This window comes from Pseudopipra pipra, chromosome 1 (genome assembly GCF_036250125.1).
Source record: "Pseudopipra pipra isolate bDixPip1 chromosome 1, bDixPip1.hap1, whole genome shotgun sequence".
NCBI lineage: Eukaryota > Metazoa > Chordata > Aves > Passeriformes > Pipridae > Pseudopipra > Pseudopipra pipra.
In genome coordinates this window covers 87231689-87462544 of record NC_087549.1, presented here as the reverse complement: position 1 = coordinate 87462544, position 230856 = coordinate 87231689, and the positions used below count along the sequence as shown (strand labels likewise).

The window sequence follows — 230856 nt, the reverse complement described above, 5'->3', positions numbered from 1 at the left end:
AGTGCATCTGTCAGTGGGATGAGATCGGGGTAGTCTTGCCTTCTAGCAACGATGGAGCTGGTCCTTCCAGACGAGTGTACTCCCGCTTGTGATGACACCAAAAAAGCCTTGGCTCCTTGCAGGCTGCTGGCACACACAGCTTGCTAGAGCACTGGCAAGTTTTTAAGGTTTTGTCAGATGGGAACAGTGGTGGAGAAAAGAAAAGTGAAACCAGATGTTTTTCCTTACGGTTGCTTCATGTTCATATGAGGGGGGAGAAGAGAGGCCATAAAAATGTCATAACCCTTGATCCCCGAGGCTCAGCATTATACTGTGCAAAAGCCAGTGCTGTAAATCCGCACCTCAGCAGCCGAGGGTCCCGACAGCACGAGACCGTTGCGATAGCTGAGGGAGAAGAGTCTTTGCATTTGTCAGCATAAACTGGAGGAAAAAGCCTTTGGGAAGTTAACGCCCATAGGCTACTTTTATGGAATGAGTTATTTTTTCAGATTTCTCTGGGGATGCATCAGTGCTGAGTCCTGAGGCTGACCGTCAGGCTTAGAAATTTGGGATGTGTTTGCACTGCAATCAATCTACCCTGCAGGCTGTGCGGAGGAAGCAGAGTTAACTTCCTCCTTCCCAGAACAGGTTCACCTGCCAGCACACCAGGGCAGCCCAGCACTGGGGTGAGGACTTGCTGCCAGGGCATTCACCTGATTTGCCAGAAGGGGTTTGGCAGCCCTTGCTGCCCTGTGCTGCTGCAGCTACATATGTCCCTGCCACCTCAGACATCCAACCTGGGTACCACCAGGCAGCCAGCAGCCACGTAGAAGCAGTTCTAATCAGAGGGTCCAGCTGGCAGCAGAGGAGAGGTGCTAGGAACAGTCTGACTCCAGCCATATCTTGTTTTGTATAGGAGAGGCTGCTTGTGGTAGTCAGAAAACAACTACAAGGAGTTCCAGGCAGCGCCCTTCCAGGGAAATGCGTGCTTGGGTGAACGCAGAGATGGAGGAGAGGAAAGTTGTGTACACACAGGCCTTGAGCCACACAAAGGTTTGAACAGAAAGCAGCCAGGCCTTTTCTGCCTTGTACAACTAGGACTGTGATAACCAGATATGTTTTTCTTGATATTTCTTGATACTTGCATACTCAGTTTCTGTGTACATGTCAGCAAAGAGAAAAGGCTTTTTTGATTTGATGCAGACTGTATGGACTCCTTGCAGGAGCTGGGTTAGGAGGTGATTTCAGCCATGGATTCTGTATATGAATTTCCCTGCAAGATCAAAAGTGACTAGGCTTCGTCCTATTTTGGAGGAGTAAGCTGTGTTACTTCCCATACAATTCAGGTAGTTTGCGTGCTGGGCAATGTATAGTTCTAGTTCTAGTTCTACTTGTGCTAATGGGTGACCAGGAACAAAAACAGCATGAAAGGTAGAGAATGCACAGAGGGGGCTGTGGGCTTGAACTTACAGGATTTCATTTTGGATCCTGGTTCAGCCAAAGACTTCTGTGGTTTCTGTGGTTAAATCATTTAAACCATCTTTTGGAGCCTTCTGCCCTTTTGCAAAAGAAGTAAGCAGCCCTTGGTAGTCTCTGTAGGGCCCTGAGATTGCATGCTGTCCAGGTATTATGACAACATGGTCCAATTGGTTAGAATAATTTTAAAAAATATTTTCATATGGGAGTTACTTATCCTGTAAAATAATTTCATGGAATGACTGCAGGGTTTTTTTTTTTTTTTTTTTGACTTTGCAACATGTTTTACTAACAAAATGACTAAAAGTTTAATCTTTTGGGGATAGGAATTGCAGACATTTTTCCTTACTGCTTAATTTCTCTTCTCCATCACTGTACTAAGTGATGGAAAGTTGGAGTTATTTGCAAGCTGCCTGGCATTGCCGTTGCACTATTTGTACTAAAGCTGGCATCCTGGCTATCCTGGTGCACTACAGAAAGAGATTAGTTTGTGGGCAACTGTGCTTGCATCAACTTTGCATAGACTGGGATGTTCTCAGGCAGACAGAGTTCTTCTGGTCCTTCGTCACTGATCATCTTTTCTAGACCTCTTGTCTATCTCACACCTCTCTTCTGGACTCTTTCCAGTTGGTTGGTATTGAACTTTTGTCTCCAAAACCAGAGACCAGTCCACCTCCAGCCTAGATGGTCCTGGGTAGAAGGATTACTTCACTTGTCCAGAGGGTTTTTCTTCTGTTTATACATCCAGCACGTTGTTTGCCTTTTTTCCTAATGGTGTTGCACTGTTGACTGACATTCAGCATATGACCCTGATCCTCTTCTGCAGAATATGTACCAAGATGGTGTCGTCACCATCCTGAATTTGGGAATTGATGTATTTCTTACAGCATCTAGTTCCTTGTGCTTGGGCCACTCGAAATGCTCTTTCTATCTCTGTGATCCTGTCTTCAATTTTCCTTTGGTAAATGGAAAGAAACTGCTATTATTGACTCAGGCAATGTAAATCAACGTTTATTTGAGGGCGGCTTGGGTGATGGAGTTGTGGTGGACCAGAGCACTGGGAATCAGAGGCAGATATTATGGACAAAACTGAAATGTAATGGCTGATGTTACCATGCTCAGTTGTGAAAAGGCTAGTTAGCTTTGTCAAGGGATGAGTGTTGCTGACTGGCTTTAAAAATAATTACAAAATATTGCCTGGTTGTAAAAATGAACATAAGAACAGTTTTGCATCTCTCCTTGAGTTAGGGAGTTAGCAATAGCCAGAGGGTGAGGATTTCAGGTGCATACCTGTTATCTCCTGGCATTTTGCAAAATGACTGAAAACTTCAACCAGTTTGCGAAATGACAGGTTTCACAACATGAGAACATAACATATGTGCCTTAATAAGCTACTGTAACTGAAAGAGAGCAGTAACTCAACAGCACCTTTCAGCGTTCAGTGAGAGATGAAGTTAGTCTGAGAAGACAGGAGTCCACTCCCTCCATCAGATATTCTCCCTCCCCTGTTGCAGCTAAGAACTTTGGATCCATTGAAAAGGACAGAATGGCCTTTAGACTTCTGTTAACCTGGAAACTCCCTTAGTACTGAATTTTTTTTCTCTTGTCAGAAACTCCTCCCCTTGCACCCAGCTGCTTCTCCCTGCTCTTTTTGCTTTAGTTCAGCACAGCAGAACTTCTGCAGGATTAAAAGCCACTCCGTCTGCTATGCAAGTGTTGGGAGAGGAAAGTGATTGCTGGGCAACTGATGAGCTGGGGTGAAACAGTGTTGGGAAACAGAGCACAATGTTCTTTTCTTTTTATGGAAAGTGATATATTATTATAGACCACAGTAATCCAAGGTTTGCTCTTAGCTACTTCACGATTAGCGAACAGGCCCCACTTGTGCTGTACCAACCATTTGTGGAGCTGTGGAAGGTACGAGGATGTCAATTGATCTTGATTTGTGCTGTAGGATTGCTTCATACAAAAGGAAATTTATCATTGGGTTTGGTTTCAGGGTACAGAGATGGATATCATGCTATCTTTCCAGGGAAAGCACAGGCCTCCACTGTGCCAGACAAGTCACTGGTCCTTGCTGGATCTTCCCTGGCAAATTCCCTCTCTTCTTGGGAGCCTTTACTCAGTCTAAAAGCTGGAGCAATCAGCATACAGTACAAAATGTTTTGCAAACTTTTCACAGTCTGTCCCTGTGTCACACCCATTTGAGGGAAAAAATAAAATAAGGCTTTTCCTCAGCCATAGAAATGGTTGGAATTATTATTTGCATGGCAACTCAGACTTTGTGAGATGCAGGGTAAACAGAAACAGGTGAAGCCCTGGTTCTGCATCAGAGACCACGAAGACTGTGTAGATAAAAAAAAATCAAAAAGCTGATAAAGATGTAGGCAAGCACACACTCGGAAAACAGATGTGTTGTCTTTTAAAATTTCTTCTACCACCATCCCGAATCAGAGAAAAATGAATTAAACTTCCAAACTGCAAGGCTCAGAGAAATAAATAAGCAGCAAACTACAAAAGTGTTATTCTTCTTACAGGCTTCTTATGCAAGGTGAGGTTTGTGCTGAAGAATGAAGCTTTCATGTCTGAGGTGTGGTGAAAAAATATGGAATAATGTGACTTGTGACAAAATCATGAGACCTGACGAACTCTTTCTCAGATCAGTGCCCAAGTTTATCTGTCACTCCTTCTTTATCCAGCATACCAGCCCCTGTTACATGGAGCCAGGCTCCCAAGGGACCAGGCTGCTCTGAAACTGCTGCAAGGCAGCACATGATCTAGTCAGTGCAGGTCAAAGCAGGGAAGAGGGAGCAGCATAGCCTTCAGCAAAAATCAGTTCAGGGACCTGGAGAACTGGCTGTCTGTGAGATGGGGCTGAAGGGCTCGCTGTTGTACCCCTGCTGTGCTTGCTCTCTGCCTGCCCCTGCTTGGCTGCAGCCGGCTCAAGTATGCCAGAAACACTGATTGTAATGTGGAGATCCCTGTGCGCGAGCCAGAGGAGAAAATAGCTGGGCAGATGGTGCTATATTAAGGGGAGAGCATCTCAGAATTGTCTGCTGGGATTCTCCAGGGGCAAGGGTCCGTCTTGGCCTCACTTGCTCTCTGTCTTCCCTGGCACCTCCTCCTCTTCCGCCCCTTATCTCCCTTATAGGTCCTTCCTCTCTGAGGAAGATGTGGTATGATGCGTGGCCCAAGGGGTGCTACCTCCAGCCTGGAATTTGGGGGAAGATGAAACCTGGGCGTATAAAGCTTGTGCCCTATCTTTGTTCAAGCAAGCTGAATGTCCCTCTGTTCCCACGCTCTGGTCCAGCTCTGTGCTCTGCCACAAGTCCCAGGGCAGGACCCAAGTGGCAGCTTTTCACAGGGATGGGCTGGCATGGGCAAGGGAGGGCCTCCTAATCTTCCCTGTCAGCAATCAGCTTTCTTCTCTTCAGACTCCACGGGGGAAGGACTTGCAGCAGCATGTTATTCTTCTTCCTCTCCCAGTCTCATCTCATCTCCTTCCCCCCCTTCCTCTCCCCCATTCCCCCCCCCCCCCCTTCTTCACCAGCCAAGTACCAGCCCCGCTCCTCATCCCTGCCAGTAGTCTCTGCCTCCCTCCTAAGCTCTCCCCTCCGGTTCCCAGTTAAGCTTCACCGAGCAGGGCAGTAGGCAGAGGCGATAGAGGAGGACAGTGACAAGATACAGCTGCTGCCTGCGTTCAGCAGCAATGAGAGTGGCCCCTAGTGCCCAGCAGCAGAGCGGGTTGGGCATGGATGGCCGCACGGCAGGATGGGGGGAACCAGAGTCGCCTCTGGAGGTCAGCGCCTACTCCCCGGGGTAACCTTCTGTAAACAAAGCATCTGCACCTTCCGCAAACATACATCTAGCATGGAAAACAAACAGGAGAAGTGAAACACATGGTTTGATGATTCAGTTGAAGAGCCTGAAGATTTGTGGCTTTTCACTTTACCCTTAAATGTTTTTGGTGGCACTAAGACCATTCCCTGGTGCAGGGAGGTCTCCAGGAATCTGGCCAGAAGTTCCCTTGCCCCATCTCCTTCCCAGCACCACTGCAGAACAGAGTATATGTGTTGCATGACTTTTCCAGCCCTTTGAAACATCCTCATGGGTAGTATAAAGACAGTAGCTGAACGCACATGGAACGGTCATCCTCCTTTATCAGTGCAAGCATCTGGTGTTTGGGGGGCTCAGAAAGGAACGGAGCTGTGTGGTCAGATGTGATATGAGCTCCAGTGTGATGTATCTGGGCTGTGACTGGGATCCCTAGCTGGTCACCACAGAAGACTGGAGTGCACAAAAGCCCTGGAGTTGCTCTAAGTAATGGATTTTCAGAATCCTGCACATACAGAGAAAAAACTGTAGTTTTCTACAGTTTCCAATCGGAGTGTGGAAAGATTAAAGATGGAAATACTGGGATAGTCATGGGTGTTAAAAGGGATGTTGGGAGATAAAGAAGCACAGCAGCCGCATGGGAACAGTAAAGCAGTCAATCAGAGATGCTGCAAAAGACTTGTGGGACGCTGGTCATAGTTTCCTCTTTATAGCACGCATTTTACTCAGTTTGCTCTTCTGTTGTAAAGATAGTTTTACTGCCTGTGAATGGTTTTCATGACAGTCCTTTTTCACACAGCCCTTTCACAATGTTTTTCTCCGTATTAAACTTGATAGGTTTTCTAAGTGTAAGATTGTCACAGAAAAAGAGTTTTGTTTTTTTCCGTCTCCTGAATATTAAAAAGTCTTGTCCACAGTACTGCTCTCAAATATTTTTTCTAGTTATTAAAATATGATGCTCCTGGGTTTATATCATGTGCTTCTTCATGTCACTGTTACCCAGTGGTATTTCACCCCAGTGTATCATGGTCCTCTCAGAACTTAGTTTGTTATTCAAGATAACTCTGCATCCAAAAGGAAAGAGGCGGTGAGGTCCTGGGCTGCCTGATGAAAAGCGCCAGTGCTAAAGAGAGGGAAATACTAATTCTGTTGTAGAAAGCAATGTGACATGCCATTTGTACAATGCAGGGCAGTTATGGTCATTCATGTTCAAAAAGATTGATTCATGCTGGAACAGGTGCAAAGAAAGGCAATGGGAGGATTAGGGTGTTGGAGAGCAGAGGTTATAAAAGTAAGACTAAAAGAGCTTGGCTTATTTAGACCTGTACCACGAAGGCTGAGAGAGGGATATGATCGGTCTCTATAAATACATCTGGAGGTTAATGCTAAGGAGGAAGAGAAGCTATTTCAGTTAAAGGACAATGCTGACACAAAAGCAAATGGCCATCATAAACCTGGCATGCAGAAAGCGAGATGGGGAGTTAGGTCAATGTCAGGCATTGCTGCTGGCAGGCTGAGGGCAGGGGGCTCGGGTAGCCCACGGGAAGGCTGTGTGGCTGTCACTGCCTGTGCACGCAGGCTTGGCACAGCAGCCATGGGCTTGCCAAGGCCCACAGGAGACATCTGCCCAAGCCTGTTTGATGGTGTGCTGGAGAGGTGGCCCAGCAGATCCAGAGCTCCCACCTACTCAGACCCTGAGGGTGGCACCAGCTCTGATGTCCCTGCCTGGCTGCTCAGGGCTCCCTCATGGCCTAGGATCCCATGTCAGCCCTCAAGGCTATAACAGCCCATGCCCAAACCATGTGGCAGCAGGGCCGGTCTCAGCTCTCCACAGCCCTGCCCTACCTGCCCTACAGGAGATGCCTGGGGCTGGCACTGCCATCCAGGGGACAGGCCTCCACCAGCCACGTTGGTCCCACTGCCAGGGATGTTAGCAGTGCAGGGCTGTCCTGATTTCCATGCAAGGCTTTCACCAGCCCGTACATTGCAGCGGCCATAGTAGCCTCAGTTTGCCTTTCTGGGGAGAAAGAAAGTGCCATTGAGATGGAGCACCCATTTTGTTTCATGATCAGGGGAGAAGTTTCCCCTGTCAGAGCTGGAGTAGTCTTGGGGTATGGAAGGAGGCTGTTGCTCCATCCTGTTGCTGGCTTTGGAGCCAGGGCCAGGAGTGCAGTTTGCTCCCCAGGGCAGAGCTGCAGCAGCACAGGGTGTCCCCAGGAGCCTGCAGACATTTTGTTCCTGGCACAGTGTGTGGTTGGCTGCTGGAGTTAGCCCATGGCTGAGAAGCTCTCTGGGTGTGTCTCTCCCTTGAAATCACTCACATCATGTTGTGCTTCAAATCTCTGACTTGGGCTTAAGCTCTCGCTGCCTCAGTGTTGGCAACGCAAGATGAGTGAGCTGCTCTCAGTGATGGGAGCTGAGTCGCGGCTAGCTTGCCAATCCAGTTTTATTTCCACCGCATGATGTATAGCTTGATGAAAGGCTTTACCTTTGGATCAGTGGGATGGAGAGGACCTGACAGTGAAACTATGCCTCTTGCCCAAGTGTGCTCAGCCAGGGCAGGAGCCCTGCCTCTCCTCCCCAAGGTGCTGCTGCTGCTTGCTCTTGAAGTGCTCTGCTGGCACAGTGCTCTGAGCACACCCCACCTTCAGTGGCCAGGCCATTCATATGAGGACCAGGTGACATAAACAATTGAGACCATACCTATCTGGCAGGTTCAGCTTTTATTGCTGCTTGCAAAACAAAATAATGTTGCTGTCACAAGTATCCCAGCTCACATGTTTTGGGGCTTTCCCCCTCCTCCCCCTTTCTATTTTCATTGCTGGAGGCTGAGGGCAGCCCATGGGATGGATATTTCACTCCAGACTTCCATTCAGCTGTTAAGTCAGGATGTTTGCCAGAAATGTAATTCTTTCTTATATTTCCAGGATAATAGCTGGGTAGGATGGCAGATGGCTCATTCAGGATGAGACATTACATTTTATTCCTGGCATAGGATGGCATGTGGCTGTCCTGCCTGTGGATAGGTACTTGGCTCATGGTGCTTCTCTAAGGAGATTTTTTTGTTTTGTTTTGTTCTGGATGGCTTTTTTTTTTTTTTTTTTTTTTTTTTGTTAAATACCTCTTCTCTTGTTTCGCCCAGTGAATTCTGCTGGCTGGGACATAATGTATCAGAAAGGGATCCATCAATGCATGTGTTAGATACCTGCTGCCCTCTAATGGCTGTCTTTCCCTGAGAGCCTTGGGATAGCACGGGGTTTTTTGCACTCGGTGAAAGAAATCTGCTTAGCTCAGAGCTTTTTCTAGTGTTTTCATAGCATGGGACAAATCTGTGGAGAGGAAGTGTGGAGAGATCTCTTCATTACTCTTCGTGGTATAATATGCTTCTTCCCTGCACTCAGTGCAAACTCCATCTTTTGCTCCTTGCTTCTGCCACATTCCATACTGCTTTCATTCCTGTTATGGAAGTGCTTGCATTTCCTAACAACTTTAGATGGGATTTAGAGGGTGGACAAAAAATAGCAACAGCGTAGCCCTTGAACTCCATCACCTTTCTGCAGACCACAGGAGACCTGGTCAGAGAGACACTGCTCTGGGCTTGCCAAACACTTGGAGGGAGTTCAGACAGCTCTATTTGTGAAACGCTTTACTGTGGTAACAAAGACACATAGTGACAACTTCTGTTAGTTCACTACCAGACATATAATAATGTCTGCTCTGTTCTGAGAAAATTATCGGTGCCCTGCCTGCCTTGTTGACTTAGAGGGATTACATTTCTTGGGAAGTGGGACCATGCAGTTCCCTGCTGAATGGCTTGTTGCGGCTTATCAGCGGGCAAGGTACAGCATGTTGTTCCCTTGGGAGCATTTCCTGAACCGGCATGGGCTCCCTGAAAAGCCTACTGCTCATCGAGTGTTACGGAGTTCTTCTGGTTTTCTCCCCAAAACCAAAATCTTTAAGACTGACTGGAGGTACACTGTTGTATTGGAGCAGCACAAAGGAAGCAGTAAAATATCTGGAAGGAATTTTGCAGATGAGTTAATGATCAGTGGAGTATGAAGAATGGTACTGACACAGCCTGCATCTCTTTGCCAAAGAATCTAGCATCCTACTGAGGACTGGAGTCCATAAGCAGCTGGGGAGAACGAAAGATGAATTGCAGTTAAGCAGACAAACAAGTACTCTGAAAACATTTGGAGGAAAGTTCCAGGGGCTGGGGCCTGACTTTGTTCACAGCTTTCTCTCTCTTTTGGCTTAACTACTTTGCTAATTTTGATAACAATCTCAATGAGAGCACAGGATCACAACCATTGTTCCATCACAGTTACCCAGTCTCAGTGAAAATTTAATGAGATCAACAAGGCTGCAGTCTTTGATGTTCTCTCTTCTACTCAGCCTGGAAAGAACAGTTTTAGTGCTCTATTTATAAAACATATTTTAAATCTGGGTTTGTACATTTTGGAAGGTGGGGGTGAAAGCCTGGCTTCATTCAAATCAGTGGGAGTTTTGCCATGATTTACATGGGCCAGAATTTCATCCTTGTTTATATAGTTTTGCAGCCAGGCTGAAGAACTATTAGGAAGCCTGGGCCAGAAAAAAAAATCTTGAATCTTAACACTGCTGCAAACAGTTGGGGTAAAAATGCTGGGAAAGTCCCAAGGAAATTGAACTGGCATAGAAGTCATGTTTAGCTGGCCGTGGTTTAGATGCCTTTTTTGTGCTCTCCATCTCTCCTCTGTCGCTCTCCAAACTGCAAATGGTGTGCTGCAGACCAACCTGATCTGCAGAGAGCTGCAATTCTGACATGTAGCCATCTGCAATGCCTTCATGGGCTGGGGAATGCTGGGTAGCTTTTTAAGATCAGATAATAGGCGGGTGCAAGACAACCAGAAGTCTGAACATACTTAGTAAGCAATGTTCCTGACTAATGTAGGCAGCAGTCTGTTTAATAGCAATCCACACTTGGTAGCCAAAGTGCTATGGGATGTGCTTGGATCAGGTTTGGGCATGTACCAAATTAAAAAACTGCTCTGTTAGACGGGTTGCTTTTTCTAAGCTGCCATTATAGGTCAGTGCAACACACCCAACTAGGAGCCATGTGTTAAAAGGATTTCTAGGTCACATCTCTGTTGCTGAGCATTTGCATCCCTGGGGTTTTCAGGTGGTCTTTTTATATCTAGTAGCACTCAGCAGCTTCTAAATTCCTCAGTCTGTGCAGCAAAGAACATGTGCAGCTGTTCATTTCATTTGATAAATCCTACACCTCATACTCCAGAATCACAGTGAACATACTTAAAATTTCTATTTTGGGTAGAACAGTGAAACCAATAAGTTGCAGTGTAGTTTTTACCTCAGAAGTTGAACTGATTTTAAAAATGGCGACATCTGTGCAGCTTCTGCTAAAACACTGGGATGCAAGGTGCTGTACAAACAAGCCTTAACATCCACAAGTCTGCAACACTCTAAAGTGGTCATATGATTTTGAACTCATTTAGTTTAATATTGTACCACCCAAGCATAGCACCTTATGTAGGGAAATTTTCACAGGTACTACCAAGGCCTAATATGGATTGTTAAAACAGTCAACCCTTAAGGTAGAACTCTGAGCTAAAAATAAGTTGCTTAGTCCAAGTGTCCACATAAGGTTGTGCTATGCTCCATAGCTTATCTGGTCACAGTGACTTCAGAGGAACTACATTGAAGAATGCAAGAAAAAAATTTGGTCCCAGGCTCTGATATCAGATTCTCCTGTAGGCCACAGAAGCACGTAAAGCAACATTGTCCCTTCTTTCTACAAAATTTCCTCTGAAGAATGAGGATCCAGTCAAGTACAGACTAATCCTGGACCCGAGTATGATGGCTGAAGAGTTGTTGGACTGGATCCTATAGGCCTTGTTTAAAACAAAACAAAAACCAAACCAAAACAAAACAGATAAACAGTCCTGCTGACACCGGTTGGATTTTTGGCTGAAGGAGATCTACTAGGTTGGACACTTCACGGATGAAAAGTGAAATCGTTGGAGTGACTTTCCTGTTTTCTTCAAAGAAACATGCCATCACTCTCACCAAAAGCAACACTCCATATAGAACCAGTTTGACTTCCTCTTCTAGGCAGAACTCACCAGAGAGAATTTTGTTGAACCTCACTGGTATGCTGGTGGCTGCAATGAGCTGGATATAAACAGAGCAAAGGGACAGCCCATAGGCCTTCCCTTTCCCCTACCAGTGGAAAAGGGGTGGATGAGATTTTCCTGCTGTTGTTCAGCTGTTGGTTAACAGAAGAAGCTGTTCTCTATTTGGGCTTGCAATGGTTGAGCAGCCCCATCTGCAGCTGTATCGTGTTACACACTGTTATGCAACCCCATCCTCTCTTACTAACAATGACAGAAGCAACCTAAATCATGAAACATAAAGACTATAATTAAAGAGGAGAAAGTGCTTATTTGGCATTCGGGTACCCACAGCCAATTCAGATTAGCTGAACTAGCAAATCACTTGGCACAAGCCTAATGGGGATAACATTTGCACTGGACTACATGATGATAGTTTTACCCCACTGTTGACCAAGATAGTAATGTAACCTGACTGATGCCACTATGACTTGAGCAGTTCTCTGTCTTCTTAACAGACAGGAACATTAACACCACAAATGAAGGAGCCTTTGCAGTCAAAGGCTTTGCCTCAAGTTCTGAAACCATTAGCATCCAGGGGAACTTTGGTGTAGGATGATGCTTCAGGTCTGTTTCTTGTGACTGGAAGTTTGCAGGTGTATAAATCTGAGCAGTATCTGCTCAGACTATGCCCTACATTTCCCTGCTGGGCTTATCCTCTTCATGTTGGTTATGGGGTTTATGCATTCATGCAACTTGCTGCTGCAGTTTGCTGTGAAAAGTGGAAGCTCCCAGCAAGGAACTCTGAATCTGAAGAGAGTGTGCAACTGTGCAAAACCTCTGAAAGTTTTGGAAAGTGTTTCTGAACTGTCTGCTCTGTCCCTCCCTCCCTCCTTCCCTCCCACATCTTACAGAAAAAAGACTCACAGTTTTTAAGATCTGATATTTCTTTCAGATTTTTCTTGCTTGAGGTCTTCCTTGGGGAACCCAGATTAGTAGCTTATGCAGGCATTAATGGATGGAGCAGCAGCTGTTGAATGTTAAACAAAGAGAGATTTTTATCCAACTGATTGCTAGATAGTTGAGTTAAATAAGAATTAATTAAGAATAAAGGTCCTGCTTCCCTTTTAGCTTGCAGCTTTTATGCTGGTGAACATCTCCAAGGAACTCTGTGGAGTTTTCTGATTTGTACCACAGTCATCAGGACTCAAAAGTTCGAAACAAACTGAAAAAAGAGTTGGATGGTTTTATGTTGCTGACTTGGGGACTATGAAACTATATACCTACTGGACCTTCAGTTGACCTTGGAGATATCCAGTGGGGGGAGGAAAAGAGCTTAAGTTCAAAATGTAAAATATGGGGAAAGTGAATCAGCACAATTTTGATGCTAGTGGCTCCACCCACCAGTTTTAATGATGCATCTTCCCCTTTTTCCTGCTATAATCATATCATCTGCACATAGTTAGGAATATTTTACACATCACTGAATGCCAGAAAGGGTGCCAGTTACACCGTCCCAGTATCAGTGACACCCACATCTTGCAAATTTACATTGGATATGAAGATAATCACCCATGACTTTGGGCAAGTAGGTGAACAGTTTAGTTTATGGAGAATTCTACAAAATACTGATGACAAAACTGCAACATCTTACCACTGGTCACGTAGTGAACACCTTCTTGTCCCACAGCTGTCCAAAATCCTGCATTTTCCCTTCCCACAACCATCCCATCACAGCCAGAGGCTTAGCTATCTGAAAAGGCAGGCAGCTTTTCAAATGGAAAAATGTTGCATGATATTGAATAACAACTCTGTTTCTCCATATGCATACATTTTTTTCACAGTTAATAATTCCTTTACCTCAGTCTCTGAAAGGCATCTTTGCCTCAGTCTCTTTCAGGAATCTTTGCCTTGAAAATAGCTCTATGTTGCCCAGACAGCTAAATTTGAGATGCAACAGGTTATTCCACAAAGGCATCTTTAAAGCTGGGGACTGTGTTTACCAGGAGGGTGCAATATCACATTGTACTGACTGACGTATCAGTCAGCCATGAGACATCACCTCTGCCAACACAACAAGACAGTTCTTGAGCCCAGGTGTACTTATATCCCAGCTTCCTCTCAGCATCCTACATCCAGAGATGCTTCCTAACCTCTTCCAGGTTTTGGGCCCCTCCTTTTTTTTCACATCCTGGGATGAGAACCTCAATAGACCTGGGGCAGCCAAGCTCTGCTTCTGCTTAGCTTTGCTGTAGACTTTGGGTAGGAATCACGATGATTTTGCATTCTAACAAGCTCTTAATTGAACCCACGTTTAGATGCCTCCCCCCCTTAGCTTAGCTTAGCTTAGCTTAGCTCAGTTTAGTTTAGCTGAGCTCCCAGCAAGTGGTTCAAGTGCCTGAACATATAGCAAGTGACCAGTCTTACATGCTGATAGAGAGGATCTTATTTACAACTGGGGTCACTTCTAAGCTATAAGTCCTAACAGAGCCCAGGCAGGTTTGTCTGTGGAGGCGGGGGGGGATTTGCAAACTGGAGGTAATGGGGTTCATTCGGCTCTCCCTTGCCTTAAGGGTTGCCCAAGGTTACTCAGCTGAATGGTAGAATATCCTGAGTTGGAAGTGACATACAAAGACCATCAAGTCCAACTCCTTCCACAGGACAGCCCCAAGGATCATATCATGTGCCTGAGAGTATTGTTCAAACAGTTCTTGAACTCTGTCAGGCTTGGTGCTGTGACCACTTCCCTGGGGGAGCCTGTTCCAGTGTCCAACCACCCTCTGGCTCAAGTGCTGCTTTGCTGAAGTCTGTCCTTTCTTTACTCTCTCTACTTTTTGGAATCAAATTTATGGTTGCATCTCCACAGAGTATAAACGTTTCTTTTTATTATTATTTTAAGTAAAAAATATAACTGCCGTGGTGTCCCACTTCCTGGATGACATTGGCAACTTTACGTGTGGCTACTGACATTTCAAGAGAACCATCTTATACAGGCAGTCTGTGTTTGGCTAAATTTAGCAAGTCATGGATCAAGTGGCAAGTATGTTCCACCCTGAAACCTATTTTTGGGAGGAACTCAGCATAGGCACCAAGAGGTTAAAAAGCAGTGTGGGGGAGAAGAAAAAAAAAAGCAGCAAAATATTTTGCAAGAATTGTTGCTATGTTCTGAGCTTCAGCTCTTGAAAACTGTGGCTCTGAATCACGTTCACTGGGGAAACAGCTGCAGTTGTTTAAGATGCTACTGCTCCTCAGCTGTCTGTTACCTTCCTTTTGCAGGCTGGGGTCTGAACACAAACCTTCCTCAGCAGCTTAGACTTAAAGTACCCCTTTCTAACCTAAAGCAAATAAGACCCAGGCGTGTACCCCTTTCCTCCAGCATCACTGGGGAGTACAGCAGTCCCTGCAGGAGGGCTGGGTGGGCATGGATAGTGTAAGAACTCCCAGCAAGTTTCTATAATGGGTTTGGAAGGGCTTCTTTTATGTGCACTGTGTGCCTGAGTGTCCTGACTGTACTCTGGTGTCCCAGATCATGAAATATGTTTCTACATATTCAGTTGTGACTGGATTAGTTAAAATTGTTTTGGAAAATTGACTTGACTAAATCACAGGGAAACCATGGTTTTGGACATGCTAGTCTGTAATTAATTGATGAGCGCTAACCAGATAAAAACCGGTTGTCAGCTCGCATAAGTGCATTCATATGGGTTTGTGTGTGTTTATCCAAGCAGTTCAAATCCTGTTTTGATTCAATTGCTTCTAGACACTGTTTATTCCCCCCTATAGAAGTGCATATTAGCAGAAAAGACGTTTAATGCTGTCCTAGAACAGAGATGTACCACTGCGCGCCCATCCTCTCCCTACTGCCAAGGCTGCCCTGCGATGGAAGATGCAAAACATCTCTCTGGGAGCCCTGCCAGTGGCTGACTCAAGGTGAAGGATCTCAGAGACTGGCTGCAATGGATAAGAGCCACACCCGGTCTGGTTAGGCAGCACACCTGGTGCTGTCCGCTTCAGCAGCGATTGGGAAAGACACTGGTGTTTGCTGGCAGAGCCCCCTGACAATGTGCCTGCGGCTCACCTGGGCTTCAGCCGGAGCAGGCCTGTGCCCTCACACAGCTTTGAGGGCTCGCATTGCCCCAGCCTGTGCGGGTGGGGAGCTGGCACAGCCTGTCTCCTTGCCTGCTGGAGGAGGGAGAGGGATGAAACTAGGCTGGGAGCAGGTGAGTCATGGGCTGGCTCCTTGGTTTCTCTTGGGGCAGCCTCTTGCTTGAGGATCCAGTGGTATGCTAGAAACAGGAAAGGGACAGTTAGTTTCTAGTGGGGATGCTGGGCTGGCAATCTGGAAGTGTAGGAGATTCCCAGCTGTGCTACTGGCCTCAGCTTCCCCTGGAAACAAAACAGAGCTAATAATTACTCTGTCATGGAGTTCAAGCTCTGGAATATTGAACATTACTTAAGGGAGTATTCATGGGACTATCACTTTTGTGTTTTTATTAGCAACACTGGCACTTAAGATGGAAATCATCTGGGTATCTAACAGACTCTTCATCATGTAGCTTGCATTTTTATTCCTTTACTGACCTCAATCAACTGGCAAAATAGTTCAGGGTCTTCTGTGTCAGCTGTTAGTGCAGTATGAGAGTAAGCATGATTAAGACTTTTTTAAAATGTTTTGTAATGTAGGAAAAAAGAAGAGGGAGTTCCCCTTTTTGTTAGGATGCACTAAACAAGTCTTTATTATGAAATCTTAACACAGAGGTTTTGACCAGCCTGAAAGGCATCCTGGTAATGAGGAAACCAATGCAGTAAGTACTTTTAGTGCCCAAGTGTTTAGGAGAGTTGTTTTCCTAAGCAGTCAGTACTCTTCATTTTCAAGTCTCGAGAGCACAAGGTACTCAGCCTTGAAAATATCTTGATCTCTGCAAAACCAGAGAAGACCATGTTTATTTTTTATTCCTAAAGCTGTGGTGGGAGGGGGGGTGGAATTGGGTGGGGAGGGGAATCCCACCCCATACCTGAAAGGAAATACAGCTAATTTCTCTCCTTCACGGGAAAAGATCAAGTATTTCTCAAGTCACAAGCAACTCCCCTGAAAAAGAGCAGAAACTCAATTTAATAATGATGCTTTTGCAAGCAGCCTTAAAATCCCAACAAAAGAAGACAGAATTAAACCTCTTGAAAATATCACTTGGTCTTATCTGGGGAAACACAAGTTGGAGTACAGTTTTCAGACGATCTTCATCCTCCCCCATTTTCACTTTGGTGAAAGTGAGTAGAAGGGGCCATTTCAGCCCCTCCTTGCAGGATGCAGGAGTGTTAAAGAGCAGAAAGTAATACTTCAAGGCTGCTTGGAAAGAGAAGGACTTTAATTCCCACCTTAGTCGGTGCTCTTCCCTATCGATTTCAGCAAGGGCTGCTGCAGACACAAATAAACTGAGGTGAAACTGTAAATAGACTAAACCTCACTGAAACTGGTGATGGAGAATCTGCACACATCCTCACACTCACCCACCCTCTCCCTGTTTATAGTAGAACTAGGAAACAGCTAATGGTACCTGAAGGTAGAAATACTGGAGCCCCTGCCTCAAACACACACTCATGATGGGCAGCAGGGGCTTCAGCTGGCTACTGTCTTCTCAATTAGGAAGGGACTGAGGAGGGGGGAAATGATGGTGCCCTTTTAATAGAGATAGAGAAAGGCTGTCCTAATGTCTAACTGCTGCTGAACACACCACCCAGCTCTCCGCTTTCCTCTGTGCCTCCTTCCTGACTACGAATTGATCATCCCCCCAACAGTGATTATTTTTTTTTTTTTTTTGCTTGCTCTGGGATGGCAGGGATGGTCATGCTGGCCTGAGGGAGAAGCACAGCTGCAGACAGTGATCTGAGGGTGATTCTCAGTAAAAAAAAAATCTGCTGAGTCTTGTGTTGGCAGCTGAAGCTCTTAATGAACACTCTATATATCTGCTGCAGGGGATGAGCAGATCTATTAATACCTGGTATTGTCAGGTTTGCTAGTGCACCAGCCTATTACTGGAGGTGGCTTGGGAGCAGTATATGCTGTACTCAGCTGTCCCTTCTGTGGGGCAGTAATTTCTGGCACAGAAAGGATCAGAGGCCCACATCTGGCAGTGTCCTTGAGTCCTGCAGCAGGAATAGGGCACTGTCAGGGCCACTGTCAAAGTTTGAAGAGGCTTTTAAACCAAGTTTAAACGAATTTCAAAAGGTGACATGAGAATATGGACAAATACATTGTTTGTTTGATCTCTGCTGTGTTTGTGAGGGGGGGCAGAAAAAAGGAATTTGTGCATTCTTTGCAAGGGATGGAGGGAACACCTTATTCAGCTACCAAATCTGCTTGTAATGGAAACTTACCACTCCCTATGCTTTTGGCTGGCTTCTGAGGTCAGAAGGGGTAACAGTAGTACTGTGCTGGGGTTAGTGTTGCTTTAGTTATGAGGAGGAAGCTCTCTCTTGTCAATGCAGATTGAAATCATCTCTTACTATGGACAGATGATACTTAAGCCATTAAGACTTCAGTGATAAATATCTACTCACATGGTAAAGTCCTAGGAATGTGGCTTTGCTACAAATCTGGATGACTGTCTAACTGGAAACTTTCTATTTTCAAGGCACTTAGACTTGCTCTGACAAGTAAGGTTCCAGTGGGGCAATTTGTAAAGCTTATGGCCTGGTCCTTGTTGACTGTTTGGAAGGCCCTTCGAAGCAGGCAGTAGGCTACTCTTACACTGCTGATGTTAGCAGAGGCAGCAGCTGAGGCACTGCAGCCCCATCTGTGTTTCATGATGGTCTTTCCTGTATCAGAAGACCAGGTGTGAGCTCTCTCTGTGGGAGAGGAGAGGCTGCCAGACCTTCAGGAAAGCTGGCAATTGGCTTGGTTTCCAGAAAAATTAGTGCTTATGTGTAGCTTCTCTAATGAATCCCAGGAGGTCTTGGAAAGTGGTTTGCTCTGGTACCACCAGCTCAGGACCATCCTTCTGATGGCTTTGGCAGTGGGAAGCATGGTGAGCACAGGCTTGTCTGAGTGCCTGCAGCAAAGGCAGTGTTTCTGAGAGGCGTTGAGCTCACTGCATGTACACATGTCAGCTCTTCCACCTATGCGTGATAGGAAAGATCAGGTGTGTAGTACTCATGTGGTGAGAAGAACTTGTGGCCTCTCCAGCTAGAAATTGGGGCACTACTGTTCTAGAGCACAGAGCTGGCAAAGCCTTATTTGCTGGCGGTTTCTGCAATTGTGGTAGAGAAGGGCTAAGTTTCAGGGAGGAAAAAAAAGTGGCCATGAGAACTTTTAAATCACTAAAAAAAGACACAGACACTGCAATCTTTGCTATGACTCATCCGGGCTGTTATTTGAAAAAGGCAGGCTGAATAGTCATGGACCTCCTTGCTCAAGGGAGCAGCACTCATTCGTGAACTTGCTGAAGCCCTGAAAGTAGAACTGGTATAGGTGAGCAGTTCCCATGCTGAGCCTCTGACCACTGATTTCCCTCCAACCACGGCCAGATGCAGCTCAGGGAGAGCTAGCTGTTCACAGCTGACTAGTTACTTCCCACCTGTTGCTTCCACTGCTGCTTAACAAGTTTGAGAGGTAAAAAATCCAGAAAATACATTCTCATTGTCATCTTTCTCCTAAACACAAGCCATTAAATAGTTTCAGGAATTCCTGGAAGATGAGGCTTTGCACTGTAGTGAGTGTTGTCAGTGAAGAAAATTGGTGTCTGCATTATCAAATTGTGAGTGGAGATAATTTCAGGACATTTTAGCAATGTTTCTTCCACTTTGAATTTTATTCCAGGTTCTCAGAGAGTCAAAGCCCTGCTGTGAACTACAGCGGCTTGTTTAGTCACCTCCCTTTAGTGAGCGAGCCATGCTCCCTGGGGCCTTGCTGGGACATGAAAGTGCCGACAGATGCATTCTGTAAAACCTTGCAGCATCGCTGCCTCCTCCCTGGGGATTATGGACTTGTTGAGTCCTATCAGGAAAGACTATGTCCCCTCAGCTCAGCAAATCATGGTGCAAACTGCTGAGGGCAGTTCACTGTCCGGCAGCCCGGGCATTGGGCAGAGGAGCGCTGGCTGTCCCCAGCCACCGCTGATGTTTGCTCAGGGAGAGGGAGTCAGGCGATAACGAGTCCCTCGAGATAAAGCGCTTTTGTTGTTTGCCTGCCGGGTCAGAGCTCGGTAGGTGTTATGCATTGCCGTGCGTTAAGGGTGTAGGCTGTTTAAAAGAAATTAAAAAAGGGGACTTTGAATGGGCTGGGTCAAGGTGTCAGAGGGTTAAACCAGAACAGTTCCGGCAGTTGCTAGAGGGAGAAAGTTGTATAACATCATCTTACACTGAGTAAACCTTCTCCATCTTAGCTAGCCATCCCTTTAAAGTTTTGATGTGAGAAACGCGTGCAATCATAAAGCCATCGTCTGTTTAACGAGCTTTTACTTTTTTTTCAGCCGAATTTTTGCAATGGCGTATCGCCATCCTCAAGGAAGGAAAAAAGATTACTGGAGGAGGTAGGAACAGAAAAAAAAAAAACCAACAAAAATCCAGTCTGGTGGGAAGGCTCAGCAGTTTAACAGTGCCACCTCCTGGCTGGGCCTGGGAGGGAAGGGTGTCTCAGCTTTACACTGACGTGTCCCTCATCTACTAATTACCAGCAGCAGCCGTGGAGTCCCACAAACGGATTTCTCGCCAAGCGATGGATGCTGCGGAGCTGCAAGGGGGGATATCAGCTGCAGCTCTATACCTACTCATCGCAGCAGCCAGGAACAGTCTTTGATGCGCAAAGGCTGGCCGGGGCAGGATTCTTCTGCTTCAAAAAAACACCGCAAATCTTTGAGTGGTGGGTTTTTTTGTGGGTTTTTTTGTGGTTTTTTGTGGTTTTTTTTTTTTTTTTTTTTTTTTTTTTTTTTTTGGATGAAGAGAAATCCTGATCTTACCTCCTCCTCCAGGGATGGGGGACTCAGAACACAAGATGTTTTGAGTCATGGGGGGCGAGGAGGGCAGGACAGATCCTCTTTGGAAAGGTTGGATCAGGTGTCCAAATGCTGATATTTAGATTTCATGGAAAGTTGATTAAAGGCAACCATTAAAAAGGTATTTTGAAATGAAAGTGCCTGTAGTGCTGTTGTAAATCTTTCTCCTTAGGAAATGGGCCAGAATTTCCTGGCATGAGGTTGTAGCCATTGTCCCATCCTCTTGGACTCTGATCCAACACCCATTATCACAGGACCTAATGCACAAGGCAGCATGGTAGTAGGAAGGTAGCCCTTCTGGCTCTATCTTCTGCTGCAACTATCCGCTGAGCCAGAATGATGTGAGGATGGCATTCTAGACTCCTCCTCAACATGGGGGGTATCAGCTGGACTTGCCTGGGACTGAGGCTTGGGGTACTGTGGAAAAAGCTGTCCTTAGGGATGCCAGTAGAATAGGGTCTCAGCTGTGCAGAGAATCATAGAATCATAGAATCGATTGGGTTGGAAAAGACCTCTGAGATCATCGAGTCCAACCCTTGGTCCAAATCCAGTCCATTTACTAGATCATGGCACTCAGTGCCACGTCCAATCTGCGTTTAAAAATCTCCAGGGATGGTGAATCCACCACCTCTCTGGGCAGCCCATTCCAATGCCTGATCACTCTCTCTGTAAAGAATTTTCTCCTGATATCCAACTTAAATTTCCCCTGGCGGAGCTTAAGCCCGTGCCCCCTTGTCCTGTTGCTGAGTGCCTGAGAGAAGAGACCAACCCCCACCTGGCTAGAACTTCCCTTCAGGTAGTTATAGACGGTGATGAGGTCACCTCTGAGCCTCCTCTTCTCCAGGCTAAACAACCCCAGCTCCCTCAGCCTCTCCCCATAGGACTTATGCTCCAGTCCCTTCACCAGCCTTGTTGCTCTTCTCTGGACCCGCTCCAGCACCTCAATATCCTTTCTGAAATGAGGGGCCCAGACCTGAACACAATACTCAAGGTGTGGCCTCACCAACGCAGAGTACAGGGGTAGGATCACTTCCCTGCTCCTGCTGGCCACGCTATTTTTGATACAGGACAAGATCCCATTGGCCTTCTTGGCCACCTGGGCACACTGTTGGCTCATGTTGAGCTTCCTGTCAATTAGTACCCCCAGGTCCCTTTCTGCCTGGCTGCTCTTCAGCCACTCTGTGCCCAGCCTGTAGCGCTGCAGGGGGTTGTTGTGGCCAAAGTGCAGGACCCGGCACTTGGCTTTATTGAACTTCATCCCATTGGAATCAGCCCATCTCTCAAGTCTATCCAGATCCCTCTGCAGAGCCCTCCTGCCTTCCAGCAGGTCGACACTCCCTCCCAATTTAGTGTCATCAGCAAATTTGCTGATGATACACTCAATCCCCTCATCTAAATCATCTATAAAGATGTTAAACAGGACTGGGCCCAACACTGATCCCTGGGGAACACCACTGGTGACCGGCCGCCAGCTGGATGCAGCTCCATTCACCAGCACTCTCTGGGCCCGACCCTCCAGCCAGCTCCTAATCCAGGAGAGGGTATACTTGTCCAAGCCATGGGCTACCAGCTTTTCCAGGAGTATATTATGGGAGACAGTGTCAAAGGCCTTGCTGAAGTCTAGATAGACCACATCCACAGCCTTCCCCTCATCCACCAGGTTTCCCTAAAGAATTTGATTCACAGTCTTATTTTTGCTGCTGCACTTGAGTTTCTAGGAAGCTGAGTAGGGTTCAGGAGTGTCTTGCATGTGAGTGGCAGTCCCACAGCAATTTAGGCATCTCTTAACCTCCCTCCCACCTTGTTTCCCCGCTCCTGGCTATGGCACTCCTATGACCCTGGCAGAGCCAGTTCAAGAAGAAAGCACAAGGCAGAGGTGAGCAGCTTTCTATTGGTGTGGTTTGTGAACATGTGGGTAGCAGGGGAGAACGGGCCTAGTGTGGGTGCAGTGGAGGGAGTGAGAGTGCACAGTTGAGGTGACATGGACATGAGCACAGCTCCAGTGGCCTTGGTGCTTTGCTCTGCCGTGGATACTGTGTTTGTGACAGCTCCCAGTGTGACTGAGGCAGGTCTTCCTCAGCAGGGTGCACTTCCTGAGGCATATCAGCTGCTTCAACACGCTCTCAAGAGTACTTAGAGATGTGCAGGACCTTATATATACAGACAACATTTTCCCTCTCTAAGGAAACAATTTATCTTTGCAGACATTCCAGTAACAGCATGGGTGCCGTTTTGTTTTGTTTTGTTTTGTTTTTTTCCCTAGGGGGTACAAAATATAATCATTTATGCAATACAACAGACTGGCTTTCTAATCTTCCCTCTGAGGTACTACTTTGGCAAGTTCTTTGGATTTATATCTGTATTTCCTGGTGTTCCCCATCCTCCTCTCTTTCATCTCATTCTACGGTGTTTCCTGTGGGCGTAGTTACTACTGAGGAAGGAGAGGAGGCAGGAACATCTTGAAAGCGCTGTGGTGGAAAAACCTGGTAGTGCAGTAGTGCCAACTGAACAGCTCTTCAGCCTGTGGTGGGGCCATGCAGAAACCTTAGCGGTGCTTTTGATATAAGGAATGCTGCACTCTGGGACCTCAACCCCTTGTCCCAGCTGAAGGATTTGTGGTATGAACCAGGCCAAAGAATTTTCTAAGCCTAAAATAAGTAAATAAAGCTACAGCACAAGTGCAGTGTCTTGACACAAACAGGAATTCCTTAAGCCAGTTCTGCTGCTGGAGCCCCCATATCAAGTAGGTACAACTTAATAAATTTGGAGTTTCTTTCAAATAGATCATAATGAGTCTTTGTCTTACTAGTCCTCTCTGCTGTGTGGCCCTAGTCTGTGTCTGGAAGGCTCCTCCATTTGAACCATCCTTTAGCCACCACTCTTTCCATATAAAAGTGCTTTGTTTGATCTGGCTGCATTCCCTGACTTCAAGCAGAAAATCTTCAAAATTTAATATTTGTCTGTTAGCTCTGTCTCACCTGTGTTTGGGACTTCATCCTAATGGACACGTAAACCCCAGAAAACCAGTAGAGAAAATACCTTGCAATACTGAGAGTGATATCAGTTGTGTGAAGTTCTGCACAGAAAGCTTGTTATTTCAGTCAAGACAACATAGAAATATTTCTCTGAATCATTATCACAGATGAACAGGGATTATAATTTTTTGGTCACAGAATACTCTGGTGTGGCTAAATCCAGAGATACCTAAGAGTCTACTCGATCTAAGTTTCTTAGCTTGGCTGTATTTGGGGTTTGTGTTCACACTGCTTTTTTTTGCTGGCCAGTGGGAGCAGTTTGCTATTGTAGACAGTACTATAGTGGACTGTGTGAACAAGCAACAGTGACCTGGAGGTGAACAAATCCTGCAGTGTTGTTTGCTTGCTACCTTTTGTATCAAAGCTCATTGCAGTAGTGGCTCTAGGCCTTGTTTGTACTCATCACCCTACTCAAGGTACTAATGTTTTTTTGAACTCTCATGGTTCCTGTTGTGTGTTTATGCTGATGAAAGAATTAGAAACAGAAAGTATTGTGTGTTCCTGATCTAGGTCTGCAGTTCCCTAACATCCAGGGAGACCTTGAATTTGATGTTGCTTTCCTATTTTTAGGGAGCAACCCAAGCTATGAATAATAAATACAAGTTCTCAGGCAAAACTGTTTTTCTTTCATAAAATTCAACATTAAAGACTGAACAGTAACTTTTCAGCCCTCTGCAAAGCAATAGGAATTCCATGTTGGGACTAGAGAGTTACTGAAAGCTTCTTCAGCTTTTGCTGTGCCACAGTTAATAAATTGGTTCATCTTTGATTTTTATCTAGATAGAACAAAGGTGTCTCCAGCTAAGTGATGCAGATTAATGTAGTTTTCAATCTGAGGAGGTTGAACTTGAAAAAATAAAGGCAAAGCAAGCCCCTTTCTTCTGCTGGCTTCTCTCCTAGCTTTCAGAGTGAAAAATAGCTGGGGCATAACTTGAAAAAATCAAGGAGAAAGAACAGATGAAAGTTATGGCATTGCATCTGGGGCTGAATCAAAACCTATTACGTAGACACTGAAGTTTCTACTTCAGTGATGATGGTGTGAGAAATCAAATCATAGGATGCCAGTAAGTTTCAGTGATGTTGATTCTCTGCTTATATGTATTTCAACACTTGAGGGGTCCTGTTGGAGCCCCAGGTAGAGCATTGCAGTGAGGGAGGGGTAAACTGCTGTCAGTACAGTGGTGCAGCGATTGAGGAGGATCTCTGATTTGAGTGCTCTTGTAGAGAGCATCTCATGCATTCAATAGGGAAATCTGATTATGATTTGCTCTCCTCCTGCCCTGGAGCAGGCTGTTGTTTTCTGAACTGATGATTGCTGAGTAGTAGAAGGAGACGAATCTTTGCAAGATGCAAGAGAGCATCCTGGATCAAAGTACTTGGTTTTTCAAGGTAAAGTGCATTAAACTGGGGAGAAGCAAATCAACAACAGTAAAGAATATAATCTGTGCATTTTATCACTCTGCTAACCCCAGCTGTAAAATTTACCATAGGAAGGCTAATAAAATGGGAGCCACACAAGCAAACAGGGGGCACGGGATTATCGGCAAACATTTATTTTGGCTCTGGTGGAGCCACTCCCCTGATCAAAGTGGATGGAGTTTGAACCTCTTTTAAGTTGTTCCCTGGTCTGTGAGTGCCCTGATCTTGCATTGATGGCATCAGTATCATCTGTGCAGCTGAGTGGAAGAAGGAAAGTATCAGGAGGGAGAAGGAAATTATGTGTGAGGCTGCTCTACTGCAGTGTGAGACAACAGTAGCTTATTTTAGCTTTTCCAGCCACTGTCTGGTTTAGGAAAACAACCTAAGGCTTATTGTATAACTAGATAGTACAGGCATTATCACAGGGCCAACAGGGAATGCTTTACCATTTGCAGGCTCATGCCTGGCAGACTGAGTAGCTCGGTTACCCTTATCAACAAAATGCCCCGCTGGCAGAAATCACCTTGAGCCTCAGGCTCTGCCCTTCCAGAGCATCTTTGTCTGATCCTTTTGTTCAAGGCTCCTCCTTTCTCACCCACCAAGAGCTGATTGAATCCCTCTTGGAAATGAGTCTTTTGGCCAAAATAAACCTCTCCTCTCTGATCCTTTCAGGCTGGTGGTTGGTGTCTGGTGGGGGATGCTCACTAGGTGAATGTGGTGTTCTTCCTCAGTCTCACTGGCTGGGAAAATATATAAAGAGCTTCTGGGAGGAGGTACACTGTTGAGTAACATGGTAGTCTCATGACCTCAGGAACAGGATCTTTCTATGCAAACATCTTGCATCTCACTTTATGTGTTAAGGGCAGAGCAAAGGGAGCTTTACTTTTGACTTTCTTTCCATTTTTGTCCCTTCTGTGTTTCTTTTATTTAGTTTGTGCTCTGTTGGGTAGATTGTTGTAGACACCAGTGTGCTTGAGTTTAGATTCAGCTTAAGGCCAGTTCCTAATATGTTTGCATTAGAGAAGCAAGAGGGAAGCTGGGCTTGAATATATCCTCATGACATGAATGGGTCTCCTTGCTGGGTAGGGCAGTGCTGAAGAATGACAGAACATCCCTGCCTCAAAAAGAAGAACAGGCTGAGCAGCAGGGTATGAGAGCAGACAGCAGGAAGTTAACCCTGTGGCTGTTATTCTGCAGGGAATTGCTTCATAATACATTTCTTTACAATTCTTATTTTTAAATAGCTCCACATTATCCAGCCAATGCTAGGCCAGAGTACTTGTTTTTGGGCGCTTCCCCGGAGGTGTGGGTATTGAGGGGAAACTGAAGCAATCTGCAAGGCTGCCAGAGCAATCAAAGCAAGACTTTCCTCTTGCTGTCCCACGGTACACTGTGTGACTTTCTGCCCTCATATCTGCCACAGTCTACATTCTTGCACTGCATGAGGAAGGTCCTGCATCCATTATGTGAGGTCTGGGAAGGCTTTCCTGTTCTAGGCTAGTTGAACACTGTAGCATGTGCCCTATCCTACTGCTGCATAGAAACAAGGCTCTCAGCAGTATACAGCCACGTAACAAGGCTGGGTGGGTGAGAGATGGATTTGTGGGTGACCTTCACACTGAACTAGGGATGTGCTGGTGTGATAGGAGATCTGTTCTGGCAGTCTGGGACTTTGCCTGCTGAGATACAGAAGTCTCTGTGACTAGGCTGTGAATTACTTGATAGAAACATCGTAGTAGCTGTTTTATCTCAGCTTTAACTGATCAGTGAGCGTATTTGTAGCACACTGATCACTGTGTTTGCCTGAGCCCTGTGGGAGCTCCTGGGAGCAGACTCCCATCCCATCTGTCTCACTGAAGCATTTGTCAGTCCTGGGAAGGTTACTTTAGAATAATCCTCTGAAAACACTGGGATTCTTCATCATGGTCCATTGCATGAGAGCTGAGGGTAAAGACAGGTTCATGCTTTACCTTCCCAGTGTCCTCTGTGACAAAAACTAGATTTTGTTTGGAATAACACCCTTTAAATGTTCCTGCTCCCCTTACTGCCTTTTCTCATGCTGCAGGACACTATCAAAATAATAAAAAGGAGCCACTCTGGGATTATTTTAGGGCTACACTGGAGAGTGTAGGAGATGGTGCATGAGAACTTTAAACAATGGATCTTTATGGAAAGATAACATCTTTCAACATAACAGAAGCAACAGCATAAAGACACTTCCAATTCAGGCAATATTACCAGCAAGGGCTGAGAATCTGGCCCAGAGTCTGACTGTGGGATGAACTTGTGCCTCATATCCCTCACTTCAAGGAGATCTGTGTGGAAGTGTGCACATCTTTACTTTGGCCAAACCCAGTTGTCTCCTTGCTCAGGCGGAAATTCCCTGTGGGATATTGCTCTCACCTGTGCACAGATGAGCTATATTCAGACTCTGGTTGTTGCTACGGTGCCCTTACTAAGCTTTTTGAGGCTATTTCAGAGAGATGACTGCAGTAACTTCCAAATATATTTGAATTCAGGTGTGATAGTGTGAATACACCTTCTGGTGTAACAGACCTTCTGGTCTAACAAGGAATTAATCGGCTGTGGTGGGATCAATGAAGATGAACTCTCTTTTTGTTGCTTGACCATGCACAATGGTGTCCAATTAGAAACAGGAAATCAAGGAAGAAACTAAGGCATTTCTTAGGCAGAAGGAGTAAAGCTGTTTTTAATTTAAAGGACAGCTGAAACCTTGAGCTGCCAAACCCTGAATGATTTTTAGACAGCTAATCTCCCTGGCTCTGTGGTATGGCAAACATACCTTCCTCCTGCTATGGAGAAAGCTCCAGTTTAAATGTTGGAATGTGGGTTTGAGATTTAGTCTTGGATTTTCAGTTTAATTCTAATAGAAAAAGGGCAAGCAATTTTTGTGATAGGAAGCCAAATGTTAACTGGTTCTGGGAGTGAGGCTCTGCAATGTCTTGGGTGTGAGCTAGGCAAAAAGGATCAGTGATGGAAGATCTCAAGGGCCAGAAGTCTGATGCTTTAGAGATTAAATTCCCACTTTTGGGGCAGCTGAAACCTCCTCCAGCAGCTTCTGCTGCAGATGCCCTAGGGGAGCCTCTGCACCATGTGGAGGCAAAGGCTGGCTTGTTCGCTGTAGTGGGCCTGGGGGCCCCTTCAGGTGTGACTGAGGGTATAAGGAGCCTGGTGAATTTGGCTAAGAGGATCTTGGCTATTATGGGGTCAGTTTCAAGTAGAAATGCTTAAACTAGCACTGTGTCTGTTTTTAATCTGCTGAGTATTTCATCAGATAACAGACCAAGAAGCTTGGTGGCAGGAATTTGGGTTTTAGTCATGCTTTTGTTGTGTGATTGCAGTGGAAGGGAGCTGAGCTGAGCACTCACTTGTGTGAGTGCTGCTGCTGAATGTAGTTTTGTTAGCTTCTCCACAAGGTATGGCTCTTCTGATATATCAGTGGAATCATGGGGAAAGAGGTGAATCTGAAGAGCTGCTGACATGAGGAGAAAAAAATGAGCTTGTGTCTGGATTGTGCTACTATTTTACTAATTATGAAGACCTAAAATGCAGAAATGGTGGTGACTTGGATGAACTGTTTCCAAAACAGCATCAGCACTTAAGAGTTGAACCCTGATCTGGGGATTGGTGGCTGAGACTGTGATGAACTCCCTGGCCTTCTTTCTTTTCCAAACCAGGATGTAATAGAAATGGGCTGAAAGTGCAGTGTGTTAAATGTGCTCTATCCCATCTGGTGGTGTTCACTCGTTCATGTTCAGCAGCAGTAAGCCTCCCTATATGAGCAAGGCTCAAAGAGCTGCTCTTCTTTGCAGAGATAGCAGGTGAGAATTTTGCTGGACAGGAAGAAAGCAAGAGACTATTCCTTGCTGCTAGGTGTTGGCTGCTCTGCAGTGTTGGTTATCTGTGCAGCAGGGATTCTCTTGCTGCTTAGGAATTCGTTCAAGCTGCAGAATGTGGATGTGTAGGATGGAGGCCATGTGTCAAAGCTCCTGCATGGCCAGATGTGAGCCCTAGCTGCACATGCATCTCTCAAGATGAGGCGTGCAGCCCCGTGCTTGTAAACTTGTGCTCAGCTCCAGGACCCTCCCGTGCCTCTGATTCCTGCCCATACCTTTCCAAATCAGAACTCAACACTACTCCCAAACCTTCCCCTAGAGGGAAGGATCCCAAACAGGTCTCTGTACTCTCCTACTCAAGATCCTAATCCCATGTGCTGCCTTATGCCTACCTAGGTTATCTAGCTACCTAGCTATGCCAGGTGAAAGGCTCTTGGAATGAGATGATTTGGGGATGTGCTGCACCTGGAATGTAATATGTGTTACTTCTCCTGGGGCTTTATGCTCAAAGCAAGGAACAGTTTGTGCTCTGTGAATATAATACATGTGTAAACATGACTGATACTTTATATTTAAAATGTGCTCATTTAACTTGTTCCCCTCAATCTTCCCTCCCCCTTTGCCTTCACCACCTCCCATCTCTCCCCGCTTAAGCTTTTGAGAGACCCTAGAATCATGATGAAAAATGAGAAAAAATGTTCTTTCATTATGAATTTATTGAGAAGCAAGAAGAGCAAATAGCTTAGGTAGAGAATGATTCACATGTCCCTTAAAAGACATTAAAGAACAAAAAATTCCAGGTAGACTCCAGAAGGTTAGAGTGATATGAATTCAGTGACAGGATATGGATCACTGGAAAAAGGGCATGTTCATCCTATCTGGTTTTGTTCTGTGATTATAACAAAATCTGTACTAGTGGAATCTCCAGATTGGCCCCAGAGAAGACTTAAGATGTTGAATGCTGTAACTGCAAATATATATATATATATATATATATATATATATAAAGTCTTTAGCCTGTGTTAGAAATTGATACCTCCATAACTTACTGCAAAAAATTGTTTAGGCTCTCACCTGTTCTGCCTCGTGCTATTTTCATCCTAAGATGAAAATGTTGGTATTGGATACTTTCTACTTACAGCTGTATATATTAGAAGAAAAAAGTAGGCTACAGTGTGCTTTTAGAGATAAAAGGTACCACTAGAGGATCTAGTAAATTCTTGAAAATAGTGAATTATAAAGAGGAACACCATCAGAATCACCACGTGGGGATTATTTTCTTCAGAATCATCGTAGCATGCAAGCAGCCTACTTGGCTTGAATAGTTTTGGTAGTCTGTAGCTTTCATGTAATTGGTTTGTTGCTAATAATAGTCTAAATAATTTTTCACGGTAAAATCGGCACAAGCGACAGTGACATGATCTTCATTAGTCAGCTTTGCTGAAACAGTGTAATCTCCCTGTGTGAGACAAAAGCAAAGCAAGAGATTAACCCATCAGTAGTACATAGCTGACTCTGTTTCTATTTCCGAGTCCTCTTCCCAGAAATAGAATAACCCTTTTCCCATCAAGTTCCTCCAAAACCTTTCCGGTCCAAATGTTGTTGGTGGTAAAGAACTTGCCCATATTTTCTGCCAAAATACTCTCATCAGGGATATCAATGCTGACAAGCATAAGTTCAAAATTGAAACAGTGCAAGGGGAACAAGATGTTTTGTTGCATAAAAAATCCCTTCAAATCTGTGCAACTTCTCATGTTTCTTATGAGCAAGCACAATATAGCCTGCGCTGTTTAGTAGCTGGAAAGCAAAGCAGTGTTCATTTGTCTGGCACTTCACTTCCTTGGATCTTGTTGTTTGGTGTTATTAATGTGAATTTCTATAAGAGAGCACCTTGGAGGGATGTGTGTGTATAGATGACTCAATATATGATGAATTCCTATATAATAAAACAAGGGGTAGTTTAATTTCAAATTGTGTATTTAAAATTATGAATTCAGGCTTTTGGTAGAATTTGTATCATTACAGTGCAAAAAAACCCCGAACCTTAAAGAAGCCATGACTGTCTTGTTTTGGTCAAAACTGCTCTCTCCAGACACTTGGAGAAGGAGAAGCACTGGTTATGGGGGGTGACAAGCTTATTTAGCAGATTCGAAGGAAGAGGTGAACTAGATTTCATTCACTCTATATTGCTGGCACTGCAGTAATTATTTCTGTTTTTTTTTTTTCCTGGAGGGTGGAGGGGAGAAAAACCTGGGGTCAGAGAGCTTGGCAGCAGGGACCTCCTGGCTGTGTACCACAGAAAGCTTTTGCCCTGCTCAGAACCCTTCTGGTTGTGGAGTAGAAAGAGGCATGGCTAGACTGAGTCAGGTTTCCTGGCATTTGCCTTTTACAATGGGATTCCTAAGGCAATATCTGGCCTGGGTCCCCACAGAGAGGTTCAGGTTAAGTGTAACATCCAAATTTAGAGAGAGGCCCAATGGCAACATGCTCATGAGAATACAGACTTGTTGTAATTGCTGTGTGGACTGTGCAAAGGTCCCTCAGGCTGCTCAGATGAGGCTGTTCTTTGCAATGATCAGGAGATAATTGCTCTATGGGATAAGTCCTTTTTGCCAGCATGGAAGGAAGGTATTATTTGTCTGATTGATTAATTAACAAAAAAGGCTTCCTATTCCCTTTCTCACAATCACATTAACTCTCTAAAAGCTTATAGTTGAATTCATGGAAGTTCATAATAGCTAATATCCATTATTTATTAGTAATTAGATTTTTTTTTCTCCTCCAGAATAAATTTTTGCTTGTGGCGAAAAATTGTTATTAAAAGAGGATTGTGAACAGTCTTGGAATTTCTGACTCCAAATTCAGCTAATTTGCCCAGAACTGGAGTTTTACTGGTCTGTGTGCATGTTTCTTGGGCTTTCTCTTGGTTTAAAGATTTATTCCTCAGTTTGTCTAGAGGTTTTACTATGTAAGTGTCCTCAGTGTGTTAGTAAAGTTGCTCCTGGAGCAGGATGCTGATTGATGTGAGCTCAAACACTCCTGTACGAGAGATTGAAAGTTATTGCTCAACACAGAATCTCTAGGTGTAGGCTTTAGGGAAGCAGGCTGGTAGGGGTGGGATAACAGCCTGCATAAGGGGGCCCAGCTACCTGTGTGAAAGCCTTGGGAAAATGCAGGTTGTGGTTGCTGCTATCACCAAGGGAAGATTGAGACATATTAAATGGTAGCTATTATGGAGGCTCTATTCTCCCAGAAACCAGCTATCCTTGTTATCACCTCTGCAGGTCTTGGCAAGCCCGGTTCTTTGGGACTCGTGTCTTTGTTCTGTATCCCTGTTCTGACCCTGTTCTGATCCTGTCTTCTTTTTCTGCACCTGGACCAATCCAGTGATGAGCAGGCCTGAGACCTCATGTTTGGGCCTATGAGATAGGTTTTGTGTCTGCTGCTGAAGATCTGAGAGCTCATGCTGTGCCTCTCTTAGTAAATCTAAGGAGTATTTCACTGGCCACTTGAGTTGTATGCTTTCGTAGTGGTAACTATGATCCTTTCTCCACCACATTCTCAACCGTATGCCTTGATAATCTAGATTGTGCCTTCTTCTCTGCAATCTTGCTATTTTGAGAGTAAGAGAGGGAGAGCCTCCTAAATATCTATATGGCTGCATGACTTCAGTGTTGGTACAGGAGATCTTCTATACTAAGAAAATCTGTCTGTCTCTGGATAACGGTGCCTCTCCTATGCTTTATAAGCAAAGCCACTTAATTTCATATTGGAAAGAATTAGTCATGTAAAACACTATCAGACCCAGTGTGCTAGCCAGGGGAGCCTGGAATGTGCTGATGTGATTGCTGGTAGTTCTCTGACCACACCTCATCTGGAAAGCTTGGGAGCACATCTGTGACCAACTTACCTGTGGGATTTCTTTGATTCCCAGTGTGACTGGTCCCTCATAGTGGAGGTGTTCTGAAAAGCAACAATGGTGTTGGGTGGTTAGACACGCCGCACATGAAGGAAACAAGCAGCTGATCATAGATATTTTCTTTTTGAATTTCAAAGTGCTCCAGTGACAAGTGTTATGGAACTGCAAAGTGCTGTATACACAGTCTTGCAACAGCCCTCCTGAGAGAAATATCAGCATGTATACTGCCTTGTGCAGAAAGGAAGGCAGAGCCTGGACTCAAGGACCTGCAGCCCCTGCCTCAATGGAGGAGAGGGACATGGCTTTGCAAACTAGATGGGTGTTCCTATGGCAGCATGCATCCTTCAAATGGGGAAATGAAAGGGGAGGGACACTGCTGGACTCAGGTCCTTTAGCGTGAACTATTAAACACCTGCAGGTGCAATAGCTGAACTGTACTGTTTTGGTAACTTTTATAAAAACCAGTCTGAGCTGAGTGTTTGAGGAGGACTTCTGACTGCTTGCTAAACATGACCTTAAAGTAATAAGAACATATCTATCTCACTGCTGAGGGAGCGTTCACCAAGAAGTTACATGAGGTATTGAAGTCATCACAAGTTGTGCTGGTGACTGGAATAGAACCCAGGAGTTCCACCTTCCAGTCCTCATCTCCCTAATCGTGTGAGGCATGCTTACTCTTTGCTGTTGAAGAAAGGGCAACTTTGGCATTAATGGAGAGAATTAGCAAGCTATTTTGCAGTTCCTCCTACTTCTTCATAGCTTACTGGGCCAAACTGTGCAGACTTGACTGAAAATAAAACTTGTAGATGTTTCGGTGTTTCAGAATTTCTTGCACAACTTGCCCCACACAAGTTGTGGAAAAGTCTTAAGAACTATTTAAGGATTCTCTTTTGTAGGTGTCATGAAATATTCTTTACTTTGACAGTGACAGAGGAGTAAGTGTTTCATCATGTTTATATGAGTACGCACTGGCATCTTGATGCTTGTCATTTCTAGAGAGTTGTTTTAGTCTAGTCTCACTGTTGGTTTATACTGCTTCTTCTGAAAGGTTGGACAAAAGGTTCATAATGTCTTTATGTTGTATGGTCCATCTCACCATGCCTGGGCTTGGAAAACATTCCACAGGAGGTCTTCCCACACATGTTATGAAATGTTAGTCTTGTTACAAAATTTTATGAAAGAATCATGACTATAAGATAAGCTAGGAAAAGGAGAAACCTCAGATATTACCGATGTTCTGCACCTTTGCATTAATGAGAAGTTTGCTTAATGTAATGCCCTGATGAACCTGGGAGGTGGAAAAGATGCAAAACAACTCAGTGTTTCCCTGAAAAACCTAGTACCAAAACAGGGAATAGAATAAGTATGTTTTGGCTGATCAATCTCAAAATGATTGACTATGCTACAGCACTGGTACTGTACTCGTTCCTCTCTGCATCCCTGGTCAATTCACTGGACACCAAGAAGTCTTTTTCTTTTCCTTTTTGAAGAGCAGTCAGCATCACTGCTTGCTTCTGTACACGAAGCAAGAGCCCAGGAGTCTGACACATCTTCATTGCAGAGAGCAGTGACTCAAGAATTTTAAAAATACAGTACAGCCCACTTCTCACTTCACAACTTTAATAGAGTCTAAATGGGAATTAAAGGCACTGCAGACTGCATGACTTAGGTGATGAGTGACTCCCTTGGGACTTAAGCTGTATGTGTGTCAATGTGTGCTAAGGCATATTGTGAGCTGCCCCCTCAGGGTGATGTGGACCATGCAAGCTCATGCTTTGTGTGTCCTTTCTTTGAGTAGAGAGCTTTGTATGACTATCTGTCTTTCAGACAACTCTGAGCCTAGCAAATCTTGGATAGCAGCAGAGGAGAATGGAGAGGAAACTGAGCTGTGAACAATCACCCTTCCCCAAAGTCCTTCTCCCCAGAGACATGGAAATTCCCTTTGGATCACATGGCTCATTAGGATCTCACCTAGGCTCCCAGGAAGCCATCCAGAATGTAAAAATACAGATGTAGCATTCAAGCTCTGAAAAGCCTGTATTTTAAAATGAAGTAGGAGTCATCGGGCCATAAATTTGCTTCTGAAATGATGGCAATGCTAATCTCTCATCTAGTGTAGGTAGAAGCTATTTTTCCACACACACTTCACTGTGATAAAGTAGCCAGATGAATGCAGTCTTGGGGCTTTGCCTCAACCCACTCTATTAAGTTTTCTGTGGTTGCTCTGATGTGTTGTAGGTATGCCTTTGCTCGTAATCAAAGAAGTCACTCTTATGGGCTGTATTATGTTTTAGGGAGCCTTCAGTTACGGAGATAGGTTCTGTGTGTCCAGTTTGAGGTCCATGTTTACTGCTTTATGATTCAGTAATAGCCTTATTTAGCTCTTTCTAATCAGGAGTCTTGCAGTGGTTCACAGTTACTAGTCATACGGTGCTACTGGAGAGAGCCCAGTGAAGGGCCACTGATATGATTAAGGGACTGGAACATCTCTCCAATGAGGAGGGTCTGAGGGAGCTGGGACTGTTCAGCCTAGAGAACAGAAAGATTAAGGGAGAGCACATCAAGTTGTACAAATACCTGAAGTGTGGTTGTAAAGAGAATGGAGCCAGACTCTTTCCAGTGGTGCCTAATGGCAGGGCAAGAGGCAGTAGGCACAGACTGAAACACAGGAGGTTTCTCCTTAACATCAGGAAAGACTTGTTTCACTGTGAGGATGACTGAGCATTGGCAGAGATAGCCCGGAGAGCATGTGGACCCTCCATTCTTGGATATATTTAAAAACTCTGCCTGGACAGGGTCCTGGGCAACTGGCTGTAGATGGCCTTGCTTGAAGTAAGTGGGAACTGGACTAAATTACTTTCAGATGTCCTTTCCAACCTCAACCACTCTGTGTTTCTGTAACCAGTCCTCTAGGAAACTCCTGTGACCTTCCTTACTTCAATGGGGAGGGGGAAACTATGCTGCTTTGAAAGTATGTCATTATAGGAAAGCAAGGGCAGCTTTCTCTTTCAGCTAGTTGAGACCTGCCAGAAAATACTGTGGATTCATAGATCTGCTGAATTTTGTCATTCATATTCATTTTGGACCATGGCAACCTCCTCAGAACCTATACTGGCTGAATAAGATTTGTTTGCAAATTTTGAAAAGCCCGTTCTGTGTTCCAGTTGCATGAGAATTTCTACTATAATTTCAGAAATGTAAACATCCCCCAAGGCCTTAAGGAGTGTAGTTATCACAGCATCCTTTATACGCATTTTTCTCCATATATTCATACGTTTTTACATTCCTCCATTGAAAGAGGATGAACATATCTGCTGCAGTAACTGTCACAAACACTGAGCAGCTCATTGAAAGAGTTCTGTGGTCTTTTTAGAGAAAGCCCAAATGTAGCTGCAAAAATGTACAAACACTGGGAAGAGCATAAATCATGAGTGCATTTCTCCACTTAAAAAATCTCCTGTTTCTTTATTGGTCTGCTAGTAAGTTACGTTATATGTCAAGCATGCTGTCAACAGTGATGTGTTTTCAGCCCTTTTTCTTAAAGTCTTATCTGAAGGTGATTTCTGTAGAGCACCCTAGAAAATATTTATAATTTACCACTGATTCAAGGTGATGCTATTGTATTTTTTGTAGCAGCTCTTCACTGTTGTTTTTACCAAAAGTAACTTAGTCCTTTTCTTTGCCACTAGTCAGGCCTTTAGTAGCTTCCAGCCTGAAGCAGAGCTTTCAAATGTGTAAGAGCTTTCTGAGGATTGCTGCAAGTTATTAGTTATCATTTATCATGAAGACACCTCTCCTTCCTGAAAAAAGTCCTATAATGAAATTCTCACTCCTCTTTCTCCAATCTCCCTTACACTGAAAATCTGTATACATTCTCACACTCTTGTGCTATATAAAGACCCTGTACATCTGCACCCACCTCTTCCTTTTTCTATGTTCTAAATATTTTTAGAACTTCAATGCTCCATGTTTGAGTTCTTCTAGGACACAATCTTGCAGCCATGCAACTGACACACAGCTTCTGCAGGTTTTATGGATGTAGGAATGATCTGAATAACTGCCAGCTATAGATGTATAGTTGAGTGAGAAAAACATATATAAATACGTAGCCAGGTGAGAAGCATTCACTTTCTTTACTGGGGAGGAAAAAGTGAGATGAAGGAGCTAAACAAGATGTCACTGTGAATCAGCACAAAGACCTAACTTCATGGTGTAGCTGCTTTCTCAGAAACAGGTACCTAAACTCTCAACATAATAGCCGGTTTTGTAATTCATGTTGTGTTTTCTACTTTCATTCACAAATACTGTTTTAGAAACTTGCCCACCATAACACCTACAATAATGTAAAGAATGGAGATCTGAAGCAAGGTGGAAGTTTCTCTATGGTTTGGGAGTGTGCACAAGGAATTGTGCAAGTGCTCTGATGCTGCTTTTGTCAGTTGGGCCTGAAAGAAAACTTGCGGAGGATGCAGCTATCTTTTTGTCAGGAAACTTTCTTTAAGCATGCAAGTTGTGGTTGGCACATTGCTAAATATTGCTCTGGTAGGTCTTTTACTCTGATTTTAGTGATTTTATTGGGAAATCTGTTGAATTTTATGTAACTGTTTTCTTTGAAGGAAATGGGGAATAACCATCACTTTCTACTAAAAAAGAGGAAGACCTGAGTTCATGCTGTGCTGCAAATAATTTAGCAGTCTTGTTGTTATTGTACTTAAATGGACAATGGCCAGTTTCCCTGCAACCTTTGAGCTAACAACTTTGCAACAGGCATATAGCTCAAACAAAAAAGATCTTAGAATCCTATTTAGAAGTCCTAGAGAGCAGTGCCAGACATGACCTTTGCTTAACAAAAATAGTAAATACTGTATGATTATGACGAACATGAAACCTCCAGCTATATTAAGTCTTTCCAGCACAGAGAGTACTTCCAGTCATGGCAAAAACTGCAGGATTATAGGAGAGCAAATAACAATAAAAATAAACAACAAAAAAAAAAAAGAAAACAACCTCAAGCACCCAAGACTTTACTACACCCGGCTCTTATAAGTCTATTTTTCTTTTAAGTTCTACTCTGCTCTTCCACACCAGTGAGTGGATCAATGAAGCCTCTAGGAGGATGATGTTCCGTCTAATTTTGGGAGAGGAAGAAACAGCCAATTTTTGGCCTCCTTGTGAAAGACAAGCAAATTCTATGTGAAACTATATTTAAACTCAGGTCAGGTCTGGCCAGATGTTGAAAACATTGTCTGTACAACAGGGAAAAAGAGGCTCTCCATGAAAAGCTTCAGCTGAAAGGGCTATCTGCTCCCCTGTAGGCTGCATACTTGGCCATCCACATGTTTTCCTTTCTGCATAGGTATTAGGTCAGATTTACAGCTGTGCTAATATGGTAAATTATGCCTGAATTGTCCTAAACTGGTCTTCAGCTCAATTCTGTGTCCTAAAACATGTTTTGGAGTCAACTGTCAACTAATTAAGAAATACCACATTTTCAGTTTGAACCTCAGTCTGAGAAAGTTCACTTCTTTCCCACTGTGACTTAATTACTAAATAATAATAGCTACTGAAAGAGAGGGTGTGTATTAAAAAGTTTGTGGCAGAGGTTCTTGCACAAAGGCAGGAATGTTTCTAAATGAAGATACATAGTATTATTTAAACAACCAACTATGGGTTTATATCATAATGTACTTCAATTAGTAGAAACAATTGCCTGTCAGTTCAAGATTAAGGGACTTGGAAACCCCAGGAGGTTTTGGCTTTGTGGCTTAATGTGTGAATAGCAGTTTGTGCTCAGCTCAGGGCTGATTCTACTTCTCCTTAATGTATTCTCCAAGGGATGTTTAGTACTTCATCAGAATAAGATAGTTTTTCAGTGGGTCTGTGGGTGGGTTTTTTCCTCTTATAATTCAATACAAAATTGAAGAAACGTCTGAATTTAATTTTTTTGTCTATCTGGCTTACAGGATTTACATAATTGGTTGCTCATGCAGCATTTCTCTATTATTCTTTATGATAGTTCTGTGCTGTGTGAAATGTCTTAGTCATTTTCCAGGAGCTGTCTTAGCAGTAGTGCTGTGCATGGTCTTTAAACTCATAGCCCTTGCACATGAGTTATTGTAGCATTATCAGGATGAAGATGCAAGTGGATGAAAGGAAAGCAGAGCTTCTGTAACTAACTGGTGCTCTAACAACTCAAACTTCCCTGTGACTCAATCTGTTTATTTCAAAATCAGCCTAAAGAGATGATCATGATGTAAGAGGGATTTAAGAATAACTGTTTAAGATATGTGGATATTAAAGTCCAGAAGCATGACCACAGCTCTTCCAAACATAGTGTGGCTAACCTGGCACTACCTATGCTGCATTGTGGCAGAAGGGACCCTGAGGTGCCCAGGCTCACCTGGGACCAAAGATGCTTGCTTTCTTGGGGCAGCTAATACCACTGTAAACCAACCAATGCAAGTCTTCACTGGTTGGCAGTTCAACTGGCAGGAACTGAATTCATGTGACTGCTACTTAGGCACATGTTGAGCAGAAACAAGGTGGAAACCATAGATGGAACAAAATAGTATCTTGGTTCAAATATCCTTACTCAAGCATAATTTCTATTAAAGTGAGCTGAAAATATCCTTTGAGGACAGGAAGTGTTACTTGCTTAATAGTGAAGAACATGTTCAGAATGGTTGTTTGTTTGCTCAGCCATTTCTTTTACAGAACTAGCCTTTATTTTTGTCATAGTTCTTGCTCACATGACAACCACATGCCCATAAATAGGGATTATGAACCTCTCTGCTATTAGATGGGGTCATATAACTACAGTTATTTTTTATGGACTTGAAATCCCATGTGTGTACAATAGTCTGTGATTAAAAGAAAAGCAAAAAAAACAGGTTAGGGGAAAAAGCAGGCTCTTAAATTAAAACGTCTCTGTCCTACTGTGTTTCTGTCATCCATTAACATGCTGTTGAAGTAAACAGAACATTACGATGTATTGGTGTGTTCAGCAGCACAGCGGGTGCATCCTGCTTGGAGTATTCAGCAGCCATCAAACACTTAGAGTGCTACCTAAATTACCTCCTTTCTTCATTCCACAGAAAATAAGCTTAGAATGACCCGGCCCGCAAAGGGTCTCTGAGTAGGTTAAGACCGTCTTCCCATTTATGATCAGGTGAAGCTTGACATATAGTTCCTTGATGTTGTGTCCTACACACAAAGCAGAAAGAGAGCTCAGAGAAAGTGCAAGGGTAAACAGGTTTATTACTTTATTTTAAAAAAGATTACATTTTTTCCCCCTGCTGTTTGAGCTATTAAATTTTTCCTCCTCACTGAGAACTCCTAATACATAGAAATCCATGCTTAAGCAACAGGTCTCTAAGCCCTTCAAGGTATATGACAAAGAACATAATAGCACATATCTTTATTGTTAAATAAACTACACCCATGATCATTCTCTGACTCTGAGGTCAACTAGCATATCTAGTAGTCCTTACAACAGTCTTACATCCTTACATCTAAACTTTATTTTCTGCTGTCCTTAGCAGAGGGATCATATCCAATGGGCCCCTGGGAGCAACCTGTGGCCTGTAACCTCTGCCTGGGAAAACAGTAGCTGGTCCAAGCCAAACTTGTGCCAGGGACCAGCAGAGCAGCTAGGCAGTGCTAGGAGGTTGCCTGCTTGTGCCTGGCTTGCTAACACAGACAGAGCCAGTGAAGCTACTGGATTTAGAGGGAGGTCCTGTACTCTGACTTGTGGGAAAAATATTTACAAATACTTTTAATGTGATTTTTGCAGGCTTGTTTAACTTTGCAGCCACCCAAAAACTGATGCTTCCTTGGCGAGTGGGTAGCATTCCCACAGAAGGGAGACCTTAGCATACAATGAAGTGTTCTGAAGTGTTAAAAGACACTTGGCACACAAATTTATTTTCAGCATCAGGAATGTACAGCAGCACTTCCATATTTTTGCTCTGGCAGTAGAGGTTCTAGGTGAGCTTGGGGCCAACAAGTTTGCAAGAAGGTGGCTTTTCTGTGCAAGGATCACAAAGCAAGCTATGACTAATGTTAACTTGTGCACCCAGTTTTGACCTTTTATTGCTGATCAGTCAGGTGCTGAAGGGTATAATTTAAGCTACTGATGGTGGTAAACTGATGGCATGACTTTTGCCTCAGGCTAGCACTTCCCCAGCATGTTTCTCTGTATACTCAGGAGGGGCAGAGGGCTGTCCCCACCTTGCTCTGTGGGAGTCCCTTCAGTCTCCTACCTGCAAGGGTCACAGCCTTGGCAATTTGGTGAACACTGCTGGTGCTGACAGAAGAGTGTGGGTGCTGTAGCTGTCTCGTTCAACAAGACTTTCCCTAGAAGTCTTAGCTATGAAGATAAGCTCTACAGCAGCAACCCCCCACCTTGGCTATCCACGTGTATAAATGAAGGGTAGGAGAGGAATAGGAGTTGGGGGCTGATATGACCTTCTTAGGGTGACATGCATAGTCTGAGGCTGAGCTGATAACAGAACTGACATTTCTGTTGCCCTGCATAGGTTTTGAAATTTCTAAGAAATGAAGTCCATTCATATTTTGTGGGAGGTTTTTGCCCTGGCTTACTTCTTAATACTAGCACTCACACATGAATTACCTGTTTATGGTGTGAGAAAATAGCAATTCACTTACGTAGGACCATTGAAGCTCTGATGTTAAAGGTGTGGGTTGCAACATCAGAACACTTGTCAATGCTGAAAACAAAATCTTGCTGGGGATCTGTTTGAAGACAAAAAGCAGTGGGTAAAAAGTTCTGTATTTAATGAAATGTAATGACTTTTTAGAAGAAAGCAATAGAATATAAAAGTGTTATAAAAAACAAATTACATATTCCTTAAAAATCCTGCAAGAAGTGCTCAAAGCTCCCATACCCTGTGTTCAATAGCTACTTAGCTACTTCTGTGCTTCCTGCCTCTTCAATCTGAAGCACACTCAGGTGAGACTAAAACCTATTGTGTAGGAAAATGAGCCAAGTTCAAAGAAAGCAAGTTCCTCTCAGTAGTGGGTAGTAAATGTTTATTGAACAATGAATTCTTAGTACAGCTGCTCTTCCCAGATACTGTACACTGCCATTCCTTCCTCAGTACTGATGGGCAATTGATTAGGAAGATGTTTTTTAGTTGATTTGTATCACAAGAGGGCTTGGTGGGGCTAATTAGGAAACTGAATACTGAAGTGGAATGGAAGGTCCAAAATTGAAAATAAAGTTGTGTAACTGATATACTGCAGTACTTTATGCTGAGTCAACCATCCTATGATACTGCTAACCCAGGAAATATTCTACATTTCTCCTTTTCTGGGAGACTTTAGCAGAGCTGGGGTCAAAGCTAGCCCTTTGACTGATGATTGTCATGAACATGGTTCATGCCAGTTCCTACAGTGTTCCTTCCTCTGCATCGAGCTCTAAAACTCTTGTATAAACATAATTGTTTTCCCACCAGTTCCACGTTCTTCTTTGCTAGTCTCCAGGAGACTTCATGCTATGCCTGAAGGCTTGTCGTTGTGTCACTCTCTGGTGACAGGCAGCAGCAAAAACTGAGAGCTCAGCTGCCACAACCAACAGAATGTGCAAGTGTTTTCCAAAACTGGGGCTGGAGGTGAAAGATTTGGCCACTTTGGAAACATATCTTGAGCCTCAAGGCTTGCTTTAGGCATAGTTTTGTCCCTCAACATGGCTTTCCAGCCAGCCTGTGCATCCAACTTCCTTCTCTGTGGAAAAAAGAGAAGCAACTGTGGCATGTGCAGAAGCAGCCATAGGTTCCTTGGTTTACATAGAGCTGGTAGTGACAAATATAGACTTGGGAACTGAGTTCTGTTTTATAAGTTATTGTTGCTCAGGCTAGTCTTCTTGCTGAATTGAAAATAACATGTTGGGAGAATTCCTTTGATGCTGTGGTGAAACTTGAGTCACGAGTGTCCTCTATGAGGCTGAGCTAGCCTCCCCATAGCCTAGCCCTGTTTTGCAGCAGTGCCCCACAGCTGTACCAGCTGGCAGCCAGCAAGTCTGCGTGACTGAAACCTGATTGCTTAGAGGGGATCATGAAATGAATGAAAGTGTTGGGAGGACCTGGGGGCCTCTAACTAAGCCAGGTTCTGTGAGCCCTCGGATCGTCAGTGTGGTCTGAAAGGAGTACTCAAGCCCTAAGTTCTGGTAAATTAAAATAACAGTTTAAAAGAGACAGATAAAAGGCACTTGTATTTTGAACAGTTTTTTGTGTCTCTCTGCTGGATTTTGTCCTCCACACCACTAAAGCAGTCTCTGCAGTTGCATAATCTGCTCTGGACAAACAGTTAGTGCCTGGAGTTGTTTTTCAGTCAGACCAGAGTCAGAGGGTTGTCTTTTCTCCCTTTCCACATTCCTGTCAATTCTCACTTTGTTTTTTCAGTTTCAGAAGCTGTTGGAATTGGTTAGGAGAACAGTTTCCTACTCCAGCCAGAAAGCATGTCAAACTTCTCTTTTCTCTGGGACGGTTACTCCTGCTTCCCCTCTGGTTTCTACCATCGCTCAGGGTTTGGTTTCCGCTTTCCTCTGGAGTTTTGCAAGAGCCCCTTTCGTTTATGTTTTGTGTCTAGTGCGATGAAAAGGTTCAGGAAGCAGCTGCTTAGATTCAGAGCAACTTGAGCATTGAGGTCTACAAATAGTGCTGGTAATCAAATTACTAAAATTGCTAGTTCCATAATTTCCAGAAGGAGTTATGGTCAAACATGGCACTGCAACATATACGATGCTCTTCTCTTTTCAAAGTGAATAGGCTGTGCTTTAATTAACAAATTACATCATGGCGTTAGAGCTAGAAATTGATTTGTATTTCAAAATTTCTCATCAGTAACTTGGTAGAAAGGGGATGTTCATGAAACCAAGCTTCTCTGAAAACATGGACTTCTTACAATGGCCATGACCTCAGGGTTATTTTAGTTTGGATGTCTTGTGTCTGTTTTATTTCTATGGGTTTAGCTCCTTTAACCGATGGCATATTTCGTGGTGCATTGTAGCCATGGATGTCTTTTACTGCACTGCTAGTCTTGCAGCATAGGGCCCTGATATCAGAGAAGTATTGTCTGGTCCCCAGAGAGGAAGAGAGTGTGGAAGCACTCATATGAGAAATTCCGGAAAAAATTGTGAATTGGAGAACTTGGATTTTGTGTTGTTATTCTGTTGCTGAGAAATGTCAAATTTTCCACTGTCAAAAGAAACCCAATTAGTTTTCTGACCATCTCCCTGCGGAAATTCATGCTAAAACTTTGCAATCCAGCATCTTAGATGCTGTGGTGTACTGAGGTGGGAGCCTCCTGCTGAAATCAATTGAAAGAATGGCTGTGTTGCTAAAGCTGTGGTGCCAGGGAGTCTGTGTTCTAAAACATGTAGGCAGAAAAGTTGCTGCTAAAAAGGAAATTAATGAAAATAGTGGGGTTTTGCTGTTTGACCAGTGAAGATGTCTGTAAATTCACCTGTGTGTTATGCACTAAGGGAGTGTGCCATACCCCTCTTTCTTTAAATGGTGAAGAGTCCCTCCTCCTGTGGCAAAGGCAACTCGAAGCAATTGCCATTTTTGTGTTTCATCTCAGATGCACAACTGTGAGTCACTGTGTGTCTGTTATGGAGGTTTAATACTTATTCTTCTGTGTTTGCCTCAATCTGAAGTGAGCTGGTTAGACTGAAAAAAATACATGTTATGTCTTTCACATGTGCAGAGCAATAACATTTACTGTTAAATCTCTAAAATACGTGGGGCTGCCCTTCAGCCTTCCCCTTCCCTGCAACATTTCATGGTGCACAGTACTGTATGTTCCCAGACTTCCCTCCACCCACTCCCTTCAATCTGCTCCCTCTTCCATAATTAAAGCTAGAAACTCTTCAACTGGTTGCAGAGTTTTGCTTTTCCAGTTCAGCTTTGATATATTACCAACACTTAAAACATTGTTGGAAATTTTGCAAACACATCGAGGTTTATCAGTGAAAATCCACTTATTGATGGGAAAAAGGGCATTCTTTGTGTATCTAGTGCGAAGGACTCACGCTGCAACATATCTACAGCTAGTAGGAAGGTGCCTGGGAGCAGCATTTGAACTCAAGTTTCTGTCTACATGGTTCTAAATCTTTCAGGCAACTTCTCCGAGAAAGGAACAAGTCTCTGACTTTTGTAAACAATCAATGCACTCTAAGATCTCTTAGATGTGTTATTTGAACCTGATGCTCTGGCTGATGCTGAGCATCAGCACTGTATCTAGCACTGAATGTACAGCTCTTGCTGAATACTGGCTTCTATAGTACAATCCTGCTTTGTGAGAGATAAATTTGGGATGTACGTGGCATCTTGCTACTGATCATCCCTTATATGTCAGTATTAGTGATGCATCCCACCTCCCATTTCACCCTACCTGGTGATGGAGGTTTGTTGCTGTATTGACTTGGGATGTGGTTTTCTTTGCATACCACCTGCACTGGCAGCACAGTGTAAGATTTCAGCCTCTTTTGAGGTACTCACAGTGATGGGTTTGCCTGGGTTTTTCTTAGAAGACTGAGCAGGTGTGTGTAGTACAGCCTAGAGGCCCAGATGAGTTCCTGAACTTTTCTTCATGGAGCTTTTTTCCCCTGCCTTTTTTCTTGGCAGAAGGTTCATAGGTAAATTATCTCAGACATATTTACAGTGGTGTAACCCCAGTGACGGGGACAACAGATGGGAACTCACTTTCATGCCCCAGTTACTGCAATTGTGGGGCCAGCAGCTCATGCTGCTGCTGAACATGGGTGTGCACAAAGCCACAGGGCTGTGAGCTGGAACTGGCCATATAGCTTCCTGTGCTCTGGGAGGTGATCTCCAGAGCACGAGATGAAGCAGACAGCTGGGAATGATAATGTGCTAACCCACTGTGGCTATGTCCCTCCAAGCCTGAGCTCCTAGATGACTAACTGGGAATTACAGAAACTATGTGCCCAGATGGGAAGTACCTGTTACAGGAATTTTGCTAGGTTGGTGTACAACAGCCTTTCTCTTTTATTCTTCTCTCTCCCCCCCTATTTTGTTAACTATCCTCTACTGGCTTCACTCTCATCTGAATCTGCTCTAAAATCACATTGTTTCCATATGAGCATGAAAATCAGTGGTATGACTGAATAGCAGCAGCAAGCAAATGAGCAGTGCTTGTGAGAGTCCACATCTGTAAGCCCTGGAGTGGTGGAAAGACTCTTCAAATTGGTAAGCTTTGGGTATTTCAAAATAACACTTCTAGGAGCAGATAAGCCACAAAATTGAGTGAAATGACATAGCTGCACTTGGCTAGGGTCAGATAAGGACAGACTAGAGGAGCTGGAAATTAGCACAAGGAAGAAATGTATTTAGCAATTACCCAACACTCCTCACCTTCAAAGCTGCTAATAAAATTAAATCATTAGTCTTTACAGCATTCAAGGTGATGAAAGGAGAGGGAAAGAATGAGGAACTGTTTGGGATTTCAGACTTTATGTATTTGTTCAATAATTTCTCTTTAATGTCTATTTAAATAAATTAACCTGAATGCTCAAGGTTATATTTGACACTGGAATCTACTTATAAGGCACTGAGAAAGAAGCATCAGGTGAATTAGCAGCTTTCAGATTATGCATCTAGATTTCCCTGAGCACGTTCAATTTAAAGAACTTCCTCTTTGGCTTGCCTTCACTGCATGTCACTGCCACTTTCAGGTGTGTCTGGGAGGGGCAGAATGACCCTCTGTTCAGAGGAAAGCAGAATAAATTGTGAGACCCATGCTGGCTGTGCCTACCTTATTATGAGAATGCTTCATCCCGAGACACTTGCCTTAGCTATGACCAGCTTCAGGTTTTTGCCTAGTTCAAACAGGCTCTTTGGCCTCCTTTGCAGAAGTCACTGTATGCTTTATCACCTGAATTTTTCTGGCTTGCTTAGGCAACACAGAGGAAAAGGAATTTGGAAGATGAGAGTTTGCGTGTCCTAAATGTCCCAGAGTTACAAACTGTGTGAGTTCCCCTTTGCAAACAGTGATATCAACTTGTGGTCTGCTTAAACCCAAAGTTCTTGGAGATGACTAATGGAGTGAATAATTTTGCTTCCTTTCTGATAAAACTTACATGACTGTAGAGAGAAGCCTAAAGATTTGGTTTCAGTATAATCTATAAGCTAAAAAAGCCCAGAGAACTAGCAAAAGAAACTTAAAATATGGCTTAAAAAATAAGTGTTTATGCAAGTTAGGTAATTTCCACTCCTCTCTCAAGAATACTGAACACTGGTAATGCAAAGATCAATTATATACTTCTTGGCTAGATTAAGGCACAGGCATTACTGGCTGGTACTTATGGCCTTAGTTTCGTAGCCAGGTGATTCCAGTGTCTTAGAAAATTAGTTTAAATAAAGGACGAAGACTTTGTCTCTTGCTGTTTCAAATAAAACTTTTTGCTGAGTATATGACATCCAAATATGCAAATATTCAGAAACAGTAACTCAGAAGGCTTCTCCAAATATCAGGTGGGGAAGAGATTTGCTGGTACCAGGCTGATATGATGAGTTAGAGGGAAGCCCCTGTAATGACAGCAGGTATGAGGGGCTCTCTGCAGCTGGAGGGCTGTGTTTGGGGATGGGGGTGTCCCTATCACGCATAAAGCAGCATTGCCAAAGATATGCCCCTAGACTCCCTGTCTTTTCCTGTCTGAACCAGCTTTCTTTGAGAGCAGGCTTGTAAGAGCTGTTTGCTGAGGCTCAAGGGAAGGCCCAGTGTCTGAAGGTTCTTGGAGTCTTTCCTTGCTTTTGCCAGAGATGTTATTTGGAAAGGGGGATTTCTGTGCTTTGTGTGGTATAACAAAGCTTTAACCAAGCCTGTTTAAGGGGACAAAACTGAAAGATGCTGGCTTTGAGAGATAGCACATACATATCTGTATTTGATAATCCTGATTTGTCCTAGTTAGCTTGAGAGAGAAAGGCAGACAGGGCAGGCTTCAGCTACAGCAGTGTAACAAGAAAATACTGCATTAATTTGGGCCCAGCAGGGAATGTATTAGAGAGAGAAAGTCTTTGTTCTTCTGTTGGTAAGAAAACACCATACACTGCACGAATAAGATGGATACAGTAACTGCCTGTATTCTTAATCAGATGTCTCTTCTCTCCTCACATGTTTTTTTTTAATAATTTTTTTATATTGCCCTACTTGAGATGAAGATCTCTGGACATCAGTGCTTGCCAGTATGACTGGGGATTCGCAACAGACTTTCAGGCTTGTGTCAGAAATAGAACCAAACGTTACTAGAAACTGTCCTGCTGTTAGACACATGCCATGCTCTGGGATAGCAGGGTATACTGCTGATTACACAGAACAGTAATCTGCAGCATATAAATGGGCTAAATGTTCCCATTTTCCCAGGATGAGTTGAAATCTGCCACAGGAGCATGGCAGTAAGCTGAAATGGCATGCTCCCTCTGCTGAGGAAACTAGCTGGGTGCCCACCTGCCTGATCACTGCTGAATCATTTGACAAGAGCCATCCATCTTCAGGTGAAGAGGAAACTGAAGCATTGAGTTAATTTGTGGTAGTTTTCAAGATCCTAGCTTTTGGCAACTGGAAGTTCTCATAAGTCTAAAAGCAGCACCCATAACAGATCAAAGGTTTTGGATTTGGCACGTGATGAATCTGTATGGGGCATTTGGACATCTTGTCCCCAATGACCACTGTTTCTCCCTAGATTTAGGTTACCACAGGTCCACTAAATTTGGTACCGTGATGCCAACACACAATAATGCTGAAGCAGTTTTTTGCATTTTTGAGGTATGTTAATTTTATTTAGATTATTTTGGATATTTTTGCTGATGAATGTTTAATTCATCATGTAAGAACCTGATCTACTGACTTTATTTTCTTTGGTAAACTGTAAGCATAGTAGGGAACAGAGATATCTTGAGGCTTTGATGGCAGCTCTAAGTGAGATGATGTGGCAGCGTCAAGAAAGTGCAGCAATGCCTCAGAGGCTTACAGAGAAAGATTTACACTGGAACACACATCATCAGCTGTGGTTTGTTCTTGCTCCTGACTTTATGCAGTGAATGTGCCTCTTGGCAATTTTTGCTTTGCGTAATATAGGAGCTTATCTCAAATTCTTATCAAACTGTTAAAATAGCTGTGACTAACCTGTTTAGTATGTTAGAGTGCTCCCTCCATAAAGACTCAAATTCAGTATCCAAAAGGAAATGACAGTGGTGCCTTGCCCACACTACTTCTAGACTGTAATGCAATATATACGATTTTTAGGTGTGTCTCTCCTATTTTTTTCCAAAGGGGAGAACACATTTTCTTATGGCTTGCCTTGTGAGCTGTTACCCCTCCTGCTTATGACTACTTTAGTGATTCAGTGGCTACAACAACCAAAGAAATATCAAAAGTCAATAGGTGAAACACATGCCAATCAGTTTAGATTTATCAGCTGGAGATAAGCAGGAGAGGGTGTCACACATAAACAATCCTCTTTTGCAGTCTGTGGTGCAGGACCTTAATTGATTTGGTGAAGAATTTGGCACTGTGAGAGAACCACTGAGAACTAAATTAGATGAGAAAATTTAAAGCCTGGTGGGAAAGGTTCAGCTGAGGTTAATTCTCCCCACTACTAGTCTCACTGAAAGCGTTAATATTAATTTTACCAAATGGTTTAAAGTCTAGATGCTGAATCTAATGTTTTTGCCGGAGTACCTTGGAGATGTGAAATTGTCTCCTGCTCCTTTATGCCATTTACATTTTAAAACTTACTAAGTACTTCCCTCTCTCTGAAAGATGGGGTAAAATAATATTCAGAACCAACTCAAGAGTTCACATAGGAAAGAAATTTTAAATCCTCTCTACTGAAGTGGAGAATGAAATAGATGAGGCAGTTTTAATTCATGGAGGGACCAAAATCTTAAAACAAAATTTGCATGTGCACTCATAACTGTGCTACCTTGATTCTGCTGATAGCTTCAACTTGTTGGGATCTGGTGCCAGAAATACGCATGTCAACATCTGGTCTTCCCCTTGGAATAAGTAAGTCATACCAGATGAGTACAGCAGCAAAGCTATGACATTAAGATGGCTTGGACAGAGTAAACAAACCAAAAAATTGTTTTCAAGTGAAATTCTTAAGTTCTTTGATTGTTTGCCCATTAGCAATCTATGCAACAAAAGATCAGAGGGGAATTGGTGTCGTGTGGCTTTAAATAATTTAGAAGCAGAAGCAATTGCTGGAGACTGTTTGAGGAAAATAAATAAATAAGTCCAAGAGAAGCATCTGGCTCAATCTGTCTGCCAAAAACCCAAAGAATAATGGAAAAAGAACCCCTTTTACCAAGTGTCTAGAAGAATCTTGGCCCTTAAGGAGACATGAGGTGAGAATTTTTTTGCAGACTTTTCTTTGCCATCTAAAGCTATCAGATTATTTATAGCCTTTAACTAAAGGACATAAATGTGTGGTCAGGGAGGAAAAAAGACAAGTTAAAGTGGCTGACACAGAGAACAGAAAGTGATGTGCTGTAAATTTAGTGCTGCAATGATGACAATTTAGCAGTATTGTTTACAAGTTGGTAATGCTGATTTAGCGGGGATAGGTGTTACTGGTCTATTTTTCAAAAAAGGAAAAACCACATTTTAAGAAAAATAGTATATTTGATATCTCAGTATGTAGGAGAAAGGATACGATGGGCTGAGTGTGTGACCAGGACCCTGAACCTATTTAGCATGGACAGACAAATCATCAGGAAATTGTGAGCTAATTAGTCTCTGCCTCCACTTTTTTGTTTTAAGCACTGAAAAGTTCCCTCAAAACAGAGTTTAACACAAGGGAGTCTATACTGCACTATCTGACCAGAGCATGTTCTACACCAGAAGAACCCTGTTGACTTCAAGGGGCAATTTCACCGAGATCCAAATCCAAGCTCACAAATTTAAAGAAAAGCCATACAAATGATAGCTTCTCTAATTGCAAATGCAATCCAGTGCATGTGTATACTGAAGTGGGCTGTGCTGCTCTCTCCTACTGTTCCATCACAGGGCAGGAAAAGGGTTTGTAGAAATAATGCTGCTTGAACTGTGACATAGAACGATGCAGACATGGAGCTCATTGGACAGTTCAGTCGGACTTTCCTCTCTTTCAGAAGAGGCATTGTCACCAAAAACAATTCTCTGGATGACCAGAGTCTTCATCTAGCAGAAGACATTAATTAAAGCAAATGGTTAACCATATCTGTAAATATGTTTTATTATTTTTAATCTGTAGATACACAAATATAACACTTGTAAAGGGTGCAGCCAATTTCATATTTAGGTTCTGGAAGTTGAAATAAATACTGATTGATTGCTCCTGCTCCTGAAACTTCAGCTAGTGGCTATTAACCTCGCTTCAGATGAAAAAACAAAAGCAAGAAAAATCACAATGGGAAAATGTGTTCTTCTATGATATTTAAAATCCCATGTGGTCTAAACAGTGTTTTATAGAACCTTGGGAATATTTCTGAAGATGTCATCTTCAAATATTAGTACTTTGACCTGAAGATCTCCCTGAAATTCCCTCTTATTTACTGCCTTGCACAGGGAGTGCAAGGAGTCCTCAATGGTCCATGGTGTCCAGACCCTGTCTAAGAACCTTCTACTTTATCAGTTTCCTTTGCTCCACTGTCAAGAAATCTACAGTTTCAGGCAGTGGGCAGCTCTGAAATCTTCTGGGTCTTAATCTAAACATAGAACTTTAATAATCATGAAGCGTAGTGATCTGGGTTTGCTGGTTGAAACAAAACCTGACATTCTGAAACATTAATTTAGTGATGTAGGCCCAACTAACATTTCAAGAAAGAGCTGTAAAAATAGTTGGAAAATGGTTTTCTTGTGTCTGCGGGAGGAATCACCTGCTCTCCTCTATGAAGGGGATCCCATTTGAACACTATGTAGCGAGAATGTTTTCATGGCTAATTAAGACAATTTGGCTTACATGAGTGATCTAGAAGCAGGTGCTTGTAGATGTGTTGAGGAGTTATGTTTTCTAGTCTCTGACTGCATTACACTTTGCACTTCCAAGTGGATGCCTGTTACTCAAATAGCACTGGAATCTGCTTGGGGCACTTTGTTACCATTGCCTACCTGCCCCTCCCTTCCCAGACAATTGCCTTTTAAAATGTAGTTGGCAATATCAAAGGCATTATTAAGGTAAAAATCACTTTGAAATTAAAAGGGATAGGAATTGGCCATTTGTGTAGCAGGTTCTTTTCACGTCTGTGCATAGACTTGCCAATTAAGGTTCTCTTTTCTCAGTCAGAGATGTTAACTTGTGCTGCTTTTATCTCGGGATCTCTGCCCAGGTTTCTAAAGTGATTTGTGGTCATTTGAGATCTTCCTTCATTTTTGTCACTCGTTCCTGGGAGGAAGAGTGGCCCTGATAGGAAATGTCTTGCTATTTATAGACTGTCTTGGTGTTATGTCTCCTGCGGTTATACAAAGGAGGCAGCACGCTGTCTATTTACTTTACTTTTAGACCACCCATGTCTCAACCTGACTTTCTCACCATGGACTTGATGCTGAGAATTTTTATCTGATTTCTTTTAGATTACTCTTTTACAACTGCATTATATTTATGACTAGAATCTTGTCTAGCCCTTTATTTTGATGCATGTCTTGGGGTCCTGGTTATAGAACATTTAGTCTGACGTGGCTTAGTGGGAATGGGGATCCTTCGTATAGGATCCCGAGCATAGACTGAGGCTGCGGACTTGATACATGCCTGTATCTTATGTGTTGTAGGGGCAGATGCAGCTAGAACAATTGCTTGTGACAGGCCATTGGGATTTGCTTCTGGCTACGGGAGATTGCTACACTTTCTCTATTTTCAGTTATCCACCTAAATTTCTCTGCTACATTAATCACAGTTATATTAGGTCATATTTTTGGCTTTAGTCAGATTTTTACTGCATTATAGGAGAGGATCTGATAAACTGCAAGGCAAAAATGAGCACTTGGCTCCTTTTTAAATGCTCAGACTGAACTCTATTAATTTGTTGATAGAGGGCATTCAGCTGCAGAAATAAAGTTGTGAAGTACTTCTCTCAACTTCCTTGCATTTCACTTGATTCAACCCTAATTCACTGATAACATCCTAGAGTCTATAGCAACAACAATAGAGGTGAAATCCTGACCCTCTTGATGGCAACAGCGAAGACTTTACCCAAGATTTCATACTAGTTACCTCACTGTGGCTCCTGTGTCCCAAAAATGGGTCATCTGCTGACACCTTCAATGGAGTAAGAAATATCAAGGGGATTTCTCAGATTGGAGGACATATGAAATAGCTGAAAGAGCATGAGCACTTGCCTAGAATTGACTCTGTGTTTGCTGATATTATAAATTTGTCATGAGAAGGTTTGTTGGGAAAGGGACTTGTCAAATCTAGGTGCTAACAAGTCTGTTTCCTCCTGGGTGAGAACAATTGGCAGGACACAGAGGAAAAATGACGCTATGTTCTGCCCATCTAGTTACAGTTTACAGTGAAATGAAGTAGGGACAAAGCTGCCCCTCTGCTGAAAGGGTGATCAGCACCTTTGGCACCATCATGAGCTTGCCAGAGAGCTCAGTAAGAACAATGTCTTCTCTGAAGGGGATGTAGACTAGTATATTTGGATTTGTCTTCCCCACCTGCAGATTTTTGGGCTCAACCCAAAACATGTTATATTTTTCTCCTTTATGCAAACTACCAGACTATGAACTGGGTCAGCAGAGATGCAAATGGTGCATCCTGGTCTGGTTCTACAGGTGTGGTAGCCTCTGGAAAAAGGCGGGGCAGAACATTGTGACGGGCAGTTGTGAGTTGCAACAACTTGAATCTTGACAGAGCTGTAAGGGAGCAAGGAATCTGACTTCAAACAAAGAATCTGATTTAATTCTTGCATTGCTTCTATGTCTGTGTAATCTCTTCATCTCCCATAGCTGTGACCAGGAGAACAGAAAATCACTCTCAGTGACAGGACCTGACCTTCATGATCTCTGGCTCGTGCTTCTCAAGCTGTGAATTCCCCCTGAATGAATGTACCTCTTATCTTTCTGTTCACAAACCCAAATAAGTGACAGAAACAAATGACTCTAAACAAATGCATATTGTTAGCTAGGCCAGTGGTGTGCATAGTAAGAGGCAATCCTTAACTGGCACATGCCAGCAGACAAATTCATCATCATTTGAATTGACTCAAACTGAGCCTGTGCCTCATTGTCAAAGCATCTCATGCTAACTGAGACCTGTTGAGTGAACAGAATTCATTTATGCAATAAATTCTTACTGAAATAAAGGTAATGCCAAAGCTTGTATTCAATATTTAATTAAATATTTTCTTAATGCATTATACCCATTTATAGTATGTGAAGCTTGACTTTAGTCTCCTGGGAGCAGACCAATAAAGAATAGCATTACAAATATTTATTTACTTCTCTTGTCCCTCACCGGCTTTATTCTAATGGGTGTGCAAAAATGCATGAAAGCTACAGGGGAGAAAAAGCCCCCGGGAAAACCCTTTGTATTAGGATGAATTGGAAAAACAAACTCTAGGGTGCTCATTTGCCATGAATCGCTTTTCACATCACGTGCAGAAAATGAATGAGGCGTCTGTGAATCTAATTCCCTTTGTCCCAGTTGTAAAGCAGATCAGCACAATAGGAGAGGCACAAGGCCAGCAAAGAAAGAGGGGGAAAGCAGGCACCATTCAGTGAATTCATTTTCAGTCAATTTCAGTGTCACTTGCTCCTTTTCTTCTCTATAGATTTAAAGAGCAAACAAAACCCTATGATCCCTGGGAAATGCCTCTGGTAGGGGCTGCTGCTGAGGTCTTGCGAAGCACGATGGCAGTGGCAGAGAACATGAATCCTTCCCATTGTCACACTGGTCCCTTGTCACTCCAAGTGGGAGGACAGAAAGCACATCACCACAGCCTCATCTCATATTAGGAAAAGAGTAGATCATTGAAGAGCCTATTTTGTGTCAGGAGTAACAAAGATAAAGATCTAGGGTCTTCTTTTTTTTTTTTAACCTAACTTCTAGATAAAAATCCTAGTCATCTCTTTCGTGCTGAACTGGGGGTTTGACAGCTGTTTATTGTTCTGAATTAAGTTACATTATTCCTCTTTATTATCTTCTATCTAAATACAGTTAGATTTGTGTGTATGTGTGAACCAAAACTAGCTATACTTGAAAGACTAAAAATATTCTAGATGAGAAACCCAGTGCTGGCTTGGGAATATAACCCTTCTATTCGTTGCCTGGCTTATAAGTGTCTCTCACTGCATAAGAACAACTTTGTTGAGCAGCTAAAAAGAAAATGGAAATGGTAAAAAAATCTCACCACAGCTTTTGTAATATATTTCCAAGTTGTCCTCTTTGCAGACTGTGTGCGTAGGCCATTCTGTGCTGGCATTGATGTAAAGCAGGACCAAGATGAGAACAAGAACATTTGATGTCTTCATGGTGGTGGTGGTAGTTTGCAGGATCACTTCTCTGTCTCTTGGTAACACTTTGGAGGGAGGTGTTCCTTTCTCCAAGGGACACAGGAGTTACAGCGTTCGTGCCCGCAGAAGGGTTAAGTGAGCCAGTGCAGGCTTGGCTCACCACAGTGTAGTATAAACAAGAGGCTAATCAGAATTGGAGGGTGCTATTTCCGTGTGCTTAGACTTCTGCTTTCTGTTCTTTGTGTTAAACTAATGACAAATGAGCTAATCACACCTACTCACTGCACGGCATAGCCCTGCCTCAGTGCCTGCTGGAACAATGCAGTGAACTGTTTATTTCATCTCTTGCTGCCAGTTTCTCTTGAAGTCAAAGCATTTGGGGCAAGACTTGAGACAGGTTTATTTCGCAGCCCTTCTGGCTGCAAAACATTGCGATCCAAATTGCCCCATCTTATTCACACCAATTCAATGTGAAAGATGGACAGTTTGGTTTCTATGTTTTTTCTGGTAACAAATCTGCCTGCTGCAGGGAAGGAAGGTGTGTCTGACCAAGTTGATACCAAATAAGCAAATCTTGGAACTTTCAGGAATGAATCCTTTCTGCTTGACTATGCTAAACACTGCATTTGCATTCTTTTTTTTTTTTTCCAGTATTTCTTAGGTTATTTAACAATAGTACATATAAGTCCTATAGTACTATATACATATATATAGTATAGGCACATAATAGTACATGTAAGTACACCCTAGGTAAACCTAGACTTAATTTTTTTCTTTCTATCTTTCTGGTTATTTAACTGCCCACTAATGCAACTGTGCATTTGTGCACTAGCTCTTTTAAAGCTGTGCTTTATGCAGAAATTAGTGGCTTTTGCAGATGGCAGGGAATGATCAGTAAGAAAAGGAGGGAGAGTTTCTTCATCTCCACTAAAATTCCCTGATTCAGTTTAAGATCCAGGGTTGGAGTAGAATTTCAAACTGCAGTTGCCAAAAAGGACTTTCCTGGACAGAGCATCAACTGGAAAAGTGCTACAAGCTAAATTCAGCCCTAAAGAAAATGTCTGCAAGTCTTCTCTGAGCTGGACACAAGGAGCAATTGGCTCTGTAGCATGACAGAGTTGGATAAAAGATCACTTTGGCCATCTCAGTCTTTCTTGCTCTGAAGGCTGCAAGTGTCATTTTCTCTGCCATTGTGTAAAGTTGAAGAGGGGAAAACCTATGTGCTTTAGCAAACAGGAGAGCTCCTAACAAGTTAATTATTAAATAATGCTAAACAGTAGAGACATTCTTCAGGCAAAACCCTGGCTTGAACAAGGGTAATAAAAGCAATCCCACAGATTAAAGAGGGAGCCAAGATTTCAACCACGATGTATTAAATTTAAAATTCCATTCAGTGCAATCCAAGAGACCTTACTTTAAAGAATGAGGCTCAGACCTACCTCATATTTTTGGACACTCTTGTAATGGTAAATTATATGTCCAGGACCAGAGTAAGAATCCAGGCAACTGTCTTTAGGCATGGAACATGTATGAGTCATATAATGAGATCTGAGTTAGATCTGCCTGATTTGACTGGACTTCGGTTGTACCCGGCTGATAGTTGACAAAAGCAAAAGCAATTTAAAAGGGAATAGTAAGGAGAGAAAATGTCTAGGATTACTGTAACACATTTAAACTAGAATCACATAAAATAAGAGTCCCCACTAAGGTCTACAAAGACAGTGAAAAATTGGATATAGCAATTTATTACAAGATGCAAAGTACTTCAAATCGAGACCTTGAGCACATAACCTCCAGATTTTTTTTTTCGGAATGACATCATCATGGTTCTTTACTTAAAAGCTTAATGCTTAATGGCAATGAACAAAGCAAATGAAACAGTAAGGCATATACTTCAAAGAGACACCTACTGGAGATCATTCCATAAAGAAACCAAATTGGGATCAGGACCTGTCCTGAGATGAAAATCATTGGAAGCTGCAAAAATACTTGGGAGAAATACCATACATGCTTGTCATGCTTTTGGTATTCTCTATATGCCTTCTTGTCCATACTGCTGGGCACAGGTTACTGGGTTAAATGGAGCTTTGGTCTGGACTGGAATGGTTTACCTGGGCAATGGACTTTTTCTCTACCTTCCTTCCCTCTGCCCTCCCCATCCTGTTGGAACACTGTTACCAGTGGTTGTGGCTTTCCAAGTCCGACTCAAAGCAGCCTGTCGTCTTTGCAGAAGTTAGCTTCTCTGAAAATATGCAGGATTCTGTGCCTTGCCTTGCAAAGATTTCAGTCTAAGCATAGGTAGACAGCCTGGGAACATGGAACAACACTAGACTTGTAGGATACAAGTCTTCCTGCATCACTGAAAGCAAGATGCCTGGGGTATATCTAGCGGAAACCAAATAAGATTTTGTAGCTGAGCTTAGGAGCTCTGATATACATAGGCACTGTTTCCCTGTCTGGTGCACAGACTCTCTCTTGCTCTTTTAAGACATCTTTTTCATCCTTTTTTTTGGCAGTTCTTCTGACACTGACTCAAAATGACAAGTCACAACATTTTTTTGTGAGTGCAAGGTTGGAACATGTGTTTCAAGTAGGTTTTGGGTAGCCAATGTTCTAAGGGGAAACAGCCATGATACAGCTAATGTTTTGGAAAGCCACACTGTCACTTCCACTTTGTCCTATCATGTTGTTCTCAGTGGGAAGGGAATTTTACTTGGAGTGGTTGAAGTTTTACAATATGTACTGCAGACACTATTTCGCCATTTCATTCCCTGTGTAATCCTTGTATCTCCTAGAAAGAGCTATATTACCAACTCCATCTGTTCCGAGAACTACTTTCCCTTCAAACAGCCAAAGCCTGTGGGATGAGAAACTACATATAAATGAAGTGGTATCAGTGCTGGCAGTGGGAATTCTGTTTTGGCATGTTGCTTAGCTGGCCAACAAGCATGTTTCTTTATCTGCCTGATTGAAGGCTTTGACGATGGAGATAAACAGCTCAAAAATGTCTGTAAAGAAAGTTATTTACCTAGAGGGACAGTGGCTTCATATATCTAGAGCACTCTTCACCTTGTTCAAATGTTTCTGTGGTATGAGAGTGAAAAAACCCTCTTGTTCCTTATCAAGAAGATTATTCTATCTGTAGTGTAATTGGAAAGAGTAAAAAGATACAAGGCAGATTGGTAAGCAGATAAATCTTACATTAATGTCTGTGACTTCTTGGCTTGTCTGATAGAAGATTGCTGACATAACTGCTGATATAAGCAAATCACACACCCCCCCCCCCCAAAACAGCTGTTTTGTGCTCACATAACATCCTTGCCCTTGAATTGGTTTAATTACTCTCTGGGTTCCCTGCAGAGGCTTAGCTAGTCATGAGGCTTGGTGGTCCAGAGGAACCTCTTGCTTGCATTCAGACAGCTGCACTACTCTTTGACTTTTGCCAAAATAGTTATGGGTATGTTGTTTTTCCTATGCTCCTAGCCAAGGAGTTGTGTTTGCAAAACTTTTTCAAACATAGGCCTAATAGAGCTTCACCTCAGCAGTGGGATTTCCTCTTAAGAGCTTGTTTTATTTACAGATTTTTTTCCATTATTGAGCAAGTCCAGTATAAGGTGAGTCTTATCCAAAGTTTAAGTTCTTTCTTTCAAACCAAAATGTTGTTTTCTTACCTTTGGCATCTTTGTATGCCTGTATCATACAATAAAATGTTGCCAGAGGGAAAACTTCACATTAATAACTTCACTCATTTATCTTCCTTTTTCTTGCAATTCACTCTGAACAAAAGCTTTCTGCTTCATATTTTTCAGCATGGATCTCCTGCTAGTCAAAGACAGTGAGTGAAAATTTCTCAGCAAACAGATGAGACTTTTCAGAGGTGATATCTTTTCTCTCCATAAAAGTCAACTTCTCCTACTGTGCTTGTAATACTGTATTTAATATTCTATAGTTAAAAAAGAACAAGGCCTAGAAATGCAATGCAACCTAATGTGCCATCCCCCTGCCCCCTTTCCAGCTGCACCTGAGAGAAGGTGAGTTTTGTTTTCTGAGCTCTCCACAGTGCTGGGGGTGTTTGAAGTACTGTGCTCTCAGCGACATGCCTGATGGAGCTCATGCACTGTGTAAGCCCTGCAGGAGAAGAAACCAGCAGAGCCTCAGTCCTCCAAGGCTTCTTCCTTCCGCTGGCTGGGAAAGTTTCGAGGACCCACCTGCCCTGCTGGCTGCTAACCCAACACCTGGGGTGGGCACCCAGCTCTTTTAATCACTTCTTGTCCCTCTGAGCACTCCAGGACCAAACCGAGATGTGGGGTTGAGCGCTGCAAAGTGACCAAATTTGATGCAAGTGGGACTTGCAGGTGGGGCTGCTGTGTAGTGCTTTTCCTAAGCACTGTAAGGCTGGGCTTTGTTGAGCCCTGTCATGCTTTCAGCACAAGCCCTTAGTGGCTACCTAGGGTTGGACTGCTGCTCAGGAGTACCTGCTCCTTGTGGAACACTGGTGCGGTTTGTATTATATAGCATGACATGGTTTTATAAAGGTCAGGTTTTAATTTGACTTTGACACCTTAAATTGTAGCAGACTACTACCTTGTTAATTTGAATTGTTCTTTTTAAAAATATATCTTTTATGAAAAGGGAGTAGTCAGTGGTGTGGAGAAAAGGAAAGAACTTTCTCCTCTTTAGCATTTTCATTAAATATTCAGAAAACTAAGTTATGTGTTGTTACAACTTTTCAGAACTCCATCTGGAGTCTACAGCCTATGAGACAGGATAAAGTTTCCCAAGTCTTCTGCTGCCAAGTGAGAGGGTGTGCATTTGCACCAACATACACACCTTAAGCCATGCAGCTGTAATAGATGTGTGCAGTGTGAAACTTTGCCCTCTCATTACAAACTAGTCTCCCCTGGAGTAAACTGGTGGACTGTCATGGAAAAAGGGTGCAATTAAGCTGCTGTCATGAAGCAACCATGTTCCTCAAGTTCAAAGGAGGGCCACAGAAATGATCAGAGGGATGGAACACCTCTCCTATGAGGAAAGGTTGAGAGAGTTAGGGTTGTTCAGCCTGGAAAAGAGAAGGCTCCAGAGACACCTTATTACAGCCTTTCAATACTTAAAGGGGGCTTATAAGAAATACGGAGACAGACTTTTTAATTAAGTCTATAGCAATAAGACAAGGGGCATTGCTTTGAAACTAAAAGAGGATAGATTTAGACTAGATACAAGGAATAAATTTTTTATGATGAGTTTGGTGAAACACTGGAACAGGTTGCCCAGAGAGCCTGGAAACATTCAAGGTCAGGTTAGACTGGGCTCTGGGCAACCTGATCCAGTTGAAGATGTACCTGCTTATTGCAGAGGGGTTGGGCTAGATGACCTTTAAAGTTCCCTCAAACCATTCTATGATTTTAGAACAGGAAGATGAGTTTTATATACTATTGCTCTACCATTTGTTTGCGTGCAGGAAGAAAATGTAGGATGAGTTTCTTCTGGTGCTCTCCGAAGAGGGAAGCCATACTTGTGATGCAGCTAAGGTGACATACGTCCAAGTACAGAGTGAGTGGCTGAGAGTTCGGGATGTTATTTTTGGACGAGTGTTGTTGTATTTGTCAAGTCATCCACAGTGTGCACCACTGAATAAGAGAAATGGGAAGAAGGAAAGCAGACTTAGCACCACTCAGAGCAGAGACAACGATACACACATACATTTATTTGTAGTTTGCATCGCATGTTCATGATGCAAAGGTACATGACCTAAGGCTGAAAAGAAATTGTGGTCTTGGAGTCATGTGGTCTCTAAAGTCATAGTGGGGTAGAAGAGAAAAAACAAGCCTTGGTGCAAATTAAAAAAAGCATTCATCTACTCCTCCATCTCCCCTCCTCAGTTCCACCAACCAGTCTTAGTAGCTGTGTGAAGTTATTACTGCGGCAGTTATGTTTTGAGGTGGGTGGGAATTTTCTAGTGAATACTGTTCTCCTCAGCAAATACCACTTCACTTCATAAGCGTCTTATGAAAGTACTGGTACAATGCTGTGGGAATGTGCATTACCAGCAGAGGAATTTTTTCAGCACCAGGACCAGGCATTGCAGTTAGAAGAAAGCTCCATTTCCAGAATAGCCTGTATAGGTTAAGGAATTATTTTACTTCTTTTGAGTCTGGAGTTCAAAACAGGGGCTTGTATGGGGACTTCTCCTGGGCTAAGAGACTCCAACCTACCATGGAGATGGCCTCCTGTTCACATGAAGCTCAGAATGGGAGAAGCTTTGAAACTTCAAGCTTCAAAGGAGTGCGAAAGGGTGTTTCAGGCTGCTATGCTCTCCCTTTGGTGGACTGCCTCTCAGTGCATGCCTTTGGTGAGGCAACTTTAATTAACTGTGGAACCAGCCTTTGGTTTAGCACGAACTTGGTAGGTCTCATGTCAGAAGTCAATCTCTCCTATGTTACTTCATGACTGTGCTTGTGAGCAGGTCTTTGGCCAGGCAAAATGTTTAAATTGGTGTTGAGTCAGGATCACAGTGGATCAATGGCCTCTGCTAAAACCCAGTTGCCGTCTTGGATGAAATGAATTTGTTTGCCAACATTGTGGTGCTGGAGTGTAATTTTGGATCAGTGCAGATAGGTGCATGTTAGGCAGTAAGGAACAGCACACCAGGGCAGTTGAATTGAGTCGTATGGTGGTGTTGTAACTGGTGGAAATGTTTCTCCATATCTGGTGGAAGTGTTTCTCCATCCTGGCTAACTCTGCTTCCTCTGTGCTCATAGGGAAGTGAATTTCTCTGTAGAACAAGCTCAGTTTGCTGCCTAGAAAATGCTCAGCAGTGTCCAGGCACTCCTTTGATAATATGGCCTGAGACCTTGTGACAGAGCAGACTCAGCCAAGGACTAGTTAATGTTGATGTAAGGAACAGAGTTTCTGGCTCTACAGACAAATTCTGTTTACTGGTGAACTTAACAGAGCAGGAAGTGATATCTATAGATGTCACGAATCTACAGCCAAATCCACACACAATGCAATGATGTGAAATTTCGTAGTCAATATTGCACACAAATATTGTGCTAGGGAACTTTGCAGCTCAGAGGAGTTTTGGATTGAATAATCATCTGCAAGCAGGGATAAATGTCCGAAATAGCTGCCTTTGTGCTTCTGGATCATAGTCTTTCTCCTGTAAAATTATTTAACTGATTTCCACAGAGGCCTGACACGAAATCTTTAAAAATCGTCTCACGGTCATGTGCTGACAGGATGTAAAGATACACCTGTTGACTGAGAACACTGTAAAAGGGAGAGCAATTGCAAGTGGAAGTCTCTTACCAGCTACACATATTGTGAATTAGCAGCTTGGCCCTTCCAGGCAAGAAAGCTAGGCTTAAATTAGGCAAGAATTTTGGATTTCATCGATTTACTATGCCATTTGTTCAGTTTTGGTACCTGAGTGTTCCCTAACCTATGTTTCTCCTCTCTTTTCTGACTTATGGGTGGTAAGGTTAGATTCATTTGAATGCACGGAAACAAGAAGGCAGAGGAACTACAGTGGAAGCAAGACTAAGTTTAAACTGGATTCTGATGGATTTTAGGAGTGAATTTCAGACTGGTCAGCCTACTGCCAGAAAGTTGTGAGTCTGATGTAAACGAATTTCATAGCCACTGCTGACGTTCTTCCAGCTATGTTTTTCCAGGAGCATGCTAAGGGAGTTTGCAGTTGCCCTTCTTGAAGTTATTCCTGAGTTTATCTTGCTGTTCTTTGACTGTAGAAGCAGAGGGTTTTCGAGTGTGTCCTAGTCATCAGCATAAGCCAACAAGAAGAATGCAGGGAGGTTGCTTTCTCAGTGATTTGTGCTATTTCAAATGCTGCTTCAACGGAAGATATCACTCCCTCCGTGTAGAGCATTATTATGCTTGGCTGCTGCAACTGAATCTAAGCCAAACAGAAGGGAGGAGACCATGGTGAAGGCTTCTCCTTCCTCTGTAGAGGAGAAGGATGTGCTACATCCATCACTTCCTCAGGCCCTCAGGGGACAGAGCTGATACAAGGATGGCTTCAACTGAGGTGGAGGGTTCAGACTTGCTGAAATCTGAGTTATTTGCTCTGTCTCCCAAGAGTGCCAGTGCAGTGAGCTGTTCTGCATCCCACTACCTCAGCCAGGCGCTCCAGCAGGCACAGGTTGGTGTAGATTGCATCTGATGTGAGGGTGGGATAGAACTGAGTGCAATCTGTGACAGGAATTTGCCAACAAGGCAGCAATTATAGATATGGGATTAAATGTGTGATGGGTCATCGCCACTTTTCTAAGATTTATAGAGAGAATGGCAGGAGCCATTTCAGGATGAGACTGCTACTCCCTGCTCTGTGTCAGGAGTGGGCCAGTAGGGATCCTTCCTTAGCAGTATGAGAAGATTAAGAAGTTCAGAAGCAGACAGCTGTAATCTGTGCATTACACCTGGTTCCTTCTGAGACAAAACAGTGAGAAAAGTAGCTTCTCTCAGTGGTGCCAAGCAATGGACAAGATGCGATGGGCAGAAACAGATGCACAGGAAGTTCCACCTGAACATGAGAAAGAACTTCTTTACTGCTCAAGTGACCAAACATTGGAACAGATTGCCCAGAGAGGGTGAGGAGTCTCTTTCTCTGGAGATATTAAAGAGCCATCTGGACACAATCCTGAGTAATGTGCTATAGGGAACACTGCTTGGGCAGGGGAGGTTGGACTAAATGACCCTCAGTGGTGCCTTCCAACCTTAACCGTTCTGTGACTCTGTGATATTTGGTCCATTACAATGCTGACAGAACTATTGTGCCTCTTCAGGAAGCCTACCTTGCTTCCTTTAGTAAGAGTTTTGTGAGGATTGGGCAAGTAAAATATTAGAGTAGGCTGCTTTTTCTCAATGGATATTCAGAGAGCATCATCTGGGAGAGCTTCCAGGTCATTCTAGCTTTTGTTTTCTTAATAGAAGTCAGTATGGATGAGAGCCATAACGTATTTCTACTATGCAGACTGCCAAAGATCTAAAATTAATATATGGACCTTTTTGTCCCAAGAGACCAGAGTGGCTATGGATAGCTTTCTTCAGAAAAGCCTATCTATCTGCCTTTGCATGTAGCTTTCCCTCCCAAATAGGCAAATACAGGCTTTCTGAATTAGCAAGGACACGGCAGTTTGGACTAGCTAATCCCAATTTGGATGTTGCAGAGATGAAAAAGTGGGATTTCTTTTTTTTTTAGAGTTTCTTCTGGCAGAGAAAAGTTTAACTAGCATTCTTGGTCAAAGCCTGTCTGAATTTGTGACAGAAGTGGGAGGAAAGATGAGCACGTTTCTGCTAGAAAACAGTCTCTTCCAGAGGATTGTGGTGGTGGGAAGGAGCAATTGCTTTGGTTTTGAGGACTCAGTTTGCTGTGAGCACTGCAGCCCGCTCTCCATGCCGTCTGGAAAGAATGACGCGAAGAAATAGGATCTCAGAGCCTGGGGAGAAGCTTTGCAGACCACCTGGCCTTCAAATTCCTGGCACTGCTCAAACTTGTCTCTATAGGAAATCCATGTTCTAAGTCAAGCTCAGGTCACATGAGAAAATGAATTTGGCAGGAATATTATGATTCCCTACTGATCTGCCAACAAATCCACCCCAAGCATCTTGCTCCATGGCTCTGCACTTAGAATAGAGCAGCACAACTGACAACCCAGTGCAGAAAAGAAGTACTTATAGAAGTGCCTGGAGGTGGCTTGTGCAGACTTTCCCATGATCCAATGCTTCTGCAAGCTGAGTTCCCTAAGCACTGTGTTCTCCTTTTACAGGAAGATAAAAGGCAAGGGCTGAGGAAGAGCTTGAAAGCAAAGAGAATTAAGGTGGCAGGAAAAAATACATTTCTTCTTCTTAGCATTCTGTGTTCCCATTGTCCTAGAAAGACCTTAGTTCTCCTGGGTGCTCTTTAACCATTCAAAAAGTGTACAAATGTAGGGACAATTCATACTTCTGTGCCCATCTGACCTCCTCTGACATCATTAGTAGCAACTGGTGAGATGATGCTGTTGCATTTAAGTGCTGTCTTGTGCATTGTTTTTCCCAAAATATCTCAGCTTCAGAACAAGGTGCATAAAGAAAATGAAATTCAAAATGACTTTGGCACAATTATAGTAGAAATAAGCAGCTATGGAGCTTAATGCAGATGCCATGATGGGAAATATAATCTCATTTCCTCTTCTTTTTTTGTCTTTTGTGTTAGGTGCTCTGTTATTTTCTTCATGTGGGATGTTCAGAAATTTTATTGCATTGAGTATATCTGGGAATTGGGAAGTCTCTTTATTACAGAAGGCAGAGATTTTTGAGATGGGCTGTCAACAACTTGCAATGCTTTGACATCCCTTCAAGGTGACTGAATGATCCTCTTTGTACAGAAGTGCCCCTTGGGCCAGTAAAACTGAAATCACGGGATTGTCTGTTCAGGCAACAAATTTTTGAAAATTAGAGACCTGAAATTAGGTATGTAAATCAATCCTTCTATATGCATAAGCATAAACATAGCAACAGAAAGTCCTGATTTTCAGGGTTGTTGCTGTAAGGTCTAACTATGGGCACTCAAAGCTGAAACTGTGAAACAAGGTGTTTCCTAGAGGAACTGGGTAACCACACTTTTGAATAGTTTTCCTTTAAGTTTGTAAATATGACTGTGTATATGTTTATTTGCATATGTATTTCTATATCTTAATAAATGTGTACATATATATATATTTACTTATAGAAATAGATATATAAACAAATAAGAATACAAAGAACTGAACATATTATTTATATACATTTCTATTTAAATTACCTTAGTTCCACTAGGAACTAAGAAATGCCTAATTATTAGAAATTCCTAATTATTCACTGAAGTGCAGAATACCATGAAGAAAATCTTTTAAAATCCAGATATGAGAAAACCAACTGAGGCTGATGGCATAGGTCCCTTCCCTGGTAATCATGGAAATAGTGGGGGTATGGCTGTAATCACTGTAGCACTGTAAGTGCAACAGCATTTTGCTTTCCTTCAGATTGTCTTATCCATTGCTCTCCTCTCTTTATGGGGATAGGTAAAGGTGATGGGGAGGAGCCTGAGGGCAGAGGTTGTGAAAAGCCTGAGGTGTGGAGTCTAGAAGCTGAATTCTCATCTGTTATCTTTATGTATGTTGGGACTTTATATATTCTGTGACTCTCAGGGGACTGAAGCAGCTTTGGCTAGTTAGTGGGAAATGCTTCTGCTCCCAATTTGCACTGACCAAATTTGTGAACAGCAAGAGAAGGCAGCAAAAATGCTGAAGGAGCCAAGTTATTTCAAAGGCAGTCTTTGGTGAAAGGGCACCTGCCTTAAGCTGAATGAGGCATCGTCCTCCTCCCTTATGTGGGCAGGGGGAGGTGGATGCCAGTAGTGCCTCAGAGGGGGTCTGTACACTGAAATTAGTTTTCAAGGGAAAACATCGGTTTGCCAGTGTCCCCCAAATTTGAAGAGGCTGAAGGAGGGAATCAAGACTTGGACTTGAACTCAGATCTGGCACTTCACTCATCTGGCACTCTGGATGCCTGGTAGCCTGTTAAGGAGTCAATTAAACTACGTAGGTTAAAACTGAGATCCATACGGCTGTCAGCAATGGAAAGGACAGGACGTAAAATAATTGCATGGCAAAGGGGAAGGAAACACACTGGAAGTTTTCCCTTTAAGACTTTTCCTGGATACACCTTGCTGCCATTGAAGCTTCCTCTAACAATTTTAGACTCGGATTTCCCAGGAGGGGCTGTGGGCCCTCCCTGCTGGGAGGGTTGGAAGAGGAGAGCAGAGGGATGGCCAGGTGCGGCTGGAGATGTCCTGGGTGGTTCCACACATCTATTTCCCGGAGAGCCACCTGATGGTGCTGTTTGTTCAAGTTCCCGGCCGCCGAGGGCCCTCCGAGCCTGCAGAGCTGTGTGTGGACCTGCATGTAGATCTGCCTTATCACAGGGCGTTTAATTAATAAATAAATGATTAAAAAAAGGGCTGCATCGCCCACGTGGCGCTGGCAGTGGGAGCTCACCTCTCTGTGAGGCCCTGGGGCAATGACAGATGGGTTTTTAAGCTCAATTTCAAGCAACTGCCTTGGAAAAGGTCTGGGGGAGGCCAGGCCTGGGTGCCTCTGTATTTTGCGGAGGCTGATGATGGCTTGCTAGGTTTTCCTAATTTATTTTGCATTCTTCTCACAGTTTCCATTGTGGAGCTTTCCCGTACAAGGATTAACCATCACAAGCGGTGCAGTGCAGCTCTGGCAACCTCCCTGGAAATCACGCATCCTGAATAATGATGAGAGCTGAAAGCAGGACAGAAAATCCACCCTTTTGCTCCTTAAATCAGCACTGGCTAACACAACCCCAGACAAAGAGCAGTGTTTGGTGACACCCCCATTCTCACACCCTGCCCCCCTTGCAAACCTCACCCATTCTCTATAGGGGTTCACATAAAAACCTGCAGGCAAGGCAAGAAGTGCAAACTGTGGGGATGCTCCTTCCTAGCACCTATTGGGAGGGCCAGGCTCCCCATTTGCTCTGAAGGGTGCAGGCTTGTGTTTTCCGTTTAAGGGACCAAGACCCACAGTTAAGGACTAGCGGTGCCTTGCAGTGTAGGTGCAGGGGATAGAGGTGATGAACAACCAGGGCCAGCATGTGGGGAGAACAAAGCAGCTCACCCTCCTGCCTTGCCTGGTTCACCTTCTGCTTGTCACAGAGGGTAGGAAGTAATATTTCACCCACATTGCCCCACTCACTCCTGCCACAGGCAGCTCCTCCAGTGGGTCCCACTGAAGTGAACAGGCTGGCTTCTCATTTGTTTCTCACTGTCAGGATGCCGAGTCCAACTAGATTTCTTTCTGTTTGTGTTTGCTGCTTGTTTGTGCTGACAAAACACATGCGTAGTTTGTAGTTCCCTCATTTCGGCTGGTTGCTGTTCCATTTTAATGTGAGGCACTTCGTCGGAGGTCATTTACTCAGTGTGTTGCTGGGCCTTTTACAAATATGAACTGATGAATATTTCATCATCGTTCACCAGGAATTCTGTCGAAGTGTAGAGCTTCATGGCAGTGAGTCAGTATGTGATGCACTCAACCCGAAATTGTTTCCTTGCTGCATCTCTCATCAGGCGTGTTAACTGCTGACGTTGGAAGAGGGAGGAATACATATAGTAATACAATAATACTCTTTATTTCACCTTGATTCTACTTAAATATCCCTGGAATCAGTGCTGCTCTGGGAAGGGACTCTGTTGATGACATAGCAAGAGCAGCCATCTCTTCTCATTCATTCTAAGTGCAGCACTAAGGCTGGCTTTCCTTCCCGCAGTGCCATACCTTCAGGAGGGAGGCTCTGCTGGAATCAGAGACTCTCTCTTAAGAATAAGTACTCACAGCACAGTAGGCGGTGAGACCAATTTATCTTGATGTAAAACATCCTAATGGAAGCAGGGCACAGTGTGCAGGGGACACATGCTGGCGTTAGTGCCTGCTTGAGACTGCAAAGAGCATGGAGCAATACTTCTGCAGAGGGAGAATCAAGTTATTCGTCTCAGAGTCCAATGATGATTCAGGCACCAGCATCATTAAGCATTTTATTGCTGAACCAACTGAAAAAGCAGAGGCTAGGGCAGAGTACTGAGATTGACAGCGGAGGTCCATAAAGGTAGTTTACCCAGCAGCTGTCAGCTGAGAGGGAGGATGTTGCTCTGTTGGCAGTGGAGTGGCAGCAGAATGTCCCAGCTGCATGATGCAGATGTGCTGGTGGCAGTGCCTTCCTCCTCACCTGCTGAGTGAGGAAAAGCTGATGGGAAGGTGTCGCCTATTACGATGTTGTTTATACCACTGTAAAACAGCTTGTATTGCACTTCTGGATTTTCTAGACTGTGCAGCTTTAATGGTGAATGAAGTCTCACACGGATAACTAGTGCTGTGGAGCACTGTGTTTGATTAGTGAGAAAATAACCCAAACAAAGAAGTCCTGTAACTATCCAAACTTCTTCAGCCCTCTCAGTGGGTGGTGCTGGTAGTGACTTGGGCAGTCTGACAGTAACAAAGATTATTGTGACTGTGTCAGACATAGCATAAGGAAAGGAGACCATGTGTACCTGAAAGCTGTCTCCACCCCTGTATGCTCAGAAACTTCTCTGCTGCCCAGACCACAGGGATGGGCTGCAAAATGTGCCTGCTCTTCATTTACTGCTAGCTTCTTCTGCTTCACAACTCCTCTGAGAATGAAAAATGAGATAGACTGCTCATCTTTTCACTTTTCCGTCTCAGCTTGTCCATCTTAATATGTCAGTATTGATGATAATAAGTCAATACTGCAGTTTGTCTGGCACAGCATGTGCCTATGCAACAGGCCATCCAATGCTGCACTGTAGGTAAGGTCCTGCAAATGTGGTTTGATGCTCTGCTTTGTGTGAAGCTCTTGCCCTACATTGTGCAGCAGAGAGGTAGGATCTGGAAACCGGGAAGATGTGGACATAGCATTGCATTCCCCAGTCTGATGGCTTCTTTGAGACTGAGCAAGAGTTTTCATGCTGGTGACACTATCTAGACTCTGCTATTTAATGGAGTCTGTACTCTTGGTACATGAACTAGCCCTCAGCACAAACTACCTGGAACAAGCTTTAATTTTATTAACCTAAAGGGGTTTTATTTTAGGGTATTTTTTGTTTTAAGATTTTGTGAAGCCTATAGAGACTGGAAGTCTATAGAGCATGGACAGCCTACCACAGTGCTATTCAAGTCTGCCTGTCTGTGTGTGTTAGATGTATGGCATGTTTTCTCCTATTGCATGTTTCGACATAGTTTCTGCAAGAACCCCCAGAGAGATGTGGTTGTCCTGGGTACAGTGTCATAGCTGTCCTTTGATTCCTGGGGCTGACTTCTCCACAAAAGGACCAAAACCCAGTGAGGACAGTGGGAACATTTGATGAACAAGTAGTGTTAGGCTGGGATGTACTTTTTATGACTGGAAACTTTGATCACCATTCTGCCAGAAGCTTCACTAATATTTCTGGGAAAATCAAACTTTTTGACTTCTTTAAACCTTCTGTGCTTTATCTCTACTTTTTTTTGAGTAGGATTTGGAAGGTCTTTGTTTGTGTTTTATTCTCTTTAAACTTGACTTATATCTTTTTGCAGGCTTGTACTCTATGATAAAAAGTGCTCACCAAAAACTCCTGAAGGGCAAGCCACCTTGTAAAAAGAGGATATCGTCTGGAAGTTAGATGTATGAGAAGTTGATGCCAATATTCATGATATGCAATGAAAGCAGGCAGTGTGGAAAACAATGTGAGGGTGTCCTAGACTTCATCATAGTCTTTAGTGGGCTTCTTAGCAGATTTTTAAAAGGTATAACTGGATTTTTAATTTGACCAAATGTAATGACAGAATGAAACTGATTCTGTAATCATATTTTCCAAAACACCTTGATTAACCTGTAGATCTTTAAAATACAATTAATAACTTTTTGTAGAGTGAAACTTCTTTTCTGTGGGGGTGCAGGCATATGTGGGTGATTACTCTACGGGGTACTGTAATCACTTCTCACTGTTTCTCTTCCACTCTCTTTTTCTGCTGCACACAGATATTACGTGCCAAAATTTGCCACTTCTGTTGTCCCAGAAATAAGCAGGACTAGTCATAGGGCAAAATACGAATTACTACAGATACAAGTGACACGAATTGTACCTGAATGGTCATTTTTAATAACACTTTGTTAGTTTTCAAAGTGGAGAGCAAATTAATGAGTTTATATTATGCTCTAGGTAAAAACAAAAGAATTATTGACATTCTAGAGCAACTTGGTGAGGGGAGGAAAATTACAGTGGAAATTGCTGTTTAAGGCAGTGTCTACATTTTGGCTCAGGGTAGGTTTCTTCAGCAGCATAGCTGACATTTGCCAGTGTTTCACACTATGATTTTACAGCGGTTCAGCCATGAGTTAAGTAAGTTCAGATTTTGCCTGAAAGAGTAAATATAGCAGATTTTACTTTTTTACTTAAAAAGTAGATGCTGCACCTCTCTGTATTACCCATTAGTCACTTTTTTTCACCAGATATAGTTCCTATATGCTCTGTCAGTCCATCTGCCAGCTGATGTCTTTGCTTGTCCATCTCTTAAGGAAGCCTGGACTGTGAGAACCATCAAACATGTTTCAGACCTCAGTGTAAATTAATCTGAGCCCTCCCACTGTTCTCAGATGTTTCCAGGGTGATGGTTGGGCAGGCAGGGGTACCAGTAAGGACTCCAAAGAGACAGAGAAGGGGGTGGATCTCTTTCTCTTTCTGTTAGCAGCCCATGCAGAACAGCTTGGCTACTTCCATCGCTGGCAGCCCTGCATTTGTTAATACAGAAGACTGAGCTGTGTTAGCAGTATGTTATCCATTAGGTCAAGGGAGGTGGTTATATTCCTTTATGTGGTACTTGTTAGGACATGTCTGGTGTACTGTGCCCAGTTCAGAGTTCCTAGTACAGGAGGGATGTTGGCAAGTTGGAGTGAGTCCACTAAGATATGTGGGGGCTGGGGTATATGATGTACAAGGAGAAGAAGAGGAAGGACAAGAGGCAACAGACATAAGTTGTAGTATGAGAAATTACAGCTAGATGTAAGGAAGAAAATTTTTACTGGCAAGGTAGTCAAACACTGAAAGAATTTTTCCAGAAACACTGTGGTATCTTTGGAGGTATTCAACTTTGGAAGTTGGACAGAAAGAACCTCCAGAGGTTCTTTTGTCATTACATTATACTGTGTTTATATGATTTAGTGCGAGAGTTTGAGCAAATGTCTTATACTAGCTGTACTGCCTCTGTAATGCACCAGAAAGACTTCCAAGCAAACATCTCTGCATCTCTTTCAGAAACAAAAATCCCTCAAGACTCTCCATACCGTGAGCAGCTTTGCCACAACTTTGCAGGCTGCCACTCCTCACCCTATACACAAAGAACTGTGGTTTTTCCTTTATTTTCCTGTATATGAAAATGGCTATTAGGCTCAACTCCAGCTGAAAACAACTACTGCAATAAAGAAATCGAAATGCACATGAAAACGCACAAAAAATTAGACTTACTTCATCCCAGTTCTTTCCAGGTATTTCCCTGTGCTCTTCAACACATTCCTGTGGAAAACTCCTTCCTCTGGCAATTCTTACTAAGGGGGATTTGTCAGGGAGGGTTCTTCTTTCTTTTCACCAACAGAAGTCATTGATGAATTCTCACTCCATTTTCCTCCCTAAAGTTTTGGGCTGCCAGGCCTAAATACACTGCAAATAACCACTATGTCAATGTTTAAAATGAAACAGAGAACTTGGCTTGGGTCTCAAGAGGTTGAAATGAGGATCCATGCTTTGGATCAACTGAATGCTGTTTAGTCCATACCAGCATTTCTAAGTAAGACACAGGGCAAATAGGACTTTTTCTTTAATTTAAGTTTTGAAAAAAATATCATCTCTTACTCTATGGGAGAAAGAAGACTGTTTATCCACAATTTTTCCACATTTTCACAGGATCATAGGACAATTCAGGCTGGAATTGGTCTTGGGAAGTCTGTACTCCCATCTCTTGCTGCAAATAGGATAGGCAGTGAGGTTAGAGGAGGTTACTCAGGATTTTACTCAGTCGGGTCATTAAAACCTCCAAGGACAAAAGCTGCCCAACCTCTTTGGGTTATGACTCTTCTAAAGAGGTCAGCAATTCCAAATTTTCTGGGAAAATGTTGGTAAGCTGAAGCCCTAGTTCAAAGGAGTACGTTGCATTGTCAGCAGAGAACCGTGAGCAATGTGACTATGGCCTGAATAAGTCATTAAAGTGTCCTCCATCCTTTCCTTTGTAAAGTGGATTCTGTAGCACTGGAGGTGCCAGAAAGACTATATCCTAGTTTGAATTGCAGCTGAGCTTCAATGCGATCACGAGTACTGGCACTCTCCTTGCCTTCAGCCCTGGAACTCGTCCAGTTCTGGACAAAGTCACACTGGCCTTAGAATCCAGAGCTGAACTCTGGAAGAAACATGGGATTTTTTTGTTAATTTGGTGTGAATTAAACAATTGCTGAAGGGTAGTGCTTTGTTAGCTGTCAGTAAAGTAAGACAATTCAGGATTTCTGTTTGAGATCTCATGCAAAGATATGTTGATTTTGAATCTTTTTTGCTGAAGCTGCTGCAAGCTGGGTGCATGGCAGCATATGCCAGCTGTGCAGAAAGATGCCACAGGTTACTGAGTATGACCCAGTTGATCAACTAATCTCCTGGATGAGACATTATGGCCTGATTATGTGTTTCCTGTGGGAAGACACACAGTTGGCGGGTGTAGGATCAGTGAAGTTCCTGAACACTGCATAAGCACTTGCATAAGTCCCCTTTGTCAAATGTTGTGGTCTCAATATTATTTCATGAGTTTTCATGGATGATCTATGATGGGTAAGATGGAAAAGTTTCTTGCTTCATTGTCCCTGTCTCTTTTTCCATGGACTTGAACTTGATGAAGCACCTTTTCTGGGTCAGTTTCAACAGGACAGATGAATTTCTGGCATTTATCTTGATACCCAATGCCAGAAAAAAAATAAATCAATATTTAATAATTCCTTCTTAATACAGCCTTCCTGTATCCCTGCTCAGAATATTTAAGGTCACCAAGTGCTGTACAAAGGCACGGGAACACTAAAAGCTGTGCTCTGAATGCTATCATATGCTGTGTGTTGTTAAGAGCATAGGTTGCTTTCAAGGACTTCCCATGACAACGTGTAATAGTAATCTTAATCTGACATACTCAAATGTCTTCCCTGTTAACCAAGCAAGTACAAGAAAAAGCTTGTTTGAAGCATGTTTCCTTTTGATAATGATGCCCTCCATCAGCCTATTAATAGTGGAAGCAGTGCTTAATTAACAGCTTTCCTATGGCCCCTGTTCCCCTCTGGTCTGGCTCAGAGCTCAGTCATGGTGGCTTTCTTGCATTTGTACATTGCCACAGAGGCCTCTCTCTTTGTTCTTCTAGAGAAGGATGGCAAGCTATTGCTTGTATTTTGGGATCTTTATAGAGAAAACATGTAAGACAGCGCCCAGCCTGCTGAGTTTACTTCACTCAAAGGGGGTGAAGGAGTAAAATTGATCTTAAGTGTGTAAGTGACACAAGCTCCAAATTTAAAGAGGTTAGGGTACCTAGACTCTCAGATTTCACTGGTAGTTAATTAGATCTAGACTTTCAGATTTTTTTCAGGATGCTGTACCCAGATATAGACATTTCCTTCACACTCTAGTTACAGGACAATTCAGACAAGTTCAGACTTGTTTTCCACAAGGCATAAAGAACTTTTCAGCAGTCTTAGTAGTGTATACTAGACATTCTGTTTATTTTTTTTCCGATTTTCCCCTTTCAGAATGTACTGTTAAAAATCCTTTACAGTTCTGCATGTTGTTCTGTGTAGGGGCTGAATCTGTATAGGACGATCCCATCTGCAGTCCTCAGACAGCTCTCTGTAAGATTCATGCAACTTAGTGCATACGTGGTCATATTTTGCATCTTGTTTGCATCAACTCTCCCGCTTTTTAGTTTCTACATTGTGCTTCAAATTTCAGGGATGTTTGCTATTTTTATCTGTGCTAGCCCTAGTTTTAACTTAGTTTTGTATTGCTTTATTCATTACCTTTTGCAGCTGATCTGCTAGCAACGCTGCACTTGATAATGAGCAGGTAAAACCATAGGCCTTTATGAGTGGTTGTACATGCCAAGGGCTTTGTTTTAGTACCAGCTGTTTCCATCATGAGCAGCTTTTTCCATGTTGACCCTGCAAGTAACCACTGACAAAGTTTGAAGACCTTGTGTTTGCCTATAAATACTCCAAATGAATCTTTCTTGGCCTCTTCTAAGGTCTTGTAAGTTAAACTATGTGGTAAAATCCAACCACTGAGGATTTACGAAGCTTGGGTAATGGCAATTTATTGACCTCAGAGTTCTTGCTCATTTGCAAAGACAGTCAGCTGAAGAAGAAGCATTCATACTTTATTACTCTTCCTTGAACAATGACATTTTTATTGCTTAAGGATTGTTTTTCTTTTTAATTTAAAGGCGAAACACATTTCCCCTAAATTTGGCACATAATAGAAGATTGGTCTGAGATGCTGTGAGTTCCTTTTCTAACAATTACAAATTTTGCTGTCCAACCTTACTTTCTAGTAACTGCAGGATTAAAATTGAAAAACAATCTTTTCAAGAAGAATAAAAGTAATTTTTGAGGTGTCATAATCACATTTTTTTTTCTACAATAAAATAGATAATTTTGGCCACTCCTTCACAAATCATCATAATTTCAGCTGATGCTCTGCTATTACCAATACCTCAAGAAAATTATAGAATTTTTCATGAGAATAGCAGGAGTAATTAAACCTGGGCGCTTACAAGTTTGTGTCCTAAACTATACACTACTGCAAAACTACTAGCTCTGTCAAGAGCAAACGCCAGTGATGCCAGTCTGCTGCCAAATGTGTACGGGTTTGTTGGCTGTCTCAGACTTGCTGGAATACATAGTGGCTGGCTTTTGCCTGCTTTCCCTTAATGGAAAGCACTAATTTTGGTCTCTATTCTCTCTCCAGCTGTCAGATCCCTGAAACTTATAAAAATATAATTATCTGTGAGGCTCCAGCCCTTCTTTCAAATTTGGTTAAAATTAGCTAAGGAGAAAATTTACTAAAGGGAGCTGACAGACGGAAATCAGGCCAAAAATACACCAGCCATCATGTCAGTTCTGTGTGTCATGGGTAGCTGCTGAGTACTGAGTTTCTCCCAGACCAGCCTCTGGTGCCCAGGAGGTGTGATTCTTCAGTGCCGGTCTCAGTGAAGAGCTACTTGGAAAATGCTGGGTTTTGTCCCCTCCAAGCACTGCTTAGCACTGACTGTTGTTGTGGACTGAGAGGGCTTGGCAGGCAGAGGTTTTTGTTCCCTGTGGATTTGGGGGCACACTGGATGCCTGTGCACAAGGCAGATGGGGCTGCCCCTATGGTCTTGTGTATGGCCAAAGGCTTTAGGTAAAACCAGCAACAAGGCTGTGACAGCACAAGAATGCTCTCTGGAGAAAGACCTTGGCCCTTAGCGAGTACCAACCTCTGTGCACAACTTAGTGTTGCTCTGTTGTTGTGGGCAACGGGCAGAAAGAGTTTTAACTATTGATCAGAGTTAAAGCAGTAAGTAAGTCCCCTTGTTTCAGCTGCATTTTTGACTGTGCAAGATACAGCCCAGCTGTTATGTTCTGAGCCTGTGCAGAGTAAGGTGCATTCAAGTGTGTGGTAGGTGCTGTAACCAAAGTACAACATCCATTTGTGTTTGTCACTGTCACCTCAATAGCATAGTATGTTGCACAGGCTCTGCTGAAGAGCTGATTTTCATTGCATAGTGTGGGGGTTACACATCTTGAGCCCTACTGCTGCAGAAGACCCATAGGCCTGGATTTAACTTAGTGCCTAAGAGCACTTCTGTTGAATTTCGTAAGCATATTCATCTATGCACAATGAAGCTCATACATTGTCCTGGCTTGGGTCTTTCTGCAAAATATATTTAATACTCTAAGTCTGCAAGGGTAGCGTAGACGATATTGTACTGGGTTAAGGAGATAGTAGAGTGATACCTACCTTTTCAAGGTGCCCTGCAGTGCTGAAGACAAAAAAAAAGAGTATTTCTTCATTTCACAGTGCAATTTGGTGAAGAGATTTTGGAGAGCCCTAAACTAGTTTTCTATAAGTACTCTAAGCAATATAGCATTAGCACAGAGCTCAGCTGGATAAATTAGCATTGTGCAGCATAGACATATCCTAAATTTCTAGTATGGTTTCCTCAGTGACGCTTTTTCAAACCACAGCTTGAAAATAAAATATGATTTTTTTTTCACCCCTCCAAAACACTGTGTTAGGAAAGCTTGCATACCTTTTTCTTTTTATTTATCTCACTATCTCCTCTTTTAAAATAAATTCTAAGCTGACTTCTTAATTTTATTTAATTTTATTTTTTTGCTTTTATTGGTGGTATCCTCTCATTCATCTGAGCCTGGATCCCCTGTAACCAAAGCTGTTTCAGCTTGGTCACAGAAGATACTGCCTCTGTATTATAAAAAGCATCATTTCAGTTCCCTCATGACCTCCTGATAGAAGGCTAGACATGATCAGATGAGGAATGGAGATCTAACATTACTACATCCCTATATAAATCAGTGCAGTTCTGATCACACTGTCTGATGCCGAAAAACTTCAGAATAGAAGAACTGCTCAGAGACTTTGCATCTTTAAGCAGCAAGGTATTTATTGCAACAGTGGGAGCAAGTGTGGTTTTGCACCACACGAAACTTGCTCAAAGGCACCAGTACAAAATCAAGGTATTTATACAGTCTACATGTATGATTACATACATATTCATATGCTTACAATATCTATTCATGCATATTCGTAGTAGGCAGAGTCTAGGCAGAGCTTAGGGCGGTGCTTTCCAGATTCTTCTCTTGACACTGAGTTTTGGTGGTAGATCCGGCTTTCATCCTTGAATCGGGGCTTGTCTTCTCTTCTTTCCCACTTTGACCTTCTTACCTTTCTATTTTTCTTGTCCTAACTACTGAAGCTTGCAAAAACCCTTGGCTCTAAGCCTTTTTCTTCTATTCAAATGTCTATCTTGTCCTAATTTATAACCCCTAGGTTGATTGTATACCGTTTCTAGCATTCTTAGGTTTAGGTCCAGTAAGTAGAACAGAACAGAGACTTTGCAGCACAGGCAGAACAGGTGTTGGGGGGGCTTTCTCAGCAGACCAAGATACCTCAGTTAATTCTTTTAGGCCTGGCTCTCATTTCAATCACAAGTAGGATGGAGTAGGACTGGAAAATGCTCAGGAATGGGCAAGGATGGTAGATGCTGTGGCTTATATAGTGTGAGAGTAAGTCACATTCTCCAGTTTATGGAAAAAGTGACTGTGGGGAGATAGTTGAGGGTTTCTATGGAGGTCTGCTGTGAACAGCATGGAGAAAGCGAGTAAGGAACTACTATGGGCTGCTATAATATAAAAATACCTGGTGAAATTCACTGAGGGTATAGGTATAGAGGTCTTCAAGGAAGAATTCTCCTCTCAGTGATTGATAAGCAGGGGAACTCACTGCCACAGTATGTGAACAAGTCCAAATATTTAAAAGGAATTAAAATGATGACATGGATTACCTTAATGGTAGTACGGCAATGATTAAGGAGTTTAGTAGTTGGAAGTCAGGAAGGTAAGGACAGGTCATTCCTCTCAAAGCAAGAATAAGAGATTATTATCATTTTTGCTTCTCGGAGTAGTTATGGCATCACTAGGTGACCCACTAGATTATTCGAAGTACTAAGATGTCTCTACCTGCAACAAAACAGTAGCAAAACTACCGTTCTGCACAGTGTAAATTCTTAGTCAAAGTGTTGGAGAGCAAGGGAGAAAGACACAAAACACTACTGTTTGAGATGTATTTGCTCACTCAGTGAACAAACTACCTGTTTGAAAAGTCTGTGGGAAAATAAAAATTGCTGTGGTGTGTCAGACATTGATGTCTACCCCGATACACTTCCTCTGTAGTCCTTAAGTCAGGTGCTTTGGGAAATCCTGAGATTAAAGTTACACCAGGATTACTCTGTTTAGTCAAGTACAGTGGCTATTTTAGACACTTGTAAATTGGAAATAAGGGCAGGAGAAAAATGAGATACAGTCGAGATCATAAGAACATATCTCAGGCCTCAGTTCAGCAACTATTTAGACATCCTGGCATGCTGAGGAGATGTTTTTGCAAGGAGAGTCTTGGTTCAGTAGAGAATGAACTACATTCAATATTTGTTAAAGTCTTATGTAGCTAGTTTTTCTTAACAGGTTGTAGTTTTCAGTGGCATTTGTTTAATGTCTGTATGGTGATTTTCTTTCTACTGGATCCACCATGTCAGGAATTTAATGAATGAATGGAGTGAAAATCATGGATGATTGGCATTTTTCCATCCTCTGAAGTGATATGAGACAAAATTAATTTTAAGCTTACACTTACTGTATGGATTTTGGAGTTGGTTTGATGTTTGGGGGATTAAATACAGTGTCTGGGTTCATATCACCTTTCCCCATTTTGGGGCAGAACGATTACCAGAAACTGGACTGCAAGCAACAGTAGCACAGGTTTCAATACGCAGAGTCTAGAGTTGGCAAAGATATCATGGCTGGTCTCTCATCTTGCTTTTGTGTGAGAAGTCAAAATTAGTGATATTTTTGCTAGAAGAGGGTCTTCTGTCTCTGCCTTTATACCTAGCAGGGAGGTACAAGTCATGAACTCCCACACACAGCCCTTGATTTCTTCTTTTTCAACTCACTATGTAATTGCCATATGTGAATCTAGCAAATGACACTTCCTAACATAAAACACTATCACTTTCCTAAAAGTATAAGCTTAAATAAACTGTATGTACTTGAACGACTGTGCAAATTAAATCAATACCAAGCCTAGAATGTGAAGAAAGCTGGACTCCTAATAGGACAAGAGCTCCCTGTTAATAATCAATAGCAGTTGTTGATACTGGTGGTAAAACACCAAGAATTTTGATGTCACGGAAACCTGGATTCCTGTGTGCATATGAAATAATACCAAGAGAATGTAAGGTATGTTGAAACTCTGCTATGGTGGTCGAATTTTCCCCATCATTTTCTGTTTTCCTTCTCTGCCTGTTCTTCTGCTGAGATAACCAACATATATATCAGGGCGACAAAGCGAGTAATCACATCTCATCCTTCACTTAGTTCATCTTTTCCAACATTTTTAAGACCTACCTGTCACAGATATTCTGAATATCCCAGCAATATGCAAACATCCATAGAGGCTGTTTGCAGAGAGTAGAGAAAAAAAAGTGATACAACCTGGGAAATGTCTGTCTTAGTCTCCTCCAGGTTGAAAAAACAGTGCTTCTATAGAAAAGATCCAAAGCCAGCATGTGCAGGCACTGTGGGAGTAAGTAAGATAGATTTGGGTCTGGATCTCCAAAGCACCGACAAGTAAATTACAAAGGGCAGAATCTTCATTACTGGTGATTTAGGAGGCATAAAGAGACACAACTTGATTTGTGGATCCCAAGTGGAGTTTTCAAGGCTGACAATTAATAATATGAAATCAACTCGTAAACTGAATGAATCTGACACAGGGTCATGGAGAGAAAATTAGATTCGGAAGCTCTAGTGCCATTTTTCTAGTTACTTGTGAGAATAATGTAGAATTGTGTTTGCAGATACTTTTTGACTTTTCTCCTTCTGTGCTTTTCTCCTGCCCCCCCATCCCAAAAATTCAAGCCTTTCTTTGGGGATTTAAGTATTTAGATACTTAATCTTGTAATTTTAAGTAACAAGACAGTTTAGTGACATTTTACAAGATGAAAACCATTGCGTCAACCTCTCATAACCACACAACTGTTAAAATCCCCATATGACTAATCTCTAATTCCCAGCAGTCTACTGCAAATAAAATCATACTTTGAACTGTGCTACTTTAATATCCCAAATAAAGCTCCCACACAACTTCCAGTTCAGCTCAGAGTTTGGTTAGCCTAATACCATGGTGATGTTTATACAGATCACAGACTGTATTAAATAAAACTCTCCCCATAAACGTTTGTGAGAGATTATATTAAGATCAACAGTCTATGAAATCTCCTTAAAAATGCAGGGTGCTTGGCCTCCTGTGAAATGGTATTTAGGAAGATTAAGTCACAACAGTAATTCTGAAAGTGTATTCTTACTCCTCCACAACTGAAGGACTGTTCTGAAAAAAAAGAAAGATTGCTTTGCTTATGCTGATTTTCAACCCTTCCTTTCAAACTTGCATGAAATGCACCCTTTGGGATGGAGCTTGCTTGGATGCAGGTTCCCTGGCCGAGAAGATCTCTTGCTCTGATTTCCAGCTCACTAGTCATAGGGAATATAGGGGTTGTACGATATTTGTACTCTCACCATTTCTCCATTAGCTTTCAAAGCGATGGGATAATTTTTATTAAGTTGGAGGCAAATGAAAAGATGACAAGACTCAAACCTGTGCAGAAAAGATGGCATGTGCCTGTTTTTAATGCCATCCAACCCAAAGGTGGACAAAAAGCTGCTTCTGGGCTTCCTGGGGATTGCAAATCATTGAGGTATAGCTCTTCTGCCCAGCACAGGATTTGTGTGAGAGAATGAAGTGTGGCTCCTGCCTGCTTTCAGAGGGGCAGTCACCACCTCTGGTAAAAGCTGTGGCAGGGCTGGGGTCCTCCAGGCCCTCAGATGTAGAGAGGTTTGGGGACAGATGCAGGCTTTCAGACATGGAGGTGTTTGAGAATAAGGTCCTGGCTGAGGGAGGCAGATCAAGCATCAGGAGTTTGGTACATGGTAAATAAAGATTTTGCTATGGGTCTCAATTTGGAAGTCTGACCCTTTACCCATGTTTCAAAGAAGGGCAGTGGTACAATGGTGGTATAGTCTGGATCCATGATATATGCTCTGTTTTCAAAAATGGTTTATATCTTTGCTAGCAGATGTGTTTCACTTAAACTGAAGTTTCAACATTTTGTAAAAAACCTCTAGTGTTACCAATTACTGTGCTGAGAAAGCTTCCAGCATTCAGTCAGAATGATTCTCTTCACTTAAGAAATACTGTAACTTGGAGAATGACCTGTACCTCTGTGGATTTTCATATTAATTTGATTGTGAAACACACAAAAGGAGATTTTAGAAGTGCTGTGTGATGTATAGCCTGTGTGATTGCCATCAGCGATATGTTCCTAGTACCCGATGTGGGAAAGGGAAATGCAAATGAAACATTTGTCTCCTCGAAAAAAGGCTCTGAACTGCTTAAATTGGAGGGACGGGATAAGGCTGCTTTGCAGATCAGAGCTATCCTCTACCCATGCAGTGAAGAGCAGAATCTGCCTTTGCACTTCTTGACTGTTGGTACAAATTTGCGGAGCCTGCTCACCAGCTGGTGACAAGAGGTGGTGGCTCCTGCCCCTGCCCGGGGGAGAGACCCTGAATAAAATAAATTGATGACTGCAAGCTTGGCATCTTTCAGCAGAGAAACTAAAACACTGCCTCTGACTCCCCCCTGCTGTGGTTGGTTTGCATCAGGCTGGCCCAGAGGGAACACGCAGCACTGCCCACTGTGCCACAGCTGCTCCAACCTGCAGCAACGTGCTACTTCAGGGTTGTCAGTCCAGGAGCTGTCAGGATCCCTGCATGGATGCAGACTTTTAAAAGGAGCTGCAAAATGTCAGGGATTTTATCTGTCTGACCTGTCCCTGCTGTGCTGACCAGGGTTGATGCACAGCACAGAAATGTGGGTAAGATTATGTAAATGAGCAGAGAGACACACAAGGGAACTTCTGCTGAGTTTAATTATGCCAGGGGGTTTAGTTTGAAGACATATATTAATTTCATGGCTATGCACATGCTTGCACGCAGTTGGCTTTCACGTCCTTCTGTCACAGAAGGCCCCCTGATCTACCCAGGGTAACGGCAGGTCTTTCATTCACTCTTCTACTTTGGGCAGCTGTTTTGTTTTAGCACCCCATGTGGTTACAGTGCCCAGTTGGAATTGCATTGTCTTGTGAGCTGTCTTGCCACCACCGTTCTGTACATAAACAAGGCAAGTAGTAGGACTACAGCCTGGTCCCCATTAGACCTGGAGAACAACATCTTTTCTCACATCAGATGTAAAAGGCTTAGGAATAATTTTTGCCATGACATCATTCTCCCACAGAACAGATCCCAGCTTCATGGCAATTGTACTGAAATGCTGAGAAAAATTAAGATGTACCTGCAGAAAGACAGAAAAAACTTGGAAGGCTGAAGTGACATATGCTTTTTTAATCTAGTCCTCTGTCTTTCCGGGTTTGTCCCTTGTTTTTGTCAGTCTCATATTTTTCTGAGTCAATTTATGCTGTCAGTGAAAATCTAACATGATCTTCTTTTTGGAAGTAAATACAGCCTAGTTTGGGCAACACTGGTCAAATGTTTCTAGTTAGAAGTGGAATGGAAAAGGAAAACTCCTTTTTGTTATATAAAACAAGTTTTGGTGTCCCCTACCCTCTGGCTTGTTAGCAGCTAAAATGGTTTAGAGTAGAAATAAATAATTTTGTGTAAATATATTCTTGGAAGAATAATACCCTGAGGTTTTCCCACATCTGAAGTTAGTTTTGATGTAGTACAATTTTACTACCTGTGCATCTGGTCTGTTTTGTGAGACATCTAGATTTAAGTCTGAGTGTGCATTTCCACTCAAAGAAGATAACTGAAATTTTGTCCCTTGGAGTTTTCTGGCTATTGCTTCTTGTTTCATTGCAATTGAAATTTAGGGAGCTTGTGTTTTGCTTATTCACTTTATGCCATTGTAGCAAAAGGTGCAGCTCATCCCCTGCAGCTCCATGGGGTGCCTATGTGAAGAATCACGATTCTGCTCTTGCTGTTTTCCCTGCTCCTGAGGGCAGAGATCTCTCACCCCCCTGCTGCCTCTTGTCCCTCCAAAAAAACAAGGACTGCCTTTTTCTAGTCCTGACTCTTTACTCTAGACTGTATACAAAGTTTGTGAAGCTAACAAATAAAAAAAACTATCAAGCTTCATGCATTTATTTTTATTATATAGCATGAACTTCTGGAGTCATGTTATTTCACATGACCTTCATGTGTCTGTTTTTAAAAAGTAAGATTACTCTGTTAGTGACTACCTAGAAGAGTTTTAGAAGCAAAAATCACCAACATCAAAAATCTGAAGACAAATAAATCTCCTTAGAATTCATAACTGTTAAAAAAACGTCTTCTAAAGCAGTCTGATGAGAAACTGAGTCATTAATTTTGAATGCTTATGGATGGCAAGTGCTGGTGAGAAGGCTGGGTATGCACTCCAACGAATCAGACATGGTTGAATTTAGTACTGATCAGAAGATCTCGAAACGTTAAGGAAAGCAGGTGAACATTTGAGTTTTATTGTAGGAACCCCTGCCACTGCACTGTTGAGAAGCATTTCATCTAATGACAGTGCATGGGACATCGTCATGATGTCTAGCCAAACATGTAAAATACTGTATGAAGGAGCAGGATAAAGATAGGTAAAGACTGAGAAGTTGTTAGTCTTGTATCTATATTTCCTGGACCAACTAAAAGGTAAGTGGGAGATCCCTTTTTTCCTTTCCTGTGACTAGGCTAAGGCATATGCCTAAACCTGTCTCAGTTTCTGCTATTTTTGAGCACTGCTTTTTTAAATTCTTTTTACAATTTGTACGTGCTTTTACCAGATTCTTTGCAAACACATGGGGCCTCAAAGAATTGCAAACAAAAGCACGTTCAAGTTCTTTACGTTTTTCATCATTTTTTAGTTTGAAATAACAATATGAAATACCAGAACAAAATCCCATCTTGTGATGTCTTTGCTTTAACCCACGTGCTGTTTTCTGATTCATTTGGTGAGGAAATACTGCAAAGGATCGAATCCACCAAAGTATGTTTTCCAGCAATGTTCATGCAAAGGATCCTGAGCAGAGAGATATGTGTGCTTGATTTTCTGCGCTAAGATTAACAGTTGGAATAGCAGCCACTCCAAAGTAAAAGATTCTTTTGCATTTTTACCACGTTATCCCACATGTCTGAAATGTAGAAAGTCATACTTTTGAACATGTTGAGAGCCAATTGATGTTTTAACTGAGATGTTTGAGCTCAGTGCTGTTAGAAGCAGTAACCTACCCGGGTGTGAACTCAGTACTTGCTGTGTACAGGTTCCACAAAGTAGTTTATCCTAAATTTTAGGGTAAATTCTGTAGTATGGATATGTAGTATGGATATGTAGTATGGAGAACACATTCTTCAGATCGATGCATTTAATACTGCCTTTATCCTACTCTCTGAACTAAGGTTTCAGTTAAGGGCCTCCAAAATCTTCCATCATGCAAAGACTAGGTTAAGTACAGTGCACAGAGATGGAAACCCTGGAGGGACATTCACTGTGGTAGGTCTGGCAGAATAAAACCATAAAAAAGTAGTTTTTTAGGAGATTGGGTGCTTGTGAGGAGTGCTGAGCATTACATAGATGTTATCTCCTACCTAAGTTCCCAGGCAGAAGGCTGAGCATGTGGTACTTTTTGCAATCTGTTCCTCTGCTCAAGAATGGTCTTGGCAGAGGTGCCATATGAACAGCATTGTATTAAAAGTAGGTTTGATTATTTCTCATGGTAATAGTAGAGCAGTAGATGTGGCAGTAGAAAGAGAAACAGTAAAATGAGTGCAAATGGAAGCTTATTTCAGTGGATGTTAGCATTCCACTGCTGCTTCTGCTGCTGGAAGAAAGGTGGCTGAGAGAGAACACAGGCAGTGCAGCAGCGTGGCAGTTACCTTTCTTCATTAACTTAGACTGCAATAAAACACAGGCTTTTTAAAACAAAGTTCAAGTAGCCAGAGCCTCTCTCTGGAAATTAATTTCCTCTGGAAGCTAGTTCCACATAACTCATCACCTACTTCACTGAACATTAGTCAGCCCTGTCGCTGGTGACAGAAGTGCTTGACTGAGCTGCTGGAAACTGGGTCATGTGGTGGATAAAGCATAGCCTGCTTCCCCAGGCTGCTTTTAGCATGGACATCCTGAGACTGCAGTAAATAATAAATACCTGCAGGCCACCCTGGGCACTTTGTGTGCTGCTGCATAGCTCGTCCTTGGTCCTTGAGAGGAGGAAATCATACAATGATATAAATCCACGTAGTAGGTATGCAGAAAGAAACTTTGGCTACCCATCTCTGTTTCTGACCTGCTACTGTGATGATTTTTTTCCTGAGTATGGGAAGGTGTATACTGTTAGGCAATGCAATTTCTGCCCTCATAGGCCTGCTTCCCAGGTTGGGGATGATTTTTGAGGACTTTATTGGTGTGGTGGTAGCAGCAGTTGGTCATTGATGCCTCACCAGTTGCACTGACAAGGGGAGCCCTGTGGGCACTGCTCCTGGGTAAACACCCAACTGTGCCTGGTTACAGGGAAAGGTGGTTGGCTCTGAGAGCAGAGAACAGCCATTTCATGTCTCCCCCAAAGGCAAAGGCCATGGGCCACATGGAAGTTAATGACTTTTAGGAGTCTTTATGAAAAGTGCAAAGCAGTGCTGTTGCAAGCTTTTTAGAAGTCACGTCTTTTACTTGAAAAGGAACCTGCAAAGGCCTAAAAAAGAAAGAAGTTTGTGATCTATTTTTGTGCTGTATAATGATGTATTCCTTTCTCTTTCCTTTCCCTCTCCCCTTCCCTTTCTCTTTTCTATTCCTCACTAGAAAGGTTAGGAGTTTTCCCAGTTAGTGTTTATCAACTTGTTACCCAGGCTGTAAATGCTGAATTTCAGTGCTTCCCAACACTAGAAGGAGCAAGGTACTGAATCACTAACAAGACAATACTTTGTGCCAAATGTTTGTTTGTGATTAATGTTAAGCAGATTAAAAGAAAAAAAAAAACAAAAAGGATTAAAATATCCTCTTTACTAAAATACTCACTCTGCAATTTGCTTCCACAAAAATATATGTTTGGACAACATTATTCACACACATTTTTCTTTTTCTGTCAGAGTACTCCAAAGAATTTTACTCATCGTCACTCCTCTGCTTGGATGACTTCACAGTGATGGGAGACAACATGTGACCCCAAAGATGAAGTTTTATGTAATGTCTGAATCTTAATATCTGTTAATATTTGTTGAGGGGGAGAGATCCTCTTCCTCCTTGTTCTCCCTGCTCTTGCTCTTGCTTTCAGCTGTGCAATGATGTGCTGACTCTGCAGCTTGTAAAACTTTTTACTGAACCAGCTTTGCTCCTATCCTGGAAAAAAATTAAATTACTTTTTCTGAGATAATTTGCTGCTGGATTACTGGATTGTATCAGTTCTCAGGAGTTCTCAGCAAGCATCAGAACTGGTGAAAGATAAGCAAGACAGCATGTCTAAGAGTGATGTAGGTGGTGTAGTACTTCCCTCTTTCAACTGTGGCAGCAAAATTTTGGATGAGCTCAGTTGTCCTGTGCTGCTTCTCCACTAAGACGGAGTCACTCATCACCTGAGCCGTACTAACTCACCATAAGTAAACTCTCAGCCTGCCTCCAGAATGAAAGGTGGATGTGCTTACATAGAAATACTCCCCTGAATGTACAGCTGAGATGAATGTTCCTGCTGTCTCTCAAGCCACGTTTCACCAGAATGAGAGCTGCTCTTACAGCAACTACTCTCTAATAGCAGTGTATCCCTTAGCTGTGGATGAAAGTATTCCTTCGGAGGATTCTCAGGGTAAAGAAGAATGTGGATTTTGTCCTTCCAGTGAAGTTCCTTCATGGTGGTTGTTCCGTAGCCTTGAGGTGATGCTAGTCAGAGGAAAAACTGAAGAGGTGAGCTGCTCACATTGAAAGTGGAAAGTTGGAACAGGATATACAAATTACAAAGGACTGAAGAGTTATGAAAGAAAATGCCAATGGATCAGCTCCAATTAATCTTGCCATGCTGCCAGCATTTCATCCCCATTACCTAGTGGTCACATCTGATCTGACAGGGAACTGTCTCCCAGTTCCCTCTGTACAGGAGAGTAAGAAAACAGAGATACCTCCTGGGAAACAGCACCCTTGTTAGGCTTCCATCTCAGTTGGTGCTACACAAAAGAAAAAAAGCAGAAAGGACTTTAATAGCAAAATGGAGAGGCTCAACAGCCTGAGCAGAATGAACATTACATTGTTAGATGGGCACTCTTGCCTTTAATAGGTTATCTTTTTCCATTAGAGAACTGTTTAAATTTTTAAGTGGTGCACAAGCTCATAAGGGCTTTTACTGCATGGGTTCCGATTTTCATGTGGGTTTTGAATGTGTGGGAAAAGCTGATGCATTAAGAACTGCTCATGAATCTCCTCTATTTCCAGTCTTCCCCTTGGGAACTATTGATGGTCATTTCATCTTTCTGACATGACTTTTAAGATCCTCAAAAAGAAAAAAAAATAAAATGGAAATGGTTTTCTGGTTAGTTCCCAGTGGGAAATCTTACAGGACTGAAACTGTGAAGTAGAACATAAATTTCAAACACCTTAAATTCAACTAAACCCACAATCAGGATCCTCAAAATTTATTTTTACATAAGTTCCAAATAAAGATCTGGAAAGGCAAAGAAAAAAAAAAGCAGAAATAAATGACAATCTTTCTATCGTGGTTTGGATTAAGAATGCTTAAAGAGTTGTGCTGGTATACAATATAACTGACAATAGGACTGGCTTACAGATGGGTGGTGGAGAAATAATTAATGAATTATGAGTCTAATGAAAGGTCATCTTTCTTCTGTCACATAGACTTCAAATCAATCAGTGTGTCTCCCTTGTTCTTTCTTCTCATCAGAATGCTGCCCCATAATCCAAAATGTCTTTCCCTCGTTGTTTTGCAGATAAAATAATTTCTAATTTGTTTTAACACTTGTTATAGGTATGGAGAGAAGCTTAGTTGTATAGAGAAAATGCTCCTCACTTTGAAGATCTCATTTGAAGGGCCAATGGAGAAAAGCCCTGAAATAAAAGATATTTCAGAGAACAAAGAGAGGAAACATACAGACCTCAGAAAGAAAGGTAAGCATCTTGTCTATTGGAGAAATTGCCTTGAAGTAAGTGAAATTATTTCCCCAGAGATAATTTGGTCTTAGGAGTCAGATTGTCACTAAACAAAAAGCCAAATCAAGAGCAGCAAATTGATTTTGCTTCCAGTGTCTTTCCTCCATTTTTCCCTAATTAAAAAGAGAGGAAGGATGTGATAAATCCTGCTATTTTTTTTTCCCCCACTGCTGTACTTGTCCCTGAAGAACCTCTTCACTGTATCCATTTTATTGGTGAGGGGTGGAATGAAAACCCCTAGGTTAAATTTTCAGAGATGAGCAACTACATTCAGTTTAATTGGAAAAGCAATGGTTTTACAGATAATGAACAACCTCTGTCTAATATTAGGGAAATTTGTATGCCCGGCATCTGTGAGAAAAGGGTCACATAAATAAATGTGAGGTGCAAGCACTCAGGTTTTGGACTGAGTGTTCCAGTCAAGCACATAGAGAAACACATGGTGGGGAGGGGAATTGAAAAGTTATAAAAAGAAAATAAAATTAGGGAGTTCAAGTTGTTCTTTTTGACAAATGTTTGTGTGTCTTTTGTGATCATCTGTTTCCTCTCCCAGTACATGCACACATAGAGCCTACATGTTTCTTCCTGCTTTTCAGTCTTGCTCAACTTTCCTTCACTGCTCCTAGGCACTCAAAGCACTTTACACAATACTTCCCTTTTGATTTCTCGTTTTCCCATATCTGACGCTAGCATTTCTCACCCAGTTCCTTCTCTCTGTTGTTCATTTGTTAAATGAACTTCTTCTGCCCCGAGTTAATTTTTTTTTCCTGGAGAATGGATGACAGGAGTGCACCAAACACATCCAAGTAGTGCTTGCATGTCTGGTAGCAAGAAAAGCAAGGTGCCAGCTCTAGGGGAAAGCTCAGGGTTTGTGCTGTGTAATTTATGTTTAATGCTGCAGCAGAATATGTTTTTTGTTTCTGGCTCTTCAAAGATGTAACTTCTGTGACATGTTTTGCAGCTCCTCTTGTGCGTGAGAGTAAAGGACATTTTGACTCACTTGAGATTCCCTAGAAATGTTAAAAAAGAAAGGGAAGAAAATAGTACAAGAAAAGACACTCATGGAACTGCTGAGGTGATATAACCAGGTGTCTTTTCATGTGTCTCCTTTATTTTTCCTTCTATCTCATCAAATTTAAACAACCTAATCATATGAAGGATTAAAGCTGTAGTGCCTTCATGCCATGTTTCTGCATTCTGGGCTTTTCTCATGGGTTAGCATTTAAGCTCCAATAAGCTTGGAGGTTTAATGAAAGCAGAGATGGCAACTATTTGAACATGAAATGGTAAAAGGTAGTGCGTTTTCCTTGGTGAAGGGATGTTATTCTTACTTTCAGGCACAATGAAATCCCTTCAGTCAATCATAGGGCTTCTGAAAGCACCGGGGAAACGGAATTTTTGTTTTGCATTCACTGAGACCTCACTTGCTCTTTCTGGGTGAGAGTAAGTAGAGCTGATGCTGGAGGAGAAATGCCCCAGACACAGTCCTGTTTAGGGTGCCAATTCTGCTCTGCAGAGGCAACCTATGCACCTCTGTGTGATGGCATGCTCCACAGCTACTTCTTCAGGAATGTAGAGTGGCTGGCACAGCTAGTGCTTGGGCTGCGGCAGCTGGGGCCTGCTGCTGCTCTTGCTATCAAATAGGGTGGGTTTTGAGTTCAGTGGGAGCAAGAAACAACCTGGAGAGAACAGGAGAGTTACACAGAAAATTAGTGGATGATTAGAGATGTAGAGAACATCATGCAGTGACCTACTTTGGTAGGGAGCAGGAGAAATTCGTGCTGGTAGAAGAACCAGGAGTGCTGCCTCCCCGTGATGATAAAAGAAAGTAAGAACAGCATTGAGCAGCAAGCAATTGCACCTCTGTTTTCTGGAGATGTGAAGCAGTTTGCTGCAGGGCCTGTTGGCTTGATTTTATCCAGCCAGGGAAGCTGGTATCTTTTGGTGACAACAGGGTTGGGAAGCTTCATGTTGTAGCCTTACTATTATTAGCTGATGAGTGTCATGGTGTTTGCTTGGCAAAACAAACGTGAAATCTCTGTGTGGAAGATCTGGGGCTTTTTAGCAACCCTGACATACAGTGCATCCAATCTCTATCCCAGTGGTTTGCCCAGTTGCTTCTGGGTCCATCAGTGCTGGGTGTCTGTGCAGGATGCACAGAACAGTCCTGATTCCCCAGGCTTATACTAAGGTGGTGACTATGGCTGGGTCCCCACTGCCAAAGTCAGTGCATCTGGCCAAATGCATCTGTGTTGCTTCTAGGTCCATCATGCCAACAGGAGAAGAAGTCAGGAAGAGTATGTGTTTGTCTATTGTAGGCTCATGTCTTTTATAAGTGCCTTGACCTCCATCCAAATCATGCTGAAGTCTAAAGAGTTCTTTTGAGTCTGAGAAGTTGAAGCCAGCCTATTTGTAGTCAAAAAAAAACCCAAACCAACAATAAACAACAAAGCCAAATTCAGGGCGAGTCTCCCTTTCACTCTAATACTTATTCCCATTAAGAATTTAATTCAGTGTGTCTCTGCTCACAGCAATGATACTTTGGCACATCGTCCCTGCATGAAGCCCTTTGCAATCCAATATGGACTTTGTGATTTCCTCCTGTGACTAATACTTCAAAGAAAACACCCAGGGCCTTAACCCATTCCCTGTTCCACGCTCTGTTGGTTTTACTCCTGGTTGAGGTTGTCCTGAATGTAAAAGGTAGTTGATCATGAGGAGTCTGAATAATTCTCCATAATGAGAGACAGTTGATTACCTCCTGCTCCATATGTTACATATTCACATAGGAAACTATCTGCAAGTGCATAGAAAAGACCCTTTGTTCATTCCTTGTTCATGGCCCTTGTAGAAGCAACTTGCAAGAAGTGTTAGTGAGTTCAAACTGTAATGTACTCATATGTCTGCTGTGGGAAGGACTGACTTCTGCAACTGGCTTTTAAAGGTCTGTCTCTCTCAGATCTGACCTTCCTAATTATTTGCAAGCACAGCTTGACATTTGGATAATTAAGCACATAATTTATGACTGAAAAGGGAGAACATTTTCTTTTCACTGGGATCTGACCCAAGATGTGGATAGGTCATGCTAAAAGGAATCCTTATATCTCTTTTCTGACTTCAGTAAACTCACCCTGTATAAGGTTATAAAACTTATATTGATAAGTCTTGCCTCTGAGAGACATCAGGTATGGACAACCTCTACTGAAGTGAGTTGCTACCGCCATAGTTAATGTGCTTCAGGATAATCTCACAGGGATCCTGCTATCCTTCCTTCTACATGAAGAAAATGCTTGTATTAAATATTTATGTGGGCGGAAATATTTTCTTTGTGGTTGGCACTGTGGTTACACTAGAGCAAGATAACCCATGCAGTTCCTGTGAAACCACTGGTCTATCTAACAGACACAATATCCGCAGGGCTTAATAATAAGGATAGTCTGAATCTGAAATGGCCTGACAGAGGCCTTATTTTATCAGTCACGACATGACTGCACAGCTGGGATGGGGTGGGATCATTTGAGGATGTGATGGGAGCACAACAGCATAAGCAAACAATCACCTCTGTCGTCATAATAAGTCGGTTTTCTGAAGAGAACTTTCCACTTACAGAAGGCTGCCTTTTGCTGTATTTCATGTTTTCGCATTTTCTGTAAGTTCAACAAATGTACACATGCGAAGTCAAAATCAGCTCCTACTGTTGCATTATGGAGACAGAGAAAGCTTTCAAGAACAATGAGCTGCCTTGTACACTACTCACACAAAAGCAGTGGCCATGTGTGCACTTAATATTTTGTGCCGGCACAGTGGTCAGTAATTGCTATGTGGTGCTTGGCTGTGAGTGACATGGGCAGGACTTTTTTTCTCCTAGTAACCCAGATGGGTGGAAGCATTTAGTAGCTGTTGTCCTGCTGGAGTTGGATGTAGCATGTCTAAAAAGAATATACCTACATTACCCTTGTCCAGAAAAAGCCTTCTTGCTTATGACTTTTTTTCTTGTTGAACCCTCTTCATGTTCAGATACAGTTGTACTGCTTGCTCATTGTAAAGATACATCTCTGTTGGTGTAGGAGGAGGTGAGTGACTAGAGGTTGGTCCTAAACTGGACCTTTGGATCCAAACTGAAACTTTGAAAAAAGTCTCAGTCCTGTATTGAGCTATAGAGCTCTGGGTTGTGGGTGATGGCTATAGGATAGATGCACAAAACCAGTTTTGCTATATGGCAGTAGCTAGTGCCTAACACAGAGGTCTTACATCTCTATAATGTGCTCCAATCTGGTTATGAAGGGAAACTTGGAACTAGTTCTTGCATTGGAAATGTATTATGGAGCTAGCAATACCTGACCCTGCGTGGGTATGACCTTGTGCTTTTCAGAGCTGTTTTCCAAACCTCATGTCTGTTGAGAAAAAGATGTGGATGTACTCGAACACCCAATAGTTCACTCTGTGCCCACATCTCTGCAGCATGTTTCTCTCATCATTTTAAATACAGTAGTTCTGTTTTTCCTGAGACCCTGTAAGGTTCCTGCAAGGGAAGATTTCATGGTTTACTTCAGATAGTATCAATAGCCCCATAATGTCCAATGTTATGCTTTGTGATAAAGTTTTAGTTTGCTGTTGTTTTGCGTGTTCCAGTGTGGCAACCAGTTCCCCTTTCTCCGCATGACAATGAGAACTAGTCTTGTAACATCTGTGAACATGTTTTCTGCTTTCTCATTAGGATCATTTCAAGTGAAGGAAAAATGGGATGGTTTAGGAGGATGGGGTATTCTCTGCCACTCTGAAGGTAGAAAAATTCCTGCCTTTCATAAGTGATTTTTTGGGTAACCGGTTTGAAGTCTCCTCTTTCTTGACCTGTCAGTGCAGAGGGGTTAAAATGGAAAGAGAAAGTGATGAGAATGAACCTTATTGGCAGTACCCATTAAAGCTACAGCTTGGCATCATTGCTGCTTTGTTTTATACTTTGTGGGACCTGAGCCTTTAGTGACCTACCAAACAAAGATGACCAGGTCAAATGAAGATCAGGCTCTTCAAAGGACCATTTGTTTTGCAGGGACACTGAATATCTAGGCTGTTTTGCAGCAAGTTGGTCTGGAAAGAGCACAATGGTTTCTCTTTTTTTTTTTTTTTTTTTTTTTTTTTTTTTTTTTAATTTTTATTTTTTTTTTAATTTTTATTTTTTTTTAATTTTTATTTTTTTTTATTTTTTTTTTTTCACTTCTTGGCTTTCTCATCACCCAAAAGTCATACAACCAGTCTGGAGAGAGAACAGTAGTTTCTCTTTTTCTTTTTTTATATTTTTTTTTCACTTCCTGGTTTTCTCATCACCCCAAAATCATGCAACCAATTGAATGGTTTTTAGTGTCTAGAACAGAAAACACTCTCTGTAATTGATATATTGGTTTACAACCGTAGGAAACTACTTGTCACTATCCATTAATGACCATTGTTTGCCATCTTAAGAAAAGAGATGATGAAGCCCACCATCCACAGCCTGCTGTTTAATCCCTCCATCAAACTAATACTGAACTAACTATGCACAAAATGCCATTTTCATTATCTGTGCTCAATATTTTTTTCCATCCTCATGCCAGAATAAAAAAAAATTAGCTAAATCCACAATGAGCTCATTCTGTCTTGGGAGCAGGGAGGCTCTTGCTCTTCCTGATGGTAGTCATATCAAGGCTGGACCATATCCAGTGCAAGGGGGGAAATAACTGCCCTGGAACATCAGTAGGTGCAGGATGGGCTATTCATCCTGCCTTATATGGGAAAAAGTGCTGGAGAAGACAGGGAGACCAATGCACTGACCCACATTTGCAAACTGAGCACAGAGGCAGCACGGCAGCAATCTCATCCCCACCTAACAGGCACGTCTGGCTGCAACAGCTATGTGAATAATTTAACAGTGAGATTTATGGGTTTATTTCTCACTGTGGTGTCTTAGATTGCATTTAGTCACATTTACCAGGATAATTGTCATGAACTCGTGTGTTAATGGCATGATAATGTCTAAGAGTGGAGATAACATCTTCAGGTCACTCATTAAAAAAGAAAAACGTCTTTTCTCCTCTCAAAACAATGTATGAAAGACTATTTTTCTCTTTTTTTTTAAATTTTATATTTTGGGCAAGTTTTCAATGACACATCAGAATATCTCTCTACAGGTTGAATTGGCATCTGTTTGAATTCAAGGCTCTTTGGCTGTAAAAGCTCATTGTTTTGCCCATTCTCACAGAAATCAAACCAATGTGTCAGACTTGATACTTATACTTTATACAGAAAAGGATATGGCAATTGTTTTGTGAGAGGGGAAAATGGAGTCATTGCTTGCAGATAACCTATTTATTTTTAAAAATTGGAAACATTTCCTCTTTGTTTATTTGCTGCTCTGAATAGTTAAGTTTTTCTATTTTCCACAGCCACTTTCTGACATGCAAATAGCAATTTATTTTTATGTGGGATAAATCCTTCCTGTGTGCTTTCCACTGTGTGAAATGGGGTTGAGGGAAATATGCCTTTTTCCATGAAAATACTAATGACTGAATTAAAGCGTGACTCAAGTGGGCACTGTTCTAAGCAATAATATCAAAGTTGTCACAATTGCGTGTGTGGGCTTTAATGTTCCTGGATGGTTTAGTCTGCAGATCCGTGAGTCAAGGCAACTGTTAAAATCTCTCCAAACCTTCAGCGGGGCCCAAATGACTTATTTTGAGGTGCTAATAGAGTCATTTGAAGACATAGCAGAGAACTGACTGCAAAACAGGGCGAGCTGGGAGCATAGGTGATGTGGGCTGTTGCCTTGGGCAGCAGCAGCCTGCCAAGGGCACAGCAAAATGGTCATGTCTTCATTGCTTGCTCTGCCTTTGCCAGTGCCTGGGGAAATCAGGTTTGCTGCCACTGCCAGGGCAGAGATCAGAGTGTGTGCAGATTGGGGCCAGCTGCTTTCAGCAGTCACTGTTCTTGCCTGGCGATTTACCTTCTGACAGCCAGAGCTGCCTGAGATGAGCTGTATGGGATCGTGGTTTAAGGTTTTTTTCCTGGTGAATGTATGCCAACTGAGGAAGCTTTCTCAAATCATGTAAAATTTGTAGCTTGTGTGAACATGGCTAGAGTCTCTGCTATGTCCCTGCTACCAGTCTGTGGTGAAGTCCGGCTAGAGGCCATAACCCCCCTCCCCATCCTCCTCTGTCCTCTCAGATGGATTTTAATCAGGTACCTGGTGTTCCCATGGATGGAATGTGGTGATGGAGTTTGGAGCTCTGGTAGCTCTGCAGTGCATGCAGTGTGGTTATGTTTTCCAGCACAGGATGTTGTTTGAACATTTTATAGTGCATTTTAATATAAAAGTAAAGTAAATTTTATTACGATACATAGAATTTATGTCATGTGAAAAAACATGTATTAAAAGTTCAGGCTCCCAGAGACGTGAGCCTGATGTTCTGGAATCTGTGTTGCTTGTGACTGACAGGCTCCTTATTGCTTAGACTCTCTCTATCCATGCTGAGGAATCTTGATAATTAACTATTTGACTCCCCTTTATAAAATGGTTGTGTCTTCCATGATCTTCCACAACTGCACAGCAAGCTAGAGTTAAGGAAACCTCTGGAGACAGAACCCTCTGCATAGTATAAACATCAGTGCAGAGTGGCTTTCTAAAGGATGTGTTGAACTTTCACCATCTCATTTCATGACTTCTTTCTTCAGTAAGGACTCTTACTGAAACAGAAGTGCAGTCCCAGCAGTGTACTCCAAGACTGAAACAGGAAACTAAACAGAACTGGGCAAAAAATGTTATGTTCCAGCTGGAAAAGTGTCATTTTCCAGTAATCCTTGCCCAGTGCCTACACATACTCTTCAGGCAGTTGTATCGGAAACAGTTGTGGATACTGCAGTATTGATTGGTTTCAAGAACAGAATGGAAGGTATTTCTTTCGAGAGTTTGAAAGCCAGAAATCATTTTGTAGTTGGCTGTAGGATGGATATCGTTATTTCTGAAAGCAGTATCACAGGGCAGTGTGACTGGCTTGGAACAAACATCCCAAACAATGTTTGCTTAGGTGGAGATCTTTCTAAGCACTTCATCCCCCTTTTTTTGCATTATTATTGAAATATTGGTGTGGGGGAATATGATGACCATATTTAACCTGGATTCCACTAATTAATGTCATAACAGTCATCTAACACTGACAGAAAGTGGTGGCAGGGTACCAGAGACGGGCAACTACAGCGTTATAAGTGATTTTCTTCTAGTAGCTATAAAAGGTAATGGTTTCTCCTTTGTTGTTCTAAAAGATGGCATTCAAGCCAGCACTGACCTCATGCATCTGTTTTTACAGATAATTCTGTACAGTTGCAAATTCCTGGGTTACTGTGGCTGACCAAGTGAGCTCTCATCAGTCAGCTGAGCTGTGGCTGCAGAACATGTCTTCTTGTAACCTATCCCAGGCCTAAGAAAAACACATTGGTGTGAACTGCTCCCTGACTGTCTTCTGTGTGATAGCCCATGCATGTGGTATTACTTCAGGTATGACAAAAATCCAGGTCACTGGAGCTCTGTTGTTGTTTGTGATGAGATTTCAATGTAACTGCTTCAAGTTGTTTGTATTTAAGTACCTGAAGTAAGACTTTGTTCAGTTTTTAACTGAAATAAAACTCCTTACTTTTGTGCATGATTGAGCAAGCGCCACAGGGAAAAAAAAAGAAGAAGCTGTGGAAAATATATCTATTTAGAATAACTAAAATTGGGCAGAAATGTTTCCAGGCTTTCCAGCTACATGGTTAGCTCTATGTCCAGCACAAAAGCAATATTTCCCATTGAGACTGTGAAATGTGTATCCATTTACTGGTACTTCAGTGGTGAGTGAGGCAGTATATGTTTTTAGCTACAAACATTTCAGTTTTTATATAGAAAGGAGCATATTTGATCTCTTCGACATTTGGGATTATGGTATGCGAGGTGAGTTCATACTTATTTTTAAATATGCAACTGTTTTATGATAGAGAGTATTGGCTCCTCAGGAAGGGGGATGCCTCCTTTGAAAAAGTCTGTAACCTCTGATGAGGGCCTGAAAACCCTTTAGAGTGCTGCAGGTTTAAACATAGAATCATAGAAAAATAGAATTTATTAGGTTGGAAAAGGCCTCTAAGATCATTCAGTCCAACTGTTAACCCAGCACTGTCATGTTCACCACTAAACCATGTCCCCAAGTGCCACATACACATTTTTTGAACATTTCCAAGGTTGGCAATTCCACCACTTCTCTGGCCAGGCTGTTCCAATGCCAGACCACCTTTCCAGTGAAGAAAGTTTTCCTAGTGTCTAATCTAAGCCTCCCCTGGCATGAATTGAGGCCATCTCCTCTTGTCACTTGTTACCTGGGAGAAGGGACCAACTCCCACCTGGCTACAACCTCCTTTCAGGGAGTTGTAGAGAGTGATGAGGCCTCCCCTGAGACTCCTTCTCTCCAGGCTGAACAACCCCAGCTCCCTCAGCTGCTGCTCATAAGACTTGTGCTCCCGACCCTTCACCAGCTTCATTGTCCCTCTCTGGACATGCTCCAGCACCTCAGTGTAGTCTGTGTCCTGATTTCTTCTAGTGAGGGGCCCAAAACTGAACACAGGACTCGAGGTGCAGCCACACCAGCGCCAAGTGCAGTGGGACAATCACTGCCCTCATCCTACTGGCCGCACTATTGCTGATCCATGTCACGATGCCATTGGCCTTCTTGGCCACATGGGCACACTGCTGGCTCATGTTCAGGTGGCTGTCGACCAGCACTCTCAGGTACTTTTCCATTGGGCAGCTTTCCAGCTGCTATTCCCCAAGCCTGTGCCCTTGAATGGGATTGTTGCGACCTGAATGCAGGAATCAGCATTTCACCTTGTTAAATGTCATAAAACTGACCTCAGCCAATCTACCCATTTAACTTGACCCATCCTAGGAGTGAACTGGAAGACTGTAGCATCAAAGAGGCTTCAGTACATGATGATGAACTTTAGGTCAAAGTGTCAGTTAAAAGGAAAATCAAGTGATTTTCAAAATACATATTCCTGCAAATTAAATTGCAATTTATTGCCTTATTGCAGAGAAGGTACTACTCTCAGTAATTCTAAGGCAGTTGTTGCTGTTATCTAAGCACTGGTACTGCCACTGCATTACCTTATGGCAGCAGGAGCAAACCACTGAATGATGAATATTTAATGAAAAGGTTGACGTATATTTACACTGAATCATTTGCTACAGAATTGTAAATAAAACAGTATTTTTAATTTGCTGCCTAGGGCTGTTTAAGTATACCATGTATGAGTTATATCCACAGGGGAGAAAAGCTTAGGTTAGAGTAGACCTGGCTGAAAATTTGCTAACATGTAAATACATATTTTTATCTAATGGCAGTAGGAGTTGTCTGGATAAATTTTCAGTTTGGGCAGTTGTATGTGTTTGTACGTCTGTGCACCAAAAGCTAAATATTTAGATGTGCCTGATTTAAATTCAGCCATCCAAACCCCTTATTTGTCCCACCATCCTTTTCCTCTGCTCTGTGTGTAGGTTTGAATTAAACCAATCTTCAAGTAGGTGTTCACTCTGTATTTTCTGACTTTGGACTTCTCACCTTGGTCAAGACGGGTGGTGCTTTTCATTTCCTTTTATTCTCCTTTACATTATTTCACACACATCCTCTGAACCCTGCACTGAATACAGTCCTTCCCAGGGACTGCAAATGCTCTGATAGTAGTTCGTAAGCTGTTCATGAACACAAGTGGATTTCTGCCCACAGCTAGCACTCTAGTGAGGTGAGATAGTCTTAGCCTCACCCTGTATGTGAGCCTCTGAGATGCAGGTGTTAACCTGATCTAAATCAGTGAGCCTGATGTGCTCACTAATTTTTGATTCTGTATCTGGGATACTGGGGACCAAGGTACTTACAATTTTGTTCTCTTCTTTTATTTAAAGCACAGCCCACATTGACCATCAGTGGGAGGTGGGAATTCTTATGCATTATCCATGTACCAAATGTCCCAAAATGGGTACCTGGAAAATGGAACATGAGTACATTGAGGATGCTGGATTAGAAAGACTTTTGGGCAACTTGGCGATGTAGGAAAGCTGTACCCAGAAAAGGGTGAAAATGTTGTTTTCCAGGGTGGCACAGAATTCCCACTGCTACAAACCTACCCTTTCAAGGAAATTTGGGAAACTGCTCAATCTCTTTGTCAAACTCACTGTTGGAATCACAGCTCACCTCTGAGTCAGGTGTTTTGGCTGTGCCCCTCTTCGGTATTGACCATGTGGGCACTTTTTACTGTCAGCCCCTCTCTCCACTGCTCAGCTTGAGGGTGAGGACCTCTGGGCCTGAACAAGAGAAGTTTCTCTGCAAAACCTAAAGCACGTCCATATGTTTCCTATGGACTCCTTTCACAGTCCCAGAGGTTCCCATATGCAGGACTTGGCACATAGGTGTTTTTTCCTTTCTTCTGACACACTCTCCTAATGGCCTAGAAGAAGTGATATAGGGCAAGAAGAGGGTCTCTTGCTCTATCCTATGAAGCTTCCAGGTCCTGTGTGGCTATGCAGGAAAGCAATCCATGATACCTTTTGTTTGGAGGCTACCTTATCATCAAAGGGAAGCACCACACATCTCCCAACTTTGCAATTGTGAGTCCTGTCAGACTTTAACATGCCCCCATTGTGTCTAAAGCTGAATTTATTGTATATCCTGAAGGAGTGTGGAAACTGTGGGAAAACACTATATAACTAAACATTGGATCCCGGAATATACAATCCATGGGAAAGAATTAGGGTTTGCACAAGCGTCTACTGACTTCTGGAGGCTAGAAATTGCAGCACTGTATTTCTTTGAACTGAGGGTTATGGACCATGCACTTGGTCTCTCTGAAGGGAAGGAACTAGCTTCTTCAAGTTTCCTGAAAATGGAGTGTTTTGTTCAGTCTTTTGCTCTCTGTGGTTATGTGATTTCTTAAGTCTGACTTTATTCCTGAACTTGAGCACCTTCCTTGACAAGTAGCTTCATAAATTCAAAGCAATGTGCTACAAAATAGCACTAGTATGGAGATTAGTATCTGGCAAGACTGGCTGTTTTAAATGCTGTAGAAAAATAGCAAGAAAATAAGTGTTATGTGAAACCAGAAGGCCATTTATCCTACTAGCAAGTCTCATATGTGCTCACTCAAACTTACAGTGACATAGTCTGAGGACCCAGCCTAATGGCAGAAACATTAAACTTTGGCATTAAGTGAGTGGACTGTGTAAGCTGGTTGGAAGGGTACCCAAGAGGTTTTGTTATTTTTGCCTATGGTATTTATGGAGAAGCAGCTTCAGTTTTCTAGGAATACATCTTATTTTGTTTCCTTCTGAGTCTTCTCTGTTATAAGAAGTTTTGATTTAAAACTCTGTAGAAGTAAACAAACAGTAATATTCTCAGAAATGTTTCCATTCTGTTTTTCCAAATGTTGCAGGCATCTAAAAATCTCATATTGGTCTGTGTAATAGCAAAACAGAGCTGAAGATCAGTTTGGGGTTTTGGCAAACAGTACATATTCATGGGGCCAAAGAGAGTGAGAACAACTTGCTATCATAGCAGCCAGGGAACAGACACCTCCAGTTTGTTTGGAGAAGAGAAGCCAGGGGAGATTCAAAATGTTCCTAGCCTTTGACTTCAAAGTAGTCTAGCAGGTGAGAAATTCTGTTAAGAAGATCAAATCCTGCTCCTGTTTTTCACCAGAAAGGAATACCCTGGTCTTCAGTGTCCTAGATGAATACCTTAGTTGCTGGAACTAGTGGAAAACAGTAAGAGACTTTTCACGCCCACACCCCCACCAATTTGGTGTGAAGCATACATGTGGAGAGTTCCCTTTCCTCGTTTCCTCCTGCTTGGATTCACACATTAAGTTTGATCCCAGATTGATTTAGTTTTCTTTTCTCCTAAATTTCAGTCTTTTTGAGGGGAGTCCATCCTGGTGCAATCAACTATCACTTCCTCAAGCTGCTGACACCAGCCATGGCAGTGCAGTTCCTTGCAGGGCTTGCTGAATTCCGAGGGGGTGGCAGTGAGGGCTGCTGGTGGCAGCCAGAGCTGCCTTAGACAGCGCTGCCTTTGAGCTTCAGTTATCAGCCAGACAGAGAAACAAAATGGAAATTATTCAGGAGCATGAACCAAAGAGTAGGTGCTTCTGGTACCAGTGGCAGAGGCATCCCAGAGGCCTTTGGCAGAGACTTATAGATGTCAGCTTTTGAGTTTCCTTCTTGAATGAGTCACTGTGGCTGTGCTTAAATGTTTAAAATGCCTTTTAAGCATTCACAACAGCATTTTTCTCTGTTCATGTGGGTACTTTCAAATACCAACTTCAGTTACATCCATGTAGGCTTTTGCAAATCTATGTGAACTTTCTCTCCTCTGCTGGGTAGAAACCATGTTTGACCCAGCAGCCCTCTAGCCATGTTAGCACAGCCCAAAACTTGGTATGATCTCTCTGGCAGGGTTTAAAAGCTCAAGCTCAGATTTTTCTAGTTGGCTTTCCATTATAAGAGTGGGTTCTTGTGCAGATGGATCAAAATAAAGGCAGTCTGAGCTTGCAGTTACTTGCAAAATAAGGCTGACTTTATCCTATGAATTTGCAGTATAAGAAACAACAAACCTAAATAGCATGTCAATTCCTGACTACATTTTTCATTGCTTCTCCTGTTCTGGGGGAGCTGCTACCTTGTCAAAATATGATGTGTGCAGGAGAAAATACCAAAAAGAAAATCAAGCAACACATGGAACATTCTCATTATATTGAATTTCGTGGTGAAAGGCAGGACTGTTCCCTGTTCCCATGTACTAGAGATCATGGCATGGTATGTAACTTTAATTTGAACTTTCTCACTGCCAGTTTTGTTGTGTCAATGTTTGAGTGTTCTGCTGAGTTGGCATCGCCGGATGCAGGTTGTTCCTTATCAAGTACTGTCAGGAAATGTTGCACCAGAAGGGAGGACACAGGCTCTCTGGCTTCTGGGCACTTGCAATAGGAGATAATTTCCTGAGTGGCATGAGACAGTATGGTTTGTATATCATGTAAAAAACCCAACTCTTGTGGCATTTTCCTCTGATTGCTAAGTCCACTGCAGAAGAGTAAAAACATATGACACTTAAAAATAGGATATATCCTCAACCATTGCAAACGCCATCTGTTCTCAAAGAAACAACTGGTAGAAAAAAATAACCTTGGGTTGAAACCTTGCATGAAGTTGCCATTTAAGATAAGTGGGGTTGGCTTTGTTATTTTTATTTCTTTGGAGGTGTGGAGAAAGGGCTCTTTGATGGCAACTGAAAGAAAACAGAAATATGGAACTGGAGCGTATGTGTTACAGACATGTAGAGAAGTCGTGTCTTGGAGACCTGTTAAATAGCAAACTCTGGGACCAAGCATCATAGTGACACTAGAAGGTACCCATGCACTGTTTTAAGTCAGTTCATGCAGATGACTGCAGTAAGGTGTTTGCCCACCACCAGAAGGTGGTTTCTAGGGAAAATGTCTGCCTTACTAGTCATAAACAGGTAAGACCTAATTTTCCAATTAGACTCAGAGAACTCTCTGGTGAATGGTATGGCTTCCTCACCCATTCAAACTCAGCCCAGGCTGGCAGCGAGGACTGGATCAGTAGCTTAGGGAATACTGACTCTATCTCTGTATGCTGCTCCTGCAAACAACACCCAGAGCCATTGCCTGTGTGAAAATAAGCAAACTCTCTGAGCTTTGGCCATTCCCAGCAGTCAGCACTGCTTCTTCTGACTCTGTTAGGCTGTGATTACATGACCAAAAAGAATTTTGTTTTCACACAGTGGCAAGCTGCTGTCCCCCATGGAACTTCAGTAACCAGCCATACCACCTGCCCCAAGTCTGATGAAAAATCTTAAAAGCCCACTAGTGGGCTTGGTCACTTGTGGTGTTTTGAATACCATTCTGAGGAGTCAAGATGGATACCTTTAGCATATACCAGTGATTTCCTTTGGTACTGAACAGTCTAAAGGCAAACAGCCCATTACCAAGCTGAGAAGGAACTCGCCTCCTTTTACATGAGCTGATGGCTTCAGAGCATTTGTGGGCTACATGCAGGTGCAGTAGCATGTGAAATCAGCAGGCCACAGTAGCAACATAGAGCCTCTGTCTCGAGAGTCTTACATGGATTAGAGATCTGAAAATGGGGTGGCTGCATTTCAATGTGTCTATACTAATGTGAAGAGCAGCAGACTTGTACTTAAAACACACGCCAAGAAGCTGTGCGTGAGGTAAAAGGAACGAACACTGCATGGTGTTTGCTCAAAGTAGTCGTGTTCCAAGGCAGTGTCCTAATCCTGTCAACCTCACTGTTTTTATGAGTTCCAAGTGGGACAACATGGTGAGGTAAGAAAAGGACATTTTAATGAATAGGTTTGATAGCGATATTTCTGCCTCTTATCTTTTTTTACATCTCACAGCCCAGGAATAGCTGCAGTGATATAATGTTGCTATTTAGAATTGTTTTCAAAGCACGTTTTGAGTTTGGTGTCTGCAGTATTGAAAATTTTGCTTTGGAAATGAGTGCACCTAAGGTAAAGGCTATGTGCATGCATTTTCAGGCTCTGTCTATCTGAATTTTGTCTGCCATGCTTCTGAATCTCTTATCTCCAGTCTGAACATCAGAAGATTTGAAGGGTACTAGCTTGTGCTCAGCTTTTGTGACAAGCAGATGAGGGATGGTACAAATTTACTAAAGACGTTCTCTGCTTTGTGGGGGAATAAAACAATAACCTGTTTGCCAGTGTTTGGTCCTAGTAGACCTAACTCCTGAGATAAAGACCTGTCGGTATTTGCCCTACGGAATGAGTAATTCTTTTGTGATGTGCTGCCACAGCACATTTCTATGTTCTTGAGATGTGCCTTAATTGTGCAGCAGCAAAACCTGGTGGCATTGTCCCCCAGAAGAGCAAAAAACCACTGTGACCTTGAGGGTAAAACCTTGAGGAGTGATGTGGCTGGCATAGTTCACAGTGGGTGGGAGAGCAAGTTTCTGATTTCACAAGTGACAACAAGACCAAAACCTCAGTTTGGCAGGAATTCTTTTCTTTTTTTTTTTTTTGTCATAAGTAGTTCCATACTAGAACAGTGTGACTAATTTACCAGCCCACAGAGAGGGGTAACACTGAGCCCTGTTTAAAGCAAAGTATACTGTTATTCCAACACAGCTCATAATTCTAGGTTTGAGCCTTGCATGTGGGTCAACTATTGTTAACATTTTAATACTCAAGCAATATTTCAAAAGCACTCTGCTTTTGTCCACCAGCTTTTCCATTCTTAATCTCTCATAGCTGAAGTTCTATATCTCTCTAAAGTTGAAGTAAAATCTCCTGTACTCTGAAATGTTAGATCGACCTTATTATTTTTTCCAGCTGTCAAACTTAATGCATTTTTTAAAGCATCCTACTACTTTAAGGTACAGCTTAAATTGTCAAAAGTGAACATGTAACACTGCATATGTGTTTACTGTATGTGTCTATGTGAGAGATCTGGACTGAAAACTAAATTCTGTTTCCCCCTAAATCTGGTGAAAGTTCATCCCTTCTCACAACTTTAGATGTAGATGCATCTTTTTAATGGGTTAAATAAAAACTCTGGTTCTAGGCAATACTAAATTTTGGCTTAAAGTGTATGAGTTGGCTCATAGTACATTCCCACCATGGGCTTCTATGTCTGTATCCTATCATATTCTCTTCTGTGACTTCCAACTCATGTTTGCCGTTCTGCCTAATATTTAAACAAGTTCATTAGATGCGTCCGTGTTTTAAAAATATAAGCTGCATTTTTCAGGCTATGGACCAACATGTTAAAAACCATCTGTGATATCAGTTGCTCAACTTATGCTCTCAGAAGAGCCTGCTTTACTTAAGGCAAATGCTCTACACTTAGAGAAAATAAAGATGGTCATTAAGTACCTCAATTCACTTTTGAATATTTCAGCTGAGATCTATTACTACAACTTTTATTGTATCTAACCCTATGGGCTCTTTTGTAAATGTGGTGGGGTTAAGTGCTTCTGTCATTCATCCCAGTTATTTGTGAGCCCAAATGTGGGAGTTGGGTAACTGGTTTCAAACACATAACCTTGAAAACAGGTGATGAGTGGTGAGTGAAAACTAAATGAAATTTCACAGCCTGAGGCTTAGGCAAAATGTCCCTTTGGCTGCTGAGGTTAATGTCATTACCAGGAAAGTCTTCTTTTTCCTGAAGCAATTATTCCAGATGTGTTTTTTTAGCCTTTTGCTCTGCTTGGCTGACTGTTTGCAGTCTATCTTTGTTCTTTTGTACATAAATAAGTTGAATATTTAGATATAAAATTAGAAATTGTCTTGTGCTATCAAAACAGTCTCTAAAGAAGGTAAGAATACTTCTGAGAAAAAAAAAATATATTTCTAGGTTGAATTTTGTAAGCCAGGCTGGCGTGGCTATGCTGAGAGTTGCCTAAAAGTGTAGCTGTGTAAAATGCAGCAAAGCTGACATGAAAGTGAAAAGGGAAATGCATGTCGCACAAAAATTCTGTGTTTACAAAGTCACCTTCTACACTGCAGGGACGCTTTAAAGATGAACATTAAGGGTGATAAACCTTAGTTGTAGAGCGCTTCTGAGTTTTAATCCTTTTAAATATATTTGCTGATCGGTACCTTACACCATATGAGGTCAACAAAGGACTCCTCAAAACAGCAAAACCAAATACTGCCGACTTGACATCAAAAGGCTCTAAGACTTTCTGATTTCTTATTTATTGGTGTTTCTGCCCTCAGCCATTACAAGTGGTGGAAACCTTGATTTTACCATTGAAGAAGATAGGCTCCCTGCAACTCATTGGGGATTTCTACTCTATTCATTAGTTCAGAAAGAAAAAAATAAAAACCTCCCTCTCTGGGCTGTTAGCTTTTTAGACTAATGTTTAGATGTACTCCTTGGCAAATGGAACCTTACATTTAGGTTTGTTAGTTGTATCTTTTCTTTCTGCCCAGAATTTGAGGACTTCAGACTTCTTCAAGGATTCCTGGTTGGACCAAAACTAGTTGCAGTAGCAAACAGAGCTAGAATAGTTTCAACCAGTCTGTGGGGTATGTATGGGTGCATGTTTCCTGAAGGTGTGAAAACCTGTTGCAGAGCACCAGTGCTGCTGCTTGCATTTCCGCCTGGGTGTATCTCTGCATCCTGGAAGTGATGGACTTACAGTACATGCTCCATTCTTCTGCCTGGGGAAGCTTTACCCTCTGCCCAAGCTTCTGAGTGCATGGCTGTGAACAGCCACAATCACCTATTATAAATCCATATTCTTATATTTCAACTGCTATAGTAAAAAATAGTGATTCACTACTGGTCAGGAACCAAGACTGACCTTAAAAAGCTGTACACTCAGTTCTTATTTGTCCACAGACCTTTTATATGCACTTGTGTCATCAGCAACAGAAAAGGTCCTTCACCCTTTCAAGAATGCTACAATGGGTTTTGACATATGTAAGAATCAGGACCCAAGTACCTCTGAGTGCTGAATGATTTATGAACATACATTTAGTTTAAAGGACAGATGACTTCAGCATTCCATGTTTCTCTAATGCATTTTTTTCGACATTCAGAGAGTAAAATGCTGGATGAAGCAGGGTGTCTGAGAGCACACCTATATAAATTAGGGCTGACAGCCCCACTTTCTCTACCCACACTCTGGGAGTTATGTATATTCCCCACTGCTCCAAGTCCAGCCAACATGGAGCATGGGCAGTGAAAAGTTGGAGTCTGTGATGGTCTGTGTATGCGCGCCCCTCTACTTTTCCGAGTTAACATCATGGCTTGGGTCTCTTATGGAAAGCTGCTGTCAGTCACTCAAAGTGACCCATTCTTCCAGTAAAGATCTTAGGTGTATAGAATATATGTCTTTTGTTGTTAGCTGTGGCTTCTTGCAATTCTGGAAAATCCCAGTATCTTCATGCAAGACTGTATCAACCATCATACTTTGACTAAGACATTTTGAATCATACAAGCTGTCTTTGGTCATGCACACACTTAGTTCACTGAGCTTTGCTCAGCTGCCTGCTTCCACCATTTTTTTCCTCGGAACTCACAGGCTATCACCTTGGTCAAGCAAGGCTCCAGGCTTGCTCTGTACTTCTAGCTTTTCCTACAAATACTTGTTTTCATGTCTGATTACTTTGGGGTCAGAATTCCCTGGTTAGTTGTTAGCATCTTGTCATGTAAGAGACCAGCATTTTTTGTCTCAGCTTGGTCTATTAGTGACAGAATACAGAAATTAACACACTAATGTAAAACATTAGTTAGCTCTGGGACTGGGATCTCCTCACATTTCAAGTTCATATGCTCAATTTGTATTTTAATAGAAATATCAGTTGAAAATTTTCATGAAACTTACTTGTTTTGGTTCTTTCTGGGTGTTGTTGTTTGGGATTTTTTTTTTTGTTTGGATCACCTTAAAAATTCTCTTTTCATACTAGGTTCCCAGCTCACCACATGAGTATGTTGGCACCCACAATAAAATGCAAAGACCTCATTAAAACACCTTTGTTTTTAAGATAGTTGGAATTGTCAAATTTGATGGTTGAATTACCAAGACAGCAAAGTTTCTTCAGAGCAGAGGTCTGCTGCTGTGCTTGGCTAATTAGCTCTCCCATTTTATGACTGTGTGGTCATAGCTGAAATTAAGAATCTGAAGTAAAATATCCTTCTTCATTTAGCAAGAGTTTGTGTCCAAGTTAATCAGCAGCATAGAGTTGCTGCATGACGCACAGGAGGCACATCTTCTCATTGTCACATTTCACGACAGTGACACCACAGAGGCACAGAACATTATTGTTGATAATGCTCTCAAATGATTGCCATTATCACACTAGCTGATCATGTAAACATGGTCTGAATTGTGAGGTAATACGCTTACTAAGAGAAATGTCTGAACAGAAATACAAAGTCCTCTTGTATTAGCTGATGAAGTTGTCCAAGGTTCATAGAAGCAAATGGGAATCTGAAATTGTTACCTTACTAAATAGAAGAAAAAAGCATAGTCCTAGACCCAATTCATGTTTAGCTATGCTTTACTTAAGCAGATGTTTCTGTTCCTAGTTTTAGTGTATTCTAGTAAAGCAGACTCTGGATTAATTTTTTTTTTTTCTAGCTTCCAGGCAGGAAATAATGTTCTTTTCAGAGAACCTCCTTTCTTTCCAACCTGTAGTCTACAGTCTCAGCTGGTAATAATGATTCTAATATTTCTGGCTGAGAAATGGAGACATTAATATTCTCACAGAGAACTCACAGCAGTCATTGTAAATTACATGGTACTCTGGAAATGCAGCAGGAGGTGTTTCCTTCTGTGGACAGTTTATTACAAGGCCTTCATCCCATAGTGTATTACCCATATGTAACCTGCACATTGAGTGATATCATTGTGTCAAATAACAGCATTGTGGAAGCTGTGGCACATCTCCTCCTGGACAAAGGGCTGGCAGGAGTGCCTGTCTGTGACACTGAGCTGTCCCTCACGATCTGTGGCTTATCCTGTGTGAGAGCAACAAGAAATTTTCAAACTCCTCCTAGGGATTTGCCTACTGGTTTTAACATGACTTATGAGGATTAACTCTTCCTCAGCCTTGAAAAGATCTAATCTAATGTCTTTACTCAGAACAATGTCCAAGGCTTTGAGAAGTTTTGTTTGTTTTATCTGTGGCCAGTTTTTGGGGGTGTGAGATTTTATCATTGGCAGTATGGGATTTTTTATAAATAATCATGGTATCAGATGAAACACTTAGTGGACAATAAAGAAGGACCCTGTCTGAACATCCTGGGTTCAATCTGAGATGTGTATGTTTAGCTGGAATGACTGCTTTGCTGGGGACCCTTCTAGGAATTATTTCAAGTAACAGTGGCAAAGAGCAATGATTGTTGCTTAATCGGAACAAATTAAGACACATTTGCCTAATGAGGATATATTCAGCTGGAGCCAAGTCATTAAGTGGTGCTTAAATTCATATTACAGTCTAAATTTTAGAAGTTTTGAAATAAGTGTTAAATGAAGATGTAAAGCAACAAATGTAATTTTTAATTGTTTGTTTTGTGTGCCATATTTTACATCTCTACAAAACTACTTAGACTAAGATTTTTAATAGCTTTTCTTTTTTACAGCTGTTAAAATACAACAATTTGCTGTTTATCAAGGTTGCTCAATTCAGTGGATTTTAGTGCATTGTTATTAGCAGGTAAAAGTACAATTTGTTATGTGCTCTAGATTCAGGGTTTTCCTCCATGGGCAGTTTTTCTCCACATCCTTGCAAAAGCTGTGACACAATTGTGTGTCCTGATGTCAGTCACCTGGTGGAACAGCAGGTGCCGGAGATGATGTTCTCATGTGTTGCCCTGTGCTCAGCGTGTGGTTCCAGAAAACAGTACCCAGTCTTTTGCTAGCTCAGCATTCATCTCTGAGGTGGGTGGGGAGGTACCTCAATGCATATGGAAATAAAGGCAACCAGAGTGCTGGGTTGGAGGGGAAAATCCCTCAGAGAAATGGAGGAGTTGGTGGAGCTGCTACAGGAGTGGGGAAGTGGGACTGTCCCCTCTCTTTCTTGCATATTTACAAGACCCCAGCAACACGCCATCCATACGGGGACAGGGAGGAGGCCTGAATGATGAAGTTGCTCAGCACTGGTTTGATTCCCACCTGAACACTGCCTGTGAAAAACTACAACTTCCTGACAATAAATCAGGTACTGTCTATAGCCTTTGACTCTCAGGTAAAGAGAAACCCAGCAGTTGTGTGTGTACTGGAACAGGTAAGAGAAGAGCTGGTGGTTAATCACACTCGGTGTGATAAAATGAGATCAAAGACAGATTGGCGCAAAAAATTCTGATGTTGGACAGACCTGTAATGTCTGTCAAGGGGGATGTTCAAGTGTCAGATAAGTGCTGGCCACAAATATTTTCTGACTGGTGTTTTGGACCAGGTGCACTGGTTAATCATGAATGAGAACTCAGAAAACATTGTTTAGAAGATCATATGTGTACCTAGAGAAAAAGATCCTGACTCTCTGTCACCTTAGATCAACAGCTTTATTTTAAAGCCACACGAGTACACCACTGTGCTACCCTGAAACATCAGTCTCATTTGGCTAATCTTTCTGAAGTAGATAGCTTTTTTTTTGCCCTCAGAAGGTATTTGATTTGGTTTTACAATGGAAAATTTGGTAGTTTTGACTGATCGATACGCTTGCTACATCCCTACTTGTATGTTGGTGAAGGCTTGAAAGCACTTACGCTTATCTTTCACTCGGTCCTGAGATAAGGGAAGATTTCCATCAAGCATCTTCATGGCTCCCAGACCTGAGGTCAGTAGTGTCCCTGTTTTTTCACTGGGACATAATGCTATAAAGCTGTCTCAGCTTCAAGTGTAAAAATGAGTGGGCTGAGACCCGTGCTTTGCCATTTGTCTCCCCAGCAGGATAGGGCTGGGTTTCCCTGTGGACTGGAAGGCTGCACATAGGGTGATTTTCCCAGCCTTGCAGCAGTGTGACATCTCAGCTGGCAAAGCAACATGTTGCCACAGGGCAGCAAGCCAGGTCTGAGGATTTCCATGTATGCCTTCCTTCTCTGCCTGTGCATTCATTTGTGCATGCAGAGGAACTGTGGCCAACTGCTGCACAGTGGGTGGATGTGGTGGCTCTCTGGGAGGCCATGGAGGAAAGTGAGCAGGAGTCCAGACATGGCTCTGGCTGTATGCCAAAAAGTCGAGCTTCTCGGAGCACCAGGATTTAGACCTGAGCTTAATAAATGAATAAGGCCTGGGGAACATCTCTGTGGAAGGGGACCTGGGGGTCCTGCTGGACAAGCAGCTCAATATGAGTGAGCAGTGTGCTGCTGTGGTAAAGAAAGCCAGCGGGATGCCGGGCTGCATTAACGAGGTGTCTCAGTTTGAAGAGACTAGAATGTTTGCTAAAAAGGATGAGTTATGAGACAGACCAAACTCCTCTCTCTCAGCAATTGTAAATTCAAAAATTAAGGGGCTTTAATCGAGGAAGTGTGGAAAAAAGGAAGAAATAACAACCCTTTATTAAAAGGTATATATTTTTTTCTCCCAGTGAGCACAAAGACCTCTCCGATGAAAACACACCAAAACTCGGGCTGGAGGCAAAGGCAGCCTATGAGGAAGCCGAGGCCAGCAAAAGAAACCCAACCTCAAGACTCCCCTCTCCCAAACTGCCCGCACACAGACTCTGTCTCCCTTCTAGAGAGCGAAATCTGCACTCAGCTCCCTCCCCGCCTCCAAGCAGAGCCCACCACCCCCTCCCAAAACTCCTCCCCTCTCCCCCCAGCCTCTGATGGGCCATCAGGTAGGAATGTCGCCTGGCCAGCTAGTTCTTTCCTAAGGTTAATTGACTCCCTTCCCCCTTTCCATTCAAACTCGGTCTTTCCTACAGTAGGGGCCAGGGCGAAAAGAAAATTCCCCCACTCAGATTTCTAACCTGTAACACGAGGGCATCACCAGCAGACTGAAGTCATTATCACACTCTGTTCAGTGCTTGTCAGGTTGCATCTGGAATACTGTGTTCAGTTTTGGTTCCCACTCTTCAAAAGAGATTGTGGACAAGCTGGAAGGGTCCAGAAAAGGGCCACAAAGATGATCAAAGGCCTGGGCAAACTAACATGTGAGGAAAGGCTGAGAGAGAAATTTCAGCCTTGAAAAAAGAAGGCTTAGGGAGAGCTCATCACCATGTTCTATATTTACAGGGCAGCTGCAAAGAAGATGGAAACTCCCATTTACAAGGAGTCACGTGGAAAACACAAGGAGTAGAAGTTACTCCCAGGAAGATTCTGATTGAACTCAAGAGGAAAATTTTTTACAATGAAAACAAACAACCCTTGGAATAATCTTACAGGGAAGTGGTGTATTCTCTAGTGTTGGATACAGCTGGACAGAGTGCTGGGCCGTCTTGCCTAGACCATGCTTTTGCTGAGAAAAATTGGACCAGATGATCCTTGAGGTATGCTGTGGTTGGTATTCTATGATTCTATGAAAAAGCTTACTTTCAGCAGTGCTTTTCCAGCTACTTTGTGACAAGTAGTGTCTGGTTTCCTGCATTACTTTTGTTTTCCACCTTGTAGTCTCTCTGCTGTGCTGGATGCTACTGATATCAAGAACAACAAGCAGAGTGGAGGCCAGTCTCTCAGCTAGTTGTGTTTTAAATGCAGCATGGAGAGAGGATTTTATCTGTTGAAATATCTTAACTGCTTCTTAGACAGGCTCCCTGAAATCCAGGAATTTGCCTCGCTTATTACGCAGAATGTGGCACTTAGCTTAAATGGAGACTCCTCTTTCTCCTAGACTGGAAACCTCTTTAAAATCTCAGCACACCTAGACACTGAAGGTCGGGCTCATTTGATGTGTACCCAAGATCTCCCTGGGTGGTACAACACATTGCTGTCTCTGCACAGCTTTCTTTTTCATCTACAGTGCTGGGGTTTTCAGCAGTTAGACTATTGCAGTATCTCAGAAACACTTTACATTTTTTTTGTGAGAAAAGGGGTGAATTTTAAGAAAGGACTGTCAGTAACTCTAAACAAATGTGGTTTAAGTCTTAACATTAATCTGTAGCTTTTTCTGAGGTGTATTGATATGACAGATGTATGAAGAGAGATATTTTCCTTTATGAAATATATACCGTCTTCTAATTCTCTCTGTTACAGTAAGCTTCAGGTCCTATTCAAATTCCCATTTTGGTTATCCAGTCTCCTTTCCCAAAATGGCACGATGCTGAAATACAGTGGCAAATTATTTTGTAACTGTCATAATGGAGCACATAACTAGCACTAGTAATAATGTGCAGATTCCTAGTTAGTGGAGTCAATATCTTCAGGGCTGAATTACCTCTTTCGATAATATCTTCAAAAATTTGATATAGGAACAGGAAATGCCTTTGTTTGGGGGAATTTCTGGCTAATCATCTCTGCTGGAGGAGGATGACCTTAGCACCTGCTGTTTTGAATCAGTTTCATGACTCGCTTCTCCATAGTGCTCTCTCTTGGTGTCTGTTTCGGCAGTATTAGCTGAGGTAAATACATTCCAGAGGAGAGAAGAGGAAAATGTAGCTGGTAGGGAACTTGGAAAGTGCATCAAGTCTTTAAGGCAAGTAAACCATGGAGTAAAAAGAGTTACAGAAGATGAAAATGAGCAGAATGGAAAGACGTGATTCATTAATTAAGGAGTTTCATGTTACAAGGCCCACTAACCTCTGACCACACTAGTTTGTCTCCCTTGGTCTTTCGTAAGTCAGAATGAAGTTCAACCACCAACTTAAAGACTTAAGAAGAGCTTACAAAAATGAAGCCTAAATGACAGAAGTCATACAAGAGGGATTTCTGTCCCTCAGTATATCAGAATTTTCTTCTTTTGTATCCAGATCTTCTTGAGGTCACACCACTCATAAAGCAAGGTCTCATTCTCAAGGTGTCTAATTACTAGGAGTCAGTGATATAAATTTCCTCAGTCTGAAACTTTCTTGAAACCTGAGGCCTCTGCTAGATATTCCAAGCTCTTTAACCTTTCACAAGAAACTCTTTGTATTGGCAGTCTTTGAGTCATATATGTAATAATACTGATCAATTATTTAAATATGTTATTGGTGGATGAAAAAGCGCTTTTCATTCCAGTGCTACTTTTCAGTTCACTTGCAATGGTGATACTTCTCATGGTGGCAAAGGAGAAATCAACATCCCTTAAATCCTCTTCAGATAAAGAACGGCTTGTTAGGCTAAAGTACTCATGAGGGAGACCCATGGTAAAGTTCCTGTTCTGCTGTTCTCTTGTGTCTTGGATGAGTTCTTTAAAAATCAGCATAAAAATTCTGCTCTAGAAATCACAAAGTCTCATGTGAGAAATCTTGATGATGATTTTTTCAGAACTGGTGTTGTTCTCTGGAATAGTTTTCATTGACCAGTTTGGTGTATTCTAATAACAGTTATTCTCTTCTGAAGAACCTTTTGCTAATCTCTCATACGAATTGCTTGTGTAAAGGGTCCATAACTGGAATGCAAGTTATAGCTCCAGGGGATGAGAGATGCGAGAATGGATTGCAGTACTTTTGGAAGAAGTTAGAAGCAAAAGCCTTGTACTCATTCCAAAGCATTCTTTTGCAATCCTCACAGTTACTCGCCTCTGAAACAAAACGACCATTGCTGTCCTTCTCAGATTGTTGTTCCACCATGGCAGTGTGTGTCTAAGTAATGGAAACCATGAAAGGTCTGAGTGTATCTTCAAACAATATCATGCAGCATTGCCCCATGGAATAGCCATGATCCAATGGTGACTGGTTTGTTATTCAAGTTTCAAATCTTTTAAAGATCTTGACATCATTGAAGATGAAGGTTATAAATCATTTTGAGAGGAGCAGATTTAAAGTAGAGTTATTTTCTCTGAGGAGACAAATTTAAAAACACATTTATTACTGTTTTTCAATTTTAAATCTGAAATGTCTGAGCATATCCCATTCAATTTCCTCTTCTTGTATGAAGTATTTATTATTTTTCCAGAAAGTTGTAGCTAGGTTAGAAAGCACCACTAAGTCCATTCTTAGTCTGATAATACATAATAGCCTGAAGTCCCAATGCTGACCACTGAAGTGCTTCTTCAAACATCTCTTTCAAACACTGATGTCTGTAATGATAACAACAATCATACTTGGAGGTCCACGTGAGGAAAATATGTTTATGTAATAGGTCAAATTGGAGCTCTATTTCTCATATCTCTTGTAAATACACATTAGAACAATAGTCACAGGATAAATTTATTATTGTGATCCGTTAGTAAGAGACTCCACATTATTCATACAAATGGTGCTAGTTAAGGCCACCTTTCTAGGACTAGGTCTCTGGTTGACCAAGTGATATTGTGTTAATTGAAAGAGTTTTCTTGAAAGAAATTGCATCTCTTGGCCCTTTAGTGAAGAAAATAACAGGCTTCAAAGATGAGGCAAAAAATTTCAACTATCATAATGTGCAAGACTGCATTGCTTAATATTACAGTGTTGCATAGTTGGAGAAAAATGACTGTGTTTGGTGGAATTAAAAAAAAAGCCACTCAGGCCTCTTCTGATCAACATTTTCATAAAATGTTGGCAGAAAAGTTGTTTGGCTCTAAAAGCTAAAAGAAAATAAGTGGCTGGTTGAAATAAGATGGCTTACATTTTCTGGAATTCTGTGGAAACAGTCTAAAGTGTCAATTTTTAAGCACCATTTGCCAAGTCTCCCTGGGCAGCACCCCCTTACTGGCTCAATAAATGTATTACTGGTTGTATTGTGCCTCTCCTGAAGGAAGGCAGATTTGCACTCTTCATATCTGTTTTGAGTGGTGACTGTGCAACACTAAGTACAGCTGCAGCCACAACAGGCTTCCCATTACCTGTAACACCATGCAAATCAAAAGCTGCCTTGGTCTTTTTTCAGAAGCCAATGTACTTACAAGAGCATACGCAACCCTTATCTTGAAGGTTTTGCTCAGCCAAGTTACTTGTTGGACTGGGTGTTTCTGGTGCCAGCATAAGCAAAAACTCTTTGTACCCTCTCACATCTCTCCTCTTGACCTGTCACACTGTGTGCTACCTGGCTTCTGACCAGGTAGCTTCCCAGGTGTCTCTGTTTTCTTAACTTATACTCTTTTATTTTTGACATATTCCAGGCATTATCCTAAAATGCTTTTCTTAATATGGTATGTCACAGCTTTCCTTCATGCCAATCCATACTTTCAGCTCTAATGTGCCACATATCAGAACCCTCTTACCTTTCTGTTGCAGTTGAAGCTGAGCAGTGTGTGTGACAGAGCCTTTAATATCCTTGTTCACACTGGGTAGAACTTTTGCTTACATTAAGGAGCCATTTTCAGTAATGGCCTACACAGGAATCTTACAAAGAATTTAGAAAACTGTTTGACAGGGTGAAGTGAAAACATTTCATGCTCTTTCATATTGGACTATAGCTTTTTTAATAAAAAGCAGAAGAGGTTATTTTTAAGAGTTTTCCATTCTATATCTTCAGGTATTTGCATTGGGAATCAGTTAAAAAATTACCTCACTCTTAAAATAAAAAAGAATTTGAAAAACTCTTTTAAATCCCATTTTCCCTTGCCTTTTCTTTTTCCTTACTCCTCTTTATATATACATACATATGTATATATATTTGAAAATGAGAAATGGAAAAATAAACTTCAACTTTTTTTTTTTTCAAGTTGAAGGAATGATAACCATTTGAAAGGATCCTTATTAAAGTAGGAATTGTTAAAAAAGAGTATTTCATTTATTAATTCAAGTTCTGCTCGTGAAAATGTGAAAGGAAATATTTTTATAATGAGATTTTTGCAAAAGGTTATTTTTACTAATTCTGAAGAACTGGGTAGTGTTAATTTGGCCATATTTCTTGAAAATTGAACACTTGAAGGGATAAAATTTGGTTTATTTTATCTTTGGGTTTTTGGTATCTGTGCTTAGAGATTAATATATAAAATTCAGTTTCCTTCAGAAGGCCTCACAATCATTATAAATTGCTCTATTCTTGTTGTATTAACTATTTGTTTCAGAAAAAGTTGCTTATTATCCCATATATTATCTAAATAGTACCTGATCTTATTAGAAAACACAGCAAAACAGAATTCCAAAACTTAAACCCCAGATTTATTAGGAACTGAAATATCAATTCCATGGAGAATTCTGTTATTTCTAACACATTTTTCTGAATTTCAAAAGAAAACCAAAAATTGCTTGCTTTTCAAGCAACAGGAATTAAAATCTCTAGATACGACAGTGCCAAATGCCCGTTTTATTTTACAGTGCTTTTGTTCATTCTGTATGCATTTACTTCTAAATCATAGCAAGATATCAATAACATTAGATGTATGGTAATGGAATGTTCTGAATTAGGCTCTTTAAAATAAAAACTGTGTACCCACTTCCCCAGTGCACTTCTTTTCAGGATAAGGGTCTATCAAAACAACCTGGTTTGAGACTTGATCTCACAGGGACGGAAGAAGGATCTTCCACAGACTAATGACATCTGGGAAAAGTCTGTGGCTTGTAGCAGAATGGCAATCAGATAGCCACAGCCTAGGAGATCAGAAAGGAATTTATGACATACACACAGATGCATAACATGGTATTTAAAATTACATACTCATCCTGAGGTAAAAAAGAGACATTTCAATAGTGTGCTAAAGAAATACTCCCACTTTTTCTGCTGTAGAGTACCTGTGAATCAGCACTTTCTTATTTCTACGTGTCTTTTGAAATTTCTCTGTTCAGAACATCCTGCAGTTGGAAAATCACAGACGTGTCTGCAACCCTCCAGTGGAAAAGGAGTGATTCAAAGGCCCTTAGACTGTGATGGAAAATAGAGAACCAGACTTCAGGTGTAAACTGAAGACAATTTTGCTGCCAGCGAGTTGTCCTTTGAGGTAGTTGCAGCTCAAAAGAGTGTTGAAATGAGGAGAGCCAGAGTTTGACTAGAAGCCCAGAAAAAGAGTAGCTCAGGTCAGTTAATCTATCACATTGCATGCGGGGGATCTATGATACTGCACTGTTTCTGCCTGCTCTGAAATAGCATAATTGAAGGGATACACTCTTCAAACGTACCCTTGCCTGAATGGTAGCTGTTAGGGCTTGCTAGGCACCGCTGATGTAGGACTCAGGAAAGTACCCCAGAAAAAACATTGGAACTGGTGAGAGAAATACTCATATAGCAAATTGTAGAGTTCACATAGGAAGTCTTTGGGGGAGAAATAGAAAAAGTACAGAGAGGGAGACCCAGCTCTTCAAAGGTAGGAAAGCAGCAGCTGAATAGAGTTGGACTCTTCATCCTGTCAGTGATGGAGTGCCATGAGAGAGACATTAAAATCATGAGTAAAGGCTGCTTTGTGACTTGAAGGTGGCTTCCAATTTTGTTATTATTCTTAGTCAACTTTTAGATACCCGAAAACCTGACCAAACCTCCTGTACTTTACACATCACTTTGTTGATATGTCTCAGACACAACTGAAGATGCTTATTTTGCAGACACTTATAAAATCATGTTAGGAGGAGATGAAGAGAGCAGAAATATTCAGAACTAAATGGATAATGGAGTTTGAAATAACAAGCATTCAAAGGGATGAATTGAAGTCACAGGCAATACACTCACAATCACCCCTCCATTCTGAAGAGAATGTCAATGCCAAAGTAGTGATATTTCAGTACTCTGCTGATAACAAAAACAGGCAGAGAGAAACGTAGCTATTGGAAGAGAAAATGTTGTGTGAGTTAAGAAAAATTACGTCTTTTACTTTCTTGGAAATGATCCCCCCTGTCTTTTCCTCACTTTCATCACACATGCACACTCACACCTACCCACAATTTCCTTCCCCCAGATCCTAAAGGACAAAGCACTCAATGGATGATGAAGAAATTGCAAGATTTTAGCCTATCTGCACAAGGAGATACTATCTGATGTCAAAATTTTTTTTTTGGCATCCCAGCAAGGGTACAGGGTTTATGTCTCTCTGGAAGATACTGCTATATTTTTCCTTTAACTTCCTCTGACTTCTGAGAACTCTTGTATAATCATTAATTTTGCAAATGTCTAGCTGTACCAGAAAAATTTGTTGCCCTGAGGTCAAGATTCAGTTGAGCTGTGTCATTGCTGAAGCCTGCTCTCAATTCTGGTTCTGGCAGGCAAGCTACCTGGCTTTAACAAGGGTGATCTGTGAGAACTCCAGCTCTGAAGATGTAAGCAGAAAACTCACAATGCTGAAACTAGATCATCTGAAGGGAAATCTAACATTGTAAATACACGTCAGGAGCTTCTTCCACAGATTTTGGAAATTAGATAGATATTTCCACTGAAAATTTCAGCTGCTTTGTAATGGTTACTGGTGTGGCTAAACAGGCTGACTGGATTGGTTGATCCCTTGAGCAATAAGCCTTGTGGTAGAAAGAAGCAGAAAGCAGAAGGTTTCTAACGGAGTTTCCACCCTAGAAAATTTCATTTGAGACATGCGCAACTACGGAGAGCCTGATCTTACAAACAGCCTTCTCCCCGATTCCTTCCATCATATTTGATGACACCCAGCACTTTGTGTGGTCAGATAGTCACAGATTTCTTCACAGCATCAGCCAAAATTTTTCTCTAGAAGCAGCCATGTAGCTCAGAGGCCAAAATTATTCTCTTAATAACTGATGACCCAAATGAAGATACTCTTTCAATACTGTTGTTACTGGTCCCATGTTAGTGAAACAATATCATCTCTCTGAAAAAAATGATGCAACTCCTTCCACACAGAAAACCTGAGCTCTGATGCTGATCCCTGCCTGCCCTGAACATACTAGGATTTTCATGGTGTCTCAAAGGACCCAGGGAGTAGTAGAGAGAACTTTTAAATAATTTGGCAGTAAGAAAAATGGCCACTTATTGTAAGGCTTTCCTTAGTTCTATATAGCAAGTTTTATCTGTCTGACAAATAGTTAACTTCTAATTTAAGAGTTAAAGGCAGGTTCGTATTTATTAAACTTCTTTTAAATATAAAGCAATTTATATTTCCAGTGCAGAGATAGTCGGAGAAGGTGTGTTGCTTGTTAGACACATTTGACCCAACTCCCACCCTTGGAGCATGATAATCAGATTCAGATTAAATACATGTGGACTTTTCTCTTCTGGGAGTACTGGACCACATCACACCGAAATGGCAACAACTGGAATTACATTTGATTTTCACCAGGTATATTTAAAAGATCTTTCTTACCTTAGGAACAGTCTTGATGGTCCTTGCCCATCCTTCCAAAAGTGGTTTCTCTTGTGTCTGAAAAGAGTATTGATGCTGGAGTATTTTTGTCCTGTGGGTGTATGCTCATGCAAACAGGCTCAGTCACTTAGAGACTGCATGGTGCCACGGTTGGTGTGGGATTATACATATTATTTGGGCTGTGGCTTTGCCAGTTGTATGGCTTATGAACTGTGTGGATTTTGCAAAAACGTAACTCAGTAGAAGTCATTGAGCACTATTTTAGACAGATTTGGAAAACATCTTGGAACTGTTTTTATTTGTCCATAAAGGCAAGTGCTTTAGTTAGAAGTTCTAACTTTTAGAGTTAAAAAGTGACCACAAAATCACAGAAAAATTTACATAACCTCATAACACTAAATGTAAGCCTCAGGACTTTCCAGGGCTTTGACTAAGTCCTTTGTGCCTCCTGGAAAAACTGAAATTCTCCCTGTATTCTTTGTCAAAGAGTTCTTATTTCAGTGCTTGCAGGATAGGAGAAGAAACTATGAAAAAGTCATATTTCATGGGCTCATTTAGAGCAAGCAGAAAAGCAGCTTTACCAGGTTGATTTATAACCTGCTGCTATTTGGAGTTATATGTAGAATTAGGATGTGTTATCCCGTTAATCACAGAGAGATAGATGACTAGACAGAGGTCAGGGGGATATGCAGGACATATTAATTTACTAAAATTCTCTATGATTTACTGTGTGGTGATACCAGCTAACCTGATGGCCATCACCTTCACATAGTAGCTAGGGTCCTGCAATATACAACTAAAAGGTTCCTGAAAATCTGCAAGTGACTGTTACTGTTACAGTTTCCTCTCTGACTTACAAACATTTGCTGAAGAAAAGGAAGTAAAGCAGCTCTAGTAAGCAAAAAAAAAGCTCTATTTAGGCTTTTATTTGTGGTAAAATATTTTAAGAAAACATATTTGGGACAAATGTTGTTCTATATCTCTCTGGGTTATTTTCTTTCTTCTTTTTTGAGACGACTTTATTATCTTCCTGGGCTTTTTATCATTATAATGGTTGTGGTTGGTGTGAGGGAAGGGTCTTATGATTAATATTTTATTCTGGCAAAGATCAGATCAATACATTATGCTCTCTTTTTTAAATTTAATTTCAGATAGGCTGCCTCTTTTCCAGGGTTGGCAACTTCCTCCACAACTTTTCTGTCTTCAAGTCTTTGAAGCTGATGTGAATTTGTCTCACAACATTTGACTTAATATTGATGTTGTGACTTGGAAGGAGAGCTCCAAGAGGGGGCAAGATGAGGTGTCCAGACTTTGTTCACTGTGCAGCTTTTTTTGAACTATGAGTATTAGCTCTCACAAGTTATGTGAACTCAGGCTTGAGTCCAACTTCTCAGGAAAGCTATAACCTTCCTGCATCTCATCATCACCTCAAAGAATACTTGAGAGGAGACACAAACAGGGAGATGATCGTGGTCTTCCAGGTCAAGTGGGATGCCATCGTTCTCATGCGTGTGGCCAGGCTCTGCCCTTTGTTTTGCTGTTAGCTCCCATAGCACGTCAGCAAGGTGCACAAGGTGCCTTTCCTCTGTTCATTTTATGAGTGATTACATGATTTTGATAACAATTGCATATAGTAACTCAGCCTGCCATTGGTTCATTATTTCAGTACTTACTCTTTCCCTGGCAGCATAGATAGTCCGACAACATATTTGGTGGTGTCAGACTCTTTTTCATGTTTGCCTAGCAGGCGAGGCATTTATTGATTTGTTTGGGGGTTGTTATTATTTTGAGCAGTATTTTGGAAAATGGTTGTGTGTACAAATTGGCAAGGGGAATTAAGAGACCTGAAATAACTTTTAACTCCATTTTCAGGATATATCCTAAACTGAAGGGATACCCATTTACACAGATTTGTGAAACCAGGAGAAGAGATTGTATAATTTTGTGTTTATAAGTAGGACTCACTGTCCACAAAGATATGCAGCCCCTGTGCGTTGCTTTGGTTGGACTCAGAAGTAAGGTCATAAAGGAGAAATAAGACCATGGTTGTGAGCACCAGTAAAGTCTTCAAGATTTGCATTTACATGCCTGGTAAGAATAAGACTCCTAATGATAATAAGCAGAGAGAGAAGAATCCAGGTGAGGAGGAAAGTTTGTATGACACCACTAAGGAGAAACCGGATTGAGAAAAGGTGAATTTGTTGATTAACAAAGGAGACAATCTTTTCACTGAATGAAGATACTATATAATTTTTATTTAGCTGTTTTGAAGATTGAGGTGGGGAAATTGAGGATCAGTCTAGATTTATCTCTTTTTATTAATGTTATGTTTTTGTAAGACTACACAGAGACTTCTTTCCTATAATAGGCATTCTCTGTTAGTTGGAAAATCATCAAGCAAGGATTCCCTGCATACAGAAATCATTTACTTTCCGTACTCAAGGTTCACTAGGCAAGGAGAGAGAATCAACTGGTGCTGTAATAAGTTCCTGATTCTGAAAAAAAATTGGAAGGCCACGGTGAACAAAGAAATCCAAGGTGTCCTTGAGAAAAACAAGGCTTCTAAAGCTTAGAAGATAAAGCAGTAAGCTCTGAGACTCATGGGGGCAGAAATTAATGGCAAACAGGAAAAGAATTAAAAGCTTCAATCGTTAGTAGTTTCAAAGGAACAGTTTCCTTTGTTTTCCCTTCCTTAAATGGAGGTTAATGTGGATCCTGGCTAACTAGGCTTAACCTTGATGCAGAGTCTGAAAAGAAGTTTGAAAGAAACATTCGTGGCTGTTGACCCAAATGATAACCTAACACTTAGCATGGTGTTGCACAGAACTGATGTCAGCCCCACAGATCCGTGTTGGATATGCCCTTAAGATCTTCACAGTCTGACAATACCAGAAAACACCATCCCCACCCCTCAACTTGAAAGTGATAATGGGACGGAGAGGACATCTGGGCTTCCAGGGGAGTGAAGCTCTCAGTCAGTCAGTCTCTGTCTTTCTGATCTTTATTATTTGTGCTCTAAGGTTGGCACTGCTGAACTGTAGTCATGTGAATATAGAGTTTGCTGCCTGATCTCCTGCTCTGTACAAGGCGATGCATTCCCCTCCTCCCTGGCATACCTGAATACAGTGGGATAAAGAGCCCTCTTGAACTATTAACTGCAGAGAAAGCATAAACAACTGATTTGATTTAGGCTATACCAAACTCTTAGCTGGCTATGGTGAGAGGAGAAGAATACAACTCTAGCTCACTGGAGCTAGGTCTGAATATGACAAAGCAAAAAGAGTGATACAGTGAAGCTGGGTGAGAAGAAGCTAAGTGGAAATAAAGCTGACAAATCCTTACTGCAGGCTCTGTAATGTAAAATGTGATCTGTGGATGTGACTGGGTTAATGGCACTTGCTGGGACACCATTGCCTGGGATGGTTCTCTGAGAGAAAGGAGAGTTGCGCGCGAAGAGGAGACAGAGGCCTGTGCTGACCAGGAGGGTGGATAGGATGAGAGATGGTAGAGTGAGGAAGTCATGGAATGAAAAGAGTTCAGCCTTCCTGAAGCAGCCTTCTTCCAGTAGGGAAATGTAGGCATGTCCAGCTGAGGGGAACCATGTTTATGTCTTATATGAGGCCCCCAAAGTGACTTCATGAATGAGAGAGACAAGATACCAAAGATAATTTCAGAATTATGCAGTGTCCAGGTCATTAGGCTGAGCACCAAAGAGCTGAGCAACCCCAGCAGAAGGCAGAAGGTCTTTGGGCTTTGAATTCCTGCTTTCTTCACAAGAGTTATGACATAAATTCTCCCTGGGAGAAGCAAAATTTGGCTATCCAAGTACCTTAATGCTCTATTAATTTCTGTCCTTCTTTTTTTTTTTTTTTGCCTTTGACCTCTTCAGACCCCTACCACTTAAAATATGTTGTGCTACCATTTTGTTCATTTTTTTCCGTGGAGGTGGAAAAAGTGCAAATCTGTTGAAGAATGCATGCATTCCAGAGGTTTAGGTAACACTTGAGAGGCTTTTTATCATTTTAATTTCTGAATATATGTTCCTGTGGAACCATTCTACAAACTGAGAGAAGTGTCTGTAATTCCCAATCAGGGGGAATTTTGGACCAGATGACTCACTGTGGTCCCTTCCAACCTTATTCATTCTGTGAGGTGAGGTGGGGTGAGGTGAGGTGAGGTGAGGTAGCCGCAAGATTTTTGGAGTTCACACCATATTGAAATAGGGCAGTGTGAAGTTATGCTGGGGATGCCTAGCAGCCTCCACTCTAATTTAGAAACAGCCTCTCAGTATATCTGATTACTCTGGTCCTAAACTATTACCTTGGACCAGAACCGAGATGGCTGGTAATCCAACATCAGCTGCATTGATGTGAGCGGAAAAAGTAGATGAGGTTGGTTTGGCCATAGTGATCCCTGAGTGCCAATGAAAAGAGAAAGATGTCTGGCACCATTACAAGTCAAGCACCCTGAGGATTTCAAAATAGTGTCCTTTTTTATAACAATAATAAATTTTTCAGTTATGTGGGGAAACATTGTGAAAAATGAATGCCTTTTACTGCATTCAGAGCCGCTGTTCCAAATCCAGCAAGAAAATGGCCAATAAAACTTTGAGATGGGAGGTTGAGTTCTGCATTGCTAAAGCTTCATTATGTGTGGTTTTAGAAAATGTACACACATGCCAGAGTGTCTCATTGTTCTTTTGCTGTTTTATTATTTTGTCAGTATGAAGTGGCTCTGATTTCAGCTGTGAAATGCAAGTGTAGCTTATATTGATCTGCTGTCCATGTATAGGTCCTTAGCAGCTTTGCAGGGTGCTGTTAAGAGTAGTTAGTTTTATTTGCAGCTGAACCATACTATACTCTGTTCCCTGTCAAAACAAATTTCATCTCAGTCAAAAGGTACTTGATTTATCTTTTTCTTTCTCTTTCTTTTCTTTTTTTTTTTTTTTTACATTGTAAGGATTGTAATTGAGATACCCCAATGTTTTTGAATACTTAGAAGTAGTTGAGAGCCAACCTACTTGGGCATCCCAGGGCAGGGAATGTGACTGCGGTTCCCAGAACTGCTTTGTTAAATGGCAGACTCTGCTGTGGGGCCACAGCAGCCTACCATTCTCTTGTTGTTATAGTATAGGCCAGATTCTTCATTAGATGTGAGGCTGAAACTCTCCGTTGGATTACCTGTTGCAGCTTCTAGGATAACTCCAGCTTTCTTTATATCTTTGTCAAATCCAGTAATCCCTTGTTTGACAAAGCTTTATATTTGGTCAGTCTGGAATACAATTAGGAGCTCTTCTATAACCATGTTCAGTTTCTAGCACTCAATGAAAGTACTTCATTTCATGAGAAGTTAGCATCTGAATCTAAGTATGTCACATTGCCAGTTCCTTTCAGTTCTTTAAGTGTTATAAATCCAATTCACAACAATGACACTTCATGTGTAGTGTCTTTTTTTTCCCTAACTGGTGTACAGTTTGGAAAATAATGCAGAGACTACTACCCATTAGCAGATCCTTGGAGGCATGGCATTACAGACACAATCACTTCAAACATCCTTAAAATACTGCAGCCTTTAGGATGGGATATGTGAGGTTGTTTTGTAGTGTGACCAATGCTATGCTAGGAAAAAACCTAACACCTCACTCTGGAACAAAACCAATAGACAGGGGCATGTGCTTGCATTAGAACCTTACTGTGACAAATCACATAATATTTTCAAATAGAAGAATGATGTGGTACCTAAGAAATTAACTGAGAGACTGTTGTCTTATTGTAAACCAGACAATGCTCCAGCAACACCAAAGGTCTTACAGAAGACTGTGAGGACTGTGTATTAGTGCAGCATCATTGGTATATCTCATCAGATCAAAACTAAACTCCTTGAGGGGCGGTAGCATGTGTTTTCTCATCATAGGTGGACAAATGCTTGATGAAATGATGCTCATGAACAGTATTGAGCCTTTACAAGGGAGACTGGGCACAAAGCACATTAAGACCTTACAATTAAAAAAGCTATGCTGCAGGAGGATGGCAAGAGAGTTGGGAATGTCTGGCTCCCACCATGCTCTGCTCCAAAGGACAAGTTTGTAGGAGGGCAGCCATATATTGGTTGTAGATCCCCTCTTAGGTTAGGAAAGCTCAGTCCTGACAGTATGTCTGCCAGAGGATCAGAAAATGGAAATTGTTATTCTCCACTACCTCTTTCCTATCTCTGACACCTTCTCTGTAGTACATAGTTTCAGCACAGTGCTGTCACATGCATCTGTCTGGGGCTGTGTAATGGATGTGCTGTACCGAAAGAGTGCAGAGAGATTTGCTGTTCCCCCTAGCAGGTTACAGCACAGGTCTACCACTAGGATTTTCTGATATCACACAGCCAGATTTTGTTGCTGTTCATATACATTTGGAGAAATGCCATAGTCTTAAATACTGTCCCTTGGATTGTGTACAGGCAATGGTGGGGGATCAGACCCTTCATATTATCTAAGGACTCAAAGGCAATTATGTCAGAGGATTTTAAAGGAGAGAACTGAAATCAGATTACTACTTTTGTTTTGTTTTAGAGGCAGGTTTTGAATCTGTTATATCTGGCCTTCAGATGCAGTCAGGTTTACCATAGTTAATTTTAGAGAACTAAAATATAAACCAAAATCACTTAAAACCAGCACCAACTTTCATCCTTTCCCAGTTAGTGTGTTTGTAAATAAAACAGTATTATGAAACATACTTCTATTTGTGTGTTACTGTTTCCGCTGTAAGGATAAGCAAAAACAGGGATCAGCATTCCACTAAATATTTGGAGATCAGCTGCAAAACTCAGAAAGAGGTCCAGATGGTTCCCTGAGATGCTTTTGATAACCCAGTGCTCTTCCTCTTCTGTAGCTGAGGAACTCCTTCCTAAATCTTCTGCTCCTTCTCCCACTGCTAGTCAACAGTCTACACACCAAGTGTCCCCTTCCAGTTCACTCTGCGTTTGCTGAAATGCTGGTAACTCCACTCAGGCCAAGTGCTCTCCTCCTCCTCTTATGCCTGTACTCCTTTTTGGGGACAAACACCGGCACTTGAAGGGCTTTAGTTGCCTGCTAGCATGGCTTGCCCCACTGCACAGCCCTGCTCAGGAAATAGGGTTTGTAAAAGAGTGTCACTGAAGTCCTGTCAGATGTTTTTGGCAAAGAAGCAAAGGGAAACACTCAGTTTCAGTGTAGGAGGTTTAAAGCTTCTGTGCTGGTCTCCAAAGTCTCTCCAGGGCCAGAGCAGTTGAGTGGGAGTCTCACGTGGCAGTGGGTAGTCTTGAGTCCGCACCAAACCGCAGGACCAAACGGTGGGAAGATGGGGGGTCCCAGATCAGGGCGCACATCCTCTGTAGCTCACGTTGGGTGCATTGTTTTTTGATGGAAGGTGAAATGTTCAGCCCCTCTCCTTTTCGTTTTATGGAATTGCTTTGCCAATTTAAATCTCAGATATAAAAGAAATCTTTGTGTTCAAATAAAAAGCATAAAACTTCACTCTAGAGGCAATTAAAAATGAACAGACAAAATATTATAATATACTTAGCAATATTCAAATGCTTTTTAACTTTTTCCAGAAAAATACATCTGCAGATCTGCATGCCATTGCAGAGGCATACAGATAGTCTAGAGGGATTTGATCTATCAAACAGAACAATATACTGACTTTTTGATCTTTACTGAAGTGGTGAGTGAATGGAAATAAGAAAAAAAAAAAGGAGGAGGAAAACAACACAGAAGGTGGAAATTGTGGAGAATACACCAGGAATTTCTGGAACATTTTATGCTTCAAAAATATGCATATGTGGGTTGTAAACTGCTTCATAATTTTTATGGGACCTGCCTCAAAAAGTCTGTCAGAAATTTCAGAATTTATTTGGACCAGTCTCTGACAGTAGAGCAAACCCAACAAGAAGGTCCCCAGGAGTCTCTTACAGATACAGTGGGCACACAGTGTAGAGCACTGGTGTCATAGATATAATTTACAGGTGTCTATGTATGGTTCAAATGTCTGAAGACTGCCTAAGGTTGGAAATAGCAATGACAAATTTTGCACTGGAGCAAATGTTACCTGTATCTCAGGTACTGTGACTAACTTGATAGAAATGCAGTCTGCTACCCAGATCAAACTTCTACTGCCAAGCTGTTTGTTGGTGGAGAAGCCTATAGCCTGTGACTGTGAAACCTTGCCGAGAGACTCTATGTTACCTCTCTTGTCACAGTATTGAATTTTCTCATGTCACATACAACTGATGCTACAATAGAAAGACAAAGCTGATGGCTCTCTATCTGTCATCTGCAAGTTGTGTGTCTGGCCTAGGGATAGTTTCTCAAAGATATGCTTTCTACTTTTCCAAACTACACTACAGAGAAAGGATTTATTAAAATAGAAATGGAAAAGAAGCTGGAGAAGGCAGCAGAGAGCCACTGTGCTGAGGTAACCTTCTCTTCAATTAGTGCAATTAGGTTGTGTTATGATTGGACTCTGTTGTAGCACTAAATCTGATGAGAAACCTGTTTAAACATGTCTTAAAATGGCTTTTGGTCTCTTTGCAAACACGTGTTTCTTCCTCCCAACACCCCCCACGACAAGTGTTATCTCAGGAATGTCCTGGGAAGGTGTCCTGAGGTGTTTCCCATTGGACCTTGTTAACCCCTTCCTGTGATTGGGTGTTCCTGTAAGCCCCTTTAGACTTCTAATTGGTTAACCTGTGATTCTCCCTAACCCTATAAATGTAACAACCTCCAACAATAAACTCTCTCTTGCCTCCTCTCCACGCGGGGTGTGCTGTCTCTGTACCAGCCATGGGACCACGTGTGTGCTGGGGGGAAGGGAGGGCACCTCTCCCCTCCAGGCTCGGGGCCTGAGAAACCCCTGGAGTCCCCTTTCCCTGTCCCTCAAGACATTGGAATGGTTCTTCAGATGGAGATGGAACTAGAACTGGGCTTCCCCACGTCGTGGGTGGGGAAAGGGATCCAGACTCTGTCATGGAAAATTAGCCCTGAAGAGGATCTTTAGAAATCTTTCCTTCTGAAGGCAAGTGCAACTATATCAACATCCCTAACAGATGTGTGTCGAACTTCTGAAAAGTATCCAGAGATGGAGGCTTGAAGTTGGGGTCTCAAAAATTAAATACACTTTAACAAGATATAGCACTGAGCAGCTGTGGTTACTAGAACTTAGCCTATATTCTAAGAACCTGGAAAAATTATTTATGATTTTAAAATACTAGTGTGTAGACTAGGAAGCCAACTTGCAAAGCTAATTCAAAATTAAGCTCTGGAGATAAGTGAGAGAGTAAACACCTGGGTCTTGCTGACTTTTTTGGTGTGGTTTTTTCCCCCTTTCTTTAAAAATTGAGTGCTTTTTCTGTCTTTTATAATATGGATTTGACTAAAGTTACATAAACATCTTAATACCTTTCGGTAGCGAGGAGGAGGGGAGAGTGCATTCAGTTTGGTTTTAACTGAGAATTACCTTCTGCCTTCACTTTACATGGGGTCAGGTGAGTGGGTGGTGCGTGGCAATGCAGTAACTAGTTAAGACTCTCCAACTTCTTACCTGCCTTGACTTTGGAGCTGCTAAGTTCCCTGCTATGAGTTTGCAAAAACTCCTGCTGAAAATGTGTATTCAGTACTAAAGCTTATCTGCTTTAAATATCTGGTTAACTGGTTTTGTCTTTTGTGCTTACTACAGCCTTCTTTCAGCATCCTTTCTCTCCAGAATTGCTGAGGGATATATGGGGAAAATTATCTGTGAATTGCAGTCTTGACTTCAGAATTAGGTCATGAGTTATTGTCTCAGAATTTGGTCCTTAAAACTAAACTGTCAGCAGGAATCATTGAATTGCCAGGAAATACACTGTTAAAAAAATCTGCTTGTTTTTAGCTACACAACTTCTTATCAAGCTCTGTGGGGATTTCATTCCAAGTCCAGTACAGAAAAGGAGACTGATGGTTGTACTTCGGCAAGGCTGGGATTAGAACATAAATTAAGCTTGTTTTATAGCACAGGCTTAATTCTGTCACATACCTTCATCTCTCTTTGACGTTTCTCTCCAGAGCCAATGTACGTAAGGCTACAGGGTTTTGAGCGGAGGGCATCCTTTACAGATATGAATCCCTTTTCTAAAATGGGAAAAAGAGAAGTATATTGTGACTGAGAGCTCAATCCCAGCTTTGCATCTAAGCAAAACCCTGTTCCACGTGTGAGGCAGGAAGTGAATTGCAGAGCTTCAGAAATAGCACAGAAACCTACATTCTGCTTGCAAATGCACCATTCACAGCTTCTGCAGGGGCCGTAGCTCAGCCCCTTGCAACAGAGGGAGCGATCTGGGTATGGAATAACACATATAAAGCTATGTTGTGATATATACTCGCAATAAGCCTGCAGGTAGGAAATCTTCTAGTTGCCTGGAGTATGAGGTGGAAGATTGCCTTAATGCAAAGACTTTGCATGGAAATGAAGATGAGTGTGGCAGAGTGGGACTTTGGAGGTTTAGTCTGGTCCTGCAGTGAAGCTGCAGTTAGGTCATGCTTGGTGCACACTAAGGAGAAGCGAGCCAAAATCCAGCACCTTTGGCTGACCATGGGAAGCAGAACCTGGCGTTTATGGCTGATGAAAGGTGCCAAAATAGCTCTAGGCAGGCAGGGTTCCACCCAGTTTGCTTGGCTTTGATTTTGTTTCTCTTACAGTGGGACTGGGTTTCAATTACAGTGGGTCTGTGGAGTGAAATCTCTTAAAATGATCCAAAAAAGAGGTTCAGCTGACCCTGCATGCCCAGCTCCCAGGACTGTCCCTTACTTTCTCTGCAGATTTCTTTCATTCCTAAGGCATAGTGTGGGCAAGAATACACATGTACACAATACACATGCCCGCAGATAGGTAGTGGTGGGACCACAGTGTAGGACAGAGCATTAAATGGACCAAGGTGAAAGCAAATCAGTTGTCAACTCCTGCCCTTCCCATGCCAGTGCCTGATTAATATCCCTAGCTGTATCGTGCCCTGCATGGTCTGGTGAGGGAATTGGCAAGGAGAGTCATAATGTTGGCTGCAGACATGGGAGGTCTGCTGGCATCGTGCAGCATCACTCCTCGGCCACTGTGTGGGATTCAGAGTGTCCACAAAATATCGTGCAGGGTACAATCTAACCACATATGTGTCATCTGTGTCTGATGGGATCCGTGGGAAGTGCCCTCACTAGGCTGGTGATGGTGGGAAAAGTATTGAAGGGGTGGTAGGAAGCAGTTCCTAATTCCACCAATGAAGCACAGGTTGGTTTTTTGCACCTCTAATGTAATTTGCTGCATCAACAGGCTGCTGAATCTACCAGAATCTATCCAGGGAGTGTTAAGATCACAGAGGATTGAATTGCTTTTTTGGAAGGCACAACTTGCAGAGGAAGTCCTAAAAATCTTTACATTTCTAGAGGAGCAAAGAAAAACAAAAGACACAGGCATATTCACACTGTGGTATTTTGTCATCATGTTTAATGCAGTTCATAATAAATGTATGTGTGTGCGTGTGTAAATAAGTATAATTTCATCTGTTTGTTAAATAGTTTCTCTACTTATTACTCTGGAAGTTTTTCACATTAAAATGAAGAAAATATATAGTTTTATATCACCTAGATTTGCAATCCCATTATAGAACAAAAGTTTTGTGGTAGCTTCTGTAAGTGCATTTCAAGAACAAATATCTGAATCTGGTTTATTCAGATACACAAACACATTTAGTTGCAATGAAGGAAGTTATACAGTCTTTTGGAATGTCACTTTTTATTTGCCTGAATGGAAAATCAACAGCCCATTGTTTTTCCCCACCTCAAAAAATAATAATCTGAAAATTGTTTTAAATGCTGGAAAACACCCATAGGAGATAGAAAATGGAGAAATACAATTGTCAACTTTCCCGAATGATTAATCCTGGATTTTAAATGACAAACAAAATTTCATCTCAAATGATAATTTTCAGAACACTACAACTAAATGAGAAGACAGCTTTCCATTGGCCCAGTTGAGTTTATTTTCATTGATACTGCATGGCATCTGTTTCCGTGATTAATCCCACGTGATAACTCAATGTGAAACAGGTTATGGGAAAGCAGAGAATGAAAGTAGTTTTGCAACTTCAAAAACACAGCCATTCCCAAAACACTTGGGTTTGCTATTTGGAATGAAGGGAAGCAGACAAGGAGACAATGTTTGAGGGCTGAACACCCGCTTCACTTCCTTGTGTGCTGTGCACTGCTGCCATGCAATGGCAGGGCTCTAGGTTTGGGAGGGGTGGTGCTACCACTCTCACTTTGGTAGAGCCCTACAGGGATATGTCTACAGTCCACGTTACAAATGAGAATAACATCAGCCATTTTCATCCATAGGACAACGTTTGTGCTTCTCTTCTCACAAAGTGTAACAGTTTTCTCTGCCAACAGCTTCATTGATCAAGGTATAAATGAAGGTAGGGAACTGACATTTGCTGTCCTCTTGTCATAGAGAGAAATGCTGGCTCTGCAACCTCTTGGATGAAAAAATAAAATCGCCTTGCTTCCTTTCTGCAGAGCAGAACCTCACTAACAGGGAAGAAGGTAGCTTTGTTAAGCCCTGTGCCTGTGGGGTATTACACATGCAACTACTTGTAATGTCAGCATTAATATTTCTGTATGTACCCTCCTGAAAACATAACCCAGGTGAGCAGGGGTTCTGATTGTGCAGCTTTAGTCCGATTTGATGGAGGAGAATGGGGGTTACAAAAGAAAGACCTAGAACAGGCCTGTTTATGCTAAAGGAATATCTACATGTTTATGTTTGTAAACATGAATTTCAAGGAATATATACATATATATAAAATATTCAGTGTGAAAAATAAAAGGCTATTCACCTATGTTTTGGTATTGTACCTCAATAAAATGACACTTTCCAGAGTCAGTCATGACTTTAAGCCAGATTATGGCTAAAAATATGAAGGGAAGGATCACCACAACAACAATCACATTTCCCCCCTTCTGCAGAGGAAGTGGAAAAACACTCCAACTTTGCCAACCTGAATAAATTACCCAGATTATCAGAACTGTGAGGAAAGCCATATGTAAGCAACTTTGTGTGTGTTGTGTGTGTGCGCAAATGTATTAACTGGGTTGCTGCCCAGTAAATACTTAAGTCAAAGGGGATAACTCTGAAAATATGCTCAGAGAAAAAAAATTACCATGCTTGTACCTTAATTGGCCAGCAGATACCATATGCAGTGTAGTGCTCACTGCAGCACTGGAGCACTCCAGTCCAGCTGCTGAGCTGGGCTCTCATGCCAGTGGCAGCCTGGAGATGGTGGACATTCAATGCTCACTTTGTCTGGCGTCAACGTGAAGCTGGGAAATGATTGCTTTGCTCACCTTGATTTGGGTACACAGATGCACTCGGACTCCAGTTTGGTAGTTGTTTGTATGTATTTGGTATAGATTGCTCTGCCAAAGGAAACCACGCCATTAGGCAAGAAGGGAAGAACAGGGATGGAAGGGTGGGGAAGAGGAGCAGTAATGTCACTGCTTGACTTGAAGCACCCTGTGCAGGAGTCTGCACTGGAAACCTCCTCTTACCAGGCTGCTCATATGTGAAGTAAAGACAGGCTGACTTTTTTAGAGGCAGCCCAAGGACACAACTTAGAATAGTGGTAATGATGTCATGCTCTTTGGTGAATTCATAATGCATTAAAGACTCTAAAATCATGTTAGGAAAGCTCAAAAGCACAAGGCTTTCGAGGACTGGAAGATAAGATATGGAGTGCAAAGGCTGTGTGTTCCCATTCTCTTGCCATTAGGATAAGCACTTGTTTAGCTGTTTGTTAGTCCAGTAATAAACCCTGGATTGTTGGCTGGCCAGTGGGTTGTTATTGTTTTCTGTCTTGGATTTTGACCTAGGAAAGATCCTCAGTTTTTCTCTGATCACATATTTTAAATAAATGGTGCTCGACTGCTTGTGTTTTTAGCCTTTTCCAGATTTGCAGATGTTTTGCAAAGGAGATGTGTTCTCCTGATGAACAAATTTAAGCCTATTGATAACAGATTTGCTTTTCCTTTTTTTAATGCAGACCAGTCCAGATTTGGGCTTGGCCAGATGATCGAAGTTATGCCAGAGTATCCTGGCCCCATTTGAAGTATCTACCAAATGCTGGGCTCAGTATATATTGTAATGTTGATGCAGACTGAATTCCAGTAATTACCCATACCTGAGGTAACATGGCTATAAAATGGTTAAGATAGCTGCTGTCAGAGCATATGGGGCTCTCTCCTGACTTGGAGTACATGCCGTTCAGGGCCCTCATGTGCCAGTGGCAGAGAGGTACATGAGCAGGAGGTCTCAGTTTGATCAGGGCTGCAGAGCCCCTCTGGCTGAAGCCTCCTGCTGTTACCTCCAGCTTGTAAAGAGTGGTTTATGGCAAAATTGGTTGCTCTGAAGTATTCTGCTTTTTGTTTTTTAAAGTGCAAATTTTAAAATTTAGTTGCCAACTCATTTGAAGAGCCCTATGGGCCCACTCACCTTGCTTTATTTTCTGTCCTTTGATATCTGCTACCTTGTTATGCCCACCGTGACTCCAAGGCCAGCAGTCTGCTGAACCATAGAACCTTGCCATATGGCATGGATTTTGGGATAGTTGACAGTGACACTCTCCATTGCAGTGGGGAATAGCTAACAGCAGCACCTGGAGTTAATGAGTCCTATATCTCCCAGGACCAAGGACAGGAATCGCAGAGCTCAGAGGGTTTTCCTGAAGGTCCGCTGCAATCTTGATGTGTAAGTGAATGGAGGAGATGAAAGCGCATCTGGATGGGCTAAGGAATATATAAACACTGTAATTCTTGTACTTATTTCAGTGCTTGTGTATTTTGGGGGGTTTTTACATATCTTTTTAAGATTTTCTTGTTTTTCAAGGTAAGGAAAGATTAGTGGTGCATATGGTTAATGTACGTCTACTATGATTCTGTTATTGCGTGTGAGACCTTTGAAAATAAAGTGTTCCCCAGGCTGTAGTCTAGGAGGGATTGCTATGCATCAATGCAAGATGGCCCTTGCAGTGAGTTACGCTCTTGTTTGTCTCTCACATAGTTGTTATTTCTCTCCTTGCTTGTTTGATTTAATTTGAAACAAAAGCTATTTTGGTTGTAGGCAATTTTGATTTAGGCATTCAGAAAACGGAACAGGATTAGATATGTGGAAAACATCACTGAGAAAATCCTACAAGAACAACATACTGCTTCACCCACCAACCCATCAAAGTCAGGTCTGGTCTTCTCTGTACCACCTTGACTTACCTGTTAGGAGGACAGATTCTGAACTGGATGATAACAGACATTGATTTTCTTCCCCCTTCAAAATCACTCTCTCCAAACTAAGGTCTGTATATTATAACCAGCACTCCAATCTACAAAGCTAAAGTGATTCCTAGCTGCAAAACTCGTATCTGTGTTCCTGACAATGAGATAATATGTAAGAAGTCACTAATTTCTTTCATCCAGATCTGTTGCATGAAAGCCTCAAGTATGAGGGATATATCTAAACCAGCTTTGGGTCAGATGCTTCTACTGCATATGTATTTTTGTGACGGAATTAGCTTGCTTGCATTATAGTTTGGGAATAAGAGGCTCAGCAACCTGTAAGCTGAACTTGGCCTCATAGAGTGCCTTTCTGGGAGGCTAGTTTATTCCCTTCATTGTACCTTCCTGTCAAGTGTGATGGGAAATCAATGATGAACAGGAGGACCCTAATCTCCATGGATACTTGCCTCTGCATGGTGTCAAAATCTGAGTTGGCTGTTTATTTTCTCATATTTTACATATGACTAATTTACTTAGGAAGGCAGGGGAAAGAAGAAGGTTATTTGGAATTAAAGTAAAAAATGAGAGAGAGGAAATCTGGCAGTGGTTCTCAACTGGAGCTGCTGGGGGGCTTCCAGAAGCCTGTCCCATACCTGCATCCCCCAAGCTTGTTGTCAGCTCTCACGCTTTGTTCCGTGCTCTGAGCAGAGTCTTGAGGGAACACAGCTGCTGCAGCTGCTCGTAGACCAAAAGGTGACCTTTTGAGTAGCTGAGGAATGATGCATTATTTAGTGCATTCCTGGCTAAAATGGAAATGAAATGTTTCCATGAGCAAAATGATTTGTTTGTCCTTTCACTTGGGTGCATCCTTTTCGCATCACACAGTAGTTTGGAGTGCACATCACTCCTCAGGGTTTCTTCTGGGTAAAGCTTTTGATAAGACAGGTATTGCACTTTGAAAACACACTGACTGTTAACTAGAAAGATGCTACAAACCAAATGTAATAGACTTCAGTTTAGAGGTACTAAGTCTGCAAAAAACAACTTCTATTTAAATAATGTGTAGGAGTGAAAGCTTCCTGGTGAAGTGTATGTCTTTAGACTATCAGCTGATACTGGTGAATACCATAACCAGCTGTTATTTCAACATGAAGTGTTTTACTTCTTTCAATTAATCAAGAGTCTCTTGGAAGGTGCCATAGCAGGGCATTCATTACAGCGATGTTTAATGAGCAGAATATTTGTCATCTGCATAGACAGAGGCTTCTGTGATAGCCAGGTTCTTAGGCACTCTTTACATCTACTGGGTGAAGGAGGGGAGGCAGATGGGACCAATTTTTCATGATGTCTAACATTAAATTTTCTGCATAGTCTTCCAGACAGATTCAAAGAGGCTGGAACCTATCTTTTCTGCTGACTGTGAATGAAGGCTGTGGTATACTCTGGTACAAGTCCATCTGCTCTTTAACTTTATAAATACCTTTAAAAAAATCTAAGACTCATTTTTCTTTGAAGTTTCCAACACCATTCATGAAGGCTTAAAAGTGGTATTGCTCATGTGTTTCAGACGAGGAGAGCTGAACTGTCAGAGTAAAAACTGACTTGAGAATAGCCAATATTCTCCAAAATATCAGCATGTAGAAGAACCTGGGGAAATATCCTGTGTTTACCAGGCAATTTCACTGAGTTCACCAAGCCCCAAAACACAGGAAGGAGAAGAAATCTGTAGAAATGAAGAGATGCCCAGCAGATCATGCTATCTCATTGGAGAACTCAGTGGTAAAAAATTCCTGTAAAATGATAGGTATCTGCTTCTGTGGGATTATTTTTAGTAGTAAAAGAATACATAGCGTAAGGCAAGTGAAGAGGGATTCAGTAAATAACTGCAAATGTTTCAGTTGCCTGTTTGGCATTGTCTTAATTGTTACAACAAACAGCATAAGATGGTAAAAAATCTTTTACTCAGGAGATAAACATTTCTACTCAGGAGATAAACTGCCTTTAAAAAGAAAGGAATGAAACCCAGATCTATGATTTCTATAATCCAAATTAATTAAAAGGGACATGACTGGAAAAGAATTAACACCTGACCAGCTTTCAAGACATTTCTCTGGCATGCTCTTACTGACTCCAAGCCCTTATTTTCAACTACAGTGTCTGCTCACCCTATTGCAGCACCCTTCCAACCAACCTTCCCTGAAGGATCCAGCAGACGTGGTCTGAGAGAAGAGATAAGCACAAGCTGATAAGCACTCACTGCAGACTCACACAGTTCGAAGTGATGTGGGATTTAGTCAAACAGCAAAGTACAAGCTTCTACTATGACTCATCTGGTGTAAAACCAGTGCTAAGTATTGTACATAATTAAGACAGCATTATTACAGTGAGATACCACTTCTTTTTTTGGTATGGTTAAAGTTTTGAAAAGATGTCATGTTTTCAGCCGTCAGAGCTGTGAAGATGAGGAGTTCTGATAGGAGTTCATTCTAAAAGATATCATGGCTACAGTGAGTTTAGACCATAATTTGCACTATTGCTGAAGCTCTACATGTATATTTCAATTCCCTTTGTGAAAAACTGTAGTTTTTCTGAGAATAAACACAATCTTAAAGTCATGTTCATTAGATAACACTTGCAACACTGGCCTCCTTAAAGTTTTCATAATTTTTATATCCAAAAGTCTTATATTTTATTTTGAGTCACATTTCTTAAAGAGGTGCTACTGGCTTTTCAAGTAACAGACATAAAATTATATTTGCCATTTAATGCAGCAGAAAATGTTAGCAACACTAGTGTCAGTGAGCTATAGATTCAACATTTGGACACTGACTGTCAGCAGGTACAGAAGTATTAGTCAACCAGTAGCTCTACCAATGGGAAAGATTAGGCAAGTAGGTCATTACAGTTTGTGTACTTGCCCCAACTTTTTCCTTCAGAGGTCCATAAATCAACTTTGCTTTTAATGTATGCATGTTCTTGGTTAAAATTTATTGTGGTATAATGCAAACAAATTCAACTTGTTGGTCATTCAAAGGCCCATTTGTTCAGGTTACTTGATTCTCATTACTTGGTTATTTGACTAGTTTTCTGTTCATTGATTAGCTGTCTGACTTGTAAGGAAGAGGTGGGAAATCAGACTGTAAGATGGTGATATGGACCATTTTAGGGGACAGAACTTTGAATGAACCCATTTCCACCTGTGTATTCCAGTGGATGCCTTTGAAGTAGGTTTATGCTTGAAAATCCACTGGCTACTTCTTCAACCTAACTTTACCACCTATTTTCTTATAATTTCGTAACATGCTGTTTGTACTCTGTTTCATGCACATCTCCAAGGAATTATCCATATTACTTACAGGAAGTACAGAGTATCAGGAGGAATCCCAGGCAAACAAGTCAGTTGGGTCAAGACGGGTCAAGACTCAAGGGTTTGAGTTGAAAAAAAACCATAATTTTTTTACAAGTCTGAAGATTAAGAATTCCAAGGGCCTTTCCGAAAAAATGATCATTTAATATAAAACATGGATCGATTCTTGTTTTGTGTGTGCTGCTGTTTTCCGGATGAGTTTCCAATTTATTAGTGAAGCAGTAAATGCTCCTCAGCAACCAACCATTGATGCTTTGAATGGAAATCAAAAGCAGTGTAAGGTTGTTGAAGAAAATGGCTTGAAAGGGAAAGAGTGAAAGATCATACTATTCCTATGAAAGCTGCAAAAGTTTGTGAAGACTACAGCTGAGAGAAAGATGGACCAGAGAGAGGTCAAGGGGTCAAGGAGAAGATATCTGCCTGCAGAGCTTTTTCCTAGCATGGCTTCTTGCAGGCTCACAACCCAAAACTTTCTAGGTTTGAACTGTTAGGGGCACACAAACAGAGGTGGAATTGTGCGAGAGAATGTATTGGCCCCAAATGGAGAACCCCCCAGTTGACTGTGGTTATTACTTGGACTTTGTACAGCTTTGACAGGATTTACACAGCTTCTGGACATGTAAGAGAAATACTGTGCATGCCTATTCTTTGTGTAATAAGGTTTTAATATCTTCTGGGGAACCAGGGACCTTGCTGTGGGTGCATGCTGGTGTTGCCCTTCTGATACACTGTCTTTCAGCTGATGTGACTTTTATCTTTATTCCAACCTTGAGTTCACCACAAGCCCAAAGAGAAAAGTATTTGTATTCCACTGTGCACATTGACAGTAATTTTGTGGATGCAGCACAACACTGTAGAAAGAGACAGGTATATGGAGCATTCAGAAGGCATTAATTTCTTCTTACTTTTTTTTTTTTTTGAGTCACACTACAAAGGTTATAGTGGGAATAGCAAATGAAAGAACTTGCAGACTTCACAAAAGTCAAAGCCTACAGTTTGTGTTGGATGGGTTTATTTGGCATACATATGTGATTATGAAATGAATTTTAAATTGCTACTGAACTTCATCCTGGATAATGATGCATCCATTCAATTTCCCTTCTCCCTCCAGAACATCCACCATTAACAAACCAACCAGTCGTGATGTTTTACAATCTGCATTTGAACCTACTTCTCAAAACATTGCACACTTCCTTAAGTAGGCAATGACTCAGCTCATTTGCACAGAGATAAGGTCAGTATTGGGACTGAAAAATGGGTCAACAACTCACTTTGGCATTCATCTTCGAAATTAATCAAGAGACAATTGCACTAAAGACTTGTTAAACTGCAACTTCATCCTGCAGAAATGCAACATCAACAGTCAGCTTAAGTGTTTCTGTGCAAACAGATATTGTACAGCCTTGATTTTTTTGAGTTGAGCCCATTACAGGGTTTAGGCATATGCCTAAAGATGGAATTAAACGACTGAAGTTAAGATGTGCATAAGTGTCTTGTTGTGTATGGGCCTACACACTACATCTGTGTTTGTATTAAGAAGAAAAGCTGTTCTACAAGACATTCAGTCATTTTAAAATGTATTTTTGTTCTGAACTGAAACAGGAAGTTTCACCCTGTAATAAAATTTAGGAGATTTTTAATTCCAAAAATCTTGTTATTGAGCATACTTGAAACATTGTGTGTCAGTAATGTTGAAACGCTTTCTGACATTAAAATTGAAATATTGCATGTCCACATATGTCACTAAAATAGTTAGAACCAACTGCTAAGTAAGCATGCTGGGATTGCCTGTGTTGTGTATTACTGCTCCCCAGATACAGAAAAGAGCTGTGATCTGGTCTAGGTTCTTGGCTGAGGTGCAGTGTTCCATGAACACTGTTTTTCAGCCTAGCAGTAAAACGAGGATATTCATTTGTGCACAGTGTAGTGCTGGACCTACTAAACCCTGCTCAGTCCAAACAGATTTAGGTAGGGACATCGCAAGTGTCTTGTACCAAGTCTTTGTTGTGAGTGCTTCAGGAATGTAGGGCATAGACCCTGTGCTTGTGCTTGTAGGTGGTTTGGGTCTTCCTCAGCTTATTGGTTCTGGCTCAGATGTGTCCAAGATGATTCCACACTGTCCAGGAGCCATGATAATTTGGGCACTGAACCCTCATTCGCATCCGATGCTGTACATGACAACTGAGCCCCTCTGGAGCTGAGGGCTGCAGCTCTACAGAAGCCAGGCTGGGTGCAGAACTGAGCTGCAGCTACTCCAGCTCAAGCTGGGTCTTTACAAAAACCTTAAGGTTCCCTTCCCTGAGTTCCCCAAGCCTGTCCTGCCATAGACATCCCAGTACCTGTGGACTGCAGCCTAGCTTTAAAATTAAAAGCTAAAATGACAAAATCAAAGCTAAACATGTTTTGGTAACTTTCTTACTGACTGTTTTACCATAATCAATTGTCATTTTCTTGAAGAAGTTTCAGTATTGTGGAATCAGCCTTCACTATAAGGAAACTGACAGATTGGAAAAAATTCAAGCAGCTCTGTGAGCATATATCAAGAATGATAGACAAAGTCTTACCAGACTGAATATATTGTTTGTTCTGCCTGTCTCTAGTTACAGTGGCTGTTCAAAAGGGATTAGATAACTATGAATAGTCTCTGAAAACGAATCATACAAATCCTCTGTTTCCCCTGCTCTCCAAGTTAGTCTCTCTTCTCAGCCTTATTGCCTGATGGATCAAGGAGAGTTGATCTCCAGGCCAAGAGCTTTTTTGGGTATATGGGCTTAAGAAGACTGAAGCAATTGCTTTAGAAGGGAATATTTCCATGGCCCAAGCATATTGTACATGTGGTGAAATTTATTCAGACAAATGTTTTATCTAAAATGGTCTTTCCTGTGTAAGCGTCTAGGTAGTTATGGCTTTGCTTTGATGTCCTCTCCTTTTCTTTTGGGGTAGTAACAAATATCTGTGGTCCATAGCCTTTGTGTCCCTATCAGCTTCTGGGTCAGCTGGCCAGCAGAGAAGTTGTCCAATCCCATTTTTGAGAGATGTTCTGTCATCCTTTAAGGTCTCAACTCTAGCAAAACATAAACTAGTAAATTTAGCTGGAACCTGTGAATATTGCCTCTTAAGACAGACCCCTTTGCCCTTGCTTAGCTTCTCTCACTCTTTCTGTAAGAAATTAGGGCAACCCCTAGTACCCAACCAACAGAATTCTTTGGATTCAGATGTGCGTAAGAATAGGAGTGGGAACCTGGATCCTTTGTTCATAGTCATAATGATTATTTTCTTATTTTACTGCAGTTACTACATGTACAGTCATATTTCTGTCTGAAGAAACAGAACGCCTTCACAAACGAGTACAAAAAGATGCATGTTTTCCCAAGCCTGAACTTACAAGCTTGTATGTACTTTACTGTCATCTGACACTTATTGTAAGAATATATTTTACATAATTGACAGTGGCAGCCACATATTCTGAGAGAAAAAAGACTGTATTGAACTATATACTGTGTGTCACCGATAATGACTTGAAGCAGTATTTCCATAAAAGTAAAGACTAATTTAGCACTTGAAAGTCAGGCCTCAAAACAAAAATAAAATGCTTTTCTGTTTCTGTACCTTGCCTAGGATCTATCTCACCTCACTGTAGACATCAACAGTGTAGACACATATGGTAGAACCCATCACCCCAAGCTCCCTTTGCAGGCAATACAGGGAGCAGGCACTTTTAGGCCATGATTCATCTGACCTATTTACATGTCTGCTGTAGGAGGAGATGAATCACTGCCTAGACTAGATCTTTGCGGAGGATAAAGGGAGCCTAAGATGGCCAGCACAGATGTAGATGCTTGTAAAGATCTACAGTTTCAATTTAAGCTTGCAGTTTGGAACAACAATTTTCAGAGAAGAGTAAAATTTCCTAAGCTGTGTTTTCCTAGCAGAATGTGTGCATGAATATATACATATATGATATTTTTCTTTCTGCAACAGAAACATTTGCAATAATATCTTTTGAACACTGGCCCTATATCCCCATCTCCAAATGTTCTACCATCGGAAGAGCTGCCATTTTATTTCTCTCTGTCTCTGCCCCTCTTTCACACATACAGACGTGTACACATACTGTGTTTCAGAGCTGGACCTCCTGAATTTTCAGCATTAACACAAAATATATTCCTCTGTATGTGGTAGCCTGTAACAGCTGCTGTTACACACAGACAGATATATTAATTGTTGTGTTGTTTTTTTTTTTTAAATACAAAGCAAAATATGCAAACAAAATCACCAAATGAAGATTTCTCAAATGTGCTTCTATTTAAAAATAGCAATTTTTTTAGTTTGTTTTTTTTTTCCTTCTAGAATCTGCTCTACTCTACCTGCAGTCTTGGTGAGGCAGGGCATCATAGGAAGAGGAACATCAATTTTTGGGCGACAAGTAGTGATGCAGAGGAAGGGGGAAGACAAGACATGATCATCTAAGAAAGTGTGCAAGTTCCCAAGTGAAGCTCTGAGAAGACAAGAGAGAGGTAATGTTGTATTATTATGTATAGAAGATCAGAGTTGAGAGGGTCTGGTTTCTGGAGAGTAAGGATGATGTCCTCCCAGGTACTCCTGTGCACATGCTGTACTGTAATGTTCCAGTGCATCTAAACACCCGTCCAGACTGCAAATGGCACGAGGGTAATATTTTAAAAACAGAGGAAGAAATGAAGCCACCCTCTTGCAGAGCTTTACAATGCTCATCTGTTTCCAAGGAGTGCTTGGTGTAGCTACAGTAGACAAAACATCCCTCCCATCTAAGGCTCTGGCACACAGCACAGCAATCCATTTATGTGAGCACCTGGTTGATCAGTTTGCGTCTGACAGATCTTGGCACACCCTCTCCTCTGGCTGTAAAGCTTTACTGACTTGTGCATTTTGCGGGAATTTTTTTCCCCACAAACTCTTGTCTGGCATGGAAGGACTTGGAACAGAGCTACGCTGGCTCTGGCAACAACAGGAAAGTACATTTTAGATAACCCTTTAGAGTGCAAGCTTTGTAGCTTTAAGGGCTTTTCCGTGGGGATCGGGAGGAAGGGCTGTCCATTATCCAAAGTCTATTGCTGTGGGAAGGGTGCCCATGACTGCAAAGGTCTTTGGCACAGGCCACGAGCATCTGAAGGCTGCCTCTGAGAAATGGGTATGGGCTCACGGTTCCCCACAGGGTGCAGTGCAGAAACGGCTTCAGGAAGAGAGAGTGCTCTTTCACCGGTCATCCCAGTGCATCATTCATTAAATATAATGCCCTACAGGAAAATCAGGGTTTCGTGTTTTCCATACCCCCTCCTGCATCAGCCCTGACGTCAGTAGTTTGGAACTACGGAAGTTAAATTAAGGCCAGTGCAGTCTAATAGGCAAGGGGCAGCAAATGCTAAGAAGCCAAAGTAATGAGAAAATACCTGCCATCTGGAGCTGTCATAAGCATAAATTTACATCACTCCCCACAAAATAAATAAATTACAGCCTGCAGAACATTACTCTCCCTGGATGCAAAGACCCACTCCTGCTGCTGCCACCAAAAATTTTGGCCTCCTCACTTTCTGCATGGTCATTGCTTCTGCCGAAAGCCTCAGGGAGATGTGCTTGGGTGCGGAGAGACACCTGCAACCGCTGGCTCTGCAGTGTAGTGTTTGGAGTGGGATCTGTTCTGCTGCATCCGCATGCTCCAGTCCTTGCTCTGACGGAAAGTTTTCCTCCTGGCTCTGACAGCAGCACAGCCACTTGGGGAAGCACATGACTTCCTTGGGAGACGGTGTTTCTTATTTGTGTTGCAGGCCTCCAGCAGGCATGGCACCGAGGCAATATTTATATCAGTTTTTGTAACATCATCGCAGCAGCTGCAATTTTGGGAACTGAAGTGCTGGCTGGAAGTGGGAGAGGGAGGCACAAAGCACAACACGCCACATAGAAATGTGGATGGAAGAGGAAAAAAAAAATGAAAGAAAATCAGCAACCAGTCTCCTCCACAGAAAGCTCATTGTGTTCCCGGGTGCCAGGGGTGCCAGTTGCCCTTCAGATGGTTACGGCAGGGCCCATCTGTGTAAAAGTGACTCAATGGAAATTGAAGCTCAGGATGCCTGTGATGGGACCAGATCTGTGCCCATAGGGTGCTTGTGCTCCTGGGGGAGCAGGACAGGGGAAGGGGAGTCCCTCAGCCAGGCTTGTGCTATGCTCTGAACAGTCTTCGGCAGTCACCTCTTACCCTTTGGCCATGAGAAAACACAATGCAACACTTGTGTGCAGATTCTCAGGCTGCCCCCAAAACTGCTGCAGCCTGGTGCTGCACCTTGGCAATCAGCCCTAGCAGGCTCCTTAGCCCAGCTACAAGGCCATGCTGGTGCAGCCATGCTGCTCGCAGGTCCCCAGCTATGATCTCTGCTTCATGCTCTGCAGGTATCCTGACTTATGTAAAGCTACCTTGCTGTGACTGGGAAATCCCCAGGGAGGTAGGATGGGGGTCCTGTCTTCCAGATGGTTTACTTGCTGCTTCCCATTACAGGAATGTGACCCGATTCTCTCCTTTCCAACCCTCTGGCTTGATTTCAGGTGTGTTCAGCCTGAGTTTTGAGGCTTCACTGATGCTATGGGGCTGGAAGTCATAGCTGCCTGAAAGAGAGTAGAGTCCTCTTCACTGTGTCTCCTGTTCCTTCATCTGCTCTGCAATCAAGGCAACTAGTGACCTTGGCAGTTCCCATGTATGTAAGAGGGCCTCTTCACTGCCCATGCATGCCCTTAGTAGGTGGTTTCTACCTCTGCTGCCAAACAACAGCGGCTGGCAGAACAGTAGGCCCGAATTCTTCCCTCAACATTGTTTTTTTTCTCCATGCAGCTCCACTAGCCTGTAGAGTTTTGTCTCACAGAGGAGGTGTCATACAGTCCCCAGTTACCTTAGAGCTTGGTGGAACTGAAGAAAGTTGATATGAAGCTAAAATGCTTCCACCAGGAACTGCCCCAGACCCTGGTTGTTAAGTGATGCACATTTTATCATGGGCAAGAGCTGAAAGTAATTTGCCCCAAACACAGCTGTTTGGTGCAAAATACCTTCACTGTCCCGGACTGCACAAGGTTTCTAGAGAAAGCTGCTCCGAGCCACCAATGAGCTCTCCATGTCCATGTTTCCCGCAGTCCTCTGCAAGGGGAACCGTCACTGTGTCTGCCTGAGAGTACTCCGAAATCCAACACCTGAAGTTGCATCGCAGGCACCCTGAGGAAGAGACACCATTAAAGACTGGCAACATGGTAAACATGGCTTCTTGGATCGTGTCCCTCAGAAAATCCCCTTCAATCTCCCCCTTCAAATGCCCTAATGCCATGAGCAGTCCTACTTTGTCTCACATACTGAAACTTCAGTGCCCAAGCTTTTTCCTTAGCCCAAGCACCCTGAAATACTTCTGCTGAGCAGAACTGGGATAAGACAGGCAGGGAGAGGGAGAGAGGAAGAAAAGACATGCCAGCAGTGGTGGCAGACCCTTGAAGGTGGCGCGGGGAGGGCTTGGCAATCATTTCAGCACTGTCCTATTGCAACAGGAAGGAGGAGGATATACAGAGGTTACTTAAAAGCTCCCAGCTTTTCCCCTGATTCTATTGCAGTGCAGAAATTCTGCAAGGGAGAAGGAAAAAAAAGACTATCTGAAAATAAGGTACTCTTGCTAACTAAAAAAACCCCTTCCTTTAAGAGGTTACTGCTATTAAATAATTGCTGTGTTTTAAATTGCTGTTTTCAGGGACTTTGGGAAGAAGTTGTCTTCTCAGTCATTAATATTTTCTTAGAAGGGTGGCATGGCTTTTTCATTGCTATATCCTTACACTGAAATAGATGTGAAAGCAGTTTTGAGTAGCTCAAAGAAAAGTCTCTGATCAGCCTACATCTAAGATTTCCCTTAAGGACGTTAGTGGGAGAGAAATAAGTGGATAAGTGCTTTTTTCTTTTCCTTTTTTCCCTTTACCCTTCCTCTCTTCCCCCCCACCCCCCTCTCTTTTTCTCAAAAGTGGATTGTCTGGATGCAGGAGTTAGCCCTTTAGATATTGGGTGTTGGTGTGCATAGGGACAAAAATACAATTCTCCACTAATCATCCACAGACTGCTGTAGGCTGTAGTATTTGGCTTGCCTGCAGTATAACTTATAATGTCATTTTTATTAGGGAAAGGTAGTGTCTGATGCACTTTCTGGAAATATAATTTGCTGGTTTGGATTCAATAATGCTGTTATGGAGGGTGGGAGACTGAATGATTTTCCAGTTCTTTTACCTGAAACCTCCTAATATTTTTAGTGTCCTGCTTCTCCTAGGCAAATTATTCTGTGTTAGACTTCCCTCTCCTTCTCCCGCCTGCCCTTCTTCTCTTATTCATGTGTTTTGACAAACACAAAATGCCTTTCAGTCCTTAGAGAGTTGTACTTCATCATTAGACCAATGTTTCTTGCCACTCAGGTTTTATTCTTGTGAGTCTAAAAACATGTAGCTCACTAGCACCCCACACTGCTTTTGGTTTCTTCCATCTTACATGTACCATACCAGCTCATATTTGCTTTTTCCTTGCACTCTTTCTTTCTTTCATGGTATTACAACATTTTTAAAATAGGATGTCTGAAACAACGAGCACCAGAGAGGAGAAGAAACCTCCTCTGAATGGGAGAAGAGCCCTCCCACCAAACAACTCCAATGATGAAGAAAATGAGGTCCCCGAGGTGGATCCTTTTGGGTTGATACCTAGAGGATTTAATCCTAAAGGTACAGTGTACAATTAAGCCACAAGTCTATTTTTATATCTTCCCTACTCACTTTAGCTCAGGTCTGTGAACTAAATCCAAACCACTTTTTTCCTTACATGTTTCTATCTCAGATAGCTTTTCTTGCTGCTCATGAATAAACTTACTAAAAACACCCATGTGCATGAGAATGTTACCACAGGTTATGGGTAGGAAACGTGAGGAGTGGAGAAGCTGAGTGAGCAGTTTTGTGCTTGAACTGTGGGATTGGTTAAAAAAAGGCAAGGGATTTCCCAGTTTGATCACAATCACAGAATCACTTTTAGAACCTGCCGGCTTCAGGCATGGTGGTGGCTGCAGTGGGGTGAAGAGGCAGGAGTGTCTCCTCTTAATGGCCCTTCTCATCTATATGGCTCTAAACTGGCTCTAAACTGCAAAATGTTGTCTGGCAGGGAAAACTTTTGCTAGATGTTCAGCTCACTCACAAAAAAGAACATGAAACTAAAAGGAATACTCATATTTTTATTTGTTCTCCTATGAAATGTTTTATAATTGTTTGGATGGGGAAACAAAACAATGTCATAGCAGGGCATGGACAAACCAAAGTACATTCTCAATACCAACTCTTTGGAGTAAACCAGAAAAAAAAATAGGTAAGATTTGGCTTAAAAGAAATCAGGATTAACTCCTGAATGAATCAGTAATGAAATGATGTTAAATTGTTTGCCTATTTGAAATGAACAGCAGAACTTGTTGAATGTCGCAGATCAGGGTAGCCAGATGTAATAATACTTAATGCTCAGAGGGGACTCTTGATCCAGGTTTGAAAGAGTGCTTAATAAATGTGGACAAGCATTAATTACTGCATTTTACACATTGGGAAGCAGGCAAAGAGATTTTAAGTGACAAGTTGAAAAGCATTATTTCTGTAATCCTAATCATGTGCCTTAACCACACGTTCCTCTCCCTCCTCCCCTCCTCCCCCTTTTAATACACACACATTTCTTTAAAAAGCATTTACTTTTTTTTTAAATGCCTTAGCCAACCAGTGGTCATGTTAAGACTGCAGAAATTTTGCTTGAACCTATTCAAACAACCCCGTAGCTCTGGGGCAAGTCTGTGTGTTTAAATTATCAAATGTAATGCAGTACAGGTCCTGGCTAGATGTCGTTTCAAACCAAATATGCTCACAGAAGCTGGAAAAGTGTAAGTGTGGGATACCTTAGAAGGAATGCAGCCTGTAGCTAAAGCCCACTAGTACCAGGAGAAAAATTCCTATTGCTTTTTGATGTGTTTCACATCAGGCTTTGAATGAAGTATGGTGCTGGTGGGTGGCAGCCTCTTGCTTTTCAAAAATGCAGGGAAACTTAGGAATGTTGGGTCAAGTGAGTTGAGGCAGGAACATGTGCTTAAGGTGATGCTGCTGTTGAGGAAAACATCCCTTGTCCAAAGTGAGGGTTTGTGTGGCCATTGGGTAAACTTGGCTATGGGACTGGTTCAGCTGAAAAATAAATCTATGCATAACAGGCAAACTCTTATTGTACAGCTGAATCCGCTTTGCTGTGCAGTTCTTTCCAATGCTTGTAGCAACGACATGCAAGGGGAGACCTGAAGGGAAGGACTACAGTAGCATTCCTGTTTTGGTGCATGTCAGCTATGACCTAAGCCTGCGATACCAGCTGATATAAGTGTGGTCCCTGGACATACTGTTTGGAGTAGGATGCTTAAGTCACCTGTCAGACCACATTAAAGGTTTATAGCCCAATGGAACTCAGCCTTACATTCAGGAGCTTGGCCCAGAGCACTATCAGTGTTGTATTAGGGGGATAAAGTGAGTGTCTGTGGCAGAGTGCAGTAGGGCTCTAGAGCTGTGGATACATCTTTGGAGAGGACTGCTTACCTCCTTCTCCTTCCCTTGCACGTCTCTACGCTTCTGGGTAGTCAAATTTTTCTGTAGTGATTCCCAGATTTTATTGCCGTAACACACTGAAAAAAGCATGTAAATCCTTTTATCACAACTGAGGTGTTTTCTAGCCTTTGGACACCTGCTATAAACATCTAAACGTCTGTGTCTTCACCTGTGTCACCTTCAGAGATTGTAGTCAACAGAGAGCCATCCAGCAAGTGGAGGCGAGGGCACAGGCAGTCCAGAGAGTCAATGGATGTCAGTTCCAGGGTCATCTGTACTCTTCCCAGCTACACTGGCTGCAGCAACCAGCCACCAACTGGCCATAATAAGAGGTTACATACCAGGCTCACATCATTTAGATGCCTAAATTTAACTGAATTCTGCCCTTGATCTGTGCAGTGTAGGAGTCTACAGCTGAGCTAGTCACCCTCGTTTCCCTTGACAGCCAACAGAGAGAAACAGGCATTTTTAGGGTGTGATTCATTTGACCTATTTTAACTACTACTCTAGGATGAGGTAAAACCCTGTGCTTGCCTAGCTCTCTGCTGACACCCACTTCTACTCCGCTGAATCACAGCCGAAGAGAGCACGGAGGCTGCCGGGTATGGCTGCCCCCCCAGCCTGGTCAGTGGGCTGCCTGCTGTTGGAGCCGGCTTGCTTGCAGGAGGAGATGCTCAGTTAGGAGGACGTGCAGCCCCCGAGTGCTTCTTCAGCAAGAAGCCTGAGTCTCCTTGAACACGCTTGTGCCCATGTCCTCCCCCTGGCTCATCCTAGCCAGCTCATCTCACTGCAATATGTTATGAGGGCGCTCGGTGGGAGTACACAGCCCTGCAGCTCCATGGTCTGCAAGCTCCCCACACAACCTCCTTTGCAAAGTCCAGTGACTCGCCAGGCAGTCGTGCTTCCCCTGCTAGCAGCATGATAGGCACCTCCTTTGGAAATTCATGTTTGTTTGTTTGTTTGTTTTTGCAATTCAGAGCCCTTCCTCTGGTCCTTCAAGGAAACCAGAAGGCTGTTCTTGTTATTTGAAAAACAGCTCAAGCTTGTGCTCATTTATTTCCATGCAAATTTAACATTGCCAAAGCTTTAAGAAAGCATCACATTGCTGCCCCTCCTGCAGCAAACCTGCTTGCACTAAATGGTAGATCAGGCTACAGGCAAACCCTCAAACAGACCTGACTTCAAAGTAGGCCTCAATGGCCACTTGTCCCTCACAAAGAGATGAGCATTGCCTGGAGCCTTCCTTTGGATCGACTTCCTTTGGATCGAACCCTGGGGATGGTGTTAGCACATCCCATTACCCTGCTCATGTTTTGTCCTCTGTAATTTCTCTTACCGTAATTAGCACAGGCTCAGACACAGGTTATCTTCAGATGGCAAGCTCAACATATATTTTAACACCGAGACTGAAAATGAAAAGTGTTTTCTGCAGATGTGTATGGCTGTGTTCTGACAGGAGCCATGTAAAGTCCTGAGATAAAATAAAGCAAATGCTGAACTGACAGCCCAGGGTGACTTAGCTTTGCAGTTCCTTGAAGGGACAGTTCCCTGAAGGTAAGAGGGAAGGGCAGGGTTACTGTTACCTTTTGTTTTAGAACAAGATGAAAACACAACAAACCCTCAACTCCATTTTTATGCCTCCTTGGAAGGAGGGAGAAGCTGAGTCAAATTTTTATTCATAGCTTCACCCCTCACAGAACCCCAAGATACACAGATTTTACATGCAGTGCTTTCAGACTGGAAGGGACTGGGAGATGTAAGAGGAGAAACTCTCTCCTTCCCTGCTTTATCTCTGCCTGGGAAATTCCTGTCTCATGTAATTTAATTGTGAGCTTTGTCAGCATTTTTGTGAGTGAGCATTGGTAAGTTTTGCAGGGATGGAGGCAAAGACATGACCTACTTCATGGGGGGCAATGAGAATGATTTCTGAACAAAATACATTTAATGTTTCACACAGGTGTCTCTGTAACTTCATTCAGTGCTAAAGCCAGAGGGGTTTTACAGAAGTTACTCCAGAAGCCTCGTGAGTTGAAAAGAGAATAATAATGACATTGCCATGGGACTTTAGACCTGACTAATGATTGAACAGGGTATTCCAGCCTTTCAGCAGATTAGGGTTAGCAGAGGGCAGATGGTTTTGGGTTCAGCTATCCAGGGCTTTTCCATGAAAGGTTCCTTATCTTCCTGTGTCCTCAGACATATTCCTCTGCTTCTGTTTCATGAAGGACAGGGCTAGGGAGCTGACAGTGATAATGCCAGCAGGAGCAGAACTTATTCCTATTGCCCTTACTCCTGTCTCCCATTAGCTGCTGCCCAAAGCCCAGGCTGGGTGTCTTGGCTGGGGTAGGAGAAGGACAATGCTGGTGTCCAGGGAAGGTGCTGCCTGCAGGGCTCTGCCATTTGTCCTCAGCTGGCTGCTCTGCAGTGTCTCCCTGCCTTAACAGACAGGCAACATGCAAAGCTGTTGTCTGAGCGTCTGTGAAAGGGGCCACATTCAACCCTCAGTGACTTGAATATCCAACTCATTCAGTGAGCACTTGTTCCTGATCACAGTGTACTTAATAGTAGGCCAAATTAGCCACCATCAGAAGTGTACACAGCTCCACCAGCTGCTGTAAATCTGCACCTCTTTTTGCCAGGCATGAGTTTGGCTCTGTCACTGTCACTATAAAATGCAGAAATTAGCTAGTTTCTAACTGTCAGTACCTGGAAAGACAAGCTGAGAGCTGCAAATCTAGCTTTACGTTTCTGTCTCTCTCCTGGTGGTGAGTAGTAATGGTCCTCCTCCTGGCAGAGGTTTCATGATTATGTGCCCAAGCATGTAGGCAGAAGAACGATGTCCAGTTCATTTTCATGTGGTTTCTTGTTATGTTATCCTAGAGAGGATTCCCACTGTGAAGATTCATGGTATGATAAAGTCATGTAGCTTATGGTGACTGCAAGTGCCTTTGGCTATCCCAGTGCCACCCCACACTGGTCATTAGCTGAGTAAACTACTCCTTGCAGTGTTAGGCTATAAGCCTTTGGATAGCCCTAATTTGAAGGGAGCGAAGCCCTGCCTGTGCATGTTACAGATACCTACTGCTGCTTGCCTGTAACTCTATGCTGTAATTATATACTATAATGGTATATATAGTTTTCATAAGAAGACACTAATAGCAGTGGAGGTGTACGGAGAAGCTGAGTCTAGACACATACAGTACACCCAAATCTTATTTAATACAGGCAATCCAAGCTCTCAGCTGAATGCAAGATCATTAACTGCCTCTCAGGCTCCTCAGCACTCAATACCAGTAGCATTTTGCAGACATTAATGTATTTAAGCATCACAAAACCCCTGTGAATTTGCGTTTTAAAAATGGAGGGCTGCAAGAAGGGAAACAAGAAGCCGCAACTGTCAAAGGCCTACTGATTGCGCTGGTAAACTTGTGACAGCAAGGCCTAGAGTTGCAGAAAGTCCATTCCAAAGGACAGATGGAGCCAAACTCTCCACGGGGAAACTCAGCTTCCCATGCCTATCAACCAGTTCTTACTGCGATTGCTTTCGCTGTGCACTAGAAGACTTGTAGCCTCCGTGGAAATGGCAGGTGGACAGAGAAGTGTTAGTCCATAAGTCTCTGCTCAGCCAGGGGGATGTAAGCCCCAAACAGATCCAGCGTGCTCTTGTTATGTGGTGTTCCTTCCCCAGAGATGAGGAGGACATGGCCTCTAGTGATGTTGATACCGATACTGACTTTCTAACATACTGACTCCTTCCCCCTCTGTTCATTTACATGTCTCTGCAGATTACCTGCGTGTTGTGGATATTTATATGTTCAAGGACCCCCATGAGATCAACAAGCAGCAGCACCACACTGACAAGTACTACAATCCCAAGCTGATAGTGCGTCGGGGACAGCCTTTCCAAATCCAGATTGACTTCAATCGACCTTACAGGCCAGAGACAGACCAATTCTGGCTGGAGTATTTAATGGGTAAGTGCCTGGCAAAGGCTGTGTCTTATCAGCAAAGGAAGGTTGGTGAGTCTATCATAAACAGGAACATAGCAGTACTTAATGGCTGGGTCTTTTCCTGTTATGATTGATAAACAATAAAAACGGGTTTAACCATAGGCAAGGAAGTGTTTTTCTAAACAAGGTCTGAATCCTTTCTTGAAAAAATCAGCAGAATTTCATGTAAGAGAAGAAGAAGCAGTATTTGGGGGTTTCTGTATAGTAAGAAGTTGTACTTTATTGATCTTTCAAAGTTGTATCTGGTTAATGCTGTGTAGCAACATTGAAAGGTAAGTGGAACACGAAACATCTTTTATTAGTATTTAGGAGATGCAGGGAGGAGGATTCTGATGTTTGAGGTGAGAAAAGTACGAACAGGGATAGCAAAATATTGATTACAAAACAAGGGAAATTATACAGGGTGGAAGAATCTTGCAACTTTGGTAACAACAGAGAAGGTTCAAACACTTCAGCTTTGGACCAGAATCAGAACCATAGAATCATTGAATCACTAAGGTTGTAAAAGCTCTAAGATGTTCAGTCTGACTGTTAACCCAGCACTGCCAAGTTCACCATTAAAGTATGTCCCCAAGTTCCACATTCATGTCTTTTGAATTCTTCTAGGGGTGGCGATTCCACCACTTTCCTGGGCAGCCTGTTCCAATGCCTGACAACCCTTACAGTGAAGATTTTTTCCCTAATATCCAATCTAAACCTCCCCTGGTACAAACTTGAGACCATTTCCTCTTGTCCTATTTCTCGTTCCCCGTGAGAAGAGACTAACCACCCCCTCAACTTTTGAGTAGTTGTAGAGAGTGATCAGCTCAGCTCCCCGCTGAGCCTCCTTTTCTCCAGGCTAAACAACACCAGCTCACTCAGCCACTCCTCATCAGACTTGTGCTCCAACCCCTTCACAAGCTCCTTTGCTCTTCTCTGGACACACCCCAGCAACTCAATGTCTTTGGTGTAATGCGGGGCGCAGAACTGAACACAGGATTTGAGTTGCAGCCTCACCAGAGCCGAGAGACTCAGGATGATATCAGAAACTTTCTTCATTTGTTGCAGAAGAAGCAAGAAAGCTTTTTCTTCTCACTGTGAGGTCTTCATCAGATACCCATATCCTAATGCATCTGTTGACTCATTGAAGGTACAGGACTAGAGAAGGGCCTGACCTTACTAGAGAAGGGAAAAAACAAGTGACAGAGTGGAGCTTCCTGATATGCTCCAAAGATGGCCCCAGCAAATGCTGCTCCCTACAACACAACTCTGGGAAACCCCCAGCTTCATCTAGAGTGATCTGGTGGTTTCTGTGTTAAGACATCAGTGTTTTCCTTATACACTCTTTAAAGTAGGTTATAATTGATGTTTTAATTTACTTTCCTGTGAGAAGCAGCTCTGAAATTTGTAACATTGATTCTTTTCTGTCGTTGAATTATGATGATGTGGGCATTTATTAGATTTGTTGCTTTTTAAAGCTAGATGGGCGTTTATCTCTTAAACATATGTGCAGTGAAAATGTTACTGTCTGCACATTTTTTTTCATGGGTCTCTTCTTTCTAATTTAAATTAGGGTTGGGAGGCATGTTATGACAGTCCAGTGAATGATTGGCTGAAGAGCCACAAGTGCCTTTAAAAATTTAATATGCATAAATATCATTAGTTCTTTTGGGATTTAATTAAATTCAAGACTGTTCCCTTACTCTTTATATGTTTAAAACAAACAGCTGTATCAAGAAGAAGTGGAAAATGGAACATTTGTTTTTTATTGCACTTCATGCAGTTTGCATTTGTTTTAATCAGATATTCTATATTGGAAGAAGAAAATTAACACTTCTTTTGACACTGCACAGTCCACTTAAGAGAACACATTCATTTATTTTTCTGATGCTCTTTCATAATACATTCATCCACTGTTTGTACCTTGAATCTCTAAGCATGGATAAAAGTCCCCTCATCCTCAGACGGAGTAGGGAAGGTGTTAAATGCAGCCTGAGCCAGGGGAGACTCTGCAACAAACTCATCTCTGAATGATTCCTTTGGGTCAGCCCTGAGTCTGTGGTGGAATTCCTCTCCCTGTTCTTCACTGTTATTGTCCTTTCTGTGAAATGAGACCAGTGTCCGTGTGTGGTGGCTGACAACTGGCTGCAGGGAAGGGCTGCATACACAGGATAGTGTACGACGCTACTGCCCTCCCTCGCTTTTATGTGTTCATTTCTGTGAGCACCACTGCCCTCTTGCTACAAGGACTTCAGCTCACAAAGATTCAACTGGGAGATGTTCAGGCTCCTCTTGTAGGAACTGGTCAACACTCAGTGCTCCATGAAAGTTTCTCTCTGTGAACATGTGGTGAAAACGCAGTATATTTGTTCTCAGAGGCTAGCAACAAAAAGCAAAACAAAAACAGTCCACAATGGGGAAGGAAAATTTAGAGATTATGTGCTTGACTCTTGCTACTTCTCCTTTTAGTGGCAAGTCCAAAGCTTAATGCTGAGAAGAAAATATTTCTCATACTTAGTAAAGAGCACTGAGTGCCGAAGGTCTTAGTGCTGTGCTCTCAAACCTTTTGTCATGGGAAGACATGGCCATTTTCATCCAGTTTTTTTCTGTTTGTCTTCCTGAAGGGCAAGCATTCACCTCTCCTACTGCCAGCAGCCCAAACACCAGAGCCCAGTCCAAAAGCTCTTGCCCAGGCTGTTTGAGAGCAGTGGAGAGAGGCAGGCACCTCCAAGCGTAGTTTAACCCTGCTGTTTTAAAATGGGATGAACTCTCTTCTGCTTCCTCTATTGACTCTCTACCATAGACTAGGCTCTGACTTTAAGTACACTAAAGGCAGGGGAGGTGAATCCTGCCCTTTGGCACTGTCAGGCAGAAGCTACTCCTAGGGAGCTGCTCAGACAACAGCTGTACAGCAGAGGCAACTTGAGCTCAGAGAAGCTTTTTGTGCTGAAAGTATACCTCCTAAGAAAGTGCTGAGTTTGAGACATTAAAGTGATGGACACACAGAAATATTGCCAGGTTGTTGTAAAAAGACCTTTCCAAGGAGCTCTCTGTGTGTCTGAGCTGTAGATTTCAAATGGTGCAGCAGAACTGTAGAATAGAATAACCTACATTGGAGGGGCCTCCAGAGGTCTCATCTCTAGCCCTTGCTCAAACCAGGTCCAGCTTGATCCAGTGTCTTTGGGCCTTGCCCTAGGGACAGGTTTTCAGTAGCTCCAAGGATGAGGATGTTACCCCAGGCAGTGTGGACCAGGTTGCCCAGAACTGCAGAATATTATGAGTGGTTCGAGATTCTATTCTCATAAGGTACAAAGATACTCTGTGGGGATGGCTGGCCTTGGTTCCCAGGGAATTCAGTTGGAGCTCGGAAAATTCAAAGTCCATTTTTGCAGGGCTTTTCCTACAGTGCGGGCTGTTTATACAACAGTGTTGTACGAAGCTATTCAGAAATTATTAGTTCCCAGCCCTGGGAAATTTTCTAACACTGACGCTAATCCATCATAGAATTTTTATCCATTAAATACTAATTTTGCTCCTGAAAAATGTGACAATGGTAATGAATTGATTCTCTGTGTGTGCGCAGAACTGTTCTATTTCCGTTACTCTGTAAAATTTACTTTTCCTTCTCTTTTTTTTGCTCCTATTTTTGCTTCTTTTACATCATTAAAAAGATGATTAATGAAGCAAGAAAAGCAAGTAGAGACTGCTTAAATCTTCTAATTGATAATGAATCAAGGGTCCCTGGGACAAATGATTCTTGCATCATGTAAAACTAGGTCTGAAACACTCACAGAACAACCTTTAATAACAATCTTTTTTAATCCACAGTCCATTTAAACACCATTCACACAGAGGTTAGAATTCATGGGTTAAATTGTTTAAGCAAATATATATGTGTTTGTAAATATATAAACAATTCACTCCAATATCTTGAAAGTCACTTTTACAGATATTCTTCTGTGATTGTTCTTTATGACTAAAGTTGTTCTTGCTTTAACAGACTGTTTTCTGTAGAGTCACCATCGGTGAAATTGACTGAAATGCTAACATGTGAATTATTATAATTCAGTTTTGCACATAATCCTTCATTAAATTAGGACCATACTTGCCTGCCAAAGTATGGAAAACAATAAATGTGCCAAAAAATCCACATGGAAAAATATCCACTTATAAAGAGTAATTGGATGTTATTCCAGTTCTTGTGCTGAACCACAGCCCTGCTGCAGTACCTATGGTTTGAGAGCTGCTCCATCACCACATAGTTCCTACCTTGCCATCCACTTCCTGGCTTTTAGAAGAGGAAAGGTGAGCATCACCACTTGGGTGATACTCATTTTATTGGTCTGGGGTTGAGATGAAAGAGCCACAAGTGTAGTTGATGTGCTTACATCTAGTTCCCCCCAGTGGGAACAATTTCAGTTTACTTGGAACCCCAGCGAGCCCAGAGCAGCCCATGGACCCCCTCACCCATCGAGGTCTCTCCAGACTACTGTCTTTGTGATGATGGGAATACTTTGTGCTTCTCCTAGCTTTCCCTAATGCAGGCTTAGCCAGGCTGAGCATGACTCCCTCACCTGGGGCAGCCAGTTTGTCATGAGTGCCGCAAAGTTTCCTCCAGCACTGCTGAGCTGGCAGGGATTTCTCTGAAAAGCAGATGTATTATTAGATGGGCTTATACAGCCTTCAATCTTGCTTTTAGTAGTAGTTTACAGTATGTGGCTGTAAATCTTTAAGAGGCTGATAACTTTATACAGTGCATCCTGACTCTAATGATATATTTCCCCACATCCTCATAAATTGTTGTCTATTTGGATTTTCCTTAAATGGCTTCATAAATCTATATATGTTGGTCTAGCCCTTAATATTATTATGGACATTTTATTCATTGACATACTTCTGGAACAATCATAAATTCCAGTCCCCCAGGTTACTATCACCTTTCTACATGTGTGCATGTGTGGACACCCATGCATCCATCCATATGCTCTCATTAGGCTTCTATAAATCATTGGCTTTTGGCCTGAGATGAGAGCAGAGACTTACTGCTCCTTTTTCCAAAGTCTTCCCAGGCCTGCTCCAGAAGGATAGTTATAAACACAGAAAAGCAGCTAAGAACACAAAGATGTTAGAATTGATCCTGGAGCATGGCTTGTTTAGGTGACACCAAATTCCCACTTATGGTCAGAGGGATAGCTGAGTTCAATTAAATAACCAGGGGTCAAATTCAAGATATACACACCAGTATCAATGGAGCTCTTCATACTGTCCTGCAGTGTCCACAGCCTTTCCCTGTTTTCACAGCAGAGTTGGGCCAAGTGTTATTCCAGGGTTATTGAGGTTTTAATGATTTTGTCAGGCAGTAATTCTGCCTTAGTGGAAAGTATTGCTACCCCTGCTGTCACCTGTCCTCCTCAGCAGCTCTATGGCAGGGCATGTGGTAGCAGAGGGGCTGGAACATGAGATGATCCCCAGCATCTGGAATGGGATGTCGAGCTGAGTTCCGCCTCGGGGTAAAAGTTCTTCTTTGGAAAATTTTGGATCCTGACATTTTTAGGAACCTTCTTTGCACTACACAAGAGCAACTAACTGGTGCAGGAGTCAAACTGCATTGGTGTTAATATTTAATGCTGAGAGTTTAATGAATCACTAGATCTCTGTTTCACAAATAACTACAAAAAATTGAGCAGAGATACAGAAACACCTGATGGTCTAAACTTGAAGTCCCATTTTGTGGGAGAAAAAAATAATTTATTAGCAGTGGAACACATTTCCTAGAGATTGACTCTAGGCAGATAAGAGACCTGTTTGCCAGCTCTTAGCAAGTAACAAACCTAAACACTTTCTGAACAAAGGTATTGGGGTACTTTTTTCCTCCTCTCTGGACTTCCCAGTCAGGCCCCAGAGGAGCAGAGAGGAGGGAGTCCCTCGGTGCTCTATGAATGCAGTATTTCATGCCAAGCAGTCTTTATTATGCTCACATTTGCACTGCTGCAGCAACATCAAGTGGCACATAAAATCTAGCTGTATTTTTTAATTGTTTTAATAGCTAAGGTGCGTGACTCCAGTGTCTGTTCTACAACTGTAAAGTACTAGAAATATCCACTCCTGGGACAGAGTGACCAGATGTTAAGGATTTCTAACTGGAGCTGTGAGCAAAACTTATTTCAAGATATTTGGGTTTCCTACATTTCCAAGTTTTATATAGCGCTTCTGAAGGCAATAGAATTTGAGAGTGGGAGGAACCCAGACGGGATGTTAAAACAGTGACTTAGACACTACTGTCTTTTACAAAAAGATTGTTTCTTCTTGTTGTTTGTTTTGATTGTTTGGAATTTTATTAAAGCAACTCTCCTGTTTCTTTTCTCTTTGTTTTACTTTTTGTTTCCTGTCATGGTTCCCATATACTAACACCCATCTCCAGGCTGCTTGCTACAATAAGTATTAACTCTGCTACACAGCTATTGTACTTGTGGCTTCCAGCTCAAACGTATTTGTCAACCTGTCATAATTATTATGAATTCCAGGGCTGGCATTGAAATAGATTCTTTACCCTTTATATGAAATACTATATTGAAACAAAAAAATGAACCTACAGGAAAATTGTTAATTATTGTGTGCAATGTGTCCCAAAGGGAGACAGATTCCTTGACTCCTTGAAAAGCTAATCTTCTAAGGAGGGTTCCTAAAAAGACTACTGAGAAATAGCTTTGTTCATCTCCCTCTCTTCTAAGGTAACCCACGTCCATCAGAGAGGAGTGCTTGTGTTTTGATAGCTGAAGTTGCTGCACCTATCTCACCATCTCTCTGTTGATGTAAATCCCTCTCTGGTGTGGCAATTTTACCCAGAATTTAACACAGCTTACCTCCATGCCTGATGGGCCCAGAGCTGATGTGCTAGGGAGCTAAGGCATATGTTGAAAATAACTCACTTTGAATGCCTGTGTGTGACCACAGTTCTGTGTTTTAGACAGCACATTATTTTGCTGCTATATAAATAGACTTCGGCAAATTTAACAAACATTGCATTTTGTTCTTTGCCTCTGTAAAGTGTCTGCGTGTGGTAGGGGACATCCCATACATGTCCACATCCACACAGGCTTCATTCATGGTCCCTTTTGCCACATAGACCTTTACTCATGTTTTTTATTTATTTTATGAGCTCCTTTAATAGTGACAGCAGCTATTTTGCTCCTCTTTTTCTGGGTGCCTGGAAACCCCAGGAAGTGTAGAGTTGAGCTGAGCTGCAACTGAAGTGAGAAGGAGCTTTAGGAGACCAGCTTGGATAGTTACAGAAACCAAGGTGGGATAAGAAAGGGTAAGAAAGAAGTATCAAAAGACTTGCAGACCTGTGCACTGTGTGTGAGGGGAAATAGATTTGGTTGCGCTGTTAAACCTTCCATACAAGGGAGGTTTCTGTAAAAATAATATCTTCTGGCAGTGTTGTGGCTCAGTACCCAGCACTGAAATGCAGAGAGTTGTAGGCCCAAGAAAGAGGGTCACTGTGAGTTCTCTCCTGTCCTCTTCTGCTTTGACAACAGGACAGTCAGCAGCCCCCGTATCAGCATGATATCTTCTAAGCTGCAAAAGGAGCCTATAAAAAATTCAACCAGCACAGCAATCTCCAGGCTTTTTGAGTTCTCAGGCTAGATTTTCCCATTTCCATGTGCTGTTATAGCGAGCAGACAGGGGCATCCCAACAGCGTGATGTCACACAACGACTTTGTCTGTCACAGAGCAATTGGCTGTGAAATGTCCTCATGTGAGGGCCAGAGCCTCCTACACCCAAAGAAAACGTGAGCACTGGGGAGTGAGACAACCACAAAGAACTGGCTGTGGAACATAGTTCAGGCTGCCAACTCCTGGAGCAAACCAGAGCCGGAGAGATCCTGAGCCAGCTGATGCTGCTGGCAGAATGACAGCACCCTCCTGTCAGCATAAAAACAGTTTATCTTGTCTACAAGGCTCCTGGACCTGACATGCACCCAAACACCCTCCAACCTCTCTGTGGGTTGGGTTAGCACCAGAGACCCTGCAGAGAGTAGTCTGTCAGGCATTCACAGGCTTTTGGTAATGAGTCTTTGGATAACATCGAATCTTCTGTGGAGACTAAACCAGAGAATGAAATCACCACTGCATGTTATTCCTTCAGAGAAAGGGCCAACATTACAGATATCCCAACTATGAGCCAAAGTTGGCTCTACTTTTCCACTGCAGCCAGAAATGTGTTCTCAAGATGTAGATAACAGTCAAATGCCCAGGCCAACCTGAGAATCCTTGCCTACAAAGTTGATAAATATAGTGCTGAACCTACATAAGGATTATTTTGCCAGCAACCTTACCATGTAATGCCAAAGTTACTCAGCTTTACAGCACTCTAGTGTCAAGACAGCAGATGTGTGTATATGAGACTACTGTGGCTGATGCTGTCAGATGTCTAGATGTGTGTTTACAATTCAGCTCTGTAAGCTTGTGTCAGAAGTAACAATTCCCTTACTCTTCCATTTGCAAACCATATTCTTCCATTTGCATTCTGGTTTTTGTTTCAGAAGATTAGGGAACCTGTCCTCTCTTCAAACAAAACATTGGAAATTGCTCACTGTGCTCTGGAAGGCTCTGCCCGTCTTTCCAAACTTCCTTGTGAGTTCAGTATTTATGCAATCATTAGCAAGCACCAAATTCTGATCATCTGTCAGAAGCAAACAGTGTTCTCTTGTATTTACTATTTACAATATCTGCGAAGTATCCTGACTTCTAGGATATCCCTTCCCTGGCATCTCTGCTATGCCTGTAGGAGTGTAGGCAATACCCCAGAGCACCTTCTCCTCATGGGTGAGTAATAAAATACAGTGACGTCTTTCTGTGTGGGAGCAGCTGTGTGAGGCTCTGGGCTGAAAGGAACTTGCATACTCCTCAACAGCAACTACAGGTGCTTCCTTGTCAAGCAACAGGTATATGAGGGTGTCTTGTGGCTTTGCTTGCAAGAAGGACCTTTATTTGGAAGAGAAAATGCAATGTCACATGTCGAGGTTTCAGAAAAAGTGAGAATACCAGAGGCTCAGTACTTCGCTGAACCTGCTTATGAGGTGCCAGTGCCAGTGCTTCCATAAGGATATCTTGAAAAGGCTTCATGGCCTCTTTGAGATCCTAACTGGTTCCTATAGGCAGATTTAATGGGGAGTGATTCTGCAGCCTCCCCATATACATGGTGTACACGGACATGTTGGTGCAAAGCCACCACCACAGCATGGCTTCTTCTGTCCCCACTAGGCTGCTACACTGACATGCAGCTTCCAGTGAAGATAACGATGTCAGTTCCTAATCACGTTAAAATAGTCATCTCTTCCCCCTCCCACCCTTCTGAAGGAGGTAAGGGAGGTATTTTTAAAAGTGGCACTTGTTAACGGTTTTCAGAGATATCAGCTCTACCACTTGGTTTGCTCTGCTGCTTTGTTTGCCTGTTTTTTTTAGAAAAAGATTGTGTCAAAAGTAGAAGCAAAATATTAACTGTAGAGGCATGATGGGTCATACCCAGTTGCACTACAAAGAACAAGAATGTGTTCAGCTCTCAGATCGCAATTGTTAGCAGGCACAGGATTCGCATCTGTTACCTCTGTAGGCTCTTCTCTCTAGACTGGCTTTCCTTTGATGGTTTATATTTGAAGTGTCCAGTGCTCTATCTTCTCATATTTTCTATTGATTTTGCTCTCTTGTTCTAGTCCTTTATTCTCCTGTGGGTCTTTTCCTTCCATTGCGTCCCTCACTGATCTGAATGAGTTTCATGTGTTACAGCATCCCTGGCCAGCAGGGCTATTTATGTGCACTGAATATCTGCAAAATGGAAATACATGTGCTCTGAATAATCTCTTGGATGAAGCACAGTAGCCCCAGATTTCTCAAAAACACAAATCTCATGGCAGCTTGCGAGCTTCAGATTCAAAGCTGGAGTTGTCCTTTCCTAAATGTACCAGTGTTCAGATCTGGGATTATCTCTACATCAGCAGTATAAAAATAAGCAAGCAAGAAAATCAACGCCCTTGTAAGTTTAATTTTGAAGTTCTTAAATAGTAGGAATGAAAAATATAGAAGTCTGTCCCTCTGTCTGCCATCGTTGCTTTTCATTACCCTATTTTTGAATGAGACAATCTTACTTTCAGCCTAAAATATGAAATGAAAAATAGATTTGAGAATGAGATAGGGAACTCAGCCTTCTCACAAGCGTCTCTTCTATCTGTGCTGTTGGTTGGCTTCCAGATACAGTTTGGCTCTACCTCAGTCTCAAAGGGTGGAGCCTCACACAACTTTGAATCCTGGCAGTGTACATGTTTGCATGTAGTTGGCAGAGTAAAATAGGCTTCTCTGGGGGGTGTGTTGTCTTACTGTGAGGTAGACTATCATGTGTGTTACTTTGAAGGTCTGTCATACTTTGGGACCCATTTCTAGCAGAGGAAGTTTGGCAATTCAGCACAGATACGGTGATTTATATTCTGGTCATCCAGAGTTGATTCCCACTACGTCCATGAGGAGGGGGTGGTTGGGGGGAACTGAGTGCTGGGTGTCTGCAGGTGGACTCACTTGTGTTTCCTCTGTTTGTGTGGACTTCATGAAAGAGTGCTTGGTCCCTGCTTGTCAGCACAGTAGTGCAGTGAGAAGAACAGAGTTCTGCTCTGCTAAAGAGCCCCAAAATGGATGTCTGTGCCCCAGAGGTCACTTGCATGCTAGTAACAAGGGTGCTGGGTGCATCTGAACTGGGGAAGGGGCTCTTACCTAAACTCCTAAACTTAACAGTCTAGCTGACACCAAGCTGCTGGAGGGCAGTTTGCTGCACTAGTATAAACAATGGTGAGCAAGAAAAGCCTTGGATAGCCCCTGCTCACAGTGCCAGGGCTACACTTCTGACAGCGTTTGAACCAGCAAGATTGAAGCTTGCTGGAGTGAGATGGGTGGGTGTGTCTGCACAGGCTGCCTGTGGGGAGGTGTGGCAGTACTGCCAAGTGACCAAGTGCTGTGTTAGGCAATGAGGGAGGTAGGTGATTTCTGCCCACACAAACTTGCCAACTCCACTGAAAATAAGGACAAAGGGACAAAGGGCTGCTAGGGAGTTTAGAAAAACTGTTAAAACGAGGCGAACCTCTTCTCTTCTCTCCCCAGGTCGCTATCCACAGCAAAACAAAGGCACCTACATCCCAATCATAGTAGGTAATGTGCTGAAACCAGGCGAGTGGGGAGCCAAGATTACTCACAGGGAGAACAACTCCATTCGCTTGTCCATCATGTCCTCTGCCACCTGCATCATTGGGAAGTTCCGCCTGTATGTTGCTGTCTGGACTCCCTTTGCCATCCTTCGGACACGCAGAAACCCTGCAACCGACACGTACATCCTGTTCAATCCCTGGTGCCAGAGTAAGTACCTTACCAAGGGTTCACACTTTCTGCTGCTGAGCTCATCAGGTTTTGGGAGGGGGTGGTCCAGGAAGGACAGCTCGGTACTAAGGAGTTTGGAGACATGACAGTTTGGGTCTGGAAATTTTACATAAACTCTGCCAAGAGTCAAGAGTTTAAGGCTGGAGAATAGCCCTGTGTGAGCAGGGCTCCAGGCTGGAGACCAGTGCCTGTGCTGTATCTGCACTCTGCAGTTTTATGAGGCCAAGCCTGTGTTTACCAGTTTGGGCTCCATTTATTATAGTAAACATACCCCAAGGCTTCACTCTGACTTGAACAGGCAGCAGCATGAGCCTCCTGCCTGCCTGTGTGTGCTTTAAACTGACAAGTCAATATGGGCATATCTTTTTTGAGGATTTGGTGTAGGGCAAGATGTGGCAGCCTCCCATACTTTGTTGACTTACATCATAGATTGCCACACTTAGGACTGAACATCTGCAGCCAAATTGCAGGAATTCAATGGAGCTGCTTCTCCTGCACAGGCTGGGTGGAGTCAACTTGCTGTGGCATCACTGATAGTACCTTCCTACTGCTACATGACATTTGCCCTTATAACTTCCCCTTTATTGGTGACTAATTAGCAACCATGGCCTCTGTGAGGAACAGAACATTTTGCAAATGAGCCATTTTTTATAGTACAGTGGGTTGAAGAACAATTAATTTTTTTGAAATCTTCCAGGATCGTGGGGAAAACATCAGGCCTTATGCTGACAAGATTGTATTTTACCCAATGAACTCCATGTGTGGCTTTAAGGAGAGGGCAAGAAAGACCAGAGAGGTTTGATTCAGCCTTCTTACAGGCTGTAGCACTGTGTCTCAGCTTCTGACACTTGTAAGGCTCCAAGTCATATGTATTGCAATATATTTAGGTCACCAGCTAACTTTAATATTCTTCTGCCACCTTTCCTTCATCTTTCAATTTTTTACCAGAATATTTGCATCAAATAATCCCATACCAAACAAGGGCCATCCTACCAAGTGACAAGTAAATTTAGCATTATAAATAGAGTCCATTACATGGAATGATTTGTGCTGCATTCATTACTTGCCCCTAGTCCAAGGGAATAGAAGCAATAATTAGCTTATGCATTATTTAAGAACATATATGTTAATGCTGAATAAAGAGGAGTTAGTTAAGTGGGAACAGGAGGGAAGGGCAGGGCCCAGTGTGCCATGACACTGTAAGATATTCCTGAAAGCAGTGTAGAGGTAAGATACCTTAGAGCAGCATGCTAACAGTTTGTTCTGGGAGAGGAGGGAGACTGTGCAACAGAAAGAGAGGAATCACTGCCAAATTACGATCCACTGTGAGGAGACAAAACTGCTCAAGGTTTGTGTTGGCATCATCAGCCTCTCACAGTTTCAGCCAGGGAGGTGCAATTTTCCACCTCAATGTAGAGCATCACTTGGTTGTAGTCCTGGATGTTGTAACAGTCAGTTTGGTAGCCTGTATGGTGATTCTGCAGTGGTTCAGCACCTCTTTGGAAAGGGATAAACCCCAAAGATAAAGCTTCTTAAATTGCCTCAGTTTGCCTCATGATTAGCAGACAACCAGCTAGGGCTGCATGCAGCCTTACATGGAGAAAAGATGTGGTGTGTGGGGGTTGGCTACCCCACTGTGGTCTGACTGAGACCACACAGGGTGATTTGAGGTGTTAGTCAGACATAAAAAAAGGGAAAATCAATCCCTACTTCACGTCTCCTTCCCCACCAACTCTGTGTGCTGAGTGATCCACCTCTGTCCATGGCACACAAGCACTTCGCTCTCCTATGCCCTCCCTCCTTCACCTGAGCTGAATGGGGCCGAAAGCCAGCAAGGTTAAAACAAGGGAGCAAACCCAAAGGGAGCAAGATGTGCAGCAGTTGCTTCCAGTGGCAGGCGTTGCCAAGGCTAGTGGAAAAACTCTGCTTTAGGAAAGCAAAACAGAGTCTCTGGGCAGCCAGGACTGCTGTGTGACCCCAGATCCAGGGGAGGCAAGTCAGGGACCACATTTTCATCTGCATCTTACATTTTAAGGTGTGTCTCAATGGCTTCAGGTGCTATCCCTTGCTGACTATTGTAGTTTTTATTTCCTGCATGTTTCATTTCTATTTGGATTTATTCTCATTTCTTGTTCCTACTTTTACTCCTAGGTAGTTTGGGCTAATTAGCTCCTATATCTGCCTTTTCCCCCTTTCCTTGTGTTAGAAAATCAAGAACTGTTTCTCCATGCTTTATCCTCTGGCTGGAAAAGATTTTTCAGTGTAATGACAAAAGGGTAAAAAAATTCAGGCAGTTAAAGCGCAGAGAAAACAATAGTTTGAAAATCTTCTAGACTAGTTTGCTAGGTTAATAGCCAAGCAGAAAAGTCTGAGTGAAAAGCCTCATTAAAAAGAGAGAAGACTGATGCCAGAAATGAATGGGGATTGTTATAGCAGGGAGCAGAGTACAGGCTCAACTGCCTAGTGCAGCTTTCCAACTCATCATTTTGGAGAAACATCAATATGTCGGTATGAGCTTTTCTTTAAGACAGAAGCATTTGTGCCCTTTCTTATTACTTCTTTTCTCACTATAGTTCAGTTTTGACATATCTTCCCAGACAGGGATGTTGGTTTTTTTTCTGCTGTTTCAGAATAAGTTTGAATACCAAGTCAAGCTACAGAGTATTTTGCTTCCAAAATCATCAGATGCTTTTATATTTTAATCCCCTTAGCTACATTTAAGGTTGATCACCAAGAATACCTTAAAGATGCAGGGCTTGATCCTGAAAAATTAAATACACTGGCCCCAAACCTCAGTGAAATTTTCATTACTTAATAAGCAACATAAAGTTTGGTAGGAAAGGTAGCATTCTTTCTTCAGCCAGTTGACATAGTTGGATAAAACAAATGTGCTTTTGGGCATGCAGAGCCCTCTTCAGTTGAGGAACAGAAGATACAAATGGCAAGTAGTTAAGAATAACTTCTTCGAGTTTAACTAAACTCTTGGCAATATCAGACTACATGAAAGCAGAGAAGAACTCCTTTGATCTGGATACTGCAAGCTCTTTCCAAGGAGATACTGAGTCCCAGCAACTTTCTGCTGGGGAACATTTAGTGCTTATCAGGAAAAGACCTTGTGTTGACTTCTGTGGCTCTCTCACAGGTGGAGATGTATAGTGTAGCTGAGTAAGTTGCAGACTCTGTGGGTCCCTCACCCAACTCTCATGCAAAGTGTATTGTATTTAAGCAATTAAATATATTGCAACTTTATTGAGTCAGTTGCACATTTCTTGTGCTTAAATGTCCTAATACTGTTTAAGGATTAGTAACATGTGGTTGACTTTTGGACTCCTCTCACGTTACTGGTCATCCAAATTTGGCCTAATAATATTTTCTTGCATTTATAGCTAAATCTTAAATTTGATCTCTTGTGTCATAGATTCCACATGGGCAAAATTCACACAGAGCTTCATCCTTTTGCTACATTAACCTAGGCAAGCACTATCTAAGTCAGCAAAATAATCTTGATCCTGGGTAGAGTGTTTTTTGTAGATAACTGTGTTTAGCTCTTGCAGCTCTGGGTTTGCCACAGCACTGTCCTCTTCCCAGCGTGATCCCTGGCAGGTTTGTGTTTCCACTGAGGCCCAGCCTTGCATGCCTGGATTCCTATGGGAGCATGTTGAAGGGAGGCTGGGAGCCCAGGGCAAGGCTGCTACTTCCACCTCTACCCATCTGCTGGTGCTGCTGTGCTCAGCCGTCGCTGTCTGCATGAAGAAATGGCTTTTCCAACTCCAGAGGGTTGCCATTCTGGGATTGGTGTCCTACCATACCGGGTTGAGTCCTCTCATGTTCATTCACCTTCCCAAATTGAAAGGATTGCTCTGCATTCCTCATATCTTTTACAGGGAGCCAGTGTTTGGTAGGAATCCTCGCCTGCAGTGCTGTCTTTGTGTGAAGTGTATTTTCACCTTACCCAAGTTCAAATAGAGAAGCATAGAAGCTAATTTGCTTCTTTGTAGCATTGCTAGTGTCTTAGTAAATTCCCAGGATAAAAGAAGTGAGTAAAAAACCTCTTAAACTGATAAAGAACAACAAACAAACCTAGCACATTTCCATGGAATTCTTCTCTTTGTCAGATGTGAGCCTCCACTTGCACAAAATAATTAGGAGTTGTACTATGTAGAGCATACTTAGCATCAAAGTAGTCACAAATGCCTCATATTTTCTTCTAAACAGTCTCAGGGGTAGTGAAAGCTGTCAAAAATCAAAGCAGCTGGCATCTCTGTGAAACACAGAAGACCTTTTTACCTTATCAAAAACACAAATATTTAAAATAATCGACAGAGAAGTTAATCAATTTTCATCTGATTTAGCAAAGATCATGCAGTCTCAAAATAACATAAGCATCTCAATTGATACCAACGAGATCAATGTTGATATTTTTAATCCCCTAAAGAAAACAACAGCTGTCAAGAAGGCATATGCACACACTCCACTGAATGTGTAACTGCACAGAAGAAGGTGTTAGCTCTAGTTCTTTAAATGCATTCTCTGTGCTATTTGTATGGACAAGTTTTAATAAAATCCAAAGCTCAGTGAGAGAATGCAAATAATCATTCAGTGAACAAATCAGGCAGATCCACCCTAATGAAACAGAACCTAGATGATCTGTAACATCTGCAATATTTTTTAGTAGGATCCTATGCAGAACTTATTGGACCAGAAAAAAGGCCATGCTTGCATAAATGACTGCAGTTGTCAAGTTTTAACACTCTCTTTCACCTCATAGACTCTGAATATAATATACCCTTGATCATCCACTGGGCACCTGGGTGCAGGTTGACTAGGTCATGGGTAGTGACAAACCCATAAAGAAAATTCTTAACGGCCTAGCCTTTAGAAACCAGGTGAATACCATCACCCTGCCAAATATAAGAGTGGGTCTCAGACCTGCCTGCCTCAGGTAAAGCTCCATAAAACCTGCTATTCCTCTGCTTGCTCAGAGTCAGTCAGAGCCTGTACAGCAGCTGTCAAAAGCATAAAGAAAGCTGTGATCTCCTCAAACACACTAAAGGCTTCTTGTATTTAATACCTGCTTCTCTATCGCTCTTTGCCCATCGGTGAAGAGATCTTTATGTTACATATCTATGCATACTTCCTTATGTATGTATAGACATAGAAATATAAATATATCTTCAGAGAAAAAAAAACTTCCAGCAGGGTCAGGTGTGTAGATTGGCAAAGCCCTTCACCTAGCTCAAGCCTATGTGAGTTTTGCCTTTAATTTTTTTGGAGGGCTTAGATTTTAGCTTATTTTTGGCCAAATTGCAGTTTTATGGGTATATGAAGACGCTTTTGGGAATGACGTTTTCAAGGAAGTACAAATCTGATTTGCATTTCAACAAAATACAACAAATCAATAGGCTTTTAAAAGTTAAATGATCCTCTAGTAATTTGTAGTGGGATGCTGAAGAAATCTACTATAGCAGTAGTGAGTGGTAGTTTTGTACTTGCTCATATCAAACTGTCAAAAGTTATTGCTTCCCTTTAATTTGCTATCTGGTACCACATTACTGATTTCCTCAAATTAATTAATTCCCATGCTATTAAATGTTAAGCTGTATCTCAGTCTCAAAATACAAGCATTGGCACAGGAAAGAAATCTTCAAGTATTCTAGCATCACAGAATCATAACCTGTGTGATACCTGTGAATGTCTGAATAGTTTCACATCATTCAGGGTTCATTATGAATGTTAATAATGAGTCATTTTTGTATTTGAATCGTGTTTGCAGGTTGAGGATCCATGCATACGCTCTTGACTTTTGATATAAGTCCAACCTAGAATATACCCTTTGTATATATGTTGATAAAGATCTCTTCCAATTACTTCCAGTTTTCATTTGGACACTTGAATTTCTCCTCATATTAGCTGATCAGTCAAGCTACGTGAGGGAGGGATACTCCAGTCAATAACTAATGTACAGAAAAAGCAACCAAACCCTTCCGTTAATATGATATAAAAACCTTATTCTGTTTTTTTTTTTTAGTGCACTACAGATTTTTCTTTAGAACTCTTGACTTGAGCTGTTTTCCATTAACATTAATAAGTTTGAAATTGTTCTTTGATCTGTTTGTACAGATGCAGAATTGTGTCATGGTGCTCCAGCTCTTAAATTAGTTGCACACAATAATCATAACATTCTTGATAAGATGTGACATTTTAACCATACTTTACAGATCCTTAGAAAACAAGCAGAAGTTGTCAGCATTTTTCCATCTTGCACGCTTTAAGTTGTGTATCATATTCCTAACTAGGGTCACTATCTCCTTATTCTTGTACTCTCTTGAAGCAAGTAACGCTCTGTTTGATGGAACAGGGGTACTTTTTGTCAAAGATGACTGAATGATATGCTAAGATGTTTTATCTGTCCTATGTGAAAATTAAGCACCTGTGCTAACATTTATTTTTGGTAAACTGATGCAGAGGATGCCGTGTATCTGGATGATGAGAAAGAAAGGGAAGAATATGTCCTGAATGATGTTGGTATTGTTTTCCATGGAAATGTTGAAGATGTAAAATCAAGAAGCTGGAGTTATGGTCAGGTAAGCTATTTAGACCTTCTCTGGCTGCTCCCAGTAGGATATCAAGTGAGTTTAATTGACACCAGACAGTGGTTGAGACTGTGGGCTCTGGAGTGCATTATTGGTCTCTGCTTCAGAAAGATAAGGGTTATAATTTTAAAATTGTATGAAGTGTGTATATTCCTAATCCAGAAAAACAATGTTATTATTGCTGATATTTAAAGACCTTCTTTTAGGGGCCTATTTCAGATACTAAGAGGCTGCCTGTTGAAAGTTATAATCATTAGCTGAGGTTTCCACAGTACAGCAGTATTTCTGCTCCTGCATTATTGCTGCGTCAGGATCAAATAGATTTGTGAAAAGTAGAGTTGCTTGAGTTTGACGTTTTTCTTTTTATTTTTCAACAATAGGTTGTATTGCTTTTTGACTTTTTGTTTTAGTTTTAGCAGATTGGTGGAAATAATTCTGATCTTCTCGGAGGTCAGCTAGTTACAGGATTCCTATGACAAACTAGGAACCTCTCCCTTTGCTGCCTGGACTGGACAACATCAATGTACAATGGCCTCTTGCAGTCTGGGGGAAACACCCCCTACTAGGCTGGTATGGGGTATTGGTGTGCCTTCAATAGCATAGAATCGTAGAACAATTTGGGTTGGAGGGGATTTTAAAGGTCATCTAGTTCCACCGTCCTGCCACAGACAGGGACACCTTCCAGTAGATCAGGTGCTCAGCGTCCTGTCCTACCTGGCCTGGAACACTTCCAGGGATGTGGCATCCACAGCTTCTCTGGGCAACTTGTTCCAGCATTTTACCACCCTCGCTGTTAGAAATTGTTTCCTTATATCTAATTTAAATCATCCCTCTTTTACTTCAGAAACAACTACTCCTTGTCTCAGACTTATCTATTTTACCTCAACTTTCTTGTAAGAACTAACCAGCCTGAAAATCCCTGCGGGATGAAAGAATTAAGTTTCTGTGTGAGAATGGGAAAAAGGCATTACCAAGCAGGATCAAAACGAGAGCAAAGATAACCCTAACTATCACTCAGAGGGGCTCCAGTGGACTGATATTGGACATGGTAAACTCTGCTCATCTCACTTCCTGGATTTTCCCAACGGCACAATTAAGAAAATATTGACCTTAATATTCCTTAACACTGTCGTGATAGATTCATTGAGTTTTTGTGGCACCTCCTTAGCACAGCCTTGCACAAGGGGCGTTACCCCTTGCTTTCTTTCCCTCAGCTAGATACAATCTCAAAGCTTGAGCTGGATGGATTGCCCTGGAGAGCTCTTTGAACTCACATCTCTCTTGTTTCCTTATTTAAGGGTACAATTTCATCTTTTTTCCTGCGGCAGCACAGCCCTAGGGAGTTCCTGCCTTTGCACCAATCTTTAGTTTTGTCAGTGCTGTTGTTTGCAGAGTCTGTCTTCCTGACTGAGATAAAAACAACCCTTAAATACAGAGTGGGAAGAAGTTCCATAAGCTGATAGAACCAGATCCTCAGGCCAAAGCTGGGCATGCATTTAAGTTGACCAAAAATGCCCCCTCCTGGCCCTTCCTTCCCCCTGCAAGCACTTGTGCAGCAGTGCAGTGACTCAGACTGGAGAGCTGATCTAGCTGAATAAGCATCTGGTTGATTTTTTTTCCCTGGCTTATTTCTTGGGCTCTCTCTGTTCCTAGATTTGGGATTCACTCCTTGACAGATGTAAGGGGGAAGGAGAGAGGGGCATGAGTGGCTGGAGGAGGAAAGTGCTGCTTAAACCACATACTGGATTTATGTCCTAAGACACTAAATTTATGGCCTATGGTGGCTTGGCCCAAGGTGCTTATATTCTGCAAATCTGGCACCTTCCTGACACAAACAGTGGCCTATCTTGAGAAACTGCATTATTTGTTTGGTTTTGCTAGGAGGTAGTTCTGTCTGGGAGGTTAGGACTCTTCCATAGTCCTTTGCCATGTACTTTCATTCCTGTGTTGGCTGAAATTAGAGGACCTGATTTCCACAGTGTGCTGTGGTGCACCTTTTGCTATTGCTTGCCCTTGTGAAAGCTGAGTGTGGCAGATGCATCTCAGCAAGCCCAAGCCAAGAGCTTCAATTAGATCATTTTGTATGGGTGTAATAGACATCAATCTGCAAAGCAACTGAGAAATATTCTTCTGGTCACCTTACTTTCAGTGAAATGAAGATCATGATGTTCCCGATCTTACCCTGCCCATTTCGAACCATTAAAAACACGGATCTCCCTCATTTTTGGCAATCCTAGATGTTAAGAATAAGAGCATTGCTGTGAGTGAGTAAAAGTACTAGCAGCAAGGCCTGTATTATGGATATATCATACAAATATGCTTTTTATATTTGTGATATATAGCCCTTTACATGTAAGTAAAATGCATAAGGCCACATTAAGGTGAAAAGTATATGGTCATATATAAAAATACAGATAGACTTGTGCATGGTAATGGTCTTAGACTAAAAAATTGCTTTGAACAGTGATAGCTGGAAGCTTTAACTCAACTTGTAAATTAAAAAGGAACATACAGTTCAAAACTGGGTTACTAGTGGGAGATGATTCTCACAGCTGCTTTCTGCAATGAGCAGCGTCAACATGAAAGGAGGAAAGGCAAGAAAAATGGACCGAGGAAGAAAAAACAACACAACGTTTGAAACATGGCTGTAATGAATGAAGATGGAGGTGTTCCTTGTAACATGATTGCGATCCCTTCTAAGAAACTGTAAATAGCCAATCACTCAAAAAATTCCACAGAGGATTCAGGGAAAATATGGCTTTGGAAGAAATCTAGACACATAGGAATTCTCTAGCTGAAAAACTTCAGAAATTGGATTGCTATACTGATAATTTAATGTTGATTTTTTTATTTGTGAGAAGAATAACATAAAGCAGGTGGGCACAAAGTTCTGTTTCCATTGTGACTTCTCTCATGTTCACACATTGATCTGCTTTAGCTTTGAAACCCACTGTGCCAATGTAATTTTGTGGCACATGCATTTGTCCAGGTCAGACCACGGGCAACGAGATCACATCTGCCTGCAACTGCCTATGAGAAACACAGCCCTAATTCAGCCAGTGCAAAAGGTGATACAGCCCCTCTTACTTTGATTTAAATGGAAGGTCATCTGTTAGAAACAGATTGGCATGAAGGAGTCCAGCATGACTAAGTGCATTGCTCTGTAACACAAGGCACTTCTGTGTGAAGACAGAATTCCTTTGCTTGTGTGATTTCTCATGCCTTATTGTCCATCTGCAGTCTTTCCCAAGTGGCTCTGCCAAAGTTCTTTGGTCTTGACATTGATTTATTTTGTATGGAGCAAGTAGTGCCCATGCCTGGCCCAGGTTCACTCCCCTGTCTTGTCTTCCTGCTGCTACTCTAGTTCCTCTGACATTTCAGAGGTGTTCAGCCTTACAACTGCTGTGTTTCTATTCCACTCCCCTCTAGATAGTACTTTCATGCCAAGAGTGAGAGCAGGAAACTGATTTAGTTTGATTTAATGTTTTTAAATCCCTGAATAGTCAAAAAGGGAAAAACTGACTTTAGTGTTAAGGCAACTCTGCATCCTAAGCTACTGAACAGTGTAAGGCAGCTAGACTTTGCAGCTTGTCCTCTTTCTTCTGTTCATCCAGTTATTTCACAAGTATTCATGTTGTTTTGTAAATGCTAAGGTGGAAGGCAGCAACCCTGATAGCCATTTATTTCCTCTTTATTCTTTCTGTGTATGCTGGCAAGATTGACAGTGTCTCATAAACTGTACATGAGAAAGGTTTAATTTGCAGGGTAAACTTCTTATTGATTTAACTCTAGTCTGATGACTTGAAGTGCAGAAAGCAGATTTTGATCCTGGTGAAAGTGATAAATCATTGGGCCAGACCTGAAGAAAAGTGAGCCTGAAGCAGGAAAAATGGTTATGAGGGTCCAGAGTTTACCTAATCTGATTTTCCCTTGGGAAGGAGGGTCTCCAAAACACAGTCATTCAACTAATATTATTTACATCACATTCAGTGGAGTGGACTGGAAAGTCTATCGTGCAATTATGGAGTTTCCCAGGAATGATTAGGAGTAGATCTCTGAGAAACACTAATCCCTCTTTCCCTATTCCCAAACACCATGAATTCAGTTTGGCTTAGACTATAAGGCATTACTCACTAGTGAATGCCTGCTTCAGAGAAAAATGCTTGCTTCAATGCTAGTGTGGGTGATGATGAGAGAGATATGCTGCCTTGGGGGACATTTGCTGAAAATGATCCATACAGCAGTGGTACCTTGAGCAATAAGACCCACGTAGGCTCAAGGCAGAGGCAAAGAAAAGGACTTCCTTTGGCCCGGAAATGGCTGAAGGTGGTGGAACATAATGGTGCTTCCTCTTTCTTCGCTTATTCCAGAGTTCAGCTGCTGCCTGGAATGTCACCACTATCCCTCCCATCTTCCTTGCAGTATCAGCAGCAATCTTTATTCCTTGGAGCTTCCTTTTCAGCTCTCTGACCTCGCTCTTCATTCTCTTCTGCCTTTCCCCAGGTTGCCAAATTAGCAGCTTGGTCTGGGCTCTTGCTCGCTTTCTTCAGGAGGCAAAACTCAGGTCAGCCTCATCTGCCAAGGGGTCCTAAGCCAGGCAGGAGACAGTTACAAAATCTATCAGCATTAGCAGTATCATGAGAGCAAAAATCACATTAGTATGAATGATATCTTTCAGGATGCAAGCACAGAACGTAAAATCTAACATGGCAAGAGGACAAGCTTCATGGAGTTCCTATCACAGCCTTGAATGTTAATATAAGTTTGTGTATCTAGAAGATAGTTGTTTTATTAATGTGCATTTCCCTGCCTCCTACCATTTACCAGGGGACAGAGGTATTTTCCTTTGCTATGCAAGGAAAATGAAATACATTGCAGGGCAAGTCCTGTGACAAATGGTTTCTGGTCTATTTAGGCACCTCTGCCCTCAATTCATTCTTGTGCTTGTTCATGCTGGGTCAAAAAAACCCATACCTTTTCACTCTATTTTTGAAGAAGACTACTTTAGGTCACTTGGTGTTTTTGACGTCTAAGTTTTGTAGATCAGGATTAATCTATATAATCAGCTTTTGTCTTGTTAATTTTAAACAGACTTAAAAAATAACTTTAAAAGGTAAGTGTCTTCAAACTAACACTGGCAAACCACTTATTGTTCAACTTCTCAGCAATGCACTGGCTGTGTCAAAGAAGTCCTGAAATTAATAGGTTTGGAATCTGTGAAGGACATGAAGTCCTTCACAAGTAGACCAGCTTCTTGTAGTTATTATTATAATATCCTCCTATTATATACTTGTTAGCACTTAAAATTTTATGCCCTGTCAGAAAGGCTGTGTTGTCATTTCAACCTTCTGGAAACTGGACTGAGGTTGAATTGAAAATTACACTCTCTTCCCTTACAACCTCTCACATTTTTTTTTTCCACACATGGGTGATTATTACGGAAGAAAACTTGTATTGTGAGACATAGAAATTTGACTTGACCAGCTAATTTCGAAGCTGATTAGCTATTACAATGACAGGAGAAAATAACCTTGCCTGTGCTTTCCAGAATTTTACCTCTGTTTCCCATTTTATTTTCTTTTATCTAGTTTGAAGAAAACATTCTGGATGCTTGCCTGTTCCTGATGGATAAGGCAGAACTGGAGCTCTCTGGGCGTGGAAACCCAATCAAAATCTGTCGTGTTGCCTCCGCAGTGGTATGTAATGGATGCATAATATGTGTCAGAAATGACTCATAAATCAAAGCCAGGCCGATTTAACTGGCCCTCGTGCCCTGATGTGCTCACTCCAACATACAACAGATCAATTGTCCATTCTGACAATTGTCCATTCTGGGGTCTGGCATCTTATTTTGTTCCACTAAAGCTGAAGCAACTTATGTTGGCTCATGGCCTTTTCCTGAGAATGGTGCCTCAGTGTGGGAAAGGCACTTTTAGACCTTGCACTCCAGACATAAGTGTTTCTTCTGACACTATGCTCATTTTCCAGTAGCTGATATAATTGAGAAAGCTATTTCTGCTCTGGACAATAAGGTGGCCTGATGGGTGGAATTTTGGATGGGGAACTGAGAGACTTTATGTGGACTCCAGTGCTAACCTCAGTGGGGTCTGCAACAGTGGGTGTCTGATTTAAGCCTCAAATGACCTAATCAGGCTGAGAACAAACATATATGTGTGCTACTTTGGCCCCAGAAGAAAACACTGTGAGAACTGTCCTTTTAAACATGGGGTCCACAAAACATGCCACATTCAGAACAAAAGTACCTAAAATAATCAAGGAGAAGGCAGAAGACTTTCCAGACCTCCTTTCTTTCCAGTTGCTAGGCATCAGAAATCACGCTGTGGGTGCAAGAGCAGTCCCATCCCTAATATTCAATATGCTAGGCTCATCCAGAATATGGAAGACAAAGGCTGAGTCCTCTCCTTTGTCTTATTCGAGGTCTGAACTGATGCTTTCTGCTTCTCAGAATAATACTCTAGTCATTGAGCTAGTTAATTAGATGTTCTCTCGAGCCAGCTACTAAAATAGACTGTCCACAAAACGTGGCTGCTGGAGATGGATGATCCTTTAACCCATTTGTTATAGCATTTGCCCAGGCTTTAAGAAAATGAGCTCTTTGTCTTAGATGACATTGAAGGGGATCTCCAGCCTCTCAATCTTGCATAGCATCACATTACATACAATAGCTTCAGCAAGAAGTATTGAGAACACCTCCACTTCTCTTTCTCTTTTAACATTTTAGTTATTTCACTCCAGACACTAGAAATATGGTTTCAGACCTCCAGATAGAGGTAAGAATTGAATGTGGTTTCCTCATCTCTGGGCTAGTAGATATAAAAGGTCCCTCATGTAGGGACCATGGAGGCCCTCAAGACAGAATAGCACGAAGTTTAAGAACCCAAAGAGGGCTTGGATATTAGTTAAGTTTTGAGCCACTGAATCATTTTAGAGAGGTAGAGAAGCTTACCATTGGAAATCCAGGAGCCTATGTACTTTAGGTCTATACTGCAGAATTAGGCCATAGCTGGGTTGGGGGTGTGGTCACCTGAAATCTGGACCTGAGTAAGGAGTGGTCAGGAGGTGCTAAAGTTCAGCCTGTGTTCCCTACCCTCATTCTTGCTCAAGTTGAAATGTGGTAGAGCTGAGCTACTCTGAAGACATTCTCCCATACTGGATTCCTTCTGAGGCTTCCTTGTGTTGCAAAGCAGGTAGAGTCCTTCTCTTCTTCCATCCTTTACAACCACAGGAGAGCCAGAAGATCAACATGTTGCCCTGTCCTTCAAGATTTCTTTTCTTGGCATGTTTCCCACACCAGTTAGATGGGCACAACCTCTTAATCCTTTGGTTATGACTCTGAATACTTATCTTTATTCAGTCCTAGAGTTCACAGGAAGTCGATTTTCTAATTATAAAACAGTAGTTAATGCAGCCAAAAGCTTTCAAATGAGAATTGTGATTTATTTGGCTGGTGTGTAGCTGTTCCACATTTGCATAATTAAAAGGTACAGAGCGAATGAGCTTTTTGCACAGCCTCAACTGGTTTGGTTCAAATTGCAGCTAGGAGATGTATTGCTCGTTAATGCCTATCAGTATAGCCATTAGTCAGCAAAACTCTCTGCTTTGTATAATCTTACCAGAGGAAAACTTACACAGCAAATTCCTTCTTGTTTTCACGTATGCTGGACCAAAAGAGTTAGTTTCTACTCTAAAAATAACAGTGAACTGGTTTTCCTCTCAGTCTGCTGCAAATCAGGAGTGATTTTATTAAAATATGGACTGATATGGAAAGAAAACCAAATGATGTTAGGAAAGAATACAGCTTAATATTTCTGAGGCTTGCTTATCAGTGTATAACTGATTGTGTTTATTTAAAATACATATCAGTAAGCATGTTTAATGTTAATAAAACTTACTAAACAGTCAACATGAATACTCAGTGTGGTGATTTAATTTCAGCATTATTTTTAAGTGTCTGACCTTCATTCAAAATTGTTCAGTGATGGAGAATCCAAGGTCCTTAGCAAGATTGTTCTATTTGTCCCCTACCTTCATAATGAAATATTTTTATCTTACTTCTAGCATAAACTGGCTATGTTCAGTCTCTCCTATCTTATCTGTCTGCTGAGTTAAGGAGCTTTTTATTATTCAGTCTCTGACATCCCTAACGCTCATTTTCTTTGACTTTAGATCAACTCCAGGGACGATAATGGTGTGATTGCTGGATCCTGGAACAATTCATATGATTATGGTGTTGCACCTTCAGCCTGGACGGGAAGTGTGGACATTCTCTTGGAGTATTACAGTTCTAAGCAACCTGTGCGATATGGCCAGTGCTGGGTCTTTGCTGGTGTCTTCAACACATGTAGGTATCAGTGAGAAAATCTCCATGCTGCCATGCAATTCTTACTTAACAGAGTTCTTAGGTAAGACTAACTAAAATATTTCCTGACTCTGTGTTGTTCAGGAATAAATAGCACAGAGGCTTAAAAATACATGGCTAAAATAGATGGTCTTCAGATAAAACTTTGGTGTGTACTTCAGTTCAGCTGCTCTTCCACACAAATCTGTTAATGATTTCTGGGTTCAGCAAAATGTATTCAGTGACTCACAAGGGTAAGTTTGTGAGAGAGAAAGTTAAGTCTTTTGGCATGGTCCATATTTCTGTCAGGAAATCTTAGATGAACAGGGTGCTTGTCACCTAGACCCAAAACATTAAATTACTATCCAATATGGGATATGCGATCGTGTTTCTGCTGCAGAAAGGCCAAATCTCACCTACTGAGGATTGTTCCTAGAAAAATTGAGATGAACTGTCCCTACACCTGTCTACTGAGCACTGTTAACATTTTCTACAGAGTTTATGAACCAGAAGAATGAAGAAAATGCTGGCCTAGTTTATTAATTGTCTAGCACTAGGAGGTTAAGTCTAAACACAGTTGGTCAAACTAGAGTTCTAGTGTTGCTGCAGAGTGTTGCGGGTCATAAAACCCAGTGAGGAAAGTGGCATTGAATTGGTCCCACTTTTTTACTATTTAGCACTTTCTAACAACATCATCTTCTAATACACAGGAACACACTGCAGCATATTAGCAGTCAGGAAAGACTCTCAGAGTGTAGCAAATGTGCTTTATACAGATAATAGGGACCAGACATTAGAAGCAATGCTTCTGTCAAGCATCAATATAAAGCCAGTTAAACCATTCCTATGCCTATGGTATAGGCCAATAGAAGAAGCTGAACAGAGACTAAAAGTAAGTGTCTTAAGCTGAGATGATCATCCTGAGAAGCACTTACAATATATGCATTTAAGCATCAGACTGTGGGGAAGACCAGATCAGCGTGTTGCAGGGAGACACAATGTGTATTTCTGCAGGCTTGGAGCCTACATTGCATCAAGTAGTTTTCAGCCACAGCTGAAGCCAAGATTTGGTCCATGTCTTTAAGATGTGAAAAGGAAATTACAGAAAATTTCTCTGTGAAACCTTTCCCTTTTTTATGTACCTTAATACTGTCACACGTTGCTTTCTCAAGGAATCACATTATACTTCTCTTCACATTATACTTTTATAAAAAATGAGGGCAATTAATCACCCATCTTCCACAGGAAATGTGAAAATTGAATAATGAATGATAAGTTGAAAGAGTGGTTCTTCATCCCCAGGCAGCTTTGGGCATCTCTGTGTTTTCACTTTATTTTTGCCTGTTCTGTATGTGTTTCATTTTGTACATAGTTTTCCTCCTGTCTGGATAACTAAATTTCATAACTCATTTTGGTTACCTGAGGTGGTTCAAAAACTATTCAAAGGAGTAAGGACCTCAGAAATAAAGCTGTCTTCTGACCACCTAGCCTTCTGCTGGCACACGCTTCTCACAGCTGCAGTGGAGGATGGAGTTTCAGATTTCTCTGCTTTGCACAGAATCATAGAATGATCTGGGTTGGAAGGGACCTTAAAGATCATCTAGTCCCAACTTCCCTGCTGTTAGCAGGAACACCTTCCACTAGACCAGGTTGCTCAAAGCCCCAGCCAGCCTGGGCTTGAATACTTCCAGAGATGAGGCATCCACAACTTCCCTGGGCAACCTGTTCCAGTGCCTCACCACTCTCATAGTGAAGAGTTTCTTTCTAATATCCAATCCAAACCCCACCTCTCTCAGTTTAAAGCCATTCCCCCTTGTCCTATCACTACATGACCTTGTAAAAAGCTCATCTCTAGCTCTCTTACAGGCTCCCTTTATGTGCTGCAAGGTGCTATAAGGTCTCCCCAGAGCCTTCTCTTCTCCAGGCAGAACAGCCCAACTTTCTCAGTTTTGTCTTCATAGGATAGGTACTCCAGCCCTCTGATCATCTTCGTGGCCCTGCTCTGGACTTGCTTCAACAGGTCTGTGACCTTCTTATGTTGGGTACCTCAGGGCTGGATGCAGCACTCCAGGTTGGGGTCTCATGAAAGCAGAGTAGAGGGGCAGAATCACCACCCTCAACCTCTTGGCCACATTGCTTTTGATGTAGCCCAGGATACAGTTGGCTTTCTGGACTGCAGGCACACATTGCCTGGTTGTGTTGAACTTCTTGTCAACCAGCACCCCCAAGTCCTTCTCCTCAGGGGTGCTCTCAGTCACTTCTCCCCCGGCCATATTTTTGCTTGGGATTGCCTTGACCCATGTGCAGGACTTTACACTTGGCATTGTAGAACTTCATGAGGTTCACACAGGCCCACCCCTCAAGCCTCTCAAGATCCCTCTGGATGCCATCCCTTCCCTCCAGTGTCAACTGCACTACACAACTTGGGGTCATCAGCAAACTTGCCGACAGTGCACTCAATCCCACTGTCTCTGTCACCGACAAAGATGTTAAATGGCACCAACACCTGAGGAATGCCACTCGTTACCGATCTCCACTTGGACATTGAACCATTGACAGCGACTTCTTGAGTGCAATCATCCAGTCAATTCTTTATCCACCACTTGGTCCATCCATTAAATCCGTGTTTCTCCAATTCAGAGACAAGGATGTTGCATGGGACAATGTCAGCTGTTTTGTGCAAGTCCAGATTCTTTCATGTATTTGAAGAGGCTCCTGTTTTGATTTGGGAAGGTGCTGGCAGGTGCTGTGTCCTTCACACATGAAATGCTTAATTTTATTCCTGGAGCAGTGGGATAATGAGCAATCACCCACATCCAAAGAACCTGAGAGATATCTACTTCCTTCACTGTCTGAGGCTACGTGGTCTGTACTTGATGCTCCTCAGCCTCTGCACAACATAATGGGTTTAAAAAGGCTCATGCAAATGTTTCCTATGGAGGAATTCCTCGCAGTGGCTTCCATGGCCCACTTTGTCTTCTCTGCCTGTTGCCTTATCTGGATTTCTATAGATCACAGACAGACACAAACACCAGTTCTCCCACCTTCCCCCTGCAATGGCCCTGAATCACCACTACGCAATATTTTGCCTGCAGGCCACTGTGAAACTGGGGCGATGCAGCAGAGGCCTGGAGCCTGCTGTGTTAAATGGAGAGGCGTATTTATCTGGGGCAAAACTAGACTTGGTTTGCTGACTAAGTTAGTCAAGTCAGAGACCTGGCACTTTGTACTGCTCCAAGGATTGCTGAAGTACAAAGTTTGTTGAGAGTTATGAAATGGAAATGTCCAGTGGCTAATCTGATGATAGCCACTGATATATCCAGCTGCTGATCACTACAGAGAGGACAGCGAAGGTCCGAACGGTCATGTGCAACTAACAGGGTTGTTTTGAGGTGATTTTGAGTCTCTCTCAGCTGCCAATGTTTTATCATTGTGACCAGTCCAGCTTTCCAAGGTTACTATAATGTACGCTCTGGATATTCATCCGTTAAAAATGCTAAAACATTCGAGAAATGGTCATTAATCTTGAAATTGTCAGACAAATTATTTTCAATGAGCCCTGATGGCTCATGCACTGGAAGCCTTGGAGGGCACTTGAATTAAGTTTAATCAATAGGTACATATGGTATTGGATGCATCCAGGTAATTTGTCATCCAGGAACTTGAAATGAATGTGCAGTGTTACACTTTATTGGGAGTCACAGTAGTGACACTAATGAATATACAAAACCCAGCAGTAGCAGGAAGAGCTGTTCAACTTTGCAGCATTGGAACTATTTTTAAATGGGATTTTCAATAAAAGTCTTTCCCCTTTAAAAAAAAAAAAAAAAGAAGAGGGAAAAAAACCCCAACAAACACCCTCGGTTTTCTGCAGAACCATGTTGGCTCCTAAATTGGAAAAAAAGGAACTTTTTTTGGCTGAGAAACAAAATATGTCATCTGGAGAAGCTGAGATGATGTGTCACCCTGCAACCCTACTCCCCTCTCAGGGCTGTGCTCCATGCCTATTTATCAGTCAGGGTGCACACAAAGACAGAAACCTACTGATGCACTACTGCAGACTGCAGACATAGCTGTAGCATTTCCACATTTCCCAAATCTACCACTTGTCAAATGGTGAGAAGAGTCACCAGTGTTACATTGTGATGGTCTGAGATTTAGGGCCAGGGGCTTTTTTCTTTGGTCCTCCTTTTAAGATCCTTTATGGGAAGGGACTGTTAGCTCTCAAATACTATTACTTAGTATTCAATATTAATTATGAATTATATAATGCATTTTATTCAGACTCTCAAGCTCTGTCATTTCAGTTGCAAACAATGCAGCTTTTCACCATTGCTAGCACTAATTTTCTGCTTATTCTTTGTGTTCTCCTGATCCCTCCTGTCAGCAGATGTGAAACAGGAAAACTCCAAATCAATCAAAAGGAGATACTTTCTGTTAATTTTCTTTTTACCATAATCTCATGATTCTCCTGAGTTACTCATACTAGGAGACCTGACATATTTTGCATTTCTTGCAAGTTCAGACTTGTTTTTCTTTGTACCACATTTGGTCATGCAGTTGACCCACTGCACCAGCTTTGTCCTGAAAGGCTGCAGTGTGGTTGCTATGGAAGGCTGCTTTAAAACTATTGGTAATTAGCTGCTTAGGTTATAACCATTGTACCACCACATACCCTGAATGCTCATCATTTTGGGACCAAATAAAATATTTACCAAGTGCTATATAAAGACAGATGAGGAATTATTTGGGTTGTTTTGCCTGTGTTTTCCCATTTTATTCTAGTTATTAATAGTTTCTGTCCTCTCATCCTGTCATCCATGAACACAGCCTTCATATTTGTCCTCCTCATCACACTTTTGTCTTTGCCACAGTCCTGAGATGCTTGGGGATACCTGCAAGACTCATCACCAACTACTCTTCTGCCCATGATAACAATGCCAATTTACGGTTGGACTTCTTTCTGGATGAGGAAGGAAAAGTGGACACCAAACTTACAAAAGACTCTGTCTGGTGAGTCTTCCTGGAAAATGCCTTTAATGTGTCAATGATATAAGTAGTAAAAAACATGATGGCAATGCCTATGTTTTATTTATTTCTCTCTGCATTGAAGAACACTGCTAGCTTATGTAAAACGGAATGAATGGATTGTTAGTGGGCTGACTAATATGAAGTGCTTTTTGAGTAAGCAAACCCTGGGGGATCCTGCTAGTACTGTTACCATACAGTGTACATTTAAGCACACCAGAGGAGAGCTGGAATGGGCTGGTGCTCCTTCGGGCCAAGCTATTTCTAAAAATGGAAAGGGGTACGATGGGCACTTCCATCCTTCTGGAGCCAGGCTCAAAGGAGTACCTCAATCGGTATGGAAAAATATTCTTCTTGTTTTGCCTGTTCCCAGTTTCCACATTTATAGACTGGTTTTATGTTGTGTACATGCAATCATTGTTGCATAGGTACCTTCCAAAATAAATCCAGTTCAGCTGAAAAAGTGAAACAAGTTAAGGTATCGTACAAGATACTGAAATTCTATCACCAGATTTATAAGAAGAAAACTCCCTAGGACCAATAAATAGAGTTTACACATTCTTTTGCAGAAGGCAGTCCTGTAACTGGCTTTTCAAATTCTTACTGTCTGTTGTCTGACAGGAGAAGTGTAGCATTTATCGATTATATGCTCTGTGTGGGTTATTGGCCCTCAATCCCCTCCTCCTCAGAGTGAAGCAGTGAATATGACCTCTATATTCCTATATTCAGGAGATACTCATCCTATTCAATGTTAATATACTTGATTTGTGTCAATGATATCTTCAATCATTAGCATAGCTGCTCATCAGCATGCTTCATTAATCTATGGAAGTCTTTATATTAAAACTGTAATAAACCCATTATGTGGTGGAGGAAATGACTGAACCTGTTATTGTAACCTCTTTTATGTGATTTCCATAATCAAGAGGAAATCTAAGGAAAGCAATTAAGTTCATTTACATCTGAAGCTTGTATCACAGCATCATAGAGTAGTTGAGACTGGAAGGGACCCATGGAAGTCATCCAGTCCTCCTGCTCACAGCAGGGTTAGCTAGAGCTGGTTGCTCAGGGCCATATCTAGTTGGGCTTTGAGTATCTCCAAGGATGGATACTCCACAACTTCTCTGGGGAACTGATGCCAGGGCTCAACCATTCTCACAGTAAAAAAGTATTTCCTGATCTTCAGACAAAATTTTCTGTGTTTCAATATGTGCCTGTTGCTTCTTGTCCTGTCACTGGGCTGCTGAGAAGAGTCTGGCTCTTTCTTCTTTCCCTCAACTCCCTAATCCAGCATTTATACGCATGGATAAGGTCCTATTGAGCCCTCTCATCTTCAGGCTGAACAGTCCCAGCTGCTTTACCTTCTCCTTGTGTGCAGCCTCTGTTGTATCAGCTATTGCTTCCAGTTTTCTCTATCAGCAAACTTGCTGAGGGTGCAGTGGATCTTGTAATCCAAGTCATTAATGAAGCTGTTAAATAGTACTGGACCCGGTATTGACCTCTGGGGTATACAACTGATGACTAGGCTCCAGCTGGAGTTCACACCACTAATCACAACCTTCTGATCCCAGCAGTTCAGCCAGTTTTCAATGTATTTTACTGTCCACTTGTCTAGTCTATAGTTCAAGGGTTGGTCTATGAGAATGTTCTAGAAGATGGTGCTAAAGTCAAAAGGATCAATCTCCATGCATTCTTCTCCCCTTGTCCTTTCAGTCATTCACTTCATCAGTGAAAGCTATCAGGTTTGTCAGGCACAGCTGACAAACCTGGCTGCCTGTAAATCCATGCTGACTACTGCCAATTACCTAGTCCTTAATATGTTTGGAAATGTTTTCCAGAACTTGCTCTATAACCTTGCCAGGGCTCAAGGTGAAGCTCACAAGTCTGTAGCTCCCTGGATGCTCCTTCTTCCCTTTCTTGAAGAATGGAGTGATATTCGTTTCCTTCCAGTCCTAAGGAACCTCCTCCAATTGCGATGATCTTTCAAAGATAGATATGAGTTGTCTTACAGTGACATTGGCCAGCTCCCTCAGCATTTTTGGGTTCATTCCATCAGATGCATTGGACTTGTGTGTATCCAGTGTGTTTAACTAGTTCTAACTTGTTACTCACCTACAGATGGTAAGTTTTTGTTACTCCAAGCTTTCACATTGGTTATAGGGGCTGTGATTGCTGAAGGCAAACCTTAGCAGTAAAAACCAAGGTAAAGAAGACATTGAATATTTTGGTCTTCTCTTAATGCTTTGTCAGCAGGTCACCTGCCCTGTTCAGCAGCAGCCCCGCATTTTCTGTAGTTTTCCTTTTGATACTGATGTACTTGTCTTTCTTACTGCTGTTCACGTTTCTTGACATGCTCTGTTTGATCTGTATTTTGGCTTTCCTAAACCTGTCCCTGCATGCTCAAACAGTGACTCTGTATTCCTTCTGGTCACTTCCCCCTCTTTCTTAGCACCTTTTTTTAAAATGTTTGAGTTTAACTGGGACCACCTTGTGGACTTGTACCACTTTTGGTTGATTTCCCGCACACAAGGATGGATGATTCCTAAGCTTGGCTGAGATGACCCTTGAAAAACAACCAGCTCTCCTGTATCCATCTTCTACCCAGAACTACCTCCCATGGGATTCTTCCAAGCAAGACCTTAAACAGGTCTTAGCCTATTCTCCTGAAATCCAGAGCTGTGGTCCTGCTATTTGCCTTGTTTCCTCCTCTTAGGATCCTTTACATCTCGTCTATGAGACAGCAGGACCTCAGTACGTCTCATGGGGCTAGTCCTTCTATGGCTCAGAGAGCTGAAACCTCCTCTGCCTATAAATGATGTGAAACAAGACTTAGTGACTGGCTGCTTCACTGCTCAGTCCATACACACCCAGTAATGGATCATTGCTATGCTTCAGAATTTTCACTGTCTCATCTCTTCTTCTTCTCCTAACCTGGTCTATATAACACCTCTCACTCACTTTTGACATTTCCTTTTACTTCCCTACATCTCTTTTTCCCAGTTGTTTCTCAAGACTTCTTAATTCCTGTTTTTTTCAATTCTTTTGGGACAGGTCAGATCATCCACAATCATCCTAGCTCCACTGAAATCCATATGCACCTTTACACTAGCATTTCATCCTCTCATCCCACATTTGCTTTTCTTTGGCTTGAATACTTTTTGAACCACCTTGTTCATCCTTTTATCCACTTGGTGCATTTATTAGTACATGGTGCACATAACCCTTTGGGCACAACTTAATATATATACCTCTTTTCATTTCTCCTCTGTGTCCTTTCTTTTCATTACTCTGTAACACTCCATGGTAGCCCACATGCCGACTTTTATTGGCTTGTGTCTTAACCTTGATTTTATTTTTAATGTCTATTTTATTTCTTTTTTTAAGAGGACAAGCTCAAGGTATTTATAATGGTTTTTTAAAATGCATTTCTCAATTTTATTTATAATCTCCTGAAAACTGGAAGCAAAGCTCTTTTTCTCTATTAATATATCATTTCTATTGTACTTGTACTCCAGCCTTGTACTGCTGAAGCTGATCTATCTTCAGGTTTTAAATACTCTCAGACTTCAGGGATATTTGGAGCCAGAATTTTTAGTCCAATCAATCTCAGTGTGGGGCTCCCTCTGAATGTTATTTGACATTTATTTATTTTTATTAAAAATCATTTTCTCCCTCAGGATAGGAAACAACAACACCACCAACAAAACACGTATACAAAATTACACAGACTTTGCAAAAAGTTATTTTTATAAAGCTGGCCGGATTTGGGCCCATCAGTACTGTCTCTGTCCCCTTACTTTGTTCTCCTTGTCTTTCTTAATGATGATATAAAGACACTTATAGAATATTTCTTTTGGATGGGAATCAAGACTCACTCCTACTGTGAGGTCCAAGCAGATCGACATCAGTACCTCAACAGAAACTTGCTTGATGTCACCCCACCCATGCCCAGGCCCGTGCAGAAAGCCTTTCTGAGACCTCTGCTTTCCTATTCACTTCCAGATACCTTTGCTCTAATTTCTCAACAATGTTATCAGTGCCCCTCTCGACCTCAATGCCTGAACATGTCAGCTAGTAAAAGGACAGCAGCTTTTTCCAGCATGTGCCTGTCCCATAAACAGTACGAACTGCCCTTCTTGAACTGTCTTCCAGGCATAAAACCCACCTGGTCATCTTTTATTAATCTCCCCATTGCTTTGTTTAGCCTATTTGTAATTATCTCTGTAAATATTTAATGGTCGCTACATTGATCTGTATTGCCATTCTTGCTTTCTTAATGTCTCAGGCTTGTTGTAGAATACAAGAATTACAGGATCAGTTTAACAAATTATGGTTGCAGAGCCACCTCTTCAGCTATACTCACTTCTACTAAAGAAGTTTCTGCTATGTTTTGGAGAAGCAAATGTTCCCCTCATCCCTACTCTTCTTAATGTTGACTGTTTTACAAGCAATGTCTTTCTGTCCATTCACATTTGATATCCTAAAGTTTATTTGTTATTTGCATGGCAGCAGACCTAAAGAAATTGCCATTCTATTGTGTCCAGCACTACACCAACAGAAACCAGAAAGAAAGGTCCTGTCCCTAAGATGAATATAGAAAAAAATATAGAAAAAGCTGCATTGCCTAATTACAGAATTGAAGTAGATCTGCCATTTTCCATGCTGTTAAACCCAACCCCTTGCTTTTATCATCTTTCCCTTCTGCTCTTCAGGTTCTTCTTTTGCAGAACACAAAGCCAAAGACACATCTGACTGATTCAAAGTGAACCAGTAAAGGCTTCGTGGCAGGGATTGGCTTTCTCACATGTTGGCATAGCAGTATTCAAATACTCACCTACCATGAAGTGCCATCCCATCCTCTGGTAGCCCTCCGCAAAGCTCTGTGAGCATGATTCAGCACTGCCTGCTCTCAGCAGCATCAAAAATTCTCTGTGTGTGTGTCATTTTCCTTGAATAATTCCTTTTTCTGTAGTGCTGCTTCATTAACTCTCCTAACTGACAAGTTTTACCCTGATCCAAGCTTTCATTTCCACTTTGAAATGCCTTGTTAGACAAGCCTCAGATCCTTCTGACTCCATGGCTGGTTTTCACGTATTATTAATGACATGGTCAGAGTTTAACAATCCACATTTTGGTTGCTAATATCATTGCGTGTACTAGGGGCTATATCAGCAGCTATACAGATGTAATTTTATTCAGAACTGCTGTAGGATATATATAATTTGCAAGCAAAATTGTGCCTTTCTCTATTCCTTCCTTCTTTTATTTTTTTGCAGTAGTAAAATTCAAACCCTTTGTTGGCTTTACTACAAGACCCTTTTCCTAGATCTTCTTGCTTGTGTTCTCCCTTGAGCGCCAGTATCATTGCAGAAAGTTACTGTTTCATCTTTGAAACATCCTGGGTAGACTGTGATGGTGCTGTGGTGCTTTTTTCTTTTCCTGAGCACCCAGCCAGGTGAGAGCATTTCAAGCCTGAGCGCCTAGATGAGCCACTTTCAGAATTTCACCTTTCAGCATACTGTCCTGGGCCCTAAAGGCAAGACTTGGCCCACAGTGGTTCTAGGTGGGTTTTATGAAAAACTGTGTGTTTCAGGACAATGCCCTCATTGGCAAGACACACTGGGAAAACCTTATAAGGAACACACAGTGAGAATAGTCTTAGAAAGGCTATGCATGGTCTTTTTCTCAACCAACATGGAAAAGCTAAGCATGGTTTTTTTGAGCCACGAAAACTGCACACTGCATGTCATGGAGTAAGAGATGCCCAAGCTTCGGTCTTAATAATTATAAAGCAGACTGTGCTTCATTGGCTTGAAGATTCGAAGTTTGCAGGCAGATTGAAGTGGAGGTGTCTGGCTGGAAAGGGATTCTGGTTTCTGTAGCTCTACATCTACCCCAACAGTCTCCAAACACTGGCATATTCTGAGACATTCACATTCAGAACACATTAGAAGACGTAAAAAAGCTTCTTCAACTTGCAGTGAAGAAACTACAATGAAGGATTGTGAATTTCAGATTTTTACCAATAGGTATCAATCTTTTAGACCTAAAAACCTGTTCTCTTACAAGAGTCAACTATTTTGTCCTTGAATTGGCAAACTTTGTTATTGAAAAAATGGCAGGGCATAAATACACAGGTTTGTTTGGTCTGTATACTTCTTTTCAATAATTTAATATTTTGGTCCCATCTCTTGTCTAAGGAATTATCATTGCTGGAACGAAGCTTGGATGACCAGACCTGATCTTCCTGTTGGTTTTGGAGGATGGCAGGTTGTTGATGGGACACCTCAAGAAACCAGTGATGGTAATATTGCTTGAAGTCCTCCTTAGCTCACTTTCTAATGTTTGGGTTCTTTGTGGCAAACAATGAGCTGATGATAGCTGAGCCAGTGGCACCATATGGCCAGTGACAACATCTTGAACCAGATTAACCACAGTCACCTGTGCTCAGAGCCTTATCCTGATATGTTTTGAGCTCTAAAAGAAATCTGTCATTATTATAACACTGATCATGATGCATGGGCATAAAATCCTGCATGACAAAGGTCCTGCTTGGTACAGAAGAGATGTTATCCTGTTGCCAAAGATGGCTTCAAAAATTTTAGAGCATCTATACAAGATCCTGATCAAATTAGTTCTCCTTCATTTTATGCAGCCCTAGCTAAACTTCCTGAGCAGACAGTAGTCAGGAGAGAAAAAGTGAAAAGCCGCTGCTATTTCTTCCCAATCCTTAATTTTCCAATCCTTAAAATACATGCTTCGCAAATTTGCAGTGAGATCTTTCTCAGCCTGTGGTGTAACTGAGTCCTCCCAAAAGTATCTTCTTTAACCAAAATCAGCTATAAGTGTGTTTCAAACACTTGGGACTTACAGTGGACTTTATGGTGCCATTAAAGGTACTGAACCATCAGGTTGTTCCACACTTGAGTCTGTGCTGTCCAGAGGGCTGGTAACAGAAATTAAGCTTCCAAGAATTCCTTTTCTTTGAGAAAATATAGCATTTTTATGTGTTTTTAATTAATTTAGTCTCTGATATTATCTCTCTTCTCCCCATAGGTATGTACAGGTGTGGTCCAGCTTCAGTTCAAGCCATTAAACATGGTCATGTTTGCTTCCAATTTGATGCTCCTTTTGTCTATGCTGAGGTATATACATGAAAATTTTTGTTGCAATGAATGATATCAGTGAGACCGAAGTGAGACAGAAGATAGGGCTCCACCACCATTTATGGATTGAGAAGTTACTTCACGTATGCTTCATATGACAGAACAATCTCATCATTTTATTTTGACATGCAGGCCAGTAGGTGTGAGATGGCTCTAATGAATGACAGAGATTTCTCTGATCTCTGCTCAACAATGTAAAAAGCAAAAAAAGCTACTCTGACACAATTGGAACTTCAGGCTATGGTCATTTTTCCTTCCAAGGTTCAGCTATGCTGGCAAATGGGTTACTAGCTCTAGCTGCTCATCTTTGTTCACCACATTCCTTTTGGCTGCCATGGGTAATGGAGAGTTCACATGGGTGATTTGACTCACAGATCTGAGAGGGAAATATCTCAATAAGGAGCTAGAGAGCCTGGTCTGGAGTTTTAACTTCTTGCATCACCATAGGTGGTGTGCCTAGAATTACAGCAGCTGCAGGACATGTTTCTCTCTAATTGAATTGTATATAGCTTAGGACAGAAAAGAATAAAGTTATTTTATCTATTAAGCGTTCCCCTCTTTATTTCTAAAGCTTCTTGGTACAAGAAATGTGTAATCACGTTCCCCAAATTTATATCTCTCTAGCCTACTCAAGTTTACACTCTCTGTTCTTCTGAAGCTATGGATAGTAAAATGCATCTTAGCATAGCACTACTTTTAAACATGAAACTTCAATGTGGGTAACCAATGGACCGTCAAGTCAACGTGTCATTGTTTTGAGGTGAGATAGGCTAACTTCTGTACCTCTCTCTAGTTCCATGTATCTCAATCTTTTTTCATTTAATTTCATAGGTGAATAGTGACATTATTTTCTCAAGAATGGAGAAAAATGGAACCCAAGTGATAGAAAAAATTGACACAACCCATATTGGGCAGTTGATTGTGACCAAGGAAGTTGGAGGTGATGGAATGGTGGAGATTACTGAGGAGTACAAGTTCCGAGAAGGTAACCTGAAATGGGGTGGGACCATACCAGTGTACATGTACCTTGGTCAGATCTTGCATGATGGATTTGCAAATGTCTGGCACCAAGGGATCTTCATGAGAAGGTGCGAAAGTGCCCTCTGGAACTCTTTATTTGTAAGTCCATCCCAGAAACACCATGGACGCCTTGATCACAAGGCACAAAGAGAGCACAAACTTTGCCACTCAGAAATGCTTTGTACTGAGTAAGCTGTTGTCATGGAGCAACTCAAAGCATTCAAAACAATTCAAGGTTTTCTTTTCTGTACAGCTGTTTAGACACTTCTTACTCAGGCCAGATGTTTGCAAAGAGTAAATCAATGTGGCCATATTGATAGGAATTCAGCTACACCAATTTGTCCGACATGGCTTAAATACCAACTCACTTGGAAGCTGTGAAGTTCTCTTAATAATAACATTACCCCAGGAAGGTTTGCTGTCCTCATTCAGTCATTTCAGCTACTACAATGTATGGAAAATGCACCCTTCTGAACAGTAGGTGGGCTAATGCAGTATTCCTGTTTCTTTTCTAAATCTGATTTTCATTTATTTCTAGGCTCAGATGAGGAGAGACTGTCTCTTGAGACTGCTGTGATGTATGGTGTTAAAAAGCAAACTACCCGAGATACCACGTATCAGCCGCAAACAGATATTGACATGGACTTCCAAGTGCAAAAGGCAGTCCTTGGCAATGACTTTAAAGTCACTATAACTTTCAGGAACAGAAGTCGCAACTCCTACACTGCTACCACCTACCTTTCAGGCAACATAGTGTTTTATACAGGAGTCCCAAAAAGTGAATTCAAGAAGCACTCTTTCAGTGCAAAACTGGAACCCTCTTCATGTAAGCCTTGCATAGTTGTTTTCAAAACTGCTAGCTTTTTTTCTGTCTTATTAGCTGTCACCAATGCTTTTACCCATGGTAGAGGCAATTCTAGTAGCTAGAGGTAGGATATTGTATTTGGTATCAGAAGGTTCTACTCCTGGCTCTGGCCCATATGTTGTGGTCATTTAGAGCTGAGGCTGTTTTCTTCAGGTTGTTGCTCCCTGCATAATGCTCTCTTATACCAAGCCTCATGTCTGGGAATTATTTATTTTTCTTATTTAGTACAAAAGAAAGCAAACGAGCACAGATATTAAGCTGTAAGTTGTTGTTTTTCATACCTTTATTCTCCTAACAGCATCTTAGCAGGAGAAGGAGAAGGTCTGGTTCTACAGGGTATCATATACAGAGACAAAAAAGTGAATACTTCATCTTACCTGGTAGAAGCTGACAAGCTCTGAGTAGATTCAAGTGGATATCTGGCTTTAGAGGACTGGGTGGTTCAGGATTTTGTATTTACAGTGATCTATAAAGTTTATATGTAACTTAAATGTGTCATTATAGAGGAGGGACATCTGTCAGCTGGGGAGGAAGAACACCAGAGGTGAGTTATCTTTACAGAGACAGCATTTACTTTTCCTAGTGCCCTCTGAACTGCAGTAGGGACAGCCTGCCTCCCCCTTCTCATCAGAAAAGTGGTTCCTGGCAGGCTAGCTCAGGAAGCTGAAAGCAGTATTTTGCACTCCTCAAAGTAGGGGAGCGGGACATTCTCCTTTTTTAATTTGCACATAACTAACCTATTTCCTGTCAGCTGTCACAGCTCCAGTCAGAAAACAGCAAGGATTGAGGGACATGCTGTACTCTGAAGTCCTATCAAGCAGGCTGGCTGTAGATCCTTGCTTTCTCTAGCAACAAGTGACTGCCAATCAATTGTTCTCCTGACAGGCTTGTGTCCTTGGTCAGTGCCTTCAGATCAGCAGAAGTGATGAAAATGTCCTCTTATGAGACAAGTCAGAGGATCTTCCACTTGAGTTTGCTGCTGAGACTGTCAGGAGCAATGATTTTTCCTTCTTGACACTGCTATTGGGCAAAAGCAATCTTTCTGAGCACAGCAGGAGTGGCGGGACTTTGGGAGCCCGGAGGATGGGCCTCCTGATCTGGGTCTTCTGCTGGATCACAGCAACCCTAGCTGACCTCTGACCTTTCTCATCTGTCTTGTCGACCTCATCTCAGCCCGAGGGACACTGTGAGCCCTCTTCCCTCAGTTTTCCTTGGAGTTTTGTCTCAGTGAGAAGCCTCCATGGGACCACAGTTCCTGGCATGCCATGAAAAAAATATCCTCTTTCTTCCTCACTTTGAGCATCATCTAAAACTGCATGTTTTATTTGGAGCCAATTAATCTCCATAAAGTAGAAGTCCACTTTATAGGGATCTACAGGTGAAGGTTAATAAAACATCTACCTCCGGTCTGTAACAAAACCCTGACAGCTGCTCACTGGTTCTTCTTAACTCCCTGGGTCATTTGCAGGGGTTCTGGAAATGATCACTGGGTTGTTCTGACACAGCCTATCAAAATGCAGTGGTTTATATGGTTTATAGTAACTTACATCAGTTACTAAATATTTGATATGAAATACTTCAAAACTTTGGGAGACTTGGCCAGGTACAGTAAAAAAAATAATTTTCAATGATCTTGGCTAAATGCTGTGCCACTGCTTTGATGAGGAAAAATTCAGTCATCTTGTAGGAGAGGTGCAAATATCTACTACACTTTCTGGCTGTGATTTGAGCTTAGTTCCAGGACTTATTTATGTCTGCTCTTGCATCAAAAGTCTGTGTAACGTATTATTATCTAAAATACAGCTTCTGCAGTGCTTTGAGGCTCACCTATCTCCTCTTTGCAAGAAATTAAATGAATAGATGTTTAAGCATTCACTTAGCCCCATAATTCATTTTTTCTAAGTTAAGTAAATGGTTTGTAAAAAGCTTCTTGAAATCATGCTGGAAACTCTGAATTGAATGATGGCGAGTGAACGCAGACTGGAAAGAGGTACCTGAGACAACAAAACATGGATTTTTATGCATATGTACCAAGAGCATGTCCCCATCACTGCTTCTGGCCAATGTGACATTTTTTAAGATATTCCCACCTTTCAAGGTGGAAATTAGCTTATACCTGAGCTACAGTCATTGACTTGTGGGGCACTTTGTCCTGCAACAGGACAAAAACCCCTCACAAATTACACCATCTCTGAAGGTGATACATGAAACTCAAGCATGAATTCTTTCTCCTTTGCCTCAGAAAGGAGTACATGTGCAATCAGGAATAATGTCTGACCAGATGGGCAGTGTGAAGGGAGGCAGCATGGTTATTTCCAGGTGTATGAGAACATTCTGTCAGGGGTGTAATGGGAGAATACCTTCTGAGGCACTCAATCAGGATTTGTAGGCTTTGTTCATGGCAAGAAGCGTGTGTGTATATATATATATGCTTTATATATACAGATATATATATGTAACAAAAACATTACAATACAATAAAGATGTGTCAAAGGCATTCTTCCAGCACATGCTGCTGAAAGTATGAAGGAAATAAGTTTTCAAACAGAAAACGAATAAACGATTTTCAGAATAATGATTAAAAGAATCGTGTGGGTTGAAAATCTCTTTGAGGATTTGAATAGCTTAAACCTTCCAGTGCCTTCAAAGGTGCTCTCGCATCTACTCAGTTATATTTAGTTTTCTCTGGTTTTTTTGAAAGGCTGTAAGGCTCAATGCTGTGTTTTCCTTGGGTTTCCCAGGTGCAGTAAGTGGTACTGGCAACTTACCAGCACAACCAGTGCTAAGGAAATGAAAGTCTATTCTTTTTTTTCCTGTTGTGATTAAATTTAAACAGAAAAGGTTGTCTTTTCTTCCACTGTAAAGTAAATCTCTTAGATTGTAACTAATTTGTTTACTTATTTACTTCTCAGAAGAGAAATACCTTGCCTGATTTATAATTTACAGTTAAGGGCATTATGGGAAATTCTTTTACACAAGATACAGAGTGAGAGGGAGGGAGCAGGAGCACATCAAGTAAATTTAAGGCTGGCCTAGTAAATCCAGGTCAGGTGGTCATCAAGGGAATAGCTTTGAAACCAAATCAAGGAACTGGTTTTGATGTGAGCAGATCAAAAGAGTAAAAAGGGGTGAATGTCATTTACCCAACTGAGTTCAATTATCTCAGTGTTTACAGTGTATGTCACAAATACAATACAAATAACAGACAACAGTAATCATCGTAGGTAACAGATGGGAGATCTCAATGTGTTTACTAGGGTTATAATGAATGTTTATAGAGACAAGAGCTTCACGTCTATATATTCTGCCTGGTCACTTTGTTAGCAGATCTGCCTCTCTGCATCACATTCTCACACCATTGTTGGCCTGGGAATTGCAGTTCAATATAGTTGAAATTAATGATTCCCTGCATATCAACTGTCTAGCCTATGGGGACTTGTTCCTTCCAATAATTTTTGTCAGGGAGCACGTGAAAGCTCTCTGGAGGGCATGCTAGTGACAGGAAGATCTTCTTGCTAAATTTCGCAGACAAGTCCAGTGTAGAACAAAGGCAGATATGCAGAGATGCCCTGGAGAGCAAGTGGTCTCTCATCTAGCCTGCATGGGCTCACAACCCCCAGTTGCTGCTCTGGTGGCATCCCTGTTCCAGGAATAGAGGCAAAAGAAGCACAGGAATGAAATGAAAAAGCAAACATTTACAGGAGTTACATTTAAAAGCTGTTTTGGACCTTTATGCCCAGTAGATATGCATTGCCAGTCTTCCTTCTCACTTATTTTGTAGTAGTGCCTAGAAACTTTCAACAGTGACCTGGGCCCATGCTGAGGGTACTGGGCAGAGGCTGTGTATAAACCCTGTATAAACCTTTTTTCCAAGGCATTTACATAACTAGCACTGGCCATGATGGGGAGGAGCAATTAGTGATTAGACTGCTTCAGATGCCTTTTTTCTTTCCTCTTTCTCCCCTCAGCTAGCTCTTTCGATGTTGTGATCAAATCCAGTGAGTACATGAGTGATCTGCTGGAGCAAGCCTCCTTTCATTTCTTTGTGACTGCACGGATCAATGAAACGGGGAAGATTCTGGCCATGCAGAAGGCGACCATCCTGGAAATTCCCACCCTGCGGATCAAGGTAGCTCAAGGTTGTGGTGGAAGTGAATGACCACCATGTTGCACACAGGCTATTCTCTACAAGGCTGTCACATTGACTTCTGGGATGGGGGAGTGTATGTGTGTGTGTGTGCACATTAGACTGTCAGTCTAACGTGGACCTTATAAAACAGCGTCTGCCTGGAGTATATGAGGGTTTATAGGTATGTTATATATTGTATTGAGTATCTCTACACTGAAGACGGAGACTGACAGCAGCACTGGCAGTAAAGAGCTGAAATGATCTCAGTGGAGGAAGGAGGGGAAAAGATCTGAAAAAGCTGGAGAAACTCTAAGAGAGAGAACTCACTCAAGTCACTCAAGTCTTTAACTACTTCAAAAGTCTATTATATTTAAAGCACATAGAACAGAGGCCTCTTGCTGAAGAATGAAGAATGCTGCAGTTAAAGTGATTTTGCTTGGAGAGCTTCTGCAAGTATTGTGGAAAGTTTCTCCAAACTTGGATGGGCAGCATTGATTAGGGACAATGCTTTTTGGATTTCAGTGCTTTGCTGCCGCTCTGTGAATGTCAGTGGTGTTCCCTGAAAGCTGAATCATTTCTACATGGTACCTATGAAAATGTAGAAGTGAAGTGATTGTGATAGGACAAGGAGCCTATGTTGCACAGCAAAGACAGGGTTGAGACTTAGACTTCTCAATGTATAACTGAGCATGCAAACAAATTGTCTCGTTTTCAAAAGCACCAAGCCTTCATCTGCTTTGAGTGTTGGAAACTGGATCTGCTTTTTTCAAATACTAAAAAGAAAGTAAAATACCTATTCAGGAAGCATGAATGAGTGACCTTGTAAGAAATCTAAGTTTATGTACCTTTTCCCCTCTACATATTTATTTGAACCAATGTTCAAGTTTCCATGTAATAATGTATGTAGGAACTGCAGCTTCCTGCAGAAAAAGGCTTTTAAAAATGTAGATCAAGATTACAGTGAAGTTTGCAAAAAAATCCATTCCATTTCATGGTCTTCAGAAACGTCACAGTGTTCTGATCAGATAATTTTATTTTAAAAGAAAATATTTTTGGTCTAGTGAGCATTCTAGAGAGGAGGTAAACAAGACAGACAAACGCTACTTCAAATAACTGTCTTCAATAGCCATATTTTAAATTTAAATATTCAATTCAATACTTAAACAGAACATCTTATACAGCATTTCAAATTTCAGCTTCCAAATAGTTTATCCTCCCTGCTGATATGAAGGAAGGATGTTTAGTATATAGGATAGGCTGTTGTCCAAGAACCATGTTTTCTAGTAAAAGTGAGTTTGTCTCTTCACTCTTTCTTTGTGATGTGTGAAAATATGCTGGAATTTTAATAGCTGAATTTTTTTAATTGTGTGTGTGCATGTATCTGTGTATTGATAGAGGAAACTTAGCTTTTTAAAGAAATCTGAGAAAGTTTATCTCCCAAGTTTTCTTGTCAGATTTCTTCATTGAATGTGACTGACAGACTAGATTTCTTAATGTGAGAGTGAGAGAGAAGAATGAAAAAACGTATTTCCCCTCACATATTTGAATATACCTTTGAGCTTTCTCTGTTGGTCTAAGGAGATTGTCAGACTTAACAGCTGAAGAAATTACACCACATTCTAATATAGCTTGAGAGCAGATTACAAAAATCAGCTCAGCAAATAGATACCATGGTCTCAGTTGTATGTGTGGGACTTCAAGATGATTTTGAATCCCCTCCAAGTAACAGTGCTCTTAAATGGTCAGTTGAAACAAGGAGGATGTAAGATCTCTAATCGGACTAGGACTGATGCCAACGATGTCATTTGCAAATTCAGGTGCCCAAATGCTGTTGAGAGCTTAGCTGTATCCCCTCCTTTACTCCAGTCAATGTATTAGTATTTGGTGCACAGCGATCCCTTAGACCAGAGTCTTTGCAGCTTTTTGCAACTGTCATACTCCTATAAAAGAGGAATTTAAATTTATTGACAAGATACTTGTTCTTCTTAGTTGCCTTTCTCAAGGCCCTTCAAATCAGTTCATGGACCATGAACTGGGCTGACAGATCTGCCACCCACCAGCTGAAAACCCATGCCTGAGCAAAACAAGCACACATATTCTGTGAGAAGTGCTGTATTTCCATGGGGAAAAAAACCCAAATCCCTACGCATGGAGCCTTTGTTTAAAACCACATTCATTTGGAGATGTTTTCCAGACAGCTGTACTACCGGCACTGATCCAAAGGGACAGACAGATCCCTTCAGCTATGTACTGTAATACACAAGGAAGTCAATGTGATCACTGTTCATTAGTCTCACAGTTTAATATTTTCCAGTGCAAAATGTGTTGCTTTTTTGCTTCCATAGGCATTTGGAGGAAAACTGGCCCTCGTGTCTCTGTAGAGAACACATGCAGGGTTAGAAACCCTTCAAAGCATGGGAAGAGGTTACAAAGCAAGGGAAAGATGGGCACAACACTTTTGAGAGGTGCAGGCAATGTAGCCTGGTGTTTCTAATTTAGGATAGTAAGACCTGCCCTTCTTTTCTGGAGCTTATGTCCTGAGCAGATCATGCTCTTCAGTGCTGGTGGGGAGCCTGAGCAGACCATGAACTTCAGTGCTTCAGGTCTCTTCATTCCAGTGGGGAGCCTGAGGAGTGGGGCAGAGTCTGGGAGAGAGGCCCCCTTAGCTGGAATCACCCTCTGTTGGACCTCAGCTCCAGAACTGTCAACATGTAGACTTCCGGTTTTCTATGGAAATGAGGGCCTGCCTCCTGACTGCCATGTAGCTTAGGGAAAATTGCAGTGGGTAGAAAAATGTGCAATGGTACCTGTGAGCTGATGCAACAGTTTTCTTCTGATTAGTCTTTTTTGCCTCATGCTGTTTTACTGGGTGCTCCATTGCCCTTCCTCTTCTGCCTTGCAAGCACTGCGTATTTAACCCTGCAGATTTCACTATGGGACATTTTGTTACTATCAGTTTGTGGAGAATTGTCATTTCCTTGTCTTGCAGACCAAAGGTGAGCTGGTAGCTGGTAAAGAAATGTCCGTGATTGTGGAATTCACCAATCCTCTGAAACAAACCTTGGAGAACGTCACACTCCGCCTCGAGGGACCTGGTGTTCTGAGAACGATAAAAAAGGAGTTCAGGTAGGGAAGAAAGCACAACTAGCTGGGAATTCATCCCCTGCTTACTCATGGGAGGAAGTTCACGAGACGTCTAACTAATGCTGTGCTGAGTTATTTAATTCAAACACTCTCTCTGTACTTTAAAATTCAATGCACAGGGGAGCTATAGGCCTCAATAGTTGAAAGAGGTCAGGTTGTCCAGAAAAACAGCATTTCTTCTGTTCAGTACCAGGGTTGGAGGAAAGGTAGTGATTGTGGGTAGTTGCTAGTGCAGCTGAAGTTTACTTTTTCACTGTATTACATTATTTTTAGCACTTGACAATAGCACCTACAAGCCGCTATCACAGCCGCTATCCTACACATGAAGTGTTTACTGCCACTCGCTCAGTATGTGCAAATCAAGTCCTGTGCTGCTTTTCAAAAAGGGCTTTTCTCTGCTCATGTTAATCATGATTATACAAGATGTTCAGGTACCTCAGATGATCTTTTCAAGCTTATGTCAAGACACAAAATGTGCGCTGGATGCAAAATGTGGTGTGTATGTGAGCACACAGCTCCCCCCCAGTAGCACCACTGCACAGGGCTGCCCTGGCACAGAGGAGCATTCCCAGCACAGGGTGCTCCCAGGCCTGAGGAAAAGGAAAACCACATTCATTTTTCTCAGTCACACCACATGCTGACACCATGGCACCTGTATACTAAGCAAGTTGTTTTCTAAATCCTCTCTCCATTTGAGCTGAGTGTTATAAGCTTAGCATTAGCCAGTTCCAGGGTATATAATGGAGATCCTTGGAAAATTTTGCGGCCATTGCTTAGTCTTGGGCAGCCAAAGCAGTGTTATCTGTCATTACCTGAGCTGATGGTCCCCAGGTGTGTGCAAAATGAGTTTGAAAAATTGCCTGTGTTCAGGAGCTGCATAAATTGTCAGCATCCTCTGCAGCTGGTAGGGGAGGTCTGGGCCTGACTGCACGTGGGACAGGAATAAAAAGATCAAAACCAGTCTCCAGAGTGGAGCTGATAGAAAAATGACTGTGAAAGGGCATCATACTGTGCTTGCTTTGTGCACATGGTATCACAGGCACTGCTGAACATGACTCAGCACGGTCCACAGGAGTTACACAAGTTGAAGCAATAGCCTTCACTGCTGCCCAGCCATTCCCGCCCCGCCTGTTGTTCTGCATCCTTCTCAATCCAAAACTTGATGTAGGCTGCTCTCATCTTCAAGGATGCAAAAATTGTCAGGGGCATCAAAGGCACAGGAGTTAGGAAGAAAAATGACTCATGGAACAGACGTCATTTTCCTTTGTCACCATGTTTTCCTCTTTTCAGTAACGCCCTTGGCATCATTTAAAATGGAAATGGATCAACTTAGTCATTTTAAGATTTAACTTCTCTCAGATGAATGTAGGATGCAGGTGATACACACAGAGGACAGAGCAGGGGGCAGTTGTAGTTTATTTAAATAATAATCGCATTTGTCTCCATGCATTCAAAGTGATAAATGGTTCTGGTGTGGTGATGGCTCAGCATATTATGCAGAACCATTCATCACTGAGTTCTCTCCCAGGAAAAATCAGATCAGGGTGGCTTTACTCCATTTGCAAGGAGAATTAAACACATTCTAGGCTTTCCCCATGCTTCCATCACTTCCCTGTTTATCAGGGACTGTCATATATGGAATGTAGCTTATTCCAGTTCTTTGTGGGGATAAGGCTTTTGACCTCTGTATTTTTAAGGTAGCTTTTCTGTATTACTTGTGTGACTCCACAAAACATGTCACATGTGATCCAGCAGATACCACATTATTCTGGGAATGTAGTAGCCTGGGGGCTTCAATTTAGACCATTCATAAAATCTATGTATAGATATAGATATTAATATTTAGCTATTAGCCTCAGACAAATGAGGAGCATGACATGAAAAAGCCTTTGGCAGCAGCAATCCCTACACGGGGCATAGTCTTTGCATGACAAATGAGAACTAACCAGGCCATGATGGATAGTGTTAAAAGGATTATAGCCAAGCATGCTTTCACACTAGCAGGTAAGTCATGTTGAGTGTTTCTACACATCAAAGCTCAGCTAGTATTAGCATTTGTAGAGAGAAGCAAGTTTTTTTAGAAATAGGACAGTAGAGAGACAGGAAAAGGTGGGTTTGGTTTCCCAGTACAGCTGTTGTCTTCCCGCACACATACACACACACACACACACACACACACACATATATATAAGTATATATATATACACAGAGAGGATAGCACCATAAAACAAGGATAGAAGTGCCACCCTCTCTCACTGAAGCACTGTAAAGATGCAGCCCAAAAACCTTCATCCCTAGAGAATCTGGCCCCCCGCAACTGCTCAAGAAGTGTAGTCTGCACAGCAGACTTGCGTAATATCTTCTTCACTTTCCATACAGATAATCCCTTGCAGATGATTCCCATAAAATCTTCATCTTAAAATATATTTAACCTTCTGCAGCAATTGAAGTCACTGCATTTTCATGCTACCGTTTTACTGGGCATCTGGTGGATGCAGGCAGGCCAGCCAAGGGGAACAGAATACCTCTTATTAATAACAAAGATTAAGAGAGGATAAACACCTTCTGGAAGCAGTCTGCACATGCTCTTACCAAAAATATGATCTTCCTTTACTTTTTTTTTCCTAAAACTGGGTACATGCCCCAAGGTACCTATGAGCATATATGTAAAATGCAGTGCAGTGCCATGCTAAGCCAACCTCCAAGGAGCTAGAATACCTCTCGTTTTACCAGGGGCAGACTTCACTGAGACAAATATTCAGGTGGGAGGATTCCAGGCTAGCTCATTTAGAGCTAATTAAGGTTTCTTGTCTTGTGGCAGCTTGTGCTAAGACTGGGCAGTCATTTCTGTCCTGACCCTGGCATAGAATATGGAACCTGAGAACCAAATCCTATCAGATGAGAATTTTAAACAGTGACTGAAGTATAGGCTTACTTTGCTCTCACTTTGTTCAGTTGTTTGCATAATACTATAGTTGTATGAGATGAGAACACTGCCTAAATTTATAATCCTCTTATTTAATGATGAGGAAAAGAACATTCATTTTAATAAAGAGCTCCCCACAACACTGCCTTCTGCACTGGTTCCTTTGGAGCAGTTGTATCCTGACACCTCCCAAACACAATCAATCAATCAATATCAGCCTTCAAAATCCTTGCACAGAACTTAGTGAAGGCACTGAGAACACACAAAACCCCAATACTTGAGGCTCTCCATGCATCTTAATCATAGCAAAAAATAGAAAATCAAAAGCGGTGCAGAATACAGTTGCTTTATAGTATGAGTTATCAAGAGTCATACGTAACGTAAAATGTAAAATGCAAGAGTAACTGTTAACAGCAGGAGTCCCAAGAACACTTTTACTTACTTGTAAGGACTTGAAGGAGTCATCTGAAGTGGCCAGTGAGGAGATCTGTTGATATTACAACTGGCGCAGGGTGGTTCAGAGCAGGAGCTGGCAGAGGGGTTCAACATCTCATCAGTGCTGCATTAGGCTTGCATGGGAATGTCCTGAACACTTCATAAAAAGAATTTGTTTAACCATTTAAGGACTCAGCAACAGGTTATAGGCTATAAAAACCAGAAAAAAGGGAATTATAAAGTAGAAAAATATATGTTAGATATAAAGAAGGTCATTCTGAAGATGATGAAGAGACAGAAGTGACAGGAGGCAGAAGAAAATGGATTAATTTTGGAAATTTAAAATTAGCCTGGAGGAAAGGCTAGAAAAGGCTTTGACAGAGTCAGTTATGAGAGGAATAGAAGACAGAGGGAGTAATTTATTGGACATTTATGAGACTGAGTGAAACATAAAAAAATTTGGGATGTGTCATACTATCCACCTTCAGCTTCTCTTTGTGTGGCATGTTGAGAGCACTGGCCAACTGATCACAATATTGTAACTTTTCTTTTTTTCTGCAGGAGTATCCCAATGAATTCTACATTGACCTGGGAAGTAAAATGCATCCCAATGCGACCAGGGTTGCGAAAGCTGATTGCAAGCCTTAATTGTGATGCTTTGAGGCATGTGTATGGTGAGCTGAATGTCCAGATTCAGAAACCATGAACCAAGGTGCTGCCTTCTTCTCCCATTTAGCTGTATTTCAAAATATCATGGTAAGGGCATGGCAGAGGAAGAGGTGTAAATTTGCTTAGTGTTATTTTGGTCATCCTTGCATTGAAAAAAAATTGATATAGAAAACTAATTGGCAAGGCTGGGGAGAGCATGAAAAAGCACCTGGATAGTGAATGATTTAAAATGTAATTAAAGGCAATTCTAGGCCATATTATTCCTATAGTTCACCTGTATTTATGGTCTTTTGCATTACAGCTTCAAGAGAATTTGAAAAGCTCCATTCAGCTCCATTCAGGTTTTAATTAAGGTCTGATATTTCACTGAAAAGGGAATAAAAAAAAAGAACCTAGTATTATAAATGCTTAGACTGAATTACACAACATTATGGTAGATCATTCAGGCTGCAATAGAAACAGGTATTTCTAGCTAAAGGGTCTGCTTTATCTTACAATGTAATAATGTTCAGGTTCATAGGGAGCTGGCTTTGCTGGAAGTATCTCAGGATGTGTTATCTCCAGAATATTCTCAGCCTCTTGTTTCCTCTTGGAGCTTCCCTATGCTTTTTCTCCTACTCTTTCATGTGTGCAGCCACCCACACATACTCACTTCTGTATTCCATACCCTCATCCCACCCCATGTGCTGTTGATATGCTGTTCCTCTTCTTTGCTTAGTGAAAATCCCTGCTCAGAATTCATCACACCAAACTTGAATTTCCTGGTGTATCACATCTCTTGTGTATGATGTGTTCTCCCTTCTTCACCCTTTTCTGTCTTTTTTCCTCTCCTGAACCCACCCTGTAAACCCATTTCCCCTCATGAGCGTGTATTGGGGGTGTTCATCACCCCAGAGCAGTTCAGATTGGTAAATGAGGTGAAGAAGAGAGGAGTGGAGGGGGGGCCCGAGAGTCTTCTCCTGCCAGTCCCACAACCCTAACAAATATCCTGCACTGGAGCTGGGGGTGAGTTTAGACTAAAAATCTGTAGGTGAATTTAGATTAAAAAGTGCCTGAAAGTTCCTAGGAATCATGGCTACTTCAAAGTGAAGTCCTGTTACAAGAGTAACCCCAGAAATACATAGCTCAACTGGAAAAGGAATAAAGGTGTATCCTGAGAGTCAGAAATTCCAGAAGCTGGATCTGCTTCCTGCCTTTCTCATGGCATATTCCTCTGTGAGGTGCAGTGGGGCCTCCTAAGGCATCGCTCCTCCCTTGAGGACCTTCTTGCCTAGAAGCTGCTCTTAATCTGTCATTTCCAGTAGTTTTCCATTCAGAGTACTGCTCCATACTAAGCCATGTACCCCATTGTGCTAGGGCACCAGGGGTGGGGGTGTGTGTTCATTTCTCATCTTCCCTAAAATACTTTTTGGGATCTTTTTCCCACAAGACAAGGGTGCAACTACTCTCCACTGGGCACAGTGTGTAAGAGCATATCCTGTACTAACAGCACGGGTGAGCTAACTAAATTTCTAAAGAAGTCAAAAGGAACCTCTTGCTTTTTAAACATTGGGGGGTTATTGTACCATGTATGGCCATGGCATTTGGTGGTCTCAGTCAAAAGCTCCCTTGTTGCCACACGTTGACCACATTGCCTCCTGCAAAACCTGTGACCAGCTGTTAAAAATAAGCAAGTCCTGGAGGGGGGAGAACTGCAGGCTGTTATTTTACTAAAGTGTGTGGAACAAAGCAAAAATTCATAACACCTCGTATACTCAGGGAGTACCCTTGGATCCAGGAAAATCAGAGTTTTTGGGGCTTTCATGTCAGGCCTGGGCACACTCTCATTTTATACAGCTTATGTGACCACATTAGAAACTTTGCAATGTCGAAGCCTCCCATATAAGTCCTCTGGGGTACAAGAGACTATTGTAAATGCAAGGTGACAATCTACATTAAGTAATTAAGCAGTTTTACCAGGGTCTACGTCTTCTAATAAAATTATCCATTTGCTCTTGCATATAAACTTGCTTTCCATTCCAAACATTTTATAAATACAGTGTAATAAGAATTTAAAATAAAGTGTGTCTGTTTGCACTTTTGTCTTGTGTTCTGTATTTTGAACAAATACTTCTTCTACCTAGAAGCACTATAGATACCAACTGCTGCATTTTAATTGTAAAAATTAGAAAATTCACTTCTGAGCCATGCTAATAAAAGTGCTTTCTTTGCTGGTAATGAGAAAAACCTATATTTATTTAAATGTAAAAAAAAATTACAGGCTCAGTTTAACTATTTTCCTTTGGTTTTCCTTCCATTTCAACAACTGACTACCTAATGCATTGGAGAAGGTGATAGTTTCCAGAGCACATCACTAGTGCCAGCAAAGAGAATCCCTAGATTTCTCTGGAAATTGCTTTAACAGGTCAGAGCCCATTAAGAGGCTAGTTTGCCCCTAATGAAACCTTACCTAATCCCAATTCTAAAGTGACATTGGCCAAGAAACGGGAATATTTTTATTTATAGTTTATAGAGGGGTATATTAAAAAAAAAGAAGTGATGGCTAGGAATAGAGACCGGGGATGTCAACAGACCTTGACATCATCAGCCTGCTCACTCTGTACAGACTAGCTCACAAAAACCTAAGGACAAAATAAGGATAGCCTCTAAGATTTCAGCCTCTCATCAGCCTATGCATGGACTGTCACATGAATCATGAGCAAAACGTGACTGAAGAATCAGTGAGTGCTTGTATCAGGGGTTAATTATGCTGATACTTTTGGTCTGTGTTTGGCCTCGCCACCTGTGAAAGTTAGTTACTCTTTCCCTGCCAAGTTATGGGAAAACAAGCACTGATAAATGGGATAGTTGTCCTTGAAGAAAGCTTCTTGTATAAACTGTTTTAATTGTTGTTCTGTGATTGGCTAATTGTCCTCCAAGGTCACTTGAAGGAGAATTTGAGGAGGAGGAGGATGAAGTAGCGCCCCCAGACTCAATTAAGAAAGACCCCCAAACGTGTGTGAGGGGATTTCCAAAGTTCTCACGCGTGCGCAGAAGAGATGCACTTACATAACTGGGAGGTGGGACTGAGGGCCTCTGGCTGGGCGGTGCTGGCCACACCTGGGAGGTTGTGGTCACTCAGTTAATCGTATAAAAGCAGATAGTGCTTTCTTGGCAGGGGCTAGCTTTACTTCAAGGACAACGTTGCCTTTTGGCGGGGACGCCTGCCAGTTTGTGAACTTACTGACTCTCCAAGGATGCAGTTTCTGCTATGGATAATTATAGGCATACTAGGTCGGTAAGATAACTTTATGGGCAACAGCTGGGTAACTGGGGAGGTCATGCTGGGGGCTTATTTCTCTCCTCCTTCCTCCCTTTTGGGTTTGTTCGTTTTGTTGGCCATCTCTTGGTAATAAATATTGCGTTTTGTTAAGCTTTTAACGGTGTCATGGTTTCAAGATTCAGTATGTCTCGAACCCTCCCTAATACAGTGCTGTGATTGCACTTTATGTACACATAGGACATAATCAATCAATAATAAGGTCAGATTGGCAACTTCAGATCTGGAGGAGCTTCGAACATGAAAAAGTTTCTGATTTCAAACTCTTCAGCTGAGGGTCTTTTTTGAGTTGGCTGAACTTGTGTCCTCAGTACAACCATCACATCTCAGAGATGCACTGGGGAGGAAACAGTCCAAAACCAACCCCCTTTCCTCCACAGATCCCACAGTCCAGCAGGTCAGAGAAGCCAAATACAAAAAAGTCTGTGTGCATTCCTGAAAGCATTTGTTATCAAGTTGTTGCATCCAAGCTGCAAGGCAGGTTGCTTCAGTACCCATCAGTTTCTGACATTCAAAATCTTGTTATGATCAAAAGAAAGCACACGTTACAGGCACACCTAGGAAGAATATATTGTTACCCTTGCTAAAAATAGTCTAATCAAAGAATTATTATTAGGTGAAATAATTAGGATAGAATTATATTCTTATATTTTTATTACAATGATAACAACACGTACAGTTGAAATTATGTCAAGTAAAACTGGTACATATAAACTTTCTAGCATACTCCTCTTTGCCTTTTTCTGCACCACTATACTGCCCCTATGATGTCTTCAGTCTGGGCGGGGGCCTGTGTAACAGCAAGTCACCAGTGTCCCAGGTTCTCCCCAAAGCAATTGTTCTCCACCCAGCAATTGTTCTCCACCCAGCAATTTACATGTGTTGGGTATACGTTGTTTGTTCTCCTTTGTTACACTTAGGATTTGTCCTACCTACCTGCTAATGTTGCACCCTTTGACAACCAGTAATTAACCACTGGTGAGCTATTTGTAGTCTGCAGCCTCCAGCAGTATCCAACACCTACACTGTCAGGGCCCCTGTTATCACACCATCCTAGTGAACTTTCAGGCTGCATTTTATTTTGCAGTCATAAATAGTTCATTCTACACAGAATAACTACTTGCTATTACCATCTACTAGTTACAAAAAGTACATACAACAACAAACATTTCACCGTGCAATTGGATAAAGCAATGTAAAAATTAAAACAAAGTCAGTAGTAGATACCAGGTCACTAGATAATTGCTCTTACAGCTAAAAAGCCTGACAAGTCCCAGTGTCTGTGATGGTAGCTTATCATCAAGCTGTGACCTTTCACAAGCAATAGCAGTATCTGATTTGTGGACCAAAATAAGAGAATGTGACTGAGCATTGGCTTTTCTAGTGACTAGTACTACCAGTGATAATTGGTTTGAACTGAAACTAATCAATAAATGCTCTGCCAAACGGGTGACGTGCCTGGCCCCTTGCAGTTTTCTGCTGCTGGGGACTTGATTTCCTGCTATATGCTTTCCTCAGCATATTGCTTTCATGTTTGTCCTTGTTTTTCCCCAGGAGGAGGCTGTGGCTTCTGGTGCTACCCTCTGAACCTGAGTGATGGCGTAATAGAGGAAGATGACCAGATCAGAGGGTGTGGGAACACTATCAGAGCTTGTTCAAACCAAAATTAATAGCCCTGTTATGAAACAGGAAAGTCAAAAGTATACTGTGAGTGTTGATGGAAGTAGAGGGATTGTCTTGTATATTGGAGTTGGCACGATAGTGATGCCGAATTTGTGCCCCAAAAAAGGCGCAGAGGAACTGCTCAGAGACAAAGTTTTAGTCTTTAAGCAACGAGGTATTTATTCAAGCAACGTTGGGGAACTCCCAGCTTGCGCTGGACAAAGAGTTCCAAAGCAGGCAGTGAACAGCTGGCTATTTATACAATTCTTGTGAGAGATCACATCATTTTACATGAATATTCATAGTATTGCAACATCTAGTTATAATATTCATAACAGGTGGAGTTAGGGCGGAGTCAGGGGCGTGGTCTTCATTTTGGGGAGAATCTCGGTGGTACATCCGGTTACTTCGGCCTCTTTCTTACTTGTCTCCCTCAGTAAACTTTTGAACTTCCTCTAATTTGGCTGACTCCAACCTGTATTTGGCAGGGATTTCTTGATATTTGGCAAGAGTTTCTGGACCCTGGCCCTCCTTTTTCCTCTTATCTTCCTGTGTTCTTTCCATATATCTATTTATATGTATGTTAGCATTTTTAATGTTCTGTTATTTCCTTACTTTATGTTCTCTTTGTGTCAGTGTGTCATATTTATGTATGTATTATTTTCTGTTAGTCCTTGAGTTTTAGTTCTTCGTTTCTTCGCTCAGGGTATGCATTCAGAGTTAACTCTTCAGGCCTTGTTTTGCTACACTATATTAACTTTTCAGGCCTTGCTCTGTTTCAATAGCTGATAATGAGTAAAGATGAGATATGCATGTTAGAGAAATGTATATTTGAGTAGTACCTGTAATGCAAGACAGTGACTGAGAGAAGCTGAGAGGCTTTGACGTGCAGGTGAAAGGGATTTACTCAGTGCTTAAAGGCAAAGTTGAAAAGCTTGAGTATTGAAGAAAGAAAACAAGGACTGCAAGCTAAAGAGGTAAAAGATGGCCAAAAAGATGCAAAGGGAAGACTCCTGGTGGAGAGAGGTGGGAGGAAGAGAAAGCTGTAAGAGAGGAAGGCCTCAAGGCTGTTTTGCCTACCGTAGAGAACTGACAGGAGACACTAGCAGTGGTGGCAAAAGGCAGACCTCCTGGCCATCACTGGGGCTGGACCTGTGCTGGCAGAACAGGCGTTCACCCCCTCCATAGATTGGTGAGCAAGCCCGTGCTGAGGGCCTCAGATAGGCTCAGGAGCAAGCTTCATCTGCAAGGCCGGCAAGTCATGGGGAAGGGAAAGTCAGAAGCTGGATTGGGTGATGGAAAACTCAGCACTATGAGTCAGTCAGAAGTTGAAAACCAACTGCACAGCTGAGTGTGCACTACGAGGAGATCCAGGCTGGACTCAGCCTCTTCCTCAAGTCACCCGCAGCCCAACTCACACGTGGTTATGCTCATGTGATGTCTGCAGTATTAGTATGGGAATTATTACCCAGGGACTCCTTGTTACTGCTCACAGAACTGCTTGGGTTTTGGCTAACACAGAGTTGACACTAGGGCCTGATACAGCACCATTAGGTCAAAGCTAGGGCTACACGCAGGCAGAACATGATGGACGGGAAGGGGTAGAGGTCATTATGCAGCTGCTATCACCTGCAGCTCGCTGTGTCCTGCAGCCACAATCCTGGCATATTGATTGTATGACAGTTTCCTCAGAATCCGCTAACTTACGGAAAAAGTGTAGATCAAACGTCCAAGCTGTAAGTTATAAATACACGAGCTTACCCAAAAATCTTTTGAGGCAGATCTAACAGCGGCCAGACTGCTGAGGCTTTTGTGCTGACAGGTGTGATACAGGGGACACCCAAAAGGTGATGGAGGAGAAACAATGAGCACTCTCACTGTCAACTAGGTAACTGTTTTGCTTATTGCTGCATGAGTTGTGAGTTATGAATTAGAGAATTGAGAGTTTGAAACATCACAAATTACGTGATGAATCAGTGAATTGGCATGTTAGACTAGTTTGTACAAAGTCTGAAGTGTCTGTTTTCTTTCCTAGTGTGCTCATAAATTAAAGTTTAAATTACATTGTCCTGTAAATTCGAGCAATCCAAATGCCTCATGACGCCTAATTGAAGAAGTGGGAAACAACGAGTCTAGTTAAAGCTGTAGTAGAAATGAGTGGTGTTGCAGATGCAAGTATTTTGCTTATGCTACAGGAGCATCCTGGTTGGGCATAAATGCAACGTAGACTCTCCATTTGGTAGCTTTGATGGCTTTTTCTTTTGTGACTTTTAACGGCTTTGTTAGATTTTTAGCATCTATCACCTGCTTTGCAAGGAGATCCCCCGGTGTGCTAGCAAGAGATATAATGGAACATCTTATTTTGAATCTCATTCTCCCACTGACCTCCTTTGACATTATGTACCTCTGCTACTGGTAGAAACAGGAAGAACTTCAATCTATAACATGTGATCTATAATTTCATAGATTTCTGTACTGTGTTTCCCCCAAATCACATATTTTTCAGATCTAGAAGTCGTAGCTCAGCTACAGAAACTCTTCCATGCTTGTTTCTCTCCTCTAAACACCTCCCAATATTATGTCACTGCAAGTATCATCTAAAGCCAATACAGCTGTTTTAAGCATCTGTATTTTGAAAGGACACTGCTAATGAGTGAATGGCCTACCTGTGCAGGGCGAATGTTGGTCTCTTGGGATCCAGATTCATTAGGTTAAACCTGGACTCAGCTGTGGCTGAAACAGACTCAAAACCTGCCCTGTTTACAAGTTCTGTACAGTAAAGGTTGAACACTTTTTGTGCTTTTGCATGCATGAAATCCTCTACTCTGCCCTACAACCACCACTGTGACTGCCCTTGAAAAGACTATGGATCACCTTTCTACAACAGTTTACTGATAATAAGTAGGGCATTAACATTTGAAAACCAACTAATTTTTTCATCACTATGTAGATTCATAGGGTTCTGAGGTGCTCTTTAATGTTATCTGCATGCTGCTCTTCTTCAAAGTACATATGTCTCAGAGTCTCAGTTGTTATGTGGTGCTCTTCATGTTGTTTTATCTGACTACAAAATTCCTCCTTTTGAAAATAGCCTGCAAAATAATAGTGGAATTCTGCTGTGAACTTCAGACAACTGTACAGAAAAAACCTCACATAGTAAGGGGTAGATCTAATGAGCTGTAGCTCAGTTTTAATATTCTTTAGCTATATTTGCATTAGTCAGTTTTACAGGAGCAGATCTGTAGAGTAAAGCAGCTGGTGTTGATTACCCAATAGCTACACTGTATTTTGGAGGGTTTATAGTAGACTTGTCCATCTCTGGTCTGAATGGCTATGAGCGCTTCGAGAGCCTTTGATGCACTCTTCAATTCCCCCTCAGACAAAACTGAGCCGAAAAAATGTGTACTCTGAGATCTCTGTGACATGAACTAAAACACTGTAAGCTGTTGTTTCATAAACATGTTCCTAGTCAGAAGATGTGAGGGATGGTCAAGATCTCAGCATCTGTGACAGCTGCATGGCAAAGATCTGCTTGGGCAATGCAATCTAAGAGCACTGAAACATTCAGTTTTTCCCTGTGTAGGTGTAATGGTACAAAAGTACTCACACCACTGCTGTGATGTGCGCTCCTATAGGAGGCACAAGTAGGCTGTCCACTGTAAGCCATAGTCAAAGTGCACCTCTAGAAGTATGAATACTTAATGCAGCTTTAAGGAAAAGATTATCTAATCTCCCGCAGGTCTGTTTTCTTATCAGCAGGAATTGCTGGTGCTCTGTATAGAGTGGCACACTGATCCCATGTGATCCTCAGAAGTATCTTTATGCTAATCTAGCTGTATCCGTGCCTGTACCAAGATACATGCTTTGGGAACTGGTCTTCTTTTAACCAAATGCATTGTTCTTCACTAGTGATGCACACAGGCTCCAAATCCCCTTTGCAGCTGTAAAAGTTTGCCCTGCTGTTTGCTTAAAAGTTTTTTGGGTTTATTGTCTTTTATAAAACAAACAACTTGAGCTAATTTAGGGACTGTTATAAGATGATGTTCCAAAGCCTTTGCTGCCTAAACATTTTAATTTGTAGGAAGACATTTTCCCTACTAAGTTAAGCTTTGCACAGGGCCATTATAAACCCCACTGCAACATGCTGATGAATTATTTTCTGCATTGCAACTGGTTGTTAGGTAGCCACAGTTTTTGCAATATAAAACAATACTTTGTGCTCCAATCAGCTAGTTCTGGAAGAGCTTTTAAGTAATAAAACCTATTCCCAAAGCTCTGTTGACCTCATTAGCATTACTGGTGCCTAAGAAAAAAAATACCTTTGCATTCAGAGACACTGAGCATCAGGGAATTGTCACCATCAAATTGCAAACTAACTTGCATTGGTTACAACTGAAGGTGAGAGGTTTGGTGAATGGGGAAAGCCCTCATTTTGAGGAAAAGGGGGAAAAGAAGCAGATTTCAGACTGGGGTGTGTCAGAAATATAAGAAAGTAAAATCTTAAGTGTCTTATTGCTGTCTTTCTAAGGAAGTTGTGTAACATCAGGAGGTTTTTGTAAGACTTTAGTTTTTCTGGGAAATGGCTTTTATTTTGTTCAGCTTTTTGTTAGCTGAACTTCTAAAACTGCACAGATCAAATGGACCAGATCATGACACTGCATTCATCTTTGCAGTTCTTCAGCTCCTTACTACTGCAGACAAAGATGCCAGCTGCTTCTCTTTCCATCATCATGTTTTTCACAGCTTCCTCCATCTGTGGTTTGCCACTCTAGTGTGGCCCTGAGGCCACTCCAGTATTATGCAGCCAGTGCCATGTTTACCGTGGAGCACAGTAGGTTGAGGGCATCCTGTGTGATAGTGCACCTACCTACAACTCCTCACATGTTTTACAGCTATTGTTAGAGAAGCATGGCCTCAATGATTCTTAGAAGATTTTTCTCAGTGCCTTTTTATTAGAGATCCATTTCTAACTGTCACCGTATGCTAACCTATATTCCCAAACAGATCATTTCATGATCAGCCAATTTTTAAAGTTTAAAAAAACAGTTAGTTGTTGACATGTCTGTTTCTTATACCTGGCAGTTTGGCTGTTACAACCTTTAGGGCACAATGTTGAGAATCTCTACATATGATTTTTATGTATTAGACATTGATTGCCAGAGAACAAATACAATAGTGAGGGAGAGGGTCAGGAGGGGCTGTATCTAGAATAGCACAGATATGCCAGCAGGCAAAGTGGTCATGTCGTTTTCTTTCTGACATCTGTAATTCCTGTCACCAAGTAGCTCTTGGTTCCTGTATGTCACTGCTCAAAGAAACAGCGGCTAAATGTCTCTCTTCCTGGAACAGGAAAGGGACTTATGGCTCACACCCCTGCTTGTGTAACACGAACATCTCTGTTACCTTCTGTGCTGTTCAGTCCATCCTTTTGTCAAAATGCTGTAGTAAATGCTTCAACATTACACATTTCAACTGGGAAATTATGAAAAACTCTGTCTTTCTCTCCAGTCTTACGGAAATCCCTGGCAAGTTATCCACCCTGGCATTATCGTTCTCCTTGGTCAAAGCTGGTTCCTAGTACTCGGGAGAGTTGCTAGGCAGCTGCCAGGACAAAAACTCTGATATCAGGAATTTATTGGATTCATATTTCTGGATATTGGTGTGGGGATTAGCTTCAATGGCTCTACAGTCATTGGAGGTACCCAGATTCCTCTAGAGAGGTATTTCCCTCTCCTGGGAAGGGCTGGTTGGGATCATTGCAGCCAGAAGTGAGTAGCGTGTTAGAGCAGTGTGAATTTATTCTCACACATCTTCTGTACTGAACACAGAAGGGATATTACTCGAGCTCTGAGCAAAAACTGCCAAGAGAGAACATTCTGGCTTTTAGAGCAAGAGCAGGACCATACAATTAATAAGAAGCACATGTAGCAGTACCAATGGTATCACATCTCAATGGGCCAATCTAGACTGAAAAGTAAGGGGGAGTTATTATTCTTCTTTTGTCTATGTAACTGCCTTTCCTTGACAAGAAAAATTTTACATAGCTTTTCGTTACCTGGTTTTTGTGATTCTTATTAGGTCTTTGTTTGGGAACTCCTGTATCAGATTGTGTAATTTCTGCTTCTGATTTTTTTCTGGGTTTTCTGCTTCTGATCTGGTTTTACCATCATGTCAAAGAAGCCGATGAGAACCTGACTTGTGCCTGCTGATCAGGGTGTCACTCCACAGTTTACTCAGCGGGTTGATTTGTCAAATAAGGTGCTCCTTGATCAGACCTTGAACAATTATGTAGTTATGAAAAACAGCATTTAATGGTATTGGAAGAAAGAATGAACTAAGACCTCATAGAATAAAAATGAGTATGGGGATGAAAAGTGTTGCATTTCACTTATCTGCTTTGGTGGCACTGCACTCTGCAGTGTTGTGCCCATCTGTATATCTCCTACTGTCCCAAAGGTTCTGATGCTATGAACATTCGACAGAAGCACAGTTAACAGCATTTTTCCAAGCTGTACTGCAAGCTTGAAAATAAAATAATACACATGGGGAAACACCAAATAATTAAAAGGCAACAGTGTTTTTCCTCTTCCTTTTTATTTTCCATACTTCATTAATTTTGATGTATATTGTTGATGTTTGGCTGGGTTGCAGTAGATCTATTTACTATTGCAATTCACCCTAATAGGTTCCTGGTGAAGGACATGGGTAATGAAGTCCACTCCAGGAATGGCACTAGTCTTCCTAGTGTACACTAGAAAAGATAAACAGTAACACAAAGAGGAGCTGGTAAATCTTCTTCAGAAGTCTGGCTGTTGCTTCTCCTGTTGTCACATATATTGACCTTAGGGAATTTCCAAAAATTAACCAGAAAATCAAGGGGAATAGTGGGAATAAAATCAGAGAACCTGAACAGGAACCATAGCTCCATACTGTAGGAATTAACTAAACCCACTCCTGAAGCCAGAGAAAGGGGGAAACATTTCTGATGATCGGTCATTTGCCAAGGGGGCAATGATGCCAACCAGACAGAGCTGGAAGGTGATTCAGGATAAATAAGCTCTGCAGTTGACTTTTGGGCATCCTTGTGCAAGTCTGCTCTCTATTTTATGTCCTGGTTTTACAATGGGGAAGGGTTCATACTTTTTGCAAGCACTGATTGGAGCCAAGGACCAATGCTGGGCCACAGACTCCAGAAAGTGATCCTCAGAATGACCACTGCTGTCTTTATTTTTACAAAAACTTCACACTTGCAGGGAAACAAAAAAATGGGAAGAAATGATAAGAATAAGCAAACTTTTATAGTATAAGGTAATTATTACTCAGCTTCAAATGAAAAACCAAGTGATGATCAGAAAGTTATATATTGGGGTTTTTTTTCCCCAAAGACTGAACATGAACTGTGGATTTTTTAAAAAAATTAGAAACATGGTATTACTAGTCCAGATTGTTATAAATCCTATATGTAACACAGAAGTAGATAGAGGAATTAAAGTTATTCCACATGTAACAGCTTCAGCAACAAATGTCCCAGATGGTTGCTTTTGGTGAGGGCTGATTCGTGGTGCGGTACAGGGCTGTTTTTTAAGGTACTGAGTAAAAAGTTCTTGGCTCCTGCTGTCTTCAGTGAAAGCACATGGTCCCTCCCAGGAAGAGATGTGTCTTACCAGAACACATACAAAAGCATTGATAATGTTCCAACTTCTAAAAGAATCAATATTAACTATGTTTTGTTGTGTTGTAAAGACAGGTTAAAGTAATACCAAAAGCAGCTGTTTTGTCAGAGTTGGACTGGTTTACATCATGTCTTGGTTTGGCTTTGTGCTCTTTATTGACTTTTTGATTGCAACGAGATCTACTTTTAATTAGCCCAGTTTGGATGCTTGTACTCTGAGTTTTTGATACTTTTAATTTGATACTAGTGCAAATACTGAACATGCTATAGCTGTGTCATCTTTGACTTAGAAATTTCTCTTGAGAAGTACATCAATTGAGAATTTTTGTGTGACAAGTGCAGTAAAACAACATCCCCATCCTCCAGCCAGGTTTTCTCGTTTTATCAGAGACCAACATTTTTTCTGCTGCATCAGCCTTGAAAATGCTTTTCACCTGTTTCCTCTCTCAAATTTGTAAGTCATTTTAAGTGTATCATTACACTGAAGGCTGGTCCAGAGTCGCTTAGAGTGATATGGAGCAGCACAGTAATACAATTTTTGACACCTTATAAGAACATCCAGTCGTGTTTTGACGCCTTTCATTCAAAATTAGCTCTATCTCTGTAAAAGCTTGTTTCATTCTATTGCTACAATCTTGATGGTTTTCTATTGCCTTTGAGTCATTCACTTCAGCTGATATTGATTCTAAAGCATTACCAATTGTTTTGCCTTTAAACTAACCCACTGATTTTTTAAATATTAGCATGTATACAGGCTGCTGATGTGAAAATGAATCAACTTTGTGGTAAAGTACATTATATATCCTGTAGCTTGAATGTTAGCCTGGTCCCTTGGAGGTTTGACAGGAAGGTTTGTAATACCTTTGAGGTCTGAGCCTCGGTCTGTTTGACTCAGTAGCCTTGAGTACATTACTGAGTTCCCAAACTGAGTACATTTCTGAGTTTCCCAACTCAGAAATCAGGCACTGAGATGGAAAGGTGAGAGCACCAGAAGCCCAAGGCTCAATGCTTCTCACTTGCTGTTTCTCCATCGCCAAAACTCTTTCTCTGCCTTTGTTTTATCTTAGAAAGTCTTTCAAGTCATTCCAGTTAAGTGCTTGGACCATGTATCCATGGTCCATGCTTAGACCTTGGCACATCAACCAGAGTGCCCTCAAGGTCTCCACACACAAGCATTACACACATACACATGCACGCTCATATTCAGGCATCTTTGAAGCACTCAGATGTGAAAGTGTAAAGGGCTATTCGAGAGCTACTGTTAAGAAATAATCTAATTTAGCACATGGCAATAATCAGGCTATGTGCTCATAAAAGCAGTAACAGAATCTGACCTCTTACTACAGGGTTACTTTTTTTCTGGTAACTCCAGTCTATACCATGACCTTTGCTGATCATTCTTCCTCTTTCTCTGCAGTGCACTTGCTGCAGAAGTCCCTGCCCAATCTCTCCATGCGGCCCCAAGGGTATGCTTAAACACCCTTTGCATGAGAATTATCATCTGGGATGGAGCCCTTTGGGTTTGGTTCTCATTTGCTGAATTCCCTCTGCTAGTGAATGTAATATGCAGAATTCTTGCCTGTGTTTTAAAGACCTGCTTACAGCTTAAAAATAACTTCTTAGAAAACAATTCTCCTTTACCTTCTCCCCTAAGCCAGACAACTCACTCATGTCTTGAGTTATATATATCTTTTTTCCTCATGCTTTCCTAATAATGGCAGTGGTATTTTTTGGGGAAAAGCTTCTTGCTTGTCAACAATTCCTCCTCTCCTGCAGCTAATTTCCTCACTGGGATCACAATTCTCTGCAATATCTTCATTGATTTCTTCTGGAACTGTTAATAAAACTTAGTTCTTTATACATAAGGATTTGTAAATGTAAACTGTCAGGATTTTAGAAAGTGACTAGTGATTTTTGCAAGTTCAAACTGAGATGCTGCAAGAAAGCTTATTTTTCCTCTGCCTTCTGAAACTAGGTTTTGCCCTCTAGAGTGGTTCAAGTTGGATGCCCATAATGAAGCGACCAGAAAAATGGATGCCTGCTACCCAGTAACCACCACTTGCTATGTGGCCTATGAGCCCAAGTGTGGAGCTTCATGTCCAGCACAGCACAATGGAAAAACCCACAGCTGTCTCTACCAAGGCTGTGCCTCCAGTCCCCTCTGCTGCTTACACAATTGCTGTATGAGTCTTTCCAAGGCTACCACCCCAACCTGCCCCCCCACACACATACACCTTCTCATCCTCCCATACAAAGCCTTCAACACTTAACTTTCAGCTGGTGAACCTGCTAGCAAGGTTCCCAAACAGATGGCAAGTCTCGCGCATAAGACAAATTTCTATTTCTAGTCCCATTTTGCAGAACACAAGAGCTCTGGAAGAGACTTGCTCACAGCCTTGCAGTGAAATCATCAAGCTGCAATGAACAGACGGATGCTCGGACCTCCCCAAGCACCTTCCTCCAGTCTTAAGGCCAGGGTGGGACTCACCTTCTTGACAAGAGCTCTTCTGCTCTTTGAACCACTTCTGGCAAGCCACCCCAGGAGCTCAGGACTTCGGGTGAGCCTGTGGTCGTGCCTTTAAAAACCAAGTGGCCACAGACCATGAGAGATTAATTTTCAGGTTGTGTCTGACTGTCAGTCATGGGTTTCATAACCCTGCATTAGACTGCAAACGTGCAGCATAAAGGAATAAAGAGCGACCAGAGAGTACGAGTACGCGTGCTCCTAAGTGGAGAGCTGGCAAAGAGTAGATTTTTTTGGCTTTTCTTCTGTTTTAATGTGACTGTCTGACACACTGAAAGGGTCTTACTGTGAGGAACAGTGGTCTCCTTCCCTTTCAGAAGGGGAAAGTTTGTGGACACTGTTCAGCAAAGTGGCAGCTTTATGCTGTCTCCAGTGCCTGGAAAGTTGTTTTGCTTGTGAAGTTGAGCAGGTGATGGTCAACTTTGACAGCCAGGCTGGAAACCAGTGAGAGGAGGTCCTTGCTCCAAGGTGTCACTAAGAAGTGGATATCCTTAGCCTCTCTGTACAGCCTAAATGGAGTGAGAGAAAGGGAAATGCCACACCAGAGCTGAGACAGACTGTCCTACAGACCAATTGAGACAACTTCCAATTCTTCAGGCAGAGAACATGGTAATGTCAATTTGGAAAGGAGGGTGGATTTAGAGCTGCAGGTGCAAGAATCTGTTGAGAGAGCTTAGAACTGAGCTGTTAGAGATCTTCCGGGTAGGCAAGAAACACACTGTTGACTGCTTTGACCACCACAGGTGAATGGGTCTATTGGTTAGACAATCTGAGTGTGGCAACTGTTCCTCTGTGTGCAAAAGCAACACACCTGTATTATGGTGGTTTAGAAGCAGGTGTCTCGTGGGAGTGGATCCTTCACAAACCAGTTTTTCGTAGGCTGTTTTAATAAATCAAGAAAGAAAGCATATTCTGACCAGCAATTCCTTGTTATTATTTCAGCTAACTGTGAACTCTGCTACTATTTTGGCTCAGCCACCTGCTCACAAAGCTTAGTTTGTTGCTAAGTGTCAAAATACCCTAAATCAGAACTGATGTCTCAGCTAGCAACCAAGCAGCAGTAACACTAATGAGTCTGCAACATGATTTACATGCAGGATCTCAGTGCCTGCTACTATAAGAAGAGGAGCTATCGAGACTAGTAGGTCTGTATGAGCTTAGACATAAAAAATCTATCACAATTGAGGTCACTTTCTGAAAAAAACCCATATTGAAACGTATTCAGGGGATTCAGAACATTTTAGTATCATATATCCCCTTCCTGAATTACCGAAACTTTAAATTTATGCTACATAAGAAGCCTTAAGTGAATATTTTTCAGACATGATACAGAAATAGGTTTTGGATGTTGTAGGGCTTTTTGTTTTTCTGGGTTTGACTAGAAATCAGTACTTTTATGTCAGACAAATAAAAACTACATGTAATTTTTAAGTACTTGCCTCTAGAAGCATTATGGTCAGCAGGTCAGAATTTAGCTATCAGGATGTTTGGACTATGGCAGCATGCTACTTTGTTCCTACTTTCATTGCTCTGGTTGATTCTGGGTATCCTCTAGTCAACAACGATTATTTGCAAAGCTCATTAACATTGCTGGAAAATGTTCATATGTGCAAGAGATGAGGCTCCAAACATCCGAATATTCATCAGCAGTGACTCAGAGACCAGAAGACATTAACTCATAACAACACAAACCGTGATACTGATGCTCCCAAACACAATTTGAAGTCTGGGATGGCTGGGGGAATTCATTACATAAAATAGCTGTGGTGGGCCACAACTGCTGACAGTTGAGCAGTGGGCCCGGCAGGGAGCATGGGACATCTGCAGACCCTCACCTGGGGTTCCTTTTCCTGGTGCCAGTTGATAAATGCACAGGAAACGTTGGCATTCAGTTTTGACCATCACTCTTTGAAAGCACACAGGGAAAACTGAGGGGGAAAAAAGTGGATAATAATCTCTTTCCCTTTCTTTCCCTTGTTAAACCAGCAGGTTTGACCCAGCAGGCTGCCAAACAGCACAGGTCTACTTTTCTTCTTCTCTCTCTGCCCCAGTGGGAACCATCAATACCTCAAACTGTGCCATGGTGGGAGACCTGCCTGGCAAGTCAGCTGCTTGGCAGCTACGAGGTTGCAGGCATTTGCAACCAAGAGGCCCAATTCAGAGAGGCTGGCAGAGCTGCTGGAGACTGGCAGGATCAGGGCAGAAGGGTCAGAGAGTCTCAGTTTGGGAAGGAGGAATAACAGATCAGAGCAGAGGAGAGTAATTTGCAGCACCCAGAAATTAGCTTACTGGTACTTAAGCAGAGGTAAAACTAGATCTAATAGGCACACTTGATGCTTCAGTTTTAAAACTACGTCTGGTTCAGTAAAGCATGAGAGCACCTGATAATGTGTACATATGAAGTAATCACAGACATGCCAACAGATGAAGCATGTTCATCCTGGACACTCTGCACTGCAGAAACACACATAAGTACCTTTTTGGCATGATGCACAGGAAGATAGCTTTATATATAGCCATCAGTGAAATAAAGAATATTAGTAATGCCAACTATCTTATCCATAAAAAACCTTACTCAAAGAACAGGAAACTAAATAAAATACATATACTGCCTCCTTTCTCCATCACCACACGATGTACAGTACAAAGGTATTTAAAATAGCTATAATTGGGTAGAGTCTAGCCTGAAAGTGTTCAGAAAGGACATAATTACAATAATCAATGCAATAATGTGACATGAGACCTTGTATTATTACTAGACCTGCACCTTGATTCAAAACGTTCTTCCCTAAAACAGTGCCCTGAAATTTAAGTTGTTTTGCTTTCTGAGGCTATGGTTGAGAAGATATGAAGCAGCATTTCCTCCATCATTGCTCCATTTCAGCTGATGAAGTCTTACCCTGTCAGACCCACTCACAGCCTCAACATGTTCTGATGAGGAGCTGGAGAAGTGCATGGACTTATTCACTGGACCACCATTCCCTCATAACAAAGTTAGTGCTACCCACATCCATTAGACAGAGTTTTAAACACCACACAGAAAAACAACTGCCTAAAATTTTCATGAACTGAGGTATTGGTCCTTGAGACATAAATGGAAAGAAAATCAGAAGTGCGCTAGCGACAATGAGTCATGGGTTTAAAGGGATATTGCCAGGTAAATATTTCTTTTGAGCCTTCCTCATTTTATTTCCAGTACAACAATTTGTCTTGATGCACCTGTAAAAATCTGCAGGGCTAGACCCCTGCTTGGCAAATGCCAGCTAAGCATTCCAAGCCACCATTCCCTGTTTCACTCTTTTAAACAGGCAGGAGAGCCTCCTTGTTGCTCTCCATCAGGCCCTGACCCAGTCAGATTGGTGAGCCGTAGTGAGTCACCAGTAACCTGGTGTAACAGGACAGTGTTCAAGCTCTGAAGAATGAGGGAGGTGAGGCATTCACTGCACAAACCTAAATGGTCACACCAGGACTGAGACTACAACGCTGCCTTTAATGTAAAGGATATTGCAGCACCAGTCAACAGGTGTTCAGGTTTTTTGGCTGGGCATGCCATAAATCTGGTTTCAGCGGTGGCAGAAGGGCAACCACCTATCAGGAGTTTCTCCAAAGATCGGAGAACATGTAGACATTATGGCCCATAAGGGTCCATTTAAGGAAGGGCTTCTACACCGCAGCATGAGGTGTCCCTGCAAACACTCTCCTCATGGCTTCAGCTTGTAGCAAAACAAGGAATACTTCAATAAGGGTCTGAGAGAGTGAATTAGATGTAAAGCTACCTAGGATTCCAGAAATGTCTGTATGAAGACATATACAGGTATTCCTGCAATTGTCTAATCAGCTACCCACCAATGATGGAGGCTGTATGAAGTAGCCAAACTGCCTGGTTTCCTGCTCACTCTTATGATGGACCATCTACATGAAAGGAACCAAACCTACATTTGGAAGTGTTGGCTGGGGAGAGGTATCTTTGGATGTCTCGGTCAGTCAACAGTAAGAATCTTATAAAGATGAGGTGATGTGAGATCCCCTAGCCCCAGAGCAATGAGAGTGCCAACAAGATAGTTGCAGCTAACATTTTCTTTGTGCCCTGCAACTGCTGGAGGGACCTTCCTACCATTACAAGTGCACAGATCTTTAGAAATATCTCATGGCATCCATGCAGGCCTTAATAATGAACAAATTTCATTATTTTGGAGTTCTGTGATAATTCAAGGGAAAATATTTTGTCACACCCTTTGCACAATTCCCAGCACCATTGTATTCTTCAAAACTTTGTGCTTATCTGTGTGAATGTCGAGCTGTGTCCAGTTCAACAAATGATTCATTGAACAGCATCACCTGTGTGCCAGGCACCACTAACATTGTGTAGCACAGAAGCCTGAGTGCTGCTGGATCATCAATCATGATCAAGGGACCCTGAGGCACTCTAGAGCAGTCAGGCTGTAGCTGTCAGAGGAACATGAGATTTACAAGGCTGCTACTTGGGTTAAGCTGTGAAGACTCTGCTACAATTTGCACAGGTCTCCAGATGATGCTCAGAAGATGATAGTAAGTAGAAAAGCACATTATCTAGGGCTGCTGGACAGGTCTTAAAATCTAGGAGGTATATGAGAGAGGAATTTGTATTCTGTTATACTGGTGCTTGGCTAGTCCTTCCCCTCGCCACATTCAGCCTTGACCAAGCCAAAAGCTCAGTTAAGAGCTGATACAACATACTCGGTTGAGATAGAAGGTCACATCACATTTGATTGATTGGATGGTTCAAGCAGATTCTGTCCCTCTTAACATGGACTTTCATGTGTCAGGAAAATACGTCCAGATCGTGGCAAACTGCCATGTGTGTCCTCCAAGATGACACTGGAGCATTTTTTGAGGGCAGCTGGTCATCACAGCTTAGAGGTACATCTCTTGCTTCAGACAATGAAGAGTCCAAAAGAGAAGTAACATTTTTTCTCATAGAGAGAGAATTTCAGTGACAGAGGCTGGCAAATCCAGCCAGGTTGGTGGAGCAGGGACAGAATAGTCTGCCATGTGAAAAGAGAGGTGATAGAGAAAGGAAAACTATAAGAAAGGATGGAGGTGGAAATGATAGAAAGAGAAAGAGGCGTCTCAAGGGCAGGCAGTAGCGTAGGTGTTACTAGTCATGGTGCAGAGTGATATAGAAGGTTATAGAGACAGAGGACTCTGCTGATGTATGCAAAGATAACACGTGCTTCTTGACCAATGTGGGGATCACAGTGATGTAGGTTTTCAGGCTCACTACTAACTTGGCACAGTTTGGGTGAAGGACCTGGATGTCCTCAGGCAGAGTACTGGCCTCCTCCAACCTGGCATCAAGTTTATCTTCAAGGTAGGCAGCACTGAGATACTCCAAGGATACCTTGTACATGACCAGTATGGCCAAGATGTGCAAATAAATTTCCTGCACCCATCAGTGTTGTCCCACTGGGTGATGGAGTGGTGATCACCACTGGAGAGAATAGCACGCCCCACTAGTGGTCCAAGCACAGATGGAGTATGTCATACCTCCTGCATGCTATAGTGGCCACTCAAGTCATCTTTAACAGCCACAACATGTGATTTGGGCAGTCAGTGTACCGTTTTGCAGATCTCTGCAAAATTCACCTTGCCTTGAACCCAGAAAAGGGCATGAATACACCCACTTACTTCCCAAAGTACAGACCACAAGAACCTCTGAAGGCAACCTGTCACATCCAGATAGCAGTGGGCCACTGCAGATGCTTCTGCAGATGCACGGTGCTCTAGCATGTAGTAACAAAGGTATAGATTCCTCCATATTCTATCTCCAGTGGGTGACCAGTGACAGTGATCCACAGATGCCTAAGGATTGTATACGACCAGGGCAAATGTATATGATATTTTCTACTGATATCTCTCCAGGATTCAACTACTTTTTGCCATGGCCTTTCTGAGCTGGAGGCTTCTATGTATATTTAACAACCTCCAACAGTTATCAAATGCTTACCTCAATGTTTAATGAATTCATATAAACCATCTAAGGAGCTTCAGTTTCCTTTGGTAAAGAGTCCTCCAAGTCCAGTCACTGCTGCATTAAGAACTGCCCCTACTGCTTCGTTTGACTCTGGCTACCACCTGTTTCTTTGGTGCCCCCTCACATCTCTCAGCTATGGTCTGCATGATGGATGTGTAAAGCTGTCAAGACACAGTGGGTGTCAGCCATCTAATGCCAGGCAGGCACCATCCAGATGCCGTGTCCTAATGCAGTGGTAGCAGTGGGTGTGCTGAGGGGCAGCACCCCGGCTCAGTACTAGAGGGATCTAGTATCTCTATTATCAACAGCTAGTCAATGAAGGTGATTGTCCCACTCTGCTCTGCACTGGGGCAGCCTCACCTCAAGTCCTGTGTGCAGTTTTGGGGGTCACAATGTAAGAAAGATATTAAGCTACTACAGAGTGTCCAGAGGAAGGCTATAAAGATGATGAAGGGTCTTTAGGGGAAGCCAGATGAAGAGTGGCTGAGGACACTTAATCTGTTCAACCTGGAGAAGAGGGGACTGAGGGGAGACTCATTGTAGTCTACAGCTTCCTCACAAGGGGAAGCAGAGAGGCAGGCACTGATCTTTGTTCTCTGGTGACCAGTGACAGGAACCAAGGGAATGGCATGAAGTTTTGTCAGGGGAGGTTTAGGGTAGATGTTAAGTAAAGCTTCCTCACCTTAGGTGGCTGGGCACTGGAACAGGGGAAGTGGTCACAGCACCAAACTTGTCTTGAGTTCAAGAAGTGTTTGGACAACACTCTCAGGCATATGGTGTGATTCTTGTGGCTGTTCTGAGCAGGGCTAAGAGTTGGACTTTGATGATCCTTATGGATCCCTTCCAACTCCGGATATTCCATGATTCTGATTCTATGATCTTTCCAGAGGTGGTGCAGCATAGGGCAGGTGCCTCCTCAGCAGGTGTATCTTGTGATGTGCAGTGTGGATGCACTTGGAACAGACAGCTCGTGAGGGGTGAGGACACTGACAGAGTGGTGTCAGTGAGCAGCCCTGTGTAGAACAGTGCCAAGATGGTTATGCTGAGCCCATAGTCATTTAGTTCACTATTCCCTGCCTGTCAACAGTCACATATTATCTTTCATCCTCTATTGAAACAGCTGGTTCCTGGGCTTAGTACCTCCTTCCATGAAATGTATTTTGTTCAATGTCCAGCACTGCCATGCTGTGGTCCTTGACTTCTTGCTGGAAGATGAATGAAGTTGCGAGGCTCGACCACTGAATGGGAATTCAGCATAGATTAAGGGTAGGGGGAAAGGGGGAAGCATTTGAAAATGTTGATGTCACAGCCCTCCCTTCTTCTCTTTTCACTCCAGCTCTCTAAAAAAACATTAATACAAAAAATAATACAATAGAGAAGCCTTCCACATTGACTTATGAAACAATCTTTGCTCAAGAGCTGCAAGATATCATCAGCTTGTGGAGCCTGTCAGCAGGTCAGCTCTGTGACAGAAGTTTATTAACAGGGCTGACAAGGTTGTGCCAGTCTGTCTGTGCCAGCAGCAAATCACAAGATTTCTAATTCAAAACCTCTTATTAACAACAGTCCCTGTTCCTTGTTTTTATTTGTACGACTGATTGAGGGCACTGTAAATCTGTAAGTGAGCAGTCCAAGGACTTGTGTTGGAGTCTGGGGGTCAGTCTCGGAGGGGAACAGCTTTATAAGTATGTGCACTGCCCGTGATTCCCTTCGTTTGCTGAGATAGAAGCTCCGAAAAAAGGAGCATGTGAGGTAATACACAAGAGAAGAAGGTTACCCATGAGTTACTGGTATTCTTAAGCTCTCTTGCCTCTAGAGAATGGCACTCTTGGAAATACACAGCTGTCATGCAGACCTTATCAGATAAAAGGCAGTTTGCCTGGAAAAAAAATTGCTTTATTTACTGAATTCTGATGCTTTGTACGAGATGACTCATTGTCACACTTCTTTCCCCTCTTCTCACTGAACTGGAATCATGTAGCAAGTTACTTTCATCCATTGTGGCTTGCTGATAAGATGAAAGGACTAATTTTAAACTTTTAAACTAGAGTTTTCCTATCCTATCAGAGATTGGGATCATTAAATTTTTCTCTCTGGTCAGCTGGTTGGCATTTGGAGCCATTTAGTATTAGTGACCCCAGACCTAAAATTTAAATATTTTATAGAATTCTTTGCATTGGTTCTGGGACCCTCAAGGTGGGGGGGATGAAGGTCGTTTGAAGTCATCAGCTCTGTTTGTGGGATTTTAGCCAAGGACATTTGCATAAATATCCTCTTTGGGTATGGTATTTAAAAATCACTCAAATTACAGTTTTCCCCATTGTTTCCTAGAGTCTGATCTAGCTCTCTATGAAGCTGGCAAGAGAATTATTTGATTTGAATTAGAATTGGATAAAGACTCAGAATACAATGGACCAGCTATTCATTTTGCATGAAGTCGAGACAGTACAACTGGCTTCAATAAAGATGTGCCAATTTACAGCATGTGAGGAACTGACAATATACTGTTCCTTAGCAGCTAAAAAAATGCACTAACTTTACAATCACAGGCTGATGTTACGATTTGGGTGTCAAAACATTTTGATTTGAGCCATTTGAGGCAACAGGTGGAGTGAATAATGAAAACCAAGTAAATAGATTTCCTTAATAGAAGTTCTACCTCTATTATTCTTTCGTATAAAGTGTCAAAATCCCAAATTTTTGCATATGAGACATTTTGGTGTGTGCTAAGTCGAAAGCAATGCAATCTAGTACAGACCTTCTAGTAGAGCACATCCTCCAGCTTTTAGACCAGAAGCAGCAATATAAGTATATTTGGCAGATTATGAAAGCTAGGCAGACAAATAGACCAAGCCCTTAATTACATGTCCTGGAGAATTTCTGGATCCTGTTAAATTGCTTTATTCTATTTTTACTAAATGAGAAAAAGGTCCACATGTGGGAGGCTCAATTTGTAGAGGAATAAGAGAAGATTAAGACAAGAGCCTTATTTTATTACATATATCTGTTTTCCTTATAAAAAAGGTAATTAGTTAAATTAATCACTTTAATTATACAGACCCATTATACTAGCTTTTGATCCTGTTAAATAATGACACAACACTTATGAGGTAAAATTCACCTAAAAAAAGTCATCACGGTGTCCATTTGGGCTCAAAAGGGTGGCTGCAGTTGGTGCAAAGCAGGATTTTACGTGGATAGAATTAGGGTAAAAAAAATTGATTTTAACCAACCATAAGGACCACATCAACCAAGAAATTATCACACTCCTTAAGGGAACAGAAGTGCAGTCACCCCCCACAGGAAGAGAATTATACTTTGTTTCTCAATAAAGCTGAATTTCAGCAAGATTCAATAATTAAACTGCTTGCTTTAACAGTCAGGATATTTGCAGTCAAATGAATGTTTCTTCCTGCTTAATTGATAGGAAGGCACATTTGCATTCAGTGCTTGCCTAAATCACAGCCGCATCAGGCAGGTTTTTACTTAGAGGCCAAAGACTGGAGATGAATCTGAGCACTCAATAGAAGCTAGAGGTCAAACCTCACCACCTGCACTAGTGTTGAACTTCAGTGCCTGTTCCTCCAGTCTCCACAGTGAGCCCTACTTGTCACTAACTATTCTCATCAACTGAAGGGAAATTTTGAGACAGAAATGGCAACTCCTTTGAACTTATGTGTTTCACAGGCAGCTTATCTGTATTAAGTTGCGCTGGTATATGTTGAAGAAAACATTTGCCTTGGGCTCTGAGCCAACTTAATTGCAGTTATTAGTGCCTGGACAAGCTGTCACAGGGAATGGGCCACTGTCACATGAGAGCTGTGTGTCACCAGCATGTTATGAGGAGTTACACAGAATGAGGGGTTGGAGGCATTTGAGATTGCTTAGGATTCACCCTGAATTTACAGCATTTTGCTAGTGATCCAAAGGCAATTTCTGTGATGATCCTTTCCTCCAGGTTTTAGGAATTAAAAACAGAGCTGGTCATTTGCACTGGCCTCTCCCCCCCCCCGCCCCCCCCTCATTATCATCAAATCTGTGAGC

At 42.1% G+C, this 230856-nt stretch overlaps 2 protein-coding genes across 4 annotated transcripts; one reads left to right on the top strand and one right to left on the bottom strand.

Annotated features, from left to right (window-relative positions):
* Positions 1-29398: 29398 nt before the first annotated feature.
* Positions 29399-55332, bottom strand: LY86 (lymphocyte antigen 86). The gene is made up of 5 exons (XM_064663815.1): positions 54993-55332; positions 41287-41373; positions 39694-39822; positions 32611-32663; positions 29399-30159 (listed from the first exon to the last, which is right to left on the bottom strand). Exons 1-5 carry the CDS (start codon positions 55111-55113, stop codon positions 30064-30066), a joined length of 486 nt encoding a protein of 161 aa, XP_064519885.1. The 5' UTR covers positions 55114-55332; the 3' UTR covers positions 29399-30063.
* Positions 55333-88550: 33218 nt separating this feature from the next.
* Positions 88551-207698, top strand: F13A1 (coagulation factor XIII A chain). Of its 3 annotated transcripts, XM_064663789.1 has the most exons (18): positions 88551-88690; positions 143582-143748; positions 145808-145956; positions 146387-146500; positions 147843-147991; positions 153664-153852; positions 165016-165267; positions 171754-171872; positions 177470-177577; positions 180069-180243; positions 185115-185253; positions 191469-191572; positions 192325-192413; positions 193266-193419; positions 193993-194280; positions 198288-198448; positions 201438-201574; positions 205515-207698. In XM_064663789.1, exons 5-18 carry the CDS (start codon positions 147844-147846, stop codon positions 205657-205659), a joined length of 2208 nt encoding a protein of 735 aa, XP_064519859.1. In that variant the 5' UTR covers positions 88551-88690; positions 143582-143748; positions 145808-145956; positions 146387-146500; position 147843; the 3' UTR covers positions 205660-207698. The 3 variants fall into 3 exon arrangements, with proteins under 3 accessions (XP_064519859.1, XP_064519869.1, XP_064519849.1); XM_064663799.1 differs by lacking the exon at positions 145808-145956; XM_064663779.1 differs by lacking the exons at positions 88551-88690; positions 143582-143748; positions 145808-145956; positions 146387-146500 and adding an exon at positions 146796-146901.
* The last annotated feature ends 23158 nt before the right edge of the window (positions 207699-230856 follow it).

Bases quoted from the DNA above. Each gene is read 5' to 3' on its own strand.
- LY86 (XM_064663815.1), bottom strand. From the start codon at position 55,113: ATGAAGACATCAAATGTTCTTGTTCTCATCTTGGTCCTGCTTTACATC. The intron at 39,823-41,286 runs GTAAGTGAATTG...CTTTGTGTGTAG, and splicing joins CAGAGCTTCAATGGTCCTAC to GACACAACATCAAGGAACTA. The intron at 30,160-32,610 runs GTAAGTTGGTCA...TGTCTCACACAG, and splicing joins GAATCAAAGAAATCCCACAG to GGAGATTACACTGTTTCAGC.
- F13A1 (XM_064663799.1), top strand. From the start codon at position 147,844: ATGTCTGAAACAACGAGCACCAGAGAGGAGAAGAAACCTCCTCTGAAT. The intron at 153,853-165,015 runs GTAAGTGCCTGG...TTCTCTCCCCAG, and splicing joins CTGGCTGGAGTATTTAATGG to GTCGCTATCCACAGCAAAAC. The intron at 180,244-185,114 runs GTAGGTATCAGT...TCTTTGCCACAG, and splicing joins TGCTGGTGTCTTCAACACAT to TCCTGAGATGCTTGGGGATA.